This window comes from Erinaceus europaeus, chromosome X (assembly GCF_950295315.1).
Source record: "Erinaceus europaeus chromosome X, mEriEur2.1, whole genome shotgun sequence".
NCBI classification, from domain to species: Eukaryota; Metazoa; Chordata; class Mammalia; order Eulipotyphla; family Erinaceidae; genus Erinaceus; species Erinaceus europaeus.
In genome coordinates this window covers 68,749,000-69,037,357 of record NC_080185.1, presented here as the reverse complement: position 1 = coordinate 69,037,357, position 288,358 = coordinate 68,749,000, and the positions used below count along the sequence as shown (strand labels likewise).

The 288,358-nt window shown below is 37.9% G+C and overlaps 2 protein-coding genes across 3 annotated transcripts; one reads left to right on the top strand and one right to left on the bottom strand.

Moving 5' to 3' along the window:
* Positions 1-7,542: 7,542 nt before the first annotated feature.
* Positions 7,543-12,212, bottom strand: PABPC5 (poly(A) binding protein cytoplasmic 5). Its single transcript, XM_007538942.3, has 2 exons — positions 12,132-12,212; positions 7,543-11,549 (listed from the first exon to the last, which is right to left on the bottom strand). Exon 2 carries the CDS (start codon positions 11,414-11,416, stop codon positions 10,268-10,270), a length of 1,149 nt encoding a protein of 382 aa, XP_007539004.1. The 5' UTR covers positions 11,417-11,549; positions 12,132-12,212; the 3' UTR covers positions 7,543-10,267.
* Positions 12,213-46,089: 33,877 nt separating this feature from the next.
* PCDH11X (protocadherin 11 X-linked) lies at positions 46,090-273,426 on the top strand. Of its 2 annotated transcripts, XM_060183182.1 has the most exons (7): positions 46,090-46,419; positions 58,520-58,685; positions 73,849-74,431; positions 140,945-143,428; positions 193,190-193,219; positions 221,875-222,073; positions 270,139-273,426. In XM_060183182.1, exons 3-7 carry the CDS (start codon positions 73,892-73,894, stop codon positions 270,162-270,164), a joined length of 3,279 nt encoding a protein of 1,092 aa, XP_060039165.1. In that variant the 5' UTR covers positions 46,090-46,419; positions 58,520-58,685; positions 73,849-73,891; the 3' UTR covers positions 270,165-273,426. The 2 variants fall into 2 exon arrangements, with proteins under 2 accessions (XP_060039165.1, XP_060039164.1); XM_060183181.1 differs by lacking the exon at positions 270,139-273,426 and having other exon boundaries at positions 221,875-223,018.
* Positions 273,427-288,358: the final 14,932 nt, after the last annotated feature.

Sequence of the window (288,358 nt, the reverse complement as noted above, 5' to 3'; positions counted from 1 at the left end):
ACATATGATGTGTCTTGGTGTCTTTAAGTCTGGGTTAATTCTGTTTGGGACCCTCTGGGATTCTTGAATCTTTATGTCTTTGATGTTGTCTAGACTAGAGAAGTTTTCAGCTATTATGGCCTGAAGAATGCTTTCTTCCTCTCCCTCTCTTTTTTCCTCTGGTAAGCCAATAATGAGTATATTGTTTCTTTTGAAGTCATCCCATAGGTCTCTGTTGTTGTTTTCAGCATCTTTTAATCTCTTTTTGAGATCTCTTCCTTCTTTTTTAGTTGTCTCTAATTCGTCCTTTATCTTGCTAATTCTGTCTTCAGCCTCATTGATTCTATTTTCTCTGCCCTCTACTGTTTTCTGGAGTTCATCTATTTTGTTTCCCTGTTCTGATACTGTTTTAGCTTGTTGAGCTAATTGTGTTCTTAGCTCAGCTATTTCAGCTTTCAGCTCTCTAATAACCTTGAGATAGTTAGTGTTTTCTTCCAGAGTCTCATTTGTTGTTCCTGTATTTCTGATTACAATTCTTTCAAATTCTTTACTCACTCTTGTGATTATTTCCTTAGCTAATGTTTGGATGTTGACCTCATTATTTTGTGCTTCACCCTTTGGAGGACTTTTAGGTGGACAGTTGTCCTGGTTAGTTTCTCCAATATTTCTTCCTGTTGGTTTACTATAGCAACAAAAACAATAAAATATCTAGGAGTAAACCTAACCAAAGAAGCGAAAGACTTGTATACTGAAAATTATGAGTCACTACTCAAGGAAATTGAAAAAGACACAAAGAAGTCGAAAGATATTCCATGTTCATAGGTTGGTAGAATTAACATAATCAAAATGAATATACTACCAAGAGCCATATACAAATTTAATGCTATCCCCATCAAGATTCCAAGCACATTTTTAAGAGAATAGAAAAAATGCTACAAATGTTTATCTGGAACCAGAAAAGACCTAGAATTGTCAAAACAATCTTGAGAAAAAAAGAACAGAACCGGAGGCATCACAATCCCAGATATCAAACTGTATTATAGGGCCATTGTCATCAAAACTCCTTGGTACTGGAACATGAATAGACACAATGACCAGTGGAATAGAATTGAGAGCCCAGAAGTGAACCCCCACACCTATGGACATCTAAACTTTAACAAAGGGGCTCAGACTATTAAATGGGGAAAGCAGAGTCTCTTCAACAAATGGTGTTGGAAACAGTGGGTTGAAACATGCAGAAGAATGAAACTGAACCACTGTATTTCACCAAATACAAAAGTAAATTCCAAGTAGACAAGGACTTGGAAGTTAGACCACAAACTATCAGATACTTAGAGGAAAATATTGGCAGAACTCTTTTCCGCATAAATTTTAAAGACATCTTCAATGAAACGAATCCAATTACAAAGAAGACTAAGGCAAGTATAAACCTATGGGACTACATCAAATTAAAAAGCTTCTTCACAGCAAAAGAAACCCTACCCAAACCAGAGACCCCTCACAGAATGGGAGAAGATCTTTACATGCCATACATCAGACAAGAGTTTAATAACCAACATATATAAAGAGCTTGCCAAACTCAACAACATGACAACAAATAACCACATCCAAAAATGGGGGGAGGACATGGACAGAATATTCACCACAGAAGAGATCCATAAGGCTGAGAAACACATAAAAAAATGTTCCAAGTCTCTGATTGTTAGAGAAATGCAAATAAAGACAACAATGAGATACCACTTCACTCCTTTGAGAATGTCATACATCAGAAAAGGTAACAGCAGCAAATGCTGGAGAGGGTGTGGGGTCAAAGGAACCCTCCTACACTGCTGGTAGGAATGTCAATTCGTCCAACCTCTGTGGAGAACAGTCTGGAGATCTCTCAGAAGGCTAGAAATGGACCTACCCTACGACCCTGCAATTCCTCTCCTGGGGATATATCCTAAGGAACCCAACATATCTACCCCAAATGATCTGTGTACACATATGTTCTTGGCAGCATAATTTTTAATAGCCAAAACCTGGACGCAACCCAGGTGTCCAACAACAGATGAGTGGCTGAGCAAGTTGTGGTATATATACACAATGGAATACTACTCAGCTGTAAAAAATGTTGACTTCACCATTTTCAGCCGATCTTGGATGGACCTTAAAAAAATAATGTTAAGTGAAATAAGTCAGAAACAGAAGGATGAATATGGGATGATCTCACTCTCAGGCAGAAGTTGAAAAACAAGATCAGAAATGAAAACACAAGTAGAACCTGAAATGGAATTGGTGTATCACACCAAAGTAAAAGACTCTGGGGTGGGTGGATGGGGAGAATACAGGTCCAAGAAGGATTCAGAGGACCTAGTGGGGGTTGTATTGTTATATGGGAAACTGGGGAATGTTATGCATGTACAAACTATTGTACTTACTGTTGAATGTAAAACATTAATTCCCCAACAACAACAACAAAAAGTTCTAACCACTTCAATAATAAAAAAAGAAAAAGAAAGAAAGACACCTGCAGACCTGTTCTACCGCCTGTGAAGCTAAACCCCTTCAAGTGTGTGGGGGGGGCTCAAACTGGGATCTTTACTCCGGTCAGTGTGCTTTGTGTCATGTGCGCTCAACCCACTGTGCTATCCCCTCCCCATGTAGACTATTGCTAACTACTGTAAAGTGGGATAGAGTACCTCTCTGGGGTTTCCAAGATGCTATTTGCTGAGTGAAACTTCATGGAAAAATAACACTCCCAATTCTTTTCACATGTACAAATCAGTACTACAGAGATCATTGTGATCACCTGTATCAACATAGGATCAAGGCCAAATTATCTTGGTCTTAAAGAAATATACTGATGATTTATTTTTTAATGTTACTCTACCAATAGACTTTTACTTAAGTATTCCAATGTTAGAAACTTTGCCTGTTTAAGACAGTTTTTTTTTTATTGGAGGTTCACAAATCATGAAAAATGCATGAGAGAAAAGTAAGAGCATCTATAACTGTATGACTTCATAAGTGTGACCATAAACAATTTTAGAAGAACCAATCTATGTTACCAAACAATTATCAATCATTTCTTCATAGGAAAAATATAAATGATTTTTAGTAGTAATTAATTTCACTTGTCAAATATTGACTGTAAAACAAGCAAATAGAGTGATACAGTAAATCTGAATTCATCAATTCAACAAATAACAACTGGATATCCTTATATTGCAGATATTTTCATAGATATTGAGAACATCTGTATCATCTGTCTTCATTTTCAATACATTTCTAAAAACTTGTATAAATTATAACATTTAGTCAAAATATATTCATTTCGTTCCCAAGAATCTTCTTAAACATTTCTACTTGTTTTCACAGGACTAAAAATATAATTTCATGTGTAAAATGTTATGTTTCCCTTTAAACATAGAAAGGCACCAACAAGTGCAGCTTCCTGTACAGGAATACCTTCCCAATATAATATCAAATACAATGGTCTACAACCACAGAATAGCGTACTTACATTTGAAAAGATTTGAAGTTTGTATAATAGGCTTGTTTTGAAAAGTTAAATTAAGGGGAGAGGAGGAAAATAAAAATATTTCTTACCCTGATAATTGTTAGTACAGTTTATTTCATTTTATTTTATTTTAACAAATTATATGGTGCTAAGAAATGAATATCACTTAAAAATGTTTTGTCAGGGGAGTCGGACAGTAAGGCAGCGGCTTAAGCGCATGTGGCGCAAAGAGCAAGAACCAGCGTAAGGATCCCAGTTCGAGCCCAGGCTGCCCACCTGCAGGGGAGTCACTTCACAGGCGCTGAAGCTGAAGCAGGTCTACAGGTGTCTATCTTTCTCTCCCCCTCTGTCTTCCCTTTCTCTGTCCATTTCTCTCTGTCCTATCTAACAACGACAACATCAATAATAACAACAATAACTACAACAACAATAAAAAGACAATAAGGGCAACAAAACGGAAAATAAATAAATAATATAAAAAAATGTTTTGTCACTGGCCCACTGTCTGAAGGGAAACTGGGTCAACATACTCTGACACTCGAGGAAGACTGGTCCTGAAATGAGTGCAACTTAGCATGTTTCTAGCTATAACCATGGAATGCAAGCTCAGACTGACAGGGATACAGAAGTTACACAGGCTCCTGTGCTGAATATGGGCCCCATATATACAGTTACAATTAACGTTATTTTTATACTTTTCCCCTATTTGGGAACTACTCTCTACCCAGATCCTAAATTCATCTTTCAGACAGAAAGAGATTGAATGAGGGAGAGACACCACAGCACCGAAACTTCTTCCTGTGTGATGCAAGCCAGCAGGGCTTAAACCTGGATCATGTGCATGAAAATTTTTTTCTCACTACCCTTCTGAGGAATTTTGATGGACCCCATAAATTTTAATTTGAACTTAAGCATATTTATAGTATTTATATATTGCTTGACATTTTGAAAATAGTGTGATATAAATACTGTTTCCAAGAATGAATTAAAGCACTTATAAAAGTTTTAGATTAGGGGGCCAAGTGGTAGCATACATTACTATTACTGAGGACCCAAGTTCAAGGTCTTGGTTCCCACCTATAGAAAAGAAGCTTCAAAAGTTGGAAAAGAGCTGCAAGTATTTTTCTTTGTGTCTGTATCTCACTGTTATTTTATTTATTTTTATTAGTGACAATATTAATTTACAAAATTAGAAGATGACAGGGTTGTAATTCTGTATCATCCCCACCATCAAAGTTTTTCTTTTATATTTATTTATTTTCCCTTTTGTTGCCCTTGTTGTTTAACACTGTTGTTGTTATTATTGTTGTTATTGATGTTGTTGTTGGATAGGACAGAGAGAAATGAAGAGAAGAGGGGAAGACAGAGAGGGAGAGAGAAAGACAGACACCTGCAGACCTGCTTCACCACTTGTGAAGTGATTCCCCTGCAGGTGGGGAGCCAGGGGCTCCAACTGGATTTTTAAGGTGGTCCTTGTGCTTTTCACCATGCGTGCTTAACCAGCTGTGCCAACACCCGACTCCCACCATCAAAGTTTTGTATTCCCACTCCCTCCATTGGAATCTACAGTGGTTTTCCCAAGGTCACAGATGTGTTGACTATTATTTCTATAACTACTTGTAGATAGATAGATAGATAGATAGATAGATAGATAGACAGATAGATATAGATAGATAGCCATTTTTTTCCCTATGGTTCTGGAACTTTGTTCCATTCTAAGTCACATCTACACCTATTACTACTTCCAAATATCTTTTTTTCCCTCTTCTCTTTCCAGGTCCTGATGGAGTTGGAGTTCAGAGCCCTCTGGTCATCCTTCCCTATTATTTCTCCCTCACTGAGAATATGGGTCAAAATTGTTTTGGGGTACACAAATGGTGGTAATTCTGGCTTCTGTAATTGCTTCTCTGCTGGATATGGGCACTGGCAGGTCTATCCATACCCCCAGCCTGTTTCTATCCTTCCCTAGTGGGATAGTGCTCTGGAGAGGTGAGGTTCCAGTATACATTGATGAGATAATCTCACCAGGAAATTCAGGACGTAAGTATGATAACATATGCAACTTGGTGGCTGAAAGATGTTAAGATATAAAGCAGGACAAAATGATTAATGAATTAATGAACAGGAATCAAAAAGTAGGAATAGAGCAGATGACAATAGGGATCTTAAGATGGAAAGAAGCTAGGAAGTCTATTTTAGGTATGTTCCTAGAGGGGCATGACTTTCGTAGTTTTTGCTTGAATTTGATATCTAACATTGAGGTGGGCTAAAGTATTGTCTGAGAAGATGGTATCAGAGTTGAGAATAGGGCTAGAAATTTGGATTCAGGCATAGAGTAAGTAGCTCCTAACCTTGAAGAAAATCTATGAAAAAAAATGTTTACCCCATCAACCTGACCCAGGGCCCATATATATTCATATTTAGCACAGGAGCCTGTGTAACCTCTGAGTCCCTGTCAGTATGAACTCTCAGCTGGGAAGATTCTAGTCTGTACTAGTTTCAGGGCCAATCTTCCTTGAGTGGCAGGGTAGAATGACCCAGCCTCCCTTTGGTGAGTAGGGCAGTCCTTATCATTGATACGTTATAGGAAAGACTGAACTGGTCCATAAGAGGGCTTATAATGCTGTTCCTGATGGAAGTGAACAGTGCTGTAAATGTACCTCACTTTTATAAAAATAAAGGAAAAGGAAAAAATGGTGGCTGGGAATGGTGGAAATTGCAGGCACCAAGCTTCAACAATAACCCTAGTTGGAAAAAAAAAGTTTTAGAGTAATACTGACACTTAAATTTTATTTACTTATTTCATGTTTTACAGAAAGTCCAGAACAATGCTCTGGCAGATACAATGTTAGGAATCAAACTTAGAGCCTCATGCATGCAAGTTCTGTAGTCTACCAGCTGAGAACACTCATTTGCTGATGTTTATAAATATCAATGAAAATAGAAAATATGTTTAAAAAAGGAATAGATAGTATATGTAGTGAATACTGTAAATTCAACCTTTTCTTTAGATAGAGGCAGAGACCATTGTTGTTTTTCATTGTTGTTGTAGCTATTATTGTTGTTGTTAATGATGTTATCGTTGTTAGATAAGACAAAGAGAAATGGAGACAGAAGGGGTGTTGTATGCTTTATATTGGGTTCTAGTTCTCCCCCGCCAAGAGAATTGGATCAGTCCTGCTAATTTCGCGGACTGCTTGGCCCCGCCCCAAGGAACCCGAGAGAGGGTTCCTGAGTTCCAGAGAGAGAGTTGGAGAGTTCCACAGTTGGAGAGTTGCAGAGTAGGAGAGAGTGCTTGCACCGCCGCAAAGAGACAGCAGAGTTCTGTTTGGTAATTAGTTTGGTTTAGTTTATAAATCGTTGTTTGTGAATAAAGAAATACAGCTTCCCTGCCCAGCCGTTGTCTCCGCGTCTCTGTTACCTGCCCGTGAAGCTAACCCAGCAAGAGCCTACGAATTTTAACAACAAAGGGGAAGACAGAAAGGGGCAGAGATAGACACCTGCAGACCTGCTTAAGTGCCTGTGAAGTGACTCCCCTGCAGGTGGGGAGCCGGGGCCTCAAACTGGGATCCTTATGCTGGTCCTTGCGCTTCACACCACATGCTCTCAACCCACTGCACTACTGCCTGACTCCCCTAATTATTTTATTTTTTTTTATTGTTTCCAAGGTTATTGGTGGGGCTAGGTGCCAGAACTAGGAATCCACCACTCCTGGAAGCCACTTTTTCTTTTCTTTCTTTTTTTCTGTTTTATTTGATAGGACAGAGAGAAATTGAAAGGTAGGGAGAAAAAAAGATAGATACCTGCAGACAGAACTACTCCAATGCTCATGCAGTGTTCCCATTACAGGTGGGGAGTAGGGACTAGAACCTGGGCCCTAGAGAATGGTAATTTGTGTGTACTGATTGCACCACTGCCTAGTGCCCCCAATACCGCATTACTTAACATGTAAGAAAACAAAAAGCCTATAGATTAAACGATTAAACTACCAATAAGGAGCTACTTAGATAAGCGTGAATAGATCCACATAATGGAAGAAATACTATGTTGTCACCAATGAATAATAGAATAATATTTATTGAAATGAAATGTGATAATTTAAATTTAAAATTAAAAAGAACATATAACCATAACAACTATATTTTATTTTTGTTAGTAAAATAGTTTGTGTTTACATAAAATTAAATGTATGGAAGGATATGCACACACTGAAAATATTTGTGGCTATCTGATAACTGAAAATTTTTTCTCTTTCTTTATAGACTTTGCATTGTGTACACTCTTTACAATAAACATGTACTTTGCTCATAATCATTAAAATAGCAATTTTCATTTGAAAATGTATGACAATGAATATATATAATTTTCAGATAAACAATTACACTGAAACAAATTTTTTTCATTATTTTGTAGCAAACATCTAACAAACATATTAACACAATTTATGTTATATTATATATGAAACCAAATATTTCTATATGAGTTTTAAAAAAGCAACTCAGATTAAAGACAATACACATTTGTCATAGTTGGATATGGAGTATGAGTTAACTCTATACTTAAATAGCTATTAATAAAATTTTACCACAGTTTTCAGCCCATCTTGGATGAGCTTGAAGAAGTCATGTTAAGTGAAATAAGTCAGAAACAGAAGGATGAATATGGGATGATCTCACTCACAGGCAGAAGCTGAAAAACAAGATCAGAAGATAAAACACTAAGCAGAACCTGGACTGGAGTTGGTGTGTTGCACTAAAGTAAAAGACTGGGGTGGATGAGGTGGGGTTGGGGGGAGCTCAGGTCCTGGAACAAGATGACAGAGGATCTAGTGGAGGTTGTATTGTTATGTGGAAAAATGAGAAATGTTATGCATGTGCAAGCTATTGTATTTACTGCTGAATGTAAAACATTAATCCCCCAATAAAGGAAAATAATAATAATAAAAGAAAACCCCATTGTTAGGATTTGCTATATCATACATGAACGAGCTCACCAAAATTTATGTCTTTGACGCTATTTATATATAGCTGTATCTTATAAAGTATCACCACCATGTGGGTGGGGGTAGAACACAAATCCTGGAAAACGATGACAGAGGACCTAGTGGGGGTTGTATTGTTATGTGGAAAACTGAGAACTGTTATGCATGTATAAACTATTGTACTTACTGTCGAATGTAAAACATTAATCCCCCAATAAAGGAAAAAAATAAATAAAAGTTTACATAAATTAGGTATTAATTTATCTACTTCCTAAATATTTTTGGTTTTATTTTTTAATTATTTTTATTTATTGGATGGAGACAGCCAGAAATTGAGAGGGTAGGGGATGTTAGAGAGGGAGAGAGAGAGACACCTGCAGCAATGCTTTACCACTAACAAAGCTTTCCCCCTGCAGGTGGGGACCACCAAGGTGAATTTGAACTAACATACATTAAAAGAAAGATAATTCAAATAAAATATAAAGGTTTTCTGAATACAGATAGAAGTAATAGATGGCTGAGTAGAAAAGGGAATTGTTAATGAAATCTGCAATCTAGCAATTAGACATAGCAGGCTAGGTAATGGAATTGCAATATAGAACAGAACATTTTCTCAGAACTTTAAAGCAGCCAAACATAAAGAAAGCCATACTGAATTAATAACTTTAATACAATAACTAGAGACATGTGTTTTAATTTAAAATCATTTTCATTTACTTTGAAACCTCTGTAAACATATGGATATAGTGAACAATTAAGAGAATAGAAGATGCTCTTGAAATTATTTTTCAATATCACTCTAAGGATTATTTTCCATGTATGTTTACACTGTAGAGGCAACTCGGTAAAGTGAGCTAATTTTCTTTTTAAGATAATTCAAATGTATATATTTTAATTTTTGCCCTGGTACTCCTTAGTCAATCTTCAAATATTCATTCTCATCAGAAATGCTTCTTTTCCCTTCCTTTTTATTTTGTCTTTATGTTATAGTGTGACCAGAACACCTGTCAGATCTAGAATATGGCAATACTTGGAATCAATTATGAGGCCACAGGCATGCAAATTCCATATGCTAACGCCAAGCAGTCACTCCAGACCTCAATAAAGTTTTAAGATGCAACTTACAATTTGAATAACTAATGCCTGAAGTAGTAATTTTCTAAAGCACTGACTGAGAAAACATCAACATAATTTTTTATCTTAGCATGAAGTTACTAAAGAAAATTCCCCCAAATTTCTACAGAGTCATTTTCAAATCTGCATTATGTTCACAGCATATTAAAAAGGAATAAATAAGTAAATAAAGGAAGATCACATCTCTTTAAAAGAGCACTTATTTCAACTAATAAAGTAAAATTATTGAGAAATGTTAATTAAATCATATATATTTTATCTGAGCAATTAGTTTCTCAAGAAGCAAATAAAATGTTCTGTGACATACTAATAGCATGGTCCATTTTGAGAATATTTTTATTCAATCACTACATTTAGCAGTATTGCCAAAACGAGGAAATATAATCAAACATTCATTAGTTAATGGGAAAAATGTGTGCAGGAATAAATTTAGTCTACACATGTTTAGTGATAATTTTAAAGTACAAAATAACAATTTTACAATTTAAAATGTTTTACTACAATGAGCAAGGTTTTATATTTTCACAATTTTTTCCAAAAGAAAGTACTTACTTTAAAACATAAACCAATAAGAAAACAGTGAATTGGCGTAAAGTAAGCTCCTATCAGAAAATAGCCCAAACTAAGTAGGCACCAGCTTAAGGCTGAAGCAATTTGGTCATTTCTTATTCTCACCGCCTGTGGCTGGTCTGGCCAAGGGTGACATGCAGGGGCTTGGAGCCTACTATGCGACCATTCATCTCATCCACTGCTTTGGTTGCCTCTTCAAAGGAGGAAAAACAAATTACACCGAAGCCTCGGCCTTGTCCCACTTCCATCATCACTTTAGCTCTGCTAATTGATCCAAAAGGAGAAAATTCCTCCTTCAATTTTTCATCATCGATGGTCTCATCCAGGTTCTTAATATAGATAGGTACCCCTGGAGACCTACTTTTTTCTTTTAATCTTAGCCGTTCAAATCTTCTCCTTAACTCAGCCAGACGCTCAATTTTTTTTTGTGCTCGCCCTACATACAAAACTCTCCCATCAATGGACCTTCCATGCAGGCCTAATACAGCCCTTTGGGCAGCATCATGTGTTTCATATTTCACAAATCCAAAACCTTTAGATTTCCCACTAGCATCTCTTATTACTTTTACACTCTCAGTTGACCCATAATCATTGAAAATTTTCTTCAGCTTTTCATCATCCATGTCATCGCCAAAGTTTTTAACGAAAACATTGGTGAAAATGGCTCTATCTCTGGTTCTGACTTCAGCAGCCCTCTCTTCTGGAAATTTGAATCGGCCAACATACACCTGCCTATTGTTGAGCCTTACTCCATTCATGTGCCAGATGGCCCTATTGGCAGCAGCAAGGCTATCAAAGTGGACATATGCATAGCCTTTAGAGCCCTTATCATCACATACGACTTTGCAGGAGAGAATGTTACCAAAAGCAGAAAATAAATAAAAAAGGGCCCTATTGTCTATGGATTTGTCTAGGCTTTTGATGAATATATTTCCAACTCCAGACTTTCTTAAACGGTCATCTGGCTGAGACCACATAAGGCGGAATGGTTTGCCATTAATCATATCAAAGTTCATGGTGTTCAGGGCCCACTCAGCATCTGCAGGAAAGCGGAAGTTAACATAACCATAGCCCAGAGGACTGCCAGTCATTGGGTCACGGCAGATTCGGGTGAAACGCAGAGGGCCGGCAGGCCTGAACTTCTTATATAACATGTCCTCCGTGACTTCTGGGTCCAAGTCACCTACATAAAGGGCAGCCTTGAGGTACTTCTTTTTCTTGCTAGCAGAATTAGGCTCCCCACTCCCCATCACTCAGAGTACAGGGCTCTCTTGGGAGGGAAAAAAAGTCTGCTTTCTCTAAGCTTTAGGCCAAGCAGCTGTTCAGGAACAGAAAAAGCCAATGCGAATGAAGCTAAGAGCAGACTCAGAATCACTGTTGAGGCTGAGAAAAATGAAGTTCAGAAATAGCTAGTCAGAAGGCTCAGGGAAAACCAAAAACAAACAAACAAACAAAAAAAAAACCGCATTAGACAAAAAAGCACCCCAGATAGCGAATCCATTTGCCCTATTATTTCCACCCATTCAGATTTAAAATCAGTGTCAAAAGCTAGTAGTAAGAAAAAAACATCCCGTTTCCCATTATATTGTAAGAAATCACCAAACAGCTGGCTGACTCCCCACATCTAGCATTGCCTTCAGATGCCTCAGACCCATTTCTGCAGAAATACAGGCCTTAATCTCCTGTTGTCTTAAAATTACATTTAAAAGGGCAGGGCCAGAAAGTGTATTCCTCCGCCGGCTGCGGGGCCAGTCTCAGGAGGACAAGCAGCTAACAGAGGCCCCTACACATATTCAGCGTCTGCGAAAGAACAGACTTGTTTACTTGGTGCCCTAGGACCAGCAGTAAAGCTGCAGGCTGCTGAAGGAACAGCGATGCAGACAGACAAACAGACATACAGACACGCGCGGGGGACTAGGGGACCTGAGACCTCCCAGAATCCCAAGATGCCCACTGGGTACGGACCGAGTGACGCCCGGTGATTTCCGCAGCATGAGACTCTTGGCAGATCCGAAGGGACTGACTGGCAGAGTCGCAGTGGGTCAGCTCTGACGCCAGGCAGTTCCAGACAGATGTGGGGCGGAGTCAGAAGTGAAGGGCAGATGGAGCAGACAGGCAGGAGCTCAGACAGATGGACACGAATTGCACTGATTAGGACATACATATGGAAAAGAAAACCCTGTGGTTGTGGTCGGGTGAGCTGGCGGTCGGGGCACAAAGAAACCTGGAACCTTACTAAGTAACTTCCCTCTTGCTCAGTGCCAAGAAGAGGAAAAGGAAAAGGAAAAGGAGAGGGAGATGAAGGAGGAGGAAGGAGGGAGGGAGGGGGGAGAGGGAGAGAGGAGGGAGAAAAAGGAGAGTAAGAGAAAATTGAAATTATAAAAGGCACAGTGTTGTGGATTTTTTTCTTTTATTACTTTAAAATATTGCCTTTAGACTGTTAACCATGAAATCAGAAAGGGAGGTCAAAGCATGGGCAAACCAGGACTTATATTTGTTGAACAATAATAACAAATGTTTTGCTTAAAAAATATTACATAGGATACATACTTGAGTCTGAATTTAAAAACTCAGAATTGGTTACTGAACTAGACTCCTTATCCAGTGCTAAAAACCACAAGGTCAAATGAAGCATGAGGAACCCTTGTGTTTGGTCTTTTTGCTTAGTTCATTAAGCTACAGCACAGTGGTATTATTCCCAAGAAGTAGGCAGAGTTCTTTTCACCTATTCAGTAATATTGTTTTAATTATTGTAGAATCATAAAATGTCTTTTAATGGTACTCAGTGTCATGGGTCATTGAAGATGTTTTGTCTCTGGAATGAAATATTACAAAATCTCAGACAAAAACTACAGAATCAACAACCAAAAAATACCCATAAATGAAATAAGCAAATAAAAACGTGGACTTTGTTTCCTCTTTTTTATTAATCATTTGTCATTGTTTCACAAAATTATAATATTTCAGAAGTATAATGTCGTACCCACACATAATGTATGCAAATCACCACTCCCTCCACCAAAATTCTGTACACATTCATAATCACTATAGTTGTTACAAAGTCCAACAGATTAGTTTTCCTTCTTGCTTTTTTTACAAGTACATTTAAAATTTTTTATATTTATTAATTTTCTCCTTTGTTGCCCTTGTTGTTTTTATTGTTGTAGTATTATTTCTGTTGTTGTTGTCATCGTTGTTGGATATGACAGAGACAAATGGAGAGAGAAGGGGAAGACAGAAAGAGAGGGGGAGAGAAAGATAGACACCTGCAGACCTGCTTCACTGCTTGTGAAGTGACTCCCCTGCAGGTGGGGAGCAGGGGGCTTGAACAGGGATCTTTACGCCTGTCCTTGTGCTTCCTGCCATGTATGCTTAACCCACTGTACTACTGCCCAGTTCCCACAAGTACATTTTTTTATAAGCACATCTCTTTACTTCACTTGGTATAATAGCATACACTGTCTTTCAAATTATACAATATTTACATTTTTTATTACAGAACAGTATTCTAATGAATATTAACTCGTAACTTCTTTATTCAGCCTTTTGTCCTTAGTCATTTAGATTGTTTACATATTTTGGCTCTTGTTTTCTTTGTTCTTGTGTTTGTTTGTTGGTTGGTTTTACCACACAGCACATGCAAGTTCTATGATTCACGCACCTAACGAAAACCACCAAACCACTATAGTTATTACAAAGACTTAGAGTTTGTTTGCTTCTGGTTCTTTACCCCCACCCCCACCCCCAAGTTGATCCATCTCAGTTCTCCAGATTCCGTACATGAGTAAAACATGATAGTGGTCACTCAACTAGTTGCGTATTTTGGTAGGTATCATCACCTCCAGTACCATCCATTGATCCCAAAGGCCACAAATCATCTTTTTTCTTTTTTTCAATTTCAGTGTAGTATTCCATGGAGATAAATCCCATAATTCCTTTACCCAGACATCTGCAATGGACATTTAGGCAACTTTCACTATTTGACTATTGTGAACAATGCAGATAAAACATAGGGGTTCATATGCCCCTTCAAATGAGTATCTGCCTGTCTTTTGAATTAATGCCGAATAATGGTATTGCTTATCATGAGGTGGATTTTTTTTTATTTGTTAAGAACACTCCATATTGTCTTCCAAAGGGGCTGCACTAGTTTGTATTTCCAATAGCAGTGTAGCAGAGTCTATTTTTCTCCACAAACTCTCCAACACCTATTATTTCCCGTTGTATTGATGTAAACATTCTCACAGATGAAGTTCCGGTGTAGTTTTGTCATTTCTCTAATGATAAATGAAGTGGAACTTTTTTTTCATGTGTCTGTGGGCCATGTGAATGTCTTATTTAGAAAACTGTTTAGTTCTTTGGACAACCTTTTAATAGAGTCACTATCATTCATTTCTTTACAGTTGTTTGATGTCAGATGCATGATGTACAAATAACTTCTCCCTTTTTCTGGGTTTCCTGGTTATCCTTCCTTGGTTTGTTTTCGATGTATAGAAGCTTTCTTGTTTCATGTAGTCCCATTTATTTATTATTACTTTCATTCCCCATGCATTTGGGTTTGAGTCTCCAAAAATATCTTGGACATGAAGGTCCTGAAAAGTTTGATTGATGTTTTATTCTATAAATTTTAGTTTCTGGTCTAACATCCATGTCTTTGATCCATTATTATTTGATTTTGGTGGTAGGTAGTGATCTAGTTTTACTCTTCTACAAGTGGCTGTCCAGTTTTCCAAGATCTTCTTTACCCCCACTGAATGGTTTTGGCCTCATTGCTATGTATTAGATGACAGTATATGTGTGAGCTCATTTCTGGGCTCTAGATTCTGCTCTAATGATCCAAGTGTCCCTTTTATAACAGTACCATGCTGTTGTAATTACTATTGCTTAATATTATAAATGGAAGTTAGGGAGAATGATACCTTTATATTTTCCTTTTTTTCCTCAGAAGAACTTTGATTATTCATGTTTTTGAAGCAATATGTTTTTGATATGTAGTTCAATATCCTTGAAAAAGGCTATTTGGATCTTGTTAGTGATTTCATTTAAACTATAGATTCCTTTTGGTAAAGTGGTCATTTCAATAATCTTTACTCTTCCAAACCAAGAACTAGGAATGTGCATCCATTTCTATGTGTCAGACTCTATGTATTTTAACAATGTCCTATATTTTCCTTATAAAGATACTAGACTTACTTCATGAAATTAATTTAAAGATATTTTATCTTTCTGGGATTTATTATAAATAAACTGGAATATTTTATTTTCCTTTCCTCTGACTTCTTATTTGTATACATAAATACCAGAGATTTATGTCTAAAGATATTGTTTGTAGCTTAGCTTTGATTTTATTAAATTAAATTATTTCTTTTTATGCCATTAATGTTATTTATTTTTCCATTTAAATTTGACTAGTAGCGGATTATATATAATATTTTAAGATTACTATGCATAGTTCCAAACCACTCCCAACAGTAAAATTCTGTTTCCGTACCCTCTGTCTCCCAAAGACAGCCACTACAGTTCTCACAAGTCTTAGAAACAGGTTGCTTATTTTTGTTTTTGTTTTGTTCTTGTATTGTAAGTTTATGTGTATCAGTTATCTAGATTCCACAAATCAGTGAAACCATTGGGTAGATGTCTTTCATTTCTTTATTTATTTCACTAACTCCAGTTTTATACATTTTATCCTAAAGGACATTATATCATTTTTTTATTGCAGAGTAGCATTCCATAAAATATATATCCCAAACTACTTTATTGGTCATCTGTTGATGGGCATTTTAGCTGCTTCCAAACTTTGGCAATAGTACAGCTATTAACATAGGGGTGTAAATGTACTCTTGAATTAGTGTTCAAATTTCCTTTGGATAAATGCCTAAGAGTGGTGTTGCAGGATCATAATGTAATTACATTTCATTGTTTAAGGACTCTTCATGCAATCTTCTAAATGGGTGGCACCACTTTATACCCATGCTAGTGCTGTAGCAGAGTCCATTTTGCTCCACATCCTCGCCAACACCTGTTATTTCCTGTTTTGTTGATGTGGACCATTCCTACAAGTGTGGGACTGAAAATCAGTGTACTTTTTATTTGCATTTCTCTAATGATAAGTGAATTTGAAGCATTCTACATATGTTGTTGATCTATGTGTATCTCTTATTTGGGAAACTATTTAGTTATTTGACCCACATCTTTATTGATTTACTTTTACTTCTTTTGTATATTTGTACCAGTTCTGTGTTGATGCTTGATATCAGTCACTTTTCACCTGTGGATGTGCAAATATCTTCTCCCATTTACAGCATTGACTGGTTATCCTTGTGTAGTGTAGAAGTTTTTTTATTGTTTTTTTTTTTTAGTTTAATGTAGTCCCTTTTATTTATTCATGTTTTTAGTTATCATGGTCATGAGTTGAATGTCCATCAACACCTTTGACTTGGTGATCCTGTAAAATTCCACTGACATTTTCTTCTATAAGTTTTAGAGTTTCTGGTTGGTCTAATGTCTAGGTCTTTGATCCATTCTGATTTGACTTGGTGTGATGTGTTAGGTGGTAGTCCCATTTAATTTTTCTACAGTAGCTGTCCATTTTCTTTTCTTTTCTTTCCCTTTCTTTTCTTTCTTTTTTTTTTTCCAGTGGCAGTACTACAAATCCACTGCTCCTGGAAGCCATTTTTTCCATTTTATTGCATAGTACAGAGAGAAATTGAGAGAAGATGACAAGAGAGGGAGAGAGAGAGAGAGAGAGAGAGAGAGAGAGAGGAGAAGATAGACACCTGCAGACCTGCACTCATGAAGCATCTGTCTATAGGTGGGGAGCAGGGACTCAAACCCAGATCATATCCCATCCTCTTCGTTTGAAGCTTCCCTATTCTATCTCTTTGAGAGTATGGACCAAAATTCCTCATGGGATGCAGAAGGTAAAAGGTCTGGCTTTTGTAATTGCTTCTCAACTGAACATGGACATTGGCAGGTTGGTCAATCAGCCTGTCTCTATCTTTCCCTAGTGAGATAGGGCTCTAGGGAGGTGAGGTTCCAGGACATATTGGTGAGGTCATCTTCCCAGGAAGGTCTGGATGGCATCATGGTAGCATCTGCAACTTGGTGGCTGAAAAGCAAAAAGATATAAAACATAATATTTTTTTTAATAATCAGGAAACTAAAGGGCAGAATAGAGCAGACAGAACTAAAGGTCTTGGTATGGAAAGAAGCTAAACAGTCCATTTTTGATATGGCAGAATATATATTTTAATAATGCTTATTCTTCTTATACAGGAACAAGGAATAATCTTCCTTAAATGTGTGCCCCTATCTATTTCTATTAACAATGTCCTATATTTTTTTCTTGTAAAGGTCATTCATCCCCTTCATGAGATTTACCCCAAAATATTTTATTTGGGGTTGTCTGATAGTAAATGTGATTCAGTCTTTTCTTTCCCTTTCCTCAGACTCCTTGTTTGTACCTAGAAATGCTACAGATTTATGTGTATTGATTTTGTATCTGGCTAAATTATTGAATTTATTAATAATTCCCCTTAATATTTTGGTGGTGTCTTTGTGATTCTCTAGGTATATTATCATATCATTAGTAAATAGTAGTAGTTTGATTACTCTATTTCCAATATGAACACATTTAATATCACTATCTTTTCTGATTTCAGTGGAAAGGAATTCAAGGACTATATTGAATGATCATGGAGACAATGGGCATCCTTGTCTGGTTCCTGATTTTAGGGGGGGAAAGATTTTAGCTTTTCTCCATTGAAAATAATGTTAACTGTAGATTTGTTAAAACTGTTCTTTATTATGTTGAAGTTCTGTCTTTCTATTCACATTATCTGGAAGGCCTTCATTATAAATGGATGTAGGATATTCTCAAATGCCTTTTTATGCATCAATTGATATGCTCATATAATTCTTTTTTTATTTAAGAAAGGATTAATTAACAAAACCATAGGGTAGGAGGGGTACAACTCCACACAATTCCCACCACCCAATCTCCATAGCCCACCCCCTCCCCTGATAGCTTTCCCATTCTCTATCCCTCTGGGAGAATGGACTCAGGGTCATTGTGGGTTGCAGAAGGTAGAAGGTCTGGCTTCTGTAATTGCTTCCCCGCTGAACATGGGCGTTGACTGGTCGGTCCATACTCCCAGTCTGCCTCTCTCTTTCCCTAGTAGGCTGGGTCTCTGGGGAAGCGGAGCTCCAGGACACATTGATGGGGTCTTCAGTCCAGGGAAGCCTGGCCGGCATCCTGATGACATCTGGAACCTGATGACTGAAAAGAGAGCTAACAAATGTTGGTATGCTTCTAATTCTACTTCTAACAACCTCTTCTGTTTCATTTGGTTTAATCCCCCCTGCTTAACACTGCATTCTATTTACATAACCACTGTTAACAAGCACCACCCGCCCTGCAGGGCACTGGTGGTTCAGTGGTAGAATTCTTGCCTGCTCCACCCCCTCTCCTTGTCACACCCTGATATTCACCAGTCACTTTTCTCTCCACCCTCTCTATGTCACATCCTGTCCCCACCCTACTTGGCTAGTATATATATATATATAAGGACAAGATTGTTTTCAGTTAGTTTTAGTTTTAGTCTAGCTCAGCTTGGATTGTGCTACATCCAGCATGAATAAAGAGATACTGCCTACAGCTCAACTATGAGTCCCAGTCGTCTGTCTCCCATCAGTGAAGCTCAGACCGATAGCCAAACAAATTGTGGAGCAATCATGGACCCAAAGCTTGGAATAGTGGAGAGGCAGTGTTAGGGGGGTACTCACTGCAAACTCTAGTGTACTTCTGCTTTCAGGTATATATTTTGCAGTAGTTTACGGATACGTGTTAACATATGCTCTCTCTAACAGAAACTGGTGTATATCTAGGTTTTCAGATTTTGTTAGAAAGTGAACTACCTGAGATGGAATTAGAGTATACTATGAAAGGAAAGGTCTCACCCGAGTAATGAAGCTGAAGGGTTGTCATTCCACATATGAAGTCTCTGGACACAGTCTGAAGTGAAGCATGTTGAGGTGGTAATTGTTGCGTTGGTTAGGTTGTGATTGGCAGATGCATTATTATTTGATATGTATTGGGAGAGGCATACGGGAAAGTGGGCCCTATCCAAGGGTTCCAGGACTGGGGGAAGTAGAAACTCTATAGTGGAGATGTGAGGTTCCTGCTGTCTTAGGGTTCAAAATGACAATCGATAGTTAATGTTATCATCACATTGTTTGGTAATTGGGTTAACTTTGAAAAGTCCTTTTGTTAGGGTTTGCTGTACAGTACCCAGTATCTTGTATATAGCTGTGCTATTGGTTGCTTCTGATCTACTTGGCCTGGGCTTTTGAGAGAGTCTGCATATCAATTACACAGTCTATATATTAAAAAGATTCAGTCTGTGTTTTGAAAAACTTTGAGACATACAATTAATTTTCCCCCTCTCATATTAATTAACTAGTGATTTATATGACTACATTTTACTACGAGTGTACATAAACACAATTCCCACCACCAAAAGACTGTGACCCATCCCTCCCACCCACTCCCACCCCCCACTGTCCCAGGAAGCTGCATGTCTACCCCTCACCACAGGGTTTTTACTTTGGTGCCCTACTTACAATTTGGTCAGGTCCTGCTTTTAGTTTCCCTTTCAGATCTTCTTACTCAACTTGTGTTGATGAGTGGGATCATCCCATACTCATCTTGATCATTCTGACTTAGCTCACTTAACATAATTCCTTCTATCTCTGTCCAAGATGGGTCAGAGAAGGTTGGTTCACAGTTCTTGATAGCTGCATAGTGTATATATAGTATATATATAGTGTATATATATCCATTGTGTATATATACCACAGTTTTCTCAGCCACTCATCTGTTGTTGGGCACCTGGGTTGCTTCCAGGTTTTAGCTATTATGAATTGTGCTGCTATGAACATAGGAGTACACACCTCTTTTTGGTTGGGTGTTATGGAGTCCTTGCGGTATAACCCCAGGAGAGGAATTACTGGATCATATGGTAGGTCCATGTCTAGCCTTCTGAGAGTTTCCAGACTGCTCTCCACAGAGGCTGTACCAATTTACATTCCCACCAGCAATGTAAAAGGGTTCCTCTGTCCCCACAGCCTCTCCAGCATTTGTTGCTGCTGTCCTTTTTGATGTATGGCATTCTTACAGTAGTGAGGTGGTATCTTAGTGTTGTCTTAATTTGCATTTCTCTGACAATCAGTGACCTAGAGCAGTTTTTCATATGTTTGTTAGCCTTTTGGATCTCCTCTGAGGTGAATATTTTGTTCATATCCTCTGCCAATTTTTGGATGGGGTCATTTGCTTTTTTGGTGCAAAGTTTGCTGAGCTCTTTATATATTTTGGTGACTAGTTTCTTGTCTGATGTATAACACGTGAAGATCTTCTCCCATTCTGTGAGGCGTCTCGTTGCTTAATAGTTTCTTTGGCTGTGTAGAAGCTTTCCAATTTGATGTAGTACCATTGGTTTGTTTCTGCTTTAGTCTTCCTTGCAATTGATTCATCAAAGATGTCCTTGAGGTGTAGGTGGGAAACTGTTTTACCAATGTTTTCCTCTAAGTATTTGAATGTTTCGGTTCTGACATCCAGGTCTTTGATCCATTTGGAGTTGATTTTTGTTTCTGGTGAGATAAAGTGGTTCAATTTCATTCTTCTGCATGTTACAACCCAGTTTTCCCAGCACCATTTATTAAAGAGAGCCTCCTTCTTCCATTTAATCCTTCGGGCCTCCTTATCAAAGATTAGATGTCCATAGTTGTGAGGAATGTGGATGCTTTTCTATAACGTTCTCGCCTACTGCATATATGTTTCCTATTTGTCTCTGTGTTATATTTTGTTTTGTCTCTAGTGTGAATGTTATCTCTGACTTATAATATCTATGACAGTATTTTTATGTTGGCCTTCATTTACCAACTTTTTTTGGATTCTTCTGTCTTCCCCTAACCGTTTCTGTATTTATGTTTCCCTGTTGTTGTGTTCCTGGTTCTATTCTACTATGGACAATCTCATTAAGAAGTGAACTTATGGGGAAGATGGCGGCCTGAGAAATCGCTAACAGCGAGTGCTCTCATAGCATCGTCGGCAACGGTAGGATTTTCTGCCTTTAGCAGGCCAGTCAATAAGGGGGGGGGCACCAAAGAAGTGATTACAGTTTAATTTGGGTTAACAATTAGAGCAAAGGTGACACGGACTAGCGGGGTGCCAGAATTTCCAGGAGGCGCCAGGCAAGGCGAGTGCGCCGGGCATTGTCCTCCGCCCGCCCAGGAAGGCAGCTCCTCCGCCGGTTGCAGAGCGCGGCGGGCAGAGGAACCAGAGAGAGCACTTTAGCTCGGGGGCTTTCTCTTGGGAGAAAGATGCTGCTTGCAAGAATCCCATCTGTCACAACAAGATAAACACAGACTTAAAGTAAAGGATGGAAAACTATCATACAGGCTAACGGTCCACAAAAAAGGGCAGGAACAGCCATTCTCATCTCAGACACGATAGATTTTAAATTAAATAAAGTAATAAAAGATAGGCAAGGACATTACATAATGATTAGAGGATCAATCAGCCAAGAAGACTTAACAATTATTAACATCTATGCACCCAACGAGGGACCATCTAAATACATTAAACACCTATTGAAAGAATTTCAAAAATACATCAATAGTAATACAATAATAGTGGGAGACTTCAATACCCCACTCTCACACTTAGACAGATCAACAAAGCAGAGAACCAATAAAGATACAAGAGAATTGAATGAAGAGATTGACAGACTAGACCTCTTGGACATTTTCAGACTCCTCCACCCCAAAAAAATGGAATACACCTTCTTTTCAAATCCACACAACACATACTCAAGGATAGACCACATGTTAGGCCACAAAGACAGCATCAATAAATTCAAGAGCATTGAAATCATCCCAAGTATCTTCTCAGACCACAGTGGAGTAAAACTAACTTTTAACAACAAACGGAAAATTATTAAAAGACATAGAATTTGGAAACTAAACAACATGCTTCTTAAGAACCACTGGGTCAGACACTCACTCAAACAGGAAATTCAAATGTTCCTGGAAACTAATGAAAATGAAGACACAACCTATCAAAATATTTGGGACACAGCTAAAGCAGTACTGAGAGGGAAACTTATAGCCATACAATCACATATTAAACACCAAGAAGAAGCCCTAATGAACGAACTTACTACACACCTCAAGGACTTAGAGGAAGAGGAACAAAGGAACCCTAAAGCAACCAGAAGGACAGAAATCACTAAAGTTAGAGCAGAAATAAACAACATCGAAAATAAAAGAACCATACAAAAGATCAATGAAGCCAAATGTTGGTTCTTTGAAAGATTGAACAAAATTGACAAACCCCTAGCCAGACTCACCAAACAAAAAAGAGAGAAGACTCAAATTAATAGAATTGTAAACGATACAGGAGATATCACAACTGACACCACAGAAATCCAGAGAATTCTGCGAAACTTCTATAAAGAACTATATGCCACCAAGCTAGAGAATCTGGAAGAAATGGAACAATTCCTAGAAACCTATGCACTTCCAAAACTGAACCAAGAAGAGCTACAAAATCTAAATGCACCAATCACAGACAAAGAAATTGAAACCGTTATTAAGAATCTCCCCAACAACAAAAGTCCGGGACCAGATGGCTTCACAAACGAATTCTACAAAACTTTCAGGAAACAGTTAATACCCATACTTCTTAAGCTATTTCATAAGATTGAAGAAACAGGAATACTCCCTTCCACCTTTTATGAAGCCAACATCACCCTGATACCAAAAGCTGATAGGGACAGAACAAAAAAGGAAAACTACAGACCAATATCTGTGATGAACATAGATGCCAAAATATTAAACAAGATCTTGGCCAACCGGATACAGCAACACATCAAAAAGATTGTTCATCATGACCAAGTGGGATTCATCCCAGGAATGCAAGGCTGGTTCAACATCCGTAAATCAATCAATGTCATTCATCACATCAATAAAAGCAAAGCCAAAAACCACATGATTATCTCAATAGATGCAGAGAAAGCCTTTGACAAAATCCAACACCCATTCATGCTCAAAACTCTACAAAAAATGGGAATAGATGGGAAATTCCTCAAGATAGTGGAGTCTATATATGGCAAACCTACAGCCAACATCATACTCAATGGAGAGAAGCTGAAAGCATTCCCCCTCAGATCAGGGACTAGACAGGGCTGCCCACTGTCACCGTTACTCTTCAACATAGTATTGGAAGTTCTTGCCATAGCAATCAGGCAAGAGAAAGAAATCAAAGGGATACAGATTGGAAGGGAAGAAGTCAAGCTCTCACTATTTGCAGATGATATGATAGTATACATAGAAAGACCTAAAGAATCCAGTAGAAAATTACTGGAAGTTGTTAGGCAATATAGCAAGGTATCAGGCTACAAAATCAATGTACAAAAATCAGTGGCATTTCTTTATGCAAACACTAAATCTGAAGAAGAAGACATCCAGAAATCACTCCCATTTACTGTTTCAGCAAAATCAATCAAATACCTAGGAATAAAGTTGACCAAAGAAGTGAAAGACTTGTATGCTGAAAACTATGAGTTGCTACTCAAGGAGATAGAAACTGATACCAAGAAATGGAAAGATATCCCATGCTCATGGATTGGAAGAATAAATATCACCAAAATGAACATTCTCCCCAGAGCCATATACAAATTTAATGCAATACCCATCAAAGTTCCACCAAGCTTCTTTAAGAGAATAGAACAAACACTAGAATCATTTATCTGGAACCTGAAAATACCTAGAATTGCCAAAACCATCCTAAGGAAAAGAAACAGAAATGGAGGCATCACACTCCCAGACCTTAAACTATATTATAAAGCCATCATCATCAAAACAGCATGGTACTGGAACAAAAATAGGCACACAGACCAGTGGAACAGAATTGAAAGCCCAGAAGTAAATCCTAACACCTATGGGCATCTAATCTTTGATAAGGGGGCCTAAAGGATTAAATGGAAGAAGGAGGCTCTCTTCAATAAATGGTGCTGGGAAAGCTGGGTTGAAACATGCAGAAGAATGAAATTGAACCACTTTATCTCACCAGAAACAAAAATCAACTCCAAATGGATCAAAGACCTAGATGTCAGACCAGAAACAATCAAATACTTAGAGGAAAACATTGGTAAAACACTTTCCCATCTACACCTCAAGGACATCTTTGATGAATCAAACCCAATTGCAAGGAAGACCAAAGCAGAAAAAAACCAATGGGACTACATCAAATTGAAAAGCTTCTGCACATCCAAAGAAACTATTAAACAAACAAAGAGACCCCTCACAGAATGGGAGAAGATCTTCACATGCCAGACATCAGACAAGAAACTAATCACCAAAATATATAAAGAGCTCAGCAAACTTAGCCGCAAAAAAGCAAATGACCCCATCCAAAAATGGGCAGAGGAAATGAACAAAACATTCACCACAGAGGAGATCCAAAAGGCTAACAAACATATGAAAAACTGCTCTAGGTCACTGATTGTCAGAGAAATGCAAATTAAGATAACACTAAGATACCACCTCACTCCTGTAAGAATGGCATACATCAAAAAGGACAGCAGCAACAAATGCTGGAGAGGATGTGGGGACAGAGGAACCCTTTTACATTGCTGGTGGGAATGTAAATTGGTACAGCCTCTGTGGAGAGCAGTCTGGAAAACTCTCAGAAGGCTAGACATGGACCTTCCATATGACCCAATAATTCCTCTCCTGGGGTTATACCCCAAGGACTCCATAACACCCAACCAAAAAGAGGTGTGTACTCCTATGTTCATAGCAGCACAATTCATAATAGCTAAAACCTGGAAGCAACCCAGGTGCCCAACAACAGATGAATGGCTGAGAAAGCTGTGGTATATATACACAATGGAATACTATGCAGCTATCAAGAACAATGAACCCACCTTCTCTGACCCATCTTGGACAGAGATAGAAGGAATTATGTTAAGTGAACTAAGTCAGAAAGTTAAAGATGAGTATGGGATGATCCCACTAATCAACAGAAGCTGACTTAGAAGATCTGAAAGGGAAACTAAAATCAGGACCTGATCAAATTGTAAGTAGGGCACCAAAGTAAAAACCCAGTGGTGAGGCGTAGACATGTAGCTTCCTGGGCCAGTGGGGGGTGGGAATGGGCGGGAGGGATGGGTCACGGTCCTTTGGTGGTGGGAATGGTGTTTATGTACACTCCTAGCAAAATGTAGACATATAAATCAGTAGTTAATTAATATGAGAGGGGGAAATCAATTGTATGTCTCAAAGGTTCTCAAAAGACAAACTGAATCTTTTTAATAGATAGGCTACGTATTTGATATGCGGACTCTCTCAAAAGCCTAGACCAAGTAGATTAGAAGCTTCCAATAGCACAGCTATATACAAGATACTGGGTACTGTACAGCAAACCATAACAAAGGGACTTTTCAAAGTTAACCCAATTAACAAATAATGTGATGATAATATTAACTATTGATTGTCTTTTTGAACCCTAAGACAGCAGGAACCTCACATCTTCACTATAGAGCCCCTACTTCCCCCAGTCCTGGCACCCTTGGATAGGGCTCACTTTCCCGTATGCATCTCCCAATCCATACCAAATAATATTGCATCCGCCGATCACAACCTAACCAAAGCAACGATTGCCATCTCAACATGCTTCACCTCAGAGTCTATCCAGAGACTTCACGTGTGGAATGACAACCCTTCAGCTTCATTACTCGGGTGAGACCTTTCCTTTTATAGTACACTCTAATTTCATCTCAGGTAGTTCACTTTCTAACAAAGTCCCATAACCTAGACATACACCAGTTTCTGTGAGAGAGAGCGTATGTGCACACGTATCCATAAACTACTGCAAAATATATACCTGAAAGCAGGATTACACTAGAGTTTGCAGTGAGTACCTCCCTAACACTTCCTCTCCACTATTCCAAACTTGGGATCCATGATTGCTCAACAAATTGTTTGGCTTTGTATGTTAACTCTCTTTTCAATCACCAGGTTCCAGATGCCACCAGGATGCTGGCTAGGCTTCCCTGGATTGAAGACCCCACCAATGTGTCCTGGAGCTCAGCTTCCCCAGAGACACACCTTACTAGGGAAAGAGAGAGGCAGACTGGGAGTATGGACCGACCAGTCAACGCCCATGTTCAGCGGGGAAGCAATTACAGAAGCCAGACCCTCTACCTTCTGCAACCCTCAACGACCCTGGGTCCATGCTCCCAGAGGGCTAGAGAATGGGAAGGCTATCATGGGAGAGGGTGGGTTATGGGGATTGGGTGGTGGGAATTGTGTGGAGTTGTACCCCTCCTACCTTATGCTTTTGTTCACTAATCCTTTCTTAAATAAAAAATTTAAAAATAAAAAAAACAAAATAAAAAAAAAAGAAGTGAACTTATTTTACTTCTTGTGTTCATGTAAACTCCTCTTATTAATTCTTGTACGACAGTAAAGAATGCAGTCTTTTTCTGAATGTTGGAGGAGATTTTTGCTTGTTGTTCATACTTGCAGGACAGAATATTCGTGGCTCACAATTCTTATTTTTTAACACTTTGAATATGCCATTGTATTCCCTCCTTGCCTCTAGATTGTGTAATCAGAATTATCACAAGATTCTGATGGTTCTACTTCTGTACGTCAGTTTCTTCTGTCCCCTATCAGCTTATAACATTTTTTTTCTTGTCCATTTTTTTGATTGATTTACTATGATGTGATTTGGTGTGTGAGGTTTTGCATTCAAAACTTAGCTGTTCATTCAGCTTCCTTATCTTATACGTTTTGAATGCTACCCAGGTGTGGACAATGTTCTACTATGATATTTGAATATGTTATTTGCTTCTTACCTCTTCGCTTCTACTTCAGAGATCATAATAACTCACACATTTAACTTTCTGATGGAGTCTGCTATTTCACAAAGAAGTGCTTCATGAAAAATTAAACTTTAGGAAACTAAACTTTTCCTCTTCAAGAGCTTAAATTGCCTAGTGGTGGCTATCTCTTCTAGGCCTGATATTTTCTCCTCAACATGATTTACTTTACTTTCTAGACCTGCTACCAATGCCTGAACTGCATTCATAGATATCTCCATATTATGAAACTTTGTTTCAATTTATTTTCTATATTTTGTAACTTCTTGGTAAAATGATCTTTGAGTTCTTGAATGTTTATCTGTATGATAGATTTAGTTTTTTTTTCTTTGTTTCCTTCTTCTTTTTTTTTTTGACTCATCTTTCCCCATTTAATAGTCTGAGCACCTTTGTCAAATATTAGATGTCCAAAGGTGTGGGCGATTATTTCTGGGCTTTCAATTCTATTCCACTGTTCAGTGTGTCTATTCATGGTCCAGTACCATGAAGTTTTGATGACAATGGCCCTATAATACAATTTGAATTCTGGGAGAGTGATGCCTCCAGTTCTGTTCTTTCTTCTCAAGATTTTTTTGGAAATTCTAGGTCTTTTCTGGTTTCAGTTAAACATTTGTAGCATTTGTTCTATTCTCCTAAAAAATGTGGTTGGGATCTTGATGGGGATAGCATTAAATTTGTGTATGGCTCTGGATAGTATATTCATTTTAATGATGTTAATTATTCCAACACATGAACATAAAATACCTTTTCACTTCGTGTGTCTTTTTCTATTTCCTTGAGTAGTGACTCATGATTTTCAGTATACAAGTCTTTCACTTCTTTGGTTAGGTTTATTCCTAGATATTTTATTCTTTTTGTTGCTATAGTAAAAGGGATTGGTTTCTGGATTTTATCTTCTTCCAATTTAGTGTTTGCATAGAGGAATGCCACTGACTTTTCATATGTTAATTTTGTAGCCTGACACCTTACTGTATTGCCTGATTATTTCCAAAATTTTCACGCTGGATTCTTTAGGTTTTTCTATGTATACTACCATGTTGTCTACAAATAGAGAGAGTTTGACTTCTTCTCTTCCAACCTGTATCCCCTTAATTCCTTTCTTCTGCCTGATTGCTATGGCAAGAACTTCCAACACTATGTAGAAGAGTAATGGTGATAGTGGGTAGCCCTGTCCAGAAATTTACTTTCTTTAAATGACTTCATAATGAGTTTTTTTTTTTTTAACTCAGTCTCCATCATTTTTCCAGATTTGTATCTTCCTGACAGTTTCCAGTTTCTAGCATCACTGATTGTGCTGTATTCTCAACTTGCACATTTAGTTTGGCTTCTGTTGTGATAACAGTTGATGGTATGCTGACTGTACTTGATTTCCCTGTTAACATATCATGGTGGGGGAGGGAGAATTCTATCACATAACTCTGAACTGGTTTAGTATCTGTACTGTCAACATACAATCTCCCAGTTGTGTTTACAGCCTCTGGGGGGTAACAGAATGGGAGAACTGATTTCTTCTGAGTGTTCAAATAACAAATAGGATTTATATACCTAGCCAGGTCCCAGGGCCTTATCAGGCAATGGAGATTTAGTTCTTGGACAGGTTTTTCCATAAATCCTTGTGGGCAGTACAATATCCAGATTCCGCTGAGTTCATAACTTGAGTGCCCCAAAATTCCTCACCTTCCTCCACCTATAACATGTTTTGTCATATAACTACCAAAATAGTGTGAGCCACCACTAATCATGCCTTTTCAAATGCTGAGAATCTTTCTCTCAACATTGTTCCATCTACTAACCAGACATGCCTGCCCCCACCTGAGGTTTTGTGAGATTCTGATAAAGTCTGACAAAGGAAGAATGATATAACTTGATGATATTTCAGGTGATTTTTTTATTGATTTAACTAGTTGTTAGACAGCTGCTGCTGCTATTCCATGCCTATGTCTCTGGAAGTCTTCAACATTTGATTTAATGTTAATGTAACCTGATCAGAAATCTGAATTAATGGAGTTCGAAACAAGATGAAAAAAGCATCCAGATGGACAAGAGATAAAGATATATCCCTACCAAGGAAGAAAATTCCTCTATAGAGCAACAAATCTCAATAAAGTGTGAGAGATAACCTGAGATTATGTGGGTACAAAGTGTGCTTGATATGTTGAGCATCCAATACTCCAATCCCATAGTCTTATATGTGATAATGGAAAGGGAGGGGAGAAAACCTTTAAAATTTTAACTAGGGTTAGTATCACAAAAATATGTCATATTGGTGACCTCTTACAATCTTTCTTGGTAAAGGACTACAGTATAGCATATTGGAATGTACTGTTCAAATACATGAAAGAAAGGACCACCCACTCCTAAGAAATAACTGAGCTAATTAAAAGTTTAAAGACAACTTGCAAGGGTATTTGCATTTTATAAACAAATACACCTACCTATTAGAGTCAGTCCCCATCTAACAGATAAAAAAGATATTGATATGAACATTGGCACCCTGAAGTCCTCTCAAAGCATAGGCTGCTTTCAAGAGAAGTCACTGCTTGCTGATCCACAATCAACCTGGTTATGTTTCATCCCAGTCCCTGAGTGTCCACTCAGATCATCAGCTAGGATTATATCTCAGGTTACTTTCAAATCCTTCATAGAGGGAAGTCCGTGGTAGTGCAGCAGATTATGCGCACATGGCACAAAGCGCAAGGACCTGCGGAAGGATCTCGGTTAGAGTCCCGAGCTCCCCACCTGCAAGGGAGTCGCTTCACAGGCGGTGAAACAGGTCTGCAGGTGTCTTTCTCTCCCTTCTCTGTCTTCCTTCCTGTCCCCGTTTCTCTCTGTCCTATCCAAAAACGACAACAATAATAATAACTACAACAAGAAAAAAAAAGACAAGGGCAAATCCTTCATAGAGCAAGTTTTCCTCCCACCTCCTTGGTCTGCTTAACTGCAGAATGCAAATTCTTTCAACAGTAAAACCTAGTTGATAGGCTCACCTGACATTGTCAATACAGCTGCTGTCAGCCACTCACAAATGTAAATGTCCAACAACAATCCAGATGCACTTGATTATGGACACTGAACCCCTATCCATCTTATTTTTAATTTATTTTCATGTATTTACTTTTTATTTGAGAATTAATGGTTTAAATTAAATATAGTTGCTGATAAACGTGTAAATTTTGTACAAAACACTCCACCATCATGAAGCAAGACTTGACAGATTGCTTCTCACCTCTCTTTCAGAGTCCTTTACTTTGGTACAGTACACTAAACCCAGTCCAAGTTCTACTGAGTGTTTTCCTTTTCTATTCTTATTTCTTAACTTCTGTCAATGACTGAAATCATGCCAAATTTATCCTTTTCTTGCTGGATTATCTCACTTAGCATAATTCCTTCAAGCTCCATCCAAGATGAAGTTAAGAAGGTGATTTCATCATTCTAAATAGCCGAGTAGTCCATTGTGTGTACATATATTACAAATTTCTTGACCACTCATCTGTTGTTGAACTCCTACATTGCTTCCAGGTTTTGGCTATTACAAATTGTGCTGTTGTGAATATAGGTAACACAGATATTTTTTGGTGGATATGCTTGATTTCTTAGGATATTTCCCAGGGGGAAATTGACAGGTCATAGCATATGTCTATTTCTGGCCCTCTGAAAGTTTTCCATATTGCTTTATTTCATTCCCACCAGCAGTTCAGGAGGGTTCCTTTGCCTCCAAAGCCTCTCTAGCATTTGTTGTTACTATTTTTTTCTGAAGTATAACATTTTCAAATGAGAAAAGTGGTATTTCATTATTGTACTTATTTTCATTTCTGTGATAATGACTTGATACATTTTTTCATATGTCTGTTAGCCTTTAGGATCTCTCATTTCTCTCTCTCTCTCTTTATTAGGGACACTTAATGTTTTACAGGCACAGTAAATACAATAGTATGTACATGCATAACATTTCCCTGTTTTCCACATAACAATACAACCCCCAATAGGTCTTCTGCCATCATGTTCCAGGACCTGAACCCTCTGCCGCCACCCACCCCAGAGTCTTTTACTTTAGTGCAATACACCAACTTAATTCTAAGTTCTGCTTAGTGTTTTCTCTTCTGATCTTGTTTTTTAACTTCTTAGGATCTCTCTTTTCATGAATATTCTGTGCATATTCTCTCTCCATTTTTGGATGGGTCATTTTTGTTGCTGTTGTTTCTGAGTTTGGTGAGTTATTTATATATTTTGGTTATTGGTCTTTTGTCTGATGTGTGGCATGTAAAGCTCTACCATTATGTAAGAAAACCTTTTGTTTGGGTGGTGGTTTATATTTTCTTTACAAAATTTCAATTTGATGTAGTCATATTGATATATTTTTGCTTTTGTCTTCCTTGCAGTTAGAATTGTGTCATTGAAGATGTCTAAAAAATTTACATGGAGGAGTCAGGCAATGGTGACCCTGGTTAAGCACACATGCCACAGTGTGTAAGGACCTGGGTTCAAACCCCTGGTACCTAGCTGCAGGGGAAAAGCTTCACAAATGGTAGAGTGTCAGGTGTCTCTGTCTCTCTCACTCTATATCTCCCCTTCCGTTCTCAACTTCTGTTTCTATTTAATAATAAATAAATAAATAATTTTTAAAAATAGATGGGAAAGAGGGTTCCTCTATATTTCCCTCTATGTATTTTATATTGTCTGGTCTAACATACAAGTTCTTGATCTATTTGGAGTTTACTTTTGTTCATGGTGAAATGCAATAATTTAGTTTGGTTCTTCTGCACATTTTAGCTCAATTTTCCCAACACTACTGAGGAGACTCAAATTTCTCCAATTAAGAATTTTGGGTCCCTTGTCAAACATTAGATAACTATAGGTATGGGGGTTTATTCCTGGGCTCTCAGTTCTATTCCTTTCATCATTGTGACTATTTTTATTCCAATTACAGGGATTTTTTTCAGAGATAGCCCCATTCTCTGAAGGGAGGTTGTACAACATACTCTACTGCTTGAGGAAAACTGGTTCTAATATGCCTAGAATGTTTCTAGCCATGACCACAGAATTCAAACTCAGAACTAAGGGATGCAGAGGTTACATAGGCTCCTGTGCTTAATATAGGCTCCAGATAAAATCAATAGGATTTACAGTTAACAATATTTATATACTTTCCCCATATTTGGGAGCTACTTTCTGCACTGATCCAGCTTTTGTTGCTGTTGTTGTATTCACTGAGGATTTTTCATGATTTCACTTGTGAGAGGAATTTGGTTTGGTGTGACTTTTCCTCCCCCCCCCCTTTTTTTTTTTTTCTTATTTGGTGTTTTAGTCATATATACCCAATTTTAATCTGAACACAGAGACACTTCATCTCATTTTCCAAAGGCTGTGGCAGTGATAGATATTAGAGCAACAGCCTGAGAAACTCCTGAATCAGATCACAAGGTGACTCACTTCAGTTGTCTGGGACTCAACAGATTAGAAGTCACACAAAACAATAACTGAACAGCAAACTATGAAACACCAAAAATGGTTAAATAAAGTAAAAACAACAATTAATAATGACTGGAGCCCAGAAAAAAATTCGTACTTCCTATTGCTCTACTGATCTCAACAAATCAGTGCAATCAGTGCCAACATGCCACATTATGCTATCACTGCCTCTTCCCTTCTGATTTGTTTCTAGAGATACTGAACCTGAGATATCAACCTTCCAACTCCATTAATTAGTGATACTTTTCCTAACACATGGGACTACCTAGTTCCATTTCAAATGGCACAGTCTCTAACAAAGTTACAGACCTTATATATATAGGCTAGGGCTTGGGTACCGAGTATGTATACATGTATCCAAAAGTTAGAGGCAACTATATATCTCAAAATAAAAGTGCTTAATAGTCCTCTATGACTTGCCTTAGGCCTAACAAACACAGAAGGCAAGTTGAAAGGCCTATAAAAAGCACCACAATTTGTCTAATCAAATATTTACTACTTAGGCTTAAATACTATCCTATTACATTCCCTACTTCACTTCCCTATATCACTCTATCTGCTCAACTAACTACTCAAAAGAAACTAAGTAAGCCATATCTCTAAATCTCTTCTGACAGTATCAGCATTATTCTCACCCCTTAACAAGCTTTAGAAGAAACACTGTATACAATTGATCAAGATTATATATATATACATATATATCAACTAAAGAACAATTATTTTCCTTATGTTAACTTTTATTAGACTCATCAAACAAGTAAATGCAGTAGAACTTAAGGTTAACTTGCATCACACTAAAACCCTTGGTCTATTTCCACCCTAACTTAAGGCGAGACCCCATAAACCTAATAAAAATTTGGACATAATAAATGTCACTTAACACTTTAACAACTGGGAGAAAGCCTATGCTTGTAAGATAAAATGAAAATGAAGATAAAACCTAGGAGAATATTTGGGACACAGCTGAAGCAGCACTTAGAGGGAAATTCGTAGCCATACAGGCACACATTAGAGAACAAGAAAAAGCTCATCAACAGTCTGATGGCTTACCTTAAAGACTTAAAAGAAGAAGAACAAAGTAACCCTAAAGCAACAAGAAAGACTGAAATCACTAAAAGCAGAAATAAACAACATGGTTTTCCATGTTGTTTTTCTTATTTTTAAGAGAAACATACAAATAATCAATGAAGTTATATATTTTTTAAAGTAAACAAAACCGACACACCCTTGGAGAGGGAGAAGAATCAAAGAAAGAGAACAGTAAATTATAGCGGAGATATCACAACAGATGCCACACAAATTCAAAATATCATGTGAAGCTTCTATGAACAATTATATAGCACCAAGCTAGAGACCTGGAAAAAATAGAAAAAATCCTGGAAATATACACCCTTTCACAGTTTCCCACCTACATCTCAAGGACATCTTTGAAATCAAACCCAATTGCAAGGAAGACTAAAGCAGAAACAAACCAATGGGACTACATCAAATTGAAAAGCTTCTGCACATCCAAAGAAACTATTAAACAAACAGAGAGACCCCTCACAGAATGGGAGAAGATCTCCACATGCCAGACATCAGACAAGAAACTAATCACCAAAATATATAAAGACCTCAGCAAACTCAGCACCAAAAAAGCAAATGACCCCATCCAAAAATGGGCAGAGGAAATGAACAAAACATTCACCTCAGAGGAGATCCAAAAGGCTAACAAACATATGAAAAACTGCTCTAGGTCACTGATTGTCAGAGAAATGCAAATTAAGACAACACTAAGATACCACCTCACTCCTGTAAGAATGGCATACATCAAAAAGGACAGCAGCAACAAATGCTGGAGAGGATGTGGGGACAGAGGAACCCTTTTACATTGCTGGTGGGAATGTAAATTGGTACAACCTCTGTGGAGAGCAGACCTTCCATATGATCCAGTAATTCCTCTCCTGGTCTTATACCCCAAGGACTCCATAACACCCAACCAAAAAGAGGTGTGTACTCCTATGTTCATAGCAGCACAATTCATAATAGCTAAAACCTGGAAGCAACCCAGGTGCCCAACAACAGATGATTGGCTGAGAAAGCTGTGGTATATATACACAATGGAATACTACACAGCTATCAAAAACAATGAGCCCACCTTCTCTGACCCATCTTGGACAGAGATAGAAGGAATTATGTTAAGTGAACTAAGTCAGAAAGATAAAGATGAGTATGGGATGATCCCACTCATCAACAGAAGCTGACTAAGAAGATCTGAAAGGGAAACTAAAAGCAGGACCTGATCAAATTGTAAGTAGGGCACCAAAGTAAAAACCTAGTGGTGAGGGGTAGACATGCAGCTTCCTGGGACAGTGGGTGGTGGGAGTGCGTGGGAGGGATGGGTCACAGTCCTTTCGTGGTGGGAATGGTGTTTATGTACATGCCTAGCAAAATGTAGACATATAAATCAGTAGTTAATTAATATGAGAGGGGGGAAATCAATTGTATGTCTCAAAGTTTCTCAAAAGACAAACTGAATCTTTTTAATATATAGGCTATGTATTTGATATGCGGACTCTCTCAAAAGCCTAGACCAAGTAGATTAGAAGCATCCAATAGCACAGCTACATACAAGATACTGGATACTGTACAGCAAACCATAACAAAGGGACTTTTCAAAGTTAACCCAATTAACAAATAATGTGATGATAATATTAACTATCGATTGTCTTTTTGAACCCTAAGACAGCAGGAACCTCACATCTCCACTATAGAGCCCCTACTTCCCCCAGTCAAGGAACCCTTGGATAGGACCCACTTTCCTGTATGCATCTCCCAATCCAAACCAAATACTATTGCATCCGCCGATCACAACCTAACCAACGCAACTATTGCCACCTCAACATGCTTCACCTCAGACTGTGTCCAGAGACTTCACGTGTGGAATGACAACCCTTCAGCTTCATTACTCGGGTGAGACCTTTCCTTTTATAGTACAGTCTAATTTCATCTCAGGTAGTTCACTTTCTAACAAAGTCCCATAACCTAGATATACACCAGTTTCTGTGAGAGTGAGCTTATGTACACACGTATCCATAAACTACTGCAAAATATATACCTGAAAGCAGGATTACACTAGAGTTTGCAGTGAGTACCTCCCTAACACTTCCTCTCCACTATTCCAAGCTTGGGATCCATGATTGCTCAACAAATTGTTTGGCTTCATATGTTAACTCTCTTTTCAATCACCAGGTTCCAGATTCCACCGGGATACTGGTCAGGCTTCCCTGGATTGAAGACCCCACCAATGTGTCCCGGAGCTCAGCTTCCCCAGAGACACACCTTACTAGGGAAAGAGAGAGGCAGACTGGGAGTATGGACCAACCAGTCAACGCCCATGTTCAGCGGGGAAGCAATTACAGAAGCCAGACCTTCTACCTTCTGCAACCCTCAACGACCCTGGGTCCATGCTCCCAGAGGGCTAGAGAATGGGAAAGCTATCATGGGAGGGGGTGGGTTATGGGGATTGGGTGGTGGGAATTGTGTGGAGTTGTACCCCTCCTACCTTATGTTTTTGTTCATTAAACCTTTCTTAAATAGAAAATTTAAAAAAATATCTAAGTCAATCAATGTGATTTGACACTATAATAAAAGCAAAACCAAAAACCACATGATTATCTCAATAAATGCAGAGAAAGCTTTTGGCAAAATCCAAATGCCTATTCATGCTCAAAACACTACAAAAATGGAAATAGATGGAGAATTCCTTTAGATAGTGAAGTCCATATACAGCAAATGAAGAGGCAACATCATATTCAATGGACAGAAGCTAAAAGCCTTCTCACTGAGACCCAGGACTAGAAAGGGCTGTCCACTATAGCCATTACTCTTCAACATAGCATTGGAAGTTCTTGACATAGAATTCAGTGAAGAGAAAGAAAATTCAAAGGAATGCAGATTGGAAGGGAAGAAGTCAAACTCTCACTATTTTCAGATGATATGACAGTATACATAGAAAAACCAAATAATCCAGCAGAAAGTTTCTAGAAGTCTATTAGGCACTATAGCAAGGTGTCAGGTTACAAAATTAATGTACATTCCTTTACATAAACAATAAGTCAGTAGAAGATATCCAGAAATCACTGTCATTCATGACTGATAATAAAATCAATAAAATATCTAGGAATAAACCTGACCAAAGGGGCTGGGTGGTGGCACACCTGGTTAAGTGCACATGTTACAATGTGCAAGGACTTGAGTTTGGGCCCCTGGTCCCTATCTGCATGGGAAAAGCTTCATGAGTGGTGAAGCAGTGTTGCAGGTGTCTCCCTGTCTCTCTCCCTCTCTATCACACCCTTCCCTCTCAAATTCTGGCTGTCTCTATCCAATAATTAATAAAGATAGTTAAAACAATACCTGCCCAAAGAAGTGAAAGACTTGTATACTAAGAGTAAGTAAACCAGTTTGAGCTACAGGCGGTGAAGTAAGTCTGCAGGTGTCTTTCTCTCCCCCTCTCTGTCTGCCCCTCCTTTCTCCATTTTTTTTGTCCTATCCAACAATGACAACAATAATAACAACAACAACAATAAAACAACAGTGGCAACAAAAGGGAATAAATAAATATTTTTAAAATTTTAAAAATTAAATTAAATTAAAAGAAAAAAACTATGAATCGTTATTCAAGGAAATAGAAAATGATACCAAGAAATGGAAAGATATGCCATGCTCATGTACTGGAAGAATTAATATCATCAAAATGAATATTATTTTTGACAATATTTTAATTTTAAAACCATAAAATAAGGGGTACAACTCCACACAATTCCCACCACCAGCTCTCCGTATCCCATCCTCTCCTCTGATAGCTTTCCTATTCTTTATCCCTCTGGGAGTACGGACCCAAGGTCATTTTGGGATGCATTGTGGGTCTGGCTTCTGTAATTGCTTCCCCGCTGAACATGGGCATTGACTGGTTGATTCATACTCCCAGCCTGCCTCTCTCTTTCCCTAGTAGGGTGGGGCACTGGGGAAGCAGAGCTCTAGGGCACATTAGTGGGGTCGTCTGTCCAGGGAAGTCTCATCGACATTGTGCTAGCATCTGGAACCTGGTAGCTGAAAAGAGAGTTAATATACAAAGCCAAACAAATTGTAGAAAAATCATGGACCTAAAGGCTGGAATAGTGCAGATGAAGCATTAGGGAGGTCCTCCATTTTGTAGATACTAGCTTTTTTCCCCTGAGCCTGAAATCTGATATACAGGTGGATCCAAGTTATTGTCTAGGGAGATGATGTCATGGCTGGAAAAGGGACAGAAAGCTGGATCAGGGAAGAGAGTATCTCCCTTATATGGGAAAGAGGCATAAATATTGCTGACTGTAAACCCCATCAATTTGATTTGGTCTGTGGCCCATATTTAGCTTAGGAGCCTATGTGACCTCTACATCCCTGTAGATCTTTGCTCACATTCAGTGGTCATGAGTAAGAACATTCCAAGCTGCCCCAATATCAACCCATCTTTCTCAAGTGTATCATAGAGTATGTTGTCCATCCTCCCTTCCGAGGATGGAACATTCTCTACCATTGTTGATCCAAGTTGAGGGAAAGGTCCTATGGGGGGCCCACAAAGGGGTCTATTTTATTGTTCCTGATAGAGATGACTGGTAACAATGGAGAGAGGGATTTATTTGAGGTATAGGCCCATCATGTCTGTTTGTGAATCTCAGGACTTCCCAAATAGGTCCCCAGCAGATGGGGTGGCCTGATAGTGACTAAGGTGTCACCGTTAAAGTATGCCAGTTGCTTGCCCTTATTCAGCTTTTGCAGTCCTTGCTTTGATAAGGTTAGCTTTGAAGTGAGTGAGAGAACTGTAATAGGAAGTAGGTGAGGAGGGTATCTAAGTCTAAGTAGACACTATTTCATTAGGAACTTTATTGTGCACTTTTGCTTTCAGGTATATATTTTCCTCTAAATTATGGATGCATGTGAGCATATGCCCTATCTCATGAGACCTGATCTATATCTAGGCTTTGGGACTTTGTTAGGAAGGAGACCGCCTGAAATGGAATTAGAGAATCCTATAAGAAAACAATGGTCTTCCCTGTGTAATGAGGCTGAAGCGTCGGCATTCCACATTTGACACCTCTGGACACAGTCCAAAGTGAAGCATGCCAAGGTTGAACTTCCAAAATTTCTGACTTTTAGTAATTTTCTATTTGTTGTTAAATATTAATACATCTTGACCTCTCCAAGCACATGACTTTACCAATATGTCCTGGAACCTCACCTTTCCAGAGCCCTACCTCACTAGGGAAAGATAGAAACAGGCTGGATATATGGATCAACCTGCCAATACTCATGTCCACCTGAGAAACAATTACTGAAGCCAGTACTCCCACCTTTTGCACCCCATAAAGTATTTTAGTTCATACTCCCAGAGGGAGAAAAATATTAGGTGAAGATGACTAGAGGGCTTCGAGCTCCAATTCCATCAGGATCTGGAGAGACAAGCAGAAAAAGGGACATTCAGAATTAGTAATAGCTGTAGGTGTGACTTAGAAAGGAAGAGAAGGCAGGGCCATAGAAAAATTGGAAAAATATATAAATATAGACAGATAGTCATAGATATAATCATCCCACATTTGTTACCTTGAAAGAAATACTGAAGTTTCCAGTGGAGGGAATGGAGACGTAGAACTCTGATGTTAGGAAAGGTGAGGGATTATACCTTTCTTATCCCATAATTTTGTAAATCAATATCAAATCACTAATAAAAATTACTTAAAAAATTAAAAAGAGTGCATCACAACAGGCTGTATAGAAAATATCGGTAATAAATTATATTGATTGTATACTCTAAAAAATAACTGGTGTATATGTTTTAGAAAAGCAGCTGCCTACTGATTATATTTTTATAAAATCTCCAATATGTATAAAGGACAGCAAAGAGTTTGTATTGCTTTAAGTCACACTTTTGCAAGGCTGAAGCACATCCTATAAAGGTGAAATTTTACATGTCGAAAGCTTGAGATTTTCTAATTAAAAGTAAAAATGGGGGGACTTTCTGTAGGCACCTCGTTAAGCATACATATTACCAAGTTCAAGGACCTGGATTTGAGTCCCTGCTCCCAGTCTGCAGGGGTCATGCTTCAGAAATGATGAAGCAGGTCTGCAGATATTTATCTTTCTCTCCCTCTCTAGATTAGATAGATAGAGAGAGATAGAGAAATAGAGAGATAGATGATAGATAGATGATAGATATCTAGATGATTGATAGATGATATATTAGAAAATAGATGATTGGTAGAGGAAATCCAATGGTAGTGCATCAGGTTGAGCTCATGTGGTGCAAAGTGCAAGGACTGGCATAAGGACCTGGCTCCTCACCTGCTGGGAAGTCGCTTCACAGGCGTTAAAGCAGGTCTGCAGGTGTCTATCTCTCTCTCCCCCTCTCTGTCTTCCTCTCCTCTCAATTTCTCTCTGTTCTATTCAACAACAACGACATCAATAACAAAACAACAACTACAGCAACAATAAAAAGACAACAAGGGCAACAAAAGGGAAAATAAATAAAAAATTTTTAAAAAGATGATTGATAGATGTAGATAGATAGATAGATAGATAGATAGATAGATAGATAGATAGATAGATGATAGGTAGGCAGACACACAGTTGTAGAAATAATAGTCAACCCGTATCTGTTGTCTTGGGAGAGCCATTGCCGTTTCCAATAGAGGGAATGGGGACACAGAACTCTGATGGTGGGAATGATGTCGATTTGTACCCATTATCTTATAATTTTCTAAACCAGTATTGAATCACTAATTTAAAAAAAACTGGCTAATTTATCTTATTAGAGATTTAGAAAATAATCAAAAACTTTACTAATTAAGAAGTGTTCCAGTCAAGAAAAAGCATCATTCAAAGCTGTAGGAAAATTTATGAGATTTTTGCTCCTCCTTTCCCTATTATCTTCATAGAGCAGACTCGCCTTTCCCTAAAGTCAGCCGTTGAAGCTCACAATTCCTTATATCAAACTGGAGGGATTAGATATAATAATATTTTAACAGCTGAGTAGTATTCCACTGTGACATGTACCACAACTTTCTTGCCTACTCATTTGTCATTGGATATATGGATTATATCCAAGTTTGAGCTACTAGCAATTGTGCTGTTATGAGGTGTACACAGATCACTTTGGGTTGGTGAATTTGGTTTTTTTGTATAATTCTCCAGGAGAGGAATGGCTGGGTCCATTTCTAGTGTTCTGAGAAGTCTCCAAACTGTTTACAACAGGGGTTCAATCAATTTGCATTTATATCAGTAGTGTAGAATGGCTTGATAAAACACATAAAAGAAAATATTTGAAGAACACTTAACAATGTTTGTTTCAGAGAATCAAGTCAAACATCAAAGAAAACAAACAAAAATTAAAACAATGAGCCTATATCAAATTGAAAACCTTCTACAAAGCTAAAAAAACACCAAAACACAAAAATACCTAACATAACAATAGAATGTCTTTGCAAATCATATATTCTACAAAGGTTCAATTACCAAAATATGTAGAGAGCTCACTAAACTCAGTAACAACAGCAAAAACAACCCCATTGAAAAATGTGAAGATAGCGTGGATAAAATTTTCACCATGAACATATTCAGATGTTCGACGGGCACATAAAACATGCTAAGATTCACTAAATATTAAATAAATGCAAATAAAGACAGTGATGAGATACCACTGTACACCACTGGGCACCATTATCTCTGACTAATTGAAATGGGTGTCGATGGTTTAATATTCAATATGGAAATATTATGAAGAATGCAATATAACTTTATGCTCACACATCTCAATAGTAATTATGATTTTTTACATTGGCCTTTATCTAGACTGCACAGCATGAGAGGTGTGCAGTGACTCATAGCCTCTGATGTAGGAACAATGAATGATTACTCAATATTTGACATAGTCTTAAAGATCAAGGTAACTGGACACCAACCTCACAGCCTAAAGGAGGTCTGTGTCGTATGAAGCTGTGATCTCTGGGTTTCTTGCCTTCATCTTAGTTTATTTCAAGATGATTCAAAGGAATCCTAAGACAGTTTATATGAGCAGAAAATTTTCATATGAGAACAAATGAAGTGTGACATCCACATCGAATGGTAACACTGATAATGAGAGGTATAGACAAAGATAGCCTCTAACTAACTTTTAAGATCTTTTCTAAGTAGCATTTTAAGGGGATCTCAGCAGATTTTTATGGATGCAGTGTCCAGTTAATTATGTAATCCCCATTCAAATCTATCTATCTATCTATCTATCTATCTATCTATCTATCTATCTATCATTTATCTAGTTGGTGTTATTCAGGAGCTTTGGCACCCAGATCTTTGGCTCCATTTACACCTATCCATGTTGAGGAGTTACAGATCTTTCCTGACCATGCAGACTAAGTAGGGCATAGATTGCACAAGCCTGTGGCTAATACAAAACCCAGCATGCTATGTGGGATATACTCCCACAGAGAATAATAGAATTTGTGCAAAATGACTGTCATGTGATACAAAGTACTCATTTCCTTCCAGCTGTACATTATCCCTAATGTAGACATACTACATGGTAAGGCAAGTCACAGATAACTGCTTGAGAAGGGACATTGCAATACAAGGACAATTCAAATATCGTATTTTAATTTACTTTATCAGTTTCATATAAAGAGTTATTTTGCAGGCTAGGTAGATAGCATAATGGTTATGCATAGAGACTCTCATGCCTAAAGGTCCAGAGCCCCAGGTTCAGTCCCCTGTACAACCACAAGCCAAAGTAGAGCAGTGCTCTTTTGTGAAAAAAAAAAAGAAAGAAAGAAAGTCAATTTGCCATTGGACTTTGGAGTATGACATCCTCAGTTTGATCTCCAGCATTTCATGTGCTAGAATGATGATCTGGTTCTCTATGTGTGTATCTGTATGTATCTCCAATTAATAAACAAACAAGTTTTCAAAACAAAAGTGATTTTACCAGTGAGATAAAGACATATATGAGTAACAGTTGCTAATGCTCATCTCTTTAAGTATTTTATTATGATATATCTTTTGGGATTAACCTATCACTTTTCAGTTTTAATAAATTCTTATAGGCTAAAGAAACATCCTTACTAATTGAGAAATTTACATTTTTTCTGATACATTCTATAATTAGATGATTTTTTACTATAGATTTAATATTGATTTACAAATTATGAGATAATAGGGGTATAATTCCACACTGTTCCCACCACCAGAGTTCTGTGTATACGTTCTCTCCACTGAAAACTGCAGTAGTTTTCCCAAAGTTACAGATATGAATTGACTATTATTTCTATAACTATATTTATATATCTGCCCATTTTTTTCAGAGAGCTTTTTCCAGGTGTCCCTGCTTTGGGTTATTTCATCAAGACAGTACAGAAAAACAGAGGAAAATATTTCATATATGAATGTCTGCTTCTTTTTCTTCTTCTTCTTCTTCTTTTTCTTCTTCTTCTTCTTCTTCTTCTTCTTCTTCTTCTTCTTCTTCTTCTTCTTCTTCTTCTTCATTCTTCTTCTACTCCTCCTCCTTCTTTTTCTTCCTCTTCCCTCCTTCTTTGCTCCCTGCTTCTCTCTCCCCCTAACCCCATCCCTTTCCCCTTCTTCTCTTGGTCTTCAAGATTCTGGCCAACTTTCTCAGATAGAATAAGGACAGAGAGGGAGGAATCAAGCCTTTGTATTTACCTTGTTACTTTATTTAGATGATACATTTTGTTTTCATTTTAATTGTGATTAATAGTGAGTTACAATATTTTTAGGTTTATAGTCCCACATCACACACACCACCAAAGTTCTGTATCCCCAGCCTCTCAATGCTAACCATCACAGTTCTCAGAAAGTCTTAGGTAAACAAATTCTCTGGGGGGGGGGGGCGCAGGAATGGCTTGAGATGGCATTGTGCACAGTGGTGGAGGACTTAAGTTGGCAGTAGGGGGGTTAACTTATACCTATCACAGTATATAAGAAATTGTATTAAAAATATGTCCACTGTGGATGGATAACAATATGAATATGTCAGTATCACAACTTTACATTTTTCACAGCAGTCAGTAACCAGCTAGCATTCCCTGCCTTAAGTTTATATGAAAATCTTGAGAATCTTTTCAGCCACCAGGTCCCAGATGCCATCATGATGCTGACCAGCCTTCCCTGGACTGAAGACACCACCATTGTGTCCTGGAGCACCGCTTCTGCTTCCCCAGAGACCCACCCTACAAGGGAAAGAGAGAGGCAAGCTGGGAGTATGGATTGACCAGTCAACGCCCATGTTCAGCGGAGAAGCAATTACAGAAGCCAGACCTTCCCCTTTATGCAACCCACAATGACCCTGGGTCCATACTTTCCAATGGGAAAGCTATCAAGGGAGGGGATGGGATATGGAGATTGGGTGGCAGGAATTGTGTGGAGTTGTACCCCTCCTATCCTAAGGTTTTGTTAATGTCTCCTTTCTTAAATAAAAAAGAAAGAAAGAAAAGAAAATCTTGAGAAATCACTTAGTCAGTGTCTTATTTGGATATTAGGCCCTTATCAGGGTGACTTTGCCACACTGTCTTAGATCAATCAGCAGTTGTATTTGCATTGAGTTCCTCTTATCCCCTGTGACAAAATCTCATTCTGCAGTGTGGACCTTAAGATTCATTTGACAGTTTCTAATTTTATCCCCAGACACTTCCCAAATCCTAAGAAGATGGTGTATGCACTGGACACCATTGATAATACAGAGTTCCAGAAGGAAAATGTAATGGTAAATACTTCTTGTATCTTCTGATGTGACCACACTGAGCTTCAGTGGTAATTGCACTTCCAATAATGGCTTTAGGGACAAGAAAAATTAAAGAAAAAAAAAGTGACACAAGGATTATTTAAACCAAGGTTTTAACTTTTAGTAAAAACAAGAATGGACAAGACAAGGTAGTTTTAGATGGTTAAGAGTCTACTGAGGAAAACAGTCAGAGATTTGTCCCTCAGGAAAAAAAAATCCATGAAAAAGATATTAAAGAAAACTTAAACCTATGTTAACTGACAAAGATGTTTCTATTTTGCTATTTTATTGTTATGTCAATGCATTCCCACTTCTATTCATAGACGAAAATAGAACTGATTTCTGTGTTCTTGGCACCTATAGACATTTCATTTTTCTCCCTTTATGTCAAGAAAGTAAGTACTCCTTTTCATATGGTGTGTTTTTTTTTTCCTGTTGGTTAATCATGGAAAGTGTTTTTTACCTCCTAAAGCCTTGCATCTTTTCAGAAGAGAAATTTAGTGTGTTATTTTGGCTCATTTTACAGTTTTATGTAACTTTAAGGCTTTGTTCCTTGGAACATGATTCATAGTAGATCAACTTCTTGATGTTTATTGGCTTAATCTTATTATAGGGACTGAAGTGGGTTTAACCTCTGCTTCTGTATATCCACAATCCATACTAGCTTTGTAACATTGCCCCCTGGGCCTTTGTTTTATTGGTATCAGAGACCAGTTATGCAGATGACTTCCCTAGTGTTTCCAAATGGGTAACCTGAGGAGAGACACTAGTCTTGCATCTCTGATTCATCTTTTTCTTATTTACTTACCCTAAGACTGTTACACTGATGACTCCCTAACAGAAGCAGCTGAACTCTCACTGATGAAAAGTCACCAACTAATTCACGTAATCAAACTAGTTATGTAGGTGAGTACAGATAGAATGTGCTCCTATTTGATCTCTGGGGTAATCAAATAACAAATCTCTTCCCTTTTTCCACCCCAACCCCATGACCAACTTGAAAGTATTAGACCAGGCTCTCATTTGAGTAAAAGAAATACAAAAAGTTTCTCGGCCACAAGCATTTGCTGGATTCAGGTCCCTGTTTTCAATTGGTCTGACTGAAGAATCTTTTGTGAGGGAAAATGATGTTGCTGAATGCTTGGTTTTCAGCTGGGGTCTGGGCAGGCATTCATATAGTGAGAAAATCATATATATATCAAGAGAAATGAAACTTCTGAAAGGTAATGTGACTGCAGCTAAAAGGGAAGTTAAGGAACATAGGAGTTCAGCAGTGTCCTAGGTTTTATTCCCGAAAAGCTGCAACATGAAAGCAAAATTTTCTCTAGGCAAGGGTGCCTCTAGGAAGTCCTCTGCTGCCTTCTCCTGGCAGCGAGCAGTTACTACCTAAATCTATCTCCATCTCATCCCCAAGTCCCTTTCAGTTTAGAGTCCCCCACACCCCGCTCTGCCTTCTGTCTTGCTAGCCCAAATGGTTGGGGATGTATAATGTGCATAATGTGCATTGAGTGGGGACCAAAAAGGCTACCTAACAGTTCGTGCTGAGCCGTTTCCTACCAAGCCGGCAGGCAATTCACTGGTTCACTCCTTCCCCACCCCCCTCACAAACACTGTCTTCCTCCATTAGCTCATTCTCCTTCATTCCCCCTTCCCGCCCTTAACTGTCCCTCCCCATCGCCATTGAAAAGGGCTGTCTCAGCACAGTCTCCTGCAGTCGGTCAACTGTCAGGACTGGAGGAGTGGCTCGTCCCTACTGCACGCAACTGTCCACGCTGCTAAGCAGAAGGCAAGCAGAACAGACCATACAGAGCGACTGTAGCAGCGGTGTCACAGGCGACCCAAGGCTATCCAAACAATACAGTACCGGAGCCCGAAAAACCTTAGAGGCAGCTCCCAGGAAACCAACTAATTCTAGGACGGTGAGCTGTGGTGGTAGCGCTGTTACTACAATTGTAGCCTCCTTGGAGCTGGCGGAAGTGTTTTCCCTTTTTCACTTACCACCTCTTTGTACTGTAGAGGCTTCATTCACTGAGTAAGTATCTGGTTAGGGTGCCAGAACAAAATGCAGCCTGTAAGGTGTGTGTCCTGCGCAAAATGTGCGGAGATTTCCTGCAGCTTGTGGCTTGAGGTTTCATTGTAACCAAACAGCAGCTTTAGAGACATTTTGGTAGTTCTCCTTTCTTCCTTCCAAGATAAAGGTAAGGTAGGGGCAAAGGGGGTATAATTTCGGTGGTGGGGGTGGGGTGGGTTGAGGTAGTGTCTGAGTTGGGGGTGGGGCAGAAGGTTAAAAAAAAAAAGAAGTAACTAGTAATCTTGCCCTCGGTTTGGCTAGGTTACTTTGTGAAAATGTTTTTCTATCAAAAAAATGTCCGCTCATGAAATCTCCCTGACCTTGAGCAAAAATGTCTTACACTTTAATTAAACGAATACAGTCAGCATCAGTGAGATTGAGAGATATCCTAAGATTGGTACAAATGACAAGAAAAACACCACACCCCGGACTTTTTGGCAAACTCTGAGAGGTCCTAGTATATCAGCAATCTTTCCAGCCCTGTCAGACCTTCCACTGCTGTGTCACGTTCGTCCCACTATTTTTGAGGACTCCGGGGTTGAATGAGTCATGCTTTCTGTAACTACTGAGGGTTGACCTTTAGAATTGAGCAGAAGAGAGCACAATAAGCCTCCTGCAAGTGCTCAGGGTTACTGGGAATATTCCACTTGGTGCTCTGGTTCCTTCCTTCCCACCTTACTGGTACAGCGTAGTCTGCACTACTAGATGTAAAAATGGTAGCTATGGAAAATTCTGCCTAACACATGCGCGCACAAACACATACACATACACTATAAATTTACAATTGTGCATGTGTAAACCGCGTCTTCTTTAGAGACTTTAAATGAGGTCTGCCAGGTTGTGGAGACATGACTAGCACAGGAGCACTTAGCTGCTGATAGACTACAGTAAGTGTGTGTGTGTGTGGGGGGGAGACATGTCACTTTCCTAGAGTGTATAGCAGGATCTACTTCTTTCTTCTCCTAAGGAAAGCTTTAGTAGAGATCAACTGCAGTTTACCTCTCAGAATGCAGAATGATGCAGTACTTCCTGAGCTGCTATGGCCGCCTTTGTAGTTTCGGTATCCCAGCTTTGTAGTGTGAATGAATCTGCTCGCCTCTTGTAACTGGTCCTAAAGTCACAGCAGAGTGTCACTACCAGAATGTCGATTTTGAACCTGGGAATCTTTATTTTGCGTCATTGCGGCATAAACCTACAAAGCTGAAGAGAAGGGGGATTAAGATAGAAAGAATAAAATCCTTTCCAGGATGATTTCAACCAGAGGAGCTGCTTTTGTGTGAAGGAAACTGCATGGAACCAAATTATTAAAAATAACAATATGCAGGGAATAGTAAAGAAAACACGAATGGGGGGGGTGATGGTTTTAAAGGAATCACATATATGCTTTTAGCACTACAAGGAGGAAACATCCTGAGGTGCTTAAGATTCCTGAATACCGAACAGAGTGCCAGAAAAGGTATTGTACCATATGACTAAAGTGATGCTTCTGCTCCCTGTTCCTCCATCCAGAACACTTGCTCCTCAGAATAGCTAAGAGGTGCCCAAAGCTGGGGGGAGGCACTGCAGCATAGCCAAAGCTGTTTTTTTCTTCTTCTCTCTCTCCTCTAACCCCACTTCTTCCCCTTCTTCCTTCTTCTTTACCTTTTCTTCTCCGGGGGGCGGGATGGGGCTCAGTGCTCAGTGCCTACTTTTAAAAATCAAGACATAGACACACACAGAGAGAAAAAGGGAGAAGCCAAATCAGTGAAGCTCCCTTCCATGAGGTAATGGCCTGGCTCCAACCTGGATGGTGCAATCAGCCTCACTATTCAAGTGACATCTTTTTTTTCTATGTACTGTTTTGAACTAGGGTATCAAACACAAATTTGTGGTCTCACTATACTTCTTTTTTCATTTTCCCAGCCTCCTTTCTCTCTCCTTTCCAGAATGCACTTACCTAGTGATATGTTTTAGAGGGCAACAGCTGCAAGGGAGACCATGATTGCCAGTGTTAAATTTTCTCTTTTCCAAGGATTTTAAGCAATGGGGATTTGAAGACTGGAGTCTTCAAAATACAGCTAATTCTTCAAAAGAAACCTCACTGGAAGGAGCAAAGTGGGGGGAGGAGGGATAGGAGGCAAAAGCACCAGGTTTTCCTCATTAGGAAAGGGACTGAAAAGTGGAGGTTGTAGAAAAAGTCAAGCAGCGGAGTGGAGAGGGGCAATATTCTTTATTGCAAAGGGGGACAGATCTACATGCCAAATTTAGAAGATAGTGTGCTTTAAAATAGGAAAGACTGATGCTTCCCTTTTGACTTTGACTTTGCTCTTTTCTTTTTAAATAGTAAGACTCTGCTTTTCCAAATTTGAGGCTAATCTATTTCCCTAGGTTGTGTACAGTGTTTTAACTTTGGAAGAAGGCCCAAACAGCATAATTGTAGAATGGTATCTAGGCTAAGAGGGAGAAGATTGAGACTGGGCTTACAGAGGCAATTTAGGCTGCATAGTTATATTACCAAGAGAAACACATTCAAAGAGGATCTTTAATTTTTTGGTATGGAGGCAACTAAGGATTTGGTGGAAAAGGGACAAAATCAAATATCAAATAATTCATTATTGTTGTAGATCAAGAATTATTATTTTTTTGTTAGTGGAACTGACAGTTTTTGTGTATTTGAAATATAGGAACGGGAAAAATTTAGAATAAACACAATCACTTTCTAGAGTTCAACTATTTGCTAAGAGTTGAAAGGAGCCTTTTTATTTCAAGAAACCAGAATGCAAGTCTCTTGGACACTGAAGCTTTGTTGAATTTGGGCATCTGGGAGTACTGGCAGGAGGGATTGCATATTTCCCATTATTTCTTCACCTAGTATTCAAAACTGTATTATTATTATTATTGTTGTTGTTGTTGTTGTTGTAAGATAGAATCCCTGATAACTTCCAATTGTTGTTGGCAAGAATAAATTTGGTAAAGATTTTTAAAGTAAGGGATTCTCCTTTTCTCTATGCAAGCATTCCATAACAGCTTTTAACCAGAATTGATAAGGTTTTTGGAAACTTGTCTGCGCAGATAAAGAGAGGTATACCTACAAGAGAACAGCATATAAGCCACATTTTTTAAGCTGTATTGATGAAATATGCATGGCTGCCACATTTCCTATTAGTGGAAAGAAAAATTATTCAGAGTTCTAACCTTCAAAATTTGTGTTTCACATTTTTTAGTCTAGGTTATCTGCTTATGTATTAAGCAAATAAATTTAAAAACAAATATTAAGTTACTATAACAGAATATTGAATTATTAAATAATATGAAAATATGATTTGAATCACTATTAACCAGGAGACATCTTATGAATGTATTTTTTTTGTGATTGATGTGAACATCATTCACTAGATATTCAATCAGAACATCAATGTGACTGATGCTCCAATTAACTATAGTAGAAGAAGGAACCAATATTTGCTAAAAGTTGAAATAAGATTTATAAAACGTCCTCTACCTATAATACATAGACATTCCTACTCATAGGTCAGGCAGGAAGTAGATATGGGGAGAATCAAAAACACGTAAAGAAGAATGTAGGTAGACATGCTCTTTTATGAGGTTAAGACATAGGCATTTACCCTGTAAAAAATAAGTACAGAACAGGGTCCAGGGAAAGGAGAAGAAGTGTACATGAAATCCAGGCATATATACTTGTCAGACTCCAGAAATAATCAGGGATAAAAGTGTGAGTAAGGGGCAGACTAGATTTACCTGCACACTGTAGACTGAATTATATGCTGCTAGGTTTAGGGGGTTCAGATTACATAGGGCTGTCATTCATTGGGGGAATTAGATAGGATAGGAGTATCTAGAAAGGTGTTTTTCCTAAATTTAGATCCTTCCTCTGATCTGACACTATTTTTTTCATTTCAGAACTGTCAAGCATCAGGTGCATGATGGGAACTCTATCAATTAGCATGGAGATTTTATTATAATGCTAATAAAATGAATCTCAGGTTTGCTTAGGGGATACCTCATTCACCTTATTGATTATAGCTGGTTCCTTCCACATCTTGTTTCTACCTGGTCTTTAAAAGAAGTGTTCAGTCTCATGTCTAACAGATTATATATTTTGTAAGACATTAATTTGTTTATTTTTTTAATACGTAGTATGATAATTCAGAAGAATAAGCAATATTTAATAATGAATTTTAAATAGCAACAATAGTTTACAAATAATATGTTAAAATTATTATTTTAACACCATAATATCGGGGGCCAGGCAGTGGCACACCTGATTAAGCGCTCATGTTACAGTGCACAAGGACCCAGGTGCAAGCCCCTGGTCCCCATCTGCAGGGGGAAGCTTCATGAGTAGTGAAGTAGAGCTTCAGGTGTCTCTCTGACTTTCTCCCTTTCTATCTCCCCCTCCCCTCTCAATGTCTCTCTGTCTCTATCCAATGACAAACAAATACAAATATTTTTTAAAATAAACACCAAAATATGAACCAAAGTTAGACTTATTATTATTCTGTTTTGCACTATAGCACATTTTAAACTAGCTCCAAGTTGAGTATAGACCCAGGGACAAAGTTTTTAGCATGACATCTCTTTCTTTTTATACCCAACAAGTATCTAAGTAACCTCAGACAACGTTTAAATCACTGTCCTACTATATAACAAGGATATAAATATAAAAATCTTGCCTCTAGTATAACAAGTTATATGACATGTTTATACATTTTACAAATTTATCTTAATTATTTCAGACCTCATACACAATGGTCTCATTTCTTTTGCCTATTCCTTAGAGTGTATCTAAGTTTGAAGAAATCAAAGGCCATGAAAGTGATTATTGGGGAAAGAAAAAATGACAAATCATAATAAATCAAATGGTAATAAAAGAACTCAGTATGCTATTGTTTTTTTTAAAAACTATGTTCATCTATACAATCTTAACATATTGTATGATACACACATGTATGTGCACACACATGCACAGCAAGTAAGAGAGCTTGTTTGTTTGCTTTGTTTTCCTGAGAGTTCATTTTTCAGGCTTTTGTGCATTTTCCTATTGTTTGTCTTTTTATTTTTCTTTCTTTCCTTTTTTAAACTTCTTTTTTTAATAAAGAGTTAATGGTTTACAGTATAATATTTTTTTCACTACACTCCCATCACCAAAGGTCTGTGTGTCTATTCTCACCCTAATAGATAACCATTATAGTTCTTCTAAAACCATAGATAAAGGTTGATTTTTTCACATTCCTATATTCAAGTGTCTATATTATAAATATGGGTGAAATCATTCTGTAGTTGTCCTTTACCTCTTTACTTGCTTCTCTAAGCATAGTCTTCTCTAATGCCATTCACTTAATCCCAAGGGGCATGACACCCTCTTTCTCATTTCTGAGTACTACTCCATTGAGTATATACCCCATAACTTTTTTTTAACAGAGCACTGCTTAGAGCTGGCTTACATGGGATTGTACCTGAGACTTCAGTGCCTCAAGCATGAGAGTTTCCATGTATAACCATTATACTCTCTACCCTAACACCCCATATTTGTTTTACCCAGTCCAGTCATCAGTTGAAGGGCATTTCAGTTGTTTCCAAGTTTTTCCTATTGTGAATAAAGCTGCTTTGAACATAAGGGTGCATATAGCCCTTCAAATCAGTGTTATATCTTTTGGGTAAATGCCTAGTAGTAGAATTGCTGGATCATAAGGTATTTCCACTTGTATTTGTTTAAGAATTCTCTTTACTGTTTTCCATAATGGCTGTACCAATTTTCACTTGCACCAGCAGTGTAGTAGAGTTCCTCTCTCTCCAAACTCTAACACTTAACTATCATTTTATTGATGGAGCTCATTTTCATAGTTGTGAGGCAGAATCTCAGTGTGGTTTTAATTTGCATTTCTCTACTGACACTGATGAGTGAACTGGAGCGTTTCTGCATATGACTGTGGACCATGTGTGTCTTTTTATTATAGAACTGACATTTTAAAAATTATCTTATTTATTTATTCTATATGACGGAACAGAGAGAAATTGAGAGGAGCGGGAGAGGGAGAAAGAGAGAAAGATAAAAAGAGAGAGAACTGCAGACCTGCTTCTCTGCTTGTGAAGCTTCCCTCCTGGAAGTGGGGACCGTAGGCTTGAACCCAAATCCTTGCACACTATAATGTATACACTTAACCAGGTGTGCCGCCATCCTGCCCTGAGAACACTGTCTATTCATATCTTCTGCTCACTTTTTATTTGGCTGTTCTTTTTCTTTTTGTTGATGTTTAACAAATTTCTCTGGTTATGACAGTGAGGATAGATGTCTTCCAGCATTATTAGTCTAGGCTACCTAACTCATCCTACTATCCTGGCTTTATTTTCTATTTTACCTCTTGGTTATTTTTTCTACTCCCCTTTTCTCAGTATAAAGACCTCTACTTCAAACTAATTTAAAGATTTTGACAAAGTCTCTTTGCCAAGATTTATTGTTGATTTTGTGTGTATTATACTATTCTTTAAAATATGGTTTACAGTGTAATTGCACATATTTGTTATCAGTTTATTATGCCTATAAAACATATGTTTTTCCATAGATCAATTTATATTCCCACAAGCAGTACAGAAAGGTTCCTTTGCCTCCACAACCTCTCCAGCTTTTGTTGCTGCTATGTTTTCTGACGTATGACATTCTCGTAGTAGTGAAGTGGAAGCTTATTGTCTTCATTTGCATTTCTCTGACAATCAGTGACTTGGAGCATTCTTTCATAGGTCTGTTGACCTTTTGGATCTCTTCTTTGGTGAATACTCTGTCCATACCTTCTCCTCATTATTGGATGGGGTCATTTGTTTTCTTCTTGCTGAATCTGGCAAGTTGTTTATATTAATTTTGGTTATTGGCCCCTTGTCTGATGCACATATTGTAAAGATCTTCTGCCATTCTGTGAGGAGTCTCTTTGTCTGGGTTGTGGTTACTTTTGCTGTGCAGATGCTTTCTAACTTGATGTAGTCCCATTTGCCTGTTTTTGTTTTAGTCTTCTTTGTAATTGGATTTGTATAATTGAAAATGGCTTTAAAATTTGTGTGGAAAAGAGTTCTGCCAGTATTTTCCTCCAACTATTTGATAGTTTCTGGCCTAATATTCAAATATTTTATCCCATTTAATAGTCTTGGAACCTTTGTCAAAGAGTAGATGTCCATAGGTGTGGGGGCTTACTTCCGGGCTCTCAATTATATTCCACTGGTCAATGTGTCTATTTACGTTCCAGTACCAAGCAGTTTTGATCACAATGGCCTTATAATACAATTTAATATCTGGGAGTGTGATGCCTCCAGTTCTGTTCTTTCTTCTCAAGATTGTTTTGGAAATTCTAGGCCTTATCATGTTCCAGATAAATATTTGTAGCTTTTTTCTATTCTCCTAAAAATTTTGGATGGGTTCAAAGTGGGAATTGCATTAAGTTTGTGTATGGCTCTGGGTAGTATAATCATTTTGATTATGTTAATTTTTCCAACCCATGAATGTGGAATATCTTTCCACTCCTTCATGACTTTTAGTATTTTCTAAAAGAAAATACTATGAAAATACTATGAATAGTGACTCATAATTTTCAGCATACAAGTCTTTCATTTTTTGGTATGGTTTATTTCTAGCTATTTTATTGTTTTGTTGCTATAATAAAATAAATTGATTTCTGGATTTTTTCTTCTGCTACATTAGTATTGGCATAGAGCAATGCCACTGACTTTTGTATGTTAATTTTGAAGCCTTACTATATTGCCTGATACTTTCCAAGAGCTTCTTGTTGGATTCCTTAGGTTTTCCAATGTACATTATCACATCATCTGCGTATTACGAGAGTTTGACTTCTTCTCTTCCAGTCTGTGTCCCTTTTATTTCTTTCTCTTTCCTGATTGTTATAACAAGAAATTCTGACACTATGCTGAATTATAATGGTAATAGTGGACAGCCCTGTCTAGTATCTGATCTGAGGGACATGCTTCTAATTTTTCACCACTGAGTATGATGTCTGCTATAGGTTTACTATGTATGGACTTCACTCTCTTGAAAAAAATGTTCCTTCTGTTCCCATTTTTTGTAGTGATTTGATCATAAAGGGATGTTGGATTTTGTCAAAGGCTTTCTCTACATCTATTGATATTGTGGCTTTTAGTCTTGCTTTTATTGATATTGTGGATCACATGGATTAAATAACGTATATGAAACCAACGTTGCATCCCTAGGATTAAGTCCACTTGGTCATGATGAACGATCACTTTAATATACTGCTTTATCTGATTAGCTAGGATCTTGTTCAGTATTTTAGCATCTGTGTTCATCAGAGACATTAGTCTGTAGTTTTCTTTTTTGTTGTGTCCCTATCTGCTTTTGTTATCAGGGTGATTTTTGGCTCCATAGAAGCTGGAAGGGAGTATTCTTGTGTCTTCAGTCTTTTGGAAGAGTTTTCAAAATAGAGGAATTAACACTTCCTTGAAGGTTTTGTTGAATTCATTTGTAAAACCACCAGGACGTTTATAGTTGGGAAGGTTCTAATAACTGTTTAATAACTGTTGCAGTCTTTTTTGGCTTTGATTAGCCTGTTCATATTTTATAGTTTCTCTTTGTCTAAATTTGGATGTTTGTATGTATCTGGGAACTCATCCATTTATTCCAGGTTCTCTAGCTTGATGTCATATAGTTGTTCGTAGAAGTCTAGCATGGTATGTTGGATTTCAGTGGTGTCTGTTTTGATAGTTTCTCTTTCTTTTATAATCCTGTTTATTTCAATCTTCTCTTTTTTGTTTTCCGAGTCTAGCTAACAGTTGTTGATTTTCCTTCCTCTTTTGATAAACTAGCCTTTAGCTTCATTGATCTTTTGTATGATTTTCTTATTTTCATTGTTATTTATTTCTGTCTTAACTTTAGTTATTGCAGTCCTTCTGGTTGCTTTAGGGTTTCTTTTTTCCTCTTCTAAGTCATTAGGGTGTACATTCAAGTTGTTTATATGAACTTTTTTCCTCCTTTCCTAGTGTGTGCTTGTATAGCTATGAACTTCCCTCTCAGGACTGCCTTAGCTATGTCCCATCCCAAATATTTTGATAGCTCATATTTTCATTTTCATTGAATTTTCAAATATTTTTATTTATTCCTTAATTACTTCTTTGATCCCATAGTTGTTAAGTAGTTTACTGTTGAGTTTCCATACGTTGGGACTTTTACTAATTTTTTTTTGTTGTTATTAAATGCTAGTTGAATTCTATGATGGTTTGAGAAGAAAAACTTGGGTTGATTTTGATGCTCTTGAACTTGTTGAAACTGTCTTTGTGGCCTAACATCTGGTCTATCCTTGAAATGAGCCATGTAGACTTGAATAGAATGTGTATTCCAGTTCTTGGAGTGAATGACTCTGAAAATGTCAAATAGTTCTCCTTTACATATTTCTTAATTTAATTCTCTCATTTCTTCATTATTTTTCTGCCTAAATGATCTCTCTATTTGGGAGAATGGGGTTTTGAAATCCTCTACTATTACTTTGTTGCTGTTAATAATATTGCTGTATCTCTTTCAGTAGATGTTTTGATGCATTTAGATAGCTTCTCATCAGGTGCTTAGAAGTTATAATTGTTAACTCCTGGAAGTCGAGCAGTAGCGCAGCGGGTTAAGTGCATGTGGTGCAAATCACAAGGACCCACGTAAGGATCCCGGTTCGAGCCCCAGCTCCCCACTTGCAGGAGAGTCGCTTCACAGGCCATGAAGCAGGTCTGCAGGTGTCTATCTTTCTCTCCCCCTCTGTCTTCCCCACCTCTCTCCATTTCTCTCTGTCCTATCCAACAATGATGACATCAACAACAATTACAACAAGGGCAACAAAAGGGAATAAATTTTTAAAAATTTTATAAAAAATAATAATTGTTAACTCATTTTTAATTAACTGATCCTCTAAGCATTAAGTAATTTCCATCCCTATCTTTTTTCCATTTCATTTATTTTAAGGTCTATAGTGCCAGAGATGAGAATTGCTGTCCCTGTGCATTGGCTTGTATGGTAGTTTTCCATCCTCTCATTTTGAATCTGTATTTGTCTCATTGAATTAGGTGAGATTCCTGCAGTCAACATATGGTTGAGTTGTGTTTTCTGATCCATCTTTCTACTCTGTGCCTTTTAATAGGTGAATTCAAGACATTAAAATTTATTGATATTATAGAATGAAGATATTTTAATGCCATTATTCTAAGCTTTTAGAGTGTTCTGATATATGGCATGTTTGTGCTGATGTGGTTGTTTACAGGAGACCTTTCAGAACTTCTTGCAGGGCAGGATTGGTGATAGTTGATTCCTTCAACTGTTGCTCATCAGAGAAGGTTTGTATGCCTCCATATAGTCTGAATGACAGTCAAGCAGCATATAATTATCATGGTTGAAAGCCTTTCTCATTGAGAGCTCGATAGATATCCTGCCATTCTCTTCTGGCCTTTACTGTTTGTATGGAGAAATCTGCTGCTAATCATATGGATTTTCCTCCTCTGTAGGTGACTTTTTGTTTTTCACTTGCATCTTTCAGGATACTTTCTTTATCCTTACTCCATTTCATTCTAAATATTTGTCCTGGTTTCCTGAGTTAATTGTGTTTGGGACCTTCTGGTTTTTTCAAACCTTTAGGCCATTTATGTTGCCTAGAGTAGGGAAGTGCTCAGCTATTATGTCCTATAGAATGATTTCTTCCACTTCCTCTTTCTTCCTCTGGTAAGCCAATAGTGTGTGTATGCCTTCTTTTGGAGTCACCCATATGTCTCTGTTGTTGTTTTCAGTATCTCTTAATCTCTTTTTTAGTTCTCTTACTCCATTCTTAGTTTTCTCTACTTCATCCTTGATCTTGCTAATTCTGTTTTTGGCCTCAGTTATTCTGCTCACTATCCCCTTTGTTGTTGTTTGTATCTATTTTTTACCTTGTTCTGATACTGCATTAGCTTGCTCTTAGCTCAGCTATTTCAACTTTCTGATTGCCTCAAAATAATTAGTGTTTACTTTCAATCTCATTTGTGGTTTTGCCATTTATGATGATATTATTTTCAAAAGTTTTCCTCACTCCTGTAACTACTGCTTCAACTAATGTTTGGATGTTGTCCTTATTCTTATGTGTTTCTACAGTTTGTGGACTTTTATCTGGGCTTTTGTCCTGATTCACTTATGCAATATTTCTTTTGGGTTTAACCATTGTATATGGTGTGTTGTGATCGCCTTCTCAGTAGTTTTCAATTCACTGATCCCACTTTCCTGGATTGACTTGTGTCTAAGTAAGGTACTTATAGAGTTTACAGTTATGTAGCATTAAACTGTTTCAATCTTACCTTATCCCTGAGGTGAAGTACAGTGGCTGTTAAACCATCTTATGTTCTTTATATTCTCTGCAGGCTATGGGAGCCTAAAGGCTTTGTAACTCTAAGTAGATTTTTAAGCTTGATCACTCACTCATGAGGAAAAGCTAGAGTGACAAATAGCACACTGGTGATGCAAAGAGACATCCAGACCCGACCATCCAAAGTTCTGGGCCCAATCCGTGCTCTGCCCTCAGCCAAAGCAGAGCCACACACTTCTCTGTGGCCCTGTGCTTCTGAACAAATACATAAAAATGATTTCTGAGGGAATTATTCACCCTTTTTCTTAGTTTATCAGGAGATCAATGTGAAAAATCTTCTACTATACATCCATGTCTCCAGACCACTATGAGTGTAGATTTTCTCCTGAATCACCCGGCCAGTCGTCTGCCCCACAATGTCAGTATAGGGCTTCCTTGCTGCTGTTCCAGGCCCTGAGGGACAATAGCAGTTGAGATACATAGTTGTATATTCATGAGGTTCAGGTGATCTTCTCCTCCTTTCAGCAATCTTTTTGTTAATAAAACTCAGACTGAAGGTGGTGTGTCAACTGGCAAACTGCCAGACTGGTACCAACCACTCCCAAGTAGGTATGTAGTTTTAGCCCCAGGAATCTCTCCTTAAGCCTTTCCCTGTCCATGAGCCACATATGTTTGCACTCACCTTTGCCTGGATTGGAGGGTTCCTGAAGTAATTCTAGTCCTACTTGTTTTCTCAGGTGATCTTCTTTGCTATTCCTGATTGATCAAGGAGAGCAAAACACAGCTGTTGCTATTCCAAAGCCAAGCCTCCAGAAGTCCTGGTAATCCATATCAAGCTACTGGATCCACCTCTTAGAAGTGTCCTTCCTGCCTCACGTGGATTGGGCCAACAAAAAAATCCAGGTAAACAAGCAAAATTCCAATGCTGTTTGTGGACTCAGACAGAACTTCATATTACCCCATTATTTTTTTTTATGTACCCTCTTGACATAGCTCATTCTTTTTGTTTCCTTCAGCAAAAATATTAAATTTTCTCTTTATTATTTGTAATATTTTCCACTTGATCTAAATTTTAATATTTCCACATATCATCCTTTAGAGAAATAGTTCAACACACAGAGTTTTATGGTCTTTGTCATATATGTATATATACCATCCATAGTTCCATATTCAGTGAGTTTTATTCCAAATTAGTAGAGATTGTAAGGGAAGAATAGTGTGTCATAAATACAGATAATATATTCTTTCAGCAGCAGCTTATAGAAATCCTCAACTTTGGTAAAAAAAAAAGCATATTTATAAAATATGCCTGAGTCTATAACATTACAAGCTATATGTCCTTAGCAGAGTCATATTATCAAAAAACTTTATTGATAGTTCAGTTTACTAATATTCCAAAATGGATTGATATATTTATGTTAATCTACTGCTGTACCAGAGATACAATATAATTGTTACACACTTTCTTGTCTTAGACTCACAGTCTCCAGGTTCAGTGTAGGAATTGTGTAGTATTTTGGGAGAAAATATATAATTCTTTTGAAAAAGGTGTTATTTGCAATAGAATTTATTCATAAAAACATCATCCACAAATGTGGTATTTGGTAGAAGAAAATATCAAATAACATATATACCATGATTCTTCAATTCTTATGTTTCAAAATAACCTGGCCTGTGGCTGGAGTCAAGAAATAATTCATAAATAGCTTGCCTACTTTTTAAATTTTTTATTTATAAAAAGGAAACATTGACACAAAAAACATAGGATAAGAGGGGTACAAATCCACACAATTCCCACCAGCAGAACTGATAGCTTTCCTATTCTTTATCCCTCTGGAAGTATGGACCCAGGGTCATTATGGGGTACAAAAGGTGGATAGTCTGGCTTCTGTAATTGTTTTCCCGTGGAACATGGGTGTTGACAGGTTGATCCATACTCCCAGCCTGTCTCTCTCTTTACTTAGTGAGTCAGGGCTCTGGGGAAGTGGCTCCAGGACATATTGGTGGGGCCGTCTGCCCAGGGAGGTCCTGTTGGCATCACGGTACATTTGTAATGTCACCTGTCAGACATTTCAAATCACCCCATGTTACAGACTTTGTTACCAGATCAGTTGTCATGGAACAGTCTTCAGCAGTCCTGAATCTCCTCTTCTTTCTCACAGGAACCAGGACCTTTAGTTGCTGGATCTCTGGGAGAAGATTTTGATTTGCATGATGCCAAGCTATGATAGGGTTTCTTTGCTTTAGCAGATATCCAAATAAGTCCTTATGTGATAGAACTGAAGCTTACCTTCTAACTCCAATTAGCAATTTGTCATGTCTCTGCCAGGAAGGACCATGTGTCTCATCCGTGTATAATAGTAAAGGTTTTCAAATGTCCTCTGAGGGTGCAGTATGTCACTCAGCTGCTGTTGTGTCCATAGAAGAGCAATTAAGAAATAATGTAAAACTAAGTATTTTATCTAATTGTTCCTGTGGTGTTAGGGAATTCTGGGTCTGTCTCTCTCTCTCTCTCTCTCTCTCTCTCTCTCTCTTTGACAAGGAGTTGTCTTCAAAAGACCGATAGCTCTTTCTACAGTTGCTTATCCATATGAGTAGTATGGAATGCCTATTGTATGTTTTGTATTCCATTGTTAGATGAAGAAAAGAATGCCTTAGAGGTATAGGCTGGGCCATTATTTGTGTAGCTGTTATAACTAATCTGCCTTGTCATTTCCCTTGGTGATAGATCCAGGTAAACCTGAATGCGAATGGACATGCATAATGTATAATCAGGATGTGCCTTTCTGTATGACCTGTTGAAGTGTTAAAAACACATGAAAGAGAGATTTATCAACTCCTTCATGTAAAAGAACATTTTTCTATAACCTTGATACAACCTACTTCTTATGCTGAATCTGCTGTTATGTTGAAAGTCTGATCATGAAAATATTGTAAGGCACTTATGGCAATAGCTAACTCTGCTATTGATGCAGAGAAAGTATTGCCATTCATTGTCTACTTTCCAAGTAAAAGCTCTTCTTCCTGAATTACCAGAGCTACCAACAGAAACTATAAGGGCAACAGGAATAGGGGAAGGAGATACACATGCTTTTTAATTTTATTTAAATGGAAATATTGACAAGACTATAAGATAGAAGGGATGCAATTCCATACAATTCCCAACCCCAGAACTCCGTATCTAATCCCCTACCTTGATAGTTGCCCTATTCTTTCATTAAATATATTTTTAATATCCATTTATTTATTTATTCCTTTTTATTGCCCTTGTTGTTTCATTGCTGTGGTTATTATTGTTGTTGTTATTGATGTCATCATTGTTCGATAGGACAGAGAGAAATCTAGAGAGGAGGGAAAGACAGAGAGGAGGAGAGAAAGATAAATACCTGCAGATCTGCTTCACTTCTTGTGAAGTGACTCCCCTGCAGGTGGGGAGCCAGAGGTTCTAACTGGAATCCTTACACCAGTCCTTGTGCTTTGTGCCATGTGTTCTTAACTTGCTACGCTACCGCCCGACCCCTTATAGTTTTCCTAGTCTTTAACCCTCTGGGAGTGTGGACCCAGGGTCACTGTAAGGTACAGAAAGTGGAAGGTCTGGATTTTGTAATTGCTTCCCCACTGAACATGGGCATTGACAGGTTGATCCATACTCCCAGCCTGTCTCTCTCATTCCCTAGTGGGGTAGGGCTCTGGGAAGGTGAGGCTCCAAGACACATTTGGTGGGATAGTAAGGTTGACATCATGGTAGCATCTGGAACCTGGTGGCTGAAAAAGAGTTAAGATATAAAGCAAAAAAAAAAGTTCATTAATCATGAAGTTAAATGCAAGAATATAGCAGGTGAAGATTTGGAGGTCTCTATTTTGGAAAAAGCTAGTTGGTTTATTTTAGGTATATTCCAAGAGGCCCATGACCCAACTAGTTTTTGCCTGAGCCTGACAGCTGATATGCAAGTGGACCCAGGTTATTGTCTGGTGAGATGGTGTCATATTTGGAAAAAGGACTAGAAAACTCGATCAGGGAGGAGAGTAGCTCCCAAATATGGGGAAATTATATAAATATTGTTAACTGAAAACCCCATCGATTTGATCTGGGGCCCATATTCCACACAAAAGCCTATGTAACCTATGCATTCCTATAGGGATATACATGCTTTAAGAATAAGAGGTAATAATGTTAATGAGTATAGTAATTTATCTTTAGGAAGTGTAAAATCAATATGATCAAGAAAATCAGATAAAGCAATTTGTAAAGACTCAGAAAAATTCTAGTGTAGAACAAAAATCATTTTATTTATTTATTTTGTTTATTCCCTTTTGTTGCCCTTGTTTTTTTGTTGTTGTTGCTGTTGTAGTTATTATTGTTGTCATCATCGTTGGATAGGAGAGAGGAGGGAAAGACAGAGAGAAGGAGAGAAAGATAGACATCTGCAGATCTGCTTCACTGCCTGTGAAATGACTCCTCTGCAGGTGGGGAGCCGGGGCTCGAACCAGGATCCTTACGCCGGTCCTTGCGCTTTGGGCCACCTGCGCTTAACCTGCTGCACTACAGCCCGACTCCCACAAAAATAATTTTTATGAATACTTTGATGAATAATATCATGACCAGTTCCTGTGAGCATGTGACAGCTATGTCTATCTTGAGCTATTAGATTGCACTTCAGTTCAAATTGAGTGTTTATTTTCTTTCTGGGTATATGAGGGATGTATACCCACTCAGTAACTCCCAGATATGGGTTAAGCTGGCCTAACATTTCTGTTGGACTATGGCAAGTGGGTAGAATAAACAGATGAGTGGGTTTTCTTGAAACCTTTTTAGCTGTTCTGATGAAATCCAGTCCTCTATTTGTATTAACTCTTTCTTGGCTTCCTCTGTAAGGAAGTGAGGAGAGAACAGATCTATTTCTACCTTTAAGCAATTAAACAAATGGGTTAATTTTTAGGTTGGAATTTTTATGGATGATCTAAGCCAATTAATATTGCCTAATAATTTTTTTAACTCATTAAGAGTCCATTTTTCAGGGATATTTAATTTAACATCTTATGGTCTGATATATCTTTGAGAGATAATATATCCTAAATATTTTCATGACTCTAGCTTTTGTAGTATTTCTGGTGTTATAATCAAGCCTTGCAAAATAGTTTGCTATTGTACATGAGCAGCTTGCTTCTCCTAAAATTCTTTCATCTGCATTGATCAAACCAATGGAAGCCTTTTGACACTTATAGCATTTTTTTTGTTTTGGCTTTTAATTATTATTATTACTATTTTACCAGATTGTCTACATTGATTTCTTTTTTATTATTACTGATTTAACAATTATCAACAAGACCATAGGATAAGAGGAGTGCAATTCCACACAATTCCCACCATCAGAGTTCCATATCCCTTCTCCTCCATTGGAAATTTTCCTATTCTTTATCCCTCTGGGAACATTAACCCAGGATCCTTACAGGGTGCAGAAGGTGGAAGGTCTGGCTTCTCTAATTGCTTGTCTGCTGGACATGGGCATTGGCAGATTGATCCATACTCCCAGCCTGTTTCTTTTCTTTTTAAATCTTTATTTATCGGATAGAGACAGCCAGAAATCAAGAGGGAAGGGGGTGATGAGAAGGAGAGACACAGAGAGACACCTGCAGCACTGCTTCACCACTCGCAAAGCTTTTCCCCTACAGGTGGGGATTGGGGGCTTGAACCATTGCTTGAGCATTGTAATACATGCGCTCAACCAGGTGTGCCACCACCCGGCCCCCATCCTAGCTTGTTTCTGTCTTTCCCTAGTGGGGCAGGGCTCTGGATAGGTGGGGTTCCAAGACACACTGGTGAAGTCATCTGCCCAGGCACGTCAGGTTGGAGTCATGGTAGCATCTGCAACTTGGTGGCTGAAAAGCATTAAAATATAAAGCAGAACAAATTGTTTAATAATGAAGATCCTAAAGGTAAGAATAGAGCAGATGAGATTTGGGGTCTCCATTTTGGAAAAAACTAAGAAGTCTGATTTAGGTATATTCTAAGGGGCCCATGACTTTACTAATTTTTGCTTGAACCTGACAGCTAACATGCAGGTAGGCTAAAGGTATTGTCTGGGGAGATGGTGTCAGAGTTGGAAATAGGACCATAAAGCTGGATCAGCATAAATCCTCTTGTGGGACTCTACAGGACTTTGCCCTCAATGTGGAACAACAGTAGGGACTGCCCTACTGTCCAAAGAGAGGCTGGGTCAACATACTCTGCCACTCAAGAAAGAAGAGTCCTAAAATTAGTGCAGCCTTGAATGTTCCTAGCTATGACTATGGGATGCAAGCTCAGACCTACAGGGCTGCAGAGGTTACACAGGCTTCTGTGCTGAATATGAGCCCCAGATCAGTTCAATAGGGTGTAGAGTTAACGGTACATATATACTTTTCCCATATTTGGGAGCCACTCTCTAAATTGATTTCTAAGGTGACCTTGATTGCTTCCCATGGTTAATTTTTTTTGTTCTTCTGAAACTATTGAGGCTGCAATGTAGCTGCAAGAGCCTGAGCTTGTAGGTGAGTTTAAAAGTGTGTGTACCCACTGTTGGCAGGTCTTGATCATCTGAGCTATGTTAGGATCTTGTGCCCTCATAAGTCTAAGACTTCTTGACAATCTTTACTAGCATTTTCAAAGTCTAAAAGTTTGATTTAAAATGTTGGTTGTTTCACTGTTATCCATTTGTCTATAAATGGCTTGTAATCTATTTATAAAATTAATATAGCTTTCATCTATCTTTTGGTGGTCAGTGGCAAAAGAACCTGAGGGTGATCCAGCCTGTGAAATAAACTTCTAAGCCTTAATGGCAGCCTGTCTTGCCAGGCTTAATTCTCTTTGTGGCATTTAGGACTGAGCAACAGGTATTTTATAGTTTCTTTCTCTTAGTAGCATCTTAAAGTGGATGCCAGCCTGTTTGTACTATTCATAAGAGAGGCTGCTATATCATGATATTCTTGCAGCCGTAAACTATAATGACCTACAGGTAGCACAGCTTTAACCAAATTTTTCTAATTGTATGGAATTAATTCATATTAAGAAGAAATAGCTTCTATTAATGCCTTTAGTAAAAGGACTTTGACACCATTATTAATTATAGTTGTACAGAGTTCTTCATAAACAGCTAAATGTAAACTCTCATGAGTAAGATCTCCTGGTATTCTTAGGACTGGAAATGAATGAATGCCTTCTGACTGCCTCCCTTCTCGGAAACATTTTTCTATTATGGACTCAAAATCTGAATCATAGTCCATATCACTCACTATCTGAGCAAGTGTCTGGCCTTGCAGGGAAAGCTAAAGGCATAGAAGTGACCTGTGTTGTTTCTGAGCTTGACTTTGCTGTATAGACAGCAGAGCTGAGGGTAGGGGGGACTGTAAATCTCTCCTTAGCCTAGGTGCTGCTACTGGCCATAGAGGAAGCTGCCCCACCCTGGCAGCCACACTGCTGAGCTTTCTGGGGAGAGAAGACTGCTGAAACAGAGTCTGAGGCAGGGAGTCAGAAATTGCAGGAGAGGACTGTAAAGTTCCAGTCTGTAAAGGAACAGAAGCTGACACATAATTCAAAAGCTGGTGTGAGGGTGGAGGTAGATGCAAAAGTTCTGGTTAAAGAGGAGGGAGCTCCTAAAGGGTTAATGGATTGTCCTGTAAAAGAGTTAGAGAGAACTCTGCTGGAGCCAGCAACTCCTGCAGTGGTGGTGCAGGAGGGAGAAGCATCTTTTTACTGCTACAAATTGGCACAAACGATTATGCACTGGTGAAGAGGGCTGAAAAAGTGTCTGGGGACTAAAGGGTGCTTTTTCTTTTTGAGGGACACCTAGAAACTGAGACTTGCAAAGGAGGTAGAGACAGGAAGGAGGCAAGAAAGGTGGCAGATCTGCCAGTAGGTGTGGGGAGCAGCTGCAGGAAGGTGCAGGTCAAGGGAAGAAAGAGTCCTGATTCAATTTTACATCATCCTGGCTATCTTGATCTTTTTCTCTGTGGGGAAGATGACTGGATCAAATTTAAAACATTTCTACAGATTTTTCCATGTGTACAGTGAGATGCCTTTATAAACCCTATGGCAAAATGGAGTCCTTTTCCTGACTGTATCCCAATCTTCTAGTTGTAGACTTCCCATATTTGGAAACCATGAATAATGAATTTTAATAAGTTGGAGTAAATCATTTAAATATTTGGCAGTAACCCTGTACTCTGAAGATTTTAAGAAACTCAACATAAGAGAGAGGAAGGCCTGTTCCTGCCTTGTCAGTCCTGTCAGTCTGTTACCTATTTTCTTTTTTTTTTTTTTAATTTTTTATTTAAGAAAGGATTAGTGAACAAAAGCATAAGGTAGGAGGGGTACAACTCCACACAATTCCCACCACCCAATCCCCATAACCCACCCCCTCCCATGATAGCCTTCCCATTCTCTAGCCCTCTGGGAGCATGGACCCAGGGTCGTTGAGGGTTGCAGAAGGTAGAAGGTCTGGCTTCTGTAATTGCTTCCCCGCTGAACATGGGCGTTGACTGGTCAGTCCATACTCCCAGTCTGCCTCTCTCTTTCCCTAGTAGGGTGGGTCTCTGGGGAAGCTGAGCTCCAGGACACATTGGTGGGGTCTTCAGTCCAGGGAAGCCTAGCCAGCATCCTGGTGGCATCTGGAACCTGGTGATTGAAAAGAGAGTTAACATATGAAGCCAAACAATTTGTTGAGCAATCATGGATCCCAAGCTTGGAATAGTGGAGAGGAAGTGTTAGGGAGGTACTCACTGCAAACTCTAGTGTAATCCTGCTTTCAGGTATATATTTTGCAGTAGTACAGAAGCTGACTTAGAAGATCTGAAAGGGAAACTAAAAGCAGGACCTATTTTCTTAAAGAGACAGTAAAAGAGTAGAAAGGGTTCAATGCCAGAGGATCTTTCCTACCAAACTTTTAAAGATTTTTAGTGTGAGATTCCAACTGGATTGTTCTGCAAGCCTGTATTCCATGTCAGGTCTGGCAGCCACCTTAGTGGTGTTTACTGGCTGATGGAGGAATCATTTTTTTTTTAAACAGAGTCTGTGTTTTAGCTCCAACACCCATTACAGGCAGTCAAGTCTAAGCAGAGAACTGGTGGACTGTCTAGCAATGCTGCTGGTCTAGCATGGGGGTGCTTCTTCCCAGGCACGTGCTCTCTGGGTTGGAGAGAACTCGACCAGAGCCAGCCTGGGCTGCTACTCACTCAGCGATGCAGGAGAAAGAGTCTTGAACTCCTGGAAGAGTGGTAATGCAATGTCTTTATTGATCAGGGTGACAACGCTTTTATGGGATAGACCTGGAAGTGGCAAGTCGGAAACGGAAATGGCTAGGAAAGGGGGTGGAGAAAGGCAAAAGCGGGCTGGGAAGGTAGAAATGTTGGGAGGGTCTTAGCTGGTGAGATTAATGTTATCCTGCAGGCGGGGAGGGTCTCAAGGTAGAAATAAGATAGATCAAAGGAATGGGATGGGTGGGGATCTTTCAGGCAAACCAATGATTATGTAAATAGGCCATAGTATCAGGAATGCAGGGTGGAGCAGGGGAGCTGGCTTAATGTCCTACACAATGCAAGGCTGTGTCTAGGCCAAATGTCTACAGTTGCTCACCAACCTTACCTAGTCTCATGCATCAGACTTTGCTGGAAAATAAAATAATATGCACAAAGAGAAGAAACTAAAGACTGGAAGAGAGAGAGAAAGAGAAAGAGACAGAGACAGAGACAGAGAGAGAGAGAAAGGCCCTAGCCCAAACCTCCCTCAGACACTGAAAGTGTATCTTCCCTACCCCTGCTCCACTTTCCCTGAGCCTGGACATCCAAAATTTCCCCTTTCTGGGACCTGGGAGGTGTGTTTTTAGTGGATTTTCAGTTTTACCTTAAGTTCAGTTCTGGAGTTTCACATCACTCTTAATCCTCACAGGGTCATGACAGGATCCTCAAATGATCTTCATACAGGGCACCAGAATCGAGGAACAGGTTCTACTGGTCCTTGAGACTGAGATCTCCACTAAGGCTTATGCAAAATATTAGTCAAACAAGGAAAAATATTCTAAGACTTAAGTTCTTCTAAAGAATGCTGGTGTAATAAATACCCTTCTATCTAAGGGAGACAGAATAAGTGTGCACACTAATAAAAAATAGTCCATTTTTAATAGGTCTGTAACCAAGAAATTCCATAGAAGGCTTACATAAGCAAGAAGCATAATGGCTACATCTGGAAAAGTGTTTGGGGGTAACAGAAAAGTTATAGATTACATAGGGTAAACATTGAATGGCACGTACATCTGAGGACAAGTACAATATTTTCACAGTTCTACTAGCTAATCCCAAATGGTATCAAGGTAGGTAATGTCTCTAAAGATTAACAGGTCACGTAGTTTCCCATCAGTTTTGGGGTGATTATTATTGCACAGGGAAAGACTTTGGCCTCTTTCAGTACCCACTGACCTCTGGGAAGCCATGGAGTTGTCAAGCCTTACAGAGTGATTGATTAAATCATAGTTTGTGCTAATAAAAATATAAATAAATCCAGAATATCAAGATGTATATATAGTATTAGATATTTCCCAGCTTGGTGATTTATTTCTGAGATCTCAGTTCTATTTCACTGGTCACTGTGTCTATTTTTGTTCTAGTAGCATGACTTTTTTTTTATTACTGTAGCCTTGTAATACAGTTTGAGATATGCAAGTGTGATGCCTCCAGTTCTGTCCTTTTTTATTAAATATTGTTTAGGAAGTTCTAGGTATTATCTGGTTCCAGATAAACTTGTATAGCTCTATTCACTTAAAAGCAATTGTTATGATCTTGATAGAGAACTCATTAAATCTGTATATAGCTCTCGGTAGAATATTTATTTTAATGATGTTAATTCTTCCAATACATGAACCTGGGATAACTTTCTACTTATTTGAATTTTTTTCTATTTACTTGAAAAAGGACTCATAGTTTTCAGGACAAAAATATTTCACCTATTTTGTTAGGATTATCCCTAGATATCGTATTGGTTTTGCTGCTGCTGATTTGCACTGATTTCTGGATTTCTTCTCCTTCTGTCTTAGTGTTTTCATAAAGAAACACCACCAACTTTTGTAAGTTAATTTTGTAACCAGATATCTTACTATATTGCCTAATAAATTCTAAAAGCTTCCTGCTGGATTCTTTAAGTTTTTCTGTATCATCTCCAAATAGTGACAATTGGACTTCTTCTCTTTCAGTCTATATCCCTTTAATTCCTTGCTCTTTTCTGATTGCTATGGTAAGAAGTTCCAATACTATGTTGAACAGTAATAGTTATAATGGGAAGTCCTGTCTAGTGCCTGATCTGAGGGGGAATGCTTTCAGTTTAACACCACTGATTATAATGTTTGCTGTAGGGTTAATGTATATGGACCACACTAGGTTAAGGAATTTTCTGTCTATTCCCTTTTTGTAAAGTTTTAATTAAAAAGGGTGTTGGATTTTGTCAAAGCCTTTTTCTGAATCGATTGAGATGATCATGTAGATTTTGTTTTCTCTTTTATTGATGTGGTAAATCACATTAATTGATTTACATATATAGAATCAGTCTTGCATCTCTGGCATAAATCCCACTTGGTCCTGATATAAAATCTATTTAATATACTTCTGTATCTGGTTAAATAGAATTTTTATAATATTTTAGTATCTATGTTTATCAGATATATTATTATGTAGTTTGTGTGTGTGTTTATGTGTGGAAGGAAATATTCGTATGCCTTCAGTGTTTTGGAAAAGCTTAAAAATTATAGTTATAACTCTTTCTCGAAAGTTTTTGTAGAATTCATTTGTAAGGCCATCTGGTCCTGGACTTTTGGGGAAAATTCTTGATATGTGTTTCAATTTCTTTGTATGTGATGGACATGTTCATGTTTTCTTATTTGTCTTGTTTCAATTTTGGAAGGTTATATGTTTCTAGGAACTCTTCCATTTCTTTTTAATTAATTAATTTATTTTTATTTAATAAAGGATAAATTAACAAATCCATAGGGTAGGAGAGGTACAACTCCACACAATTCCCACCACCCAATCTCCATATCCCACCCCCTACCCTGATAGCTTTCCCATTCTCTATCCCTCTGGGAGCATGAACCCAGGGTCGTTGTGGGTTGCAGAAGGTGGAAGGTCTGGCTTCTGTAATTGCTTCCCCACTGAACATGGCGTTGACTGGTCAGTCCATACTCCCAGTCTGCCTCTCTCTTTCCCTAGTAGGGTGTGTCTCTGGGGAAGCGGAGCTCCAGGACACATTGGTGGGGTCTTCAGTCCAGGGAAGCCTGACCGGCAACCTGATGACATCTGGAACCTGATGACTGAAAAGAGAGTTAACATACAAAGCCAAACAAATTGTTGAGCAATCATGGAACCAAAGCTTGGAATAGTGGAGAGGAAGTGTTAGGGAGGTACTCACTGCAAACTCTAGTGTACTTCTGCTTTCAGGTATATATTTTGCACTATTTTATGGATACTTGTGAACATATGCTATCTCTCACAGAAACTGGTGTATATCTAGGTTTTGGGACTTTCTTAGAAAGTGAACCACCTGGGATGGAATTAGAGAGTATTATGAAAGGAAAGGTCTCACCCGAGTAATGAAGCTGAAGGGTTGTCATTCCACACATGAAGTCTCTGGGCACAGTCTGAAGTGAAGCATGTTGAGGTGGCAATCATTGTGTTGATTAAGTTGCGACTGGCAGATGCAATATTATTTGATATGGATTGGGAGAGACATACGGGAAAGTGGGCCCTATCCAAAGGCTCCAGGACTGGGGGAAATAGAGGCTCTATAGTGGAGATGTGAGGTTCCTGCTGTCTTAGCGTTCAAAAAGACAATCGATAGTTAATGTTATCATCACATTATTTGGTAATTGGGTTAACTTTGAAAAGTCCTTTTGTTAGGGTTTGCTGTACAGTACCCAGTATCTTGTATATAGCTGTGCTATTGGTTGCTTCTGATCTACTTGGTCTAGGCTTTTGAGAGAGTCCGCATATCAAATACACAGCCTATATATTAAAAAGACTCAGTCTGTGTTTTGAAAACTTTGAGACATACAATTAATTTCCCCCCTCATATTAATTAACTAGTGATTTATATGACTACACTTTACTAGGAGTGTACATAAACACCATTCCCACCACCGAAAGACTGTGACCCATCCCTATCTTTTTAAATTTGTTTTTACTTAAGAAAGGATAAATTAACAAATCCATAGGGTAGGAGGAGTACAACTCCACACAATTCCCACCACCCAATCTCCATATCCCACCCCCTCCCCTGATACTTGATTCCTCCAACTGTTGCTTGTCAGTGGTTTTTATGCATCCATCTAATCTGAGTGACAGTCTAGAAGCATATAATAGTCATGGTTGAAAGCCTTTCTCATTGAGCTCTTGATATATATCTTGTCATTCTCTTCTGGACTTTGGTGTTTGGAGAAATCTGCGGATAATGTTAAGGGTTGTTCTCTGTAAGTCACTCTTTGTTTTTCTCTTGCAGCTTTCAGGATCATTTCTTTACCCTTATTCCTTTTCATTCTAAATATGATGTGTCTTTAAGTCTGGGTTAATTTTGGGGACCTTCTGAGATTCCTAAACCTTTATGTCTGTTATGTTATCTAAAGTAGAGAAGTTCTCAGCTTTTATATCCTGTAGAATGCCCCCCTTTCTTCCAGCAGTAATCCAGTAATGGATATATTACTTCTTTTGAAGTCATCCCATATGTCACTGTTGTTGTTTTCAGTATACCTTAATCTCTTTTTGAAATCTCTTACTTCTTTTTTTAGTTTTCTTTAATTCAGCCTCAATCTTTCTATTCCTGTTTTTTGTCTCACTTATTCTGCTCTCTATCCCCTCTGTTGTTTACTGTAGCTCAACTATTTTGTTACCCTGTTCTGATACTGTATTAGTTTGTTCATCTAGTTGTGCTCTTAGCTCAGCTATTTCAGTTTCAGCTCTCTGATTGCTTCAAAATTACTAGTGTTTTCTTTCAGAATCTTATTTGTTGTTTCCCCATTTCTGATTATATTACTTTCAAAAGCTTTCCTCACTCCTGTGACTATTGCTTCAATTAGTGTTTAGATGTTGTATTAATTCTTATGTGCTTCTAACTTTGGGAGGATTTTGTCTGGGTTTTTGTCCTGGTTAATTTCTCCAATATTTCTTCTTGGTTTAACCATTGCATATGTTGTGTTATGTGGTCCCTCTCTCAGCACTTTTCAATCCACTAATCACACTTGCCTGTATTGACTTATGTCTAAGTAAGGTAGTGAGAGTTCACAGTTTTGGAAATTAACAGTTGTTTCAATGTTATCTCAATCCCTAAATTGAAGCACAGTGTCTGTGAGTTCCTCTTATGTTGTTCTGTACTTCTCTGCAGGATATGGGAGCCTGAGGGCTTACTAACTGTCAGTAGATTTTTTAGGATAATCACTCACTCCTGACCAAGAGATAAAACAAGGTGGGGGAGAGATAGCACAATGGTTATTCAAAGAGACTCCCACACCCTGAGGGCCCAAAGCCCCATGCCCAATTATATACTTTGCCAGCAGTCAGAGCCGAGGTAGGCAGTAGTCCTTGGCCCTGTGAGTTTCTAAACAAATCCTGTTTGTATTCTGTGGTTTCTGAGGCAATTATTCACAATGTCTCCCAATTCATCAGGAGAAAATTTGGAAAGGCTTCTACTATACAGCCACACCTCCAGACCACCCAGAGTGTAAATCTTCTCCTGAGTTTCCTGGTCAGTTCTCTTTCCCCTTATGTCAGCGCAGGGTCTCCCCGCTGCTGTTCCAGTCTTCTAGAGACAGTAGCAGTGTAGATTCACAGTTGCAGTTGATGAGACTTAGTGGGCTATATCCTCCCTCCAGCAGACTTTTGGTGATAAAACTCTGAGTGGAAGTGGCATGCCAACTGACAAACTGCTGGGCTGTTATAAGCCACTCCCAGGTAGATTCCAACTTTTATGCACAGGAATCTCTCCTTAAGCTCCTCTTTGTCCACAAGCCACATGTGCTTGCACTCATCTGTGACTTGGTGGGTTCCCAAAATAATCCTAGTCTTGTCTTGTTGCCTTCTCAGGTGATCTTTTTTGTTATTCCTAGTTGACCAGGAGAGCAAAACACAGCTGATGCTAACACCTCACCATTATTTACTTGAACAGTATCTATCTTTTATGTCTCCCCTTTTATAAGTTGTCTCCTTGTTGGGGATATAGCATAATACTTATGCTAAGGAAATTTCATGCCAGAGACACCAGATTTCTGGGTTTAATCTCCCACACCACCATAAACCAGAGCTGATAAGTGCCCAGAAAGGGGGGGCTGCATAATAGTTATGCAAACTGACTCTTATGCCTGAAGCTCCCATGTCCCAGGTTCAATCCCCCATACTCCATGCCACCATAAACTGGAGCTGAGCAGAGCTCTGGAAAAAAAATGTTTTAGGGGATGGGTGGTGATATACTGTCTTAAGTGCACACATTATCATGCACAAGGGCCTATGTTTAAGTCCCTTGTCTTCATTTACAAGGAGCAAGTTTCATGAGTGGTGAAGTTAGTCTGCAGCTGTTTTTCTTTTTCTCTCCCTCCTGTCTCCCACTTCCTACAATTCCTATCTGTCCTATCACATTCTTGCCAACATTTGTTGTTTTGGTCTTTTCTAATATATGACATTCTTGCAGGTGCAAAATGGTATCTAATTGTTGTTTTCTTGCAAATATCCCTTTGCTATTCTAAGATATTGAATTAAATATTTCAATTTTTTTAGTGTCTTTATATATCTTAGTATACTATAGTGTTTTATTTCACATGTTTCATAACTGCTCAATTATTTTACATATATTTTAGTTCTCTTAGTGACTATATATACTTTGTTTCCTTTTACATTGTAGTGTAAAATTCATAATATGAAATAAAAACAAAATTATCATTATTTTATATAATAATGTGAGTTTTCCTAGAATTTCATTTGATCATATTAAATTTGAGCATTTAGCTGGTATGAATTTGATGATTTTATTAATTTCTTGTCCCTTTTTCTCTTTTCCCTTTGACAGTTTTCTGTGGGTTTATAGAAAAACTGTAACAATTTTACCTGGTATGGACTTGTTGTCTGGGACATACATATTTGCTGTCCTGTTAGCATGTGTCGTGTTTCAGTCTGGCGCCCAGGAGAAGAATTATGTCGTCCAAGAAGAAATGCCAGAAAATGTCCTGATTGGCGACTTGCTGAAAGATCTCAACCTGTCACTGACTCCAGAAAAATCCCTAACATCTCCTATGCAGTTTAAGCTGGTATACAAGACTGGAGATGTGCCCCTGATTCGAATTGAAGAGGACACTGGCGAGATCTTCACCACAGGAGCTCGCATAGATCGTGAGAAATTATGTGCCAGCATTTTGGTGGAAGCCCATTGCTTTTATGAAGTGGAGGTTGCTGTTTTGCCTGATGAAATATTTAGACTAGTAAAGATACGTTTTATGATAGAAGACATAAATGACAATGCACCATTATTCCCAGCAACTGTTATCAACATATCAATTCCAGAGAATTCAGCTATAAACTCTCGATATGTTCTTCCAGCCGCCATTGATCATGATATAGGAATAAATGGAGTCCAAAGTTACCAACTAATTAAGGTGCGTTTTAAAAAACATTTACATAAATACATCACTTTCTAAAAGATAAATGAAGGATCTTAGTATACTTTAAACTTTGAGTTAGTCATTGCCCCAATTTCTGGAAATCAAAAAAAAAATTGAGTGCATTTTTTCCAGTTGAGCGGGGTTAAATGAAGCTTCATTTAATGTTTATATAATTTCAAACATTTGTTTCCCTTCACAATCTGTAATGTTATAGTAATCAAATCAAGAACCTCCCCCATATTTTACTTTAAGTTTGTTAAAGCTATTAATGGGAGAGAGAGAGAAAGAAACAGGTCATCACCCTTTTATACACAGTGATAGGGACTTACAATGAAATCCCTGCACTTTACTCTTTGACCGATTTTCCTGGCATCAATAACTTAATTTTAATTTATTTAATCATGACTCTTGCCACAAACTTGACCTAAATAGACAGTAAGAATAAGCCCATAGATATACTGTTGTTTTTTTCAGTGATTACACTAAATAGAAATCTTTATCCTGACAATGAATAAGATAGTGCACCAGAGAGCTTAAGAGAACACTTAATGTTAAGTATTTCTGCATATATACAGAATGGAGATTTCTCAGAATACTAGATACGGACATACTCTATGACCTAGTAATTTCCTCCTGGGGATTTACATAAAAGAGACCAAGCATGTCTCTTGAATTTTCTCAATGAGATTAAATTTTAGAGACATTGCTATCATTGTTTTACTTTGTTCTAATTATTTGAGAATAGAGACATTTTTATATGTCATTAAAGCATAAGTAAGCTTGCTATACAACAATATTTTTTTAATCTAGAGGCCATGTTTTAGTTTGGTTTTGGATCTTGAGGTGGGGAAGTCAGAAGGAAGAATATCTGGAATATTCAGTATACCATATCTATCAAGTGAATAAGCAATTCTTTTTAATTACCTATAATTGTTTTGAGAATCATATTTTACTATGCTGAGTAGTACAATTCACATGAATGAATTTGGAAAATCTATATGGAAGCTATGTATAGATTTCATAGATATAGTCAAGAGTTTTTTTTCCAAGTTTTTAATAAATATTTAACTCACTATGGTCAGTGATAGAGCATACCTGGGAAGGAACATGCACTGTCATGTGTGCTGCCTGGTCCACAACATCAGTACTCTACTTGGGAGTGCTACAACACTGGAAGGAAACTTCTCAGCTTTAATTCTCTCTGTCTCTGTCTCTGTCTCTCTGTGTCTGTCTGTCTGTCTGTCTCTCTCTCTCTCTTTCTCTTGTCAGTCCAGAGTAGTGAAGCCTCAGAGATGACTAAACATTAACTGCATGCCCTAGTTAGATCTACCATAATGGCCAAAGTTTGGAGAAATTTGGAGATAGCTCATTCAGTAAGATATGGACTTTTCATGTTTGTACCCCAGGTTCAAGACCCTGGAAACATGTTCTGTGCTTTGTGGTACCAGAAGAAATTTTGCTGCTGTGATATAACACTCCCTTTCTCTTTCTTTCACCCTATCTTTCTGTGTGAATAAAAAAGTGACCTGGGAAATATGAAATTCTGTATATGTGAAACCCTGAATCTGAAAAAAAAAAACTAATGGGGCCAGATAGTGGCACACCTGGTTAAGTGCTCACATTACAGTGAGCAAGGACCCAAGTTCAAGCCTTGGTCCCCACCTGCAGGGGGAAAGCTTTACAAATGATGAAGCAGGGCTGCAGGTGTCTTTCTGTCTCTCTATTCTTCTCTACATTCCATTCCCCTCTCAATTTCTCTCTGTCTCTATCCAATAATAAATAAAAACAATATGAGAAAAATGAAGATTAAATAAATAAGATATTTTTTTATGTATCAGCTAAGAATTTTGATTTGGAAGATGTATAATACTGGAAAACATTTCAGATGCCAATACTTTATGAATATATATTTACTTATATTCAGGAAAAAAGGTTCTTCTCTTTTTTAAATATGTATTTATCTTCATCAGCAGGAGAAAGAGAGAGAGAGAAAGAGAGAGAGAAGAGTGAGCATTGCTCAGGTCTGGCATAGCACATTGTGTTGCTAGATATTGAACATGAGACTCTGAGACATTGAGCATGAAAATCTAGTATACCACCACTGTAGAATTTCTCAAAACTTTTGTGTTGAACAAAGACAAGTGAAGTGCAGAGTTCTATATGAGTATAAAAAGGATAAATGAAAAGAGAAGCAATGGATGATTTATTGTGTAATGTACTTTCAGTGGTATTTCATTATCAAATTAACTGAAGAACTAATCAAGATTCATTAAGATATAGATAACAATTTTGAACTTAACAATGACTGGTGATATCACCTTTAATTTAATACTGCTTCCCTTTAGTTTCTTTAATTGAAATATGGGGACAACAGTTGTAGCTGTAAGAATATAGAGTAGATATTTAAGAATATAGGAAGAATAACTTTAAGTATAGAGTAGATAAACCTATGTTTTTGTTACTATTATTATATTTTACATTCAGGGTTATCCTTGGGGCTCTGTGCCAACATTGAAAATCCACTGCTCCTGCCATTTTTTCCCATTTTATTGGATTAGAAAGAAATTGAGAAGTGAGGGGTAGACAAAAAGGGGGAAGAAAGATTGACATCTGCAGACCTGCTTCATCACTCATGAAGCTCCCCACCCTGCAGGTAGGGAGTCCGGGGTTCACACCCGGATCCTAGCACATGTTCTTGAACTTTGTACTGTGTGTGCTTAATCATATGCACCACTGCCTGGCCTCTGATGAACTTATATTAAATATTTAGTGATTATAGAACTGTGAGGTTTAGCGCATTAAAATTTAAGTTTTTAGTAGAATAGCCACTATTACTAATGCAATATTTTCTTTTTATATATATTTTATTGGGTGGATTAATAGTTTACAGTAAATACAGTTGTTGATATATATGTAAAATTTCTCAGTTTTATGCAAAAACATTCTTACACCCAGCCTAGGTCCTCCTTCACCACCATGCATCAGAACCCAAGAGACCCTCTCCTTACCACAACATTGGTGCAATATATCAAACCCAGTCCAATTTCTACTTTGTGTCTCCCTTCCTGTTCTTATTTCTCAACTTCTGTCTATGAGTGAGGTCACCCCATATTCATCCTTCTCTTTCTAGTTTATATAACTTAACATGATTTCTTTGAGCTCCATCCAAGATGAGGTGACAGAAACAAATTCAACATTCTTAATAACTGAGTAGTATTCCATTGTGTATATATACTACAACTTTCTCAGTCACTCATTGGTTGTTGGACACATAGGTTGCTACCAAGTTCTGACTATTACATCCCAGAGATTCCTCTCCTAGAGATATATCCTAAGAAGACAAACACACCTATCTAAAGAAGGTCTATGTATACCTATGTTCATAGCAGCACAATTTGTAATACTCAAAACTTTAAGCATATCTTCTTTTTTAAAATATATTTTTAATTTTATATTTATTTCTTTTCCCTTTTGTTGACCTTGTTGTTGTAGTTGCTATTGTTGTTATTAATGTTGTCATTGCTGAAAGAAATGGAGAGAGGATGGGAAGACAGAGGAGGAGAGAAAGATAGACACCTGCAGACCTGCTTCACCGCTTGTGAAGCGACTTCCCTGCAGGTGGGGAGCCGGGGGCTCGAACAAGGATCCTTATGCCCATCCTTGCGCTTCGAGCCACCTACACTTAACCCATTGTGCTACTCCCCGACTCCCTTAAAGCATATCTTCCGGGAGTCCGGTGGTAGCGCAGTGGGTTAAGTGCAGGTGGTGCAAAGTGCAAGGACCAGCATAAGGATCCTGGTTCCAGCCCCTGGCTCCCCACCTGCAGGGGAGTCGCTTCACAAGCAGTAAAGCAGGTCTGCAGGTGTCTATCTTCCCCCTCCCCCTCTCTGCCTTCCCCTCCTCTCTCCATTTCTCTCTGTTTTATCCAACAACAACAACATCAATAATAACTACAACAATAAAAAACAAGGGCAACAAAAGGGAAAAATAAATTAAAAAACCAATTTTAAAGCATATCTTCTAAATGATCTTTCCATAGTGCTGGATTGTAACTTTCATAAGATATATAGTAACTCCTGTTCACATATGGCTATTGAATATTTGAAATAGGGTTAATATTATCTAGACAAATTTTTATTTAATTGGGATAGTGAGATGACTCATTTAGACAGTGCTTCTTTGACTTGTGTGTGAACCTGGTTTAAGCCCGTCCTCTTCCATTCCGAAGGAAGTTTCAGTGCTGTAGTCTTTTTCTCTTCCTCTCCCCCTCTCTGTCTCTATCTAAAAATAATTCAGTTGTAATGTATATGATTAATGTCTACCTTATTAAACAATGTAGTCTATACAGAGAGATAGTTTCCTAGAAAAATTAATAGGCTAGATCAAAATGAGACTAAATCAAACATTAATAATCAAGTCTCTGATTACCCAAATGCCCTGAAAAATACATTGCTTTGAAATGTAACATTTATGTTCATTTTATTTTGGTTTTGTTTTGCCACCATGGTTTTTGGTAGAGATTTGTGCCCTCGTTTTCCCTTTCTTTCTCCTCTTTCTTTCATTTGATAGGACAGAGATAAATTGAGAGAGAACAGAGTGAAACATCTGAAGCCCTGCTTCACCACTTGTGAAGCTTTCCCCCTGCAGGTGGGGACTGGGAGCTTGAACTTGGGTCCTTGCAAATGGTAATATGTGTACTCTACCAGGTATGTTACCACCAAGCCCCCCAAATGCAGTGTTTACTTTATCTGAATACTATGCAACACAAATAAAACAGATATAATTAATAACATTATTTTACTTTAGCTAAAATTTATTTTATTTTATTTGCATTTTTGGTAGACTGTGATAAAATTAAAAACATAGGTTCATAGTAGCTACTATATTTCATATATTTTCAGATGTTATCCTTCTGTAATTTTACAATTTGTAACAGAAATATTTTATAAGGTGAAATTGACAGGTGAAATTAATAATAATGATAGGCCTTTATTTAATAAATAGAAAATAATTTATTTTGAAGTATATGTAATACAGATTCATTAATGAGATTTTCTTCAAAGTTTTACATGAGTCCTTTAAAATACAATGTGTATCTGACACTTTTTAATTATTTTATTTAATTTATTTTAATGAAAGAGAAATCAGAAAACTGCCAATCTCTGGCTTATAGTGGTGCTGGAAATTGAGCCTCAGACATAAAAGCTTTTGTATAACTATTATGCTTTCTCCCCAGCCCTTCTCTTTCATCTGCAGATCAGTTTGTATATACTACATTACAGGTGCATGATTGTCTAATATAACTAGTGGCAAATTTATTAAAACAAAGGTCCACTATTTTCAAAATAATAGACTAATGTGTATTTTTACAAATTTCAAAAGAAATTTCTACGAAGGCTATCAAATGAAAAGAACAGTAGCTTTGGTTTGTTTTATTTTTGTAGTTGATAATAAACACTTGTTCTAGAAGTGATTGCATGTATTTCTTGACTGCTGTCACTATATGTACTTAAATCTTAGAGGTAGATATTCCCTAATATTTAATTTTCTTTAGAATATATTCTAAGCCAAATTATATACCTGACCCCATTTGTATGACCACAATGGTAAAATAGTTCCCTTGACTTCTTGTTAAAATTAGTGCACATTGTGATTGGGTAGGTGATTCAGAGGGTTGAATGTATACGTTGCAGATCGGAACCACAGGTTTTTATCCCTCATACCACATACAACCAAGAAGAATCCTCTGGTCATTCTCATTAAAAAATTACAAAATGTCTTTTGCTACAATTTGGATGGAATTTTAAGGGACTTCGGTAAGTTCATATGCCAGAAGAAAGAATAGTGGATCATCTAACTCATAGGTGGAATTTAGGAAACAAAGGAATGGAAAATACTAGGTGAATTATTAAACTATGGTATATTGTAACAGATCCAAAGTGTCAAAAGTGGAGAGGGAAGAGGGTGCTGAATAGGGATTGAGAATGAGTGTCCTATGGTAGACAAAGATGACAGTTTGGTGATTAATTTGTTGTAATGACACTTATCATGAAAATATGTCAGTTTGTTCACTAATGACAGTAACAACAATGCAAATGAACAATAAAGATATAATAACAGTGAATAAAGAAAATTTTAAAGTAATAAATATGGACACTGTGTGGTGAAGCCCCTAACTGATGTACATTTTACCATGCAGAAGAAACCAGGTTCAAGCCATCACTCACCACCCGCAGGGGGGAATCTTCATAAGCAGTGAAGCAGTGCTTCAGGTATCTCTGTCTTTACCTCTTTATATCTCCTTTCCCTCCCATTTTCTTTTTATCTCTATTCAAAATAAAAATAAAATAAAGCAAAAAGAGGGTTTTAAAGTAAATGTAATAAATACAAAATACAAAGTATAGCCCTGGTTATGGAGAGTATATGACATGTGGTTTTATTTTCTTATTTTTAAATATGTATTTTCAGATACTTTTAAAATTTATTAATTGATTTTGTATAAAGACAGGGAAATTAAGAAGGAAGTTATATATAGTTAGATAGATAGATAGATAGATGATTGATTGATAGATAGATAGATAGATGAATGATTGATAGATAGATAGATGATAGACCTGCAATACTACTTCACTACTTAAGAAGCTTCCCCCTACAGGTAAGGACCAGGGGTTAAGCTCAGGTCCTTGCACACTATAATGTGTATGCTCAACAAAGTACACCACCAACATGTGATTTTACTATACTGTGTTCTGAAGAGATGCTTGAAAATTTTCAATGGTTCTGAATTTATGTATACTGTCTTTGTCATCCAGAATACAGTCTGTCCTTTAGAATGCTCTATGTAGATTTGAGAAAAATGTGCATTCCTCCTTTATGATATAAAGAACTCTGAAGATCATTCCATCCTATCTAGCTCCTAATTTATGGTCCCAGTTTTCCTACTAATTTTTTTTGTTGGTTTGATCTGTCTGCTCAGGAGAGAGGCATCTCAAATCCTTTATTATTATTATTTTTTAAAATATTTTATTTATTTATTTTATATTTTGTTGTCCTTGATTATTATTCTTAATATATTGTTCTATTTTAATGAGCACGATTAAAAGAGAATAATACAGTAACAGAGAGAGAACAGAAAACTGCTCATTTCTGGCATATGGTGGTGCTGGTGATTGGACCTGGGACCTGGAAGTCTCAAGAATGAAAATATTTTGCATACTAATTGTGCTTCTTCCCAGCCCACTCTACAATTATTATGTTGATACATATATATATATTTATATATATATTTATATATATATAGTTTCTTTGTATATATTGAGGTGCCTTTGGTGTTTAAATATCCTCTTGTTTTATTTTTCCCTTGATCATTATATCATGTTGTATTTGTCTTTCTATATTTTCTCTTAAGTTTTATTATGTGGAATATGAGTAATGCTGCACCTGCCAAAGACTACCCTGCAATTAACAAAAATAGTACTGTGCCCTTCTGGATATGAAAGACTGAAGTAAGTAGGGTTATGAAAGACAAGTGATGGGATCTTTCATATGTGAAATATAGGGAATTGAAACACATGAATCTGAACTTGTGAAAAAAGGTTACTAAACTGTCTCTATGGCTTTGTGAGAACTATGGTGGTTATTGTGGAGGGTAAGGATCACAGAACTTTGATGGTGGTCTAGTGTATAACTGTACTTCTGATAATATTTATTTATTTCCATCAAAGTTATTGCTGAGGCTCGATGCCTGCATGAATATTCCACCACTCTCAGTTGCCTTTTTCTTTTCTTTTTATTTGATAGGACAAAGAGGAATTAAGAGGGTAAAGGTAGAGAGGTAGAGGCATCTACAGTACTGATTCACCTCTAGTGAAGTTTGCCACCTGTAGATGGGGACCAAGGGTGCTAGCACAGGTCTTATTGTAAGGTAATGTAAGCATGCAACTGAATGTTCCCCCATCATTATTATGTGTTTGTTTGCCTCCAGGGTTATCAGTGGGACTTGGTGCCACCAATATGAATCCATTGCTCCGGGAGGCCATTTTTTCCTCCCCTCCCCCCATTTTATTGGATAGGACAGAGAGAAATTGAGAGGGGAGGGTGGTAGAGAGGGAGGGAGACAGGTAGACACCTGTCTACCTGCATACCTGCTTCACCACTCATGAGGCATCCCCCACACAGGTGGGCATTGGGGGCTTGAACCTGGGACCTTGCTCATATAACTATGTACACTTAACCAAGTGTGCCACTGCCCACCTGCTACCCCTATTATAATCTTGTAAAGGATTATTAGATCACTAATAAAAATAGAAAAAAATCAAGAAAAGTAGCATGGAGAAAATAAGGAAAGATAAATAAATTCATTCTAGAACAGGAAGATAGCTGGGTAACATTTGATCTCAGATAGGAACCTGGGGCTTCACCCCAGGTCCTCCCACATTGTATTATATGCTCCAATACTCATCCCAGCAAATATGACTTTAAAAATGTAATGTTGTTACAAGGGTATTTTTTATACCTTTTCAAGTAGCCTTGTAACAGCAATAATCCTATAAATCTATCTTTCCTCAGGTAAGTAATTGTAATACAAAAAAAAAAAAGATTCAACAAAATTTAAACTAGGGATTGGTAGTTACACACCTGGTAAAACACACATGTTACTATGTGCAATGATCAGGGTTCAAGACCCAGGTCCCAAGCTGCAGAAGGAAAGCTTCAGGAGTGATGAATCAGTGTGGCAGATTCTTTTTCTCTCCCAGATTTCTCCTTCTTCTCTATTGATTTCTTTCCAAATGTTCCTATATAGTAAATAAATAAGTAAATATAGTATTTCTGCTTTAAGAAGTCTTCTTAAAATGCTATAATATTGATTGATACTTAAAAAAAATGCCCTGGGAATTCCAAAATCTTGGCAATGGAGTAGCAGCAACTTCATTTTGTTCTCCCTGATCAAATAGGATTAGCAAAGATCACCTGCAAATGCAACAGGATAAGATTAGGATCACTCCAGGAACCCACACAAGCCACAGGTGAGTGGAAACAGGAGTGGCTCATGGACAGAGAGGGGCTTAAGTAGAGATTCCCAGGGCTAAAAGCCCATACCTACTCGGGAGCAGCTAGTATTAGTTCGACAATTTTCCAGTTAACTCACCATCTCCAGTCTGAGTTATGTCAACAAAAAGACTACTGAAGGGAGGAGAAGATCACCTGAACCTTATTAGTTTAAAACTGCCTCAAAGGCTGAAACAGCAGCAAGGAAGATCTATACTGACACTGTGGGGCAGACAACTGGCTTGGTGACTCAGGAGAAAATCTACACTGATGGTGGTCTGGAGGTGTGGCTAAATAGTAGGAGTCTTTTCACATGGCTCTCCTGATAAATTAGGAAAAAGGGTGAATAATTCCATCATAAATAAGTATTTATTCAGAAACACTGCGACACAGCATTGCTTGGCAAGAAGAGAGTGACAAGGTATCTACTGAGTACTCAATGAAAAGGGTTTCCTCCAAGAATAGTATATCCTACTAGACTGTCATTCAGACTAGATGGAGAGGTAAAAAATCTTCTCATAGAAGCAACAGTTAAAAGAGGGAACTATCAATAAGCCTGTCCTAAAAGAGGTTCTAAAAGCCCTCCTAAAAATATGAGCAACACCACCCAGTAAGTTTGCCATATATCAGAACACTCAAAAAAGTATTGAATAAAGGCATGCCAATACAAAATATCAATAAATGCCAGTGGCCTAAATTCACCCATTAGAAGGCACAGAGTAGAATATGGATAAGAAAATATGACAGTGTCTGCATGAATGCCACCTAACTCAATAAGACAAATACAGACTCAAATTGAAAGGATGGAAAAATATCATACAAGCTAATGGGCCATAAAAAAGGACCAGTACAGCAATTTTCATCTCTACTACAAATGGATTTTAAAATAAATAAAGTAATAAAAGACAGGAATGGGCATTACATAGTGATCAGAGGATCAATCAACCAAGAAAACTTAACAATTATTACATATATGCATCCAATGAGGGCCCATAGAAATACATCAAGCATTTACTGAAAGAGCTACAAAAATACAACAGTAATACAGTAATCATAGGAGACTTCAGCACCCCACTCTCAAACTTAGATAATCTAAGTAGAGATTCAACAAACAAAGAATTTACTGAAGAAACAAATAAACCAGATCTTCTGGACATCTTCAGAGTTCTACACCCCAAGAAATTGGATACACATTATTTTTGAATCCACACATAACATTCTCAAGCATAGATCATATTTTAGGCCACAAAGACAGTATAAAAAATTCAAGAGCATTTATATTATCCAAAGCTTCTTCTCAGACCTCAGTGGAATTAAGCTAACACTTAACAACAAACTGAGAATCAGAAAAATTCCCAAAATATGGCAATTCAATAAAAAACTGCTCAACACAGCTTGGTTAAAGAGAAACTCAAGGAAGAAATTCAGATGCTCCTAGAATCAAACAAAAATGAATACAGTAGTTACCAAAATATTTGGGACACAGCTAAAGCAGTACATAGAGGGAAACTCATAACCATACAAACACATATTATGAACAAGAAGAAGCTCAAGTAAACAACATGACTGAGACTCAAAGAAGTAGAGGAAAAAGAACAAAGATATGTCAAAGCAAGCAGAAGGACTGAAATAACTAAATTAGGGCAGAGATAAATAACATTGAAAATAATAGAATCATACAGAAAATCTATAAACCTTCACAAAACAGATATTACCTCTACTTTTAATGCTATTCCAAAAGATTGAAAACACAGGGATACTTCCTTCCCCCTTCTGTGAAGCCAACATCACCCTGATACCAAAAGCAGGGACATAACCAAAAAAGAAAACTTCAGAACAATATCTCTGATGAATATAGATGCTGAAATACTTTTTAAAGAAATCCTAGCCAACTGGATACAGCATTATATTGAAATGATCATACTCTGCCACTTGTGGAAGACTGGTCCTCAGATGAGTGCAGCCTAGAATGTTCCTACCTATGACCATGGAAAATGACCTCAGGCTGACATGGATGCAGAGGTTACACAGGCTCCTGTGCTAAATATAGACATGGGCCCTAGGTCAGATCAATGGGGTTTAAAGTTAATGGTATTTATATACTTTCCCCATATTTTGGAGCTATTCACTGCCCTTATCTAGCTTTCTAGTCATATTCCCTACCCTGACACTATCCAGAAATAATTTTAGCCCACTTGTATTCTATCTATGGAGCGCAGGAAAAATTAGTAGTCATAGGCCTCTTAGAATATACCTAAAATAGACATATTAGCTTCTTTTGACATGATGACCCAAAATATCATTTACTATATTCTTCTATGTTCCTGAATATTAAACAATTTGTTCTGATTTATATATTTTCCCTTTTGTTGCCTTGTTGTTTTATTATTGTTGTTATTATTGTTGTTATTAATGTCATCATTGTTGGATAGGACAGAGAGAAATGGAAAGAGAAGGGGAAGACAGAGAGTGGGAGAGAAAGACAGACACCTGTAGACCTGCTTCACCACCTGTGAATCGACCCCCTGTAGGTGGGGATCCGGGGGCTCAAACCGGGATCCTTGTACTGGTCCTTACACTTTGCACCATGTGCACTTAGCTTGTTGCACTACCACCCGACCCCCTCTGCTTTATATCATAATGCTTTTCAGCCACCAAGTTGCAGATGCTACATTGATATCAACCTAATTTTCTGGACTGATGACCTCACCAATGTATCCTAGAATCCTATCTCACTAGAGCCCTACCTCAGTTCAGAAACATAGAAACAGACTGGGGTTTGGATTGACCTGTCAACACCTATGCCCAGTGGAGAAGAAATTACAGAAGCCATACCTCACACCTTCTGCAACCCATAAAAATCTTTGGTCCCAAATGAATAAAGAAAATGGCCCTTCCAGTGGAAGAGAGGGCATATGGAGCTCTGGTTGTCTGTATTGTATGGAATTGTACCCCTCTTATCCCACAATCTTGTTGATCATTATTAAATCACTAATAAAGTTAAAATAAAAAGTAACAACTAGTGGAAAAAACTGGTACAGTATCAGAACAGGGTAACAAAATAGTTGAGCTACAGCAAACAACAGGGGAGAGAGAGCAGAATAACTGAGGCAGAAAACAGAATTGACATGTTCAAGGATGAATTAGATAAAACTAAGAAAGAAAACTGAAAGAGAGATTAGGAGATACTGAAACTCACAATAGAGATATATGGGATGACTTCAAAAGAAGTAATATACACATTATTGGCTTATCAGAGAAAAGGGAATAAAGCATTCTTCAGAACATAATAGCTGAGAAATTCCCTACTTTTGGCAACATAAAGGACATAAAAATTCAAGAATCCCAAAGAGTTCAAACCAGAATTAACCCAGACCTAAAGACATCAAGATATATAATATTCAGAATGAAAAGAATAAGAATAAAGAAAGGATCCTGAAAAGTGTAAGAGAAAAAAAGTCACTTGTAGAAGAAAATCCATAAGATTAGAAGCATATTTCTCCACACAAATACTAAAATCCAGAAGAGAATGGCAAGATAACTATCTAGCTGTCAATGAGAAATGCTTTCAACCAAGACTATTATATCTTGATAGCCAGTCATTCAAACTATATGGAGACATACAATCCTTCTCTGACAAGCAAAATTTGAAGGAATCAACTATCACCAAGCCTACCCTGAAAGAAGTTCTGAAAGGTCTCTTATAAATAATCAGAGCATCATAGACATACCATATATCAGATAACTTTGAAAGTTTAGAGTAATGGCATTAAAATATCTTCAATCCATAATATTAATAAATGTCAATTTACCTATTAAAAGTCACAAAGTAGGAAGATGGATCAGAAAAAAAAAACTAACCATATGTTGTCTACAGGAATCTCACCTAACTCAAAAAAACAAACACAGACTCAAACTGAAAGGATGGAAAACTATTGTACAGGCTAATGTACCACAAAAAAGGGCAGAATGGCTATTCTCATATGTGACATGATAGACCATAAAAAATAGCAATGGACATTACTTAATGCTCAGAGGATCAGTCAATCAAGAGGACTTACCAATATTAACATCTATATACCTAATCAAAGGCCATACTAATATGTCAAATATCTATGAAAGAGATACAATATATTAACAGCAACACAGTAATGATAGGGGATTTCAACACCTGATGTTCTCAGCTTGATGTACCATCTATGCAGAGAATTAATAAAGAAATGAGAGAATTAAATGTAGAGGTAGGTAAGCTAGGTCTGTTAGTCATTTTCAAAGTATTTCACCCAAAGAAAATGAAATATACATTCTATTCAAGTCCACATAGGTCATTCTCAAGGATATACCATATGTTAGGCCACAAAGATAGTGACAACAAATTCAAGAGCATTGAAATCATCCCAAGCATGTTCCTAGATAACAGTAGAATTAAATTAATACTTAACAAACAAAAAATTAGTAAAAGTCCAAAAATATGGAAACAAAAGAATGTATTACTTAACAACTACTGGGCCAAAGAAGAAATTAAGGAGAAATGAAAACACAAGCTATCACAATATTTCGGATATAGCTAACAGAGTTCTGAGAGGGAAGTTCATCTCCATACAAGCACACATTAGGAAACAAGAAGATGTTCAAATAGAAGAACCTGATTGTACACCTTAAAGACTTAGAAAACGAGGTGCAAAGGGACATTAAAGCTACCAGAAGGATGGAAATAACTAAATGTAGGGCAGAAATAAACAGCATTGTTAGTAAGAGAGTCATATAAAGATCAATGAAAAGAATCATATAAAGATCAATGAAAATGATTTTCAAAAGAGTAAATTCCAGGCTAGCATCATGGGAGAGAGAGAGAGGTGATCCAGAAACCAAGTTCTTTGCAATAGCAATACAAATCTTTATCCATGTGGGAGCCCCAGAGTCAGAAGTGAGTGTGGTGGGTTAAGCCATGTGAAGCCAAAAACCACAATGGCCAGTGTCCGCCTCCCCCTGCACGCCTGCCCTCCTCTAGGTCGGGACACAGAAGGGAGAGAAACCAGAAACAGAAGTGGCTTTTATAGGTTAAAACCAGAAGTGGCAAGTGGGAAACGGAAATGGCTAGGAAAGGGGGTGGAGAAAGGCAAAAGGCATTCTAGGTAGGTGGAAGCTTCCTTAGTAACTGTTGCGATGGTTTTAGCTGGTGGGATTAATGTTACCCTGCAGGCAGGGTGGGTCTCAAGATAGAAAGAAGATAGATCAATAGGTGGGGATCTTTCAGGCAAAACAATGATTATATAAATAGGCCATAGTATCACCAATGCAGGATGGAGCAGGGGGGCTGGCTTAATGCCTGACAAGTAAACAAAATCAACAAATCATTAGACTCAAAAAAGGGAAGATCAAACAAGTAGGATTGTAAATGAAAGAGGAGCTATCACAAGAGACATCACAGAAAGTCAACATATCATTTGAGTCTTCTAAGAACAACTATATGTCACTAAGCTAGATAATCTAGAAGAATGAACAAATTCCTAGATACCTACAAACTTCCAAAAATTAAACAAGGAGGAACTAGAAAATATGAACATGCCAATCACAGCCAAAGAAATTGAAACTGTCAATAACATCAATAACAACAACAATAATAACTACAACAATAAAACAACAAGGGCAACAAAAGGGAATAAATAAATAAATAAATAAATAAAAATTAAAAAACTGAAACGGTTAACAAGAAGTTTCCCAACAATAAGTCTTAGTCAAGATGGTTTGACAAATGAATTCTACAAAACCTTCAGGGAATAGTTAATACCTCTACTTTTAAAACTCTTCCAAAAGACTGAAGACACAAGAATACTCCTGTTCAGCTTCTATGAAGCCAAAATCACCCTGATAACAAAAGCAGATAGGGACACAACAAAAAAGGAAAACTATAGACCAATATCTCTGATGAGCATAGATGCCAAAATACTGAATAAGATCCTAGTTAACCAGATACAGCTGTATATATATAAAAGAGTTTGTTCATCATGACCAAGTGGGATTAATCCCAGAGATGCAAGGTTGGTTTAATATATGTAAATCAATCATTGTGATCCACCACATCAGTAAAAGCAAGACCAAAACCACATGGCTATGTCAATAGGTGCAGAGAAAACCTTTGACAAAATACAGCATCCCTTTATGATCAAATCACTACAAAAAAAGTGAATAAATGGAAATTTTCTCAGAAGAGTTCATATATAGCAAACCTACAGCCAACATCATACTCAGTGGTGGAAAACTGGAAGCATTCCCCGTTAGATCAGGTACTAGACATGGCTGCCCACTGTGACCATTACAATTCAACATATGGGGGGGAAGTTCTTGCCATAGTAATCAGCAAGAGCAAGGAATAAAGGAATATAAATTGGAAGACAAGATGTAGAATTCTCACTATTTGCAGATGACATGATAGTATACATAGAAAATTGTAAGGAACCCAGCAGGAAGCTTTTGGAAATTACCAGGCAATATAGGAAGGTGCCAGGCTACAAAATGAAAAGTCAGTGACATTCTTCTATGTACACACTAATGTAGCAGAAGAAATCCAAAAATCCATTCCTTTTACTATAGCAACAATAACAATAAAATATATAGGAATAAACCTAACACAAGTAATGAAAGGCATGTATACTGAAAAATATGAGTAACAAAAGAATAGAAAAGGACATCAGGTATTGGAATTATATTCCATATTCATGGATTGGAATAATTAACATAATCAAAATGAATATACTACCCAGAGACATATGCAAATTTAATGTAATCACCATCAAGATCACAACCTTTTTTTTTTTTTTGGAGAATAGAACAAAAGCTACAAATGTTTATCTGGAACCAGACAAGACATGGAATTGCCAAAACAATCTTTAGAAGAAAGTACAGAACTGGAGTCATCACACTCCCAGATATCAAGTTGTATTATAAGGTCACTGTGATCAAAACTGCTTGTTATTAGAGCATAAGTAGACACACTAACCAATGGAATAGAATTGAGAGCCCAGAAATTAGCCCCTTTACCTACAGATAACTAATCTTTGACAAAGGCTCCCAAACTATTAAATTGGGATATGACAGTCTCTTCAACAAATGATGCTGAAAAAATTGGGTTGAAACATGCAGAAACTGAAACTTAACCACTATATTTCACTACACACAAAAGAAAATTCCAAATGGATCAAATACTTAGACGTTAGACCAGAAACTATCAAATACATAGAGGAAAATATTGGCGGAACTCTTTGCCATCTAAATTTTAAGGTCACCTTCAATAATACAAATCCAGTTACAAAGAAGACTAAAACAAAAACAGACAAATGATACTACATTAAATTAAAAAGCATCTGCACAGCAGAAGTAACGACAACCCAAACAAAGAGACCTCATACAGAATGGCAGAAGATCTTTCATACATTAGACAAGAGGCCAATAACCAAAATTAATATAAAGAGCTCACAAAGCTCAGCAAGAAGTAAACAAATGACCCCATCCAATAATGGGGATAGGGCATGAACAGAGTATTCACCGAAGAAGAGATCCAAAAGGCCAAGAAACACATGAAAAAATGCTCCAAGTCGTTGATTGTCAGAGAAATACAAATGAAGACAACAATGAGATACCACTTCACTCCTGTGAGAATGTCATACATCAGAAAATGTAGCAGCAACAAATGCTGGAGAGGTTGTGGGGACAAAGAAACACTCCTGCACTGCTGGTGGGAATGTAAATTGTTCAGATCACTGTGGAAAGCAATCTGCAGAACTCTCAGAAGGCTAGAAGTGGACCTACCCTTATGACTCTACATTTCCTCTCCTGGGAATGTATCTCAAGGAACCAAACACACTCTTCCAAAAAGATTCGTGTATACCTCTGTTCATAGTAGCACAATTTGTAATAGGGAAAACCTCGAAGCACCGCATGAGCCCAACAACAGAGTGGCTGAGTAAGTTGTAGTAAATATGCAAAATGGAATACTACTCAGCTATTAAAAATAGTGAATTCACTTTCTTCACCCCATCTTGGGTGCAGTTTGAAGGAATCATGTTCAATAAGATAAGTCAGAAAGAGGAGAATGGATATGGGATGATCTCACTCATAGACAGAAGTTGAAAACTACTACCATGACAACAGCCTGCCTTTCCTGGGCAGACAACTTCACCAGTGTGTCCTGGAATCCCATCTCCCTGGAGCCCTGCCCTACTATGGAAAGGTACAGACAGGCTTGTGGTATGGATCAACCCCTGTCAGTTCCCATGTCCTGCAGAAACAATTACAGAAGTCTGATCTCTGACCTTCTGTGCCCCATCTTTGGTCCATACATCCAGAGGTATAACAAATGGGGAAGCTTCCAGTGGAGGGGATGGAATATGGCATGCTGGTGGTGGGCATTGTGTGAACTGTGCCTGTTTATCCCACAGCCTTGTCTATCTGTATCAAATCAATAATACATGTATATATAGAGAGAAGCTGAAAAATAAGAAAAGACAAAGCAGAAATTGGACTGTGTTTGGTGTACTGCACCTAAGTAAAAGGCTCTGGGGGTGGAGGGGAGGGCTCAGGTCCTGGAACATGATGGCAGAGGACTGAGAGGGAATTGAATTGCTGTGCTGAAAAACTCAGAAATGTTACACATGTACAAACAGCTGTATTTTACTTTTGACCATTAATCCCCAATAAAGAAAAATAATTCCCAAATAAAATATTTCCCATAGTTGAATTTCCTAATGAGAGTTATCTGTAATATTTTATTAAAGTTTACTATGATTTGTACTACATATAGCAAACATTTCTGCATATAGCCTAAATATTTCTCTGTATATATACATATCTATGCCTATATATCAGAGGAGATATATATTTTACTTATGAAATTTTTAAATCTTACTAAATATTGTATGATTTGTGAATTTTATACACTACATATAGGGTAAAGTATACACATATATATGGTTAATTATATGAATCTATTTATATAGGTAATTAAGAACCTGTGGTATTTCATATTGTTTTTTTCATGTGTATAAAACTATGACTCCTTCATTTTATTATTTGAATAATCTGTTACTTATATTTTTAACTTTTTAGTTTAAATCTTTTTGAAAAGGAAACTACATTCACCAATAAAAATAATAGTCAACAAGTTTGACCTATGATGTGGATATGAACCTATAGGAACCTATTTCTTGTGGATGAACCTCAGGGGAACTTAGTCTGTTACATGTCTTCATTTTTGTTTCAGATTTCAATTTGTTTTATCCTAGCCTAGTGACATTGTTTATTGTATTCCTTGAGCCCTGCATAGTAATGTTTCAGTTTTTTCTTCATATTAGTGATTCTACTGAAAGTCCTTGCTAATTTTTGCCTGACTCATCAATCTTCCTCTTCCATTACCATGAACAAATTTAATTTTAGTCTTTTCAAATTATCAAGGTCCTTGGAATATTCTTTCTATTTTATATTTTGGTCTTTATATTTAAAACTCAGTAAGAACCAAACATCTTCGCAGATGATAGAGTTGTACCTAGGTTTATGAAACATAGCTTATATTTAGCACAGTTTATAATTGTGAAAATACAATCTATCTTAAGAGTTAGTAAGCATAAATCAAATTGTCCAAAAAATGGCACATACTAATAGACAAAGAACAAATTTAATATTGTGAAGGAATTAGCATTTATGGAACCCTAGCTTTTACTGATGTGTAGGACAGGAAGTGAGCAAAAATGCAGTAGTACTAGTACAACTAGAACTATTACAAAAATATCTTTAACAACTTTTGAAAGAGTATTATTTAAAACATCTAAGAATGTCATAAAAACTTGAATATAAAGATGTGTTCATTTTTTTCCAAAAATTAAATAAATTTTATCTGTTTACTGTTTTAGGACTGCTTAATTTTTTGTACATTTTATATTTTAAATTACTATATGTTATATTCTTTTATATATTGCATATAGACAGAAATAAATTGAAAGGCAAAGGGGAGCTAGTGATGGAGAAGGAGTGATATCTGCATCATTGCTTTACCATTCATGAACTTTCCCCCTGTAGGCAGAGACCAAGGATTTATTTTTTTTTTAATTTCTTTACTTATTTATTTATTTATTTATTATTTTATTTTAATTTATTTATAAAAAGGACATTGACAAAACCATAGGATAAGAGGGGTATAACTCCACACAATTCCCACCACCAGAACTCTGTATCCTATCCCCTCCCCTGATTGCTTTCTTATTCTTTAACCCTCTGGGAATATGGACCCAAGGTAATTGTGGGATGCAGAAGGTGAAGGTCTGACTTCTGTAATTGCTTCCCTGCTGAACATGGGCACTGACAGGTTGATTCATACTCCCAGCCTGCCTGTCTCTTTCCCTAGTGGGGGAGGGGTCTGGGGAGTCAGAGCTCCAGGACAAATTGATGGGCTTGTCTGTCCAGGAAAGTCTGGTTGGCATCCTGGTAGCATCTGGAACTTGGTGGCTGAAAGGAAAGGTAACATATAAAGCCAAACAAGTTGTTGATTAATCATGAAAATAAAGGCTGGAGTAGTGCAGATGAAGAGTTGGGGGGATCTCCATTTTGTAGGTAGCTAGTAGCCATATTTTAATTATATTCCAAAGGGCCTGTGGCTATACTAGTTTTTTTCCCCCCCTGAGCCTGAAATCTGATATGCAGGTGGATCCAAGTTAATGTCTGGGGAGATGATGTCATGGCTTGAAAAAGACAAGAAAGCTGGATCAGGGAAGAGAGTAACTCCCAAATATGGCAAAGGTGTATAAATATTGTTGACTGTAAAACCCATCGATTTGATGTGTTCTGGGGCCCATATTCAGCTTAGGAGCCTATGTAATCTCTGAATCCCTGTAGATCTGCACTCACATTCTGTGGTCATGAGTAGGAACGTTCCAAGCTGCCCCAATATCAGGACCCATCTTCCTCAGGTGGAACATAGAGAATGTTGTCCAGCCTCTCTTCAGAGGATGGAATATTTTCTACCATTGTTGATGCAAGTTAAGGGAAAGGTCCTATGGGGGCCCACAAAGTGGTCTATTTTATTGTTCCTGATATAGATGACCGGTAACACTGGAGAGAGGGATTTGTCCGATGTCTATCTCAATCATGTCTGGGAATCTCAGGACTCCCCGAATAGGGCCTCAGCTGATAGGGTGGCCTGATGGTGACTAAGAGTCATTGTTAAGGTATGTCATTCTCTTGCCCTTATTCAGGTTTTGCAGTCCTTGCTTTGATAAGGATAGCTTGGGAGTGAGTAAAGGATGTGTAATAGGAAGTAGGTGAGGAGGGTATCTAAGTCTAAGTAGACACTATTTAGTTATGAACTTTATACTGACTCACTGCAGACGATTGTGTAATTTTGCTTTTAGGTATATATTTTGCCCTAATTTATGGATACATGTGAACATATGCTCTATCTCATGGGACCTGGTCTCTATCCAGGTTTTGGGACTTTGTTAGGAAGTGAACCACCTGGAATGGAATTAGAGAATCCTATGAATGGAAAGGTCTCACCCGAATAATGAGGCTGAAAGGTTGACATTCCAGGCCTGATGTCTCTGGACATAGTCTGAAGTGAAGCATACTGAGGTTGTATTCACTGTCTTGATTAGGTTGCAATCAGCAGATGTGATATCCTTTGGTATGAATTGAAAGAAGCATGCAGGAAAGTGAGCCCCACTCTAGAGGTTCCAGGACTGGGGGAAACATAGGCTCTATAGAGGAAGTGGGAAGTTCCTGCTGTCTTAGGGCTTAAAAAGGCAATAGATAAGTTATTGCTAGAATCACATTATTTGGCAATTGGGTTAACCTTGAAAAATCCCTTTGTTAGGATTTGCTGTGTCATACACAAAATCACCATAATTTATGTCCTTTGACATTATTTGTATATTGCTGTGTCACCGGTTGCTTCTGTTCTCCCTGAGACCAAGGATTTAAATCAAGACCCTTTCTCGTGGTAACATGTGTGCTCAACTAGGTGTGCCATCATCTGACCCCTTTTAATTTTTAATTTAATTCGTATTAGTGATGTAATATTTTATGAGATTATAATATTACAGAGGTATTGTTGTACACTGCACCAAGCAACAAATTCTGTTATATAGATTAATCTGTTTTTAGGAAAATACCACTTTAATGTTATTGCTTCGTATGTTTTTATTTTACAATTTTAAAATTTTTATTAGTGATTTAATAATGATTAACAAGATTGTAAGATAACAGGGGTAATATTGTACTAAGTTCCCTATATCAGAGTTCTGTGTCCCATTTCCTCTTTTCAAAGCTCCCCTATACTTTATCCCTCTCTGGGATTATGAACCAAAATTCTTTATGAACTACAGAAGGTGGAAGATCTGGTTTCTTAATTGCTTCTCCACTGAACATGGACCTTGGTAGGTGCATCCCCTAGCCTGTTTCTATCTTTTTCCAGTGGGACAGGGCTCTGGAGAGGTATAGTTCTGGGTCACATTGGTGAGGTTGATTTTACAAATTATTTACATGAATATTATCTTATTTAATTTTTAAATGTTTCTTAAACCGTACTCTGATGTATATCCTATAATAGTATTTTTGTGAAGCTATTGTGTAGTGATTTATTGCCTTATAAATTATTTTATTAATAATCTAATGATTATTACAAAATTATAACATTACAGAGGTATAGTTTCTCATCTCTAGATTAACATTTTTGGTCTCTACTAGAAAGCAAAATAGATGACAGTCAAATGCAATTAACATTAGATTCTAAAAACTGGAGAATTACCAAAGTGCAACTTCAGTGGAAAAAAAGACAATGTAAAATTATTTTTCAATAAATATTTTTATTAATGCAGTCAGGTCTTAATAAAATGAAATGTTTCTCTAGTAATAATAGGTAAGTGTTTTATCTAATTACAACTATCAGGATACTGTTAGGGTACTCTACTAATGTCTTTCACTAAATACGTATTATTCATAGTTCCACATAGAAAAAGTAAATAAATGTGGAAAAAATGACTCAGTTCTAGTATTTTTAAATTGATATGTGTTTGCAAGTCTGGTGTTCCCCTTCAGTTATAATCTATAACAACTACTGTTGGGAAATTGTGCAGATGTGGTTGAGTTAGGCAGGGCCCACAAACCACCCTATGCTAGTATGGCCAGTCCCTTTATATACATACCAATCTTCTGCTTTGTCTTATAAATGACTAAAGGTGTCCCCACCATGTTATCCCCTCAGGGTATTGCTAATTCCTGCCTGCTAAAACCATAGCAATGGTAGCTAAGGAAGTTCCCAGCCTGCCTTTTTCTTTTCTCCACCCCCTTTACTAGCCATCTCTGTTCCTAACTTGCCACTTCCAGTTTTATCCCATAAAACCCATTTCTGTTCCTGGTTTTGCTGTCTTTTCTCTCCCACATCCCAACATGAAGAAGGGCTGGCATGCAGAGTGGGAGACAACCATTGCGGTTTGGTGCCACATGGCTTAACCGCTGTGCTCACACCGACTCTGGGACACTCTCATGTGAAAGAATTGTATTACCATGCCACCACAAGTTTCTAGATCCTCTCTCCGGCAAAGCTATCCTGGTATTCTGGCACCCAACATGTCACAGTGCCTTCATAAAAAACGAGGCTGCGAAGAGCCAAGGCCATATACCTTCATACATGTGCCACTTGTGTGTGAAGCCAGGGGGTAGGTCCCTGTTCAGGTACCAGAATGCCGAGCTAGCTTCGCAGGAGAGAGACCAGGAACTCGTGGTGGCGTGGTAATACAATTCTTTATTCATGTGGACGCACTAGAGTCATCTGAAAAAATAGAAACAAAAGGGGTCAGGATAGCTCATGTGTTAGGCTGAAAGCTTCAGCATACCTGTGAGTCAGAATCAAGTCACCAACATCACATGGGAGATGCTGCCTCAGGAGGACGCTCATGTGCTGTGGTCTCTCTCTTCCTTCTTCCCACTGTTCCTATCTATTTGAATAAAACAGTGCTTCAGGAAAGTATGGTTCTAGAAAAAAATCATACTTCCATTGAATATTTTTATTTCTTGAACCAAATGTACCCTTCTATTTATTTCTTTGTTTCTTCTGGATTTCTATATAATTCTGATGCTGTTAATGTTAATACTATCTTATGTATATGTTCTAATATCTGGAATTCTTCGTTTACATCTCACATATATGCTGTTTTTACATTGAATTGTCCCTCTTGAATTTTCTTACACTGAAAATATTTTTCCTTTTCTTCTATTCCAAGTCAAAAGAGATTGTATTCTACCCCCCTCCATAGTAGAACTACACAATAACACTTTCGAACTTTTACTTTAACAATTGTGCATTTTAAAAGACTGTGAGTCTTTTTGTCAGGCAAGAGATTTAGTAGACAATAACTGTCATGGATATTAGTATGTTCTCCTGGTTTATGTAGAAACCAAGATATAATCTGAAGACAAACTTAACAGCATCCACTTTATAAAGAAAGCTTGCAGTGCTTGGCTGTTAGTATTGAAAATGATGACATAAATTACTAACAAAAGAAAAAAAGAAAAGTAACAGGAAATATCATAATGGTAATGCAAAAAGACTTACTTGCATGAGACTTTGAGGTTTCAGGTTCGATTCCCAGCATCACAATAAGACAGAGTTGAGTACTGGACTAATTCTCTCTCTCTCTTTCTCTCTCTCTCATTGTCCTGAAATGGTGAAGTTCTAGTGACAACAAAATTAAGTTGAATATAGTAAAGATTGTAACTTTTCACACTTAGGAATAATAAGAAAATTGCTGTTTTGCTACTTTATTCTAGTAAATTCAATTGCCTATATTTTAATTGTTTTCATACTAAAGTACTGATATAACACTCAGTTTCATTTTAGTTGTATGGATTAAAATTAGTATAACCATATACATTACTACTCTAATGTGAATATTTTATTAAAATCACACTTGACCAATTTATTTTTCCTAATAATAGATAACAGCCTCTAATTTTTAGATAATTACTTAATTTATTGCATATGAAAAAGTTTCATATGAGGGAAAGGAGAGAGACAAGCTAAAGTGCCACTATGGCCTATGCAGTACCAGGGACCTCAGATATGAAAGTTTGATGCACTACCAGTTGAGCTCTTTATCAAGTTCCAGAATTTTTTAAAATGTCAGTTTTCTATGCTATCCTCAAAAAAAGTTATTTTCCATGTAGTTTGGTCAGTAAAGACCCCAAAATATGTATTCATTGTATTTGATTGATGTGTCACTTATAATTAAAGTACAGTCCCTTCAACATATTTATTCATTTACTTATTTACTATTGGTAAGTTGGCTTAAAAGACTATACATGCTCATAGAAGCACAGTTTGTAATAGCCTTAACTTGGAAGTAACTCATATGCCCAAGGACAGTGATAGCTCTTGAAAGAATCATGTTAAGTGATATAAGCCAGCAAGAGAAGTATGAATAGGGGATGATCTCACTCACAGACAAGAAGTTGAGGAATCAGAAGAGAAAAGGGAAACACAAAGTAGATCTTAGACTGCATTTGGTATATTGTACCAAAGTAAAGTACTGTGGGAGAAGGGGGGTCTTTCAGATCCTGGTAGAAGATGATAGAGGAAGATATAGGCCAGCAGTGAGAGAGTTTTGCAGAAAACTAAAAAATATATATACATGTACCAATAACAGTATATACTGTATACCACTAATCCCCCTATTAAAATATAGTAGCATACATTTGGTAATGATTTTTAATGTGTTGCTTCAGTTCAGAGATTTATATACAATTTTTAAAAGTAACAATAACAAAAAGCAAAACAAAAGAAAACAACAATGAAAGATGCACCATGTTGGGCTGGTATAGGATAGAGTTTCCAAAGTCCAAATCTAGGTGACAGAAAGAAATAGAAAGTGAGAGGTGGACAACTGTGATAAAGGCTGCTGAGTACAAATAATTTCTTTTAACAACTCAATTAAAGACAAATTGCTTTTCTTTTTCTTGGGAGGATCAAACATTCTATTTGAAGAAAATGCTAATGGAAACAATAACTGCAGCATCAAAACAGCCTATTATTACTTTAAAATTCCCTTTCAATATAAATACATTTTTCATTAAGATACAAAGCAGAATTAGACATAAGGAATAAAGGGAAATAAATGTATAATAATGACTTACAACTTCCTTATAAAATTTATTTTTATTATACTTTCAAGCTGTAATTTCTCAGAAATATTTTGTTCTTCAAACAACATATATCTCAGATGTCTTATCTTTTCAAGAAGCAGACTGTATGCGACAGAGAACTGAGTATTATATACATGTAATGGATTATATCTATTCAAACATATGGTCAAATAGATAAATCATCTGTATAGATACCTATCCAAATCTCAAAGTAAAACATCAAGTATACTTTCTGAGGCAAGAAGCATATGTGGTAGAATGGTCAGATTTGTTTTAAGTTGTAGGTTTTTTTGTTTGAGTCCAATAGCAAGGAAAGCAAAATCAAAAATAAATCAATCAGTCTAGGGGGGGTGGCACACCTGGTTGAGCACACATATTACAAAGCACAAGGACCCAGATTCGAGCCCTTGGTCCCCACCTGCAGGGGGAAATATTAGTGAGTGGTGAAGCAGTGTTGCAGGTGTCTCTCTACCTCTCTCCCTCTCTATCACTACTTTCCTTCTCAGTTCTGGCTGTCTCTATACAATAAATAAATATAGATTTTTAAAAAGAAATATTAAAAAAATCAGTCTACACAAAACTGAGATGCTACTGCAAAGTAAAAAAATAGTTACTAAAACAAAATACATCCTACTGAATGGGAGAATAGAATTACATGTAAGATACTAGAGAAAGACTATTAACCGATATGTATAAGCAACTCACAAAACTCATCAACAGAACCCCCTCCCACACAAATAACACCATTAAAAATGGGAAGATCTAAACAGACTTCTCAACATAGAAGACATTCAAATGGCCAAATAGCATATAGAAATTTTCTCAGTGTCACTGATTATCAGAGAAATACTAATCAAGACAACAGAGAGATATTGCCTCACATCTCACATTCTGTGAGAATGACCTACACTAACAAGAGCAGAAACAACAGGCACAGAGGAAAATGTGGAGAAAAAGAAATTATCCTATACTTTTTTAAAAAATCCAGAAATTATTTCTGTAAATTTATTAAGTGCTTACCTAAGTGCTCTGCAGGCTTTCATAAGAACTTAGCAGAGCAAAGTTTTTTTTTTAAGGATGTCTGCTCTCTTGCCCCTCCTTCCCTGCCCAGTTGAACTCAGACAGTGGGAATAATCAGTAAATTAAACTCTGAAAAATAAAAGAGGCCTCTAGAAAAAAAAGGATACACATGACTTAAGGGTAGAATTCACCTCTCATAAAATTATGTGTTACCATATCACACATATGTGGATGTAGATAAAGGGAAAAAATTATCCTCTAACAAGGGGCCAGTATCCCACCTCTACTGTCCACTTTACAGTATAATTTTCCTACCTCTCACTATGGTGACCTCTGTTCTATGTCAGATTTAAAACACTTCTTTCTATTTGACCCTTTTTATCACCTCCTCCAATTTAATATAACTTTATTGAAGAATTATTGACTCAAAGGATTGTTGTCACAAATATACAGTTCTATATTTCTCCAAGATAGATGTCAGAATACCTTAAACTCCACCAAACAGTCATCTTCCACCATAGGCCATTATATAATCATCCGCTATAGTATTCCAGCCCCCTTGTAAATTCCCAGGTCAGCTGATAGACTGAAGTTCATTGATGTTCCATTGTACATTCTATTCTTTGTTTTGTTTCTTAGGTTCCAACTATGACTGAAATTATCTGATAGCTATCCATCCCTTTCTTATTTATTTTAATCATTATGATTTTCTCTAGTCCTGCCTATACTGTAGCAAAAGATACTTTCCATATTTCTTAAAGTTGAGTACTATTCCATTGTGTATTAATACTACCTTCCTGCAATTCACCTGTTTTTGGATATTTGGATTGTTTTCACACTTTTGCAACCATTAATAATGCTATTATAACTGTCTTTGTGCATAGATATATTTGGATATTTTTAAAACTTTTGCTAGTGTTTTGATAATGACATAGAAGATTAAATAATTACATGTGAATAGTTCCACACCACACAGTCATATTATCCCAGGGATGCAAGGTAGGTTCAATATATATAAATCAATAATTTTATTTTTCCACATCAATAAAATAATTTTTAGAAGGTTCATGATTATTTTAATAGATGCAGAAAAAGCTTTTGACAAAATTCAACATCCTCTCGTAATCAAAACACTACAAAACATGAGAATAGATGACAACTTCCTAAATCTAGCTGAGTCTATATACAATAAACTTAACAACCAAAATCATATTCATTGGTGAGAAAGCATTCCCACTTAGATAAGGTACTAGACAAGGCTGCTCACTATTACCATTAGTACTACAATGTACTGTTGGAAGATCTTGTCAGAGCAATTAGGCAAGAGAAAAGAATTAAAGGTCTGCCTATACCTATTTTTATAACCACACAATTTGTAGTAGCAAAAACCTGGAAGTAACATAGGTGCCTAACAACAGATGAATGGCTGAAAAAGTTGTGGTATATATATACACAATGGAATACTACTTAGGTATTAAGAAGGATAAATTCTGGGAGTCGGGCTATAGTGCAGCGGGTTAAGCGCAGGTGGCGCAAAGCACAAGGACCGGCATAAGGATCCCGGTTCAAACCCCGGCACCCCACCTGCAGGGGAGTCACTTCACAGGCGGTGAAGCAGGTCTGCAGGTGTCTATCTTTCTCTCCTCCTCTCTTCCCCTCCTCTCTCCATTTCTCTCTGTCCTATCCAACAACGACAACAACAATAATAACTACAACAATAAAACAACAAGGGCAACAAAAAGGGAATAAATAAATAAAATAAATATTAAAAAAAAAAGGATAAATTCACCATCTTCACTTCATCTTAGATAGAGTTTAAAGAAATCATGTTAAGTGAGATAAGTCAGAAAGAGAAAGATGCAAATGGAATGATGTAACTCATGGATAGAAGTTGAGAAATAAGAACAGAAAGGGAAAACACAAATTAAGGTTTGAACTGGGTTTTGTATATTGAATCAAATTAAAGGACTCTGGTGAGTGGAATGGGCGGATTTTAGGTCTTGGTGCATCATGGTAGAGGAAACTTAGGCTGGAGGTGAGGGTGTTTTGCAGAAAACTGATAAATTTTACATATGTATCAACAACTTTATTTACTGAAAACCATTAATTTTCCTAATAAAGAAGAGATTTGATTAAAAAAGAAGAATTTAAACTCACTATTTGCATATGATATGATACAATACACAAGAAAACCTAAATAATATAGCAGGGAGATCTTACAAATTATAGAGAAAAATATTAAGGTGTCAGGCTACAAAATTAATATACAAAAGATGGTAGATTTCCTCTATGCAAAAATTAAGTCAGAAGAAGAAGAAATTTAGAAATTGGTCCCATATACTATCATATATATACATATAAATATATATATATATATATATATATATATATATATATATATATATATACCTACAAAAGAAGTTAAAGACTTATATACTGAAACTTATGAGACACTATTCAAAGAAAGAAAAAAAGGTTCAAAGAAGTGGAAAAGACATTACTTGCTAATTGATTGGAACAATTAAGTTTATCAAAATTACTGTTCTACCCAGATACAAATTTAAGGCAATCTCCATCAAGGTTCCACCACTTATTTTAAAAGAATACAACAAAAGTGAGAAAAGTTTACCCGGAACCAGAAAATAACTATAATTGTCAAAGCAATACTGAGAAAAAAAGAAAAGAACTGGTGTAGTGGTGCATCTTTCTGTCTGTCTACTCTCCCTTTATTACTCTCTCTGTGTTTCACTCTAAAGAATAAAGGGGCCAGGTGGTGGCACACCTGGTTGGGTGCACATGTTACAGTGCACAAGGACCCAGGTTCGAGCCCCTGGTCCCCACCTGCAGGGGGAAAGCTTCACATGTGGTGAAGCAGAGCTACGGATGTCTCTCTCCTTTTCTACCCCTTCCCTCTCTATTCTGTATGCTTCTATCCAATAAATAAATAATATTTAAAAATATATATACATTTTAAAAAAGAATAGAGCTGGAGAGATAGCATAAAGGCTAAGTTGCTGAGTACATTAATTTAGCAAAATTGTGTTTGTATTATTAAAGGCAAAAAGAACTGCATAGCAAAAAAGTTACTAGGGGTGAGCAAAGTAGCTCACTTGAGGGAGGCCCAGTGTTGGTGCACCTGGTGATGCACATACATTACAGAGTGCAAGGACTCAGGTTCAAGCCTCCTGGGTTCAAGCCTCGCAAGGGCTGGACCCAGGTTCATGCCTCTCGAGGGTGGGACCGGGGTTCAAGCCTCGCTGGGGTGGAACCCTTGTTCAAGAATCAAGGGGGCTGGACCCAGGTTCAAGCATCTTGGAGGCTGGACCCTTTTCCTCTTTCTTTCTTTTTAAATATTTATTTATTTATTTATTTGCCCTTTTGTTGCCCTTGTTAATTTTCATTGTTGTAGTTATTATTGTTGTTGTTATTGATGTCATCATCATTGGATAGGACAGAGAGAAATGGAGAGAGGAGGGGAAGACAGAGAAGGGGAGAGAAAGATAGACACCTGAAGACCTGCTTCACCACCTGTGAAACAACCCCTCTATAGGTGGGGAGCCGGAGGCTGGAACCGGGATCCTTAAGCCAGTCCTTGTGCTTTGTGCCACATGCACTTAACCCACTGCACTAGCACCTGAATCCCTGGAACCCTTTTTCAAGAATTGCAGGGGCTGGACCCAGGTTCAAGCCTCATGGTGGCAGGACCCTTGTTCAAGAATCGAGGGGGCAGGATCCGGGTTCAAGCCTCACGGGACCTGGAGGCCGGCAGCTCACAGAACCAGGGGTCACAGGACCGGGGCTGCTGGCCTTACCACACTCTATTGGCATTAGCAGTAAAACCTGTGGCCAGAAGCCAGCTAGACTAAGGCCTGGGCCTAAGACACCATCAGTGGAATTTGAAGTAGAAACACATGTGGCCAGAGGTCAGAAGGAGTCATCCCTTTATTGGTAGAGAGTTGGCCTAGTTAGCTAGCTAGTACTCCAAATATCCAGTAACCATACAAGTCAGGAAGCCTTCCAGACATGTGGGGTGTCTCAGCTGGTTACCCTGCCTGAGCGGTACCTGACGTGGACAGGCAGTCAGGAAGGGCTCCCTGCAGGAACTGACGGCAAGGCAATTCAAATCTTTATTCATTTGAACTCCCCAGAGTCTGGCAATAGCACACCTGGTTAAGCCACGTGGCGCAAACCGCAATGGCCAGCATGAGCCTCCTGGCCTGCACTCGTGCTTCTCCAGGCTGGACAAGGGAAGAGACAAGTCAGAAACGGAAGTGGCTTGACAATACCATCCATGGTTAGGAAAGGGTCTGAGAAAAGCAAAAGGGGCCAGGAATGGTATGGACCTCCCCAGCAACTGTTGCTAGGGGTTCAACTGGTAGGATTAGCAATACCCTGCAGGGAAATAGGAAAGAGACCTTTAGCCATTTGTAAGACAAAGCAGAAGATTGATGTGTAGATAGTAAAAAGACAGGCCATAGTATCAAGGAATGCAGGGTGGAGCAGGCTTAATGTTTTAAGGAATGCCTGGCTCCTGGAGGCAGAAAAGTGCAGGGTGCTTTGTGAGTCTGACATGGTGAGCAACCATTTGATGTTCCTGTGTCCCCCCTTGCTCAACCGCTCCATAGAGAGAGAGACTAACAGGATGGACACACCTCTCAGGTCAAGCCCTGCCAGGCTCCACCACAATTTCCCTACATGCACCTGGTCGGGCTCACATGTTGGTGCATTTTGGTGAAGAAGATACATTACAGGGTGCAAGGACTCAGGTTCAAGCCTCCCAGGCGTTATATACATATATATTTAACAAAAGAAATAAGCTTGGGATATGCATAATGGCTAAGTTGCTGAGTACATTAATTTAACAAAATGTGTTTATATTATTATAGGCAAAAAGAACTGCATAGAAAAAAGTTACTAGGGGTCGACAAAGTAGCTCACTTGAGGTGGTGCCTGGTGTTGGTGATTTTTCCTTTCAAAGAAACAAGCAATATTGAGAAAAAAGAAGAGTACTGGAGACATCACACTCTCAGATATCAAACTATATTACAGGGCTATAGTAATCAAAATTGTCTGGTATTGGAGCAAAAACAAAGAAAAGGATATAGTGCCAAGTGGAATAGAATTGATAGTCGAGAACTAAGCCCCCAAATCTATGGACATCTAATTTTTGACAAGAGGGGGCAAACTATTAAATGGAGAATGGAGATTCTCTTCAACAAATGGTACTGGGGAAATAGGCTGAAATGTGCAAAGAACTGAAACTGAAACACTTCATTTCACCACACACAGAAAAGTATGCTCCACATGGGTCAAGGACATGGATCTAAGATTATAAACTATCAAATACTTAGAGGAAAATATTGTCAGAACTCCTTTACATCTAAATTTTATAGACATATTCAATTATCAAGGTCAATTACAAGGAAGACACAAATAAAAATAAAAAAATAATAAATAATAATTTTAAAAAATCCAATGTGAATACACCAAATTTAAAAGCTTTGCATAGCAAAAGTAACCACTACCCAAACCAAGAGATTCCTTACAGAATGGGAAATCTTTACATGCCATGCATCAGACAAAAAGTCTAATAACCAAAATACATAAAAAGCTCACTAAACTCAATAAAAAGAAAAAAAATGTGGGAATGTTCTGGTGAGCACAGCCTAGAAACTTGCTGCAGTCAGTGGGAAAAAAACCACTTGCCTAGGAAATGCATAGGTTATGGTGGTCTTTGTCAAAAAACGTTCCTCCCTCCCACTTCCATCCCCCAGTGCTGAGGTTAAGTGAGAGGCTCTTTGTCTCAGTTTCCAGTCCAGCATGGCAGGTTTTTTTTTTTTCATTCTTCTCTTCCCTTTCCTTGTCTTTTATTTTCTTTTTTCTCTTCTTTCTTTCTTTCTTTCTTTTTTTTCCAATAGTACTTTTTAATTGACACATCAAATTTTGTGTTTTGTTTGTATTCAGAATGCAGAATCAGTGAAACATCAGAAATATACTAAGCTACCACATAAACAGCTTATTTGAGAAAAGACTTGATTATCATAGTAGAAACAAAATACTTAATAAAATTAACATGCATTCAACATACACTTCTTAGAAAGCTTGAAAGTGAATCTTCATTAACATTGAAGTATATTTTAAATAGCCTGTATTACAGCATATTTAATGCTAAGATTTTTTTATTTTTTTATTTCTTTATTGGGGAATTAATGTTTTACATTCAACAGTAAATACAATAGTTGGTACATGCATAAAATTCCCCAGTTTCCCATTTAACAATACAACCCCCACCAGGTCCTCTATCATCCTTCATGGACCTGTATTCTCCCCACCCACCCACTCCCACACCAGAGTCTTTTTTTTTTAATTTTTTTAAATATTTATTTTATTCCCTTTTGTTGCCCTTGTTGTTTTATTGTTGTAGTTTTTATTGTTGTTGTCGTTGTTGGATAGGACAGAGAGAAATGGAGAGAGGAGGGGAAGACAGAGAGGAGGAGAGAAAGATAGACACCTGCAGACCTGCTTCACCGCCTGTGAAGCGACTCCCCTGCAGGTGGGGTGCCGGGGTTCGAACCGGGATCCTCATGCCGGTCCTTGTGCTTTGCACCACCTGTGCTTAGCCCGCTGCACTACAGCGCGACTCCCACACCAGAGTCTTTTACATTGGTGCGATATGCCAATTACATTTCAGGTTCTACTTGTGTTTTCGTTTCTGATCTTGTTTTTCAACTTCTGCCTGAGAGTGAGATCATCCCATATTCATCCTTCTGTTTCTGACTTATTTCACATAACATGAATTTTTCAAGGTCCAACCAAGATCAGCTGAAAACGGTGAAGGCACCATTTTTTACAGCTGAGTAGTATTCCATTGTGTATATATACCACAACTTGCTCAGCCACTCATCTGTTGTTGGACACCTGGGTTGCTTCCAGGTTTTGGCTATTACAAATTGTGCTGCCAAGAACATATGTGTACACAGATCTTTTTGGATGGATGTGTTGGGTTCCTTAGGATATATCCCCAGGAGAGGAATTGCAGGGTCGTAGGGTAGGTCCATTTCTAGCCTTTTGAGAGTTCTCCAGACTGTTCTCCACAGAGGTTAGACCAATTGACAGTCCCACCAGCAGTGTAGGAGGGTTCCTTTGACCCCACGCCCTCTCCAGCATTTGCTACTGTTACCTTTTCTTATGTATGACATTCTCACAGGAGTGAAGTGATATCTCATTGTTGTCTTTATTTGCATTTCTCTGACAATCAGAGACTTGGAGCATTTTTTCATATGTTTCTCGGCCTTTTGTATCTCTTCTGTGGTGAATATTCTGTCCAAATCCTCCCCTCATTTTTGTATGGGGTTATTTGTTGTCTTGTTGTTGAGTCTGGGAAGCTCTTTATATATGTTGGTTATTAAACTCTTATCTGATGTATGGCATGTAAAGATCTTCTCCCATTCTGTGAGGGGTCTCTTGGTTTGGGTAGTGGTTTCTTTTGCTGTGAAGAAGCTTTTTAATTTTATGTAGTCCCATAGGTTTATGCCTGCCTTAGTCTTCTTTGTAATTGGATTCATTTCATTGAAAATGTCTTTAAAATTTATGCAGAAAAGAGTTCTGCCAATATTTTCCTCTAAGTATCTGATAGTTTCTGGTCTAACATCCAGGTCCTTGATCCACTTGGGGAATTTACTTTTGTATTTGGTGAAATACAGTGATTCAGTTTCATTCTTCTGCATGTTTCAACCTATTGTTTCCAATACCATTTGTTGAAGAGACTCTGCTTTCCCCATTTAATAGTCTGGGCACCTTTGTCAAAGATTAGATGTCCATAGGTGTGGGGCCTCATTTCTGGGCTCTCAATTCTATTCCACTGGTCAATGTGTCTATTCATGTTCCAGTACCAAGCAGTTTTGATGACAATGGCCCTATAATACATTTTGAAATCTGGGAGTGTGATGCCTCCGATTCTGTTATTTTTTCTCAAGATTGTTTTGGCAATTCTAGGTCTTTTCTGGTTCCAGATAAACATTTGTAGCATTTTTTCTATTCTCCTAAAAAATGTGCTTGGGATCTTGATGGGGATAGCATTAAATTTGTAGATGGCTCTGGGTTTTAATGCTAAGATTTTAAGAATTACTCGGTACAATCAAGTAAAAAATTACTTACTTTTTCACCTTCCACTATCACTGAATATTTAATAGAAGTGACTGCCTAGCTGTGATTTGGCCTCTTTTCTAGAAGATTGGGTTGTAACTCATAGCTATCTATTTCTTTCATTCACTCTGAACCAACTTTTAGGGGTTTTAAAAGCCCCCCTTTCTCCCAGTAAATGTGAAATTTATTTCCTTATGGGAATTCTGACAGGAGTTAATTTCCAACATTAAATTATTTCCACTGCAAGGCTATAAATTTCGCTGTCTTCTTGTCTTCATTACTAAACAAATTCCCTGCTACTCTTACATATCTACATCTCCTCACCCAAGTTGCAGAAGGTTTTTGTTTATTTTTGTTTTTTAAGTTGGTTTCTTCCAAAATTGCTTTGCAAATCTATTGTTTTCATCAAAGATCATAATCACATTACCTTATTCATATACCGGGGATTCTACTCTTGCTATGACATGCATATACTTTGGTTGATTTTATTTGGACACTTTGTAAGTTTTCATTCAATTTTGGGACATTTTCACTATTATCTCATCATATATATATATATATATATATATATATATATATATATGTTTTTCCTTACACTCCTTCCTCTCCTATAATGCAAATATTTAAAATGTTTTATTTATTTATTTATTGGATATAGACAGGGAGAAATTGAGAAGGAATGGGAAGATAGAGAGGGACAGAGAAAAGGAGACACCTGCACCACCATTTGCAAAGCTTCCCCCTTGCAAGTGAGGATCTACTCTTATCCTCATTACTTGTTATTCTTCCTTTTCTTTTTTAACTTGTATTAGATATTTAGAAAATTATAAGATAATAGGTTTATAATTACATACTACCTCAAAAAGTTCTATGCCCCATATCCTTCAATAATAGCCATAATATTTATCCCAAGGTAACATGTATGGACTGAATATATACATATACATATATGTACACATTTCCATGTTCATGTGTTTCAATTATACAAGATATGCATATGACTAAAATTATGTGGCAGTTGCCTATCCCTTCCTTACTTCCTTCACTATGCACAGTCAATGCTGGTTCTGTCCATTTTGTCCCAAAATACACAATATAGTTGTTGTTTTTTTTTTTTAACTTCTAAGTAGTATTCCATTGAGATGTCCCATGAGAACATCTTCTCCTCTTTAATTTTCCTTTTCCTGTGTTTATAAGACTTAAATGATTGCTTGATTTTTATTCCATTGCTAAAGGCTTTTTCCCCTTTCATCTAAGTAAATATTCTTCATAGGCTTTTTAATTTACTTTTTTAATAATTTTTATTTATAAAATGGAAACATTGACAACACTATATGATAAGAGGGGTACAATTACACACAGTTCCCACCACCAGAACCCTGTATCCTATCCCTTCCACTGATATCTTTCCTATTATATATCCCTTTGGGAGTATGGACCAAGGGTCATTATGGGGTGCAGAAGGTGGAAGGTCTGGTTTCTGTAATTGCTTCCCCACTGAACATGGACATTGACAGGTTGAACCATACTCCCTGTCTCTCTCTTTCTATAGTGGGGTGGAGCTCACGGGAAGTGGGGCTCCAGGACACATTTGTGAGGTCATCTGCCCAGGGAAGTCCGGTTAGCATCATGATAGCATCTGGAACCTGGTGGCTGAAAAGGAGTTAAGGTATAAAGCAGAACAAACTGTTGACTAATAATGAACCTAAAGGCTGGAATATTACAGATAAAGATTTGGGGTCTCCATTTTGGAAAAAGCCCTTAGGTCTATTTTAGGTATATTCCAAGGGCCTCATGACTTTACTACTTTTTGTCTAAGCCTTACATCTGATATGCGGGTGGATCCAAGTTATTGTCTGGAGAGATGATTTCATGGCTAGAAAAAGGGCTAGAAAACTGGGTCAGGGAAGAGAGTAGCTGCAAAATACAGGAAAAGTATATAAATACTGTGGACTCTAAATCATATCAGTTTGATCTGGGGTCCATAGGACCCTTTGCAACCTCTCAATCCCTGTAGGTCTGAGCTTGCATTCTGTGGTCACGAGTAGAAACATTCCATGTTGCACTTATTTCATGACCTATCTTCCTCAGGTGGTAGGTGGAGTATGTCATACAACCTCCTTTCAGAAGATGGAACAGTCTCTACTATTGTTGATCCACATTGAGAGCAAGGTCCTATGGGGGTCCACAAAGGGGTCCATTATGTTGTTCCTGATGCAGATCACCAGTGACAATGGAAAGAGGGATCTGTCTGTGTGGGAATCCCAGGACTCTCTGACTAGAGCCCCAGATGATGGGGTTGCCTGGTAGTGACTAGAGTCTTCATTGAAGTATGCCAGTCTTATCCAGCTTGTGTGGTCCTTACTTTGACAAGGTTAGATTTGGAGTGATTGAGTGAAGTGTAATAGGAAGTAGGTGAAGAGTGTATCTAGGTCTAAGTAGAAACTATTTCATTATGTACTTTATGGTGTCTTTTTAGATCTTTCTACTTGCTGCATTTATTGACTCACTGCAAACTATTCTGCACATTTGCTTTAAGCTCTAACTTATGGATAGATGTGAATATATGCCCTATCTCATGGGACCTGGTCTATATCTAAGTTTTGGGGTTTTGTTAGGAATTGAACCACCCAAAATGGAATTAAGGAGTTCTGTGAGAAAGGAAAGGTCTCACCCGAGTAATGGGTCTGAAGGGCTGACATTCCATGCCTGACATCTCTGGATATAGTCCGAAGTGAAGTATGCTGAGGTCATACTGGTTGTATTGATTAGGCTGGGATCAGCAGATGCAGTATCAGTTGGTATGAATTGAGGGAAGCATACAGAAAAGTGAGCCCCACTCTAAAGGTTCCAGGACTGGGAGAAATATGGGCTTTATAGAGGAAGCAAGAGGTTCCTACTGTCTTTGGGTTTAAGAAAGCAATAGATAGTTACTGCTATAATCAAATTATTTGGCAATTGAGTTAACTTTGAAAATCCCATTGTTAGGATGTTCTGTGTCATATAAGACCTCACCATACTTTATGTCCTTTGGCATTTATATATAGCTGTATCTTTCATTTACTTATTTATTTATTAAATTTATTAATTTATAATATGGAAACACTGACAAGACCATAGGATAAGAGGGGTACAGTTTCCACCACTAGAGCTCCATATCCCACTCCCTCCCCTGATAGCTTTCCTATTCTTTAATCCCATGGGAGTATGGACCCAGAGTTATCATGGAGTGCAGAAATTAGAAGGACTGTCTTCTGTAATTGCTTCCCTGCTGAACATGGGCATTGGCAGGTCAATCCATACTCCCAGCCTGTCTCTCTCTTTCTTTTGTCGGCCAGGGGTCTGAGGAAGCAGAGCTCCAGGACACACTGGTAGGGTCATCTGTCCAGGTAAGTCCGGTTGGCATCATGATAGCATCTGGAACCTGGTGGCTGAAAAAGAGTTAAGATATAAAGCAAAACAAACAGTTGACTAATCATGAACCTAAAGGCTGAAATATTACAGATAAAGATTTGGGGGCTCCGTTTTGGAAACATTAGTAGGTCTATATTTTAGGTATATTCCAAAGGGCCCATGACTATACTAATTTTTGCCTGAGCTTGATATCTGATATCCAGGTGGACCCAGGTTATTGTCTGAGGAGATGATTTCATGGCTGGAAAAAGTGCTAAAAAGCTGGATTAGGGAAAAGAGTAGTTCCCAAATATGGGAAAGGTGTATAAATATTGTTGACTATAAACCCCATCAATTTGATCTATCTTATAAAGGAATGCCACCTGTTGCTTCTGTTCTCCCTGGTCTAAGCTTTTAGGAGATTTAATATTCCAAAGACTAAGTCATTATTAGAAATGTATTAACAATTTGAGCCCACTGTTAAAATTCCATCTGATTATCAATTTTAAAACTTAAGTGCTTAGACTGAAGAAACATATACTCAGTTTATGGTCTATGCAACAAAAAGTTTGAGACATTCAGGTTTTTTTCAGATATTTTAAATTTTCTAATCAGGAAAATGAAGATGCACATACCAGAAAATCATGTGTGTCATTTGGGCAAAAATGGATGACCCCCATATGAAAGCTAGCGCCAATTTTTATTTATTTCTAAAGGCCTTCCTTCATTTTCTTTCTAAACCATACATACAACTGTTATAAGTTCTGGGTATGCTTTCTTTTTCATCTTCCCTCTCTGGTAAGGGAAACAGGGCCTGTCTTTTTCAAGTGTTCCTGAAATTCTCTTCCCTCTCAGTGATGGGACAAAAACAAATGTTTCTGATCAAAAGGCCCCCCAGTTCCCTGTGGCATTGAGGTTCAGAGTACTCTGGTCATCTTCCCTTAACATTTCCCCCCTCTGGGAGTATGGATCCAAATTATGTTGGAGTTTACAAGTAAGGTGTTCTGGCTTCTGTTGTTGTTTTCTGCTGGGTATGGTTACTGAGCAGTCAATCAATACTCCCATACTGTATCTATCTTTCCCTAGGAGGGTAGGGCTCTGGAAAGTTGAGGTTGTAAGACACATTGACAAAGTCATGTGGTCATGGAGATCAGGATGGGATTGTAGCATTTGCAACCTCGTGGTTGAAAAATAGTAATATATAAAGCAGGGGGAAAGGTTTAGTATAAAAAGGGACCAAAGGCCAGAATTAAAGTCAGTAAAAATTGGACCCTAGGATGGAAAGAAGCTAAGATGTCTATTTTAGGTATTTTCTAGAAGCCCAGGATTTTAGTAATCTTTGCTTGAACTTAATAACTAATATGAAAGTTAATTCAAAATATTATTTAAGAGTATTGTCTCAGAGTGGAGAATGAAACATGAGAGCTAAGTTGAGGCAAAAAATAGCTCCTATAACTGAATGTGTATATTATTTACCACATTGATCTGACCCAGTGTCTATGTGTATTAATAATTAGCAATGAAACCTATGGGTCCCATTCAAGTCAAACTCATAATCTCTGGTCACAACTAGGAACATTCTAGGTCATACATATTTCAGGACCAGTCCTCAAGTGGCAGAGTAAGATGACCCAGCCTCTCATTGAAAAGTGGGGCAATCCTTATCAACCCTAGTTAGTAGTGAAAGTAAGGAGTTTAAAATGACAGTAGTCAATTATTATTATAACCAGGTTAACTAGGAAATTACCTTTCTTTGATAACTCAATGGTTAAAATTAATTATAACATACTCGCCTTTATCAAGTTTTATGCAATTTTAGGGTATTTATTAACAATAGGACCTTAGACAATGTCATGATTAAATGGTTTTGAACTAGCTAGCCTGAAGTTGTAGGTAACGTAGATCTTAAAAAATTTAGAACTGCTTAAACAGTGTAAGCCCAGTTTGAAAATTCAGACAATAAATTTGAAGAATTAAATATTTAGACTAACCAAGTCATACTCTATTAAAAGCTACACAGTTCTTCTTTTTTCACATCCTCTCCAACACATTGATTCCTCTTGTGTTGATGAAGGCAATTCTCACAGGTGTGAGGTGGACTCTCAATTTGGTTTTAATTTGCACTTCTTTAATGATGAGTGAAGTAGAGAATTTCTACATATGCCTATGGGTCATCTGTATTTCTTTTTTAGAGAACAGTTTATTCATGTCTTCTGCCTACTTTTTATTGTTTTTTTATTTTTCTTTATATGGATGAGTTCATTATGAATGTTTAATATCAATTACTTAATGGATGTTGGTTTACAGATATATTCTCTCAGTTGCTGAGTTGCCTGTTGATACTTACAGAGCTTCCTTTTGTTATGTAGACATGTATTAATTTGACGTAGTCCAATTTATATAGATTTATTTTAGTTTCACTTGCCCATGGGATGGTATCTCTAAATACACTTTTTTGTTAATGTCCTGAAGTGTTTCCCCAATATGTTCTATGCATTTTATAATTTCAAGTCTAGTATCTAGTTCTACGTTCCATTTCAATTCAATTTTGGTGTGTGGTATGAAGTGGTAGTCCAGTTTCATTTTTCTATGTGTGGCTGTCCAGTTCTCCCAGAGAGATTAGTTGAAGAAACATTCTATTCCCTATTGGACAGTTTTGGCCACTTTGTCATATATTAGGTATCTATATATGTGTGAGTTTTATTTTGGACTCTATCCTGTACCATTGCTCTGATATTCATTTACTATTGCTTTGTAATATAAACTGAAATTGGGAATTGTACGTTTTTTGTTGTTGATTTTGTTTTTTACTAGAGCATTGCTCATCTCAGGCTTATGGTGGTATAGGGGATTGAACCTGAGACTTTGGAGCCTCAGGCATGAGTTTCTCTTTGCATAACCATTATACTATCTAATCCTGCTCTGCAATTGGGAATTGTTATGTCTATGCTTTGTTTTCCTCAGAAAAGCTTTTGTTATTTGTGTTTTTTATTTGTTTGTTTTCATAGCTCCACAAGAACTGCTGAATAATTTGTTCCATTTCCTTAAAATATGTCATTGGGATTTTGACAGGGATTCCACTCATCTATAGTTTTCTTTTGGCAAAATAGTCATTTTAATGATATTAATTCTTCCAATCTATGAACCAGAAATCTGCCATTTCTTAGTGTTGTCCTCTATAGTTTTAACAATGTCCTATAGTTTTCATTGAAAGAATCCTTTACATTCTTTATTAGATTAATTCTTAGGTAGTTGAACTTTTTTAATTCAGTAGGATTGGTTCCATCAATTACATTTCCTCTATCTCTTTTTTGTGTATAGAAATGTCACAGATAGGTGAGCATTGATTTTATATCTTCTTTATTTACAGAATTTATTGATAATTTCCAATAGTTTTGTGGTAGAATATTTGGTCATCTACATATAATATGAAATAAAATTCATCTTATCCAATATATGTTAATCTGATATATCTTTATAGCCTGATTGTATTGAAAAGGACTAATTGCACAACGTTGAATATGAGTGGCAAGAGCAGAAGTCCTTGACTGTTTCATGATTTTAGGGGAAAATTTTTCAAAATTTCCCCACTGAGTATGCTGTTAACCGTGAATTTCCTAATATAGCTTTTTATGCATTTTATTTTTGTGGTGTTTCTTGGGGTATCTCCTCTTTCATTTACAATTGTATTTATTTGAGTCTCCCCTATTTTTTTAAAGGGTGTGGGCAAATATTTGTTAGTGTTTTTCTGTGGTTTTTTTTTTTTTTTTGCCTTTCAAAGAAACAACACCTTGCTTCATCAATATTTTATGGTTTTCTGTTTGTTCTTGAAGTTTTTTATTTCAGCCTTTTTTTTTCATTTTTTTTTTAATTTAGAAAAAGGAAACATTGACAAAAAACCAATGGATAAGAGGGTACAACTCCTACCACCATAACTCCTTATCCTATCCACCTCCCCTGATAGTTTTCCTATTCTTTACCCCTCTGGGAGTATGGACCCAGAGTCATTATGGGGTGCAGAAGGTGGAAGGTATGGCTTCTGTAATTGTTTCCCAGCTGAAAATGGGCCTTAACAGGTTGATCCATACTCCCAGATTGTCTCTCTCTTTCCCTAATAGGGCAGGACTCTGGGGTAGCGAGGCTCCAGGACATATTGGTGGGGTCGTCTGTCCAGAGAAGTCCAATTGGCATCATGGTAGCATCTATGATCTGGTGACTGAAAAAAGAGTTAACATATAGATCCAAACACATTGTTGACTAATCATGAACCTAAAGGCTAGAATATTGCAGATGAAGATTTGGGGGTCTCTGTTTTTCAGATAGCTAGTAGGCCTACTTTAGTTATATTCCAAAGAGACCATGACTATACTTTTTTTTTTTCTTCGCCTGACATACCATACGCAGGTGAATCCAAGTTATTGTCCTGGGAGATTATTTCATGGCTGGAGAATGGGCTAGAAACCTGGATCAGGGAAGAGAGTACATCCCAAATGTGGCAAAGGTGTGTAAATTTTGTTGACTGCATTATTCCATATATTTGATCTGGGACCCATATTCAGCTTAGGAGCCTATATAACCTCTGTATCCCTGTAGTTCTGAGCTCACATTCTGTGGTCATGAGTAGGAACATTACAAGCTGCCCCAGTTTCAGAACCCATCTTCCTCAGGTGGTAGGTAGAATTATGTTGACCAGTCTCCTTTCCGAGGATAGAACATTCTTTATCATTGTTGATCCACATTGAAGGCAAGGTGTTGGGCCTTAAGCCAGCCCCCACCCTCTGCTCTGCACCATCCTCTATTGCTGACACCATGGTCTATTTACATAATAATTGCTTTGCCTAAGACCTGCCCTGTCTGCAGGGTATTAATTAATCCCACTGGTTAAAACTTTTGCAACAGTTGCTATGGAAGCTTTCTACCTTCCTGCTCTTTCCTTTTCTCTACCCCCTTTCCTAGCCATTTCCTTTTCCAACTTGCCACTTCCGGTTCAAAATATATAAAAGTGTTGTCTCTGATCAATAAAGACACATTGTGTTCCCACCCCACCATGAGCTCCTGGTCTCTCTCCTGTGTCGCAAGTAGCAGCCCAGGTTGGCTCCAGTCGAGTTCTCTCCAACCTAGAAAGCATGTGCCCAGGAAGAAACCCCCTCACGCTAACCTGGCAGCGAGGTCCTATTGGGGGACCACAAAGAGGTCTATTGTGTGGTTCCTGATGGAGATGACCAACCTCAAATAGATCCCTTTCAGCCTTAATTTTAACTATTCTTTTAAAAAATTTCTTTAATGGGGGATTAATGGTTTAGAGTCAAGAGTAAAATACAATAGTTTGTACATGTATAATATTTCAGTTTTCCACATAACAATTCTACCCCCACTGGTTTCTCCTCTACCATGATGTTCCAGGACGTGAATGCTCCCTCCCCCATCCCAGTCTTTTACTTTGGTGAAAATCACGAACTCCTAGGGATATACACAGATCTTTTTGGATAATTGTGTTTGTTTCTTTGGGATATATCCCTAGAAGAGAAGTTTCAGGGTCATAGGGCAGTTCCACTTATAGATTTCTGAGAGTTTTCCAGACTGCTTTCCAGAATAGTTGGAATAATTGAAATTCCCAACAGCAGTGTAAAGGGTGCCTTTGCCCCCACAACCTCTCCAGCATTTGTTGCTGCTACCTTTTCTGATGTATAACACTCTCACAGGATTAAAGTGGTATCTCATTGTGCTTATTTAAATTTCTCTGAAAATCAGTAATTTGAAGCATTTTTTGTATATCTGTTGGGATTTTGGATCTCTTCTTTGGTGAATACTCTATTAATAGCCACCCCCCATTTTTGGGTGGGGTCATTTGCTTTTTGGCTGTTGTTGCTGAGTTTGGTGAGCTCTTTACATATTTTGGTTATTAACCACTTTTCTGATGTCTGGTATGTAAATATCTTTTCCTATTTTGTAAGGTGTCTATTTATTTACATCTGTGTTTCCTTTGCTTTGCAGAATCTTTGTAATTTGATGTAGTATTATAGGTTTATTTTTGTTTTAGTCTTCTTTGTAATTAGACTTATATCATTGAAGATGCGTTTAAATTTTAGATGGAAAAGAGTTCAGCCAATATTTTTCTCTAAGTATTTGATAGTTTCCTCCAATCCAACATCCAAGTACTTGATCCAGTTGAAATTAACTTTTGTGTTTGGTGAAATATAGTGGTTCAGTTTCATTCTTCTGCATAATTCAACCCAATTTTGCCAACACCATTTGTTGAAGAGACTCTCCTTTTCTGTTTAATAATCTGGGCACCTTTGATAAAGATGAGGTGTTTTCTGGTTCCAAAAAAACATCTGTAGCTTTTGTTCCATTCTCCTAAAAGATGGGAGGGATCTTGATGGTGATTTTATTAAATTTGTATATGGCTCTGGACAGTATATTCATTTTAATAATGTTAATTTGTCTGACCCATGAACATGGAATATATTTCCAAACCTATGTGTCTTTTTCTTTTTTTCCCTTTTTTTTTTCTTTTTTAAGAAAGGATTAATTAACAAAACCATAGAGTAGGAAGGGTTCAACTCCACACAATTCCCACCACGCAATCTCCATATCCCACCCTCTCCCCTGATAGCTTTCCCACTCTCTATCCCTCTGAGAGCATGGACCCAGGGTCATTGTGGGTTGTAGAAGGTAGAAGGTAGAAGGTCTGGTTTCTGTAATTACTTTCCCGCTGAACACGGGCGTTGACTGGTCGGTCCATACTCCCAGTTTGCCTCTCTCTTTCCCTAGTAGGGTGGGTCTCTGGGGAAGCAGAGCTCCAGGACACATTTGTGGGGTCTTCAGTCCAGGGAAGCCTGGCCAGAAACCTGATGGCATCTGGAACCTGGTGGCTGAAAAGAGAGTTAACATACAAAGCCAAACAAATTGTTGAGCAATCATGGACCCTAAGCTTGGAATAGTGGAGAGGAAGTATTAGGGGGATACTCACTGCAAACACTAGTGTACTTCTGCTTTCAGCTATATATTTTGCAGTAGTTTACGGATACGTGTGAGCATATGCTCTCTCTCACAGAAACTGGTGTATATCTAGGTTTTCAGACTTTGTTAGAAAGTGAACAACCTGAGATGAAATTAGAGTATACTATGAAAGGAAAGGTCTCACCCAAGTAATGAAGCTGAAGGGTTGTCATTCCACACCTTCTTCTTCTTCTAGCATTTGCCCTTCTTCCGTAGCCAGTCAACAGCGTCAGGTTGAGCCTGATGTAAAGTTTCGAGACCTCCTTTGAATCTGGAGAGGTGGCAGTAGTTGACTATGTGGGTTATAGTCTGTCTGTAGCCACAGGGGCAGTTCGGATCGTCTCTGGCTCCCCAGCGAAGGAACATAGCAGCGCACTGGCCATGGCCTGTTCAATAGCTATTGAGGAGGGCCCAATCATAACGTGCTACGTCAAAGCCGGGTTTATAGTCTGTCTGTAGCCACAGGGGCAGTTCGGGTCGTCTCTGGCTCCCCAGCGAAGGAACATAGCAGTGCACTGGCCATGGCCTTTTCGATAGCTATTGAGGAGGGCCCAATCATAACGTGCTACGTCAAAACCGGGTTGACGCTTGCAGGGGTCTGTGATGAGGTGTTTGTTCTTTACCTCAGCTGACTGCCAACTCTGTTTCCAAGGGTCTGGAACAGAGAAGTTCAGTGTAGGTGTAGGGGACCAGATTGGATGACGAGACGTCAAGCATTGGACAGGGTGGGCGAAGATATCCGCGTATATTGGTAGGTCCGGTTGAGCGTAGACGTGGGAAATGAACTTAGATGATGCCGCATCCCGACGAATATCTGGCGGGGCGATGTTGCTAAGAACTGGCAGCCATGGAACCGGGGTGGAACGGATGGTTCCAGAAATTATCCTCATGGAGGAATATAATTTGGAATCGACCGAGTGGACATGGGGGCTACGGAACCATACTGGGGCACAGTATTCTGCAGTGGAATAGCATAATGCCAGAGATGATGATCGAAGTGTGGAAGCGCTCGCACCCCATGAGGAGCTGGCCAGTCTTGCAATGATGTTATTCCTCGCACCCACCTTTGCTGCAGTTTTTATGAGATGTTTGTGAAATGACAGAGTGCGATCGAGAGTAACGCCAAGATAGACTGGCTGGGCTTCATGCCGCATTCTCGTATCGCCAAGCTGCACATTAAGCTCACACGAGGCCGAGGCATGGTGTAGATGGAAAACAGATGATACCGTTTTTGCAGTGCTAGGGATTAGTCGCCATTTTTTACAGTAATCAGATATCAGAGACATGTCTTTCGTGAGTGTTTCCTCGAGGATGTAAAACTTTGATGCCTGAGTTGCACAGCAGATGTCATCAGCATAGATGAACTTCCTTGAAGAAGTTTCTGGGAGGTCATTGATATAAATATTAAATAGCGTAGGAGCCAGAACAGAGCCCTGGGGGAGGTCACTTGAGACAAGTCTCCATCTGCTAGACTTGTCACCCAGATGCACCCAGAATCTTCTGTTTTGGAGAAGAAATGATATAGTGTTGGCTACCCATGGAGGCAGGCATCTTGAGATCTTGACTAGGAGACCACGGTGCCAGACCGTGTCATAGGCTGCTGTGAGATCAACAAAGACAGCACCCTTCTTTAAATTCTTCTGGAATCTATTTTCAGTGTAAGTTGAGAGGGCCAGGGCTTGTTTGCAGGTAGATCTTCCTGGGCGGAAACCAGCTTGGGCGGGTGATAGGATTTTCTCTGTAAGAGGAGAAATACATGACAGAAGCAGCCTCTCAAGGAGTTTGTAACACACGGAGAGGAGAGAAATTGGTCTATAGCTGGCGGCCAGTGTTGGGTCTTTATTTGGTTTCAAAACTGCTATTATATTCACACAACGCCAAATTTTGGGCATAGATTCAGATTCCAAGATGTGGGACAGGAATGAAGTGAGTCACTTCTTTGCCGCGGGGCCCAAGTTAAGAATGAGTTCTGGGGTGATTTTATCATAGCCAGCAGCTGTTCCCAGTTTAACCCTCTTCAAAGCGTCTTCCAGTTCAGACAGTGTAAAGGGAGAGAGTTTTGGAGACGGACAAGATAAATGGAAGTGGGATGACCACTCATGGGAAATTTCTCTTTTTCAGACTGGGTAGATCTTAGCACGTCCAACTTGAGTTATGTGACTGACCACTGAGTTTGGAGATACGGGAGGATGGGAGACGGGAGAGGGTTGGCTACTGGCACCCAGACTATGAAGAAGCTTCCAGGCCTTCCTACTTGAGTGGGTGAAATCTCCTATTAAGACTGTATTGCTGTTTATATGCTACTGTAGCTCTTTTAGTAGATGTTTGATGTATTTAAATGATCTCTCATTGGGTGCATAGAAATTAATAATTTTTAGAATCTCTTGATTGACTGATACTCTCAGCATTAAGTAATGCCCATCCCAATCTTTTTTATTTTATTTATTTTAAGGTCTATCATGTCAGATATGAAAATTGTTGTCCCTGCCCTTTTATTGTGACCCATTAGCTTGTATGATAATTTCCCATCCTTTCAATTTGAGTCTGTGTTTATCTTGTTGAATTAGGTGAGATTCCCTACAGGCAAGATATGGTGATCCATCTTCTTATCCTGTGACTTTTAGTAGGTACATTCAGTCTATTGTCATTTATTAATATTATAAATTGAGTATATTTAATGCCATTATTCTAAACTTTTAGAGTGTTCTGATATATGGTATGTTTATGGTGATATGCTTGTTTATAGGAGATCTTTTAGAACTTCTTGTAAGGTAGGCTTGGTGGTAGTTGATTCCTTCAAATGTTGCTTGTCAGAGAAGGGTTCATGCCTCCATCTCATTCAAATGACAGTCTAGCAGGATACAGTAGTCTTAGTTGAAAGTCTTTCTCATTGAGCACTTGTTTTATATCTTGTCATTCTCTTCTGACCTTAGTGTTTGTGCAAAGAAATTTGCTGTTAGTCTTATGATTTTTCCTCTGTAAATGACTGTTTTTCTCTTGCATCCTTCAGGATCCTTGCTTTACTCTTATTCCCTTTCATTCTAAGTATGATGTGTCTTGATGTCTTTAAGTCTGGGTTAGTTCTGTTTGGGACCCTGGATTCTTGAACCTTTATATCCTTTATGTTGTTTAGAGTAGGAAAGTTCTCAGCTATTAGGTCCTATAGAATGCTTTCTTCCCCTTCCTCTCTTTCTTCTTCTGGTATGCCAATAATGCATATATTGCTTCTTTTGAAGTCATCCTTTATGTCTCTGTAGTTGTTTTAAGTATCTCTTAATCTCTTTTTTAGTTCTCTTACTTTATTCTAAGTGTTCTCTAATTCATCCTTGATAGTGCTAATTCTGTTTTCTGCTTCATTCTGTTCTCTCTTCCCTTTGTTGTTTTCTGTAGCTTAGCTATTTTGCTACCCTGTTCTGATACTATATTAGCTGTTTAGATAGCTATGCTCTTAGCTCGGCTATTTCAGCTTTCAGCTCTCTAATTATGTTTAGATAATTAATGTTTTCTTTCACAGTCTGTTTCCCATTTCTGATGTTATTACTTTTTTAAAGATTTTATTTATTTATTCATGAGAAAAAAAGAGGAGGATAGAGAGAGAGAAAGAACCAGACATTACTCTGGTACATGTGCTGCCAGGGATTGAACTGGGGACCTCACGCTTGAGAGTCCAGTGCTTTATCCACTGGGCTTCCTCCCAGACTACGATGATATTACTTTTAAATGCTTTCTTCTCTCCTATGACTAATGTCCCAATTAGTCTTTGGATGTTGTCCTCATTCTTATGTGCATCTATCTACCTTTGGGAAGCTTTTGTTATGGTTCATTTTCCCAATATTTCTTCTTGGTTTAACCATTGTGTATGGTGTGTTATGAGGTCTCTTTCTCCATAATTTTCAATCCACTGACCCCACTTGCCTAAATTAACTTGTGTCTAAGTAAAGAACTTGCAAGTTCACAGTTGTGTAAAATTAAGTTGTTTGAATGTTATCTCAGTCCTTGAGGTGAAGCACAGTGGCTGTTAATCCCTCTTATGTTCTTTTGTACTTCCCTTCAAGCTATCTGAGCTTGAGGGTTTTTTAAAGGTAAGTAGATTTTTTAGCATAATCACTCACTCTTGACCAAGAGATTAAAATGGGGTAGGGCATAGATAGCACAGTGGTTATGCAAAGAAACTCCTACACTTTGAGCGTCCAAAGCCCTATGTCCCAATTCCATGCTCTGCCAGCAGTCAGAGCTGAGCTGGGCAGCAATGCTTGGCTCTGTGAGTTTCTAAACAAATCTTGTTTGTACTCCGTGAGTTATGAAGCAATTATTCACAATGTCTCCAAATCATCAGTAAAAGGTGCTTTGGCTGCAATGCATAAAGGATTGTCTGCAGGGCACTGGGAACAGGTTTAAACAATTCAAGATTTTAATAGGGTGACACAGGGATTAAGGGAAATTATCTAGGAACTGCAAAATCAGCTGCTTCACTTAAGGTTAAACAAAAGAGAGGTTTATTTATAAAATCACTGTGAATATGAGGGGAGATGTCTAGCTAGGAAAATAAGCAAAAGTCCAAAATCTGAAATTAAGTTTCCAAGACCACCACATGAAGAGATCAATCTGGAGCTATGCCAACAAGAATAAGTGCCATGATGAAGGTAACCCAATTAAGCAAGCAACCTGCTGCAAGCCCTTGCTTATATGTATATTCCCTTGTGTGTCCCCGCCTCAGGCTGAAGTCATTCGCATGCTAGTTGTCCCAAATTTCTGTTAGGGTCACAACAATCCCCCACTTCTGACTATAGACATGGACAAGATGTTTAGTCTGTATGAGCATAAGAGAAATAAGCAAATATTTAGTGTTTCAAGGTTTTCCTCTATCTGTCCTGACTTTATTCCCAAGAGTGGTCGCAAACACTGGGTATCAAATCCAGGCCATTTTTAGCCCAACAAGAACTTTTTGGTTAGGGATCTGTGTGTAACCCAGAGATGGCCCGACACTTAAGGAACTTCAGAACACAGGCTTGCAGAGGTATCCGCAAGTTCAAGTGGATCCTAGGTGGCAATCATGGCATATCCAGGGTGCTGGACTATTGCAACCCATGCTTCAGCCCCTGATCTTGCGAGGAGTTGGCAGATGAGAGGGTTTAACTGCTCAGCATGGGTCCAAACAGGACCTGTGAATGACAAACTAGAACAAACATACCCTATGCCTTAAGTTAGTAATTTTATTGACTTCAATCACAAAGCCTAGACAAATCACGAAGCATCTGCTGGAGAAAGAGTAGAGGCTCTATGGAGAAAAGAAACATTTAGCAACTGTCTGATTAGAATTATACAGTACAAAATTTAAGCTGGATTGGATTGCAGCATTCCAACACCATGGATATGCCATGATTGCCACCTGTTTCTCCAGAGCCCTTACCCAATAGGAAAAGAGAAAGACAGGCTGGGAGTATGGATCAACCTGTCAACACCCATGTTCAGCGGGGAAGCAATTACAGAAGTCAGACCTTCAACCTTCTGCATCCCATAATGACCTTGGATCCATACTTCCAGAGGGTTAAAGAATAAGAAAGCTATCAGGGGAGGGGATGGGATGCAGAGTTTGGGTGGTGGGAATTGTGTGATGTTGTACCCCTCTTATCCTATCGTTTAGTCAGTGTTTCCTTTTTATAAATAAAAAAATTTAAAAAAGAATAATTTAACAAAGAAGACATCCGGATAGTCAACCGACATGAAAAATGTCCATAGTCACTGACTTTCAGAGAAATGAAAATAAACACAACAACGAGATATCACTTTATACGTGTGGGATGTCAAACATTAGAAAAGACAGAAATATGACATCGTGTCCTCAGACAATAACTTGGATCCACCTGCATATCATATTTCAGGCTCATGGGAAAAAAAGAAAAAGAAAAAAAAACTAGTATAGCCACAGGCCCTTTGGAATATAACTAAAATATGCCTACTAGCTATCTACAAAATGGAAGACCCCCCCCCAACTCTTCATCTGCACTATTCCGGCATTTAGGTTCATGATTAGTCAACAATTTGTTTGTCTCTGCATGTTACCTCTCTTTTCAGCCACCAGGTTCCAGATGCTAGCATGATGCCAACCAGACTTCCCTGGAGAGACTACCCCACCAATGTGTCTTGGAGCTTTGCTTCCCTAGAGCCCTTACCCACTAGGGAAAGAGAAAGACAGACTGTGAGTCTGGATCAACCTGTTAATGCCCATGTTTAGCAAAGAAGAAATTACAGAAGCCAAACCTTCAACCTTCTGCATCCCCCAATGACCTTGGGTCCATACTCCCAGAGGGTTAAAGAATAAGAAAGCTATCAGGGAAGGGGATGGGATACAGAGTTCTGGTGGTGGGAATTGTGTGGAGTTGTACCCCTCTTATCCTATGGTTTAGTCAATGTTTCCTTTTTATAAATTAAAAAATTTTTTAAAAAGAAAATGAAAGACAGAAATAAAGAGTATTGATGAGAAAAATGCAAATTGCCCAACTACTATGGAAAACAATCTGAAGATCTGTCAAAACTCTAGAAGTAAATTGGCCCAACAAGTTCCCCCCTGGAAATATACTCAAATGAATCAAAAACACCTCTTCAAAGAGATCTATGGGTACCTGTGTTCCCAGAATCAAAAATATTAATAGCGCAGGTACGGAAGCAATAAAGATTCCCAATGACAGATGAATGGATAAGAAATTTCTGGTATTTGTATATATATATACTCAACAGAATATGATGCAACTGTTAAAAATTACTAAGACATTTTCTTTTCCTCATCTTGGAAGGGATTTTAAAGAACAATGTTAAGTGAGATAAACCAAAAAGAAAAGACTGAATGTTAAATTATCTCCCTGACTGATAGAACTTAATAAACAAAGACAGTGTTCCAGGAGGAGACACACCTGGTTAAACATACATATTACCACATTACATTGTGCAAGTACCTGTGTTCAAGTATCCACTCCCCACTTGCTTCATAGAGAAGAAATCTTCACAAGTAGTAAAACAGTGTTGCAGGCCTCTATCTATCTCTTATTTGTCTCTAACTCCCCCCTTTCTTCTCAATTTCTCTGTCTCCATAGTGTATATTTTTAAACTCTTTAAATATATATGTGTGTGTGTGAGTGTGTGTGTGTATCTTTTAAAATATTTTACATTTTAAACTCTTTAAAACAAAAAAAAAGGGCACAAAGGGAAAACACAAAGAGAGACTTGAACTTGGTGGAGTGTATTGAACCAAATAAAAAGTCTCTGGAGTAGGAGAGCAAGGAAAGGGGTGGCAAGTATGTCAGGATCCCAGAGCTTGATAGTAGGGAAAGACCTAAGTTGGGAATGACAGTGTTGTACATACACCTACCACAGAAAAATAAGAAACTGTACCCAGATATCAACAATATTAATGATTTTGTGAACCATTAATCCACAATAAAATATAAAATGTTATAAAAATGTTTTTTTTCTTTTGTAGGGGGGTTAATGTTTTACAATACAGTTGTAGCACATGGCTACAATGTTTCATCTCAACACAACAGATTTCTGAAAAACACTCTTATTCCCAAATTAGGTCATTATCATGTACCAAAACTTGAAAGCACTCTCTCCTCCCAATACATACAAAAATTAGGAGAGCCTCACCTATGAACATCTGATTTTTGACAAGGGGGCCCAAACCATTAAATAGAGAAAGGAGAGTCTCTTCAACAAATGGCACTGGAAAAAATGGCTGAAATGTACAGAATAATTAAACTGAACTATTACATTTCACTACACACAAAAGTAAACTCTAAATGGATCAAGGACTTGGGCTACATTTGATCTTTGGCTCTTACAAAGTGTGCTGCTGTAAACATAGGTTTCTTCAGATAGGTATCTTTGGTTCTTTTGGTCGTAGCCCCAGGAAAAGAACTGCGGGGTCAGAAGATAGGTGCATTTCTTTCTTTTTTCTTTCTTTCTTTCTTTCTTTCTTTCTTTTTTTTTTTTTAAGTTTTAATGGAGCCGTTCCTTCCTGAGAGACCGGCGCCGCGCCACCCAAGATAGGTGCATTTCTAGCACTCTTATGAATCCCCAGTTATCTGCCCCATCCAGCAATATGAGTGTTCTTCTCCCCACCCCAACCCCCCACAGTCTCTCCATCAGTTAATGTTTCTGTCTTTTCAATATAATTTTATTGTGGGGTTGATAGTTTATAGTACAGTTGTTGATGGATGGGTACAGTTTCTAGCATCTCCATGAGTCTGAGAGTGTCTACAAACACTCTCAACCCCAATTTAACAACATATCTTTTACTACAATTATGCAGCAGTACCCCAAAGCCCCCACCCCACCTTCTTTCCCCAATGTCCTTTACTTTTGTATAATACACCAAGCCCAGTCCAAGTTTTACTTTGTGTTTCACTTTCCTGATTTTGTTTAAATCCTACCTTCTAGTGAGATCATCCCATATTATTCTTTCTCTTCTTGGCTTATACACCTAATATGATTCCTTCAAGTTCTATCCAAGATGAGGCGATTGAGGTGACTTAATCAGTCTAAGCAACTGAGTCATATTTCATTGTGTATATATACCACAGCTTTCATAGCCACTCATTTGTCATTGACCATGTGAATTTTTTTCCAAGTTTGCACTCTTGCAAATTGTGCTGCTATGAACAGAAGTGTACATAAATCTCTTTGGTTGTGTGTGTTTCCTTTGACTATATCCCTAGCTATAATATTATTGTAGTCAAAATTGCCTGATTATTGTCCTTTCTTTTTTTAAGTTTTATTTGTAAAAGGGAAATACTGACAAAAAACATATGATAAGAGGGGCACAACTCCACACAATTCCCACCACCAGAACTCTGTATCCCATATCCTCCCCTGATGGCTTTCCTATTCTTTAACCTCCTGGGAATATGGACCCAGGGTCATTATGGGGTGCAGAAGGTAGAAGGTCTGGCTTCTGTAATTGTTTCTCCGCTGAACATGGACATTGGCAGGTCGATCCATACTCCCAGCCTGTCTCTCTCTTTCCCTAGTGGGGCAGGGTTCTGGGGAAGGGGAATCAGGGTTCCAGGACACATTGGTGGTGTCATTTGCCCAGGAAAGTCCAGTTGGCATCATGTTATCATCTGGAACCTGGTTGCTGAAAATAGTTAACATATAGAGCCAAACAAATTGTTGACTAATCATGAACCTAAAGGCTGGAATACTTCAGAGTTGGGGGAGGTCTCCATTTTGTAGATATTTAATGGTCCTATTTTAGTTATATTCCAAAGAGCCCATGACTACAGTAGTTTTTTTTCCCTGATCCTAACATCTGATATGCAGGTGGATCCGAGTTATTATCTGCAGAGATGGTTTCATGGCTGGAAAAAGGACCAGAAAGCTGGATCAGAGAAGAGAGTAGCTCCCAAATATGGGAAAGGTATATAAATATTTGTTGACTGTAAACTTGATCAATTTGTTGTGATCTGGGATCCATATTCAGCTTATGTGCCTATGTTACCTCTGCATCTCTGTAGATCTGAGCTCACATTCTGTGGCCATGAGTAGGAACGTTCCAAGCTGCCCCAATTTCAGGACCCATCTTCCTCAGGTGGAACATAGAGCATGTTCTCTAGCCTCTCTTCGGAGGATGGAACATTCTCTACAGTTGTTGATCCACATTGAAGGCAAGGTCCTATGGGGCCTCACAGAGGGGTCTATTGTGTTGTTCCTGATAGAGATAGCCAGTGACAACTGAGAGAGGGATCTATTCGAGATCTAGGCCCACTATGTCTGTTTGGGAATTTCAGGACTCCCCGATTAGTTCCCCAGCTGATGGGGTGGCCTGATAGTGACTAAAGAATCATCATTAAAGTATGTCATTCTCTTGCCCTTATTTGGCTTTTGCAGTCCCTATTTTGATAAGGTTAGCTTTGGAGTGAGTGAGGGAAGTATAACAGGAAGTAGGTGAGAAGGGTGTCTGAGTCTATGTAGATACTATTTCATTAGGAACTTTATGTTGTCATTTAGGTCTTTCTACTAGATTGTTGCATATACTGACTCACTGCAGGCTATTGTGTACTTTTGCTTTCAGGTATATATTTTGCTCTAATTTATGGGTACATGTTAACATATGTCCTATCTCATGGTACCTGGTCTATATCTAGGTTTTGGGACTTTGTTATGAAGTGAACCACCTGAAATGGAATTAGGGAATCCTATGAAAGAAAGGTCTTCCTAATTAATGAAGTTGAAGGGTTGACATTCCACACTTGACATCTTTGGACACAGTCTGAAGTGAAGCGTGCTGAAGTGGTACTCGTTGTGTTGATTAGGTTGGGATCAGCAAATGCAATATCATTTGGTATGAATTGAAAGAGGTATGCAGGATAGTGAGCCCCACCCTAGGGATTCTAGGACTGGGGGAAATATAGGCTCTATAGAGGGAGCAGGAGGTTCTATTGTCTCTTCTAATACAGATGCAAAGTAATATGTCATTTTTTTTAAAAAAAATGTATTATACTGGGGGTCGGGCAGTAATGCAGTGTGATTGACCACGTGTTTTGCAAAGCTCAAAGACTGACGTAAGGATCCCAGTTTGAGCCTCCGGCCCCCCACCTGTAGGGGTGGGGGCGCTTCACAGGTGGTGAAGCAGGTCTGCAGGTGTCTATCTCTTCCCCTCTCTGTCTTTCCCTCCTCTCTCCATTTCCCTCTGTCCTATCCAACAATGACGTTATCAACAACAATAACTACTACAACAATAAAACAACAATGGCAACAAAAGGGAAAATAAGTAAAAATTTTAACAAATGCATTATACTGATCATTAGTTATTCTGAACATTTTTCATATATCTGTTGGCCCTTTGCATGTCTTCTTTGGAGCAGATTCTGACTATAGCTCCCCCCGCCCCCATTTTTTAATGGGATTGTTTGTCTTTTTATTGTTGAGTTTGGTGAGTAAATTGTGTACTTTGATTGTTACATCTTTGTCTTATATATGGCTCATAATTTTTTTCCCACTCCATGTGAACTCTCCCAGTTCTAATGGAGATTATTTTTACTATGCAGAAGTTTTTTTTTTTTTTTTTTAACTGCATTCAAATATTCTCACAATCTATCTTTAAGGGCATGAGAAGAAAATAAATGTTATCTCATGATATATTTTATAGTTAAATGTTTTGTTTTATCTTGTTTTGTTTTTTTCAAGAGAAAAGAGGGAGAGAGAGAGAAAGAGAGAAGCTTTGTTGCAGTTCAAATGCACTGGATGCTGGAATGATGCTTGTGTCAACCTGCATGATGTAATTTTTCCTTATGAGTACAGGTTTGTTCTAGTTGCTTATATAAAATTAGGTTAATGCATTGTTAAGTTTCAAATAATGCACTGCTAATTTCAAGATAATTTAACATACATATATAGAAAATATAATTTGTGTGTTTTTATACAAGTTGATATTCTTTTTATTTTATTTACTTATTTATTCCCTTTTGTTGCCCTTGTTATTACTGTTGTTGTTGTTGTTGGATAGAAAAAAGAAAAATGGAGGGGGGGAAGACAGAGACAGGGAGAGAAAGACACCTGCAGACCTGTTTCACTGATTATGAAGCAACTCCCCTGCAGGTGAGGAGCCGGGGGCTCGAACCTGGATCCTTATGCCAGTCCTTTTGCTTTGTGCCACCTGCACTTAACGTGCTGCACTACCGCCTGACTCCCCACAAGTTTGTATTCTTACCAAACTTGTATATTTTGTTTTTGGGGAAAAAAGTTAGGTATATTTAATTGCTAAAAAATGTGTGTTATTCCTTCATATAATTACATTTGCATTCCATTGTATCTATTTGTAGTGAAAATATATTCTAGACAAATAAAATCTTCAGTAGTAGATTTTAATTGATTTGACACAACCGTGAGTAAGTTCGTGTAACTTCATCATGTAAAGCTTAATCATAGTTACTTTAATTTTTTTTTATTTAAGAAAGTATTAATTAACAAAACCATAGGGTAGGAGGGGTGCAATTCCACACAATTCCCACCACCCATTCTCCATATCCCACCCCCTCCCCTGATAGCTTTCCCATTCTCTATCCCTCTGGGAGCATGGACCCAGGGTCATTGTGGGTTGCAGAAGGTAGAAGGTCTGGCTTCTGTAATTGCTTCCCCGCTGAACATGGGCATTGACTGGTCGGTCCATACTCCCAGTCTGCCTCTCTCTTTCCCTAGTAGGGTGGGTCTCTGGGGAAGCAGAGCTCCAGGACACATTGGTGGGGTCTTCAGTACAGGGAAGCCTGGCCGGCATCCCGATGACATCTAGAACCTGGTGACTGAAAAGAGAGTTAACATACGAAGCCAAACAAGTTGTTGAGCAATCATGGACCCAAAGCTTGGAATAGTGGAGAGGAAGTGTTAGGGAGATACTCACTGCAAACTCTAGTGTACTTCTGCTTTCAGGTATATATTTTGCAGTAGTTTACGGATACGTGTGAACATATGCTCTCTCTCACAGAAACTGGTGTATATCTAGGTTTTGGGACTTTGTTAGAAAGTGAACCACCTGCGATGGAATTGGAGTATACTATGAAAGGAAAGGTCTCACCCGAGTAATGAAGCTGAAGGGTTGTCATTCCACACATGTAGTCTCTGGACACAGTTTGAAGTGAAGCATGTTGAGGTGGCAATCATTGTGTTGGTTAGGTTGTGATCGGCAGATGCAGTATTATTTGATATGGATTGGGAGAGGCATATGGGAAATTGGGCCCTATCCAATGGTTCCAAAGTTAACCCAATTACCAAATAATGTGATGATAACATTAACTATCAATTGTCTTTTTGAACCCTAAGACAGCAGGAACCTCACGTCTCCACTATAGAGCCTCTACTTCCCCCAGTCCTGGAACCACTGTTACTTTAATTTTTTACACTTCATTTTGAAAATTCTTAATAAATTATACAAATTTCATTTTGTTTATTATTATTATAAGGTTCTAGAACTTAAAATATTCCAAGAGGGGCTGGTTTCCAGAGTGTCACATGCATGTTACCATGCGCAAGGTCCTGGGTTTTTGCCTCTTGTCCCTACTTGCAGAGGTGAGGCTTAGTAAGAACTGAGATAGTCTTTCTCTCTCTCTCTCTCTCTCTCTCTCTCTCTCATCTATCTATCTATCTATCTCCTTCGTTCTACATCTTTATAAGATAGAAAAGAAAGGAAAAATAGCTACTGGGAATGGTTATTTTGTGCAGTTATGGTGCCCCAGTAATAATATTGGTGGCGAAGAAAAGTCTCCAGAAATTCTTTTTTTTTTATTAACAATTTTTTTAAATTTTTTATTTAAGAAAGGATTAGTGAACAAAAATATAAGGTAGGAGGGGTACAACTCCACACAATTCCCACCACCCAATCCCCATAACCCATCCCCTTCCATGGTAGCTTTTCCATTCTCTAGCCCTCTGGGAGCATGGACCCAGGGTCATTGTGGGTTGCAGAAGGTAGAAGGTCTGGCTTCTGTAATTGCTTCCCCGCTGAACATGGGCGTTGACTGGTCGGTCCATACTCCCAGTCTGCCTCTCTCTTTCCCTAGTAAGGTGTGTCTCTGGGAAGCTGAGCTCCAGGACACATTGGTGGGGTCTTCAATTCAGGGAAGCCTAGCAAGCATCCTGGTGGCATCTGGAACCTGGTGATTGAAAAGAGAGTTAACATATGAAGCCAAACAATTTGTTGAGCAATCATGGATCCCAAGCTTGGAATAGTGGAGAGGAAGTGTTAGGGAGGTACTCACTGCAATCTCTAGTGTACTTCTGCTTTCAGGTATATATTTTGCAGTAGTTTATGGATACGTGTGCACATAAGCTCTCTCTCACAGAAACTGGTGTATATCTAGATTATGGGACTTTGTTAGAAAGTGAACTACCTGAGATGAAATTAGAGTGTACTATAAAAGGAAAGGTCTCGCCCAAGTAATGAAGCTGAAGGGTTGTCATTCCACACGTGAAGTCTCTGGATACAGTCTGAGGTGAAGCATGTTGAGGTGGCAATCATTGCTTTGGTTAGGTTGTGATCGGCGGATGCAATATTATTTGGTTTGGATTGGGAGATGCATACGGGAAAGTGGGCCCTATCCAAGGATTCCAGGACTGGGGGAAGTAGGGGCTCTATCGTGAAGATGTTAGGTTCCTGCTGTCTTAGGGTTCAAAAAGACAATCGATAGTTAATATTATCATCACATTATTTGTTAATTGGGTTAACTTTGAAAAGTCCCTTTGTTATGGTTTGCTGTACAGTACCCAGTATCTTGTATATAGCTGTGCTATTGGATGCTTCTAATCTACTTGGTCTAGGCTTTTGAGAGAGTCCGCATATCAAATACATAGCCTATATATTAAAAAGATTCAGTTTGTCTTTTGAGAAACTTTGAGACATACAATTGATTTCCCCCTCTCATATTAATTAACTACTGATTTATATGTCTACATTTTGCTAGGAGTGTACATAAACACCATTCCCACCACCAAAGGGCTGTGACCCATCCCTTCCGCCCACTCCCACCCCCCACTGGCCCAGGAAGCTACATGTCTACCCATCACCACTGGGTTTTTACTTTGGTGCCCTACTCACAATTTGATCAGGTCCTGCTTTTAGTTTCCCTTTCAGATCTTCTAAGTCACCTTCTGTTGATGAGTGGGATCATCCCATAATCATCTTTATCTTTCTGACTTAGTTCACTTAACATAATTCCTTCTAGCTCTGTCCAAGATGGGTCAGAGAAGGTGGGTTCATTATTCGTGATAGCTGCATAGTATTCCATTGTGTATATATACACCACACCTTTCTCAGCCACTCATCTTTTGTTGGGCGCCTGGGTTGCTTCCAGGTTTTAGCTATTATGAATTGTGCTGCTACTAACATAGGAGTACACACCTCTTTTGGTTGGGTGTTATGGAGTCCTTGGGGTATAACCCCAGGAGAGGAATTACTGGGTCATATGGAAGGTCCATGTCTAGCCTTCTGAGAGTTTTCCAGGCTGCTCTCCACAGAGGCTGTACTAATTTACATTCCCACCATCAATGTAAAAGGGTTCCTCTGTCCCCACATCCTCTCCAGCATTTGTTGCTGCTGTCCTTTTTGATGTATGGCATTCCTACAGGAGTGAGGTGGTATCTTAGTGTTGTCTTAATTTGCATTTCTCTGACAATCAGTGACCTAGAGCAGTTTTTCATATGTTTGTTAGCCTTTTGGATCTCCTCTGTGGTGAATGTTTTGTTCATTTCCTCTGCCCATTTTTGGATGGAGTCATTTGCTTTTTTGCAACGAAGTTTGCTGAGCTCTTTATATATTTTGGTGATTAGTTTCTTGTCTGATGTCTGGCATGTGAAGATCTTCTCCCATTCTGTGAGGGGTCACTCTGTTTGTTTAATAGTTTCTTTGGATGTGCAGAAGCTTTTCAATTTGATGTAGTCCCATTGGTTTGTTTCTGCTTTAGTCTTCCTTGCAATTGGGTTTGATTCATCAAAGATGTCCTTGAGGTGTATGTGGGAAAGTGTTTTACCAATGTTTTCCTCTAAGTATTTGATTGTTTCTGGTCTGACATCTAGGTCTTTGATCCATTTGGAGTTGATTTTTGTTTCTGGTGAGATAAAGTGGTTCAAATTCATTTGTCTGCATGTTTCAACCCAGTTTTCCCAGCACCATTTATTGAAGAGAGCCTCCTTTTTCCATTTAATCCTTTGTGCCCCCTTATCAAAGAATAGATGCCCATAGGTGTGGGGATTTACTTCTGGGGTTTCAATTCTGTTCCACTGGTCTGTGTGCCTATTTTTGTTCCCGTACCATGCTGTTTTGATGATGATGGCTTTATAATATAGTTTAAGGTTTGGGAGTGTGATGCCTCCATTTCTGTTTCTTTTCCTCAAGATGGTTTTGGCAATTCTAGGTGTTTTCAGGTTCCAGATAAATGATTGTAGTGTTTGTTTTATTCTCTTAAAGAAGCTTGGTAGAACTTTGATGGGTATTGCATTAAATTAGTATATGGCTCTGGGGAGAATATTCATTTTGATGATATTTATTCTTCCAATCCATGAGCATGGGATATCTTTCCATTTCTTGGTATCAGTTTCTATATCCTTGAGTAGCGACTCATAGTTTTCAGTATACAAGTCTTTCACTTCTTTGGTCAACTTTATTCCTAGGTATTTGATTGATTTTGCTGAAACAGTAAATGGGAGTGATTTCTGGATGTCTTCTTCTTCAGATTTAGTGTTTGCATAAAGAAATGCCACTGATTTTTGTAAACTGATTTTGTAGCCTGACACCTTGGTATATTGCCTAATAACTTCCAGTAATTTTCTACTGGATTCTTTAGGTCTTTCTATGTATACTATCATATCATCTGCAAATAGTGAGAGCTTGACTTCTTCCCTTCCAATCTGTATTCCTTTGATTTCTTTCTCTTGCCTGATTGCTATGGCAAGAACTTCCAATACTATGTTGAAGAGTAACGGTGACAGTGGACAGCCCTGTCTAGTCCCCGATCTGAGGGGGAATGCTTTCAGCTTCTGTCCATTGAGTATGATGTTGGCTATATGTTTGCTATATATAGACTCCACTATCTTGATGAATTTCCCATCTATTCCCATTTTTTGTAGAGTTTTGAGCATGAATGGGTGTTGGATTTTGTCAAAGGCTTTCTCTGCATCTATTGAGATAATCATGTGGTTTTTGGCTTTGCATTTATTGATGTGGTGAATGACATTGATTGACATACAGATGTTGAACCAGCCTTGCATTCCTGGGATGAATCCCACTTGGTCATGATGAACAATCTTTTTGATGTGTTGCTGTATCCGGTTGGCCAAGATCTTGTTTAATATTTTGGCATCTATGTTCATCAGAGATATTGGTCTGTAGTTTTCCTTTTTTGTTCTGTCCCTATCAGCTTTTGGTATCAGGGTGATGTTGGCTTCATAAAAGGTGGAAGGGAGTATTCCTGTTTCTTCCATCTTATGGAATAGCTTAAGAAGTATGGGTATTAACTGTTTCCTGAAAGTTTTGTAGAATTCGTTTGTGAAGCCATCTGGTCCCCGACTTTTGTTGTTGGGGAGATTCTTAATAACGGTTTCAATTTCTTTGTCTGTGATTGGTGCATTTAGATTTTGTAGTTCTTCTTGGTTCACTTTTGGAAGTGCATAGGTTTCTAGGAATTGTTCCATTTCTTCCAGATTCTCTAGCTTGGTGGCATATAGTTCTTTATAGAAGTTTCGCAGGATTCTCTGGATTTCTGTGGTGTCAGTTGTGATATCTCCTGCATCGTTTACAATTCTATTAATTTGAGTCTTCTCTCTTTTTTGTTTGGTGAGTCTGGCTAGGGGTTTGTCAATTTTGTTTAATCTTTCAAAGAACCAACATTTGGCTTCATTGATCTTTTGTATGGTTCTTTTATTTTCAATGTTGGTTAACTTTAGTGATTTCTGTCCTTCTGGTTGCTTTAGGGTTCCTTTGTTCTTCTTCCTCTAAGTCCTTGAGGTGTGCAGTAAGGTCGTTCATTTGGCCTTCTTCTTGGTGGTGAATATGTGATTGTATGGCTATAAGTTTCCCTCTCAGTACTGCTTTATCTGTGTCCCAAATATTTTGATAGGTTGTGTCTTCATTTTCATTAGTTTCCAGGAACATTTGAATTTCCTGTTTGAGTGAGTCTCTGACCCAGTGGTTCTTAAGGAGCATGTTGTTTAGTTTCCAAATTCTATGTCTTTTAATAATTTTCCGTTTGTTGTTAAATGTTAGTTTTACTCCACTGTGGTCTGAGAAGATACTTGGGATGATTTCAATGCTCTTGAATTTATTGATGCTGTCTTTGTGGCCTAACATGTGGTCTATCCTTGAGTATGTGTAATGTGGATTTGAAAAGAAGGTGTATTCCAGTTTTTTGGGGTGGAGGAGTCTGAAACTGTCCAAGAGGTCTAGTCTGTCAATCTCTTCATTCAATTCTCTTGTATCTTTATTGGTTCTCTGCTTTGTTGATCTGTCTAAGTGTGAGAGTGGGGTATTGAAGTCTCCCACTATTATTGTATTACTATTGATGTATTTTTGAAATTCTTTCTGTAGATCCTTAATGTATTTAGATGGTCCCTCATTGGGTGCATAGATGTTAATAATAGTTAAGTCTTCTTGGCTGATTGATCCTCTAATCATTATGTAATGTCCTTGCCTATCTTTTATTACTTTATCTAATTTAAAATCTATCGTGTCTGAGATGAGAATGGCTGTTCCTGCCCTTTTTTGTGGACCGTTAGCCTGTATGATAGTTTTCCATCCTTTCACTTTAAGTCTGTGTTTATCTTGTTGTGACAGATTGGATTCTTGCAAGCAGCATATGGTTGGGTTATGTTTTCTGATCCATCCCCCCACCCTGTGCCTTTTGATGGGTGAGTGTAAGCCATTGACATTTATTGATATTATGGATTTAATGTATTGTAGTGCCATTGTTCTAAAAAAACAATTTGTTTACTCTGATATATTGCAAGTATTATAGTGATGTTCTTGTTTATAAGAGGTCTTTTAGTACCTCTTTCAGGGCCGGCTTGGTGATGGTTGCCTCCTTTAACTGTTGTTTGTCTAAGAAGGTTTTGATCCCTCCACCTAGCTTGAATGACAGTCTAGCAGGATATATTATCCTTGGTTGAAACCCTTTTTCATTCATGGCTCGATAGATATCTTGCCACTCCCTTCTGGCTTTTAGAGTTTGAGTGGAGAAATCTGCAGATAATATTATGGGTTTTCCCCTGTATGTGACTTTTTGTTTCTCTCTTGCAGCCTTTAGGATCCTTTCTTTATCCTTACTTCTTCTCATTGTGACTATGATGTGTCTTGGTGTCTTCAGGTCTGGGTTGATTCTGTTTGGTACTCTTTGGGCCTCTTGAACCTTGATATCCTTTCTGTTATTCAGGTCTGGGAAGTTTTCTTGTATTATTTCCTCTAGAATGTTTGTTTCCCCTTCCTCTCTTTCTTCCTCTGGCAGGCCAATTATATGAATTTTACTTCTTTTGAGATCATCCCATATGTCTCTGTTGTTGTTTTCAGTGTCTCTCAATCTCTTTTTAAGCTCTTTCACCTCTTTCTTCGTTTTCTCTAACTCATCCTCTGTCTGACTAATTCTGTTTTCTGCTTCTGTTAGTCTGCTTTCCCTTGCCTCAGCTTCTTTCTTCATTACAGCTATTTCAGCTTTCAGTTCTCTAATTGCCTCAAGATAATCAGTATTTTCCTTGGGGGTCTCAACTGTTGTTTCCCTAATACTGCCATTCCTTTCCTCCAATGTTGTTTTCATTTCTGTGATTAATAAGTTTATTATTGCTTGCATACTTTCTTATCTATGGTTACTTCTGACTGATTTGTAGTTTCTTCTGGGCTCTTGTCTTCATTCAGTGGGGTAGCAGCTTTGTTTGTTTTTAATCTACCCATTTTTTTATTTATGTGTTTCTCTCTTTTTTTATGCTCTGTTGTTCCTCAGTTGTTGTGTCTGTGTACAAGTAACACTGTACTAAATACCTTTATGACAATTGCACTCACCAACCTCCGGAATTACAGTAGCAACTGAAGTAAGTATTGAAGTAGTTTAATCGTTACCAGTTAGCCAAACAATTTCTCCAGTCCGTGAAAAAATAGTAACCAAATCCCAGTGAAGAAAGAGAAAAGAGAGGATAGCAAGAATAGACAGTTATGCAAATCTACTATCCACTGTATATTCTAGGTGTAACAAGAGGGGAAAGGGAACTAGAGCAGAGATACACACATAGAGAGTCCACTCTGAGTCAGATTTCTTCCCCCAAGTAATTCAAAAATTCAGAAAGGCAAAGAAGAAAGAAGTGTATGACAAGATTAAAAAAAAAGAGAGAGAGAGATAGAGAGAAAAGGGAGAAGATAAGAAGAAGAGTTGTAATTAAAGAACAGTGCAAGGAACTTCCCCAATGTGTAGCAGTGAATTAAAAAAAAAAAAAAACACCATGTTTGGTGGTATGGGGTATCCTGCTAGGAGCTGGTCCCAGGGACTGCTTATGGGGGGGGCGGTGGGAAGGATATATGCTTGAAAATTAAAAGGAAGAAAATAGAATTTTTTTCCCTACTCTAATTCTTATCCCAAATTAAGTTATAGTCACCTCCTTGGTGTCTAAGTACACCTTATTGGCTGGCCTGCTAAAGGTAGAAAATCCTATTGTCTCCAGGGGAGTGCGTTCAGAGCTCAGAGGCTAGCAGCTTCTCTGTCCGCCATCTTCCAGGAAACCCCCCCCCTCCAGACTTTTTTAAAGGATTTCTCGAAAATGAAAACTAGCTCCAAGTCCTTTGATCCAATGAGAGCTATACTCAAGAAGTCTTTGGATCCGCCCTCAGGGTCGCGGTGGACCCTGGAGACTCCCAAGAGAAAGCCCCCGAGCTAAAGTGCTCTCTCTGGGTCCTCTACAACCGGCGGAGGAGCCGCCTTCCCGGGCAGAGGACAATGCCCGGCGCACTCGCCTTGCCCGGTGCCGCCTGGGAAGTCTGGAGCCCTTCTAGTCCGTGTCACCTTTACTCTAATTCTTAACCCAAATTAAATTATAATCACCTCTTTGGTGTCACCCCTTATTGACTGGCCTGCTAAAGGCAGAAAATCCTACCGTTGCCGATGATGTGATCAGAGCACTCGCTGTTGATAGCTTCTCAGTCCGCCATCTTCCTCCTCCCCCCTCCAGAAATTCTTGTTGCTCATCTATCTTTTTGCAAATACCTAGAGATATTAAGTAACTGGCTGTAGTTATATTTTTATTTATAGATAGTGTTTAGACTTAGAACTCAAATTTTCTGGCACTTTTTGCAAGCAACTCAAAGTATGTGACACAGATAAGATAAATGATTACTCAAAGATCAAGTTTGATCTTTCAGAGGTCCAGTAGGGGCTTAAATCACTTACTTTCCTGTAAGAAGCCTCTAAGTATTGAAGCACTGACCATGGGTTCCCTGACTTTTACATCAAAGGAATTCCAAAACAGCTATATCAGAAAAGAAGGAGGTGGAGGAGTAGGAGGAGGAGGAGGAGGAGGAGGAGGAGGGGGAGGAGGAGTAGGAGAAGGAGAAGGATTTATTAAAATGGGAACAAAATGGAGAAAGGGCATCTTCAAAGTGGCTGTACCACTTATAAGGAATAGCAAGGTTGTCAATTTCCTTCAAACTATAACTCTTAGTTGAATCTGTACGCATATATAGCTAAAAATAGTTAACATGTCACCTACTACCTCATTTACATCAGGTATCAAGTTGACTATGATCTGTTGCCTTGGTACCATGGTTTTGGCTTTTGTTGACATGTATTCATGCTTGAGAAGTTGCAGATCCTTGTTAACCATGCAAAGTAATTAGGCAATGGGTTGTATAATCCTGTAGCAAGCACAAACCTGGAATGCCAAAATATCTTCCCTGGATGTTTCCCCATAACACCTATTTTTGAGCTGATCCTATTATATCATATGACTTCAAATATTTGTCATTTCTCTAATTATATACTGCTTTCACAGACTGGGGACATAGCATCATGATTATCCATATCTGAGGTATCCATATCTGAGGCTTTGGGATGCCAGGTTCAATCTACAGCAACACTATAAGGCAATAAAATACATATGTTTTATGTATTCTTTATATGTACATATATTCTATCTCTGAAAAAAATACATATATTGCTTTTACTACTTAGTAAAACAAGTTTTTTTTATTCTGATTTCAAGGGTCAAAGTACTTTTGGGCTGGATGTGATTGAAACACCAGAAGGAGACAAGATGCCACAATTGATTGTTCAAAAAGAATTGGACAGGGAAGAAAAGGATACATATGTAATGAAAATAAAGGTTGAAGATGGTGGTTTTCCTCAAAGATCCAGTACTGCTATTTTGCAAGTAAGTGTTGCTGATACTAATGACAACCACCCTGTCTTCAAGGAAGATGAGATTGAAGTAAGTATACCAGAAAATTCTCCTGTGGGTACTTCAGTAACTCAGCTCCATGCCACAGATGCTGACATAGGTGAAAATGCTAAGATCCATTTCTATTTTAGTAATTTAGTTTCCAACATTGCGAGGAGATTATTTCACCTCAATGCCACCACTGGACTTATCACAATCAAGGAACCACTAGACAGGGAGGAGTCACCAAACCACAAGTTGCTGGTTTTGGCAAGTGATGGTGGACTGATGCCAGCAAGAGCAATAGTTCTAGTAAATGTTACAGATATCAATGATAATGTCCCATCAATTGATATAAGACACATAATTAATCCAGTAAATGGCACTGTGCTTCTTTCAGAAAATGCTCCAATAAACACAAAAATTGCTTTAATAACTGTAACAGATAAGGATGCAGACAACAATGGTAGGGTGACATGCTTCACTGATCAAGAAGCCCCTTTCAAATTAAGGCCAGTATTTAGTAATCAGTTCCTCCTAGAGACTGCTGCACATCTTGACTATGAGACCACAAGAGAATATGCCATTAAATTGTTGGCAGCAGATGCTGGCAAACCTCCTTTGAATCAATCAACCATGTTCTTGATCAAAGTGAAAGATGAAAATGACAATGCTCCATTTTTCACGCAGCCTTTTATAAGTCTTTCTGTTCCTGAGAATAACTCTCCTGGTATTCAGTTGACAAAAATAAGAGCAACAGATGCAGACAGTGGACATAATGCTGAGATCAATTACCTGCTAGATACTGATGCCCCATCCGAATTTAACCTGGATCATCGTACAGGCATTCTGACTGTAGTGAAGAAACTGGATAGAGAAAAACAGGAAAAGTATTCCTTCACAGTTCTGGCAAAAGATAATGGAACGATGCCTTTAGTAACCAATGCCACAGTCTTAGTGACTGTTCTTGATCAGAATGACAACAGTCCAGTTTTCACTCACAGTGAATATAATTTCTACGTCCCAGAAAACCTTCCAAGACATGGCACAGTAGGATTAATCACTGTGACTGATATTGACTATGGAGAAAATTCTGCAGTCACCCTCTCCATTTTAGATGTGAATAATGAATTCACCATTGACCCACATACTGGTGTCATTCGGCCAAATATTTCATTTGATAGAGAAAAACAAGAATCATATACTTTCTATGTAAAGGCAGAGGATGGTGGCAGAGTATCACACTCTTCAACTGCCAAAGTGACTATAAATGTGGTTGATGTTAATGACAACAGACCAGTTTTTGTTGTCCCTTCTTCCAACTACTCCTATGAATTGGTTCTACCATCCATTATTCCAGGAACAGTGGTCTTTACGGCAATTGCTACTGACAATGACACTGGTATGAATGCAGAGCTTCGTTATAGCATTGTTGGTGGAAACACAAAAGGACTGTTTATAATTGACAAAAGAACGGGTAATATTACACTGAAGGAGAAATGTGTTGTTGCAGACCTTGGCTTACATAGACTGATAGTCAAGGCTAAGGACTTAGGAGAGCCTGATTCTCTCTTCAATGTTGTAATTGTCAATCTATTCATAAATGAGTCAGTGACTAATACCACATTGATTCATGAACTGGTGCACAAAAATGTTGAAACACCAGTAACTCAAAATATTGAGACAGTTGATGTATCCTCATCAACCAGTGACTATAGCAAGATCATGGGTGCCATTATTTCTGGCACTTTAATTGTTATCCTTTCTATTTTCATCACGGCTGTGGTAAGATGCCTCCAATCATCACACCTTAAGGCTGCTCAGAAAAAGAAGCATAACTCTGAATGGGTTACTCCAAACCCAGAAAACAGACAGGTGATAATGATGAAAAACAAGAAGAAACATGCCTCTAAGAACTTACTGCTTAACTTTGTCACTATTAAAAACAATAAGGCAGACGGTACTGACAATGATGGAAAGAACATTACACTAGACCTTACTGTTGAGCTAGAAGAGCAAACCATGGGCAAATACAACTGGGGCACTACACCTACTACTTTCAAAACTGAAAGCCCAGATTTGGCCCAGCACTACAAATCTGCCTCACCACAGCCTGCCTTCCAGATCCAGCCTGAAACTCCCCTGAATTCAAAGCACCATATTATTCAGGAACTGCCTCTTGATAACACCTTTGTGGCTTGTGATTCCATCTCTAAGTGTTCTTCCAGCATTTCTGATCCCTACAGTGTTTTTGAATGTAGCTATCCAGTGACGACATTCAAGACCCCAGTATCTGTGCACACTAGACTGGTAGGTAATCCAAGTTTCTAAGCCTTTTAAATGTATTTATTTATTTATTTATTTATTTATTTATTGCTACCAGGATTTTTTTTTTTTTGGGTGTGGTGCCTGCACAATGAATCCATGGCTCCCAGCAGTCACTCACTCACCTTTTTTCCCTTTTATTTGATAGGACACAGAGAAAATGTGAGTGGAGGAGGAGATAAACAACGAGAGAGACAGAGAGACACCTGCAGCAATTGCTTTACCTCTTGTGAAACTTCCCCCATGAATTCGGGGAGCAAAGGGATCGATCCCTGGTCCTTGCACATAGTAATGTGTGTATTTGACCCAATGCACCTCTTCTCAACCCCCTCTAAATTTATTTCTATTTTTTTCAGTTGAAGAACATTATAGAATCTATTGACTTCAACAAAAGATAGATATATGGATTTATTTTCAGTTTGATAAAAAAAGTAAGGATATGACTATTTATCATAGGCAAATTGATTTCATAATAATGATTATAGTGGGGGCAATTTTCATGTCTTATTGGGGCCAGACTGTGGCACACTTGGTTAAGCGCTCACATTACAGTGAATATTCTAGAAAACTCCAGTATAAAGAGTCATAGTACTGTCAACACCATAATCATATGCATGAGAATCTGAACATTCAGGTGTCTCCATATCACTCCAGAAATTTTTTTTTAATTTTTTACTTAAGAAAGGATTAATGAACAAAAACATAAGGTAGGAGGGGTACAACTCCACACAATTCCCACCACCCAATCTCCATAGCCCACGCCCTCCCATGATAGTTTTATCATTCTCTATTCCTCTGGGAGCATGGACCCAGGGTCATTGTGGGTTGCAGAAGGTAGAAGGTCTGGCTTCTGTAATTGCTTCCCCGCTGAACATGGGCGTTGACTGGTCAGTCCATACTCCCAGTCTGCCTCTCTCTTTCCCTAGTAAGGTGTGTCTCTGGGAAGCTGAGCTCCAGGACACATTTATGGGGTCTTCAATCCAGGGAAGCCTGGCCAGCATCCTGGTGGCATCTGGAGCCTGGTGATTGAAAAGAGAGTTAACATATGAAGCCAAACAATTTGTTGAGCAATCATGGATCCCAAGCTTGGAATAGTGGAGAGGAAGTGTTAGGGAGGTACTCACTGCAAACTCTAGTGTATTTCTGCTTTCAGGTATATATTTTGCAGTAGTTTATGGATATGTGTGCACATAAGCTCACTCTCACAGAAATTGGTGTATATCTAGGTTATGGGACTTTGTTAGAAAGTGAACTACCTGAGATGAAATTAGAGTGTACTATAAAAGGAAAGGTCTCACCCAAGTAATGAAGCTGAATGGTTGTCATTCCACACGTGAAGTCGCTGGACACAGTCTGAGGTGAAGCATGTTGAGGTGGCAATCATTGCTTTGGTTAGGTTGTGATCGGCAGATGCAATATTATTTGGTTTGGATTGGGAGATGCATACGGGAAAGTGGGCCCTATCCAAGGGTTCCAGGACTGGGGGAAGTAGGGGCTCTATAGTGGAGATGTGAGGTTCCTTCTGTCTTAAGGTTCAAAAAGACAATCGATAGTTAATGTTATCATCACATTATTTATTAATTGGGTTAACTTTGAAAAGTCCTTTTGTTATGGTTTGCTGTACAGTATCCAGTATCTTGTATATAGCTGTGCTATTGGATGTTTCTAATCTACTAGGTCTAGGCTTTTGAGAAAGTCCGCATATCAAATACATAGCCTATATATTAAAAAAATTCAGTTTGTGTTTTGAGAAACTTTGAGACATACAATTGATTTTCCCCCTCTCATATTAATTAACTACTGATTTATATGTCTACATTTTGCTAGGAGTGTACATAAACACCATTCCCACCACCAAAGGGCTGTGACCCATCCCTTACGCCCACTCCCACCCCCCACTGGTCCAGGAAGCTGCATGTCTACCCCTCACCACTGGGTTTTTACTTTGGTGCCCTACTTACAATTTGATCAGGTCCTGCTTTTAGTTTCCCTTTCAGATCTTCTTAATCAACTTCTGTTGATGAGTGGGATCATCCCATACTCATCTTTATCTTTCTGACTTAGTTCACTTAACATAATTCCTTCTAGCTCTGTCCAAGATGGGTCAGAGAAGGTGGGTTCATTGTTTTTGATAGCTGTGTAGTATTCCATTGTGTATATATACCACAGCTTTCTCAGCCACTCATCTGTTGTTGGGCACCTGGGTTGCTTCCAGGTTTTAGCTATTATGAATTGTGCTGCTATGAACATAGGAGTACACACCTCTTTTTGGTTGGGTGTTATGGAGTCCTTGGGGTATAACCCCAGGAGAGGAATTACTGGATCATATGGAAGGTCCATGTCTAGCCTTCTGAGAGTTTTCCAGACTGCTCTCCACAGAGGCTGTACCAATTTACATTCCCACCAGCAATGTAAAAGGGTTCCTCTGTCCCCACAACCTCTCCAGCATTTGTTGCTGCTGTCCTTTTTGATGTATGGCATTCCTACAGGAGTGAGGTGGTATCTTAGTGTTGTCTCAATTTGCATTTCTCTGACAATCAGTGACCTAGAGCAGTTTTTCATATGTTTTTTAGCCTTTTGGATCTCCTCTGTGGTGAATGTTTTGATCATATATTCTGCCCATTTTTGGATGGAGTCATTTGCTTTTTTGGTGCTGAGTTTGCTGAGCTCTTTATATATTTTGGTGATTAGTTTCTTGTCTGATGTCTGGCATGTGAAGATCTTCTCCCATTCTGTGAGGGGTCTCTCTGTTTGTTTAATAGTTTCTTTGGATGTGCAGAAGCTTTTCAATTTGATGTAGTCCCATTGGTTTGTTTCTGCTTTAGTCTTCCTTGCAATTGGGTTTGATTCATCAAAGATGTCCTTGAGGTGTATGTGGGAAAGTGTTTTACCAATGTTTTCCTCTAAGTATTTGATTGTTTCTGGTCTGACATCTAGGTCTTTGATCCATTTGGAGTTGATTTTTGTTTCTGGTGAGATAAAGTGGTTCAAATTCATTTGTCTGCATGTTTCAACCCAGTTTTCCCAGCACCATTTATTGAAGAGAGCCTCCTTTTTCCATTTAATCCTTTGTGCCCCCTTATCAAAGAATAGATGCCCATAGGTGTGGGGATTTACTTCTGGGGTTTCAATTCTGTTCCACTGGTCTGTGTGCCTATTTTTGTTCCAGTACCATGCTGTTTTGATGATGATGGCTTTATAATATAGTTTAAGGTCTGGGAGTGTGATGCCTCCATTTCTGTTTCTTTTCCTCAAGATGGTTTTAGCAATTCTAGGTGTTTTCAGGTTCCAGATAAATGATTGTAGTGTTTGTTCTATTCTCTTAAAGAAGCTTGGTGGAACTTTGATGGGTATTGCATTAAATTAGTATATGGCTCTGGGGAGAATATTCATTTTGATGATATTTATTCTTCCAATCCATGAGCATGGGATATCTTTCCATTTCTTGGTATCAGTTTCTATTTCCTTGAGTAGCAACTCATAGTTTTCAGCATACAAGTCTTTCACTTTTTTGGTCAACTTTATTCCTAGGTATTTGATTGATTTTGCTGAAACAGTAAATGGGAGTGATTTCTGGATGTCTTCTTCTTCAGATTTAGTGTTTGCATAAAGAAATGCCACTGATTTTTGTACATTGATTTTGTAGCCTGATACCTTGCTATATACCTAATAACTTCCAGTAATTTTCTACTGGATTCTTTAGGTCTTTCTATGTATACTATCATATCATCTGCAAATAGTGAGAGCTTGACTTCTTCCCTTCCAATCTGTATTCCTTTGATTTCTTTCTCTTGCCTGATTGCTATGGCAAGAACTTCCAATACTATGTCGAAGAGTAACGGTGACAGTGGACAGCCCTGTCTAGTCCCCGATCTGAGGGGGAATGCTTTCAGCTTCTGTCCATTGAGTATGATGTTGGCTATATGTTTGCTATATATAGACTCCACTATCTTGAGGAATTTCCCATATATTCCCATTTTTTGTAGAGTTTTGAGCATGAATGGGTGTTGGATTTTGTCAAAGGCTTTCTCTGCATCTATTGAGATAATCATGTGGTTTTTGGCTTTGCTTTTATTAATGTGGTGAATGACATTGACTGACTTATGGATGTTGAAGCAGCCTTGCATTCCTGTGATGAATCCCACTTGGTCATGATAAACAATCTTTTTGATGTGTTGCTGTATCCAGTTGGCCAAGATCTTGTTAATATTTTGGCTTCTATCTTCATCAGAGATATTGGTCTGTAGTTTTCCTTTTTTGTTCTGTCCCTATCAGCTTTTGGTATCAGAGTGATGTTGGCTTCATAAAAGGTGGAAGGGAGTATTCCTGTTTCTTCCATCTTATGGAATAGCTTAAGAAGTATGGGTATTAACTGTTTCCTGAAGGTTTTGTAGAATTCGTTTGTGAAGCCATCTGGTCCCCGACTTTTGTTGTTGGGGAGATTCTTAATAACGGTTTCAATTTCTTTGTCTGTGATTGGTGCATTTAGATTTTGTAGTTCTTCTTGGTTCAGTTTTGGAAGTGCATAGGTTTCTAGGAATTGTTCCATATCTTCCAGATTCTCTAGCTTGGTGGCATATAGTTCTTTATAGAAGTTTCACAGGAATCTCTGGACTTCTGTGGTGTCAGTTGTGATATCTCCTGCATCGTTTACAATTCCATTAATTTGAGTCTTATCTCTTTTTTGTTTGGTGAGTCTGGCCAGGGGTTTGTCAATCTTGTTTAATCTTTTAAAGAACCAAAATTTGGCTTCATTGATCTTTTTATGGTTCTTTTATTTTCAATGTTGTTTATTTCTGCTCTAACTTTAGTGATTTCTGTCCTTCTGGTTGCTTTAGGGTTCCTTTGTTCCTCTTCCTCTAAGTCCTTGAGGTGTGCAGAAAGGTCATTCATTTTAGCTTCTTCTTGGTGTTTAATATGTGATTGTATGGCTATAAGTTTCCCTCTCAGTACTGCTTTAGTTGTGTCCCAAATATTTTGATAGGTTGTGTCTTCATTTTCATTAGTTTCCAGGAACATTTGAATTTCCTGTTTGAGTGAGTCTCTGACCCAGTGGTTCTTAAGGGGAATGTTGTTTAATTTCCAAATTCTGTCTTTTAATAATTTTCCGTTTGTTGTTAAATGTTAGTTTTACTCCACTGTGGTCTGAGAAGATACTTGGGATGATTTCAATGCTCTTGAATTTATTGATGCTGTCTTTGTGGCCTAACATGTGATCTATCCTTGAGTATGTGTTATGTGGATTTGAAAAGAAGGTATATTCCAGTTTTTTGGGGTGGAGGAGTCTGAAAATGTCCAAGAGGTCTAGTCTGTCGATCTCTTCATTCAATTCTCTTGTATCTGTATTGGTTCTCAGCTTTGTTGATCTGTCTAAGTGTGAGAGTGGGGTACTGAAGTCTCCCACTATTATTGTATTACTATTGATGTATTTTTGAAATTCTTTCAGTAGATGCTTAATGTATTTAGATGGTCCCTCGTTGGGTGCATAGATGTTAATAATTGTTAAGTCTTCTTGGCTGATTGATCCTCTAATCATTATGTAATGTCCTTGCTTATGTTTTATTACTTTATTTAATTTAAAATCTATTGTGTCTGAGATGAGAATGGCTGTTCCGGCCCTTTTTGTAGTTAGTTTGTATGACAGTTTTCCTTCCTTTCACTTTAAGTCTGTGTTTATCTTGTTGTGACAGATGGGAATCCTGCAAGTAGCATATGGTTGGGTTATGTTTTCTGATCCATCCCCCCACTCTGTGCCTTTTGATGGGTGAGTTTAAGCCATTGACATTTATTGATATTATGGATTTAATGTATTGTAGTGCCATTGTTCTAAAAAAAATTTGTTTGCTCTGATATATTGCAAGTATTATCATGATGTTCTTGTTTATAAGAGGTCTTTTAGAACCTCTTTCAGGGCCGGCTTGGTGATGGTTGCCTCCTTTAACTGTTGTTTATCTAAGAAGGTTTTGATCCCTCCATCTATTTTGAATGAAAATCTAGCAGGATATATTATCCTTGGTTGAAACCCTTTTTCATTCTGGGCTCCATAGATATCTTGCTACTCCCTTCTGGCTTTTAGAGTTTGAGTGGAGAAGTCTGCAGATAATCTTATGGGTTTTCCCTTGTATGTGACTTTTTGTTTCTCTCTTGCAGCCTTTAGGATCCTTTCTTTATCCTTACTTCTTCTCATTGTGACTATGATGTGTCTTGGTGTCTTCAGGTCTGGGTTGATTCTGTTTGGTACTCTTTGGGCCTCTTGAACCTTGATATCCTTTCTGTTATTCAGGTCTGGGAAGTTTTCTTGTATTATTTCCTCTAGAATGTTTGCTTCCCCTTCCTCTCTTTCTTCCTTTGACAGGCCAATGATACGAATGTTACTTCTTTTGACATCATCCCATATGTCTCTGTTGTTGTTTTCAGTGTCTCTCAATCTCTTTTTAAGCTCTTTCACGTCTTTCTTTGTTTTCTCTAACTCATCCTCTATCTGACTAATTCTGTTTTCTGCTTCTGTTAGTCTGCTTTCCCTTGCCTCAGCTTCTTTCTTCATTACAGCTATTTCAGCTTTTAGTTCTCTAATTGCCTCAAGATAATCAGTATTTTCCTTGGGGGGTCTCAACTGTTGTTTCCCTAATACTGCCATTCCTTTCCTCCAATGTTGTTTTCATTTCTGTGATTAATAAGTTTATTATTGCTTGCATACTTTCTTATCTATGGTTACTTCTGGCTGATTTGTAGTTTCTTCTGGGCTCTTGTCTTCATTCATTGGAGTAGCAGTTTTATTTGTTTTTGATTTACCCATTTTTTAATTTATGTGTTTCTTTTTTATGCTCTGTTGTTCCTCAGTTGTTGTTTCTTGAATACAAGTAACACTGTACTAAATACCTTTATGACAATTGCACTCACCAACCTTGGGAATTACAGTAGCAACTGAAGTAAGTATTGAAGTAGTTTAATCTTTACCAGTTAACCAAACAATTTCTCCAGTCCGTGAAAAAATAGTAACCAAATCCCAGTGAAGAAAGAGAAAAGAAAGAGAGGATAGCAAGAATAGACAGTTATGCAAATCTACTATCCACCGTATATTCTAGGGGTAACAAGAGGGGAAAGGGAACTAGAGCAGAGATACACACATAGAGAGTCCACTCTGCGTCAGATTTCTTCCCCAAAGTAATTCACAAATTCAGAAAAGCAAAGAAGAAGGAAGTAGTGTATGACACGATTAAAAAAAAAAAAAAGAGAGAGAGAGAGAGACAAGAGAGAGAAAAGGGAGAAGATAAGAAAAAGAGTTGTAATTAAAGAGCAGTGCAAGGAACTTCCCAAATGTGTATCAGTGAATTCAAAAACCACCCTGTTTGGTGGTGTGGGGTATCCTGCTAGGAGCTGATCCCCAGGGACTGCTTATGGCGGGGGTGGGGGGTGGGTTGGAGGAGGTATGCTTGAAAATTAAAAGGAAGAAAATAGAATTTTTTTCCCTACTCTAATTCTTAACCCAAATTAAGTTATAGTCATCTCCTTGTCACCGCTATGACACCTTATTGGCTGGCCTGCTAAAGGTAGAAAATCCTATTGTTTCCAGGAGATGTGTCCGGAGCTCAGCGGCTAGCAGCTTCTCAGTCTGCCATCTTCCGGGAAACCCCCTCCAGACTTTTTTAAAGGATTTCTCGAAAATGAAAACTAGCTCCAAGTCCTTTGATCCAATGAGAGCTATACTTAAGAAGTCTTTGGATCTGCCCTCAGGGTCACGGTGGTCCCTGGAGACTCCCAAGAGAAAGCCCCCGAGCTAAAGTGCTCCCTCCGGGTCGTCTGCCGGCCGCCCAGCAGCGCTCTGCAACCGGCGGAGGAGCTGCTTTCCCAGGCGGAGGACAGTGCCCGGTGCACCCGCCTTGCCTGGCGCAGCCTGGGAAGTCTGGAGCAGCCCGCCCGCTAGTCCGTGCCACCTTTACTCTAATTCTTATTGACTGGCCTGCTAAAGGCAGAAAATCCTACCGTTTCCAGAAGATGAGACCAGAGCACACGCTGCTGGAAGCTTCTCAGTCCGCCATCTTCCCAGAACCCTCACTCCAGAAATTTAAACAATTTGATAACCATGTATTAATATTAATGGCATAAATAGCCACCAGGATCACTTGAGAAAATGTGCCTGCCCAAGATAACTAGTTAAGTTAACTTCCAGACCAACCGTACCCTCAAATTCTTCCAAGAAGAAGTATCATTTTCACTACTGATTCACCATTATTCTGATTCTTAAGATCTATCTATATTCAGGGGCCAGGAGGTGGTGCACCTGTTTAAGCGCACATAATACAGAGCACAAAGACCCAGGTCTAAGCCCCTGGTCCCCACCTGCAGGGGAAAAGATTCAAGAGTAGTGAAGTAAGACTGCATGTGTCTTTCTGTCTCTTTCCCCCTCTATCTCCCCCTCTCAAATGATGTCTCTATCCAATAATAAGTAGTCAATTCAAAAATATAAAAACAAGATATATACACACAATGTAACAAGAATAGTATTAGAACACAAAGGCTTACTACTTACACTCATTTTCAAGCCAGAGAAAAAAATACATATGAGACCTCTATTTTAGATATCAGTTTAAGTTTAAGAATTTACACATTTATACAAGCAATCAAGAAAACTTCAGAAGATATTATTGAGATAAAATAACTTTTAGAATATTAAATACATGTTTTTTTCTAATTGTCCTGAAGAAAAATATGGGCATATTAAGATCTAGTAAATCTGTGCACCATTATTTAAAACCAATTGAGAGCTATGCATATGACCCAGGTTCACATCTAGCACTCACCACTTTGTGAGAAGCTCCAGTGTTACGGTATCTCCTTTTCTCCTAACTGTCTTAGAAACTGGCATACAGGAATGAAGCTACAATGAGCACACACCATCAGATTTATGCAAACAACAGTTCATATACTGACTTTAAAAAAAATATTTATTTACTTTTTGTTGCCCTTGTTTTTATTATTGTTGTTGTTGTTATTGATGTCATCATTGTTGGATAGAACAGAGAGAAATGGAAAGAGGAGGGGAAGACAGAGAGGGGAGAGAAAGATAGACACCTGCAGACCTGATTCACCGCCTGTGAAGCGACTCCCCTGCAGGTGGGGAGCCGGGGGCTCGAACTGGGATCCTTATGCCGGTCCTTGAGATTTGTGCCACGTGCGCTTAACCCACTGCGCTACTGCCCGACTCCCCATATACTGACTTTTATCTGTGTTTCATAGAAATGTAAAAATTTTCTATACATTAGTACGTAATCCAAATTATTTATTTAAATATCATAATATACTTAACAAATTCAAGTAATAAAATTTATCTACATTTTTATTTTTATGTCATGCCATCTGGTGATTTTTTAAACTTTTTTTAAATATTTATTTATTCCCTTTTGTTGCCCTTGTTTTTTAATTGTTGTAGTTATTATTGTTGTTGTCGTTGGATAGAACAAAGAGAAATGGGGAGAGAAGGGCAAGACAGAGGGGGAGAGAAAGACAGACACCTGCAGACCTGCTTCACTGCTTGTGAAGCGACTCCCCTGCAGGTGGGGAGCTGAGGGCTCGAACCGAGATCCTTATGCTGGTCCTTGCACTTTGCAATACCTGTGCTTAACCTGCTGCGCTACCGCCCTAACTCCCCAATCTGGTGATTTTTATCATGTTTTTTGTACTTTTAAAAATCTATCTTGATTTCCTTTTTCATATTATTTTTCCTCCTTTTTGTTTTTGGTCCATTTTATTTGATAGGGAAGAGAGAAATTGTTAAGGGATGGGGCAGTTATAAAAATAGACACATACAGATCTTTTTCAAAGCTCATGAAAAGCCCCCACCCTCTACCCGGGCAGGTGAGGAACAGTCTCAAACCCATTCCTTGTGCATGGTAATGTGTGCACTCAACTAGGTGAACCTGGCCTCCTTCAACATCAGTAAAGAATGGTTTTATGGGGAGTCAGGCTGTAGCACAACGGGTTAAGCGCAGGTGGCGCAAAGCACAAGGACCGGCATAAGGATCCTGGTTCGAACCCCGGCTCCCCACCTGCAGGCGAGTCGCTTCACAGGTGGTGGTCTGCAGGTGTCTATCTTTCTCTCCTCCTCTCTGTCTTCCCCTCCTCTCTCCATTTCTCTCTGTCCTATCCAACAATGACAACAACAATAATAATAACTACAACAATAAAAAACAACAAGGGCAACAAAAGTGAATAAATAAATAAAAGAAAAAAAAGTACAAAAAAAAAAGAATGGTTTTGTTAATGTCTCCTTTCTTAAATAATAAAAAAAGAACTCAGAATAAAGACTTCTAAACTCAGAAACTATTAGGTTACCTAAAAAAAAAAAAAGAATAGCTTTTGGAATCTTATTCAGCCTTTATAAATGGCAGCAGTGTGAAAATCAAAGTAGACATCCTGATAACAAAGGAAAATATACTAAAGGAATTTGTAAGAGGAACTGGAAGTTGACACACACTGTAGAGCACACAGTTTACAAGGACCTAGGTTTTAGTTTCCATTCCCCATCTGCAGCTGGGAAGCTACATGTGTGGTAGAGAAGTATTGTAGGTGTCTCATTTTTACTCTCCCTCTTACTTCCTCTCTCTACTATTCTTTGCTTCTATAAGAAAAGGAAACAAGGGGCTGGGTGGTGGTGCACCTGGTTGAGTGCACATGTTACAGTGTGCAAGGACCTGGATTCCAGCCCCCTGTTCCCACCTGCTGGGGGAAAGTTTTACAGGTGGTGAAGCAGTGCTGCAGGTGTCTCTCTACCTCTCACTCTATCACTCTCTTCTCTCTTGATTTCTGGCTGTCTCTATCCAATAAATAAGTAAAGATAACAAAAAAAATTAAATAAGAAAAATGAGAAGTTGCTTAAAGTGGTGTATTCATCCTATAGACACAGGTCCTCAGCAATAATCCTGGTGGTAAAAAATGTCTAAGTATTAAAAATAAAATTCATATGATATTTGATAATGGAAGGAATTATTTGAAGAATTAAGATCATAGATGTATATGGTCAAATTTTATAGTAACATTCTATCCCTTCTGTATTAAATACTACAGAGAAGGTAAGATAGCCATACTTGTGAGTGCATTTTGTTATGGTAGGTCCATAACTATGCTATTGTGAACAGTAAAATAGGACCATAACCGCTGAATAATTTATTTATTTTATTATTTCAATGAACTGATAAGAGCAGTGGATATTGCTACAGTTTATGTAGCTCCTTGATACCCTGTCTTAGTGGTTCTTAGATATCTAATATCTCCTTGCAGTGTGTTTATGTGTAACCATTCAAAATATGCTCATATTTTCTGATTATTAATGTTGCTTTGTATCCATTAGTAATAACTCTCTTGGGTATGGATGGTGGCACATTTGTTACAGTGTGTAAGGATCCTAATTCAAACCTCTAGACCCATCAGTAAGGGGTGAAGCTTCACAAGCATGAAGCAGTGATGTGGAGGTCTCTCTCCCTCTCTATCTCCCTCTCTCCTTTCAATTTCTCCCTGTTCTCATTCAATCAATCAACCAATAAATAAATATAAAGTACAACTTAAAAAGAATCATTTCTCAAGAAGAAAGGTGACATTTTATAGATAGTGTTATCTGGAGAATGTTGATTGATAAGACAGTTATTGTTCCATATAAACAGTTTCACATAACCCCAGATAGGTTTCAGCACAGCACATCCTCCACTTACTTATCCTCTTCTTCTATCTTAGCACACTGGATTTTCACCACCCTTTTCATCCTCCTCACAACTCCCTCTTTGAGAATATTGTATTTGCTATAAGCAAACAACATTTTGAGATGTTTTATTATTTTTTTATTGGTAGCACATTTACCAGGGAATTTATCAATGATTAAATTGAGAGTACTGCAAAAAGTGAGAATTGTGGATGTTTGAAGATCATTACTTTTAATAGATTGTCTCTGGACATTAGTTAAAAGTGTACATTACAGCTTCAACTACTGTTGAAGACATGACAATATTTTGAGCCTAAACTATCTGAGTATATGAATATAAGGAAAACAGACATGAAAGAATTAAAAAATGAAATATTTCCTAAGTAGCTTTCTCTTATTTGTATATATTATATTTGACAATCCTCAGAAATTAATAAAATAGGCAACTTATGGAAAAATGCCTTGGTCAGGAGGTCAGATGGAGCACACCGAGTTAAGCACACATAGTACAAACTGCAAGGACCTGTGCAAGAAAACCAGTTCGAGCCCCAGGCTCCCCGCCTGCAGGGGTGTCACTTCACAAGCAGTGAAGCAGGTCTGCAGGTGTCTATACTTCTCTTTCCCTCTCCGTCTTCCCCTCTCCCCTTAATTTCCCTCTGTCTTATCAAAGAAATTTTTAAAAATGGCCTCAGAAGCAGTGGATTCATAGTGGCAGCACAGCGTCCCAGCGATAACCCCGGAAGCAAAAAAAAAAAAAAAAAGTATAGTAAAGGGGGAACACTTGGCTGAGTGCACATATCACCAAGTTTGACTCCCTAGGCCAAACTTGCAGGGAGGGGGGGTGTTTATGAGCAGTGATGCAGTGCCACAGATGTTTTTCCTTCTCTCTTTTTCTCTCTCCTTCTCTGTATCCCTCTCCCCTCTCAATTTCTCTATATTCTATCAAAAAGAAGAAGGATCTGCTTGGTTATGCACCTGATTAAGTGGTCATGTTGCTATGCCCAAGGACCCAGGTTCAACCCCCGACCCCACCTACAGGGGAGAAAACTTCACAAGTGACGATGCAGTACTGCAGGTGTTATCTACCTCCTCCTCCTTCTCCTTTTCCTCTTTCTTCTTCCTCAGTCCCCCTTCCCTCTCAATTTGTCTTTGTCCTATCAGATTAAATAAAGTTAAAATATTTCAAAAATAAAAAAGGAGGAGGAGGAAGAGAAAGAAGGAAAAAGGAAGGAGAAAGGAGGAAAGGGAGAAGGAAAAGGGGAAGAAGGAGAGAAAAAAGAAAACAGGGCTGCCAGGAGCAGTAGATTTGTCATGCAGGTGCTCAATCTCAACCATAACTCTGATGGCAATTAAAAGTAATTAAATAAAAGAAGGGAAATAATTGTGATAATTAACTATTGATTATTATATATTTTATTAGCTAAAATAACTATATTAAAATCAGTTCACAGGAGACTTGTTCTATTTTTCACATCTCAGAAAAATAATGTCATACATTAGAAAAGACATAAACACCAACTCTTGGAGAGGCTCAGGGTGGGACTCTCCTATGTCACTGCTGGGAATGTAAATTAGTCCAACCCCTATGGAAAATAGTCTGGAGATTCATCAGAACTCTAGATATAGAGCCACCTTATTACCCAAAAATCCCTCTACTAGGAATTTTCCCAGAGAAAACAAAAACACCTATCTACACTAATGTTCATAGCAGCACAGTTTATAATAGCCCAAATTTGGAAGCAACCCAGAAGCCTAACAACAGATGAATGGTTACATATACTTAATGGAGTATTATGCAGCTGATAAAAATAATGAGGTTATCTTCTTTGCAATATTGTAGTCAGAACTTGAAGGCATTATTTTTTCAGTGAGACAAAAAAGACAGAGAAAGAACAATATTCTATGATATCACTTCAGAATAAAGGACATTAAAGAGGACATCAGGTGAAACTTGGACAGAGTGTGGCATATTGCACCAAATCAAAGGACTTTGGGGAAGGAGGAAGAAGGTCAGGATGAAGGAACATGGGGGTCTTACTGTGACTCTTAGACACCAGTAAAGGAGATATGAGAGATTATGCTTTTCTATGTTTTAAACATTCTACTGTACCCATTAGCCCCCATAAATTAAAAATATAAATTTTCTTTTTTATGTCATTGTTCATAGTTTTAATTTGAATCTTTAAATTTTTAACCATATTTGAAATGTTCTCTGCCTATTAAAAATACTCTTTATTTTTTAATATCAATAAAGAAGACATTCACTGATGTTGCAAAATTGTAGTGGAATAAATGAACAGTGCAAAGAACTTATGCATTTAAAATTCAAATATATTTGTGACTTATTTTTAAATAAATATCATACAAAATAGGAATAAAGTATCAGCTAATAAAATAAAATATGTCTTAAAAAGCATTACAGTGGAATAAAAAGTATTGGTAAGAGATTATAATATTCTAATTTATTTAAATTAAGTAGAGATATATTTTCATAATTAATGTTTGTTATTTACATTATCTCATTATTGGTCTGAATAAAAAAGTTGAGAAATGTGTTATTTCTAGTATGCTGTAAAATGTTAAGGGATTTATCAGAAATACAGATTTTATTACTTTTATTTTTCTTATAGTTGATAGGACAGAGAGAATGGGAAGGTAAAAAAAGAGAGAGACAATAACACCTACAGCACTGCCTCACTGCTCCTGAAACTTGCCCCCTGTATGTGGGAACTGGGGGCTTGAACCCAGTTCTTTGCTCTTGATGGCATGTATATTCAATGAAATACAACACACCTGGCCACCAGAAATCTATGTTTTAAAAGGAGAGAAATCTTGTATATAGATTTTTTAGTATACATTTTTAATTTTTTTATTTATTAAAAAAGGAGACATTAACAAAACCATAGGATAAGAGGGGTACAACTCCACTCAATTCCCACCACCAGATCTCCAGATGGTATAACTCTGGATAAGCTATGATTCCAATCATTTTAGAATCATATTTGATGTTATTTAAAAGAGATATGCTACCAAATAAAGTCTTGCTTAACATACTTCTATTAAAGTGTTATGAAGACTACACACTTGAAAAATAGAGAAAAGTGGGCTGGCCTCGAAGCTCACTTAGATAATGAGTTGTTTTGACATGTGTACAACCCAGGTTTGAGTACTGCTCCCATCACACTGAATGAAGCATTGGTGCTATGGTAGAAAGAGAGGGAGAAAGGGAGGGAGAGAGGAGAGAGAGAGAGAGAGAGAAAGGAGAGATAAAGAGAAAGAAGAGAGAGAGAAATAGTAAAAGTGAAAGCATCATTTTTGAATATATTATATTCACTATCATTGTCATAAATATCTATTTGAGGCCTTACTCATCTGTCTCCACTCCCACCCCACCCTAATTATTTCTGTTTTGGATTGGAACAGTTTTTTAATTTCAGAACAAAATGATTGAGATTTTGGAGCACTATAACATAATCAAATGTAAACATGTACATAGATTCAAATATTTAGTTTGGAATAGGACTGTTAATCATTATTATTAAATTCAATGAATGAGTTACTGTTTGTTCATATTTAGTAATGTGAATTTTAACCATGTAGCATAGTTGCCAACGCAAACTCCTAGAATGCAACCACCTAATTTTGATAACATTTTTTTTCTTGTCCTAGGTGGATGCCAGGAAAATATTAATTCAGTGTTCTTTTGGAAAAAAATATTTTTTTTTAACTTGGGTGGTTTTGTGGTTTAAAGTAAATGCAGTTTTTGATACATTTGTAAAATTTCTCAAGTTTCTATAAAACACTCTCAAACCCAGACCAGGTCCTCCTCTACCATCATGCCCCAGGACCTGAAAACAGCTATCTTCCCAGAGTCCTTTACTTTGGTACAATATGCAAAATCAAGACAATGGGAGATGCTGTTCTCGATAAGGGCTACACTAGTTTGCATTCCCAGCAACAGTTCTTCTTTATCCACACCCTTTACTGCACATATTTGTTTCCTGCATGGGTATGAGGTGGTACCTCAGTGTGGATTTAATTTGCATTTCTCTAAGGAAAAGTGAAGTGGAACATTTCCACATATGTCTGTGGTACATGTGAATCTCTTCTTTAGAGAACTGTCTATTCCTATCTTCTGCCTAGATTTTTATTAGGTTGTTCTTTTTCTTTTTGTAGAGATAGGTGAGTTTTTTAAAAATATTTTATGTTTGAAAGATATGGAGGGGGGAGGGGAGAAGGAGTGGGAGAGGGAGAGGGAGAGGGAGACGGAAAGGGAGGGAGAGGGAGAGGGAGAGGGAAAGGGAGGGAGAGGGAAAGAGAGAGAGAGAGAGAGGGAGAGAAACACCAAAGCACTGTCCAGCTCTGGCTTATGGTGGTGGGGGAGATTGAACCTGGGACTTAGGAGACTCAAGCATTAGAGTCTCTTTGTATAACCATTATGTATCTACCCCTTCGGATGAGTTCTTTATATATGTGTTATATGAACTGGTTGTCAAATTTGTGGTGTGTAAATATCTTCTTCCATTTGCTGGATTTCCTATTTATCCTTATGGAGATTTCTTTTGATGTATAAAAGTTTTAATTTGATATAGTCTAGTTTGTTCAGTCTTATTTAGTCTCACATGCCCATAGAATGGAATTTCCAAATGCAATTTTGATGTTAAGGTCCTGAAATATTTCACCAGTATGTTCTTCTGTGTATTTTATAGTTTCATGACTAATATTCAGATCTTTGATTAATCAAGCTAATTTTTATGCATGATCTTAAGGGGTAGTCTAGTTTCATTTTTCATATGAGGCTGTTCAGTTGTTCCAGAATCATTTATTGAAAAGACCTTATTTCCCTCATTGGTCATTTTTCTTTGTTGTATATGAGATGCCTATACATGTATGGAATTAATTCGTGGATCTTTATTCTGTTCCTTTTGTCCAACTGTCTATTTTTGTTCCAGCAACACCCTGTTTTAATTACTGTTACTTTGTAGTAAATATTGGAAGTTGGGAATTGTTATGTCTCCATTTTTCTTCTTTTATATCAGGAGTGCTTTGGTACTTGGATTTATCAGTAAAGTTCCACACAAAATTTTGGATAACCTGTTTAATTTTCTTTAAAAATTTCCTTGGGAATTTAATAGCTATAGTATTATATATACCTATGGATTGCTTTTGCAGGATAGCCATTTTAATAATATTTATTCTCCCAATTAATGAATAAGAAATGTTCTTTCATTTATATGTGTCAACTTCTATTTATTTTAACAATGTATCATAGTTCTAATCTCAAAGACCCTTCACCTTCTTTGTTAGATTTATTCCCAAATGTTTTATCTTTTTGGATTCAATTATAAATGGAATTGCTTCCTTCAACTCCCTTTTTTCCACTTGTGAAGCTTTCCCCCTGCAGGTGGGGACTAGGGCCTGAACCTGGGTCCTTGTGCATTGTAACATGTGCACTCAATCAGGTGCATCACCACCTGGCACCTACTGTTTTGCTTGAGGATTGTTACAGCACTGTTCATCAGTTATATAGATCTATAGTTTATGCCCTTGGTAAAGTCCTTGTCTGCTTTGTGGATTCGAGTGATATTAGCCTCACAGAATGTGGTTGAGACTGTTCCCTCTTTTACATTTTTTCTGCAATAATTTGAAAAGAAAAGGTATTAGTTACTTGATTGTCTTTTAAAATTCATTAATATAGCCATCTAGACTCCTTTGGAGAATAGAGGCAGACCCTACCATTGTTGATTCACATTAAGGGCAAGGTCCTGTAGAGACCCACAAGAGTGTCCATTATGTTCTTCGTGATAAAGATGAACAGTGACAGTGGAGACAAGGATTTTTTAGAGGTCTAGACCCATCAGGTTTATGTGGGAAAACCAGGATGACCTTACTAGGGCCCTGGAAGATGGAGTGGCCTGGTAGTGACCAGAAGAGCCATTATTAAAGTATGTTGTTCTCTTGCCCTTATCCAGCTTTTTTAGTCCTTACTTTGTCTGACAAGGTTAGCCTTGGAGTGATTAAGGGAAGTGAAATAGGAAGTAAGTGAGGAAGGTATCTAGTTCTAAGTAGAGATTATTTGCTTAAGTACTTTATGTTGTCTTTCTAAGGTCTTTCGTCTTGCTTGCTGCACTTATTTAGTCACTGCAAACTATTGTGTACTTTTACTTTAAGGTGTATATGTTCCCCTAACTTATGGATACATGTGCACATGTGCCCTATCTCTTGGGCCCTGATCTATATCTAGACTCTGTGGCTTTGTTAGGAAGTACACTACCATTATAGGAATCCTATAAGCTAGGAATGGTCTCACCAGAGTACTGGAGCTGAAGGTTTGACATTCCATGCCTAACATCTCTGGACACAATCTGAGGTGAAACATTTTGAGGTGGTACTGGTTTCACTGATTTGGTTGAGCTCAGTAGATGCAGTATCAAATAGTATGGATCAAGAGAAGCATGCAGGAAAACAAGCCACACCCCAGAGGTTCCAGGGCAGGGAGAAATATGGACTTTATAGTGAATATGGATGGTTCCTTATTTATTGTCTTAGAATTTAAGAAGGTGATAGTTATAACAAAGTTATTTGGGAACTTGAAAGCCCCCTGGTTAGGATTTGCTGTATCAAACAAGAATCACCATGATTTATGTCATTTAATGCTGTTTATATATAGCTATATCTTATACCCTGACATGACCATCTGTTTCTGGTCTCCCTGGTCTAATATTATCTAAGATTATAGATTATTTAATATTTCAAAGAAAAATTCATTATTAGAAATGTATTAACAGGGGGTCGGCAGATAAAACAGTGGGATAAGCACACATGGTGCAAAGTGGGAGGACCGGCATAAGGATCCCAGTTTGAGCCCCCGGCTCCCAACCTTCAGGAGGGTCACTTCACAAGCAGTTAAGCAGGTCTGCAGGTATCTATCTTTTCTCCCCTCTCTGTCTTCCCCTCCTCTCCCCACTTCTCTCGGTCCTATACAACAACAATGACATTAATAATAACAATAATAATAACCACAACAACAATAAAACAACAAGGGCAACAAAAGGGGAAAAAATAACCTGCAGGAGCAGTGGAATCGTGGTTCAGGCACCCAGCCCCAGCAATAACCCTGGAGGCAAAAAAAAAAAAAGAAAGAAAGAAAGAAAGAAAGAAAGAAAGGCAATGTATTAACAATTTAGGCCCACTGTTAAAATTCAGTCAGATTACCAATTTGAAACCTTATATGCTTAGATTGAAGGAATATATGCTCAGAAAAGGGATCTATGAATAAAAAAGTTTGAGACATTCAATCTATTTTCACCTCTCATATTGATTAAATAGGGATTTATAAAACTTTAAGTTAATATATATTAACACCATTCCCACCAACCAAGTCTGTGTCCCTACCCTTACTCCCCTATATTTAAGCTGAAAATCTACCCTTACCCACCACCTAGAGTTTTTTTACTTTGGTGCAATATTACAAATTCAGTCAAATTCTGCTTTGTGTTTCCCTTTCTGTTCTTCTTCCTCAAATTCTGTTTATGAGTGGTATCATTCCATACTTGTTTTTCTCTTTCTGACTTACCTCACTGAATATAATTCCTTTTATCTCTATCCAAGATGTGTCGGAGAAGGTAGATTCATTATTCCTAATAGGTGAGTACTCCATTGTGTATATATACCACAACTTTCTCAGCCATTCATATGTTAGTTGGCACCTTGGTTGCTCCTAGGTTTTGACTATTAGGAATTGTGCTTCTATGAACATAGGTTTACATATATCTTTTTGGATGTCTATGATTGAGTCCTTAGGACATATCCCTAGAAGAGGAATTGCTGGTTAATATGGAAGGTCGATATCTAGCCTTGCGTGGGTTCTCTAGGTTGTTATCCACAAGGGTTGGACGAATTTACATTGCTACCAGCCATGCAGGAGGGATACTTTGGCGCCCACAACCTCTCTATTTGTATCTCTGACAATCAGTGACATGGAGAAATTTTTCATGTGTCTGTTGGCCTTCTGCATGTCTTCTGTGGTGAATATTCTATCCTTATCTTCTCTCCAGTTTTGGACTAGGTCATTTGCTTTTTTGTTGTTAAGTTTGGTGAGCTCTTTATATATTTTGGTTATTAGCCTCTGTTCTGATGTATGGCATGTAAAGATATTCACCCATTCTGTGAGGGGTCTCATTGTTTGGGTGATGGTTTCTTTTGCTGTGCAGAAACTATTCAATTTATGTAGTCCCACTGATTTTTTTTTAGTCTTCCTTGCAATTGGGTTTGTATCATCAAAGATGTCCTTGAGGTTTAGATTTGAAAGTGTTCTGCGAATATTTTCCTCTATCTCTTTGATGCTTTCCATTCTAACTTCCAGGTCATTGATCCATTTGGAGTTGACTTGTTTCTGGTGAGATAAAGTGGTTCAGTTTCATTCTTCTGCATGTTTCAACCAAGTTTTCCTAGCACCATTTATTGAAGACAGCCTCCTCCCTCCATTTAATATTTTGAGCCCCCTTATAAAAAATTAGATGTCAGGTAGAGGAAATAGCATAATGGCTATGCAAACCAGCTGTCATGCCTGAGGCTCCCAGGTTCCAGGTTCAATCCCCCACACCACCATAAACCAGAGCTGAGCAGTGCTGTAGCAAAAATTAATTAATTAGTTAGTTAATTAATAATTAAAAATAAAATAAAAATTAGATGTTCACAGGTGTGGGGTCTTATGGTAAGAACTTCCAATAACAGCTTGAACTCCTAGCCTGTCTCTTTCCCTAGTAGGGCAGAGCTCTGGATAAGCAGATGTCCCTGGGGTTTAGATTTGAAAGTGTTCTGCAGAAGTTTTCCTCTAAATATTTGATAGTGTCTTATCTACCATCCAGGACCTTGACCCATATGGAGTTGACTTTTCTTTCTAGAGAGATATAGTGGTTCAGTTTCATTCTCCTGCATGTGTCAACCCAGTTTTACCATCACCATTTATTGAAGAGGCCTCCTTTTTCCATTTAATACTTTGGACCCAATTATCAAAAATTAGATGTCCATAGCTGTGCGGGGGGGGGGGGTAGTTCTGAGCTTTCAGTTCTGTTCCACTGGTCTGTGTGTCTATTTTTTGTTCCAATACCAGGATTTTTTTTTTACCTTTTTAAAATTTTTATTTATAAAAAGGAAACACTGACATCCATAGGATAAAAGCGGCACAACCTCACACAATTCCCACCACCAGAACTTCATATCTCATCCCCTGATAGCTTTCCTATTCTTTAACCCTGTAAGAGTATGGACCAGAGGTCACCAAGGGGTGCAGAAGGTGGAAGGTCTGGCTTCTGTAATTGCTTCTCTGCTGAACATGGGCGATGGCAGGTTGATCCATACTCCCAGCCTCTCTCTCTCTTTCCCTAGTTGGGCAGGTCTCTGAAGAAGCAGAGCTTCAGGACACATTGGTGGGGCCATCTGTCCTGGGAAGTGCAGTTGGCATCATGGTAGCATCTGGAACCTGGTGGCTGAGTAATGATGCTGAAGGGTTGACATTACACACCTGATGTCTCTGGACACATTCCGAAGTAAAGCATGCCAAGATGGTATTCCCTGCATTGAATAGATTTGGATCAGCAGATGCAGTATCAGTTGGTATGAATTGAGAGAAGCATGATGAAAAGTGAGCCCCACCCTAAAGGTTCAAGGACTGGGGGAAATTTGGGCTTTATAGAGGAAGCAGGAAGTCCTTGCTGTCTTAAGGTTAAAGAAGGCAATAGATACTTACTGCTATAATCAAATTATCTGGCATATTGATTAACTCTGAAAATCATTGTTGGGATTTGCTTTATCATACACAGCCTCACCATAATTTGTCCTTTGATGATATATATATATATATATATATATATATATCACTGGTTGCTTCTGCTCTCTTGGTCTAAGCTTTTAGTAGAGTCAACATTAAAAAAAACTCAGCCTATGGTCTGTGTATTGAAAAGTTGGAGACATTAAATCAATTTTCCCCTCTCAAATTAATTAAATAGTCATTTATGTGACTACAAGTTAATAGGAGTGTACATAAACACATACCCACCACCCAAAGTATGATGGCCTTATAATATACTTTGAGATCTGGGCGTGTGGTGCCTTCATTTCTGTTTCTTTTCCTCAAAATTGTCTTGGCGATTTTAGGTGTTTTCTGGTTCCAGATAAATAGCTGTAATTTTTGTTCTGTTCTCTTGAAGAATCTTGGTGGGACACTCATGGGTATTGTATTAAATTTGTAAATGACTCGGGGGAGAATATTCATTTTTATGATATAAATTCTTCCAATCAATGAGCAAGCGATATCTTTCCATTTCTTGTTATCATTTTATATTTCTTTGAATAGTAACTTGTAGTTCTCAATATATGTATTTCACTTCTTTGGTCAGGTTTGTTCCTACATATTTTATTTATTTTTCTGCACCAGTGAATGGGAGTGATTTCTAGATATCTTCTTCTTCAGATTTAGTGTTTGTGTAAAGCGATGCCACTGATTTTTGTACATTGATTTTGTAGTTTGATATCTTGCTATGCTGCCTAATTATTTCCAGTAGCTTTCTGCTGGATTCTTTAGGTTTTTCTATTTATACTATCATATCATCTGCAAATAGTGAGAACTTGACCTCTTCTTTTCCAATCTGTATTCCTTTGATGCCATTCTCCTGCCTGATTGCTATGGCAAGAACTTCCAATACTATGTTGAAGACTAATGGTGATAATGGACAACCTGTCTATTCCCCAGTCTGAAGGGGGGATGCTTTCAGCTTCTATGCATTGAATATGATGTTGACTGTAGGTTTTCTATATATGGACTCCACTATCTTGAGTAATTTCCCATCTATTCCCATTTTTGTAGTGTTTTGAACATGAATGGGTGCTGGATTTTATTTTATTTTTTTATTTATTCCCTTTTGTTGCCCTTGTTGTTTTATTGTTGTAGTTATTATTGTTGTTTTCGTTGTTGGATAGGACAGAGAGAAATGGAGAAAGGAGGGGAAGACAGAGAGGAGGAGAGAAAGATAGACACCTGCAGACCTGCTTCACCGCCTGTGAACCGACTCCCCTGCAGGTGGGGAGCCGGGGTTCGAACCAGGATCCTTATGCCGGACCTTGCGCTTTGCGCCACCTGCGCTTAACCCGCTGTGCTACAGCCCGACTCCCGGGTGCTGGATTTTATCAAAGGCTTTCTCTGCATCTATTGAGATAATCATGTGGTTTTGGGTTTTTCTTTTATTGATGTGGTGAATGACATTGATTGAGTTACGTATATTGAACCAGCCTTGCATTCCTGGGATAAACTCCACTTGGTCGTGATGAACAATATTTTTGATATACTGCTGTATCCAGTTGACTAGGATCTTATTCAATATTTTGGTATCTATATTCATCAGAGATGTTGGTCTGTGGTTTTCCTTTTGTGTGTGTGTGTCCCTATCTGTTTTTGTTATCAGGGTGATGTTGGCTTCATAGAAGCTGGAAGGGAGTGTTGTTTCTTTAATCTTTTGGGAGATCTTTAACAGTATAGGTATTAACTGTTTCCTGAAGGTTGTATAGAATTCATTTGTAAAGCATTTGGTCCTGTATTGGAAATATTCTTCATAACTGTTGCAACTTATTTGTCTTTGACTGATGCATTTAGGTTCTGTTGTTCTTCTTCGTTCAGTTTTGAAAGGGTATATGTTTCTAGAAATTTTTCCTTATCTTCCAAATTCTGTAGCTTTTGTCATACAATTGTTCATAGAATTTTTGCATGATTTTTTGGACTTCTCTGGTGTCTGTTGTGATATCTCCTCTATTGTTTAAAATTCTGTTTATTTGAGTCTTTGCCTTTTTTTAAAGAATCTGGCTAATTATTATTATTTTTTAATTTTTCAAAGAACCAGCATTTGGCTTCATTGATCTTTTGAATGGTTCTTTTATTTCCACTCTTATTTCAGTAATTTCAGTCCTTCTGGTTGTTTTAGGATTCCTTTGCTCCTTTTCTTCCAAATCTTTTTCTTTTCTTTTAAGGAAACTTTATTTTTTCCCTTTTGTTGCCCTTGTTGTTTATCATTGTTGTTGTTGTTGCTGTCATTGTTGTTGGATAAGACAGAGAGAAATCAAGAGAGGAGGGGAAGACAGAGAGGGGAGGAAAATACGTTCAACTTCAGACCTGCTTCACCATTCTTCCAAGTCTTTGAGGCATGCAGTAAGGTGATTTACTTGAGCCTTTTTTTATATTCCAATGTATACTTGTATGGCTATGAGTTTCGCTCTAAGTACTGCTTTAGCTGTGTCCCAAATATTTTGGTAGCTTGTGTCTTTATTTAATTTGTTTCTAGGAACATTTTAATTTCTTATTTGAGTTCCTCTTTGACCCAGCAGTTATAATGCAGTATGTTATTGAGTTTCCAAATTATGTGACTTTTATTAATTTTCTGTTTGTTGTTAGGTGTTAGCTTTACTCAAGTGTGGTCTGAGAAGATGCTTGGGATGATTTCAATGCTCTTGAATGTCTTAATATTGTCTCTGTGGTCTATCATGTGGTCTATCCTTAAGGATGTTCTGTGTGGATTTGAAAAGAATGTGTATTTCAGTTTCTTGGGGTAAAGAATTCTGAAAATGTCCAGGAGGTCTAGTCTACTCATCTCTTCAATTATTTCTCTTGTTTCTTTCTTGATTATCTGTTTAGCTGATCTGTCTAAATGTCTAAGTGTGAGAGTGTAGTGTTGAAATCTCCCACTATTACTGTATTACTATTGATATATTTTCGTAGCTTTTTCAGCAAGTATTTGATGAATTTAGATGGCCCCTCATGGGTGCATAGATGTTAATAAATGTTAAATCTTCTTGACTGACTTATTGATCCTCTCATCATTATATAATGACCTTCCCTATCTTTTATTACTGTATTTAATTTAAAGTATATTGTATCAGAAATGAGAATGGCTGTTCCTGTTTTTTTTTTTTTGTTGTTGTTGTTGTTGTTGTTTTTGCCGTCCATTAAGTTCTATGATAGTTTTCCATCCTTTCAATTTAAGTCTGTGTTTGTCTTCTTGGGTCAGGTGGGATTCTTTCAAGCAGCATATGATCGGGTTGTGTTTTCTGATCCATCCTCCCACTCTGTGCCTTTTACTGGGTGAGTTTAAGCCATTGGCATTTATTGATATGATGGATTTAATGTATTGCAATGCCATTGTTCAACAATTTTTACTTGCTCTGTTATATGGCAAGTATTTTGGAAATGTTACTATTTAGAAAAGGTTTCTTAGAACCTCTTTCATGGCTAGCTTGGTGATAGTTGCCTCTTTTAACTTTTGCTGGTCTAAGAAGGTCTTTATCCCTTTATCTAGTCCGAATGAAAGTCTAGCAGGATATAGTATCCTTGGTTTAAACCCTTGTTCATTGAAAGTTCGATAGATATATAGTCATTCTCTTTTGGCTTTTAGAGTCTGAATGGAAAAGTCTGCTGATATTCTTATGGGTTTTCCCCTGTACGTGATTTTTGTTTTTCTCTTGCAGCCTTTAGGATCCTTTCTTTATCCTTACTTCAACAAATACAGCAATAACAACAGCTTTGGGTGATGCAGTTCATCAAAGCCTGTTAGCTATAGAAACTCTCCCCACCAAAAACAGAGCAAACCAGGAGGAAAGGAAATAAGATAGCTAGAGTGGTAGCCTCCCACCACCCTTTGAGAGGCAGATGATTGGTCAAGGAAGTTTACCATTAAGAGCAAGTACCAGCCCTCCTTAGGAGAAAAAGAGAAAAAAGGTAACACCTCATTCTGTTGGTTCCCTACTGAGCTGGGAATGTTGAGAATGAGGTCCTCTCTGCAGGAGGTCCCTTTTGTCTGTAATGTGTTCCCTTACTCCTCTGGTCTGAGGGAGTGGGGGGTTCAGGTGGTACAAAGGGACAATTGGAACTCACAGGGCTCCTCATTGGCTTAGGATCTGGTATGTGCTTGTCCTTTATATAGCCCACTCTGCTTATAAGTGATATGCTGTTCTCCTCCTTGGCTCTCCTTGACTCTTGTGTCCTCTCACAAACACTGACCTGCAAATCCCGCCTTCACTCTATATTCCCAGTGCTTAAGCTGCTGCTTTGCAGAGAGAAAGTCAGGAGTTGTAGTCACACCACCATCTTGGCTTCTCCTCCCTCATCCATGTACTTCTTACTATGTGTGTTTAACCTGATGCAATGCCACCAGACTTCTGATCCAATGAACAGTCTTTTTAATAGACTACTCTATCGGTTTGGCTAAGATTTTGTTCAGTATTTTAGCATCTATGTTAATCAGAGATATTGGTCTGTAGTTATTCTTTTCTGTGTATCCCTATATGCTTTTGGTATCAGGATGATGTTGGCATCATAGTAGGTGAAAGGGAATGTCCCAGTATCTTCTGTCTTTTTGAAGAGCTTTAAAAGTAGAGGTATTAACTATTTGCTGAATGTTTTGTAGAATTCATTTGTAAAACCATGTGGTCATGGACTCTTGTTGTTGGGAAGGTTCTTAATAACTACTTCAATTTCTTTGCCTGTGATTGGTCCATTCATGTTTTGTAGTTCTTCCTGGTTCAGTTTTGGAAGGGTGCATGTTTCTAGGAATGCTTCCATTTCTTCTACGTTCTCTAGTTTGGTGCCATATTGTTGATCATAGAAGCTTTGCATGTTATTTTGTATTTCAGTGATTTCTGTTGTGATATATCTCTTATCATTTATAGATTTATTTATTTGAGTCTCCTCCACCCTCTCATTTTTAGTAAGTCTGGCTATGGGTTTTTCAATTTTATTTATTTCTTCAAAGAACCAATATTTGACATTGCTGATCTTTTTATGGTTCTGTTATTTTCAATGTGATTTATTTCCACCCTAATTTTAGTGATTATAGTCCTTCTGGTTATTTTAGAGTTTGTTTCTCCTCTTCTTCTAGTTCTTCATGACATGTTGTTTACTTGAGCTTTTTCTTGTTCTCTAATGTGTGCTTATATGGCTATGAGTTTCCCTCTAAGTACTGTTTTAGCTACTATGTCCCAGATATTTACCTAGCTCCTGTCTTCATTTTCAATTGATTCAAGGAAAATTTGAAATTCTTATTTGAGTTATGCTTTGACCTAGTTGTTGTTAAGCTGTGTCTTATTCAGTTTCCATATTTTGGAATTTTTACTAATTTTCTGATTGTTGTTGAGTGTTAGATTTATTCCATTGTGGTCTGAAAAGATGCGCTTGAGGTGATTTCAGTGCTCTTGAATTTACTGATATTTCCTTTGTGGATGAACATGTGGTCTATTGAGAATGTGCCCTGTGGATTTGAAAACAATGTATATTCTAATATGTATTCAGAGGTTGTGGGGTAAAGAACTCTGAAAATGTCCAGGACGTCTAGTCTACTTATGTCTTCAATTAATACTATTGTTTCTTTGTTGATTCTCTGTCAGCATTCACACAGTGTGACATCCAGCAGGAAGGCTAATCTGACTGGTTCTCTCTCACTCGCTCAAGGGACAACACGAAGCAGAGACACCAGGGAGAAAGGATGTGTTCTCAATTCTCGTTTATTAGCAGGTGGGCAAGAGTTTAAATAGAAAACCAAACAAAGAACATTATTCAAATATGTCAGAAATTACAGGTTTCTTAAAGGTCAGCTTGCCTCTGTGGTAGGGGGCTGGTATGACAAGAATTGATGCAAATACATAAAGGTCAAGATAATTAGTCTCCTGATGCAGGCATTTAATTACTCAAAGGTATTTGAGGGGAGAATAGGGGTTGAACCAGTTAAGGCAAGATAGAGAGAAGATAAGCAAATTAAGGGCATCAAATGGCACTGCTAGGAGTGTGTGATAAGGTGTGTTCTCCTCTGTGATCAGAAGGTGAGGTGAACTTTGAGTAAATGAATCTTAAAGTAGATGGCCACGTGGCCTGCAGTTAAGGGAGAGGGGCAGTGAGGTCTCTGTGGGCTTGAGAGACTAACAAGGCAAGCTTAGTCTGGAAGACTTTTTCCCTCTTGGCTCACCTCTATGATGAGAGAGACTAACAAGCAGGGTGTCTATCCAGACCTCCATCCAAGGATAGGAGAGCTCCCCTATGCTCTACCAAGCTATCACATAGTCCCATAATTCTCTGCTTAGATGACCTAAATGTGAGAGTGGGGGTACTGAAGGCTCCTACTGTTACTATATTACTATGATGTATTTTTGTAACTCTTTCAATAAGTGTTTCAAGTATTTAGATTAGCTATCATTGGGTGTGTGTATGTTAAATCTTCTTGATTGGTTCATCTTTTGATCACTATGTAATGTCCTTACCTATCTTTTATTACTTTATTTATTTTAAAGTATTGTGTCAAATATGAGAATAGCTGTTACTGCCTTTATGTGTGTGTTTGTGTGTGTGTGTGTGTGTGTGTGTGTGTGTGTGTGTGTTTCATTAGCTTGAATGATAATTTTCCATCCTTTCACTTTCACTCTGTGTTTGTCTTGTTGAGTCAGGTAGGACTCCTGCAGATAGCATATGATTAGGTTGTGCTTTCTCATCCAGCTTCCTACTCTGTGCCTCTTAGTGGGGGAATTTAAGTCATTCACATGACTTAAAGTCATTTGCATTTATATTATGGATTTAAGGTATTGCAGTGTCATTCTTCAACAATTTTTGAGTGTTCTGACATATGGAAAGTTTTTTGGTAATGTTGTTCATATTTATAGGAGACCTTTCAGAACCTCTTTCAGGGTTGCTTCCTTCAAATGCTGCTTGTCTGAAAAGTTTTTTTCCCCCTCCCTCTAGTAAGAATGACTGTCTAGCAGGATATACTGTCCTTGGTTGAAAGCCTATTTCATTGAGAGTTTGACAAATGTCTTGCCTTTCTATTCTGGCTTTTAGAGTTTATTGAAGTCTGCTGATAGTCTTATGGGGTTTCTTCTGTATGTGACTTTTTGTTTTTCTCTTGAAAATTTCAGGATCTTTTTTTAATCCTTACTACTTTCCATTGTAATTATAATATGTCTTGGTGTCTTCAGGTCTGGGTTATTTCTGTTTGGTACTCTCTGGGCCTCTGGAATCCTAATGTCTTTTCTGTTATTTAGGTTAGGGAAGTTTTCTTCTATCATTTTTCCTGGGATTCTTTCTTCCCCTTCCTCTCTGTCTTCCTCTGGCAGGCCAAGTATTTTGTATTTTATATCTCTGTTGTTGTTTTCAGTATTAATCAATCTATTTTTTAGCTCATTTAACTCTTTCTTAATTTTATCTAATTTATCCTTGCCTTGATAATTCTGTTTTCTACTTCTATTATTCTCCTCTCCCTTCCCTCAGCTTCTTTCTTTGGTTCAGCTCTCTCTGTATTTTGTTCACTTACAGTATAACTTGTTATTAGCTAGGTTACCTTTTAGCTCAGCTATTTCAGCTTTCAATTCTCTAACTATGTTGAGTTATGTTGTGCTTTTTCTCAGAGTCTCATTGGTTATTTACCTATTCTTTGATAGTATTGTCCTCAAAAGCATTCCTCACAAGTATGATTAATACATCAATTAATGTTTGGACAATTTTCTCATTTTTAGTTGCTTCTGACTTACTTACAAATTTCTTCTGGGTTCCTGTTCTGATTCATATCTATAATTGATTTAACTGTTTTAGATTAAACCATTTCCTTAGTGTGTTTTGTAGTTTTGTGTCCTTGCTATTATTGTTCAGTTGTTGTATTGTTTGAGGAAAAGCTACACCAAACTAAAGTCCTCTCACAAATGAAATCAAACTTCATACAATACAACATTACAAAAGCAAAGATTAATGCAGTTCAACCAAAACCTGTTAGCCAAGAAATCTCCCCTCCATAAAGAAAACAAACAAACAAAAAAACTAAAAAAGAAAAAAGACAAAACAATAACATGCAATTAGGAACATTAAGTATCAAACATAAATTAAAGAGATAGTGGGAAAGAAAAGAAAAGAAAAGAGAGAGAGAGAGAATCATACCACATCAAACTTCTTCCACAAAACAATTCACAAACAAGCAGAAGTGATTACAGCAAAAACAGCAGTAAAAGCAAAGATTTTTCAAATCAGAGAAGAGGAAAGACAAATAAAAAAGGAGAAATGAGAGAGAAAAAAATCTCCTACCCGAATAGATAGCATTACCAATTACCAGTCATTCCAACAACAGCTAATTTTGGTCAAATCAGAGAGAAGGAAAAAGAAACAAACAAAAATGGAAAAAAATAAATGAAAGAAAATCTAACAATAATTCTACAGACTAAACTATTCCAAATTGGCTACACAAATGCCCCCTTCCTAAACAAAGCAAAATAAATAATTACATAAAACAAGTATCCTACATAAACTCAAGAGATAGAGGGAAAAAATAAAAATAATTAAAATAAACCAAGCAAATACAAACCAGACTACTGTCACAGCAGTTACATATACAGATATTGGTCAAGGAATTCAATCAGAAAGAATACCAGTAGTTCAATCAGAAAATTCCCTTCTCCTTCTGATGACTCCTGCTGATCTTGTAATCTTGCTTAAGGAGATTAACTCCACAGGAGGACCTCCTTTTCTTTAGCTGTTTCCCTTTCTCCTCTGATGTAGGTATTGGTTTGGGGGCATGCAGAGGTATAGTAGAAATCTAACAGCCAGCTCCTTATGTCCTTTCTCCTTTTCAGCAACCCATTGTCAACCCAAAGATAGGTTATAATGCTTTGCCATGGTTCCACTTTGACCCTTCCTCTATACTTCCTCCTCCACTGGCCTGGAAATCATGTCCTCACCTGGAATTACCAGGTTTAAAGCAACCTTTTTGTGGAAACTATGCCAGGTGTTATCTTCAAGCTGCCATCTTGACTCCACCCCTCTGAGAAGTCCATTTTATATGATAAGAGACTAGCTATTCATACTCCTTTTCTGCATTATTGGCTTAGAAAATTGTGTTCTAATACCTCATTTTAAGCTTATGTTTGTCTTTGGATATGTATTCCATGGTTACACAGACTACATAGATCTTGTTCTTTATTTAGCAATTCTGAGTCTTTTCATGGATGGAAGAAATTTATAGTTATGGTACTTATTGATATATGTTATTTACTTACATCCATTCTGATTTTTATTTAGAAATTATTTGTCGGGTTGTGTCGTGGGGGAAAGAGAAGAGACCAGGAACTCATAGCAGAGCGGGAACACAAATCTTTATTCACATGGATGCTCCAGAATTGGGTTTGAGCACAGCAGTTTAGGCCACGTGAAGCTAGCAAAATGGATGCCTCCCACTATGCCCACCAACCCTTCTCCTGGTTGGGTCGTGGAAGAGAAAAGAGAGGGGAAGAAGAGGGGGAAAGATTGCGGAAGAGAGAGAGGGTGCAAACAGGAGCAACTTTTATAGGAGAATTCTGGAAGTGGCAAGTCAAGATGGGATTAGCTAGGAAAGGGGGTGGAGAGAGGCAAAAGGCATGTTGGGAAGGCGGAAGCATCCTTAGCAACTGTTGCAGTGGTTTTAACTGAATTAGCAATACCCTGAGGGGATAACATGTTGGAGATCTGTAAATAATACTTGCATGGAAATATAGTAGTTTGTGGGTCCTGCCAGTGTTCAACCACATCTGCAAAATTTCCCAACAATTATTTAAAATTGTTAATTATTTTCCTATTCATTTCTGTCATTTTGTATTAATGAGTTTATATGATAATCTCATCATTGATTTCACTTGTACTTTCTATGAGTGTCTGTTCCATATTTGTACTGTGGCTAGTGTATTGCTACAATTAAATTATTATACAAAATATGTCTTTTTAGTTGGTCTTGATTTACTAACATGGGATAGTACTGCTTTGTCCATTATCTCCCCTTTCTTGTTTCATTGTTCTTGCCTCTTGATTTTGTGTTTTTAGTTCTATTACCCTGTTTAACCCTTTACTTTTTTTGTTATGCACTCTTTTAAGTAATCCTTGCAAGGCATGGTGGGTGGTTCCAAATTTCTATAGCTTTTGTATGTTAGAGAATATTTTTATTTCAGTCTCATATTTGAAGGATAATTTCTTAGGGTAGAGTGTTCATGAATGGCAGCCCTTGTCTTTCTGTACTTAGAATATAACACTCCACTCTATCCTTGCTTCTTGGATTTGTGATGAAAGTCCAAAAATTCTACCTTTGTATGTCACTTATTTCCTTTCCTAGAATCCTTGGAAATGTTTTTCTTTGTAATTGAGTTCTGACAGATTTATAATGATGTGCCTTAGTGTTGGTTGCTTTTCAATCAGGAACTTGAGTGTTCACTCTGTTCCTAGATTCCTCTGTCCAGGTAAGGACATATTTCTACAGTGATTTCTTTCAATATAGTCTCTGTTCCCTTCACTATGCCCTCTTACACTCAGGAATTCCTATTACTCTTACTGTTGACTTTTGATGGATTCTTCTATTTCATGCTTTGTAAACATTTCTTCGTCATCATTAAATTGACACAGTGAGTTTGTTGTATCTGCTAGACATATGTTCTCTCCTCTCCATGAATTTGTCTATTTCTTAAGCTACTTGAGCCTGTACTACATCCAAAATCTCTTTCACACCCTGCAACTCTGAAGTATTCCTTTCATACTTCCAAACTTTGTTTGGAGCTCTTCTTTATTTTTTATTTCATAGCTCATTATTGAAATATTCTCTCAATTATTAAATATGATTCTTTATGCTACGTTTAGATTCTTGGTTATTCCTTATGAGTCTTCCTCTATATATTTTCTCTGAGAAATTCTCTGGTTCTATAACTTCCAGTTCTTCTGTTTCATTTCTGTCTGTAACATCTGTCAGACCTGGGTTCTGTTTTTGGAAATTTTCTACTGTCTGTACTTTTTAGAATGCTGTCTATTGTTGACCGGTTGGTGGTAATGTTGTTGTGTTTGAATTTTACTTTGTTTATATATTTGGAGTAGGTCTGGAGGTGAGATTTATTTCTTGTCATTTCCTTGATCTGTTTCTAAACCCTGAGTGGTATGTATATATAGGATCTCCCTGTAGACTTTCAGCCTGCATCTAGACCTCAGAGGCTTCTTGTGTTGTGGTGCTTTCTTCTGTGTTTGAAAAAACAGAGCCTACTGTTCCATTTAACCTCCAGCTGGCAGCTTCCTACATGTCTGATGTAGTGCCAGGACAGACCACACAGCTTCTCTGCCTGATATTTTTCTTGCCAGTGTTGTGTATCCTTTCCTTTAGTTCAGTGCCCTAACCCCTCTGAGGTTGAGTTAAACACCTGAAAGTTTCCATCTCTTGCAACTAGCACTGTGTACTGCTGCATAGAACCCTATAGTGTCACTAACTGCTGACACTCAGCTTCTGTGTGTCTGGTTATAGTCCTATGACCCTTCTCACCAAGCACCCAAGTGGGGCTACAGTGCTTCTATGGATATCTCAGCTATAGTCCAATTGGTTTTGCTAAGTTCATTACTTGTCAGTCTTTGTTCGTTTTGAGAAGTGACTTTGTTTCTGCTGTTACTGTATGGGAACACCTTCTAGAAGTCCTAATTTTTTGTTATTTCTGTTCTATGTTTAATTTGCAATATCTCATGTGTCTTATCATTGGTGTTTATGCTAATAATATTACATAGTATTCTTTTTTAAATTAATTAATTTATTTTAAAAAGGAGACATTAACAAAGACATAGGAGAGGAAGGCTACAACTCCACACATTTTCCACCACCAGATCTCCATATCCCACCCCTCTACCTGATAGATTTCCCATTCTGTATCCCTCTGGGAGTATGGACCCTAGGTCATTGTGGGTTGCAGAAGATGGAAAGTCTGGCTTCTGTAATTGCTTCCCAACTGAACTTGGGTGTTGACTGGTTGATCAATACTTCCAGTCTTCTTCTCTCTTTCCCTAGTAGGGTGATTCTCTGGGGAATCAGAGCTCCAGGACGCATTGGTGGGGTCGTCTGTCCAGGGAAGTCTGGTCGGGATCATGCTGGCATCTGGAACCTGGTGGCTGAAAAGAGAGTTAACATACAAAGCCAAACAAATTGTTGAACCATTATGGACCTAAAGGCTGGAATAGTGTAGGTGAATTGTTGGGGAGTACTCACTGCAGACTATTGTATACTTTTGCTTTCAGGTATATATTTCGCCCAAGTTTATGGATATATGTGAACATAGACTCTGACTCATGGGATCTGGCCTATATCTAGGTTTTGGGACTTTGTTAGGAAGTGAACCACCTGGAATGAAATTAGAGAATACTATGAAAGGAAAGGTCTCAACTGAGTAATGAAGCTGAAGGGTTGTCATTCCACACCTGAAGACTCCCAGACACAATCTGAAATGAAGCATGCTAAGGTGGCATTTGATGCCTTGATTAGGTTGGGATTGGGAGATGCAATATTATTTGGTATGAATTGAGAGAAGCATTCAGGAAAGTGCGCCCCATCCTAAGGTTCCAGGATTGGGGGAAATATAGGCTCTATAGTGGAACTGTGAGGTTCCTGCTGTCTTAGCATTCAAGAAGACAATAGATAATTACTGTTAACATCACATTGTTTGGTAATTGGGTTAAGTTTGAAAAGTCCCTTTGCCTTGAAAAAATCATGTTGAGTGAAATAAGTCAGAAACAGAAGGATGAATACGGGATGATCTCACTCTCAGGCCGAAGTTGAAAAACAAGATTAGAAAAGAAAACACAAGTTGAACCTGAAATGGAATTGGAGTATTACACCAAAGTAAAAGACTCTGGGGTGGGTGGGTGGGGAGAATACAGGTCCATGAAAAATGATGAATGAAATAGTGGGTATGTATTGTTAAATGGGAATCTGGGGAATGTTATGCATGTAAAAAAAAAGAAGTAGAAACGCAAAGCAGAAATTGACTGAGTTTGGAGTATGGCACCAAAGTAAGAAAGCAGAAGTACACTAGAGTTTGCAGTGAGTACCTCCCCAATACTTCCTCTCCACTTTTCCAAGCTTTGGGTCCATGATTGCTCAACAATTTGTTTGGCTTTGTATGTTAACTCTCTTTTCAGTCACCAGGTTCCAGGTGTCATCAGGATGCCGGCCAGACTTCCCTGGATTGAAGACCCCACCAATATGTCCTGGAGCTCAGCTTCCCCAGAGACCCACCCTACTAGGGAAAGAGAGAGGCAGACTGGGAGTATGGACCGACCAGTCAATGCCCATGTTCAGCAGGGAAGCAATTACAGAAGCCAGACCTTCTACCTTCTGCAACCCACAATGACCCTGGGTCCATGCTCCCAGAGGGATAGAGAATGGGAAAGCTATCAGGGGAGGGGGTGGGATATGGAGATTGGGTGGTGGGAATTGTGTGGAGTTGTACCCCTCCTACCCTATGGTTTTGTTAATTAATCCTTTCTTAAATTAAAAAAAAAAGAAAAGTCCCGTTGTTAGAATTTGCTGTATAATACCCAATATCTTGTATATATCTGTGAGACCAGTTGCGTCTGTTCTCCCTGGTCTAGACCTTTGAGAGAGTCAGCATATCAAAGACTCAGCCTATGTAAAAAGATTCAGTCTGTGCTTTAAAAACTTTTAGACATACAAACAATTTTCCCCTCTCATATTAATTAAATAGTAATTTATATGACTACAAATTAATAGGAGTATACATAAACACCATTCCCACCACCAAAAGACTGTGTCCCGTCCCACCTCCCAGCCCCACCTCTCTGCTGCAATGTGAAGCTGAATGTCCACCATTAACCACACCCCAGGGTTTTTACTGTGGTACCCTACTCCAGATTTAGTCAAATTCTACTTTTATTTTCCTTTCTGTTCTTCTTTCTCAACTTCTATTGATGAGCAGGATCATATCTTTCTGACTTAGCTCACCTAACATAATTTCTTCTACCTCCATCCAAGATGGGTCAGAGAAGGTGGGTTCATTATTCTTAATAGCTGCATATAATTCCATTGTGTATATATACCACAACTTTCTCAGCTACTCATCTGCTGTTGGGCACCTGGGTTGCTTCCAGAGTTTAGCTATTATGAATTGTGCTGCTATGAAAATAGATGTACACATGGCTTTTTGATTGGGCATTACGGAATCCTTGGGGTATATCCCCAGGAGAGGAATTACTGGGTCATATAGAAGGTCCATGTCTAGCCTTGTGAGAGTTCTCCAGACTGCTCTCCACAGAGGCTGGACCAATTTTCATTCCCACTAGCAGTGCAGAAGGGTTCCTCTGTCCCCACAGCCTCTTCAGCATTTGTTCCTGCTGTCCTTTTTGATGTATGCCATTCTCACAGGAGTGAGGTGGTATCTCAGTGTTGTCTTTATTTGCATTTCTCTGACAATCAGCAACCTGGTGCAATTTTTCATATGTTTGTTAGCCATTTGGATCTCCTCCCGTGAATGTTTTGTTCATATCCTCTGCCGATATTTGGATGGAGTCATTTGCTTTTTTGGTGCTAAGTTTGCTGAGCTCTTTGTATATTCTGGTTATTAGTCTCTTGTCTGATGTATGGCATGGGAATATTCTCCCATCCTATGAGGGGGTCTCCTTGTTTGTGTGATAATTTCTTTGGCAGTGCAGAATCTTTTTAATTTGATGTAGTCCCATTGGTTTGTTTCTGCTTTAGTCTTCCTTGCAGTTGGGTTTGTTTCATCAAAGATGTACTTGAGGTTTAGGTGGAAAAGTGTTCCACCAATGTTTTCCTCTAAGTATTAGATAGATTCTGGTCTAACATCCAGGTCCATGATCCAGTTAAAGTTGACTTTTGTTTCTGGTGAGATCAGTTTCATTCCACTGCATGTTTAAACCCAGTTTACCCAGCAACATTTATTGAAGAGAGTCTCCTCAATTTAATACTTTGGGCCCCCTTATCTAAGATTAGATGTCCATAGGTGTAGGGGTTTAGTTCTGGGCCTTCAATTCTGTTCCATTGGTCTGTGTGCCTATTTTTGTTCCAGTACCATGCTGTTTTGATGATGATGGCCTTATAATATAATCTGAGATCCGAGGGTGTGATGCCTCCATTTCTGTTTCTTTTCCACAAGACTGTTTTGCAAATTCTAGGTTTTCTAGTTCCAGATAAATGATTGTTGTTTTTGTTCTATTCTCTTTAAAAAAAACTTGGTGGAACTTTGATGGGTATTGCATTAAATTTGTATGTGGCTCTGGGGAGAATATTCATTTTGATGATATTTATTCTTCCTATCCATGAGCATGGGATGTCTTTCCATTTCTTGCTATCAGTTTCTATGTCCTTGAATAGTGACTCATATTTTTCAGTATACAAGTCTTTTACTTCTTTGGTCAGATTTATTCCTAGATATTTTATTGATTTTGCTGCAACAGTGAATGGGAGTGATTTCTGGATGTCTTCTTCAGATTTGGTGTTTACATGAAGAAATGCCACTCATTTTTGTACACTGATTTTGTAGCCTGCCACCTTGCTATATTGCCTAGTAACTTTCAGTAGTTTTCTGCTGGATTCTTTAGGTTTTTCTATGTATACTATAATATCATCTGCAAACAGTGAGAGCTTGACTTCTTCCCTTCCAATCTATATTCCTTTAATTTATTTCTCTTGCCTGATTACTATGGCAAGAACTTCCAATACTACGTTGAAGAGTAATGGTGATAGTGGACAGCCCTGTCTAGTCCCCGATCTGAGGGGGAATGCTTTCAGCTTCTGTCCATTGAGTATGATGTTGGCTGTAGGTTTGCTATATATGGATTCCACTATCTTGAGGAATTTCACATCTATTCCCATTTTTTGTAGTGTTTTGAGCATGAATGGGTGTTGGATTTGTCAAAGGCTTTCTCTGCATCTATTGAGATAATCATGTGATTTTGGCTTTGTTTTTATTGATGTGGTGAATGACATTGATTTACTTATATTGAACCAGATTTGCATTCCTAGGATACATCCCACTTAATCGTGATGAACAATCTTTTTGATATACTGCTGTATCCGGTTGGCCAGGATTTTGTTTAATATTGTGGCATCTATGTTCATCATAGATATTGGTCTGTAGTTTTCCTTTTGTGTTGTGTCCCTATCAGCTTTTGGTATCAGGGTTATGTTGGCTTCACAGAAGGTGGAAGGGAGTATTCCTGTTTCTTCAATATTGTGGAAAAGTTTTAGAAGTATGGGTTTTAAATGTTTCCTGAAGGTTTTGTTGAATTTATTTGTGAAGCCATCTGGTCCAGGACATTTGTTGTTGAGGAGATTCTTAATAACTGTTTCGATTTCTTTGTGATTGGTGCATTTAGGTTTTGTAGTTCTTCTTGGTCCAGTTTTGGAAGGGTATATGTTTCCAGGAATTCTTCCATTTATTCCAGATTCTCTAGCTTCTTGGCATATAGTTCTTCATAGAAGTTTAGCATGATTTTCTGGATTTCTGTGGTGTCATAATTGCTATCTCCTCTATCGTTTACAATTCTGTTAATTTGAGTCTTCTCCTTTATTTATTACTGTGTCTGGCTATGTGTTTGTCAATCTTGTTCATTTTTTCAAAAAAAAAACAACATTTGGCTTCATTGACCTTTTGTATGGTTCTCTTATTTTCGATGTTGTGTATTTCTGCTCTAATTTTAGTGATTTCTGTTCTTCTGGTTGCTTTAGGTTTCCTTTGTTCCTCTTCCTCTAAGTCCTTTAGGTGTTCAGTAAGGTCATTTATTTGAGCTTTTTCTTGTTCTTTAATATGTGAATGTATGGCTATGATTTTCCCTCTCAGTACTGCTTTAGCTGTGTGCCATATATTTTGATACCTTGTGTCTTCATTTTCATTTGTTCCAGGAACATTTGAATTTTTTGCTTGAGTGTCTCTCTGACCCAGTGGTTCTTAAGCATTATGTTGTTTAGTTTCCAAATTCTGTGACTTTTAGTAATTTTTTTAAATGTTAATTTTACTCCACTATGGTCTGAGAAGATACTTGGGTTGATTTCAATGCTCTTGACTTTCTTGATGCTGTCTTTGTGGTCTAACATGTGGTCTATCCTTGAGTATGTGTTGTGTGGATTTAAAAAAATGTTTATTCCAGTTTTTTGGGGTAAAGAACTCTGAAAATGAAAGATCTAGTCTGTCCATCTCTTCTTGGCCAACCAGATACAGCAGTTGTTTAGGCATTGAGTATCATTTGTTGATCCCAGCCAGAGTTAGGTTTTGGGGATCTGTCTTCTTGGGCCTTTCTGCTAGGCTTTACTGCTAATTTGGTCTAAGTCCAAATCAATTACAGAATTTATGATGCCTTTAGGCACTTCAACCATTATTGAGCACTTTGAGCTATATGATTGCCCCTTGTTTATGGATAAGTGTACATCTGTATCCAGACCCTAAGCACTAGCCTAATCTGGTATCTGTTACTTAGTTAAATGATATGCCAGCTTACTAGGATGTAGGCAGTCCCATGTGTTAGGAAGGGACTCACCAACTTGAAGAGTGGCAAGGTTGATTTCTCAGGCTGGTATCTCTGGTTATAGTCCACAGTAGGATTTCAGTTGCAGCATAATGTGAGGTGGCAGCACCAGTAGCCATTTGGGTGAAGTTGACAAAGTTGGTATGGCGGTAAGGAATCATAGAGGAGTTTCAAGATATATGGGCATGTCCTAGAGGTACGAAGACAAGGAGAAATGAGAGTCTTAAAAAGAATGCAAGGGGTTTCTTATAGTCTTAGAAAGAGTTAAAATATCAATAATTAATTATTATAACCAGGTTGGTTGGGGGATTTAGTATCTATATTAATATACTTGACTTAACTATGCTTTGGACCCTTTTAATAGCATTCCAACCTCTTTGTATTTTAAATACTTACAAGGTCAAAAGGTCTTGACTTGTCTGGCCTAAAGCTATAGCTTATTTAGATGTTTGTAGAGCTGTATTTTCATATACATTTGTAGAGCTCCATGAACAATTAATCTCCTTATCAGAATTTGATCATTTTGCAAGTATAAGTTAAATATTAGCAAAAGTTAATATTTTTGCTTAGGAGTATGGTCTAGGCAGTTAGGGAACTTGAGATTTTAAATCTGTCCACCCCCCACATGTCACATTACTATTGATCGGACTAAATATTGATAGAACTAGAATTTCACATCTTCGCCGTTACCGAAAGTTTATGCCCTCCCCCCTCCCCTTAAGTAACCACTATAGTTTTCTAATTTAAATTTGGGTTGTGTGTGTCTGGTTGTTTAAGTATGTGTGTTCAGTTCTCTAAATTCCACATATGAGTGAGACCATCCTGTAGCTTTCCTTTGCCTCTTTGTTTATTTCACTAAGCATAATGTTCTCAAGTTCCATCCATTTTATCCCAAAGGTTGTAAAATTATCTTTTTTATTGTTGAGTAGTACTCTATTGAGTATATGTCCCATACCTTTTTTTTTTTACCAGTCATCTGTGGAGGGACATTTTGGTTGCTTCCCAATTTTTGCTATTGTGGATAATGAGGCTATGACATGGGGGTGCGTATGTCCCTTCAAATTAGTGATATTATCTCTTTTAGATAAATGCCTAGGAGTGGATTTGCTGGGTCCTAAGATGTTTCCATTTGTATTTGTTTAAGGATTATCCATACTGTTCTCCATAATGGTTGTACCATTTTGCATTCCCACCAGCAGTGTATTAGAGTTTCTTTCTCGCCACATCCTTTCCAACATTTCTTCTCTTCTATTTTGTTGAGGAAGGCCATTCTTACAGGTGTGAGCTGGTATCTACATGTGGTTTAAATTTGCATTTCTCTGGTGATGAGTGAATTAGAGCATTTCTGCATATGTCTGTGGACCATGTATATTTCTTCTTTGGCGAACTGTCTATGCATGTCCTCTACCCACTTTTTCATTGTTTTTTTTCTTTTTGTTGAGCTGAATGAGTTCTTTATAGATGTTTGATATCAAGTGCTTATCTGAAGTATGATGTGCAAGTAAGTTCTCCTATTTTCTGTGTTTCTTGTTTCTCTTTATGGGGTTTCTTTTTGAAGTAGGGACTTTTTTAATTTGATATAATCCCATTTGTTCAGTCTTCATTTTGTTTCCCTTCCCCATGGGGTGAGGTCTCTAAATATGTCTTTAGTGATAATACCATGAAATGATTCACCAATATGTTCTTCTTTTTTAAAATTTTCTATTTATAAAAAGGAAATATTGACAAAACCATAGGATAAGAGGGTTACAACTCCACTCAATTTCCACCACCTGGTCTCCGTATCCCATCCCCTCACCTGACAGCTTTTCCTATTCTTTATCCCTCTAGAAGTATGGAAGCAAGGTCATTGTGTGCAGAAGGTCTGGCTTCTGTAATTGTTTCCCTGCTGAATATGGGCATTGACTGGTCAATCCATGCTCCCAGTCTGCCTCTCTCTTTCCCTACTATGGTGGGGCTCTGGGGAAGCAGAGCTCCAGGGCACATTGGTGGTGTTGTCTGTCCAGGGAAGTCTGATTGGCATCATGCTAGCATCTGGAACCTGGAGGTTGAAAAGAGAGTTAACAAACAAAGCCAAACAAAGTGTTGACTAATCATGGACCTAATGGCTAGAATAGTGCAGATGAAGTTGGGGAGGGGGGTGTCTCCATTTTGTAGGTAGCTAATAGACATATTTTAGCTATATTCCAAAGGGCCTGTGGCTATACTAGTTTTTTTTGTTTGTTTGTTTGTTTTTTTTTTTTTTTTTTTTTGCTGAGCCTGAAATCTGATGTACAGTTGGATCCTAATTATTGTCTGGGGAGATGATGTCATGGCTGTCTGAAGGGCCAGAAAGATGGACCAGGGAATAGAGTAGCTCCCAAATATGGGAAAGATGTATAAATATTGTTGATTATAAACCCTATCGATTTGATATGTTCTGGGGCCCATATTCAGTTTAGGAGCCTATGTGACCTCAGCATCCCTTTAGATCTGAGCTCACATTCTGTGGTGATAAGTAGGAACATTCTATGCTGCCCCAATATCAGGACCCATCTTCTTCATTTGTATCATAGAGTATATTATCCAGCCTCCCTTCGGAGGGTGGAACATTCTCTATCATTGTTGATCAAATTGACGGCAAGTTCCTATGGGGGCCCACAAAGTGGTCTATTTTGTTGTTCCTGACAGAAATGACTGACTGGAAACAATGGAGAGAGGGATTTATTTGAGGTCTAGGCCCATCAAGTCTGTTTGGGAATCTCAGGACTCCCCAATTAGGTCCCCAGATGATGGGGTGGCCTGATAGTGACTAAAGAGTCATTATTAAAGTATGGCAGTCTGTTTCCCTTATTTGCCTTTTGCAGTCCTTGCTTTGATGAGGTTAGCTTTGGAGTGAGTGAGAGAACTGTAATAGGAAGTAGGTGAAGAGGATATCTAAGTCTAAGTAGACTCTATTTCATTATGAACTTGATACTGACTCACTGCAGACTATTGTGTATTTTTGCTTTCAGGTATATATTTTGCCCCAATTTTAGGGATACATGTGAACATATGTTCTAACTTAGGAGACCTGGTCTATATCTAGGTTTTGGGACTTTGTTAGGAGGTGAACCACCTGGAATGGAATTAGAGAATACTATGAAAAGAAAGGTCTCACCTGTGTAATGAAGGTGAAGTGTGGACATTCCATGCCTCATGTCTCCAGAAACTATCTGAAGTGAAGCATGCTGAGGTGGTACTCCTTGCTTGATTAGGTTGGGATCAGCGAATAATGCAATATCACTTGGTATGAATTGAGAGGAGCATGCAGGAAAGTGTGCCCCACCCTAGAGGTTCCAGGACCTCTAGGGGGGAAATATAGGCTCTATAGTGGAAGCGGGAGGTTCTTGCTTTCTTAGGGTTTAAGAAAACAACCGATAGTTGTTGCTATAATCACATTATTTGGCAATTGGGTTAACTTAGAAAAATCCCTTTGTTAATATTTGCTGTGTAATACACAACATCACCATAATTTATGTCCTTTGACATTATTTGTATATAGCTGTGCCACCTGTTACTTCTGTTCTCCCTGGTCTAAGCATTAAAGAGAGTCAACATATCAAAGACTCAGCCTATGTTTTAAATAGACTCAGTCTGTGCTTTAAAAAGTTTGAGCCATTCAATCAATTTTACCCTCCCATATTAATTAAATAGTGATTTATATAACAACAAATTGATAGAAGTGTACATAAACACCATTCCCACCACTGAAAGATTGTGTCCGATCCCATCCCCCTCCACTCCCCCCACCCATGAAGCTGAAAATACACCCCCACCCTCAACCCAGGGTTTTTATTTAGTGCCCTACTCCATTCCTGCTTTAATTTCCCTCTCTGTTATTCTTTATCAACTTCTATTTATGAGTGGGATCATCCTATACTTATCTTTGTCTTTCTTACTTACTTCACTTAATATAATTCCTTCTAGTTCTATCCAAGATGGGTCAGAGAAAGTGGGTTCATTGTTTGTAATAGCTGCATAGTATTCCATTTTATATACATAGCACAAATTTCTCAGCCACTCATCTGTTGTTGGGCACCTGGATTGCATCCAAGTTTTAGCTATTAGTAATTGTGCTGCCATGAACATAGGTTTACACATTTCTTTTTGGTTGGGTATTATGGAGTCCTTGGGGTGCATCCCTAGGAGAGGGATTACTGGGTCATATGGAAGGTCCATGTCTAGCTTTGTGAGAGTTCTCCAGACTGCTCTCAACAAAGGTTGGACCAGTTTACATTCCCACCAGCAGTTCAGAAGGGTTACTCTGTCCCCACAAACTCTCCAGCATTTGTTGTTGCTGTCCTTTTTGATGTATACCATTCTTACAGGTGGTATCTCAGTGTTGCTTTTATATGTATTTCTCTGACAATCAGTGACCTGGAGCAATTTTTCATATGTTTGTTATCCTTTTGGATATCTTCCGTAGTGAATTTTCAGTTCATATTCTCTGCCCATTTTTTTGATGGGGTCATTTGATTTTTTGTTGCTAAGTTAGCTGAGCTCTTTGTATATTTTGGTTATTAGTCTCTTGTCTGATATATGGCATGTGAAGATCTTCTCCCATTCTGTGAGAGGTCTCTTTGTTTGTGTGATAGTTTCTTTGGCTGTGCAGAAGATTTTCATCTTGATGTAGTCCCATTTGTTTGTTTCTGCTTTAGTCTTCCTTGCAATTGGGTTTGTTTGCTACATATGGACTCCACTATCTTGAGGAATTTCCCATCTATTTCCATTTTTGTAGTGTTTTGAGCATGAATGGGTGTTGGATTTTGTCAAAGCCTTTCTCTGCTTTTGGTTTTGCTTTTATTGATGTGGTGAATCACATTGATTGACTTACATATGTTGAACCAGCCTTGCATTCATGGGATAAATCCCACTTGGTTGTGATGAACAGTCTTTTTGATATACTGCTTTGTCTGTTTGCCTAGGATCTTGTTTAATATTTTGACATCTATGTTCATCAGAGATATTGGTCTGTAGTTTTACCTTTTTTTTGTTTTCCTTTTTTGCTGTGTCCCTATCTGTTTTTGGTATCAGGGTGATGCTGGCTTCATAGAAAGTGGAAGGGGCATTCCTGTTTCTTCGCTCTTGTGGAAGAGCTTTAGAAGTATAGGTACTGGGAGCTGGGCAGTAGCACAGTGGGTTAAGCACACGTGGTGCAAAGCACAAGGACCTGCATGAGGACCCAGGTTCAAGCCCCCAGCTCCCCACCTGCAGGGGAGTTGCTTCACAGGCGGTGAAGCAGGTCTGCAGGTGTCTGTCTTTCTCTCCCCCTCTCTTTCTTCCCCTCCTCTCTCCATTTCTCTCTGTCCTGTTCAACAATGACAACATCAATAACAACAACAACAACTACAACAATAAAAACAACAAGTGCAAAAAAAGGAAATAAATAAATATTAAAAAATTAAAAATAAAAATAAATGAAAGGAGCTGTTGGCTTCTCCAGCTCTTAACAAAAAAAAGAAGTATAGGCATTAACTCTTTCCTGAAGGTTTTGTCAAATTCATTTGTGTAGCCATCTGGTCCAGGACTTTTGTTGTTGGGAAGATTCTTAATTACTGTTTTGATTTCTTTGTCTGTGGTTGGTGGATTTAGGTTTTGTAGTTGTTCTTGGTTCAGTTTTGGTAGGGTATATATTTCTAGGAATTCTTCCATTTCTTCTCTATCTTGCTGGCGTATAGTTCTTCGTAGAAGTATCGCATGATTTTCTGAATGTTTGTGGTGTCAGTTGTGATCTCTCATCTATCTTTTACAATTCTATTTATTTGAGTCTTCTTCCTTTTTTTTAGTGATTCTGGCTAGATGTTTGTCAATCTTCCTTAATTTTTCAAAAGAAACAAATTTGGCTCCATTGGTCTTTTGTACAGTTCTCATATTTTCAGTGTTGTTTATTTCTGCTCTAATTTTTGTGATTTCTGTCCTTCTGGTTCTTTAGGGTTCCTTTGTTCCTCTTCTTCTAAGTCTTTAAGTTGTTCAGTAAGGTTGTTTATTTTATCTTTTTCTTGTTCTCTAATATGTGATTGTATTGCTATGAGTTTCCCTCTCAGTACTACTTTAGCTGCATCCCAAATATTTTTATAACTTGTATCTTCATTTTCATTTGTTTCCAGGAACATTTGAAAATCTTGCTTGAGTGTCTCTCTGTCACAACCATTCTTAAGCAGCATGTGTTGAGTTTCCAAATTCTTTGACTTATAGTAATTTTCTATTTGTTGTTAAATGTTAGTTTTACTACACTGTGCTCTGAGAAGATACTTGTGATAGTTTCAATGCTATTGAATTTGTTGATACTGTCTTTGTGGCCTAAAATATGGTCTATCCTTGAGTATGTGCTGTGTGGATTTGAAAAGAATGTTTATTTGAGTTTTTTGACATGAAGAACTCTGAAAATGTCCAGGAGGTCTATTCTGTCCATCTCTTCCTTTTATTATCTTGTTTCTTTGTTGATTCTCTGCTTCGTTGATATGTATAAGTGTGAAAGTGGGGTGTTAAAGTCTCTCACTATTATTGTCTTAGTATTGATATATTTTTGTAGTTCTTTCAGTAGGTGTTTGATGTATTTAGATGGTCCCTTACTGGGTGCATAGATGTTAATAATTGTTAAATCTTCTTGGTCAATTGATCTTCTAATCATTTTGAAGTGGTCTTGACTATTATTTATTACTTTATTTAATTTAAAGTCTATTGTGTCAGAGATAAGAATGGCTATTCCGCCCCCCCCTTTTTTTGGTCCATTGTCTTGTATGATAGTTTCCTATCCTTTCACTTTAGGCCTGTGTTTGTCTTGTTCAGTCAGATGGGATTCTTGCAAGCAGCATATGGTTGGGTTGTGTTTCCTGATCCATTCTCCCACTCTGTGCCTTTTAATGGGTGAATTTAAACCATTGACATTTATTAATATTATGGATTTAATGTATTGTAGAGCCATTGTTCAACAACTTTTTATTTGCTCTAATATATGACAAGTATTATGGTGATGCTCTCGTTTATAAGAAGACTTTCAGAATCTCTTTCAGGGAAGACTTGGTGATGCTTGCTTCCTTTAACTGTTGTCTGTCTGAGAAAGTTTTGATCCCTCCATCTAGTTTGAATGAAAGTCTGGCAGGATATATTATCCTTGGTTGAAAACCTTTTTCATTCAGGGCATGAAATATATCTTGCCATTCTTTTCTGGCTTTTAAAGTTTGAGTGGAGAAGTCTCCTGACAGTCTTATTGGTTTTCCCCTGTATGTGACTTTTTTTTTTCTTGCAGCCTTTAGGATCCTTTCTTTGTCCTTCTTTTCATTTTAACTATGATGTGTCTTGGTGTCTTCAGGTCTGGCTTGATCCTGTTTGGGACTCTCTGGGCCTCTTGAATCTTAATGTCATTTCTGTTGTTTAGGTCTTGGAAGTTTTCTTCTATAATTTCCTCTAGAATGTTTACTTCCCCTTCCTCTCTTTCTTCCTCTTTAGGCCAATTATACGAATGTTCCTTTTTTTGAGATCATCCCATATGTCTCTGTTGTTGTTTTCAGTGTCTCTCAATCTCATTTTGAGCTCTTTTACCTCTTTCTTAGTTTTCTCTAGCTCATCTTCTGTCTGGCTAATTCTGTTTTCTGCTTCTGTTAGCCTTCTTTACCTTCCTTTAGCTTCTTTCTTCAGGTCAGTTATAGTACTAGCTTTTTCTGCTAATTGACCTTTTAGCTCAGCTATTTCAGATTTCAGTTCTCTAATTACCTGGAGGTAGCTTGGGTTTTCCTTGAGGGTCTCATCTGTTGTTTCCCTAATTGTTATAGCCCTTTCCTCTATAGTTGTCTTCATTTGTATGATTATTAGGTTTAGTATTGCTTGCATACTTTTCTTATGTATGGTTACTTCTGACTGATTTGTAGTTTCTTCTGGGCTCCTCTCTTGATTCATTGTGGTAGCAGTTTTATTTGTTCTTGATTTAACCATTTTCTTTCTATTGATGTGTTTTTTTATTTTAATGTTCTGGTGTTCTTTAGTTGTTGTGTTTTGAGTACAAACCAAGCTATATTAAATACCTTAATGACAAATGTAGTCACCCAACCTCAGAATTTACAACAAAGTAACTGAGGCAAGGATTGATGCAGTTCAATCAACACCAGTTACTCAAACAGCCCCTCTAGTCCAAGAAAAAATAGCAACCAAATCCAAAGTAAAAAGAGAAAGCAAAAAAAGGGAAAGCAATAATAGACAATTATGAAAATCTGCTGTCCACTGTAAGTTCTAGGAATAGGAAGAAGATAAAGGGAAGTAGAGAAGAGAGACATACACAGATAGAGAGTCCACTCTGAGTCAGATTTCTTCCCCAAAATAATTCACAAATGATTATTAGTGAATTCCAAAGCAAAAGGAGAAAGGAAGAAGACAAGAAGAAGAAGAAGAATAAAAAGAAGAAGAAGAAAAAGAAGAAGAAGAAGAAGAAGAAGAAGAAGAAGAAGAAGAAGAAGAAGAAGAAGAAGAAGAAGAAAGCAGTGAAAGGAAAGATTTTTTTTTTTTGCTTTTTCCTTTTTTTTTAATTGAATTAGCTAGGAGGATTCAAAGCCTCAAGGAGTAAAGTTTTTTGGCAAAAAAAAATGTGCTCACTTTCCTTTGATTTCTTCCTTGAGCCAGTATTTGCTTAGAATCATGTTGTTGAATCTCTTTATCTGTGGTGTTTCTTTTTCTTGCTATCATTGATAAATAATTTAAATCAACTGTGGCATGAGAGATACTAGGAATAATTTCACTGCTCTTGAGTTTATTTATAATGTCTTTATGGACCAGGATGTGATGTTTCTTTAAAAATGTTATATGTGTGATTAAATTAAATGCATATTCTGATTTCTTGGAGTGAAGAATTCTATAGCTATCTATCAGGTCCAATCCACCCATACCTCCATTTAAAATCCTGTTTCATTATTGACTTTCTGTCTTGTTGATGTGTCTAATTGGTATGTTTATGTGTTAAAGTCCCCTACTATTATTGTACTGATATTGATATTTTATTCAGTTTTATTTATAGTTGTTTTATATATTTTGGTGCCCCTTCATTTGATGCAATATGGCGAGAGTAAGATCAAAATGGCTAATTGATACCCTCATCACTATATAACATCAATCCCTGTATTTTAATGTTTTAGTTATCTTAAAACCTATTGTTTTAGAAAAAAAGGTGTGGTTATTGTTTCCCCTACCTTCTTTTATGCCCTACTAGCTTGCATTGCTAGATGTGTTCTGTTTATTTATCTCCTCTATTATTCTATGTATTTTTAATATTTTTTAAAAATTATTAGTGATTTAATATTTATTTACAAAATTATAAGATGGCAGGGGTATAATTCCATACCATTCCCACCAACAGAGTTCTATGTCCCCATTCCCTCCACAGGAAACTGCATTAGTTCTCTCAAGATCACAGAAATGAGCTATTATTTCTATAATTATCTATCTACATTTATATATATTTTCCCATTATTTGTATGATCCTGCTATCTTTTCCTTTCTTAGTCATACCTACTACCACCAATGCCCTGGAGGGAGGGTGGTGCTTGTTAACAGCAGATATGTAAATAGAATGAAGTGGTTATGTAAATAGAATAGTGTTAAGCAGGGGGGATTAAACCAAATGAAAGAAACAGAAGAGGTTTTTAGAAGTAGAATTAGAAGCATACCAACAGATCCTATTTGTATTTTAAGTTTTCAAGTGATTTTTTTTCTAATTTATCAGGAAGGAACATGATATGAAAAGGCTCCTACTCCATATCCACACCAAAAATATTTATTTATTTTTATGAGAGAGTTAAAGAGGGTTGGACAGTGGCACACAAAGTAAGTAGCATTCACATATTAAAGTAAATAAGGTCCTGGGTTGAAATGTTCAGGCATACTTATTCAATTTTTAGTTTTTTGAATTCTGCTGTGTCTTCCATTTTCATTTATTATTTTCTAAATTTTTATTTATAAAAAGGAAACACTGACAAAAACCACAGGATAAGAGATATACAACTACACACAATTCTCCATTTTCGTTTATTAGCACAACTACTACAGCATCTTATTTAGCTATTCTGACCTCTTTCTAGGTTAGATACTGCAGCCATTAGTTCAACCACTACAGTCTTCAGTTTTTTGTTTTCTGTTTATGTCTTATGATTTCAGTGCTATATCTCTGACTCTATGACTTTCTAGTTTTAGTTTCTTCATATCTCTGAACCCATTGAGGACTGATATATTAAAATCTTCTTTTGGGGTAGGGCTTATCTAACTCCTGTGTATCTGGGACTTTTTCAGGTTTTCTGTCTTGACTTGTGAACATGGTGAATATGTTTTACTCCCTCTCCCTATTGAGATTTGCTTTCAGCAGTCTACATACTGTGCTTCCTTCCATGATAGGGCCTCATCAGGTGCAGGTTTACTTTGAGATAAACCTTTCTCTGTTATGATTGTCTGGACTAAGTGTATTTTTGCTGTCATTGCCTATACTCTTTTAACTCAATGATTTTGTATAAGTTAAAGTCCTTAATATGCATATACATATTATTTATGAGCATTTTGCTATTGTCATATCCCTTTACTGCCTTTGTTTAGAAATGAAACACACAAAAATAATATCAGTAGAATAAGCACATTAACACATTATAATGTATTGCAATAATAAATTGAAACTAATATTTTGTTTAATTTTTGTTTTTATTGCCTTCATTTCATCCTAAATCAGTGGAAAATTGAGGGGGAAAAGTCAGTAAAGGTAAGACTGCAATATTTTTATAAATTCATCTTAAAATATGTTGAGCTATTCATCTTTAATTCCTGAATCTTTTATTCTATTGAAATAAAACAGTATTTAAGGGGTCAGGATGTGTCACACCCAGTTTATTGCACATGTTACCGTGCACAAAGACCTGTGTTCAAGCCCCTGGTCCCCATGTGTAAGGGGGAAAGTATCACAAGCACTGAAGCAGAACTGCACATATTTCTATTTCTCTCCCTCTCTATTTCTTTTACTCCTCACCTCAATTTTTCTATGTCTTATCAAGTAAAACAAAAAAAATTAATTTAAGATTAAATACGTTGTGGGTCAAGGATGGGTGGTAGAGCAAGAACCTACTAGAGCATACATCTCACCATAGGTAAGGATCTAGGTTCAAGCCCCTGGTTCCTATATGTTGGAGGAAGTTTCATTAGTTGTGAAGTAGTGATTCAGGTCTCTCTCTCTCTCTCTCTTTTTCTCTCTCTCTCTTCCTCTCTCTCTCTCTTCCATTCTCTCTCTTCCTCTCTCTCTCCTTACATATCTCCTTTTCCCACTGTCTTGATATAAAAATAAATCTTTAAAAATTGGCAACAAAATAGCTGACTTGGATAGTGTGCTGTGATGTCATGGGTATGGCCCAGGTTTGAGTTCAACCACCACTAAATTTAAGGAAGTGAGAGTGGTCTTTTGCACAGTTGCTGCCTCTCTGACTCTATGTAATTTAATTTTTTTAATTTTTATTTATAAAAAGGAAACACTGACAAAACCCATAGGATAAGAAGGGTACAACTCCACACAATTCCCACAACCAGAAATCTGTATTCCATCCCCTCCCCTGATAGTTTTCCTATTTTTTAATATTTATTTATTTATTCCCTTTATTGCCCTTGTTGTTTTATTGTTATAGTTATTATTGTTGTTATTGATATCATCGTTGTTAGATAGGACAGAGAGGAATGGAGAGAGGAGGGAAAGGCAGAGAGGGGGAGAGAAAGACAGACACATGCTGACCTGTTTTGCTGCCTGTGAAGTTACTCCCCTGCAGGAGGGGAATGGAGGTTCAAACCAGGATCCTTACACAAGTCCTTCACTTTATGCCACCTACTGTGCTACCACCCGAATCCCATGCTTTCCTAATCTTTATCCCTCTGGGAGTATGGTCCCAAGGTCATTGTGGGGTGCAGAAGCTGGAAGGTATGCCTTCCGTAATTGTTTCCCCACTGTACAGGGACATTGAGGGAAGTGAGGAGGAGGTAGAAGAAGAGAATGTCTATACATAAATAATAAATATTTGATTAAAAATTTATGTTGCATTGTGATTTATTGATATGTGGATTTAAGAAACTTCAGCTTCAAGATTCTAAATTTCTCTGAATTTTATGATATATGGTTACATTTTGGTGAACTTAAGAGTTTCCAATTATGAATTAAATAATAAAATTTAACTTTCTTTTTCTTTTTTTAGTTTATTTTTTATTTAAGAAAGGAAAAATTAACAAAACTATAGGGTAGGAGGGGTACAACTCCACACAATTCCCACCACACAATATTCATATCCCATCCTCTCCCCTGACAGCTTTCCCATTCTCTATCCCTCTGGGATATGGACCCAGGGTCATTGTGGGTTTCAGAAGGTGAAAGGTCTGGCTTCTGTAACTGCTTCCCCGCTGAAAATGGACGTTGACTGGTCAGTCCATACTCCCAGTCTTCCTCTCTCTTTCCCTAGTAGGGTGTGTTTTGTTCATATCCTGTGCCCATTTTTGGATGGAGTAGTTTTCTTTTTTGCTGCTAAGTTTGATGAGCTCTTTGTATATTTTGGTGGTTATTCTCATGTCTGATGTGTGGCATGTGAATATCTTCTCCCATTCTGTGAGGGGGTCTCTCTGTTTGTGTGATAGTTTCTTTGGCTGTGCAGAATCTTTTCAATTTGATGTAGTCCCATTGGTTTGTTTCTGCTTTAGTCTTCCTTGCAGTTGGGTTTGTTTCATCAAACATGTCCTTGAGGTGTAGGTGGGAAAGTGTTTTACCAATGTTTTCCTCTAAGTATTTGATTGTTACTGGTCTAACATCCAGGTCTTTAATCCATTTTGAGTTGATTTTTGTTTCTGGCTAGATAAAGTAGTGCAATATCATTCTTCTGGATGTTTCAACCCACTTTTCCCAGCACCATTTATTGAAGAGAGCCTCCTTTTTTTATTTAATTCTTTGGGTCACCTTATCAAAAAATAAATGTCCATAGGTGTGGGGATTTATTTCTGGGCTTTCAATTCTGTTTCACTGGTCTGTGTGCCTATTTTTGTTCCAGTACCATGCTGTTTTGATGATGATGGCGTTATAGTATACTTTGAGATCTGGGAGTGTGATGCCTCCATTTCTGTTTCTTTTCCTCAAGATGGTTTTGGCAATTCTAGGTGTTTTCAGGTTCCAGATAAATGACTGTAGTGTTTGTTCCATTCTCTTAAAGAAGCTTGGTGGAACTTTGATGGTTATTGCATTAAATTTGTATATGGCTCTGGGGATAATTTTCATTTTGGTGATATTTATTCTTCCTATTCATGAGCATAGGATGTCTTTCCATTTCTTGGTGTCAGTTTCTATTTCCTTGAGTAGTGACTCATAGTTTTCAGTATACAATTCTTTCACTTCTTTGGTCAACTTTAAAATAGGTATTTTATTGATTTTGCTGCAACAGTGAATGGGACTGATTTCTGGATGTCGACTTCTTCAGATTTAGTGTTTTCATAAAGAAATTCCACTGATTTTTGTAAATTGATTTTTTAGCCTGCCACCTTCCTATATTGCCTAATAATTTCCAGTAGTTTTCTGCTGGATTCTTTAGGTTTTTCTATGTATAGTATCATATCATCTGCAAATACTGAGAACTTGACTTCTTCCTTCCAATCTGTATTCCTGTGATTTCTTTCTCTTGCCTGATTGCTATGGCAAGAACTTCCAATACTATGTTTAAGAGTAATTGTGACAGTGGACATAGCTGTCTAGTCCCTGATCTGAGGGGGAATGCTTTCAGCTTCTGTCCATTGAGTATGGTGTTGGCTGTAAGTTTGCTACATATAGATTCCACTATCTTGAGGAATTTCCCATCTATCCCCATTTTTTGTGGAGTCTTGAGCATGAACTGGTATTGGATTTTATCAAAGGCTTTCTCTGCATCTATTGAGATAATCATGTGGTTTTTGGCTTTGCTTTTATTGATGTGGTGAATAACACTGATTGACTTACGGATGTTGAACCAGCCTTGCATTCATAGGATGAATCCCATTTGGTCGTGATGAACAATTTTTTGATATGCTGCTGTATCCGGTTGGCCAAGATCTTGTTTAATATTTTGGCATATATGTTCATCAGAGATATTGGTCTGTAGTTTTCCTTTTTTGTTGTGTCCCTATCTGCTTTTGTTATCAGGGTGATGCTGGCTTCATAGAAGGTGGAAGGGAGTATTCCTGTTTCTTCAATCTTATGGAAAAGCTTAAGGTAATAACTGTTTCCTTAAAGTTTTGTAGAATTCGTTTGTGAAGCCATCTGGTCCAAGACTTTTGTTGTTGGGGAGATTCTTAATAACAGTTTCGATTTCTTGGTGTGTGATTGGTGCATTTAGGTTTTGTAGTTCTTCTTGGTTCATTTTTGGAATGGCATATGTTTCTAGGAATGCTTCCATTTCTTCCAGATTCTCTAGCTTTTTGGCGTATAGTTCTTCGTAGAAGTTTCGCATGATTTTCTGGATTTCTGTGGTGTCAGTTGTGATATCTCCTCCATCGTTTACAATTCTATTAATTTGAGTCTTCTCTCTTTTCTGTTTGGTGAGTCTGGCTAGGGGTTTGTCAATTTTGTTTAATCTTTCAAAGAACCAACATTTGGCTTCATTGATCTGTTGTATGGTTCTCTTATTTTCAATGTTGTTTATTTATATCTAATTTTAGTAATTTCTGTCCTTCTGGATGCTTTAGGGTTCCTTTGTTCCTCTTCCTCTAAATCCTTGAGGTGTGCAGTAAGGTCGTTCATTTGAGCTTTTTCTTGGTGTTTAATATGTGATTGTATAAGTATTCCTCTCAAACTGCTTTAGCTGTGTCCCAAATATTTTGATAGGTTGTGTCTTCATTTTCATTTGTTTCCAGAAACATTTGAATTTCCTGCTTAAGTGACTCTCTGACCCAGTGATTCTTAAGGAGTATGTTGTTTAGTTTCCAAATTCTGTTACTTTTAATAATTTTCTGTTTGTTGTTAAATGTTGGTTTTACTCCACTGTGGTCTGAGAAGATACGTGTGATGATTTCAGTGTTCTTGAATATACTGATTTTTTTTTGTGGCCTAACATGTGGTCTATCCTTGAGTATGTGTCATGTGTATTTTAAAAGAATGTGTATTCCAGTCTTTTGGGGTAAAGGACTGAAAATTTCCAAGAAATCTAGTCTGTCAATCTCTTCATTTAATTCCCTGGTATCTTTGTTGACTCTCTACTTTGTTGATCTAAGTGTGAGAGTGGGGTGTTAAAGTCTCCCACTATTATTGTATTACTATTGATGTATTTTTGAAATTCTTTCAGTAGGTGCTTGATGTATTTAGATTGTCCCTCATTGGGTGCATAGATGTTAATAATTGTTAAGTCTTCTTGGCTGATTGATCCTCTAATCATTATGTAATGTCCTTGCCTATCTTTTATTACTTTATTTAATATAAAATCTGTTGTGTCTGAGATGAGAATGGCTGTACCTGCTTTTTTTGTGGTCCGTTAGCCTGTATGATAGTTTTCCATCCTTTCACTTTAAGTCTGTGTTTATCTTGTTGTGTCAGATGGGACTCTTGCAAGCATCATATGGTTGGGCTATGGTTTCTGATCCACCCTCCACTCTGTGCCTTTTGATGGGTGAGTTTAAGCTATTGACATTTATTGATATTACGGATTTAATGTATTTTAGTGCCATTGTTCAACAAATTTTTTGTTTGCTCTGATATATTGCAAGTATTATAGTGACATTCTTGTTTATAAGATGTCTTTTAGAACCTCTTTCAGGGCTGGTTTGGTGATGGCTGCCTCCTTTAACTGTTGTTTGTCTAAAAAGGTTTTGATCCCTCTATCTATTTTGAATGAAAGTCTAGCAGGATATATTATCCTTGGTTGAAACCCTTTTTCATTCAGGGCTCGATAGATATCTTGCCATTCTTTTCTATCTATTAGAGTTTGAGTGGAGAAGTCTGCTGATAGTCTTATGAGTTTTCCCCTGTATGTGACTTTTTGTTTCTCTCTTGCAGCCTTTAGGATCCTTTCTTTATCCTTACTTCTTGTCATTGTGACTATGATGTGTCTTGGTGTCTTCAGGTCTGGGATGATTCTGTTTGGGACTCTCTGGGCCTCTTGAATCTTAATGTCCTTTTTGTTGTTCAGGTCTGAGAAGTTTTCTTCTATAATTTCTTCTAGAATGTTTCCCTCCCCTTCCTCTCTTTCTGCCTCTGGCAGGCCAATTATATGAATGTTACTTCTTTTGAGATCATCCCATATGTCTCTGTTCTTGTTTTCAGTGTCTCTCAATCTCTTTTTGAGCTCTTTCACCTCTTTATTAGTTTTCTCTAACTCATCCTCTGTCTGACTAATTATGTTTTCTGCTTCTGTTAGTCTGCTTTCCCTTGCCTCAGCTTTTTTCTTCATTACAGCTATTTCAGCTTTTAGTTCTCTAATTGCCTCAAGATAATCAGTATTTTCCTTGGGGGTCTCAACTGTTGTTTCCTTAATACTGCCATTCCTTTCCTCCAATGTTGTTTTCATTTCTGTGATTAATAAGTTTATTATTGCTTGCATACTTTTCTTATCTATGGTTACTTCTGGCTGATTTGTAGTTTCTTCTGGGCTCTTGTCTTCATTCATTAGAGTAGCAGTTTTATTTGTTTTTGATCTACCCATTTTTTTGATTTATGTGTTTCTTATTTTTATGTTCTGTTGTTCCTCAGTTGTTGTGAGTACAAGCAACAGTGTACTAAATACCTTTATGACAAATGCAATCACCAACCTCAGAAATTACAATAGCAACTGAAGCTTATCTCTTAGTTTTTAAAATTAATTCTCAGTCTTGCTAATTCTGCCCTCTACCTGTTATTCTCTTCTGTTCTCTCTCCCCTCAACCGTTTTCTGTAGCTCAGCTATTTTGATACCCTGTTCCAATACACTATTACCTTGTTCAGCTAGTTGTGTTTTTGCTCAACTATTTCACCTTTCAGCTCTCTAATTACCCAGAGATAATTGGTTTTTTTTCTTTCAGAGTCTCATTTGTTGTTTCCCCATTTCTTAGATATTACCTTCACAAGTCTTTCTCACTCCTATAATCATTGCATCAATTTGTGTTTGGATGCTGTCCTCATTTTTATGTGCTTCTACCTTTTTCATATTTTTGTCTTATATTTTGCCCTTGTTCATTTATCCAATGTTTCTTCATAAGTTTGGCCATTATATTTGATGTTCTATGAAATTTACACAAATTTCCTGTGTGTTGCTGTTTATATATGGCACAGGGTGGTTTCTGGTTAGTGGATTCTGAATCCCCAAGGTTGGTTGCTTTGGGCCTTTGGTGTACTTCAGCAATGGTTGGAGCTGTTAGTCTAACATTGAGACAGCTGCTTTTGGTAGGGTCTCTTGTGTTCAAGTTGAAGAGAGAAATGTAGGATTGGAATAGGAAGATGGTGCCTTCTTATTCTCATTATAGTTTCTACATTCTTGAAGGCACCCTCCCTCACTACTTTTCAATCCACTGGTCACACTTGCTTGGATTGACTTGTGTCTAAGTAAGGTACTTAATAATTCTCAGCTGCAAATCTTAACAGTTATTTCAGTATTGCCTCAATCCCTGAGGTGAAGCACACTAGCTGTTAAAGCCTTCTTTTGTTGGTGGTGATTTGTAGGTTATTTTCCCTGATGGCTATGATAGCCTGAGTTTTGTTGTTGTTTGTTTGTTTGTTTTTAACTATAAGTAGAATTTTTAGCCTAATCACTCATTGGAGATCAAGAGATAAAATAGGGTGATGGGTAGATAGTACAATGATTTTACAAAGAGAATCCAATGTCCAAGGGTCTAAAGTCACAAGTCCAATCCCCCAGCTCTACCAGAGCCAAGCAGTATTCTGTGGCTCTTTGAATTTTTGAATAAATACTAGTTATATTTGGCTCTAAGCCAATTGTTCACCATTGTTCCTAGCTTATCAAGAGCACTATGTGAAAGGCTCCTACTACACAATCACACCTCCAGGCCACAGGAAAGGTAGACTCTATCCTGAGTCACTGGGCCAATTCAGTGCCCCCCATGTCAGTATAGAGTTTCCCTGCTGCCATTTCAACCTTTGAGTGGTAACAGCAATGTAGACATATAGTTGTAAAATATTGAGTTTTAAGTTATTTTCTCCTCCCTTCAACAGTATTTTTGTTGATAAAACTCAGATTGGAAGTGTTATCATCAACTGACAAACTCCTGGACTGGTACAAGCACTCCTGAGTATGGCCATTTAGCCTCAGTAATTTCTCCCTCAGCCTCTCTCTGTCCATCAGCCACATGTATTGGCACTCACCCAAGACTTGGTAGGTTTTTGAAGAGATCATGGTCTTATCTTGTTGTATTCTCAAGTGATCCTCATTGCTTTTCCCTTCAACTTCTGTTTTAAAAAATTAATGAAGAATATAAATGACTCAAAAGGCAAAATACTTGATTTTATTCAATATTTAAATTATGCCTATTAAATTATATTATAAGCTAAGACGATTAGCAATACATTCATTAGTTCATTAACTTTAACCATTTAACCACCTTATGCTCTATAGAAAGTATCTAAGTGCACTCATTTATATGCATTAGATTGAGTCATAGGGGCTCCCCTTGGAGAAAAATAACTCATAATAATAAAATATAATAATAACCACTATCAAAACATACATTAATAATTCTGATAATATCTCAATTTTACCTTCATATTCTATTCCATAAATACAAACCCAATTCATTCAGGAAATTATAAAAATACCAGGTAGATGGTATGTGGAAATTCACAAAGATATTTTAGAAAAATGAAATAATATTGTACTTTGTGCTGACAGACTCTATTTTTTTGGACAATGAAAGTTCTATTTATTAAAGTCGGTATTATTTCTCCATTTTCTGTACTTATATTTAACCCTTGCCTCTTTTCTTAAATTTTTATTTATAAAAAGGAAACATTGACAAAAACCATAGGATAAGAGGGGTACAACTCCACACAGTTCCCACCATCAGAACTCTGTATCTCATCCCCTCCCCTGCAGCTTTCTAATTCTTTAATCCTCTGGGAATATGGACCTAGGGTCATTATGGGGTGCAGAAGGTGGAAGGTCTGGTTTCTGTAATTGCTTCCCCACTGAACATGGGCATTGACAGGTTGATCCATATTCATAGCCTGTCTCTGCCTTTCTCTAGTGGGGCAGGGCTCTGGGGAAGCGGGACTCCAGGACACATTGGTGGGGTCGTGTGCCTAGGGAAGTCTAGTTGGCATCATGATAGCATCTGGAATCTGGTGGTTGAAAGAAGAGTTAACATATAAAGCTAAACAAATTGTTGACTAATAGTGAAACTAAAGGCTGGAATAGTGAAGATGAAGATTTTGGGGTCTCCATTTTGTAGATAGCTTGCAGGCCTATTTTAGTTAGATTCCAATACTAGCTTTTATTTTGAAAGGAACTCTAATCCCAAGAAACATGTGTTGTCTATTCAGTGTAATCCACAAGTCTGGGTGTAGGTACATATGCTATGGAAAAGTAGTCAAGTTCACATTTTGCACATCCTTCCAAAACCTGAGAGACATGTATATCCAGATAGACTTGCTACCACCTATTTTTCTTTATATACTATAGCTGCCTATGCCTCACATATAGGCTACAGAACAAGTAGGGCTGTCCTTCATCACTCATCCATTCACTCCCTGATTTACTTAGAATTTTCATAAAATGTAGTTATTAATTCACATAGCGAATAGTTTCAGTCATATATGCATGCTAGAATCACCTGAAGAGTTGTTAAAAATTACTAAAATTGGGGTCATAATTATTATCCATTATTTACTATTAATAATAATAATATAATATTACTATAATAATTATCATCATTCATAATTTATTGTTCATAATTATTTATAATTATTATTCAAAAAGACTTTTCCAGATGATGCTTTAAAGTCCCTAAAACCTGGAAGCAACTCAGGTGCCCAACAAGAGATGAGTGGCTGAGAAAGCTGTGGTATATATACACAATGGAATACTATACAGCTATCAAGAACAATGAATCCACCTTCTCTGATACATCTTGGACAGAGCTAGAAGGAATTATGTTAAGTGAGCTAAGTCAGAAAGACAAAGATGAGTATGGGATGATCCCACTCATCAACAGAAGTTGAGAAAGAAGATCTGAAAGGGAAACTAAAAGCAGGATCTGACTAAATTGAAAGTAGGGCACCAAAGTAAAAACACTGTGTGAGGGGGAGGGTGGACATGCGGCTTCCTGGGCAGGTAGGGGGTGGGAGTGGGCGTGAGGGTGGTGGGTGGGATGGGACACAGTCTTTTGGTGGTGGGAATGTTGTTTATGTACACTCCTAGTAAAGTGTAGTCATATAAATCACTAGTTAATTAATATGAGAGGGGGAAAATTAATTGTATGTCTCGAAGTTTTTAAAACACAGACTGAGTCTTTTTAATATATAGGCTGTGTATTTGATATACGGACTCTCTCAAAAGCCTACACCAAGTAGATCAGAAGCAACCAGTGGTACTGCTACATACAAGATACTGGGTACTATACAGCAAACCCTAACAAAAGGACTTTTCAAAGTTAACCCAATTACCAAATAATGTGATGATAACATTAACTATCCTTTGTCTTTTTAAACCCTAAGACAGCAGGAACCTCACATCTCCACTATAGAGCCTATATTTCCCCCAGTCCTGGAACCTTATTTAGGGCCCACTTTCCCGCATGCCGCTCCCAATCCATATCAAATAATATTGCATCTGCCACCTGAAAATGCTTCAGCTCAAACTGTGTCCAGAGACTTCATGTGTGGAATGACAACCCTTCAGCTTCATTACTCGGGTGAGGCCTTTCCTTTCATAGTATTCTCTAATTCCATCCCAGGTGGTTCACTTTCTAAGAAAGTCCCAAAACCTAGATATAGACCAGGTTCTGTGAGAGAGAGCATATTTTCACATGTATACATAAACTAGTGCAAAATGTATACCTGAAAGCAGAAGTACACTAGAGTTTGCAGTGAGTACCCCCACTAACACTTCCTCTCCACTATTCCAACTTTTGGGTCCATGATTGCTCAACAATTTGTTTGGCTTTGTACGTTAACTCTCTTTTCAGCCACCAGGTTCCAGATGCCATCAGGATGCCGGCCAGGCTTCCCTGGACTGAAGACCCCACCAATGTGTCCTGGAGCTCAGCTTCCCCAGAGACCCACCCTACTAGGGAAAAAGAGAGGCAGACTGGGAGTATAGACCGACCAGTCAACATCCATGTTCAGTGGGGAAGCAATTACAGAAGCCAGACCTTCTACCGTCTGCAACCCAGAATGACCCTGGTTCCATGCTCCCAGAGGGATAGAGAATGGGAAAGCTGTCAGGGGAGGGCATGGGATAAGGAAATTGGGTGGTGAGGATTCTGTGGAGTTGTACCCCTCCTACCCTATGGTTTTGTTTATTTATCCTTTCTTAAATAAAAAATAAATTAAATAAAAAATAAGAGAACACAAAAAATACTAAAATTGGGGTCATAATTATTATCCATTATTTACTATTAATAATAATTTAATATTACAATAATAATTATCATCATTCATAATTTATTTTTCATAATTATTTATAGTGATTATTCAAAAAGACTTTTCCAGCTGATGCTTTAAAGTCCCAGGTTCAATCCCTGGCTTCATTCACTATAATCACTATAAATCAATATATACATTTAAACAATTACTAAAATTCTTCTTCTATTACCAGATTAAGTATTTTTGAAATTATAGTAATAATCTATTATGCACACAATTTATAGGCATCTTACATGATATAAATCCAATTTCAATGAAGACTATAAGAAAAATAAACTAATGGGATTACATTAAATTAAAAAGCTTCTGCACAGCAAAAGAAACTACCACCCAAACAATGAAACTCCCAACAATGGGAGAGCTTTACATGCCTGAGATCAGACAAAAGGCTAATAGCTAAACTATATAAAGAGCTCACCAAACTCAGCAACAAAAAACAAATGAAAAGTGGGGAGAGAACATGAAAAGAATATTGACCAAAGAAGAGATACAAAAGGCAGACATACCAAAAAATGCTCCAAGTCATTGATTGTCAGAGAAATGCAAATAAAGACAACAATGATATACCTTTTCACTCCTTTGAATATGTCATACATCAGAAACAATAAAAACTGCAAATGTTGTAGAGGATCTTGGAAGAAAGGAACCATCCAGCACTGATTCAATTTCTTTCAGCACTTGTGGAAAACAGTCTGGAGAACTCTCAGAAGGCTAGGACTAGACCTGCTGTATGACCCTGTAATTCCACTATTGGGGATATACCCTAAGGTGTCAAAGCCACCCCTCCAAAAAGATCTGTGTATACTTATGCTCATATCAGCACAATTTGTAATAGTCAAACCATGGATGCAACCCAGGTATCCAAAAACGGATGAGTAGCTGAGAAAGTTGTGGTATATGCACCATAAGACTTACTCATCTGTTAAGAATAATTAATTCAGGGTCCAGGCAGTAACGCAATGGGTTAAACGCACAGGGTGCAAAGCACAAGGACCAGCTTAAGGATCCAGGTTTGAGCCTCTGGCTTCTCACTGGCGGGTGGGCGGGCAGAGGCCGTCGCTTCACAGGCACTAAAGCAAGTCTGCAGTTGTCTCTCTTTCCCCCTTTCTGTTTTCCCCTTCCTCTCTCTATTTCTCTCTACCCTATCTAAAAATGACAACAGCAATAACAACAACTATAACAGCAACAACAACAATAATAACAAGGGCAACAAAAGGGAAAAAAAAGCCTCCAGGAGCAGTGGATTCGTAGTGCAGGCACTGAGCCCCAGAAATAAGCCTGGAGGCAAGGAAAAAAAAGAATGAATTCATCTTCTTCATCTCATCTGTACTTGGTAACTTGGGATGCTTACAGGTTAGAACCATTATAAATTGCACTGCCATGAAAATAGGTGCACATATATCTCTTTGGGTGGAAGTAATTGTTTCATTTGGATATATCCCCAGAAGATGAATTGCTGGGTCATAGGGAAGATCATTTCTATCATTCTGAGAGGTGTCCAGACTTCTCTCCATGTGGGGTTAGACCAATTTGCATTCCCACCAGCAGTATAGAAGTGTTCCTTTACTATAAAACTACTGCAGCATATAATATTGTCCCTTCTAGTGTATGATATTATCACAAGAGTAAACTGGAATCTCATTATTGTCTGTTATTTGCATTTCTCTGATAATTAAAGGCTTTGTGAATTTTTTCATATGTTTGTTGGCCCTTGAATCTCATTTTTGATGAAGACTTTGTCTATATTATCTTATTAGGCTATGGGTACTTTTTTTTTTTTTGCTGAGTTTGGTGAGCTCCTTATATATTTTTGTTATTCACTTTCTGTATGGTGTATGGCACATAAAGATCTTCTATTCCCATTTAGGTGGTGGTTCCTCTAGCCATCCAGAAGATTTTCAGTTTAATGTAGTTCCATTGGTTTATTTTTTGCTTTCTTTTCCTTGCAGTTAGACTAAAGTAACTGATGATGTTTTTAAATTTTATTATATATTTTTTTTGCTTCCAGGGCTATTGCTGATACTCGGTGCCTACACTATGAGCCCATTTCTCCTGTAGGCCATTTTTTCCCATTTTGTTGCCCTTGTTGTGGTTGTTATTGTTATTGTTGTTATAGATGTTGCTGTCCTTGGATAGGACAGAGAGAATTTGAGAGAGGAGGGGAAGACAGAGAGGAGGAGAGAAAGATAGACACCTGCAGACCTGCTTCACCACTTGTGAAGCGACCCCCCCCAGGTGGGGAGCAGGAGGCTCAAACTGGGATTCTTATGCCAGTCCTTGTGCTTTACACTATGTGTGCTTAGCCTGCTATGCTACCACCCAGCCCCTAAAATTTAAATGGAAAATAATTTATTTTTTATATTTATTTATTTATTTATTCCCTTTTGTTGCCCTTGTTGTTTTATTGTTGTAGTTATTGTTGTTATTGATGCTGTCGTTGTTGGATAGGACAGAAAGAAGTAGAGAGAGGAGGGGAAGACAGAGTAGGTGAGAGAAAGATAGATACCTTCATCCCCTATGAAGGGACTCCCCTGCAGGTGGGGAGCTGGGGTCTCGAACCAGGATCCTTAACGCTGGTCCTTGCACTTGGCGCCACCTGCGCTTAACCCGCTGCACTACCGCCCGACTCCCTGGAAAAGTACTTCATCAATGTCTTCATCTGTCGGGATGCGGCGGCAGGTTGCAATGGAGAGAGAAAATCCAAGTGCAGAGGGAACACAAATTTTTTAAAATAATTTATTTCTTTATTGGGGAATTAATGCTTTACATTCAACAGTAAATACAATAGTTTGTACATGCATAACATTCCCCAGATTCCCATTTAACAATACAACCCCTACTATTTCATTCATCATTTTTCATGGACCTGTATCCCCAGAGTCTTTTATTTTGGTGTAATAGTCCAATTCCATTTCAGGTTCGACTTGTGTTTTCTTTTCTAATCTTGTTTTTCAACTTTGGCCTTAGAGTGAGATCATCCCATATTCATCCTTCTGTTTCTGACTTATTTCACTCAACATGATTTTTTCAAGGTCCATCCAAGATCGGCTGAAAACGGTGAAGTCACCATTTTTTACAGCTGAGTAGTATTCCATTGTGTATATATACCACAACTGGCTCACAAATCTTTATTGTTGGGTCAGACGGGTGGTTCAGGCCACATGGAGCTAGCCAGAAAAATGGCTGTGTCCTACTACCTCATGACCTGGCAAGAGAGCCAGGGAGGGGAGGGGAAGTAGGCGGACTTTTTAAGTCAACAGCTGGGAGTGACATGTGGGGACATGATTGGTTGGGGGAAAGCCCTGAAAGTACCATAATGCTCTGTGTAGGGTGGCAGGGCCTTGCGGAGATATCTACACAGCATTCCTCTAAGTATTTTATGTTTTCTTACCTAACATCAAAAATTTTTATCCATTTGAAAGTTCATTTTCTGTATGGTGAACTGTAGTGATCCAGTATCATTCTCCTGAACATTTCAACCAAATTTTCCCATCACCATTTGTTAAAATGACTCTTCATTTAATATTTTCTTCTCTTTATCAAAAATTAGATTTTCCTAGCTGAGGCGGCTTATTCCTTGGTTCCCAATTCTACTCCATGATCAATGTGTCTATTTTTTGCTTCAGTACCAGGCAATTTTGTTACAGGAGCCCTATAATATATTTTGAGATCTGAAAGGGTGATACCTCCATTTGGGTCCTTTTTCTCAAGTTTGCTCTGGTTATCTTAGGTGTCTTCTGAATCTAGATAAACTTTTATAGATTTGGTTCTATTATTTTTTTATTTTATTATCTTTATTTGTTTATTGGGCAGAGACATCCATAAGGCAAGAGGGAAAGGAATAATACAGAGGGAGAGACAGAGAGACACCCGAAACACTGCTTCACCACTCACAAAGCTTTCCCCTTACAGGTGGAAACCGGAGGCTCAAATACAGGTCATTGTGCACTGTGACATGTGTGCTCAACAAAGGGTGCCGCCACCCGGTCCCTGGTTCTATTATCTTAAAAGAAATCCAGTACAACCTTGATGGGCATTGCATTAAATCTGTATATGACTCTGGGTAGAATAGTCATTTTGATTATGTTAACTCTCATAATCTATGAACATGGGAATATCTCTTTCTTTGTATCTTTTCCTTTTACTTGAACAGCAACTCACAATTTTTAGTACACAAGTATTTTGGTAACTTTAATCCTAGATATTTGGTTTCCCTTGTTACTAAAAATTACATCAATTTCTGTATTTCTTCTTCCTTAGTATTTACATAGAAGAATACCATTGATTTTCATATATTAATTTTTGACCTGCCATTGTAATATATTGCTTAGTAACTTCCAGGAATGTCCTGCTGAATTCTTTAGAACTTTCTACATATATTATTGTATCATCCTCAAACTGTGACAGTTTGACTTCTTTTCTTCTAATCTATATCCATATAATTCATTTCTACTTCAGCTTTCAGTTCTCTAATTGCCTCAAGATAATCAGTATTTTCCTTGGCGGTCTCAACTGTTGTTTCCCTAATACTGCCATTCCTTTCCTCCAATGTTTTTTTCATTTCTGTGATTAATAAGTTTATTATTGCTTGCATACTTTTCTTATCTATGGTTACTTCTGGCTTATTTGTAGTTTCTTCTGGGCTCTTGTCTTCATTCATTGTAGTAGCAGTTTTATTTGTTTTTGATCTGCCCATTTTTTGATTTATGTGTTTCTTATTTTTATTTTCTGTTGTTCCTCAGTTGTTGTGTTTTGAGTACAAGCAACACTGTACTAAATACCTTTATGACAAATGCAATCACCAACCTCAGAAATTACAATAGCAACTGAAGCAAGGATTGAAGCAGTTTAATCACTACCAGTTAGCCAAATAATGTCTCCAGTTCATAAAAAATAGCAACCAAGTCCAAGTGAAGAAGAGAGAAACAAAAAAAGGGATAGCAAGAATAGATAATTATGCAAGTCTACTATCCACTGTATATTCTAGGGGTAGCAAGAGGAGAGAGGGAAGTAGAGCAGAGATACACACATAGAGAGTCCACTCTGAGTCAGATTTCTTCCCCAAAATAATTCACAAATGAATGTCAGTGAATTCAGAAATCCAAAGAATGAAGAAAGAAAGGAAGATAAGATAAAAAAGAGAAACAAGAGAGAGAAAAGAAAAAGGATAAGAAAAAGAGCTGTAATAAAAAGCAGTGAAAGGGAAGTTTTTTAATTGATTAATTGATTATTTTTATTTTATTTTTTAAATTAACTAGGAGGAGGGAGAAGAGGAGAGTGGGTAGAGGGGGTAGGAGTAGTGAAACAAGTTCCTCTCGAAATGGATAAGATGGCCGGTCCCCTAGCAATGGAAAATACCCTAAGAGTTAATTCTGGTCAACCTAAAGGAAGGGGGGGAGAGATACACCTTTATATAATATTAATAATAAAATAGAGCAGGGTAACAAACCTGTCCCAGATTGCCTCAAGCCTCCTGAGCAGAGGCAGCTGATTGTTAAGAAAGTAAAACAAAAAAACAGAAAAAAAAACCCACCTCAGGAATAGCCACGAATAGCAAGAATAGACAGTTATGCAAATCTAGTATCCACTGTATATTCTAGGGGTAACTAAGAGGAGAAAGGGAAGTAGAGCAGAGATACATGTAGAGAGAGTCCACTCTGAGTCAGATTTCTTCCCCAAAATAATTCCCAAACGTGTATCAGTGAATTCAGAAAGCCAAAGGAAAAAGGAAGAAAGCATGACAAGAATGAGAAAAAGAAGAAAAAAAAGAGAGAGAAAATAAAAAGATCAGTAATAAAAGAGCAGTGAAAGGATTTTTTATTTATTTATTATTTAATTAGCTAGGCTGGGGGGTGGGGGAGATTGGGTAGGAGGGGTAGGAAGAGTTAAACGAGTTACTTTAGCAGTGGATAAGACACCCAGTCCCCTAGCAACGGAAAGTACACTAGAGTTAGTTCTGGTCAACCTGAAGGAGAGGGGAAAAGGGGTACGTGTTTATCTAGTATTGACAATAAAATAGAACAGAGTAATATACCTGTTATGTCTTCAGCTTGGATGGCTCCAGATTGCTTCAGGCCCCCTGAGCAGAGACAGCTGATTGTTGAGAAAATAAAGGAAAAAAAAAAAAAAAAACCTCTGGCAGTCTTTCCCTGTCTCAATAAGGCTCTGCTTGGTGGAATATTTGTAGCTGGAATTGGCCACTTAGAAAGAAGAAAGGCCAGGGGTTTGAGAAAGGAATAGAATTAGAATGAATGACACCCCCTGGTGGGACAGGAATCTTGGTAAAGAAATAAACTAAGCAGGGGAGCCTGATAGGAGCAGATTTCTGGCACCCAGGGACTGGTTATGGGGGGGCTGGGGGTCAGGGTTGCGCTTCAGGAATAGTAATTAAATTTTTTTTCCTTTATTTTTACTCTATTTTCTAACCCAAATTGAGTTATAGTCACCTCCTTGGTGTCACCACTAGTACCCTTTATTGACCGTCCTGCTAAAGGCAAAAAAATCCTACCATTTCCAGTAGATGTTGTTGGAGCTCAAGCCACTAGCACCTTCTCATTCTGTCATCTTCCGGAATCCCCTTAACTTTCTTTTTCTTTACCTCTACTCCTGGGGTGAAGAATGGCAGCTAATAATCCCTTCCTATTTTGCCAGAATTTAGCTGTGATTCATCTTTCTTTCAGGTCATAAGGTATTTTTAACTATATGTAGATTTTTCACTTACTCACTAGTGATTGAGAAGACAAAATTGAGATAAGAAAGAGAAGATAAGGGGTGGAGGAGACAGCATAATGGTTATGCAAATAGACTTTCATGCCTGAGTCTCCTAAGTCCCAGGTTCAATCCCCCACACCACCATAAGCCTGAGCTGAGCAGTGCTCTGGTGTTTCTCTCTCTCTCTCTCTCTCTCTCTCTTTCTCTCTCTCTCTGCATCTCTCTCAAAAATAAAATTAATTAAAAAAAGTTTTTAAAAAGTGAATATAAGGACAATAAGATACAAAAGAAAATGTTGGTCATTTAACAAGAATCAACGAACTTGGGGTAGGCTCCAGATTCTCTCCCCTATTGTCCAGTAGCTAAATCTAGATTCTGCCAAGCATTGGACTGACTGCCCATGGTCCCAAAGAGATGAGTTCTTATAAGGAACCAAAGTGATATCCTTGTTCTCCTACTACAGGTAATGTGCTCAGCTGTATCATTTCCAGTTCAGAGCCAACTATCACCAAGTACAGCTTTTTGAATTAAGATAATTTCTTCCTCACCCGTTTTTCAACCACTGGGCATATGTATTTTTGCTCTCCTGTCACTTAGTGAGTTTCTGAAGAAACCTGGTTATATGGTTGTATTTTGCTGAGTTTTCAAGTGATTCTTTTTTCTTTTCATGTTTGTCAGGACAACAATCTAAAACAGTTCCTACTCCATAGCCATCCCACCAGAAGTCTCTCTCAAAACACGTTTTTATTCATGCTGATGTAGGTCATGTCACAGGTGTGAGGGGGTATCTCTTTGTTATATTAATTTGTATCTACTGATATTATAATAAACTATTATTATGATGATAATAATTTATGTACCTCTTGTCCAATTGTATGACATAGTTTTTGTTCAGTTTCCTTATTCTTAATCTCCATGTGCGATTCACACAAATAAATAACTATGCAAAGACTCAAGTCTGGAAATTTGGGGGGTCCTAATGTGGCATGTATCTCTTGCTATCTAACAACAATGACAGAATTAAAAACTACAACAATAAAACAACAAGGGCAACAAAAGAGAATAAATAAAATAAATATTTATCAAAAATTGTCTTTGGTATCTTGATGTGGATACCATTAAATTTGTATATGGCTCTGGGTAATATATTCATTTTTATGGTGTCAGTTTTTCCAACTCATGAACATGGAATATATTTCCACTTCTTTGTGTCTTTTTCTATTTCCTTGAATAGAGGCCCACAATTTTCAGTATAAAAGTCTTTGGTTAGGTTTATTCCAACATATTTTATTTTTGTTTATTGTTGTTGTTGCTATAATAAAAGGAAATGATTTCTGGATTTCTTCTTCTACCTTAGTGTTTTTATAGAGGGATTCCACTGATTATTGTATGTTAATTTTGTAGCCTGACACTTTACTATATTGCCTAAATTTCCAAGAATGCCCTGCTGGATTCCTTAGGTTTTTCAATGTATACTATCATATCATCTGCAAATAGGAAGTTTCATTTCTTCTTTTCCAATCTCTTTTTAATTCCTTGCTTCTGCCTGATTGATATGGCAAGAACTTCCAACACTATGTTGAAGAATAATGGTGATAGTGGGCAGCCATATCTAGTACCTGATCTGAGGGGGAATGCTTTCAGTTTTTCACTATTGAGTATGATTTTGGTTATAGGTTTGCTACATATGGACTCCACTGTCTTTAGGAACTTACCATCTATTCCCATTTTTTTAGTGTTTTGATCATAAAGGGAGTTTGGATTTTGTCAAAAGCTTTCTTTGCATCTATTGGCATCATCTATTCCAATTTTTTTTAGTGTTTTGATCATAAAGGGAGTTTGGATTTTGTCAAAAGCTTTCTTTGCATCTATTGGCATAACCATGTGATTTTTTATCTTGCTTTTATTGATGTGGTGGATCACGTTCATTGATTTAGGTATACTAAACTAACCTTGTATTGCTAGGATAAACCCCACTAGGTCATGATAAACAATCTTTTTAATATACTGCTACATCCAGTTGGCTAGAACTTTGTTCAACATTTTAATGTCTATGTTCACCAGAGATGTTGGTCTGTAGTTTTCTTTTTGTTGTGTTGTTGTACCCCTGTATACTTTTGGTATCAGGGTGATGTTGGCTTCATAGAATCTGTGAGTATTCCTGTGTCTTCAATCTTTTGGAAGAGTTTTAAAAGTAAAGGGATTAATTCATCATAGAATTCATTTGTAAAACCATCTGAGTTGATAAATGCAGAAGAATTAAACTGAACCACTATATTTCACCAGACACAAAAGTAAACTCCAAATGCATCGAGGACTTGGATGTTAGATAAGAAACTATCAAATATTTATAAGGAAAGATTGGAAAAATTCTTCTCTGTATAAATTTTAAAGGCATCTTCAATGATACAAATCCAATTACAAAGAAGACTAAAACAAAAGTAAACCAACGGGACTACACCAAATTAAAAAGCTTCCACACGGCAAAAGAAACCACCACCCAAAAAGACCACTGATATAATGGGAGAAAATCTTTATATGATATACATCAGACAAGAGTCTAATAACCAGGATAAATAAAGAGATCACCAAACTCAGCAACAAAAAAGCAAATAACCCCATCCAAAAATAGGGAAAGGATATGAACAGAATATTCACCAATGAAGAAGTCCAAAAAGACAACAAAAATATGAGAAAATGGAGACTTCTGGAGGCAGGGATACAGAGTAGCAGCAGCTGTGTCTCTCCCCTCTCCTGGTCAACTAATAATGACAAGGAAGATCACCTGAGAACACAAAAAGACAAGACTAGAATTACTTTGGAAATACACCACGTTACCAGTGAGTGCAAACACATGTGACTTACGGATAGAGATGGGCCTAAGGACAGACTCCTGGGGATGAAAGCCCATACCTACTTAAGAACAACTGGTAACAGGTGCCACAGTTTGCCAATTGGGGCACCTCCTCTGGTCTGAGTTTTATCAACAAATAAACTGCTGTTAGGAGTGGATGTCCTAAGGCTTACCAAATGTAACTGTGAGTCTCCATTGCTATTGTCCCTGGAGGCTGAAGCAGCAGCAGGGAGGCCCAGTGCTGAAATTGGGGGCAAAGACCTGGTTGGGCAACTCAGAAGAAGACATACACTCCCAGTGGTCTGGAAGTGGGACTGTATAATGGCAGCCTTTTTAAAGGCATCTTCAATGAAATGAATCAAATTAGCAAAAAAAAAAAATAGTTGAACAATAAACATAAAGCAGAACTTGGACTGTGTCTGGTGTATTAAACCAAAGGAAAGGACTCTGGGGTAATGGTGGGGGGGTGCTCAGATCCTGGAACATGATGCCAGAGGAAGACCTAGAGGGGGGTTGGATTGTTGTGTGGAAAACTGAGAAATGTGAACAGGGGTAGATGGCATAATGCGTATGCAAAGAGATTCTTATCCCTGAGGCTCCAAAATCTCAGGATCATGGTGAATTCACCTTCCTTATCATATCTAGGATGGAGCTCCAAGATAGCATGTTAAGTGAGTTAAGTCAGAAACAAAAGGAGGAATATGGGATGATCTCATTCATAGACAGAAGTTAAAAAACAAGATCAGAAGGGGAAACTCTAAGCATAACTTGGACTGTAATTGGTGTATTGCACCAAAGTAAAAGACTGGGGTGGCAGGGTGGGTTCAGGTGCTGAAACATGATGGCAGAGGAGGACCTAGTGGGGGTTGTATTGTTATATGGAAATGTTATGAATGTACAAACTATTATATTTTACTGTTGACTGTAAACCACTAATCCCTCAATGAAAAATTTAAAAAAATATTTGAGAAAATGTTCCAAGTCAGTGATTGTCAGAAAAATGCAAATAAAGGCAACAATGAGATACCACTTCACTCCTGTGAGAATATCATACATTAGAAAAGGTAGCAGCAACAAATGCTGGAGAGGTTGTGTTCCCTCCTGCACTGCTGAATGGAATGTAAATTAGTCCAATCCCTGTGTAGAGCAGTTTGGAGAACTCTCAGAAGACTAGAAGTGGGCCTACGCTATGACCCTGTAACTCCTCTTCTGGGGATATATCCTAAGGAACCAAACACACCTATCGAAAATGATTTGCATATACCAATGTTCACAGCAGCACAATTTGTAATACCCAAAACCTGGAGAAACCCAGGTGTTATCTTTCCCCCTAAAAGTGGGAACCAAACAAGGATGTCCACTATCTCCACTGTTATAAAACATAATTCTTGAGGTCTTGGCCTCTGCAGTCAGACAAGAGAGAAATATCAACACCATACACATACTAAAAGAAGAAATCAATCTATCACTCTTTGCTGATGACGTATTATACCTAGAATCCCCCAAAGATTTCACAAAGAAAACTACTGTGAATAATTAATAAACTCAATAGAGTATCAGGATACAAAATCAATACATATAAATTTGTGGCATTTCTGTATACAAACAAAGAATCATAGTAAATGTGAATAAAAGACTCAACCCCATTTATAATTGTACCCAAGAAGATAAAATATCTTAGGGTGAATCTCACAAAAGAGCTGAAGGACATTTACAATGAAAACTATGAGACATTACTAAAAGAAATAGAGGACACACAAAAGTGGAAGAACAGTCCTTGTTTCTGGATCGGAAGGCTAAATATTAAAATGGTCATTCTGCTAAAAGCAGCGTACAATTTCAATGTAATTCCTATCCAAATTTCAATGACATTTTTCAAGCAAATTGAACAACTAGTTCAAAAATTTGCGTAGAACCACAAAAGGCCACAAGATTGCCAAAGTACTTGTGGGGAAAAAAAAAATTGTGGTATCACACGCCTCAACTTCTGTTTATACTACAAAGTGATAATAATTAAAACACATGGTACTGGAATAAAAATGGACATTTGTATCAATAGAAAAGAATCAAAGCCTCAGAATTCAGCCCACACATATACATCCAACTAATGAATGAAAGAGTGCCAAAAACCACTCAGTAAGGTAAAAAAGGTCTCTTCAACAGATGGTACTGGGGAGATTTGACAGCCACATGTAGAAAAGTAAAACTAGACAACTTCCTTACACCATACACCAAGGTCAAATGAAAATAGATAGGGCGGAGGGTAGATAGCATAATGGTTATGCAAGCAGATTCTCATGCATGAAGCTCCAAAGTCCCAGGTTCAATCCCCCGCACCACCATAAGCCAGAGCTGAACAGTGCTCTGGTTAAAAAATAAAAAACAAACAAACAAAAAAAGAAAATGGATTAACGATCTAGATTTAGACAAGAAACTCTCAAATATATAGAAGAAAATGTTGGTAAAACTTTGTAAGACCTTCACATAAAAGATGTATTTGAAGATTGAGCCCCCTGGATACGGGGAATGAAAAACAAAAGTAAATAAATGGGATTACATGACATTAAAAAGCTTCTACACATTGAAAGGAAACTAGGATAACTAGGCAACCCAGTAAATGGGAGAAGATATTTTCACATCACACATTAGACAAGAGACTGATATTAAACCTCTACTGCAAAAATAATCCAATAAAAAAGTGAGCCAAAGAACTAAACAATTCTCTGAAGAGATACACATGGCCCACAGACACATGAAAAATAGCTCCACTTCACTTATTATTAGAGAAATGAAAATTAAAACTACACTGAGATATCATCTCACACCTGAGGGAATGACTTACAACAACAAACCAAGAAATGACAGATGTTGGAGAGGCTATGGAGAAAAGGAAACTCTGTTTCACTGCTGGTAGGAATAGACAGGTACAGCTTTGGAAGACTGTATGGAAAGTCCTTAAACAAATAAAAATGGAATTACCTTATGACCCAGTAATAGTACTTGTAGGCATTTACCCAGTTGATACTCAAGAAGTAATTAGTAGGGACATATGCATTCCTATGTTCATAACTGTATTATTCACAATAGCCAAAGAATGGAAGCAGCCTAAATTCCCATCATGAGATTAATGACTAAAGAAGTTATAGGATATATATATTGCATAGAATTCTATTCTACAATTTAAAAAAATGACATTGTGTTCTTTGGGAGAAAATGGATGGAACTAGAAGTGATTATGCTTAGCAAAATACACAAAAAGATGAAAGACAACTACCAGATGGTTGCACTTATTTGTGGACTCTAGAGATCAGATTTACATGATCTTGCCAAAAAAAAAATCAAAGAAAACAGAGGCAAATGAACTGTAAGACTTAGGATAAATATGGTGATTATCTTTGACAGATGGAAGGGTGAGGATGCAAAACTTTGGTGGTGGGTGTGATGTAGGACTATAAATTGTAAGCTTACAATCTTGTAACAAACTATTAATAACAAATATTTTTTATAAAGAAACAGTGCTGAACTTCATTGGTCTTCTACAATTTTTTTTCCTGGCATTATTTGTTTCTTCCCTAAATCTTATTATTTAACTCTTTTGTCTTGCTTTAGATTTCTTTTGTTCTTCTTCTAAAGTGCTCAGTGAGATTTTTACTTGAGTTTTCTTCTCTCTCCTGATGTGTGACTTTATGACTGTATATTCCACACTTAGTACTATTTACCTGTGCCCCAAATATTCTGACAGCTTTTATCCCCATTTTCATTTGTTTCCAAGAACCTTTTAATTTTCCTTTGAGCCCTTTTTGACCCAGTAAATTTTAAGTAGTATAATCATGAATTTAAATAATTGGGGGCTTTTTCTAACTGTATATTTGCTACTTGGTTGTAGTTTAATTCCTCTGTGATCTGAGAAGATGCTTGGAATGATTTTAGTACTCTTGAATTTACTAACACTATCTGTATGACTTAATATATGGTCAACCCTTGAGAATATTCCAAGTGGACTCAAAAATAATATGTTTTGCAATTTCTTAGATTAAGAGCACTGAAGATTTTCAGTGGATTTAGTCTATCAATCTATTCATTTAGTTTTCTTGTATTTTTATTACTTCTCTGCCTGGCTGATATGTCTATTTGATTGTATGAGGTGTTAATTTCTCTTTCTATTACTATTGTTGTATTATTTTTGGCTCTCTCAGTAGATGCTTTACTTACTTTGTTGGTCCCTCATTGGATGTGTAAATGTTTGTTTTTTATATGTTCTTTTGGTTGACTAATTCCATGAGCATTCTTAATTTTTATTACTCACTCTAGTTTATTTTAAAATATGTTCTGTTAGATATGAGTATAACAGCCCCTTCCTATCTGGCACATATTTTTATATATTGATATTGTAGCTTACTTTCCTACTATATTGTCTTATTGTTTCTAAAATATTTTATTTAAGTATTTTGAATATTTCGTATTTATTATAGTACCATCTAAAAAAGTAATAGTTATACTTTCTTCCACAAATGAAATCACAAACCTCAGAAAGTACAGTAGCAACTGAAGCAAAGAATAATGCAGTTCAACCAAAACCTATTAGCCAAGCAACACTTCCACGCCAAAAATAAAAACAAACAAAACAAAAAGAAAAAAGGAAAAGCAAGAATAGACAATTGTCAACTATTAATTCTAGAGATAGTGGGAAAAGAGAGAGAGACAGAGAGAGAGAGAGAATAGCACTCCAAGTCAGACTTTTTCCACAAAATAATTCACAAATGAGTTCCAGTGAATACAGAAAGAAAAGGGGAAATAATCAGCTAAAGGAAAGAGATTTTTTGTATCAGCTAGTAGGAAAAAAGAAAAGTGGAGAAAGAGAAAGAGAGAGAGAGAGAGATGCAAGTTCCTCTCACAATAGGTAGCACACCCATTTAGTTATCAATGGAAAAAGCAGAAATAGCTAATTTTGGTCAACCTGCAGAGGAGGGAAAAGAGACAAGTGCAAATAAGAGTAATAATAAAATAAAATGAAATAAAAACCCTAACAGTCAGTCTGCAGATTTAACCACTCCAGATTAGCTGCATACAGCTTTGTCCCCTTCCTAAAAAATCAAAACAAATAATTACAAGAAGCAACTATCAAACAAACTCAAGAGGTAGGTGAAGAAAGACAGGTAATCCAATTTAGGCAAGACCAAGCCAAGACCTTGATTGGTCAGGTATTCTGTCACTCAGATACAGCTCCAGCTCCTTTAAAAAAAAATTGGGGAAATATTCCCCCCTCCTTTGGATGACACTCTTGATGATTCAGGAATCTTGATAAACAAATTATCTCCACAGCAGGGCTACCAGAAGTAGCAGGTTTGGGGATTGGGTTGGTCTTGTGGCTGGAGGAGTCTAGAGTGAAATAGAAAAATTGAAGACTACCAGCTGAATCCCTGTTTCCTTTGTCCTTTATAGCCTGTTTTCCAGCTCAGGGGTGAATTATAGAGCTCCTCCTTGGTGCTACCCTGACCCCTGCACTCTTTCTCCACCACTGGCCCAGAACTCTTAACCTCACTGGAACTTCCCAGGTTTAAAACAGCCTCCTTTCAGAGCTCACGCCAGGTGTTGTCTCCAAGTCGCCATCTTGATCTTCTTCCATAACTTATCATTTTCTTACAACACACACACACACACACATGATTAACCAACTATTTTCCAAGGAGATTTAACCAACTATTTATCCAAGGAGAATCACAGTGAATCTGCTGTGATTTTTAGAGAATGAGTCTCAAACTCATTTGACCATTTTGGATCTCTTTTCTCTTGTTATTCACTCTACACTTTTTTATCCTGAAGCTGTTGGTCAGTTACTCAGAGGGTGTTGTCTACCTGTATCTGGGTTCTGATGTTCCTGATTGAACCAGACCCCTGAAAAGAAATCAGTTCTCCCATTGTCCTGTTTGTAAGAATAACATCCTAGAGGATATATCCTATCAACAGTTCTGACTTGTTGCAGCAGTGAAATATAGCCTATGAGTTAATATGGCATCACAGAACCTCATTATCTGCTTCAGATAACTAGTTAACTAAGCTTGTCAAAAGATATGGGCAATAATAGTGGATCCCTGTGTCTGCAGAACAGATAACTGAATCACTCAAACATCGCTGCCATCTACCTTGTTGTTGTAGGAACGAAGCCCTCTGAGATAGCCAGAACTTTAAATAAACCTCACAGCATGATGCCAGCTGAAGAGGTAGTAGGGTGATCATCCCTATTTGGCAAGTACCTGTGAAAGTGTTACCTGCCTGCATACCAGTTTTGTTTTGTATGTGGTCCACAGTTGGAATATAATCAACTGTTCCCGGGGAGGTTATGATCTAACTAAAATGGTCCTACAGATGCAGGAACTGACCACACCTCTGAGTAAGACTGGTTTGATTGTTCAATAGCTTTGTGGAAGAAATTGAGCTGGTAACACCTCTGAGATAGAACAGCTTGCCAGCACCATTGCCCAATTATCTCTGCAGTTAAAATCTTCCCAGAGCTTACACCAGAGCCCTTTGAATCAGCAAAGTTCAGTAGGTACATTAAGAGCTTGGAAAAGTTCCAAATCTTTCACGCCTTGACACTTACCTCAAGTTCTAAGTCATCCTGCTTCTGCAGGGGAAAATCAGTGTGCTTTTTCCTAACTTACTCTGCCACAGAATCAGTCTGGCTGACATGCCTTGACAGGAGGGCTTTCTAGACCTTATGTAGACCTCAGTGGTAGCTTCATCCCAGAAGACCAACCAGTATAGGAGCTATCTATGGTATTTGGGCCTATGATTGATATGGCAGAGATGGTCTGTTTCCTTGGCAATTACTAGCAAAAGGCTGTACCTCCTTGCAGCTCTTAGAAAGAAGACTGAAGTAGTTGGTGTTACAGATTAAAGATTCCCATTATCTTCTTAAGTATGTTAGCTGTGGGAACTGTGGGTTTGTCAATCACCACTTACTCCCTCCACAATGTCTGAGCATCACTTCTTCAGAGGGTGGTCCCCTTTCACCAGAAGCTGTGTCAGTGTACCCATTCCAAGCTGAGAGTGGCAGCACCTGAAGTAAATAGCTCAGTACTCAAATTCAGGTTACCTGAGTAATTATCAGTTGAAAAGCACACCAATTTTGGCAAACAATCTCCCACAATGCTGCTGCTTAAAGATAGAATGTTGGCTTGAGTTCCTTTTCATCTTTGAAATGCTAACCCAGACTCCAATGAATTTGGATGAGGTGTATGGTTGAGCGGGGAAGGCTACTTTAGTTGTGTGGTTCATCTGCAGACTCCTCTACTGTTGCCAGTTTCTTTGTTTAGCACTGAAGTGGGAACCAACTAACTTCTCTTGGTTTCTGCTAGGGTCCAAGCTCAGAGCTTACCTGAAGCTGCATTTTGTCACCACTGCATTTGGGGGAACTGGCTGAGTTGTGTTTTCTGAGCCTACTAGGGGGGACTTTCCTACTCAACAGGGATATCTCCCTCTCTCATAGAGATGCATACAGACTTTCCCTTGCTTAGTGGAGTTGTATCTTGCTTTCTCTGAAAAGCTATCAATGTGTCTTGGGATATTGTCCATGGTTTTGTTGTTTCTGTAATTCTGGATTTGATTGTTTTCCCCTCAGGCACAATTCTACCTGTGCTGCACTCACATGTTTGGAGCTAAACTACAAGGCTTTGCCTACCTGTCACCATCTTGAAGACTCCTTTGTTTCCATTCTTTCTAATGTATGACAATTCTCACAGGACAATGATCTCATTTATAGGCAAAACTTTAAAAAAAAAGACAAAAAATGGAAGACACAGAACAAAGCATAGATTTAGCAGTGTATCTTGAGCCAAAGCAGAAGACTCTGGGGAAAGAGGGATTAGAAGTGTGTGAAGAGGACATTGGGATCTTGATTTATGATCATGGAAAAGATCCCAAGTTGAGGGTGAGAGTGAGAGTGTTCTGTGGATACATACTATGGGAAGAGAAGAATCTATACCCATGTGTCAACAACGACTGCACTGTAAACTTAGCCCCAAGTTTATATATATATGTGGAGCGAGAGAGAGAGAGAGATAGCTTTGCTGCCAGGTGAAGCAAGTTTGAACACAAAGATGACTAATGAAAAACTATAGTTGTTCAAAACTCAAGATATGTTGATATGATCTCACCAGATAACAGAAAATATGTTGTCTAAATTGAATGAACTAGGCAATTATTTAGATCACAGTTGAAACCATATATTTTCCCTTCTCTTCAGTCCCAACGGCGTGTCACATTTCACCTACCAGGAGGCTCTCAGGAAAGCAACAGTGATGGTGGACATGGCGACCATGATATAGGCAGCATTCCAAGCACATCTTATGCCTTGCCACTTGGCTATCCTCAGGAAGAATATTTTGATCATGCATCATCCAACAACCGCACTGAAGGAGATGGCAACTCTGATCCTGAATCCAGTAAGTTATATCTCCCTAGTTGTGCAATATAAATGGACTTGCTGTGTTTGGAATTCAAATTAATTAGACTTTAATATATTCCATTATGTTAAAGGTTAAAAAAAAGACTTTCATGAGAAGGATGTATGCAGTAGTTAATATTTGAACCGTGTGACTATATTCTTAATGCAACTTATTTTAAAGCTGATAACATTAACTTTGTTGAGAAATAAATAGGATTTCACATACAACACACACATACATGTAACCAAGTGTTTAATTTTATTCATCTATTTTAATAATTCATGAAAATTATTTTCTGAATTTTATTGTTAATAAATATAAGAAACTAACAATTACTTAGGGTGAGGGAAAAGAGTTGACCTCAGTGTAGAGAAAAATTTCAGTAATGCAATGAAACCACATGTCTTGTGCTATTTTGCTATGTAGACAGAAATTCAGATTGGGTTTCCAGACCAAAGGCATGAAAAACACATTTTTCAAAATCTCAAGATGTTGAACTCTTAAAAAGGATAGTAGAGAAAATCTAAAGCTTCATTAAGTGTATTACCTTGAACATGTAGTCCCATTTCCCTATAATTCTGAGACATACAATATTTGATTAGGGGATTTAGGGATTTCAAGAGTACTTAATTTCATTACAGTTTAGGAAAATAAATATTTGATAAGGTTATATATATTTCCTATGTGTTTTGCATTTCAAAAACTTATAATTTGCTCCAGATACATTTCATATACATAGGTGTATGGAGATATAAAATAGCATACCATATATGTGATTAGCAAGAGTTATAAGTATAACTAATATAAAATGGGACCAAAATGCTTGCCAAAACATACAGATGAATATAAACTGGAAATTTAGAAGACTGTATTCAGTACCATGAATTGTATGGATATGTAACTTAAAGAAAGCATATAATAAAATGACTTCCTATTTGTGTATTCATCGCCTATTTTTGCACTACAAAAACAAAATGACTGGATTCTGAAGACATAAATATATAATCTATAACATACATACAGAAGCAATGACAAGATGTCAAATGTTTTTGCTTTCTTTTTTCTTTTTTTATTATTTATTTATAAAAAGGAAACATTGATAAAACCATAGGATAAGAGGGGCACAATTCCACACAATTCCCACCACCAGAACTTCATATTCCATGCCCTCCCTTGACAGCTTTCCTATTCTTTAACCCTCTGGGAGTATGGAACCAAGGTCATTGTGGGATGCAGAAGGCTGAAGGTCTGGTTTCTGTAATTGCTTCCCTGCTGAACATAGGCACTGACAGGTTGATCCATACTCCCAGCCTGTCTCTCTCTTTCCCTAGTAGGGTGGGGCTCTGGAGAAGCGGAGCTCTCTCTTTATGAGTAGACACAATGTTAATGGTGTCTTTAATATAAATCTTTAGAAACATTTTAGTCACCAAATTCAGAGGATATAAATGTCTGTCTCTAAAGTCTTTACAGTGAATAAATTACAGATATCTATCAGAAGATGAAATATTGTATTGTCTTATGTGAGACAATCTAATCTATCATGTGTAACACATGAAAATGTGCTCTGTCGTAAATACATAGCTGTTAACTTAGAATCAACTTCTAATAAGAATATCTTCAAAAATAACAAATATGCTTTAAGCAAGAGCTCTTTCATTATTTTTTACTTCCTCAGTCATTTTTTATCTATCACAGACCTGCTAGCATATAGCCTAGACATTAAATAACCCTCATTTAAATTTTTTTAATTTTTTATTTGTTTATTTATTGGATAGAGATAGAGAAATCAGAGGAAGGGAGATAAAGAGGGAGAGAGACAGAGAGACACCTGCAGTCCTGCTTTATCACTTGTGGACTTCCTCCCAACAGGTGGGGCCAGGAGCTTGAACCTGGGTCCTTATGCACTATAAGGATCCTTGTGCCCTTAACCAGAATTGCCGCCACCTGTCCCCAAGTAGCCCTCATTTTTATAAACCAGAGAGTTTATTTCTTAGTATAAGACATGTGTTACTAATATCATTTTTTAAGTACTGTGTAGAACCAATGAAAGAATAAACTTTAGTTTGTGGCACTGATACTAATTATGATGTTGAGTAAAAGCAAAATAAAGTGTCATTGGCAATACTAAAAGAAGAATTGGCATGAGATTGAAATTATTAAAAATTAAATGTGAATTTATACCAACTATGTCTAGTAGTAAGTAATTGTTCAAAAATATTCAAATGGAGAATAACTCTGTACAGTAGCTGAGTTTATTATGAATGCAAGTAATTGTAAAAATGTATGAGCTAATATACTTGATAGTTATATTATTTGCTCCCACATAAACTACATATTTCTCTCTAATAATTGTACCATTATTTTTACAATTATATATTTTGTTCATAATTATAGGTTAATTAAATCATAAATTCCAAGCTAATAATGTTCTGTATTAATTGCACTTTATTTTAAAAAATTGGAAGACTGTAGAAACAGGAAATAATGATACAAGCAACAGACATGGTATTTGTTATTTTAATACATTTATATGAAAGGTAGAGATAATAAATTCCATTTCTGTATATGTTTAATGGTATTGCTGGGTTAAAGTTTAAAGTTTTTTTTCAATGTGCGTAATATTAAGTAATAATACTAATAGTAACATAGATAGTATTAAATATTATTGCTCTTCCACTAAACTTGAAACTTTCCTCTAAACCAAATTCCAAGTAATTCTTACTTAAACTCTTTATGTTGAATATAAAGGACTTTATTGCAGGTACAAAAAAAGAATATTTCACTTTAGTAAAATAATATTGTCTAATTTGGCATTATCATAAAACATTTAGCATAGTGAATATTTCACATTTTTCTGTGACTGAAAAACAGCTGCTGCAATATTAGCAATAACAAAATAATTTCTTGTGACTAATAGTTATGATAAAGGATTTCTAAATATTATTTTTTAATTTATTTATTTATGAGAGCTACAGAGAAAAGGATACATAGATACTGAGACCAGAACATTTCTCAGCTCTAATATATGTTAGTGCTAGGGACTGAACCTGGGACCTCAGAGGCTCAGGGAAAAAAGTCTTTTGCAAAAACATGCTACTTCTAGATGTAGGCATGGAGTAGAAGTTCCCTCATGTCACTCCCTTGATTAACTAGTTAAATCAAGGAAAAATTACCTGAAAACCCACCAAATTAAAAGTGGGATTTCTTAAGAAAATCACTTAGCCACATGTAGGTGCAGGCATGCATGGTCAGTGAATGGAGATGGGATGAGGGAGAGATTCTCATGACTCAATAAGCCATTTTTGGGACCAGGTGGTGGCACACCTGGTTAAGCTTACACATTACCATGCATGAGGATATGGGTTTGAGTACCTGCTCTGCACCTGTAAGGGGGAAGCTTCAGGATTGGTGGGGCAGACCTATAGTTATCTCTCTCTCTCTCTTTCTCTTTCTTTCTATATGCCTCTCTCCTTTCAATTTCTCCCTGTCATTTTGTTATTAGTGACTTAAAAATAATTGACTAGAGTGTAGGATAAGAATGGTACAGTTCCATACAATTCCCACAACCAGAGTTCCATGTCCCATTCCTTCCACTGGAAGCTTCCCTATTCTTTGTGCCTCTGGGAGTATGGGCCAAAATTCTTTATGGGGTGAAGAAGGTGGAAGGTCTGGCTTCTGTAATTGATTATCCAGTGAACATGGACATCAGTAGGTCAATCCATACTCCCAGCCTATCTCTGTATTTCCCTGATGGGATATTGCTCTGGGAAGGTGAGGCTCCAGGACACACTGATGAAGTTTTCTGCTGATGGAAGTCAGGATGCCCTCATGGTAGCATCTGTGACCTAGTGGCTGAAAATCAGTAAGATAGAAAGCAGGAAAATTTGTTTAATAGTCAGGGACATAAAGGTAAGAATAGAGAAGATGGAAATAAGGGTCTTTGTGTGGGAAGAAGCTAGGAAGTTTAATTTAGGTATAATCCATGGAGCCCACGATTTTAGTAATTTTTGCCTGAACCTGATAGCTAACATGCACGTAGGCTAAAAGTCTTGTCTGCGAAGATGGTGTCAGAGTTGAGAGTAGGGATAGAAAGCTGGATCCTGGCAGAGAGAAGCTCTCAAATATGGAGAAAGTATATAAATACCATTAGCTGTATTTATATGTCATAGTTGGGTATGTAAAAGGGGGGATTCTATTACGTGTCACCTGGCTGGATAAATGCCTGTGGTATCAATATAAAGTCTTGCTGCCATGTTTACAGTCTCTGAGAGGTAACATCATGGGCAAATTTCTTTCTTCTGAGTACTCAAAGAATAAATAGGAATTATTTTCCTAGTTAAATGTCACAGCCCAAGAAGTCCACAAAACGTAAGTTCTCAGCCAGGTTTTACCCTTAAATACTGGTAAGTCCTTGTTGTCAAATCAATATCAAGATGCCCCTGAGTTCAAAAGTTAAGCTTCCTAAAATTACTCACCTTCCATCTGCTGACAATGTACTTTGCATAACCATCAAAATGATGAAAACAAAAATCAGCAAATCACAAATGATAATTGCTAAGGAACTCATTTAGCCATAGGTGAGTGCAGGTATTTGTGGTCAGTCAATGAAAGGGGGGTGAGAAACAATTGTACAATATTTAAGAAGTTATTTAATGGTAGCTGGCACTCAGCACAGTATCTTATATTGACACCACAGGCATCAATCCAACCAGGTGACATTGGTAGAATCTCTCCTTTTCTATACCCCATTATGATATATAAATAGGAAAATCCAACTGTGTAGCCACAATACCACCTACCAAGAAAAAAAAACTCCAAACACAGCTGCAGGGTGTGAAGGACACTCTGCAGTTCAGGCTCAGGCAGAAAACGTAGAAAGTAAACTAAATATCTTGACCAACTGTATAGAGTACTTCTTCTAAAGATTATCAAGGGGGTGACATTAATGCTACTACAGTTAGAAGAGATTAGGGGATATTTTAACTTTCTTTTGTTTAGTTAATTCAGTACACAAAGTGATTGAGGGAAGTGAAGTAAGGGGTAGGAGAAGAGTATGTCTAGGCCTAAGTGGTAAATATTTGATTAGACCCTTTATGGTGTCTTCTTTGTGTTTTTCTTCTTGCTTGCTGATGTTATTAAGTCTAAGTATAATCACAGCAGACTACTGAGCACTTTTACTTTGAGGTATATAGTTTCCCTTAAATCATGGATACATGTGTACATGTACCCTGTTCTATATCTATATATATAGTCTATATCTAGGGTCTTTAACTTTGTTAGGTAGTGTGTCACTGGAAATGAAACTAGGTAGTCCTGTGTGTTAAGAAAGATCTCACCAGATTATTGGAGTTGGAAGGATGACACCTAAGGCTTGGTGTCTCTGGATACAATCCAAAGTGAAACATGCCATGGTGGCACTGGGCACATTGATTTAGTTGAAGTCAATAGAGTATCACAGGGTAGGGGATCAGATAAGAAGTATCATGAAATACAATCAAAGTCCCAGAGGTTCCAGGACTGGGAGATATAATGGATTTTAAAGACAATGGGAAAGGTTCCATGCTGTCTTAGAGTTTAAGAAGGCAGCTGATTATTATTATCATTATTACATTATTATTATTATTACTATTACCAAGTTAATTTGAGGATTTGGTTTACTTTGAAAATATCATTAAGATTTACTGTACCACCTTTGGTGGGTCGTAGCCAAGATGGTGACTTTGGAGCCACAGCTGCCATGAGCTCCAAGAGGCAGCAGCTTGCAACCCAGAATCCGCTGGATCCAGTAGGATATTGGGCTGTCTGTAGGAGGGTGAACAAAGGCTGGTTAGAGTGACACCAAAATACAGTCTCATAACTCTCTCTTGGGCTGACAAAAGGAGGTCAGGAGGACAAAGGAAAATCCTTTCTTTCTGAGCTCACCCTCCCACCCCAGTACCAGCCCATAGGGGCAGCTCAGCTGCTCCTAGCAGGCTCCCCGCTGAGCTATTTTCTTTACCAAGATTCCTGGCTCACCAGGGGTGCCATTCTAAGGCTCTTCCTTTAACTTTTCTCTCTCTCTTTTTTTTAAATGGCTGGAGCTCTATTTGAGTGGCAAAATACCTGACCAATTAGAGCCTCATCCCTGCCTGGGAAAACTACCTGGAGGGGTTTTTTTTGGGTTTTTTTGATACTTATTAAAATTGGCTCTCTTTACCCACGCTGCCTGCAGCCAATCGAGCGGGCCAAGCTTCATACTGACTGTTAGGGGTTTTCTACTCTATTGTATTGTATTTTATTACTACTATTATTATATACACGTGTCCCTTTCTCATCCACCGTCTTCAGGTTGACCAAAATTAGTCGCTGTTGTTTTTTCCATTGCTAGGTGACTGGGTGTCCTATCCATTGTGAGAGGAACTTGTTTCTCTCTAACTCTTCTCTCCACTCTCCTTTTTACCTCCTTCTAACTAGTTTAAAAAAAAAAAAAACTCTTTCCTTTCACTGCTCTTCCTTTTTTCTTCTTTCTTTCTTTTTTTTTATTCTTTTCTTCCTTCCTCCCCCTTTTGTTTTCTGAATTCACTGATATTCAGTTGTGAATTATTTGGGGGAAGAAATCTGACTCAGAGTAGACTCTATGTGTCTGTGTCTTCTCTACTTCCCTTTCTCCCCTTTCTAACCCTAGAACTTACAGTGGACAGTAGATTTGCATAATTGTCTATTCTTGCTTTCCCTTTTTAACTGTCTCTTTCTCTTTTTTTTTGTTTGCTTGCTATTTTTTCTTGGACTGAAGATGTTGTTTCGCTAACTGGTATTGGTTGAACTGCACCAATCCTTGCCTCAATAACTATTGTTGTAATTTCTGAGGTTTGTGACTGCAATTGTCATAAAGGTCTTTAGTATAGCGTGGCTTGTACTCAAAACACAACAACTGAAGAACAACAGAACAGAAAAATAAAAACTACATCAATTAAAAACTACATCAATAACATTTACTGTACCATACATGATGTCACCATGATTTATGTCATTTAATATTATTTACAAATAACTATATATTAGACACTGACAGAGCCAGTTGATTCTGATCTACTGCAGTGCTCATGTGGGGAGGCCTCTCTCAGGCACAAACTCCCTGGTGTGGCCCCTCTGTTGCGAACCAGAAGCGGATGCCGGGGAGAATATGCTCTGAGGCAGCAGGAGTGGGTCGACTGGGTCTTTCTCAGTGTTCATAGCTAGAGATGCAACAAAGAGATCACCAGGGGAAAGTCTGATGGACAATCCATTTATTCAATAGCAAAGCAGGGATTTTAAGTGGTCACAGGGTGAGGTAAATTGTCTATACCATATATGGTCAGAGAGGCAAGGGGTCAGGGGAGAGTCAGAATCGGTTAAAAGAATGAGGAAGCAGGGTTATCAGTAGGCAGCAGACAGAGGGGGGTCCTGAAGTCAGAGAGAAGATGGATCAGGTATGATCAAAAGAGCGGAGAGGGTGAGGAAGTAAGGAGGGGGTCTGAAGTTACTGTTTGACAGAGCAGAACAATGATATATAGATAACAATGGAGAGGGCTATTGTGTCAAGGAACGCAGGGTCCTTGTGAGTCAGGGAGGCTAATAGGTGGGGCAGATACTGGAGGCCGTGTCCTTCCTTGCTCAACCTCTTAGTAGAGAGAGACTGATAGGATGGGCATGCTCCTCAGGCACCCATCTTTCAATGGGGATCTCTGCCATTCTCTACCATATCCTCACAATTCCCTACAATCTATCTGATCAATCCTCCAAACCCAGTCCAAATTCTGCTTTGTTTTCCTCTTTCTGTTTATCTTTCTCAACTTCTGTCTATGAGTGTCATCTAATATTCATCCTCTTTCTGACTTGTCTTACTTAATATGATTCCTTCAAGCTCCACCAAATGCCAGTCCCTGTTCAGGGTGCCATTATGCTGGGCTAGCTTCGAGGGCAGGAGACAGACGACCAGGGACTCATGGCTAGGTTGTACGTATTTCAGTCTTTATTCATGTGGAACACAGCACAATCTAAACTAAGCTATCTCTAATCACAATCCTGTCCTTATATATACTCGCCAAGTAGGGTGGAAACAGAATGTGACATAGAGAGAGTGGAGCAAAAAGAAATTGGTGGAAATCAGGGTGTGATAAGGAGAGAGGGCGGAGCAAAAAGAGAGTATGAAACAGCGGGAGTAAACCAATGCCCTAGAGGCAGGGAGGTGCTTAGTTAACAGTGGTTTATGTAAATAGAATACAGTGTTAAGCCTGGGGGATTAAACCAATGAAACAGAAGGGGTCTTAGAAGCATACCAACAACCCAAGATGGGGTGAGGAAGGTGAATTCATCATTTTTAATAGCTGAGTAGCAGTCCATTGTGTATATATGTATGTATACACCACATTTTTCTCAGTAACTCATCTGTTATTGGACACCTTATATAGAAATAACACTATATACAGTTATTCAAAAGATATACTGGCTAAAGTACATATACCAATTAAAGTACAATAATTACCCCCTATGACAGCCTCTATTATAATCATCAAACAAGTAAAATGCAATCATACTTAAGGTTACTTAAACCCGAGGTCTATCCCATAAACCCAATACCAGTTTTGATATAACAAATGACACTCAATGATTGAACAACTGAGAGAAACTTTGAATAACCACTATGCTATTTCTCCAACCCCTTAACTAAGAGAAACTTTTACCTCATCAGATTAAAAAAATAGTCTACAAAAGCTGGATATGTGCAAAAGACTGGTTCACTTTAATGATGGCCTTCTTGGCCAATACCAAGCTACCACATCATCTGGCTCTCTAGTCATTGCATCCTTAAATTATCACATTTATATGGTGGGCCTAGACATCTGAAAAAAAATTTCTCCACCATAATTGATCACTTTCTTTAGGAAAATCATCATAAGCCCTCTTGTGGGCCTCTCAAGGACCTTCCCTTCACTATAGAGCATCAATGGTAAAGAATGCCCCACTATCTGAAGGGAAACTGGTTCAGCCTACTCTGCCACTTGAGGAAAATTTTTTCCTGAAATGAGTGCAGTTTTGAATGTCCCTATCTGTAATCATAGACTGTGAGCTCAGACTGACAGGGATGCAGAGGCTACACAGGTTCCTGTGCTAAATAGGAATATATATGGGTGCTAGGTCAGACCAATGGGGTTAAAAGTTCATGGTATTTATATACTTTCTTCATGTTTTGGAGCTACTCTCTACCATGATCCAGCTTTCTAGCCTAATATCAACTCTGACACCATCTTCCTAAACAATATTTTTAGCGCACCTACATGTTAGCTATCAGGCTTAGACAAATTTACCAAAATCATGGGCCCCATGGATTATACCTAAAATAAAATTCCTTGCTTCTTTCAACATGAAGACCCCTAATTTCCTCTGCTCTATTCCTACCTTTTTGTTCCTGTTTACTAAACAGCTTGTCCTACTTTATATATTACTGTCTTTCAATCACCAAGATGCAGATGCTAGTATGATTCCATCCTGATTTCCCTGGGCAGATAACCTCATCAATTTGTCCTGAAGCCTCACCTTTCCAGAGCCCTATGCCACTGTGGAATGATAGAAATAGGCTGGGGTATTTATCATCATGCCAATGTCCATGTTTAGCAGAGAAGAAGTTACAGAAGCCAGATCTTCCACCTTCTGCACCTCATAAAGTATTTTGGTCCATATATCCAGAGGAATAAAGAATAGAGAAGTTTCTAATGGGAGGGATAGGACATGTTACTCTGGAGGTGGGAACTTTATGGAATTATAACCCTGTTATATTACAATCTTGTTAATCACTATTAAATCACTGATAAAAATTTTTAAAAAAGGAAGTAGACTAAATTAAACTGAGAGGATAATCCATGGTTAGAATACACAACCACCACACTCTGAATTTAAAGCTGTTGGATAGGAAATATTTAGAAAATAATTAAGCAGTTCTTATTGAATTACCAAACTCTGTCATAAAGTCAAATTAGAGAGTTATTGGGATGCATGAGGAAGAAGGTCAGGAGATAGGAGCAGGGAACATGTTCAAATAATCCACAAGAAGAAAAATATCTGCACCTGTGAAATGCTCAAAACACAGATATTCAGGAAGTTGAATGAATATTTACGTTCTCAGTACTAAAGTGTCACACACTAAGACACAGCTAGTAAAACAATAAAAATATAAAAGATATCATCAAGAAATATTGCAGAAAGATAGGAAGGGAAGAAACTCACATAAATAAATAGAAACATCAGGCTTACATCATATGTTTCATCACAAACACTAGATATAAGGAGAGATTGTAATGATATATTTAAAATATTAAAATATAAGAATTGCTGACCATGAATACTCTATCCTGCTAAATTATCCTTCAAGTATGGGGAGAGATCTAAATAACTTTACATATATTCAGAAACTGGAGGAATTTACTACTACCAATCATTCCTTGAAAGAATTACTGAGAGAAATGCAAAATGAAAAGAATAAGCAAAGGAATTCCAACTTTTATTGAGGTAATCAGTGGAATGGAACCCGGAACACAACAAAAATAGGGAAAACAGACACGGGAACAAAGAAGGCAAAATGTACAGAGTGATAGAATAAAATTTTAGTGAATCAAGGACAACTGAAGAAACACTGTTGTAGATATTGTAAGTTATGCACACAAAAAATCATAGCAACCACAAAATAAACTATAGCACAAATACAAATAGGAAACATATCACCATGGAAAATTATCCAAACAAAATAAGAAGAAGGAAATAGGAAAACAATAAGAAAATAAATAAACCTCAACACAGAAATCAGAATGGCTATAATTAATACATATTTATCAATAATCACCCTAAATATGAATGGCTTATATTCATCAGTCAAAAAATTCAGAGTGATTGAACTGAATAAGAAGCAGGATCCATCTACATTCTGTCTCCTGGAAACACACATCTGAAAGACAAACAGAAGCTCCACTTTCTCTTTGTCTTCTCAAATAAAAGTATAAAGGGAGAAAAAAGGCTGCTGGGAGTAGTGGGTTCTTTCTTATTGGAAGCACCAAGCCCCAGTGATAACTCTGGTTACAATTTTAAAAAGATAAATAAATAAATAAATAAATAAATAAATAAATAGAAATACACATGGCCCATAGACATATTTAGATATGTTCCATTTATCATTAAAGAAATGCAAATTAAATCTACACTGAGTTTCCATCTCACCAACAAAATAGGAAATAACAGGTGTTGATGAGGTTGTGAAGCCAAATTGCTATATTCTTGTTGGGAATACAAACCAGTGCAGCCCTTTTAGAAGACTGTATGAGGAATCATTAAACAAATAAAAAATGTAGTTACCTTATGATTCAGTAATATCATAGGCCATGCAAACACTAATACAAAGAGCCCATTAACAGATTACTAGATAAAGAAGCTATGGAATATATACTTCATGCAGCACTAGTCTGCAATCACAAAAGATAATACTGTGTTTTCTGATAATAAATGATGGAACTGAAAATGATTATGCTCAGAAAAATATGTAAAGAGATGAACGATGTTTTCACTCGTATGTGGAATCTAAAAAAATTGATAGGCATGAACTTGCAATTAACTAATTGATCAATTAACTAACAAATATAGAAACAAAATCTAAGATTTTGTGAAAACTATGGTGGTTATCTTTTGGATTTGGGATGGTGGCAACAAAGAATTTGGTAGTGAGTGCCATGTGGATCTATACACTATAAATTTACAGTCTTGTAGCCCACTGTTAATCACAAATATCAAATGAAAATAAGTGGAAGGGGAACTGATACATGTAGAACTCTTTAAAGTACAAAAAGGTACAAAGTAATTTTATAAATAAATACTATTTTAAAAAATACAAATTATATATTATGTGAAAGATGAAAAACAAAGGAAATTATATCTGAAAGATTAGTAAGTGCTAGAGGTAAAACGACAACATTTAAAAAGACACTGAGGACTATGTGCTCATGGAAATGTATTATATATGGAGTGTGTGTGTGTGTGTGTGCGCTCGTGTGCGTGTTCGTGTGTGTGTGTGTGTTTAAAACTGTTCTTGTCTCACAATCCTTTCTTGAACATCTATACACTCTATTCTTCCTCTATCATGAATTAATGTTGCCATATAAAATTATGACTTTTGTTTTTGGACCGGTTTTTCTGTCTATCCCCAGTTGAGAGCTAAATGCCCCTTGTTTATTTTTCTGTGGCACTCCACTCTTTCAAGGTAGATCTGATAATGGCAAATAGCTTTAGTTTTCTGTATATTTGATACTGTTTTTATTGTTTTCTGTTTTCATGTTTGAATGTGTCATACCACTTCAGACCTCCATAGTACACCCTTATAATTATGATATCTGACACCATATTCTCAGACAATATTTTCATCCAACTCCATGATTGCTGGTGCTCACGTGGGGTGGCTCCAGCGAGGAGGTAAGCTTACCAATTCTCCCTCTCTGGCTCTAAGGGGCCCAGAGATCAGAAAGGAGACACCAGGGAGTATTTTGGTACAAACACTCGTTTTATTTGAGGGTGAGCTTGAGTACACATAGAAAGTTAAACAAAGAACATTTTTAAAATACGTCAGAAATTACAGGTTTCTTAAAGGTCAGCTTGCCCCTATGGTAGGGGGCTGGTATGACAAGAATTGATGTGATACATAAAGGTCAAGACAATTATTCTCCATGATGCAGGCAGGTTAATTATCCAAAGGCATCTGAGAGAAGCATAGGGGTTAAACCAGTAAGGTGAGGTAGAGAGAAAATAAACAAAGATTGTTGTAAATCATAGATATCAAAAGACCATAAGGAAATGGAGTTTTGGGGTTTTCTCTGTCTGTTTTTGGGGAGGTGTATGATAGAGTGTGTTCTCCTCTGTGATCAAAAGGTGAGGTTGATGTGTGAACTTTGACTATGTGAACTTTGAATGAACCTTAAAGCAGGCAGCCATGTGGCCTACTGCTAACAGGGAGAAACTGTAAGATTTCTGTGAGCTTGAGAGTCTAACAATGAGAAACTGAGTCTGGGAGACTTTTCCCTCTTGGCTCATCTCTATAAGGATAGAGAGAGGCTAACAAGTGGGGTGTCTTTCCAGACCTCCATCCAAGGATGGGAGAGCTTCCCTAAGCTCTATCAAGCTTTCACATAATCCCACACATGATAGCTATTAAACTCAAGCAAAAACTACCATTGTCGTGGGCCCCTAGGAACATACCTAAAATTGATTTCCTAGCTGCCTTCCACACTAAGATCCCTATTCTCATCTGCTCTGCTCCTACTTTTTGGTTCCTGTTCATAAAACCATTGTGTCCCATATTATATGTTGCCGCCTTCCAGCCACCAAGTTGCAGGTGCTATTATGATTCCATCCTGACTTCTCTGATGCACAACTTCATCAATGTGTCCTGGAACCTCACCTCTCCAGAGCCGCTCCCCACTAGGGAAAGATAGAAGCAGGCTGGGGTTATTAATTAACCTTCCATTGCCCATATTCAGTGGAGAAGCAGTTACAAAAGCCAGAACTCCCACTTCTGTACCCCCAAAATAATTTTGACCCATACTTCCAATGGGAGAGAATTGATAGGGGGAAGATGACCAGATGGCTCTGAACTCCAACTCTATCAGGACCTAGAGTCAGAGTGGAAGATATATAAAGGGACATCTGGTTGTAGTAATAGGTATATAGAAAAACAACATGTGGCCCTATTTAAGGTTAAACAAGTGAGAGATTTATTCATAAAAATCACTGTGAACATAATGGGAGAAGACTAGCTAAGAAAATAGGCAAAAGTCCAAAGTCTGCAACCAGGCTACCCAAGACCACCACATGAAGAGATCAGGATCAAACCAGAGCTACACCAACAGGAGAGTGCTGTGATGAAGGTAATCCAGTCAAGAGAGCAAACTGCTGCAAATCCTTGCTTATATAGTCCCTGCACCTGCATTCCCTTGTGAGTGTGCTCTGTCTCAGGCTGATGGCATTCTTGTGCTAATTGTCCCAAATTCCTGTTGTGTCACAACATAGGTGTATGTGTGACTTGAAAAGGAAGAGAAGATGGAACCTTAAAAATGTGACAATCGTGGGGGCTGTATTTTTATGAAAAAAAACATTTGACTATTATATAGATAGTTGTAGAAATATTAGTTAACCGATATCTACAACCTTAGGAAAACTGCTGTAGCTTACAGTGGAGTGATTGGGGATTCAGAACTCTGGTGGTAGGAACAGTGTAGAGTTGTATTTCTGTTGTCTTCTAATATTGTAAGTCAATATTAAATAGCTAATAAAAAGATGAATAATAAAGTGAATAAATTTTAATATAAAAATAATTATTATTACATCTACTTTTTTTTTAAAGATTTTATTTATGAGAAAGATAGGAGGAGAGAGAAAGAACCAGACATCACTCTGGCACATGTGCTGCGGGAGATTGAACTTGGGACCTCATGCTTGAGAGTCCAAAGCTTTACCACTGCGCCACCTCCCAGACCACAACATCTACTTTTTAAAAAATATTTCCATTACATAATTTGTTTTGGATAGAGACAGGGAAAAATTAAAAAAGAATGATGAATAGAGTGGTGTTCAGTGAACTGGACAACCACATGCAGAAAAATGAAACTAGATCACCACCTATGAATTATGTTCATCACTATGAACAAAAATTAATGCAAGATAGATCAAAGATGGATATTAGACATGAAAGTATAAGATACATAGAAGAATACATTGGTAAAACATTCCAGGACCTTAACATTAAAGACATATTTAAGGACTTCACCCCATGGGCAAGGGAAACAAAAATAAAATATATAAATGGTACTATATCAAATTAAAAAGCTTTTTCACATCAAAAGAAAATTCCACAAGGATAAACAGGAACCCAGTAAATGAGAAAAGATATTTGCACACTACACTTCAGACAAGCAGTTGATATCAAACATCTATGAAGAACTAATATAGGTCAGTAAAAAGACAAGGAACAATCCAATAAAAAGTGGGCAGAAGATATGAATAGATGGTTCTCTAAAGGAGAGATATACAGGGGGCCCAGTGGTGGTGCACCTGGTTGAGTGCATATGTTACAACGCACAAGTACCCAGGTTTGAGCCCCTGGTCCCCACCTGCCAAGGGGAAAGCCTCTTGAGTGGGGAAGCAGTGCTGCAGGTATTTTTCTATCTCTCTCCCTCTCTATCACTCCCTTCCCTCCAGATTTCTGACTTCCTCTATCCAATAAGTAAATAAAGATAAAAAATTTAAAAGAAGAGATATACTTGGCCCACAGATATATGCAGAAATGTTCCAGTTCACTAATGGCTAGAGAAATGCAAATCAAAGCCATATTGAGATTCCACTTCACACCTGTAAGAATGGGCTCCATCAATAAAACAAGAGAAGTTAAGTATCAGGGAGGATGTGGAGAGAGAATAACTCTATTCTACTGCTGGGACACCTAAGAGTTTGTTTGCTTCCCCTGCTACCACAGGGTACTGTGTTCAGTTCCCTGATGCCCCTGGATGGTGTTCTGGTATTCACTCACTAGTCTGTAGCTCTAAACAGTAGTTCTGGACTCCTTTTCCCTTCTTTTCTTTTCTTTTTGTTTTCTTTTCATTAATCCTTTTTTTTTTAATTTTCATTTATTAAAAGGAAACAGCGACAGAAACAATAGGATAGGTAGGGGTAAAATTCCACACAATTCCCACCACCAAAATTCCGCATCCCATCCCCTCCCTTGATATCTTTCCTATTCTTTATCCCTCTGGAAGTATGGACCAAGGGACATTATGGGATGCAGAAGGTGTAAAGTCTGGCTTCTGTAATTGCTTCCCCACTGAACATGGGTGTTGACAGGTCGATCCATACTCCCAGCCTCTCTCTTTCTTTCCCTAGTGAGGGGAGGCTCTGGTGAAGTAGGGCTCCAGGACACACTGGTGGGGTTGTCTGCCCAGGGAAGTCCACTTGGCATCATGATAGCATCTGGAACCTGGTGGCTGAAAGAAGAGTTAACATACAAAGCCAAACAAATTGTTGACTAATCATGAACCCAAAGGCTGGAATAGTTCAGATGATGACTTGGGGGTCTCCGTTTAGTTAGTAGGCCTTTTTTGTTATATTCCAAAGGGCACATGACTATACTCATGTTTTTTTTTTTAATTTTCCTGATTTAAATTCCCTTTTGTTACCCTTGTTTTATTGTTGTTGTAGTTATTATTGTTGTCATCATTGTTGGATAAGACAGAGAGAAATGGAGAGAGGAAGGAAAGACAGAGAGGGGGAGAGAAAGAGAGACACCTGCAGACCTGCTTCACTGCTCGTGAAGCGACCCTCCTGCAGGTGGGGAGCCTGTGGAACCAAGTTATTGTCTGGGGAGATGATGTCATGGCTGCAGAAAGGGACCAGAATGCTGGATCAGGGAAGAGAGTAGGTCCCAAATATGGGAGATATGTATAAATATTGTTGACTGTAAACTCCATCAATTTGATCTGATCTGGGACCCATATTCAGTTTAGGAGCCTATGTGACCTTTGCATCCCTGTAGATCTGTGCTCACATTCTGTGGTCATGAGTAGGAACATTCCAAAGTGCCCCAATTTCAGAACCCATCTTCCTCAGGTGGAATATAGAGTATATTGTCCAGTCTCCCTTCAGAGAATGAAACATTCTCTACTTTTGTTGATCCACATTCAGGGCAAGGTACTATAGGGGCCCACAAAGGGGTCTAATGTGTTGTTCCTAATAGAGATGGCCAGTAACAATGGAGAGAGGGATTTAATCAAAGTCTAAACCCATCATGTCTCTTTGGTCATCTCGTGACTTCCTGACTAGGGCTGATGGATGGACTCCTTTTCTTAATCCATGATTCCTGAATTGTTCTGTATGGTACCTTTCAGTCTTCTACATAGATTTGAAGTAATTGCAGATTTAGCACCCACCAGCAGTGCAGTTTCATGTCTCTGATAATCCACTTGAGTCTTTCTTTCTCTTTCCTCCTAATCCCACAGTTCACATGCAATCACAAACATTCAAATGGTAGATTTTTTCCCTTTACCATAAATTCCAGCTGTGCTCTCACAAAATATATTAAAGCAATTTTTAATATTTCTCTCTAAAGGAAAATCAACTTCTCAGTAGTAGAATAGCAGGGTGTCATAGCTCCACCAAACTTTTGTAAATTTTGGCTAACTTTTTGTATTCTTGAAAGTAGTATAACACTGAAAAAAGATTTAACATATAGAGCCAATCAAATTGTTGACTAATCATGAACCTGAAGGCTGGAAAAGTTCACATGAAGAGTTGGGGGGTCTCTGTTTTGTAGATAGTAATCCTATTTTAGTTTTATTCCAAAGAGCCCATGACTATACTAGTTTTGTTTTTATTTCCCCATTTTCCCCTTGTTGCCCTTGTTGTTGTTATTGTTATTGTTGCTGCTGTTGTTGTTGGATGGGACAGAGAAATCGAGAGAGGAGGGGAAGATGGAGAGGGAGAAAGACACCTGTAGGCCTATTTCACTGCTTGTGAGGTGATCCTCCTGCAGGTGGGAAGGATGCAGCTGAAACCTGGATCCTTGTTCCTTGCACCAGTCCTTGCACTTTGTCCCATGTGAATTTAGCTCTCTGTTCTATCGCCCAGCCACCTGACCCCCTCTGTTCTTTTTTTATCTTTATTAACTTGTTAATATTATTGTTCCTATCCTCTCTTCCCTTCTCTGTTTTATCTTTTAATCACAAGTGAGTGGTTAATTTTTTAAAAAAATCTACATATAGTTTAAAAAAGTAAAGCTCTTTTATTAGCTTAGTCTCCCATAGCCCACAGGGAATATCAATCACAGAAAAATCACCAGCAGCATAGCAAGGAAATAACCACTGTGTTTCACTTCAGGGACTGAAGTAAAACAAAAATAACTGAATTCTGGAGTAATTTACTGAGGTACAAGTCAATCCAAGCAAGAGTCATCAGTGAATTGAAAAGTTTTGAGGGAGGGATCCTTCAAGACTGTAGAAGCTATACTCAGCATACATAGGTGTCACTTGCTGTTACAATTATCCACTTCTCTCTTCAATTTGAACACAAGACTCTACCTCCCATCTTCCAAACAGCTCCAACCATTCCTGAAACACACCAAAGGTGACCAGCTCCAAGTATCCAGGAACCAACCTGCCAGACACCACCACACACCATATTTAAATGGCAACATTCTGAACATAAATTTCAAAAACCCCAAATATAATGGTCAAATAAAAAAGAAACATTGCAGCATCGGGACAGAAGCACAGAAAAAACAAATGCTAACAAGTTAGAAATCAATAATGAAGAAAACATCCAAACACTAATCAATGCAATATTCACAGGAGTGAGAAAAACTTTTGAAGGTAACATCATACGAAATGGGGAAAGAACAAATGAGACTCTGACCAAGTGGGATTTATCCCAGGGATGCAAGGTTGGTTCAATATATATAAATCAATCAATGTGATCCAATACATCAATAAAAGAAAATCCAAAAACCACATGATTATCTCAATAGATGCAGACAAAACCTTTGACAAAATCCAACATCCCTTCGTGACCAAAACACACCAAAAAATTAGAATATGTGGAAATTCCCTCAACCTAGAAAAGTTCATATGTAGTACACCTACAGCCAACATAATAATTATTGATGAGAAACTGTCTACTACCTCATATCAGGTAGTAGACAGGGATGTTCATTATCACCATTACTTTTCAACATAGCATTGGAAGTTCTTGCCACAGGAATCAGGCAAGAGCAAGGAAATAAAGGGACACAAATTGGAAGAGAAGGGATCAAACTGTCACTATTTGCAGATAATATGATAATGTAGATAGAAAAGCCTAAAAAATTCAAATTCACTAGGAAGCTCCTGGAAATTATCAGGCAATATAGAAATGTGTCAGGCTGCAAAGTTAACATACAAAAGTTGATGTCATTCCTTTATACAAACACTAAAGCATAAGAAGATATCCAGAGGGAGATGGGTGCTAGCGCAGTGGGTTAAGCACAGGTGGCAAAAAGCGCAAGGACTGGTATAAAGATCTCGGTTGGAAACCCCAGTTCCCCACCTGCAGGGGAGTCACTTCACAAGCAGTGAAACAGGTCTGCAGATGTCTATCTTTCTCTCCTCCTCTATGTCTCCCTCCTCTCTCCATTTCTCTCTGTCCTATCCAACAACAACAATAACAATAATAATTACAACAATAAAATAATAAGGGCAACAAAAGGTAATAAATAAATATTTATTTAAAAAGAAGATATACAGAAATCACTCTGATTCACTATAGCAGCAATATCAATAAAATATCTAGAAGTAAACCTAACAAAAGAAGTGAAACAGAGATGGAGGCATCATACTACAAGATATCAAATTCTACTATAGGGCCATTGTACTCAAAACTGCCTGGTACTAAAACAATAGACATACTGACCAGTGGAATAGAAGTGAGAGGCCAGAAATGAGCACCCACACTTATGGATATCTAATCTTTAATAAAGAGCCCAGACTATTAAATAGGGAAAGGAGTTTCTCTTCAGCAAATAGTGTTCAAAAAATTGAATTGAAATGTGCAGAAGAATTAAACTGAATCACTACAATTCACCAAACACATAAATAAATTTCAAATGGACCAAGGACTTGGATGTTACACCAGAAATTGTCAAATACTTAGAGGAAAATATTTGCAGCACTCTTTTCCATCTAAATTTTATAGGCATCTTTAATGATACAAACCCAATTGCATGGAAGACAAAAACAGAAATAAACCAATGTAACTGCATAAAATTGAAAAGCCTCTGCACAAATAAATAAATAAATAAATAAACCACCAAAAGAGACTTTAAGAAATGGCTGAGAAATTTGTGGTATATGTGCATAATTAAATATTACTCAGCTATTAAAAATAGTGAATTAACCCTCTACACCTCATCTTTGGTGAAGTTTAAAAGAATCATGCCATATATCAGACAAGAGGCTAATAACCAACATATATGAAAAGCTCATCATCTCAGTCACCACCAACAACATGATCCCATCTAAAAATGGGGAGAGGACATAAACAGAATATTCACCAAAGAAGAGATCCAAAAGGCCAACCAACATATGAAAAAAACTCTCCAAGTTATTGTCAGAAAATGTAAATTATGACAATAATGAGATTCCACTTCACCCCTGTGAGAATGTCATACAACAACAACAAATTCTGGAGAAGTTGTGGGGGACAAAGGAATACTCCTACACTACTGGTAGGAATGTCAGTTGGTCCAACCCCTGTGGAAAGCAGTCTGGCGAACATTCGGAAGAATAAAAATGGACCAACCGTATGACCCTGCAGTTCCTCTCTTGGTAGTATAGCCTAAGAAATCAAACACACATACATCCAAAAAGATGTGTGCACACCTTTGTTCATAGTAGCATAATGTGTAATAGACAAAACCTGGAAGACACAGACGTCCAAAAACATGTGAGTGGCTGACAAATTTGTGGTATATGTGCATAGTGAAATACTATTCAGCTATTAAAAATGATGAATTAACCTTCTACATCTCATCTTTGGTGAAGTTTGATAGAATCATGTTATATGAGATAAGTCAGAAAAAGAATGATGAATATAGGATTATTTTGCTCATAGGAAGAAGTTGAAAACTGAAAGCAGAAGGGGAAACACAAAGCAGAACTTGGACTGGATATTGTAACAAAGCAAAGGATTCTGGGGTGAGGGGGGTGTTCAGGCCCTGGAGCATGATAGTGGGGAGAACCTAGGTGGGGGGTTAGAGTGTTATGCAGAAACCTGAGAAATGTTATACATGTACCAACTACTGTACTTTACAATTAATTGTAAACCATTAGTCCCCCAATACAGAAAAAAATCAGAAAGTTATCATTGTAACACTAGGTAAGTCTAAATATGAACTACTACTATTGATTAATACTTATATCAATATATTTTATCTTTTTCTTTCAATGTCCATATCACTAATATTTTATTCTCAAAAGCAAACCTATAATATAGAATAATATCTGAGATTCAAAGGTGATCACATAAGGGTTTGCAAACTTAACTAGTATACCCAAGTTATACTATTAGGGCACTATTACTACTGTATGAATTGATATAAATGCACTTGCTTATAAGCTTGCCACAGCTGCATGTTGATTATTGGTTGAACTAGAAGGGTAGATTTCATAAATCACAAATTGCTTCTAAGAATTAAACAAAATTCTACATAGTTAGAGATTTCTAAGGTTATCCCACTTACTCTTATGCACAAATCACATAACTTCATTTGTGTTAATTCAAGCACTGAATTCAAAAATTAAATTCTTTTCTAAGGATTGAGTGTGGCAGTCACATTTAAATTTATGTTCTCAGTCAAATACAGTGATTAATAAGTAGAAAATACGGTTTGCCAAAAGCAGTTGTACTTTATACATTATTTTTTATTAATAAAAAATAGTAGACAATCATAAATAAAGAGGGAAGGGTGAGATAGAGAGGAAGAGAGACAAAGAGATACCTAAAGCACTGCTTTACCACTTGCAAAGCTTTCCCCATGCAGGTAGGTACCAAAGGCTTGAACCCAAATCCTTGTGCATTGTAACATGTGTGCTCAACCAGGTGTGCCACCATCCAGCCCCAGCAGTTGTATTTTATTCTAAGCATTCATTATGGCCTATGATCTGTAATTTTTGTCATTTATTTTATTGCCAACTCTCAGTCTGATATGATATATTGAAGAGGAAATTTTTTTTAATTTTTCTGAAACAAACAGTATTGAACAGAAAGTTCTGTAAAGCACTAAAGTTACTCTTAACAGTTCATTGAGATGAGAGAGAATATAGAAACTTCAGAGGACAGTGTTCTCTGCTGATTTATGCTGTTATTTTGATTCAGCTCACTAACAGATAAATGGTTTACTTCATGTGAGTGAACAAAGGCTTTTTGTATTCTATTACTTTAAAATAATTCTTTGTTTAAACTTTCTTTTTCATTTTTATTAGGGAAATTAGTGGATTAAAATAGAAATAGTTGTTGGTGGTACATGTATATCTCTCACTATATGTCTTCCTGTTTTTCTTTCTTTGTTTGTTTCTCTCCTTATTTATATCTTTTTTAATTTTTTTTCCATTAGGAATGTAGTTTCTCACCACTCCCATCATAAAAGGTCTGTGTCCCCATACACACCCCCTTAGATAACCACTATAGTTCTCCCCTAGTCTTAGATATAGGCTGACTTTTTTTCACATTCATATGTTCAATTCTCTATATTTCTCATATTAGTGAAACTATTCTGCAGTTGATCTTTACTTCCTGACTTACGTCACTAAGAATAATCTTCTTGAATTTCATCTATTTCATCCCTTAGGACACAGTATCATCTTTTTTACTGCTGAATAATGATCCATTGACTATATGTCCCATAACTTTTTAATCCAATAATCTGTCAAAGGGCATTTTGATTGTTTCCAAATTTTATCTATTTTGAATAAAACAACTATGATCATGGAAGTACATATATCCCTTCAAATTTGTTTTGTTATCTCTTTTATAATTGCCTAGGAGTGGAATTGCTAGATCATAAAGCATTTCTATTCCACTCCAACCAGCAGTGTAATAGAGTTCCTCTCTCTACATACTCTCCAGCACTTATCTTCTCTTGTTTTATTGATGAAACTCATTCTTACAGGTGTGATGAAATCTCAGTGAGATTTTAATTTGTATTTCAATAATGAAGAATGAATTGGAGCATTCCTGCATGTCTGTGAGCCATGTGTATCTCCTCTTTAGAGATCCATATTTTCGCATATATTGACCATTTTTTATTGGGTTGTTCTTTTTCTTTTTGTTGAGCTGTATATGTTCTTTATACATGTGTGATACTATCCTTTCGTCTGATATAGTGTGAACATACCTATTCCCATTTGTTGGGTTTCCTGTTGATACTTATAGAATTTTCTTTTGATTTGTAGAAGTTTTTCAGTTTAGTAGAGAACCATTTCTACATATTTGCTTTTGTTTCACTTGCCCATGGGGTGGAGTCTCCAAATACACTTTAATGTTAAGGTCCTGAAATGTTTCACCGATATATTCTTCTTTATATTTTATAGTTTCAGGTCTAATATCCAGATGTTTGATCCAATTTTGAGCTAATTTTGGTGCATGGTGTTAAGATGTGATCTAGTTTCATTTTTCTACATGTGTTTGTCCAATTCACCTAGCACTATTTGTTAAAGATACTTTCCAGGAGTTGGGCGCTAGCACAGCAGGTTAAGCGCATGTGGCACAAAGTGCAAGGACCAGCATAAGTATCCCAGTTCAAGCCCCTGGCTCCCCACCAGCAGGGGCGTCACTTCACAGGCAGTGAAGCAGGTCTGCAGGTGTTTATGTTTCTCTCCCCCTCTCTGTATTCCCCTCCTCTCTCTATTTCTCTCTATCCTATCCAGCAACGATGACATCAATAACAACAATAATAACAACAATAAAAAAGGGCAACAAAAGGGAAGATAAATAAATTTTTAAAAGATATTTTTCATTTTTCCATTGGGTAATTTTTTTCTTTTTATTGTATATGATGTGAATATATATATATATATGGATTTAGCTATAGGCTTTTTATTCTCTTCCACTGGTCCACGTGCCAATTTTTATTCCAAAACCCCACTGTTTTAGCTACTGTTGCTTTATAGTATAAACTGAAGTTGGGAATTTTGATACTTCCACTCAAAATATATTAGTGTTTTAATATCAATTTGCAAAATTGTAATTTAACAAGGATATAATCCCATACCTTTCCCACCACCAGAGTTTTGTGTCCTCATTCCCTCCACTGGTAACTGCATTACTTCTCCCAAGATCACAGATATGAATTGACTATTATTTCTAGAACTCTCTATTTATATTTATATATATTTGCCCATTTTTCCTATGGTCCTGACTTATCTTCCTCCTAAGTAACACCTACTATTTCTGAGTGTCCTTCCTGTTTGTTTGTTTTTTTCCTCTCTCTTCTTTCTCTGGGTCCTGATGGAAAAGTTCAGAGCACTCTGGTCATCTTCCCCTAACACTTAGCCCTCTGTGAGTATGTACCAAAATTGTTTATGGAGTGTAGATGGTGGACAACCTGGTTTCTATAATTGATTCTCCACTGGACATGGGCAGTGGCAAGTTGCTACATACCCCCACCCTCTTTATCTTTTCTTAGTGGTTTAGGGTTCTGGAGAGGTAATGTTCCAAGAGACACTGGTGAGGTTGTCTTCCCTGGATGAAACCTAGTAACATCTGCAACTTGGTGGCTGAAATTCAGTAAGATATAAAGCAGGACAAAATATTTAATGAACAGGAACCATAAAGTAGAAATAGAGAATATGGGAATAGGAATTTTAGGATGGACAGAAGTGAGAAAGTCTACTATAGGTATGTTTCTAGGGGGCTCATGACTTTGATAAGTTTTGCTTTATATTGATAGTTTACCTGCAAATGAACTAAAAATATATGGGAAGATGTTGGCAGAGTTGAAAGCTGGATCAGGGCAGGGAGTAGTTCTAAAACTTTATGAAAATACATAAATACCATCAAATATTTTGCATGTTTATCTGAACCAGGCCCTTTCATATTATCACAAGAGACTGTATAACCCACATATTCATATTATTTCATATTATCACAGGAGACTGTATAACCTACAGGTCTCTCTTAGTCTTCTGGGAACATTCTAGGCTGCATTCATTTCAGGACGAATTTTCCTTGAATAGTAGAGTAGGATGATCCTCCTTTCAGAGAGTGAGGCAGTTCTTACCATTGGTAGTTCACAGTGAGAGTCCAGTCCTGAAGAAGCCCACAGCAGGGCTTATAATGATGTTCCTGTTGGACGTAAACAGTGATAGTGGAGAAAGGAATCTATTAGAGGTCTAGGTCCATTGAATCTGTAGGGGAACCCAGGGACTCCCTGACTAGGCCCCCAGAAGATGGGGTGACCTTGGAGGCCATAATTAAGTGAGCCAGTCTCTTGTCCTTTTACAACTATTGTAGTCCCTTTTATGCCTGACAAGCTTAGGCTTTCTCCCACTTGCCAAACCATTGAATACCATTTGTTGTATCCAAACCAGTATTAGGTTTATGGGGTCTTCAGAGAAAGGAAAGGAAAAAGGGAAGGACATTTGGATGTAGCAATAGGTGCATATGTGACTTGGAAAGGAAGAGAATGTAGGACAATAGAAAAAATAGGCATATATATATGTATATATATACAAATATAGACAGATAGTTATAGAAATAACTGTTAACCCATATCTATAACCTTTAGACAAGTGCTATAGATTACAGTGGAGAGACTGAGGATTCACATCTCTGATAGTGGGAACAGTGTGGGGTTGTACCCCTGTTATCTTGTAATTTTGTAAATCAATATTAAATCACTAATAAAAATTTAAAATTAAAAACTAAAAGAAAATAAAAAATAAAGGTTGTGTCTGGCTTCAAGTTAAGGAGGATATACACCTAGGATTTTAGTGGGATCTAAACTAACCTTGAGTTTTACTGCATTTACTTGTTTAGTGATTCTAATAAAGGTTGTCATAGAGACAATGATTTTCCTTTAGTTGATAATTTAGTTGAAAGTATAACTCTTGGTTAACTGCATACAGTGTTTCTTCTAAAGATTATCAGGGGGTTATAATAATGCTGATGCTGTCAAAAGAGAATAAAAGATATATCACACTTACTTTCTTGTGTGCAATCACTTTTGAGAAAAAATAAAAGCAAAGATAGAGATATAGTAGGAACTTCAAATCAAAAAGAAATAAAAATTAAAAGAGCATAATACTGGAATAAAAGCAGACATAGATAAACATGATATAATTAAAAGGCCAGAAATAAATTACAAATTTGTAGATAACCAATTTATAGTAAAGAATCTACAATAGGACAAAGTGTCTTGAGTAAGTGGAATGAGTAAAGCCAGTTATATGCAAAATAATGAAACCACACCATTAAAAGTGAACAACATGGGCAAAAAACTAGTTCAAAGTGCATAATACAAGACCAAAAAGGGAACTCACAAGGTAGAATATATGACTTGTCATAATGGAGGCTTAATTAAAATCACAACCACTATATGAGAACTTTACAACTCTAAAGGGTTATCTGGTACTATGCTGTTTCTCCCTCACTCTCTATCTGAATGAAAAAAAAAATCATTCTGGAAACAGTTACACTTTGCATGTGTAAGGTCCTAAGTATGCAGAATTAATGAGTAGCTACCTAAGCAAAAATGTACTAAAGGTTTGACACATTCAAATCTGAGGTAAACCATAATTATATAGAAGAAAAGCATATAAAATATTCTATGATATTGATTTCAGTGATTTCTTTGAGAACACATCCAATGTCAGAAGAAACAAATAAATACCTTGGATTATATCAAACTAAAAGGTTTCTGCCTAGCAAAGAAAATTGTTTGTAAAACAAAAATTCATTATACCAACTGGGGGAATATTAGAAATATTAGCACACAATATATACGGCAAAAGACTAACATCCAAGGTATATAAAGAAATCATAAAACTTAGCAACAGCAGCACAACAACAAATAACCCCTTTAAAATGGATAGAGATGAATGAACACATCTCCAAAGAAAACAGAGATGGCTTACAGGCACCTCAATAGATGTTCATCATTATTTATTATCATAGAAATATAAATAAAATGCAATGAGATATCTCTCATTCATGAGAATTATTACTATCCAAAAGACAAGAAGCAACAAATATTGGTGAAGATGTGGAAAGAAGAGAACCCTGTGGGAGCCGGGCAGTGGTGCACCTGGTTGAACACACATGTTACAATGCACAAGGACCCAGATTCAAGTCCCCAGTTCTCACCTGCAGGAGAAAAACTTCAGGAGTGTTGAAGAAGTGTTGCAGGTGTCTCTGTCTCTCACCCTCTGTGTCCCTCCCATCCCTCTTGATTTCTGACTGTCTTTATGCAATAAATAAATAAAGATAATGAAAAAAAATAAGAGAACCCTGATACACTGTTAGTTGGAATATACATCGGTTCACCTATTTTGCTAACAAACTATGAGAAGCCAGGCAGAGGAATACCTGGTTGATCATATACATTACCATGTGCAAGGACACAAGCTCAAGCCTATGGTCTCTAGTCTGTAGGGGGGAAGCTTCATGAGTGGTGAAGTAGTGTTAAATGTGTATCTCTCATTTGTTCTTCTCCTCTCAATTTTTCTCTGCCCTATCAAATTAAAAAGAATTAAAAAATAAATGTTTACTTGTATATTAAAACTTGTAGTATATGTATGAAATTGAATAGTATTCAGTTATTAAATGATGAAATATTTCTTAAAATAAAAATACATAAAATAGTGTGGATATTTCTCCATAAATTAACAGTAGAATTCTCTATGCTCCTATAATCTCACTTCTGGACACTTACTTAGTAAGGAAAATACAATATTCAGAAAGATATAAGCAATCCCATGTTTATTTCAGCAATATTTACAGTATTCATGTACTGTCAAGAAACTATTGATTGTAGGTTGCATAAAGAGTATGTGGTAATTAAACATAATGGAATAATATTCAACTATAAAGAGAGTTGAAATCACTTGCAACTGTATAATTGAAACTAGAAGGTATTGTGCAACTGTGAAATAAAGCAAAAATTTTTAAAAATCTGAGTGATTTTCATTCATGTCTCATAAATATAAAGAATAAACAATATAATAATGTGAATTATATGAAACATTACTGATTATAAGTTGAAGAGAAAGAATGAGGTAATGCCGATCAGGACAATGGGGATGCACATTCATGTTGACTTTCCATGATGCACACCTGGAATGTAAGTATTGTTATAATACAATGGTATTTCAAGTTAAAACAAAACAAAAAGTGAAAATGAAGAATAAAAAACAAATCATACTGTAATACTATGAACAATTGTTTTATTATTAATAAATGAACTACTTCAGCCACAAAAAAAAGATAAAATGAAGAAAAAGACAAGACAGTAATTCATAATTTTCAGTATACAAGTATTTCACTTCTTTTGTTAGGTTTATTATTAAATATTTGATTGCTTATGCTTCTATATCAAATGAGATTAACTGCTGACTTTCTTATTCTTCTTAGTGTTTTCATAAAATATTGTCGCTGATTTTTGTGTATTGATTTTGTAACCTGCCACCTTTTGCTTAATAAGTTCTAGAGGGTTACTGCTGAATTATTTAGGATTTTTCTATGCATACTATTGTACTGTCTGTAACTAATGACAATTGACTTCTCTTCCAATGTGCATTGACTTAAGTCCTTCTTCTTTTTTAAATTTTTATTTATAAAAAGGAAACACTGACAAAAAACATAGGATAAGAAGGTTACAACTCCACACAATTCCCACACCAGAACTCTATATTCCATCCCCTCCCCTGATAGCTTTCCTATTCTTTATCCCTCTTGAGTATGGACCCAGGGTCATTATGGGGTGCAGAAAGTGGAAGGTCTGGCTTCTGTAATTGCTTCCCTGCTGAACATGGGCGTTGACAGGTCTACCCATACTCCCAGCCTGTCTCTCTCTTTCCCTAGTGGGCAGAGCTTTTGGGAAGTGGGGCTACAGGACACATTGGTGGGGCTGTCTGCCCAAGGAAGTCAGGTTGGCATCATCTTAGCATCTAGAACCTGGTAGCTAAAAAAAGTTAGCATATAAAGCGAAACACATCATTGACTAATCATGAACCTAAAGTCTGGAATATTTCAGATGATAAGTTGGGGAGGTCTCAGTTTTGCAGATAATTAGTAGGCCTATTTTAGTTATATTCCAAAGAGCCGATGACCATACTAGTTTTTTTGTTTGTTTGTTTGTTTGTTTGTTTTCTGAGCTTGACATCTGATATGCAGGTAGATCCAAATTATTGTCTGGGGAGAGGATGTCATGGCTGGCAAAAGGACCAGAAAGCTGGATCAGGGGAAAGACTAGCTCCCAAATATGGGAAAGGTGTATAAATATTGTTGACTGTAAGCCCCATCAATTTGATCTGATCCAGGGCCCATATTCAGCTTAGGAGCCATGTGACCTCTTCATCCCTGTAGACCTGAGCTCACATTCTGAGGTCATAAGTAGGAACGTTCCAAGTTGCCTCAGTTTCAGAACCCATCTTCCTCAGGTGTAATATAGAGTATGTTGTCCAGCCTCCCTTCGGAGGATGGAACATTCTCTACCGTTGTTGATCCATAATGAGGTCCTATGGGGGCCCACAAAGGGGTCTATTGTGTTGTTCCTGATAGAGGTGACCAGTAACAATGAAGAGAATGATTTATTCGAGGTCTAGGCCTATCATGTCTGTTTGGAAATCTCAAGATTTCCAGACTAGTGCTCCAGCTGATGGGGTGGCCTAATAGTGACTAAAGAGTCATCATTAAAGTATGCCAGTCTTTTGCCCTTATTCAGCTTTTGTGGTCCTTACTTTGATAAGGTTAGCTTTGGAGTGACTGAGGGAAGTATAATAGGAACTAGGTGAGAAGGATATCTAAATCTAAATCTAAATAGACACTTTCATTAGGAATTTTATGGTGTCTTTTTAGATGTTTCTACTTGCTTGCTGCATATACTGACTCACAGCAGACTATTGTGCACTTTTGCTTTCAGGTATATATTTTTACCTAATTTATGGATACATGTGAACATCTGCCTTATTTCATGGGACCTGGTGTATATGTAGATTTGGGGACTTTGTTAGGAAGTGAACCACCTGAAATGGAATTAGAAAATCCTATGAAAGGAAAGGTCTCACCTGAGTAATGAGGTTGAAAGACTGACAAAATCCTTCTTCTTACCTAATTGCTGTGACTAGGACTTCCAACTCTATATTGAATGGTAATAGTGATGATGGGCAATCCTGTCTAGTACCTCATCTGACTAAAAATGTTTTCGGTTTCTCAACATTGAGTAGTATGTTGGCTGTAGATTTGCTGTTTATGGACTCAACCAGATGTACTATTTTTCCATTTATTCTAATTTTGTATTGTTTTGATCATGACAAGATTTTGATCTTGTCAAAGGCTTTCTCTGCATTTATTGAAATTAAAATGTGGTTTTGGGTTCTTTGGTCTATAGGGTGAACAACATTTATTGATTTATGCATTGAACCAGCTTTGCATACTTGGGATAAATCTCATTTGGTCATGATATACAATCTTTTTAATATACTGCTATACCAAATTGGCTAGAATTTTCTTTTCGTTCTTAGCATTTATGTTCATTGAATATACTGTTTTGAAGTTTTTTGGGTTTTTTCCATTGTGTCTCTGTTTTTGGTATTAGGGTGATGTTGGTTGGCTTCATGGAAGGTGGTAATGAGTATTCCTGTATCCTCAATAATTTTAAGAGCTTAAAAATATGGCTATTAGATCTTCCTTAAAAGTTTTGAAGAATTTATTTGAAAAAACATCTGGCCTGGCACTTTTATTTTTGCTAAGATCTATATGAGTTTCAATTTCTTTGGCTGTTACTAGCATATTCATGTTTCTAATTCCTCCTACTTCAGTATTGAAAGGCTTTGCACTTTAGGAATTTTTCCATCTCTTCCAGAATCTCAAACTATGTGGCATATATCTGCTTAGAGAAGAATCACATAATAATTTGGATTTCTGCACTGGCCCTTATGATCGCTTTTATTTACAATCCTATTTATTTGAATCTTCTCCAATTTTTTTTTCTAGTAAGTTTGATCCAGGGTCTGTCATTTTTATTTACTCTTCCAAAGAACTAGCACTTAGCTTCATTTTTTTTTGCCTCCAGGGTTATTGCTGAGGCTCAGTGCCTGCACTACAAATCCACTGCTCTTAGAGGCCATTTTTCCCATTTTGTTGCCCTTGTTGTTACCCTTGTTGTTGTCGTTATTATTATTGTTGTCATTGCTGTTGTTGTTGTTGGATAGGACAGAGAGAAGTCGAGAGAGGAGGGCAGACCAAGAGGAGGAAAGAAAGACAGACACCTGCAGACCTGCTTCACAAGTGACTGCGCCAAGGTGTGGAGCCTGGGGCTGGGACGGGGATCCTTTTGCCTGTCCTCAAGCTTAGTGTCATGGGCTCTTAACCCGCTGTACTACCACCTGAACCCCCACTGATATTTTTTATGGTTCTTTTATATTCACAGTTATTTATTTATGCTCTGATTTTTATTATTTCATGCCTTCTACTTACATTATGTTTATTCTATTTTCTTTTTCTAACTTCTTAAGGTGTGCAGTCAGGTTTCTTTTTTGAGTTTTTTCTTTGTCTCAAATATGTGTCTGTATGTCTATAATTTTCCCTTTGCCTTAAATATGTCCCAATTATTCTGATAGTTTATATCTTTTTTTATTTCTTTATTGAGGGATTAATATTTTACAGTCAACAGTAAATAATATAGTTTACACGTGCATAATATTTCCCAGTTTTCCACATAAAAATACAACCCCCACGAGGTCCTCTGCCATCATGTTCCAGGATCTGAACTCCCCCACCACCACCCAGCCCAGAGTCTTTGGTACAATACACCAACTCCAGTCCAAGTTCTGCTTAATGTTTCCTCTTCTGATCTTGTTTTTCAACTTCTGCCTATGAGTGAGATCAGCCCATATTCATCCTTCTGTTTCTGATTTATTTCACTTAACATGTTCTTCAAGCTCCATCCAATATAGGGTGAAAACGAGGAAATCACCATTTTAAATAACTGAGTAGTATTTCACTGTGTGTGTGTGTGTGTGTGTGTGTGTGTGTGTGTGTGTGTGTGTGTGTGTGTGTGTGTGTATCACAACTTCACAACTTACTCAGCCACTCATCTGTTGTTGGACACTTCAGTTGCTTCCAGGTTTTGGCTATTGCAAATTGTGCTGCTATGAACATAGGTATACACAAATAGTTTTAGGTGGGTGTGTTTGGTTCCTTAGGATATATCCCCAGGAGAGGAATTGCAGGATCATAGGGTAGGTCCATTTCTAGCCTTCTGAGAGTTCTCCAGACTGCTCTCCACAGAGGTTGAATCAATTAACATTCCCACCAGCAGTGGAGAAGGGTTCCTTTGTCCCCGCAACCTCTCTAGCATTTGTTGCTGCTCTTTTTCTGGTGTATGAAATTCTCATAGGAGTGAAGTGATATCTTATTGTTGTCTTTCTTTGTACTTCTCTGACAATCAATGACCTGGAGCATTTTTCCATGTTTGTTAGTCTTTCAGATCTCTTTTGTGATGAATATTCTGTTCATTTCCTCTACATATCTTCATTTTTATTTACTTCTAGGAACATTTAATTTTTTTACTTTAAATATATTACATTTAATTGTTTTAATTAGTTACTGTAACTAATATATTATATCTAGTAATTATGTATTATATATATTACTGGTTTGTCTACTTTGGTTATTTATTACAGTATAAAACTAAAGATAGGTTAGTGGTTTTGCTGATGGAAAGAATGTATGAGGGCCCTGCCTTTATTCCTACCTCAAGGAAAGTACTAATATAACAGTTCATAATTGCTCACTTAATTTTCACTAGATGTTAACTTTTCATTTTTTTTAATATTTATTTATTTCCTTTTTGTTGCCCTTTTTATTGTTGTTGTAATTATTGTTGTTGATGTCATCGTTGTTGGATAGGACAGAGAGAAATGGAGAAAGGAGGAGAAGACAGAGAGGGGAAGAGAAAGATAGACACATGAAGACATGCTTCACTGTCTGTGGAGGGATTCCCCTGCAGGTGGGGAGCCAGGGACTTGAACCGGGAGCCTCACACCTGTCCTTGTGCTTTGCGCTACGTGCGCTTAACACATTGTATTACTGCCCGACTCCCAATTTTTCATTTTTAATTTTTATTTGTCATTATAGTGGGTTATCAAAACATTTGGGACATAGCTAAGGCAGTACTTATTGGGTAGTTCATAACCATAAAAGCACCCATTATGAAACACACAAAAAAAGCTCAAGTAAACAACTTGCCTTCACACCTTAAAGACTTATAAGAAGAGGAACAAAGGAAACCTAAAGCAACCAGAAGGACGGAAATAACTAATATTATGACAAAAATAAATAAAATCAAATAATAAGAGAACCACATAAAAGATCAATGAAGCTAAATGTTGACTCTTCAAAAAACTAAACAAAATTGACTAACCCTTAGCCAGACTCACATAAAACAAAAAATGGGGAGAAGTTTAAAATAAATAGGATTGTAAATGAAAGAGGAATTATTATAACAGACACCACAAAAATCCTAAGTGTCATGTGAGGCTTCTATGAACAACCATCTGCCACCAAGCTATAGAACCTGAAAGAAATGGATAAGTTCCTAGATTCCTACAAACTTCCAACATTAAACAAAGAGGACTAGAAAATATCAACAGGCCAATCACAACCAAAAGAAAAAAAATGAAGCAGTTATCTAGAACTTTCCCATAATAAAAGTCCTAGAGAAAATGGTTTATAAATGAATTCTACAATACCTTCAAGAAAGAGTTAATACTGCTACTTTTAAAGCACTTCCAAATGATTGAAGGCACAAGAACATAGACTTTCAGCTCCTATGAAGCCAACATCACCCTCATACCAAAAACAAACAGGGACACACACAAAAAAACTATAGACCAATACCTCTGATGAATATAGATTCTGAAATAGTGAACAAAATTCTAGATAACTAAATACAGCAATATATTAAAAAAGATTGCACATCATGACCAAGTGGGGTTTATCCCAAGAATGTAAGGCTGGTTAAATATACATAAATAAATCAATATGATCCACCACATCAATAAAAGCAGGACCAAAATCCACATGATTATCTCAATAGATGCAGAGAAAGTCTTTCACAAAATCTAACATCTCTTCATGAACAAACTCTACAAAAATGGGAATAGATGGAAAAGTCTTCATGATAGAGAAGTTCATATATAGCGAACCTATAGCCAACATCATACTCAATAGTGAAAAAGTGGAAGCATTCTCCTTTAGATCAGGTATTAGACAAGACTTCCTACTATCACTGTTATTGTACAACAAAGTGTTGGAAGTTCTCACCATAGCAATCAAGTAAGAGCAAGGAATTAAAGGGATGCAGATTGAAAAATAAGAAATCAAAGTATCATTATTTAGAGATGATATGATAGTATACATAGAAAACCCTAAAGAATCCAGCAGGAAGCTCTTGGAAATTATCAGGCAATATAGTTAGGTGTCAGGTTAGAAAATTAACATACAAAATTTGGGAATTGTGTGGAGTTGTACCCCTCCTACCCTATGGTTTTGTTAATTTATCCTTTCTTAAATAAAAAATAAATTTAAAAAAACTTGGTGACATACAGCTATGCAAACACTAAGAAGAAAAAAAATCCAGAAATCAATCACTTTTACTATTGCAACAAAACCAACAAAATACCTAGGAATAGACCTAACCAAAGAAGTGAAAGACTTGTATACTGAAAACTGTGAGTCACCATTCAAGGAAGCAGAGAAAAATACAAAATGTAGAAAGATTTTCCATGTTCACTGGCTGGAAGAGTTAACATAAACAATATTATTATTATTATTATTATTATTTATTACCTACAGTGTTATTGCTGGGGCTTGATGCCTGCACTATGAATCCACCACTCCTGGAGGCCATTTTTTCCCTTTTGTTGCTCTTGTTGCTATTATTGTTTTCATTGTTGTTGGCTAGGACAGAGAGAAATCGAGAGAGGAGGAGAAAACAGAGAAAGGGGAGAGAAAGATAGACACCCGAATACCTGCTTCACCACCTGTGAATTGAACCTCTGGCAGGTAGCGAGTCAGGGGTTCGAACCTGGATCTTTATGCAGGTCCTTCACTTCAGGCCAGGTGCACTACTGCCTGGCCCCCCTAAATTAATATTCTATCCAGAGTTGTATTTAAATTTAATACCATCCCCATCAAATCTCCACCCAATTTTTATGGAGAATAATAAAAGTGTTACAAATGTTTATCTGGAATCATAAAACACCTAAAATAAACATAACAATCCTAATAAGAACAGAACTGTAGGCATCACACTACCAGTTCTCAAATTTGTATTATAGGGCCATTGTCATTAAAACTTGCCTGGTACTGGAACAAGAATAGACACACTGACCAGTGGAATAGAACTGATAGCCCAGAAATGAGCCCCCACACCTAAGGACATCTAATTTTTGACAAAGGTGCCCAGACTATTAAATGGGGGAAAGGGGTGTCTCGTCAACAAATAACGTTGGAAAAAATGGGTTGAAGCATGCGGAAGAATAAAACTGAATCACTATATTTCACCAAACACAAAAGTAAATTCCAAATGGATCGAGGACATTGATGTTAGACCAGAAACTATCAAATACTTAGAGGAAAACATCAGCAGAACTCCTTTCCATGAAAATGTTAAAGGTATGTTCAATGATACAAATCCTACTACAAAGAAGACTAAGACAAAAGTAAACCAATGGAACTACACCAAATTTAAAAAAAAACTTCTGCACAGTGTTGGGAAATTGTGCAGATGTGGTTTAGTTAGGCAGGGCCCACAAACCACCCTATGCTAGCAGGGCCAGTCCCTTTATCTACATACCAATCTTCTGCTTTGTCTTATAAATGACTAAAGGTCTCCTCACCACCACATTATCCCCTCAGGGTATTGCTAATTCCTGCCAGCTAAAACCATAGCAATGGTAGCTAAGGAGTTCCCAGCGTGCCTTTTTCTTTTCTTCATCCCCTTTCCTAGCCATCTCCATTCCCAACTTGCCACTTCTGGTTTTATCCCATAAAACCCACTTCTGTTCCTGGTTTTGCTCTCTTTTCTCTCTCTCTTCCCAACCTAGAGAGGGCTGGCGTGCAGAGTGGGAGGCGGCTATTGTGGTTTGGTGACACTTGGCCTAACCCACTGTGGTCACACCCGACTCTGGGGTTCTCCTGTGTGAATAAAGAATTGTATTACCACACCACCATGAGTTCCTGGATCCTCTCTCCCACCCTCAATGCTAGCCTGGCATTATGGCACCCGAATGCCAGGCCACCAGCTCCACACAAGCAGCAGATGTACAAAGGTGCCCCAAATAAGTATACAGCCATTTGGCTCTCTGCAGCGTCATGTTTAACGAAGGCACTGCGGTTCCTTTTCTCCCTCTTCTTATTTTTCTGAGACACCGTCTGCCATGGGCGACCTTCCTCCTTATGAAGAGGTTTCCCAAACCCTCTACTCTTTTTTCAATAGACAGGTTTTCTATCTCTGGGACATTTTGCTCTGGGCCACACTTTGGATCCTCTTGACCACGGTTGCTCCTTTCAGGAGATATGCAGGCCCCCCTCCCAAAAGGCTAAAGGACCTTAAGGATGGGATCCAAGAGTTAAAGGAGACGGTCACTCAGCTTACCCAGCACCATACATGCTTTCTAGAGAAAGCAAAGCCTTCCCTGATCCTGACCCACCCTAAGCTCTCTGCGTTTTTCCGAGCAGCTCCCATTTCGGTAGACATGTCCGGCTGCCGCTGCCACTTCTACTGTACCCCCCTGCCACTTTTTCCAGAAGAAGGACGCCCTCTGGGACTCATAATATAACCTGGAGTGGCTTAACCCGCTGTGCTCACACCCGACTCTGAAGCTCCTGCACAAATAAAGAATTGTATTACCATGCCGCCACGAGTTCCTGGTCTCTCTCTGGTGATGCTAGCCCTGCAGCACAGCAAAAGTATACACCACCCAGACAAAGAGACTCCATAACAAATGGGAGAAGATATATACATGTCATACATCAGACAAGAGGCTAATAACTAAAATATATAAAGAACTCAGCAACAAGACAACAGATGACCCCATCCAAAAATGGGGAGAGGATATGTACAGAATATTAACCACAGAAAGATCCAAAAGGCCAATAAACATATGAAAAACTGTTCCAGATCATTAATTGTCAGAGGAATGCATAGAAAGGCAACAATGAATTATCACTTCACTCCTGTGAGAATGTCACACATCAGAAAAAGTAACAACAAATTCTGGAGAGGTTGTGAGGACAAAGGAACCCTCTTGCACTGCTGGTAGGAATGTCAGTGGTCCAATCTCTGTGGAGAACAGTCTGAAAAACTCTCAGAAAGCTAGAAGTATACCTTCCCTATTACCCTGCAATTCCTTTCCTGGGGATATATTCTAAAGAACTAAACACACCCATTCAAAAATATCTGTGTATACCTACGTACATAGCAGCATAATTTGTAATTTCCAGAACATGGAAGCAACTGAGGTATCCAACAACATATGAGTGGCTGAGTTAGTTGTGGTATATGTCTGCAATGGAATACTACTCAGCTATTAAAAGTGGTGAATTCACCTTCTTCACTTCATCTTGGATGGAGCCTTGAAGGAATCGTGTTAAGTGAAATAAATCAGAAACAGAAGGATGAATATAAGATGATCTTACTGATATACAGAAGTTGAAAAATAAGAACAGAAGGGAAAACACAAAGCAGATCTGGGACTGGAGTTCATGTATTGCACCAAAGTAAAAGAGTCTGGGGTGAGAGTGGGGAGAGTTCAGGTCCTGGAACATGATGACAGAGGAGAACCTAGAAGTAGTTAGATTGTTGTGTGGAAAACTGAGAAATGTTACACATGTACAAACTACTATATTTGCACTCAACTGTAACCATTTATCTCCCTAATAAAGAAAAAATATAAAAAGAAGATACTGGTCTAGGGGCTGGATGGTGGCACACTCTGATGAAAGCATATGTTACATTGTGCAAAGACCTGAGTTTCAGTACCTCATCCTCACCTGAAGGATAGTAGCTTCACAAGGTGCAAAGCAGTGCTGCAGGTATTATTCTTTCCATTTGTCTCTGTCTGAAAAAGCTGGTCTGGATTGGTGAAACCTCAATGATGACAATTAATAAATAAATATCCCCTCTCCAAATGTAAGAAAACAAGAGGGAAGACTATGAATTAGAACGAAAAACAGAGAGTGAAGTAAGACATTGATTCCTACTGTCTGGAAGATATATCCACCATTCAGATCCCCATAAATTAAATGCTTCTGCTTGCTTTGCAGGTCAAGTCCCCAGGCAGGTAACCAATGCAAGAATTAGAAAGAAATCAAATATTTTACCTATGACCCCAAGTCACATGTCGAATAGGAATTTATTTAGCTAAAGCTTAAGGGTTTAGGTTCTCATCTGATGGCATGGTGGGAAAAATAAATTCTCAAAATAGAGAAAATTAGTTTTTATCAGATAACATGTGTTATTTCCCACCCAGTAAACATGGGTTTAGAACAAAGGATTTTACTAATATTAAAATTTTGAAAATATCAATATTTTGAAGTAAACTTTTAAGGTCTTAATTTTCTAAGTTTAACAAAAACCCATTCAGTTAGTATGTCATCTAGTTAATAAGTCTTGGGCCAAGAGAGAATAGAGTACTTACGAATATAAAAGTGAGTGATAATAAGAAAAAGGGAAAAAAGAGTTCATTTGACTGTCCATTAATTTCAATTATTGTGCAGCTGTGTTTGGAGAAGAATCATCTAATAAAAATTCAGATTTTTTTCTCTTGCTATGCTTAAGAAAACCATGAACTATTCTGTGATACTTTGAAGTTCTCATCTGAACCTCTTTGAGGCAGTTGAACCGACCTATTTGAACCAAATTTGGCTGCCCTGAGGCACTGCACAGGGCAAGAAATGACTGGTTATGTTAGAAGTATTAACACATAGATTGGGGATTAAAGAAGAGAACATAAAGACTTTGGTATACTGAATTTCAATCTCCTTTACCTAGTCAGGATGTGTTGCAAAATCTAGAAACAGAGCAATTATATAGGATAAGCTTTTTTCACCCTCTTCAGAGACTGGGGACCAAGAGATCCTAGTCCTCAAAAAAGTTTCTAACCCAAAACTGGATGCACTGTCCTTTGGGAATTAAACGAAATAGATGCTAATTTTTTAAAAGACATTTTATTTATAAAAAGTAAACACTGACAAAAACCACACAATTCCCAACACCAGAACTCTGCATCCTGTCCCCTCCCCTGATAGCCCTCTTATTCTTTATCCCTCTGGGTGTATGGACCCAGGGTCATTATGGGGTGCAGAAGGTGAAAGGTCTGGCTTCTGTAATTGCTTCCCCTCTGAACATGGGCATTGGCAGGTCGATTCATACTCCCAGCTTGTCTCGCTCTTTTCCCTAGTGAGGTGGAGCTCTGGGGAAGTGGGCTCCAGGGCACATTGGTGCGGTCATCTGACCATGGAAGTCTGGTTGGAATCATGGTGGCATCTGGAACCTGGTATCTGAAAGAGTTAACATATAGAGCCAAACAAATTGTAGGCTCCTAAGTTTAATATGGGGCCCAGATCAGATCAAATCAATGGGGTCTGCAGTCAACAATATTTATACACCTTTCCCATGTTTGGGAGCTACTCTCTTCCCTGATCCAGCTTTCTGGTCCTTTTTCCAGCCATGATATCATCTCCCCAGACAATAACTTGGATCCACCTGCATATCAGATGTCAGGCTCAGGAAGGAAAAAAAAGAAAAATGAGTATAGTCATGGGCCCTTTGGAATATAACTAAAATAGGCCTACTAACTATCTACCAAACAGAGACCCCCAAGTATTCATCTGCAATATTCTAGCCTTAAGGTTCATGATTAGTCAACAATTTGTTTGGCTTTATATGTTAACTCTTCATTCATCCACCAAGTTCCAGATGCTACCATGAAATAGATGCTAATTTTTAAGGAGTAACAAATGAAAGTTTCTAGCCAGGGCTGCTTTTTTGAGTTACAGAAGGTTTAAAGTTTTCTCCTGGATACAAAGAGTCTGTGAGGGTATGAAATCTTTCTCTTCATTTTAACCTTTTGTTGTCTGTCCCTGGAAAAGACACCCCAACCTGCTTCATTTACTTGACAAGATTCTCGTTTATAAATAAAAAAATGGTGAGCCACCTAGAATTTGGTCTTTGAAGTCTCCATTGAGGTAACCAGATTTGCGTCCAAACACTAGGTAGATGATTCATACCCTACTTCTATAACAGTACAAATATTTATTTGGTAGAGACTCTAGATCTGTAACAATTTGGGGCATCCCAGGTCCTAGGAAGTATATCTCCAACCTGTAGGGTTGTCACTATACATGGTTTTGAGAACTCGGGGATCAAGTGGGATGCCTCTGACTTGAAGGGTTGCTACATGTGTGCCTTTGACTTTCTTTCTTCAAGGAAAAGAAAGAAAGGGGGGAGTTAATCCTTTCCCTTACCTAAAATGAGGAAAAGATAATGTCAATGGAAGTCACATTTTACTATAGTGGACTAGAGATAGTTGTGTTCTATTGAGCAGTTCTGGTGACTATGGAGACTCCCATGTTTATCATCTTCCATTCCTACCCATACTTCACTTCGCATATTCACTGTAGCTATTCAACTAATTATATTAGAGATAGTATATACAGTTTACTCTTCTATCTTTTAATCTCTTCTGACAGGACATCAACATTATTGTCACCTCTTACAAGTATTTAGAAGAACCACTGTATATAATTCGCCAAGAAATATTCTGGCAAAATATAAATATCAAGTAAATGACAATTTTTGTCCCTTAGACAACCATTTTTATAATTATGAAACAAGTAAATACCAAAAATTTAACTTGGATCCCACTAAAAACTTAGCTCTATTACCTCTCCAAATCAAGGCCATACTCAGTAAATCTAATACTGGCTTGTATATCACAAATAGTATTTAATGCTTTAACAACTAGAAGAAAGTTTAGGCTTGTTAAACAAAGAAAGACTATAAAAAACTGGAAAGGGGAAAGTGACTAGCTCACTTTACTAATGGTCAGTTGGTCAATACCAAGCCACCTAATTACCTGAGGTGCTAGGCAAGAAATCCTTAGATTCCCACATAGTATGAGCCCAGACCTCTAAATACATTCCTCTTTTTACCATCATTGGTCACTTCCATTGAGAATGTCCTCAATGGTCACTTTGCAGGCCTCTTCAGGACAATAACCTCACTACACACTAGCAATGGTAAGGACAGCTATACTCTCTGAAGAGAGGCTGGGTCATCCTACTCTGCCACTCGAGAAGAATTGGTACTGTAGCATGTGCAGCCTAGACTGTTCCCAGCTGTGAATATGGACTATGAGCTTCAACCAACAAGGACGCACAGGTTATACAGGTTTTGCTGTTAAATATGCATATAAATAACCTTGGGTCAGATCAATGTGGTAAATAGTTAATTGTATTTATACATCTTTTCAACTTTGGGAACCACTCTCTGTCATATCCAAACCTTCACATTCTATTCTGCACTCTAAAATCATTAAAGACAATGTTTCTGGTCCACCTTCATGTTATCTATCAAGCTCAAACAATTATTACTACAGTCCTGGACTCCTAAGAACATACCCAAAATAGATACGCTAGCCTTTTCCCACCCCAGGATCCCTACTCTCATCAATATTATCCATACTTTTTGGGCCCTGTTTTTTAGTCATTTTTGTCCTGCTTTATATCTTACTACCTTTCAGCCACCAAATTTCAGGTACTACTATAGTCTCATCTTGACCTCCCTAGGCAGATGATCTCACCAATGGGTCCCAGAACCTCAACTCTCCAGAGCCCTATTCTACCCTAGTAGGTATAGATAGACAGACTGAGAGTATCAATCAACCAGCTAACATCCATATTCAGTAGAGAAATAATTATAGAAGCTATAACTCCTTACTTCTGCATCCCAAAAAGTTATGGTCCATACTCCCAGAGAAGGAAATGTTAGGAAAAGATGACCAGATGACTTTGAATCCCAGTCCCACCAAGATGCAGCACTTTTGTGACAAGGAGACAGGTAAGAAATTGTGAGAGGTAAGAAATTTTGGAGAAATCCAGAGGAAGCTAGGTAGTATTGCTCTTATCTTAGAGGGAAGAGGAAAAAGGAAGGACAACTATGGGACTATTTCACTCAAAGGAGCTAGGTGGTGGTGCATCTAGTAGATCACACATGTCATAATGTGCAAGATGTTGTTTGAAACCCTTATCCCCACCTGCAGGGGGAAACTTTGTGAGTGGTGAAGCAGGATTGCAAGTGTCTCTTTGTTTCTCTGTCTCTCTGTCTCCCCTTTCCTCTTGATTTCTGGCTGTCTCTACTCAACAAATAAATGAAGACAATAAAAAATTTAAAGAGAATTGAAATAAATGAGCTTCAAAAGATGAAAAATCATATTGTACTTAACCCATAAATATGACCTTGGGGGAACAATGCTAGTTTCTGTTGGAGGGATGAGGGACAAAGAAATTTGGTGGTGGAAGTGGTATAGAAGTGTACCCATATTATCTTATAATCTTTTAAAACACTATTACATCACTAATAAAAAACTTTTAAAAATGATACCACAGTGTTATCTTTGCCACTCTTATTCAGGTACATCTAAAAGCCTTTCAAAAATGTTCCGAAAAGAGAATAATTTTCCATAAAGCATGTAGCTTGCAGGAGCTTACAGCCCTTAATTAAAAGTTTCCTTCAGATATAACTCTTAATTCCCTGTATCCCCTTTCAAAACACTGCCATTTAGCTATAAAGAAAACTAGAGGAGAATATATATATATATATATATATATATATATATATATATATATTCTGATATATATATATATATATATCAGTTCAAGACATAAAGATTGTAAATTAGACTTTGGTTCCTATATAGTACCAAATCTGTATACACAACTAAGCCTGGTCCCAAAAGACACTATCTGGGTCACAACAGTAAATTTAAAGAAAACCTCATTTTGCATTCCTTTTCACTCCAATTCCAAGTACCTATTCATATTTAAATAGAATTACACTGATTCCTCCACAACCAATCAATTGACCTATACCGTTTTGCCCCTAGTATTTGAATGTAACCCTCATTTTTTTAGGTACTCATAGTCCAAAGATGTGTTTACTCTCTAGCTACTTTCAAATAATACTGACTTTCATTATGTAGATGGTTTACTCATTTGAAACCCTAGCAAATACAATTCAAATTCCCAAAACCATCTATATCTTATAAAAATTGTCTGAGTATGGATACAGTTTCTCTCCAATTAAAGCCCAGATTTTCTAATTACAGATCTAGTTCCTTAGTCTACTTCTGACTCCAAAGTTAAGTAAGTTGCCCACCTCAAGGAAAAAATAATGCATTTTACAAATGGAGGCACTAACTTTAAGAAAACAGTTATACACTTGCTTGGGAATGGCTGGTTGCTATTCAACCTAGGTTCAAACTAATTACTTAGCCCCTCTATGAAGATCTCAAGACTTCCAAGGAGGGACTGTTAAGATGAACCTCTAAGATAGACAGTAATTCACAAAAGTATCACAAAATAGGAAACAATCATCAACATATGTATACACTCCCCAATGTCTGGTATAAAATTTTCACTAGGTATAGTTAAAAATACTTATAACTAGAACCTCCACCTTCTGCATCCCACAATGATCTTGGCTCCATACTCCCAGAGGGATAAAGAATAAGAGAGCTATCATGGGATACGGAGATCTAGAGGTGGGAATTGTGTGGAGTTGTACTGCTCTTATCCTATAGTTTTGTTAATGTCTCCTTTTTTAAATAAATAAAAATGAAACAACACAAAACATACTTATAACTAAAGCCTCACAATAAAAAAATTATATGCTCTTCAACTTAGATCTTACACTCTAGGTAAATTCATTAAGTCTCTTTTCCTGGGACACACCACACAAAAGAGCATCAAGGGTCATGTCCCAAAGTTGCATTACCTGATTTTTATCAAACCCTGAGAGACATCTTTTCCTTGAGTCCATACAATGCAGAAGCTACTACCTTAGTGAAGAATGGCTCCTTGACTTTACTCATATGCCATCTTCTCAGGGCTATAAGATCTATTACTTTTAGTAGACACCTTCACCAGATAGATCAAGACATTTTAAAACATAAAAATCTTCAAAAGTCATGACAGCTCTACTTGACCATATTATCCTACACTTAATTTTGCCTTGGTCCCTATAGTCAGTTAATGGATCTGTTTTAACTTTGCAGAGTACCTAACAAATTTCCAAAGCCATGTAAATTAATTATCATCACAGCGCTTCTTGGAATCCACAACTGTCTAGAAAGTAAAGTCAATCGACACTAAAAGTGATTCTCACTAAAGTCACAGTAGAAGTTTGACAGTCCTAGATCACTCTATCGTTGATTATATTACATAGAACTAGGACCGTACCCAAAACTTTCTTAAAAGTAAGTCCTGTGGTCCAGGAGGTGGAAAAGTGGATAAAACACTGGACTCTCAAGCATGAGGATCTGAGTTCAATACCTACCAGCGCATGTACCACAGTGATGTCTGGTTCTTTCCTTCTCTCTTTCTATCTTTCTCATTAATAAGTAAATAAAATAATTTTTAAGTTAGTCCATTTAGGGCTTGGGTCGTGGTGCATCTGGCTAAGCACATGTTACTATGCTCAAAGATCAGTGTTTGAGCCTCTGATCCTCATCTGCAGGAAGGGTCTTCAAAAGCAGTGAAGAAAGCACTGCAACTGTCTATTTCTCTCTCTATTTTACCTCCTCTCTCAATTTATTTCTGTTCTATCAAATAAAGAAAAACGGTCCCTTTTAACTACACTGTGGATAATATTTTCTTACAACTGATTTAGTAATAGACCCAAAATTTCACTATTTACGGTAGTACAGTTTCAGATGGTCAAGTAGTAAACATTCTCCAAAATTATGCTAACTCTAATAAACCTATACCTGATAATCAGCCATAGATCAACATAAAATATAACCTAGAGACTGAGTCTTCTTGAAACTTTCCCACAATACAAAGAGTCTCTCAAACCTGTTTGGACAGGTTCCTACTGAGTATTTCTTTTTTTTTAATTTTTATTTTATTTATTTATTTTATTTAAGAAAGGATAAATTTACAAAACCATAGGGTAGGAGGGGTACAACTCCACACAATTCCCACCACCCAATCTCCATATCCCACCCCCTCCCCTGATAGCTTCCCCACTTTCTATCCCTCTGGGAGCATGGACCCAGGGTCATTGTGGGTTGTAGAAGGTAGAAGGTCTGGCTTCTGTAATTGCTTCCCCGCTGAACATGGGTGTTGACTGGTCGGTCCTACCAAGTATTTCTAACTACTTCCACCACTGTTAAATTTCTAGGATTCACCCCTTGGCTTTACCTATAGTCGAGAAGACTTGTACCAATAGAACTTCCTCCAGATCTTCACCCAGAGAAGACAGCCAACACCTCTTCAGTCACTCCCCTTTATAACATACTTAAAACTTCCAAATTTTCAAGAACAAACATTTTAAAAGTAATTTAGTTTATTTCTAGTCGCTTCTTGAAAAGAAAAGAAAACTTCATTTTAAAGTTATAACAACATGGGGAGATGAGAAGCTGTATCTATGTGTCAATGATTGCAATGTAAACTATTAACTTCCCCTCAATAAAAAAGATTTTAAAAAAGAAGTTTAGAAACTTGGGTTTACTTTGATGGAAATGGATAGAAAAATCCAAGTCCTTATTTAAACTTTTTAAACTTTGTTATTAGTGATTTAATAATGATTAACAAGATTGTAAGATAACAGGGGTATAATTCTGAAAGGGACTCAGAGGTTACAAAGGCTTCTGTGCTAAGTATGAATATAAATGGGCACAAGGTCAGATTGATGGGGTAAACAGTTAATGGTATTTATATACTTTACTCATGTTGTAAGCTACTCTCTGCCATAATCCAGCTTTCTAGCCCTATTTTAAACTCTGACACTATCTTCCCAGAGTGTATTCTTAGTCCACCTGCATGTTAGCTATCAGACTCAAGCAAAAATCACTAAAGTTATGGGTCCCTAAGAATATACCTAAAATAGACTTACTAGCTTCTTCCCACACGAATATTCCTAATTTCATCTGCTCTATTTCTACCTTTGTGTTCCTATCTATTAAACAATTTGTCCTGTTTTATATTTTACCACCTTTCAGCCACCAAACTGCAGGTGCTACTCTGATGCCATCCTGACTTCCCTGGACAGATGACCTCTCCATTGTGTCCCAAAGTCTAAATTCTCCAGAGCCCTATCCCACTAAAGAAAGAAACAGACTGGGGGTATGGATCAATCTGCCAATGTCCATGTTCAGTGGAGAAGCAATTAAAGAAGCCAGACCTTCCACCTTCTACACCCCATAAGGAATTTTAGTCTATACTCCTAGGGGGATAAAGAAGAGGGATGTTTCCAATGGAGGGATTGGGACACAGAACTCTGGTGGTGGGCACAAACATTTTATTCTGACTCTCAAAACATATTTTATCCATTCTAAGGCACATGCTAGCCTCTAGAAGATTTGAGAATTCCTCAAAGAAGCCATACTTGATGAGATATTCACAGGCAATTAATAAGATTTTCATTTCTCCAAAATAAATTCCTGTCTTGAAAAAGAACCTTTCTCTAGTAAACTGTACTACTTCTTTATTTACCCCTTGCATTATACACAAGCCTAATAAATAACAATTATTCAATATTTCTGGATTTTTTTATTATAGAGTAACCAGTGCTCTCTCATCTCTGTAAAATCAAACATATATTTAAACATATATCATAAAACCAAACATATATTTAAACAATAAATATATATTGTTGACCATTTCCAGCACTCTAGTGTTACCATAATGGGAGTTTCCCTTGCAAGTAACAAACTGAGGAAAGTCTTCAAAATTCATAGATGAGACACAGAATTATAACTCCATGATTCTTATTCAGCAATTGCTATATTCAATACCTTCAAATATTCAGAAGTCTTTTTCTCAGAGAAAAATTGAAGCATGATTTTATGTTGACCTGAAATGTTTAAATATTTATTTATTTATTCATGAGAGAGGAGGAAAGAGAACCTGAGTATCATTCTGGCAAATGTGGTGCCGGGACTGGAACTCAGAACCCAGTGCTTAAGAATATGAAGTTTTGTCCCATCTCCTGGGCTACTGATCCAAAGTTTAAAAAAATTTTTAAAAAAGACAACATTCTCTTTTAGTTCAGTCTGGTAATGGAAACTAAACCAGTAAAATAATTTTTTGGGAGTCGGGCTGTAGCGCAGCGGGTTAAGCGCAGGTGGCGCTAAGCTCAAGGACTGGCGTCAGGATACCGGTTTGAGCCCCCGGCTCCCCACCTGCAGGCAGGTCCCTTCACAGGTGGTGAAGCAGGTCTGCAGGTGTCTGTCTTTCTCTCCCCCTCTCTGTCTTCCCCTCCTCTCTCCATTTCTCTCTGTCCTATCCAACAACAACGACATCAAGAATAACTACAACAATAAAACAACAAGGGCAAGAAAAGGGAATAAATAAAAAAAGATAAGCAGAATAGATAAAGAAAATAATTTTTTGCATGAGAAATTAATATTTTGGGTGACTTCTTTTGTTGGAACCCTAATAAAGCTACTGATAAGGGTTTACTACACCCCTGCAAAAGCATTTTAGTACAACACACTCATTAGACAAGAAAACTATGATAAAGATGACCAATCCCTAGTGATAACCAGTGACTATGTGGAAAAAAAATATGGCTATGGCCACTCACTGGCTGTTGTTAGATGTAGTTTAGGTTATGCTTAACATAGATAAGGCGTGTTAAAACCATACTTGCGTATGCTAATCTTCCCTTCCTGTAGCCCATTGCTGGACAAGGGCAGTATTCCACTAATATAATTACTTTACTTTGTCTTTTCCCTAGTAATAGGAATAGAAGATGATACTTGGCATATAAAGGCCTTTAATAATTATACCACATGTGATACCATATTCACAATGATACCATCAATTGTGTATTTCTTATAAATTCTTAAATGAGGAAGGCAATACTTCAAAGATGAACAGCTTTATATGTTCTCACCACTGACCAAGGAGAAAATTGTGCCGTAGTGAAAATTGCATGTTGTGTATATATCCCTGTTTATTCACAAAATATTTCCTCTTTTCTTCAGGACATGCAGACAAGTACAGGCAATGACGGGCAGAAGTTTTACCTTCTCCAATTGGCTTAACACCTGGTTGGGAGTCGACTGGACTTGGTGGATAAAACCTGTCATTCTCATCACAACTACCATCTTTGGAATTTCTCTAAGTTGACTCATGCCACTCTGCTTAAATATCTTTCTATGATGACTCAACTAAATTTCCTGAACTGAAACTTCCTCCCATCACTCAAATGATAGTACAGCATGCTCAAAATAGATTAGATATAATCATCATTCTTGGGAATTAGCCCTACTCTGTGACATGACAGTAGGTAGAGACATTTCTATGTGCAAACTCAGGATGTAGTAATACAAGGAATACTGGGCTAGGTGGTAGCACAGCCAGTGGAATGCACACGTTATTATTTTCAAAGAGGTCTCGGGTTCAAGTCCCTGGTCCCCAGCTGCAGGATGAAGGAGGCTTCACAAGTGTTTGAACAATGCTGTAGATACCCTTCCTTCTTCCTATGTATACCTCTGTATCTCTCCTTCCCTTTCTCCTTCTTGGTTATGCCTGTCTCACCAATCATGAGAAGAAAATCTAAAAAAAAAAAAGCTACTTGGAGTGTTGAAGTTGTACAAGTTGTTATGCAGACTCTGGGCCACAATAATAATCCTGGTGGCAACAATAAAAGAAGAGCATGAAAGAAAATGAAGATGAGACCTCCATCCATATTCAGTAATTTTATTTTATATCTGTCACTCAGAGGGGAAAATGCCAAAGTTTAACTTTCATAATCAACTTCAAAGAAACATTTTGGTGTAACATGTAAGATTGACTGACCAGACATATTCCAACAAGACCTGGGTTACATTTTCATATCCTGTTTTGTAATGCCATATATACTTCCCATGATATCTTTGTAGTTTATATTCTCATGTCCTGTCTTTGTGATATGCATACTTAACCAAGTAGAATATCAAGTACAAATTATCATTTTCAAAGAGTGAACATGCCCATCCCAATCACAAGACAGGTGTTTTGTGCAATAAAATAAGATTGAAGAAATATAACCAATGAAAATTTTTAAGCCAGTTATAACATTTCCTATATAAAGTTGAGCTTGTTTTTTGGAGTGGTTGACTACTCATAGCATTTAATTAATTTATTTTTGTCATCACTAGGCATTCACTGCTGCAACATTTCTATCTCAGATAAAAAGAGACAATCATAGACAAGCAGAGAGAGTAAAAGAGACTGCAGCACTGAAGCTTCATTCAGTATGGTAGGGGTCAAGTATGAACCTAGGTCATACAAATGTCAAAGTAGTATAGTATTTAAAGTGACCTATTTTGCTGGTGCTTCAGTAAATTATAAAAGACCACCTTTGCATTTTTTCTATTTTGCTTTAATGAATCCTTTCACCCCACGATGCTACTTACTTTCATTAATTTTCTATGTATCGGATATGAAATTTAAAAGTAAAAGGGAAATCAAGGGAAACTATAATTCTTAGACCTAAGGATTTTTTTCATTTAAACAATATTGTAGAAACTAGTTTCAGATTAAAATAATTTTCCAGAGGTTAGGACACATTGATATTCTAATGTCTCTTTTCACATGGTGCTGACTTGTCTTGAAGGTGTGAACACAGAGGAAGAATGAAAAGCCACAATATTGGATAACATAACCTAGAAAATGAGTGTAAATGTAGATGTCTGATGACTGATACTACCACATTTCAGAATTAGAATAGGGGGAAATGAGAAAGTATCATCCAAGAGAAGGTAGAATGATATCCACATCAAAATAATTTTAGTGAAAGGAGTGTCGGTTCAAAAATATCAGGGATGAGGTAGTGATTCACCTGGTAGAGAGCACAGGCTACCATGTATGAGGATATGAGGACCCAGCTTCAAGTTTCCTACCCCATCTGCAGGAAATGACTTTCATAAGTGGTGGAGTAATGCTGCAGGAATCTCTCCTTTTCTCTATATCTCTGTCATTCTCTCCCTCTCTATTTCTGCTTCTCATCATATTTCATAAAGAAAGAAAAAGGAAATAAGATCAAAATCAAGAATGTTGGAGTCATGCAGACAGTGATATCAGCTATAAACTTCATAGAAAATGTAAATTCAATAAATTTGTACTTGACAAGCAAAAATAGACATTACATCTAGCTTTTCAATTTTATCATTATGAATTGCTGTGTGTAACTTGATAAAAATGTTTTCAAAGTGGTATTACAAGTGAAAAATGTGAATTTTCACTATGTTCAAGAAATACTGAGAGTTGGATTAACAAAATAATTCACTTGGGGAGCCAGATGGTGGTGCACACTGTTAAGCACACACATTACAGTGTGCAAGGACCTAGGTTCAAGCCCTTGGTCCCCACCTTCAAGAAGGAAAGCTTCAGAAGTAGAGAAGCAAGTCTGTAGGTATCTCTCTGTCTCTCTAACTCTCCCCCATCAACTTCTTTCTGTCTCTATTCAGTAATAAATAAATAAATAAATAAATAATAAAAATATAATTCACTTGGGTCGTGTACCTGCTATGCCACTACACACAACTCATATTTCTGCCTGGACCCCATGACAGTGGCAGAAGCGTTGGGCTGAGGTCTCTCTATCTCTCCCTCTCCCTTACCCAATCCCTTTCCCAATTCTCCCTCTCCCTCTCCCTCTCCTTCTCTCCCATCTCTGTATTTTTTATTATTATTTATTTATATAAAGGAAACACTGACAAAACCATAGGATAAGAGGGATACAACTCCACACAATTCCCACCGCCAGAACTCTGTATCCCATCTCCTCCCTTGATAGCTTTCCTATTCTTTAACCATCTCTGTATTTCTATCTGAAAAAAAGCCCATAGCAGTGAAGATTTGGTAATGAGAAAAATAAAATTTAAATAGTGAAAAGAGATAAATTGAGTACTGACTAAATTGGTAAAATATCAAAGAAATTATAGAAATACAATGAAGACTTTTGTCTTAATTATTTGTATAAAAGGGAGGAGAGACACCATAGCACCAATTTGCTTTTCATGGAGATTCTCTTGGTGTTGTGTATGGTACTCCTATGTGGTGTCAGGGTCTCGAACATGGTATTGTGCACTCTTTTAGATGATTTATTTTCTAGTCCCATGGAGAAATTTTTCAAAGGACAAATTTCTTTAATGCTTGAATTTTGAGAAAATGCTATAATTCACTAATTTCTTGCCATTTTTGCAGCTGGCTGCTTATTTTTTCAAGTATTGTGTTGTTATTGGGACTTTATCAGTCTGGGTTGATGTTTTTAGAAAGAGAGAGAGAGAGAGGTCCCATAATACTAAAGCTTATTCTAATGTAGTAGGAGCAGCACCCAAACCTGAATCACATACATGACAAACTAGACAACTATCCAAGTGTGATATTTTGCTGGCTCCATCTTCATGATTTTATGATTATGCTATAATTTTACATAATTACTAGATATTTATTAACTTCAAACGACAACAGAACTTAGCAAAATGTTCTCCTAATAGACCATATGAAATATTATGGAGGGAAAAGTACAATTCAGACACTGTTGCAACCAATCTGAAATATAACTATTACATCTTAAAGAACAATTTGAGTGAGAACAGAAGGTTACACACTGGCTAGGCACACTCATTACTATGCATAAGGACCAGGGTTCAAGCCTTTGGTCCCCACCTGCAGGAGTAAAGCTAGATAAGCTGTGAAACAGTGCTACAGGTATCTATCTTTCTGTTTCCCTCTCTAACCCCCTCTCTTCTCAATTTCTCTATTTAATATCAAATAATAGAAAAAGAAAAATAATTTATCACCAGGGACCAGTGGATTTGTTATACAGGCACCTGGTGGCTAAAAAAAAAAGAGGAATAAGCAAAGAGAGGTAGAAAAGAGCAACATGAAATTATTAAGACTAACATTTTCATCAATTTTATGAACATTATAACAAGTTAGTCTGATTTGCTTTTAAAGTACATATTTGGAATAAACACATATATATATTTTGAAGGTTCCAAAAATTATTAATTGTGCTATGAAGATGAAATTTTATCATGGTCATACATAATTATGCTTACCTATAGTTGCATAAAATAGCAACATTTTCATAAATTATAATGTATAATTTATTCATAACCATGAATTTGAATACATGTTGAAATGGTGAAAAGATTATTGCTATTTTAATATGATCATTTTGAATTCTTTACCTTCTAATCTAAGTTGAAAATATTAGGGAACATAATATAATGTTTTGAAATGAACCATCTTATTGTTCTACACCAAGTTTCTATATCTATGAATGTATTTTAGAAGCTTTAAATGTCAATGTAAAGAAAAGGTTGTACAGATGAAAACTCTTAATATCTTTGAAGTTCAGATGAAAAGTCTGCTGCCTAATGTTCATATTAATAACAAAACTCTGCAGCTCAATTATTTATGCTATTTGTCCTTCAAATTATTCTCCACTTTCTATTTGCCTCATGATTGTTTTTAACTTATAGTGGAATTAAAACAAGATCTCTCACCTCTTTTAGTGTTTTCTCTTGGTCCTCCTTCCACCAAAGAAAAATGATAACAAAAAAGTATAGGCAGTACCTTACCTATCCTGACCTTTTCCCTAAGAAGCAACACTTTGGTTTTATGTTCCAATTTCTCTGAATTTATTTTTATCTTTGTTGGCATGTGCATTCATATAGACATTCATACACACATGGAGATACAGTCTCACAACCCTAATGCCGTTGAAGACATAATACTAATCATTGTAATGTTTTTATTTCTTTTTTTAAATTTTTTATTTAAGAAAGGATTAATGAACAAAAACATAAGGTAGGAGGGGTACAACTCCACACAATTCCCACCACCCAATCTCCATAACCCACCCCCTCCCATGATAGCTTTCCCATTCTCTAGCCCTCTGGGAGCATGGACCCAGGGTCGTTGAGGGTTGCAGAAGGTAGAAGGTCTGGCTTCTGTAATTGCTTCCCCGCTGAACATGGGCATTGACTGGTCGGTCCATACTCACAGTCTGCCTCTCTCTTTCCCTAGTAAGGTGTGTCTCTGGGAAGCTGAGCTCCAGGACACATTGGTGGGGTCTTCAATCCAGGGAAGCCTGGCCAGCATCCTGGTGGCATCTGGAACCTGGTGATTGAAAAGAGAGTTTACATATGAAGCCAAACAATTTGTTGAGCAATCATGGATCCCAAGCTTGGAATAGTGGAGAGGAAGTGTTAGGGAGGTACTCACTGCAATCTCTAGTGTACTTCTGCTTTCAGGTATATATTTTGCAGTAGTTTATGGATACGTGTGCACTTAAGCTCTCTCTCACAGAAACTGGTGTATGTCTAGGTTATGGGACTTTGTTAGAAAGTGAACTATTTATTTCTTATAATATCTGAAATGACCATGATTGCTAGTGCCTCAGTGTATAACTCACATACTTATGGGCAGAAATGCGTAACTGTAGCTGGCAGATTTATTTTATTTTAGTTTTGTTTATTATTTATAAAAAGGAAACACTAACAAAACCACAGAATAAGAGGGGTGCAACTGTACATAATTCCCACCACCAGAACTCTGTATCCCATCCCCTCCCTTGATAACTTTCCTATTCTTTAACCCTCTGGGAGTATGGACCAGAAGTCATTGTAGGATGCAAAAGGTGGAAGATCTGGCTTCTGTAATTGCTTCCCCGCTGAACACGGGCATTGACAGGTTGATCCATACTTCCAACTTCCTCTCTCATTCCTTAGTGAGGCAGGGTTCTGGGGAATTAGAGATCCAGGACATATTGTTGGGGTTGCTTGTCTAAGGAAGTCAGGTTGTTATCATGCTAGCATCTGGAATCTGGCAGCCAAAAAGAGAGTTAATATACAAAGCCAAACAAATTGTTGACTAATCATGAACCTAAAGGCTAGAATTAGTGCAGATGAAGAGTTGGGGGTGGTCTCCGTTTTGTAGATAGTTAGTAGGTATATTTTAGTTATATTCCAAAGGGCCTGTGGATATACTAGGGTTTTTTGTTTGTTTGTTTGTTTTCCCTAAGCCTGAAATCTGATATGCAGGCATATCCAAGTTATTGTCTCAGGAGATGATGTCATGGCTAGAAAAAGGACCAGAAAGCTAGATCAGGGAAAGGAGTACCTACCAAAGAAGGGAAAGGTGTATAAATGTTGTTGACTGTAAACCCCATCTATTTGATCTGATCCAGGGCCCATATTCATCTTAGGAGCCTATGTGACCTCTGCATCCCTGTAGATCTAAGTTCACATTCTGTCATCATGAGTAGGACCGTTCCCTGCTGCCCCAATATCAGGACACATTTTCCTCAGGTAGAACATAGAGTATGTTGTCCAGCCAACCTTCGGGGGATGGAACATTTTCTTCCGTTGTTCATTCAAGTTGAGGGCAAGGTCCTATGGGGGCCCACAAAGGGGTCTATTGTGTTGTTCCTGATAGAGGTGAACAGTAACAATGAAGAGAGGGATTTATTCAAAGTCTAGACCCATCATGTCTCTTTGGGAATTTCAGGACTCCCTGAATAAGGCCCCAGCTGATGGGGTGGTCTGATAGTTGCTAAAGAGTCATCATTAAAGTATGCCAGTCTCTTGCCCTTATTCAGCTTTTGCAGTCTTTGCTTTGATAAGGTTAGGTTTGGAGTGAGTGAGGGAAGTGTAATAGGAAGTAGGTGAGGAGGGAACAGCTATATATAAATAATGTCAAAGGACATAAATTGTGGTGATGTTGTGTATGATACAGCAAATCTTAACAAAGGGATATTTCAAAGTTAACCCAATTGCTAAATAATGTGATTACAGCAATAACTATCTATTGCCTTCTTAAACCTTAAGGCAGTAGGAACCTTCTGCTTCCTCTACAGAGCCTATATTTGCCCCAGTCCAGGAGCCTCTAGGATGGGGCTCATTTTTCTGCATGCTTCTCTCAATCCATACCAAATGATATTGCCTCTGCTGATCCCAAGCTAATCAATGCAATGAAAGCATGCTTCACTTCAGACTGTGTCCAGAGACTTCAGGAGTGGAATGTCAACCCTGCAGCCTCATTACTCTGGTGAGACCTTTCCTTTCATAGGATTCTATAATTCCATTCCAGGTGGTTCACTTCCCAACACCTCGATATAGACCAGGTTCTATGAGATAGAGCATATGTTCACAAAACATATATACCTGAAAATATATACCTGAAAGCAAAAGTACACAATAGTCTGTAGTGTCTGTAGTAAGTCAGTATGAAGTTCATAATTAAATAGTGTCTACTTAGACTTAGATACCATCCTCAGCAGATTTATTTTAAATTAAAAAACCTCAAATGAATTATTTTATGATTTCTCTTTTCTCTGGATTACTGACCACTATATTTTATAAATACTTTAGAAGACTTTCACTTTCTGCAGCCCATAAAGAATTTTGTTCCATACTCATAGAGAGGGATTAAGAATTGGGAAATCTAGCGAGATTGCACAAGGCCCCAAGTAAGTATCCCTGTTCAAGCCCCCAGCTCCCCACCTGCAAGGGTAGCATCACAAGCAGAGAAGCAGGTCTGCAGGCATCTATCACCCCCCCAATCTTCCCCTTTTCTTTTGATGTCTCTCTGTCCTATCCAACAATAATGACAACAATAATAACCAACAAAGACAACAAAAGGGAAAAAATAGCCTCCAGGAGCAGTGGATGCATAGTGCAGGCACTGAGCCCCAGCAAAAACCCTGGAGGCAAAAAAAAAATGAATTGGGAAGCCCCCAATGAATGGGGATGGGACACAGAACTCTGGTGCTAAGAACTGTGTGGAATTGTACCCTTGTTATCATACAGACTTTTTAATCATTAAAAATCATATACAAAAATTTAAAAGAAAAAAAAAGAATTCAGATAAGCAGGTTTGAAAAAGTGTCCATTTGAAAAGTGTTTTTGCTTTATTATAGGCATATCCAGGTTCTAGCCCAACCCCCACTGTGCTGAGAGAAATTTTAACACTCTGTCTTTATCTCTATCTCTGTCTCTAAGTTTCTATCTCAACAAGAACAGTATTTGATAGTTTATGGTCTAATATCCAGGATCCATTTGGAGTTTACTTTTGTTTCTGGTGAGATAAAATGGTAAAGTTTCATTTTTCTGAACGTTTAAACCCAGTTTTCCCAGCACTATATATTGAAGAGATCCTCCTTCCTCCATTTAATAGTTTGGGCCCCATTATCAAAAATTATATGTCCACAGGTGTGGGTGTTTATGTCTGGGTTTTCAATTCTGTTCCTCTAGTCTTTGTATCTAATTTTGTTCCAGTACCAGCCTGTTCTGATTATGATGACCTTATAATATAGTTTGAGATCTAGGAGTGTGATATAACCATTTCTATTTCTTTTTCTCAAGATTATTTTGGTAACTGTAGGTGTTTTCTGGTTCCAGATAAATGATGTTAATTTTTGTTATATTCTCTTTAAGAAACTTGGTGGGACTTTGATGGGTATCACATTAAATGTGTATATAGTTCTGGGGAGAACATTCATTTTGATGATATTAATTCTTCCAATCCATAAGTGTGGGATATATTTCCATTTCTTTGTATCATTTTCTATTTCTTTGAATAGCAACTCATACTCTTCAGTATACAAGTCTCTAGGGCAGGCCCCCTACTCCATCCCCCATTGCTGATACTATAGTCTATTTACATAATCATTGTTTTGCCTGAAAGTTCCCCCACCACATTATCCCCTTAGGGTATTGCTAATTCCCACCAGTTAAAACCATTGCAACAGTTGCTAAGGATGCTTCCACCTTCTTAGCATGCCTTTTGCCTCTCTCCACCCCCTTTCCTAGCCATTTCCATTTCTGATTTGCTACTTCTGGTTTTTATCCCATAAAACCCACTTCTGTTCCTGGTTTTGCTCTCTTTTCTCTCCTGTGTCCTGACCTGGAGAAGGGCTGGCGTGCAGAGCGGGAGGCGGCCATTGCGGTTTGGTGCCAGGTGGCCTAACCCTCTGTGCTCACACCTGACTCTGGGGTGTTCCTGTGTGAATAAAGAATTGTATTACCACACCCCATGAGTTCCTGGATCCTCTCTCCCACCCACAACACTAGCCTGGCATTATGGTGCCCTAACGCCAGGTCACCGGCTCCACACAAGCAGCAGACATACTAAGGAGCCCTAGATAAGTATACACCCGCTTGGCTCTCTGCAGCCTCCTGTTTAACGAAGGCACTGTGGTTTCTTTTCTCCTTCTTCTTATTTTTCTGTGACCCCGTCTGCCATGGGCGACCTTCCTCCTTATGAAGAGGTTTCCCAAACCCTCTACTCTTTTTTCAGTAGACAGGTTTTCTATCTCTGGGACATTTTGCTTGGAGCCGCACCTTGGATTCTCTTGACCATGGTCACTCCTTTCAGGAGATATGCAGGGCCCCCTCCCAAAAGGCTAAGGGACCTTGAGGATTGGATCCAAGATTTAAGGGAGCAGGTCATTGTGCTTACCCAGCACCATACATACTTTCTAGAGAAAGCAAAGCCTGCCCTGATCCTGACACACCTTAATCCCTCTGCATTTTGCCCAGCAGCTTCCATTTCAGCAGACACGTCTCTGACTGCAGTATCTGCTTCTGCAGCTTCTCCTACCTCAGCTCCACCCCCCACCACTACACAGAAAACCTTTGCCAACTTCGTGACAGAACTTTTCCTCTACAGCAAGTCCACACAATCCTGGGAAACGTTGCCCCTAATAGACAGAGTCCTCAGACTTGGAACAGTATTACTCCACAGATCTTAAGGAACTTCACCAGGCCATTAAAGAGGATGGATTTCAAGCTCCGTGGACCAGATCTTATCTTACAAGGCCTTCTCCAGAACCTTAGTACAACCCAAGACTGGAGAGACATAGCTTGCACTATGCTCCCAGGCCCGCTCTTCCTTCAATGGAAGGCATTTTTTTAGAGATGAATGTTTACAGCAATCCTGGAGAAATAGCCAAAATCAGCCCGACTGGGATTTTGAGGCCCTTTTGGGGGTGGGACGCTGGGAGATAGGACTTCAGCAAGCAGATGGTAAATTTCCCCTCAGCTATTTTGATCAGGTATGCCTCTATGCGTTACAAGTGTGGGAGCAGTTAACATTTCCCACACAAGTGACCTCAGCTCCCATTCTCTCTTTGCCAAGAACCTGATGACTCCCTAGCTAAATTTATTACCAGGGTCCAGTCACATTTGGAGAGAAAGATTCATGAGCCTGACGCCCGTTTTCTCCACCTGCATTCTATTGGCTGGGATGGCATGTTTCCTGTCTTCTGTTAGGCATACCTCAATCTTAAAAACGAACACCAGACACCTGGATTATAGCGACACAGGAGATTAGATCAAGCTCTTATCAGGCAAATATGATGCAGGCCTTTGCCACTGCCCTAGAAAAGAAAAAGGGGGGTTGCTTCCAGTGTGGTCTCCAAGGGCATTGGCATAAGCAATGTTCAGAAAATAAACTGCAACCCCGCTTCCAGTCAGAGAACCAGAGGCCCCGAACACCTTGTCCTAGATGGCAGAAAGGTTTTCATTTGAGGAAAGATTGTTGGTCTAAGTTTCATAGAAATGGCATGCCCCTGCCAAATGTAGATTTAAACAGGGATTTAAACTAGGCTCTGGACATCCGTCAGCCACGCCTTCAAGAGGGAGTCAAGCAGGTCACCCACTTGGCACCACACCTTTCTTCCATAAACAAGAGCCCAGCCCAGGACCCAACCCATCGCTCTGCCTACCACGCCGTGTAACAATAGCAGAGAATGAGCGGAAGGAGGAGCTCTTGGCATATGGGAACTCCCAGTTTAAAAATAGCTGGCTGGAGCAAGCGAACGGTGCGGATTCAGAGCCGGAGATATAGTGGACCACCCCTGTTTTAGAAATGGATCATCTTAATATGACAGTAAGGATTGGTAAAATTCCTGTTAAGTGTTTGATTTATACTGGAGCAGACAAGACAATTTGAAGGCAAGAAAGGATTCCCCAGAGTTGGGAACTCCTTCCAGGACCACGTCTACATGGCATTGGAGGATTGACACAAGATTTGTGTTCCTTCTTTGCTCAGGATCTCCTCCTTCTCTTCTCCATGGTGCGGCTCAACACCTGGGCACCCAATGTGTCCTGCACTCATGCCCCACTGGGTGGCCCAGCCTGAGGTCCAGAAAAGTCACCCACACAGGTAAGTGGCAGCCACCTGACTCTGCGGCCCTGCGTTTCCCCCCACCATGGGATTTTTTCAGCTTTATGAGGAGGCGTCCCAGACATTCTATTTTCTCATGGTACAGGCTCTCAATCTCAGAGACGCTTTAACTGGAGCTACACCGTGGGTTCTCTTGGCTATGTTTGCAACTTTCAGGATATGTATAAGGCGTCCTGCCAAAAGGTTAATAGACCTTGAGGCTATGATACAAGAGTTAAAGGATATGTTCTCGGTGCTTAAACACCATAAGCCCTCAGCAGTCTGCCCCGAGACTTCTGCTTCCACAGACAAGCGTTCGGTTTCTCCTGCTGCCACTTCAGTGGCTTCCTCTACCGAGACTCCTCCCCCCTCTGATACCTAATCATTAAGAGACCTTAAGGCTGAGATACAAAAGTTAAAAGAGATGTTCTCGGCACTTAACCACCCTAATTCCTCTACAGTTTGCCCCAAAAGTTCTCTTCCGGCAGCTCCGACAGCCGCCACCCCAGCAGCTTTCACTTCCGTGACCCCTTCCCCCACATCATCAAACCAAGTCCACACCTTCCCAGTAAATTTGGCCCCCAATAGACAAAACCCTCAGGTGTGGCATCCATACTCCTCGAAAGAACTCAGAGGACTCAGGCAGGCAGTGAAGGAGGACAAGAAAGATGGCACGCCCCTGAATGGTACAAATTCGGGGCCTGAGATTTTGTGGACCACTCCTATTTTAGAACGAGGTCACCCTACTATGACAGTAAGGATTGGCAATATTCCTTTTAAATGTTTGATTGACATGGGGGCAGAAAAGACGATTTTAAGGAAAGCAGAAGTTCCCCCAAATTGGGAACTCCTCCCAGGACCCCGTTTACATGGAGTTGGAGGGTTGACCCAAACCTTTCTCACAAGAGATTCACTCATGTGGGAAGACCCTGAAGGGACTACCAGACACTCCCGCCCTTTGGTACCTGATATTAGCACCAACCTACTGGGCAGGGATCTTCTGGAATGTCTTGAAGTTAGGATATCCACAGATGCCTCTGCAGAGCGTAACACCCGCTCCTGTGAGACTAGATCTAATCAGCACCCCCAATACTAACTGCCACTGTTTGTAACCAAACTCCCTGCCTAGACTGGCTTTCTAATGAGCCTGTCTGGGTAGAACAGTGGCCTTTGCCTAGGGATAAGTTAGAAATTTTAAAAGAGCTCATCCAAGAGCAGTTGTCCTTGGGACACATTCGTCATTCTCGAAGCCCATGGAATACTCCTGTCTTTGTGATTAAAAAGCGCTCAGGAAAATGGCACCGCCTCCAAGATCTCCATGCAGTAAATAAAACCATTCAGGTCTGGGGCTCCCACCAAAGGGGTTTGCCTCTTGCTTCTGCAGTTCCCACGGGAATTCCAGTCATAACTATTGATATACAAGACTGTTTTTTCTCTATTCCATTGCATCCGCAAAATTGTAAACATTTTGCCATCTCTGTCCCTTCTATTAATAACGCCAGCCCTGCCAATAGATTTGAATGGGTGGTGCTGCCCTAGGGCATGACCAATAGTCCTACAATTTGTCAAGAGGCTGTTAAATCTGCCCTTTTCCCATATAATCATAAGGGCCTTAATGTTTTTCACTACATGGATGACGTCTTAATATGGGGAGAATTAGATACAGATCTCTGTGCCCTACGTGATTTTCTCATTCCTGCCTTAAAGAAAAGCGGCCTTAATGTAGCTCCTGAGAAGATACAGCAAACTCCTCCAATATCTTTCTTAAGTTCAGAGATTTCTCTAACGCAAATTCATCCCTTAAAACCTAGTGTTACTTTTCCTTCTAACCTCACTCTTGCTTCTTTATAAAGTTTTCTTGGAAATTTAAATTGGATTAGGCAGTATCTGTGTCTGCCTACTAGCTGCCTGCAACCACTGTTTGACCTGTTAAAAGGAAACAAACAGCCCTCCTAAAAACATAGGTTAACTCCTGAGGCCTCCTTGGCACTGGAAAGGGTTAACCAGGCCCTCCAGGACATGCACCTTGTTCGATTCTCCCCCTCCTCTTCGGTAAACCTTCTAATCTTTAATTCCACCCCCACAGTAGTGGGGATATTGAGAACCATGGGGTTCTCAAGTGGCTTCACATGCCAGTAGGGGGATCTCCAAGACTCCTCACTGAGATAGACACATTAGCATTCATGGTTCGCCAAGGAAGAAATATTTCTGTGCAGGTCTTAGGGAAAGAACCGGATTTAATTATATTTCCCTTTTCTCTCACAGATACAGAGTGGCTCATATGCGATCATTCCCATTTTGCCATAAGCTTCTTGGGGTTTCTAGGACAAATAGATAACCATTTTCCTTCTAACAAATTGATAGCTTCTTTACCTCTTTTGCCTCTACTAGTACCTAAACCATCCCCTCTGTTCCTACAGTCTTCACTGATGGAGGAAAAAAGGGAGTTGCTACCCTTATATATTACCCAGACAAACAACCCCCTAAACCTCTCTTTACCTAGCTTACTGATAATTACCCTCAGTATAAAGAACTTTATGCTGTTTTCCTTGCATTAAAAGCTGTAACAGAATCCTTCAGCCTTTTTTCTGACAGTGTGTATACTGTTAACTTACTTCCATGGCTTTCTCGTTCTTATGTGAGAATTGATGACAACCCACTTTCCCCTCTATTGATTCAAATCGCCTCTTCACTCTGTCTCGAACTCAACCACTGTATATTCAACACCTTCGTTCCCACAGCCCTCTTCCTGGTTCCCTGTCCGAAGGGAATGCTGCAGCTGACCACCTTGCCTCCACAGGAACTCTCCTAGTCCCTGTCTCTGATCCTGCTGACTTTCATTCTCTAACCCATGTTAATCTTAAAGGCCTTTGAGCTCGATTTCCTGATGTTCCTTTACCACAGTTGAAACATATCCTTGCTACATGTTCTTCCTGTGCAAGTCTCATAAAAACACCTGCTATTCAAACTCTTGGGGTTAACCCCTGAGGCTTAAAAGCCAATGCTCTTTGGCAATTCGATGTCACCCACATACCAAACTTTGGCAAACAAAATGTGTGTTTGTCTCAATTGATACCTTTTCTAAATTTATGTGGGCGACAGCTCAGACAGGAGAAAGCTCTAAAAAGCTTATAAGCCATATGCTCTCCTGTTTTGCTGTGATGGGCTTACCTCTTCAACTAAAAACTGACAATGGACCTACATTTACCAGCAAACAATTTAAAGATTTTTGTTCCCTCTGGAACATTACTCATACCACAGGCATTCCCTATAATCCACAGGGACAAGGCATTGTCGAGAGGGCCCATCAAACCCTTATGGCTCAATTAAATAAAGATAAAGGAGGAATGTACCTCCCAATATCCAGCTAGCAAAAGCCTTAACTACATTAAATCTCTTTAATATTTACAATAACTCGGACTTACCTCCTATTATTCTTCACTGGCAAACACCATCTACTCTTCCAGCTATGAAGGTCAAGTGGAAAGACCCACTCGATAAAATTTGGAAAGGGCCTGACCCTCTATTGACCATGGGGAGGGGTTTTGCATGCATTTTCCCACATAATTACTCTAAACCTGTCTGTGTTTCTGCCCGCCATGTCCGACAATACCCGCATGATGGCACTGTTATCCCTGAAGAACAAGAAATACTACAAAAGGACTAGATGCAGGATACATCCCAAGATCCATAATACAACATGGTGAAATCTGGAAAATCTGGCTCACAGAGGCCTCTCTTCTACCCCTTCTCTGGATGTCTTATATTATGACTGGCCAGTTATGATTTGTGAGTGAGTGTGTTGAATGACCAAAAATTGTTGTATGACCCATCTGCTCAGAGTACTCTAAAAGGTAATTGATTTTATATAAAACTTCTGGACGCAGCCAAAGTTTCTGGAGACATCCAGAAACATTCCAAAAAAATTTTTTTTCTTTCTTTTGATTTTTATATATAAGTCTTGGTATATATGTAAAGTGCTTAGTCTTAAACTGTGTGGGTAAAGAAGAATATAAATTTGTTTATAAAATGATATGTTTTTATAACAAAAGTTTTTCTCCTCCTGTGTGTTATAACTAAATGTTTATAGGTATGTTTCAAGTTTGGTAAACATCAACTTAGTGGTTAAAAGTGTAACCTTGAAGCTACATTACTACCAGGCAAGGTAAAATTAATTTGCTAAAAGTAACTAACTATTTAAGGTAAAGTCTAAATATTTAACATGACAATATATCCCCAAAACTAAAATGCAAATTCTCTATACAGGGCGCTTTTGGAGGGCCCCCAAAATGCCCTGTAAACTATCTTGTGGAAATTAATCCACAATAGATCTGGCATCAATCTGGCATTGTAAATGTTAAAACCATTGTCACTAACATGCGTTAACTCTCTAAGTGACCTGAGTCTGTTTATAGTCCAAAGTAAAAATAGTTAAAAAATCAAAATATATATTTTAACTAAAATTGGTCTGAAGATCCTTCTGTAGAGACTGCTACAAGAGGTAACATTAGATGACCTTTAAACAAAATCATAAAGATATTTAAACCAATTATAATCATTGAGGTATCAATTATAGTAAACCTCTACTTGTTGCAAGTTTTATTTTTTTCACAAGTCAGTGATTACAGCTATCAAGCATTCATATAAAGAGTCATCTGTTCATATGGTAAGGTACTAAACTATTAGAAGTTCCTCCATACACAGCCTATGTAAATTAACAACATTCACATATTCTTGTACACTTAACTGATGTATCTTGTCTTGCCACCATAGGCCTGCTTTTGTCAGCCAACATTATAAAGATGTTTCCCTTTATAACATCACCCATGCCACAGACATCCCTTACTACCCCCAAAGACAAATGGCTGTTCTCCTGGACATCACATCTACTGACTGCTTCCCTTAGACTAGAGATATGATCCTGCCTCTTCATACCAGTGGATAAATCCCCCCTTCCTTACCTGGCTACCCTCAGTTGTGGGACCCTTGCTTGTTTTACTTCTTCTGCTCACAGTAGGTCCTATAATTCTTAACAACCTCATGGCATTTTTGCAGCAACAGATTGATACCATAAAGATACAAGCTCACTATCATAGGCTGGACATGGCAGAATATGGAGTGACTGCAGAGGATTTGCCCCCCTCCATCAGAACATCCACCATGTAGAGGGCTGGCTAGCCAATGACGGGTAAAGGGGAAAGTAGCACTATCCAGTCAACCTAAGACAGGGCATCTGGTACTACTGGGCAAAAATGACCAGGTGTTCCAATGACGGGTAAGACGGAAGGCTGATCCCCAACCTAAGACAGGCACAGTCTACCCTGCCACAAAATAAATTCCGCCAAACATCAAAACATGCATATATATATATATATATATATATATATATATATATATATATATATATATATATGGAAGGGGGACATGTGGAGAGCCACATGTGTCTTCAAGGTTGCTATTGGCATGACCAAAGAGTCTTTGTTAAAAGATAAGTTCCTGCTTCCCTACACCTTAGATTCTTTGTTAAAAGATAAGTTCTTTTTCCCCATGAATCACCCAGGACATTCCAGATAATGGCTGATTACCATGAAAAATACAAATAATAATAATAAATAAATAAATAAGATACATCCCCCAATATTCAGTTGGCTAAGGCACCAAACCTCTTGTTCTATAAAAAATTCAAAACAAATGCCCTGCTAATCATGAGAAGCAGATTGTGTTTCTTTCACAGGAATCCTGGGAAAAACCATCTGGACCCCTGCGCACCCTGACATCACCAACTAGATGTCACGACTACAGTGGCACACCCCCCCCGAAACCCTAGATGTCACCTGTCACAATCTGAAGAACCTGATTCACAGACTCCAATGACAGAACTTTTTTACTGCCTGCCTGCCCTTTCTACTTCTGCTTTGCCTGTCACGTTTTGGCAGTTCCAGCTCACTGTCTACAGAGAAGTGGAATTCTAGCGTCTGACCTTCCTCATGCAGCGTTTCACCCCCTGCCATTTCTCCCCCTAGTTGCCTAATTGGTACTGACACTTATAGTGGACTTGCTGGTTTACCCTTTGGACACTTTAAACAATTTTACAGCAGCTTCCTTCCCTTCACGCTGCTGGTTTTTCATAGACTGACCCTGAGTAGTTCATAGACTTTACAGACTGTTGCCTTGAGGACCATACAATGCCAAATAGCCCCTCTGCTTGGTGGGCCATGCCCTCCTGCCTACAGATCCTGCACTTTGAGGCAGGAAACACCCCCTCATTATGAATCCTTGCCCCCCCAGAGACAGGGAATGTTCCTTTGCGCACCAATCCTTCCCTTGACATCACACTGGCTTTTACTACTCCCCTACTTGTCCCTTCCTGTTTTGTTATATCATTCAGGTATGCCCAGAAGTTTTCTGCTCACCCCTACACCACTATTCCTCTGTCACAGATGGAGTCTTTTACAGACATTGACCCATCTTAACGCGATTACTAGATAGAAAGATAGGGAAAGATGTAGAAAAATTGTGAGGATATGGTGAATCCTGGCAGAGCTTAACCTATGAGATGAGTCTCTCCAGGTAAGTCTGTCTCTCTACAGAGGGGTTGAGCACAAAGAGGACACATAATCTCACAAGGTTGGAGGCCATGTAAGTCTTCCCTCCCCCACAAAAACGTTCTACATCTTCCCACCTGAGCATGGCATTCCTTAAAAACATTTAAGCCTGCTCCACTATAAATTTCCTATACTGGGGCCATTAAATAAAAGGAAAGGGGGAGATGCTGGGAAATTGTGCAGATGCGGTCACATCTGCCATGTTTTCCCCTCAGGCTATTGCTAGTTCCTGTGAGAGTTGGGACATTCTCGGAGTGCCTGTTCTGCCATGTTGTGCCTTCAAGGCATTGTCTATTCCCCGAAATAGTTGCAGTGCTATGGTTACTCCTCCCCCTTCCCATTCTCACGAGAGCTACTCCCATAAAAACCCTTCTTCTTCTGCACCTCTATCTCTTGGCGGCCCTTCACTTCGGTATTTAGATGCAGGAATGGT

Coding starts and splice junctions, on each gene's coding strand:
- PCDH11X (XM_060183181.1), top strand. CDS start 73,892: ATGGACTTGTTGTCTGGGACATACATATTTGCTGTCCTGTTAGCATGT. Junction 74,432..140,944: donor AAAGTTACCAACTAATTAAG/GTGCGTTTTAAA, acceptor TCTGATTTCAAG/GGTCAAAGTACTTTTGGGCT. Junction 143,429..193,189: donor TATCTGTGCACACTAGACTG/GTAGGTAATCCA, acceptor ATCCTAAATCAG/TGGAAAATTGAGGGGGAAAA.
- PABPC5 (XM_007538942.3), bottom strand. CDS start 11,416: ATGGGGAGTGGGGAGCCTAATTCTGCTAGCAAGAAAAAGAAGTACCTC.